General features: G+C 44.4%; 4 protein-coding genes and 1 long non-coding RNA gene across 7 annotated transcripts; 2 read left to right on the top strand and 3 right to left on the bottom strand.

Moving 5' to 3' along the window:
* Positions 1-3,832: 3,832 nt before the first annotated feature.
* SOSTDC1 (sclerostin domain containing 1) lies at positions 3,833-8,329 on the bottom strand. The gene is made up of 2 exons (XM_074986200.1): positions 8,110-8,329; positions 3,833-5,116 (listed from the first exon to the last, which is right to left on the bottom strand). Exons 1-2 carry the CDS (start codon positions 8,312-8,314, stop codon positions 4,701-4,703), a joined length of 621 nt encoding a protein of 206 aa, XP_074842301.1. The 5' UTR covers positions 8,315-8,329; the 3' UTR covers positions 3,833-4,700.
* Positions 8,330-53,193: 44,864 nt separating this feature from the next.
* LRRC72 (leucine rich repeat containing 72) lies at positions 53,194-151,572 on the top strand. 2 transcript variants are annotated; one of them, XM_074984666.1, is made up of 9 exons: positions 53,194-53,495; positions 56,752-56,825; positions 76,908-76,977; positions 96,219-96,300; positions 99,313-99,426; positions 126,122-126,211; positions 132,023-132,187; positions 144,248-144,275; positions 150,779-151,572. In XM_074984666.1, the coding sequence occupies exons 1-9, from the start codon at positions 53,463-53,465 to the stop codon at positions 150,942-150,944; spliced, it is 822 nt and encodes a 273-aa protein (XP_074840767.1). In that variant the 5' UTR covers positions 53,194-53,462; the 3' UTR covers positions 150,945-151,572. The 2 variants fall into 2 exon arrangements, with proteins under 2 accessions (XP_074840767.1, XP_074840766.1); XM_074984665.1 differs by lacking the exon at positions 99,313-99,426.
* Positions 151,573-161,509: 9,937 nt separating this feature from the next.
* ANKMY2 (ankyrin repeat and MYND domain containing 2) lies at positions 161,510-189,556 on the bottom strand. Its single transcript, XM_074986199.1, has 10 exons — positions 189,424-189,556; positions 180,994-181,058; positions 178,024-178,162; positions 174,981-175,079; positions 172,099-172,259; positions 170,480-170,694; positions 168,529-168,664; positions 166,538-166,666; positions 164,446-164,587; positions 161,510-162,306 (listed from the first exon to the last, which is right to left on the bottom strand). Exons 1-10 carry the CDS (start codon positions 189,488-189,490, stop codon positions 162,083-162,085), a joined length of 1,377 nt encoding a protein of 458 aa, XP_074842300.1. The 5' UTR covers positions 189,491-189,556; the 3' UTR covers positions 161,510-162,082.
* A 258-nt stretch (positions 189,557-189,814) lies between these two features.
* On the top strand, positions 189,815-264,931 carry BZW2 (basic leucine zipper and W2 domains 2). 2 transcript variants are annotated; one of them, XM_074984658.1, is made up of 14 exons: positions 189,815-189,891; positions 192,533-192,591; positions 193,355-193,404; positions 214,833-214,897; positions 227,434-227,610; positions 230,738-230,841; positions 234,531-234,596; positions 241,459-241,594; positions 248,036-248,145; positions 250,068-250,238; positions 250,630-250,776; positions 251,308-251,446; positions 260,200-260,322; positions 264,454-264,931. In XM_074984658.1, the coding sequence occupies exons 4-14, from the start codon at positions 214,840-214,842 to the stop codon at positions 264,504-264,506; spliced, it is 1,284 nt and encodes a 427-aa protein (XP_074840759.1). In that variant the 5' UTR covers positions 189,815-189,891; positions 192,533-192,591; positions 193,355-193,404; positions 214,833-214,839; the 3' UTR covers positions 264,507-264,931. The 2 variants fall into 2 exon arrangements, with proteins under 2 accessions (XP_074840759.1, XP_074840760.1); XM_074984659.1 differs by lacking the exons at positions 189,815-189,891; positions 192,533-192,591; positions 193,355-193,404 and adding an exon at positions 211,493-211,568.
* Positions 264,932-268,267: 3,336 nt separating this feature from the next.
* On the bottom strand, positions 268,268-282,326 carry LOC142008864 (uncharacterized). The gene is made up of 3 exons (XR_012644249.1): positions 282,044-282,326; positions 277,487-277,569; positions 268,268-268,593 (listed from the first exon to the last, which is right to left on the bottom strand). It is a non-coding gene; the product is annotated as an uncharacterized LOC142008864 (long non-coding RNA).
* Positions 282,327-288,358: the final 6,032 nt, after the last annotated feature.

Genomic DNA, 288,358 nt, shown 5'->3' with positions numbered 1-288,358 from the left:
CTGAAGGTCCTCTCCACCACCTGGTGGGCGTGGTTCAGGTGGGCGTTGAACCACTCCTGGCCAGCGTTGAGGTGGCTGGTGTATGGGTGCATGAGCCAGGACTGGAGGGGGTAGGCAGAGGGGCACGGGCCCGAGTTCCTAAAAGCACGAGCGTCATGTGTAGAGCCGGGCCAGCCCAAGTACACATTCTGGAAGCGAACCCGACTGTCTACCATGGCCTGCAGGACCACGGAGTGGTAGCCCCTGCGATTTATGTATCTTCCTCTGCTGTGGTCTGGGGCATGGATGGGGACGTGGGTCCCGTCCAGGGCCCCGAAGCAGTTCAGGAACCCCATGGCAGCAAATCCAGCGACAGCTGTGTCCTGGTCCCGAAGTTGGATGACCCTCTGGAGCAGCGTGGCATTGAGTGCACGGACCACCTGTGGGGAGGGAACACAGGTGCCCATGAGGATGTGCAGGGTGCCCCAGGGCCCTCCCCCAGGCCCCCCTCCCGGGCACTTCCCCGGGTACCCCCCCACCCAGCCCCGCACTCCCTGGCACCCCTCCCTCCCCAGCCCCACACCCAGCCCCCCCGCCCCCCCAGTGGGTGCATGCCCAGGCCTCCTTACCTCCATGACGACGGCCCCGACTGTGGCCTTTCCCACTCCAAACTAGTGTCCCACAGAGCAGTAGCTGTCTGGAGTGGCCAGCTTCCAGACGGCTATTGCGACTCCCCTCTCGACGGGGAGGGCACGCTGCATCTGGATGTCCTGGTGCCTCAGTGTGGGGGTGAGCCACTGGCAGAACTCCAGGAAGGTCTTCTGGTGCATGCAGAAGTTCCTCAGCCACATGTTGTCATCCCACTCCCACATGACCAGCTGCTCCCACCACTTGGAGCTGGTGGGTTAGCTCCAGAGGCGAGGGAGCAGCCGGCGGGAGAGGAAGAGGGGAGCCCGGTGGTCAGTGGCATCCCCATCTGCCTCCGGGGAGGGTTCCTCTGGCAGGAACCACTGGGCGACCTCCTGGGCAGCACCTAGCAGGGCGCTTGCCCCTTGGATGACTACAGGAGGGCCTCCTCTTCCTGCTGCTGCTGGGGGTCCATATATGTTGTGACTTGGTCTGCGAGAGTGTGGAGAGTACCCTGTGGACCTTGTGCTGTGCAGGCCGGGTGTGTCTGGGAGGGGCCCTTTAAAGGAGTGGCTTGCTGTTGACCCGGAAGGGCTAGTCCCGCCTGTGACACGGCCTGCGGGCTTTCCTGGCCCCTTATTTCGATGGGGAGCGCTTGTGTGTGTGGACGCTCCGCGTTTCCTTCGGGGGCGGCTCCTTTCGATGTTCCCTGTCACTACTTTGACGTTGAACATTGATGGCACCAGTCTTGGAGGACGTGTAGACGATACGTGTTGAAGTAGCCTATTTCGATGTCCTTACTTCGAAATAGGCTACTTCGACGTAGTGTGCTCATGTAGATGTAGCCATGTTGAATAACCTTATATTCCTTGGGTAAACCCATTGATTTAATTGACGAGTAAAGCACTATTCAACCTAAATGAAGGTGGCAGGATTGCCATTGCGTGCACACACACACACATCCTGTGATTCCAGAAGCGACCCTTGATTACTTGAATCCTAGCCTAGTTTCAACTACAAGGCCTTCCCTCTTCCATTTGGATTAGTAAGTCAATTGGTCAAAGAAAGCCAATAAATACACAGAACCTCTTGTGTTGATTGCCTGCAATGACTGATGGCTATTTTGTGGTCCCTATGAAATATGTTGATGGTTTTAGCTTAGTTCCTTGTCTCCATGTGACCAAAAATTGTCCAGTAATAAAAAATATTAACTTTTTGGTTAGGTCTAGACAAGACCTCCTTTGTCCCCACCTAAACTGGTCTTGGAAATAGTTTAGCTCCTATCATAGAAAGAATAAAATACTTTTCAGTGTCATTTCAAAAGGGGTGTCAGAAATTTAATAGACCATAATGGCAGGCATTCTTTATAACAGTACTGGCTGCTGGCTACACATTTAAAACATCAGCTGGGTAGGACCCAAGTGAGATTAGTTGCTGACAACACCATCATCAAAGGATTATTGTTCTTGTGTAGACATGGCAAAGACAAAGACTGAATTGAAATGGAAACTGAACTATCCTCTCAGTGCTAGAGGTGGTTTCTTCTAATAAGGTTAAGACACCTTCCCAGGAAGGCATGGTGAAATATGATATGATGCCGCCCATGCGTTATGTGTTCTATGGTAAAACATTTTCTCATTTACACTAAAACTTCTTTACACCAGTGTTGTAAAGGGTGCTTTAAGCTGGTAGAGCAGAGTATAGAGGTTTTGGTATAAATGACATTCAGTCTCCAATCCTATTAGTCAGGCATTTCCATGGTCACCTAAAGTTAATTTAAAGAAAACAGTTTGGGTTATTATCTTAGCTGTAACACTTCTTTCCTCTTTCCATTTCCAAAATGTAGCTGATAACCCCATAGGAAGAAAAGCACAGCTACAAGAATATTTTCTCATATATAATGTTACATTCATATGTGTTCTTTAAAAAACCGTGTGAAAGCAAGCAAATGTAATTAGGGAGTCTTGCAATGTGTCATTCTAATGCTATGAGCTATACTGTGGCATGCATTTCAAAAGAGAACTTCATTAGTAGTGAGGAGTTTGGCTTAAAAAGGGTGATGCAATCTGGCTCTTAGGCCTTATTAATTTAAGATGTAAGGTGCAATGATGGAAATATTCTGTCAAAGAGAAGTTTTGTACAGCATACTTTACTAAGGCCACATTCGCCATTGCCCTAATCTTTGGGTATCCGTTTAAATCGGCTGTAAAATGCTACCAATTAAGAATGATGCAGCAGCTTGGGGAATCTAGTCCTGACTCCAGTGTTGAGTGATCATTGAGTACAAGTTTTGCTTACAGTAAATCCTCAATGTATGCAGATTCAAGTCGCGCATAACTCACTTTAACTCGAGTTAAGCACAACTTGACGCTGCTCTGCAGCCCCTTCTCCCTGCCTTCTTTCAGCCACACAGCTGTCAGCCTGATAGCCTTCCCCCAGCAACATGGCTTTCAGCTCAGCAAGTTAAAGCCTTCCTCCTGCCTTCCCCCAGCCGTGCTGCTGTCAGATTGACAGCAGCGCTGCTGGTGGAAGGCAGGGAGAAGCAGCCAGGAAACTGGCCAGCCCTGGTGGGCTGTTCAGTTTGCTGGGTCTGCAAGCAGAGGGGAGCTGGGAGCCAACTGACAGCCTGGTTCCCATCTCCCCTTGCCCAACTTGTGCAAAGATTCAAGTTACACAGGGGTTGCAGGAACACAACCCCAATGTAACTCAAGGGTTTACTGTAAAATCATTTCAATCTTAATATAGTCTGAACCCATGACCAGATTGTTCCCAATCAATTATGTTGAAAAGCTGATTGCTTACTCTATATTTCACAACAACATGTTGAATAATATGCAGGACTAATTGTGTTTAGAAGAAAGATTATTATTATTTGCACCATAAGTCTATCACTAGATAATCATTAATGGAACATCATAAATAACTTAGAGTGTTTTTATTAGCTTGTAAACACCCCCAAAATACATTTATTTTCTAATAAGTGCACATGGAGAATGGTTACACATGAGCCTGGTTTGTATAGCGAATAAGCAACAATTATTAGATGGTCACAAAAGACTTCTACAAGCCAAAGGAATCCATTGAAAGGTTATTTTTATACTATCACTGCCACATTTATGGCACTTGCCTTAAATCAAGTAGTGTAAAACAACCCACTTCATTAGATCAAATGCCATGATAGGTCAAAATGTGTGCATTTTCATACATAGTGGAGCCCCGAAGATGATACATATTTGTAGCAGTTTATTATTGTAAAAAAAGACAAACAGATGCATTTGAAAGGAAGTCATATCCATCTTTCAACTGCAGACTTTAAACAAAAAAAATACAGCGCTAATGATGTACAAAACAATTTTTAAAATTTTGTTACTTGCAAAATAAAATCCAAACCTATTAATGTCCAAAATGAAATATATATGGTATATACCAAGAATTCTAAAATACCTATTTTACATTATCTACAAAATGTATATTCTAATCCAGTCGCAAATAATAGGAAAATACTTTGATCATGGAAAAAGCTATAAAACAAAAAAGAACATTTTGAAAACAATCACATGTAAAAAGCTCATTAAATTACAGTGACAAATAAATATTCAGCTTTATTTTTCAGTTGCTGCCATGCATATTTTAATTTTTGGTATGTTGAGATAGAAAAGTCAGCATGCAAGGCATTGTTTTCTTAGAATGAAACTGAAAACAGTTACTGCTGGCTGCTTTTAAGTGGATATGTCAAAAGCTCAAAATTTTATTGGGAAGGCAACAGATATTTGCTAATCAACTGTTCCTGTGAAAACTCACAGCAAAGTACCTTTCTTAAAAATGAAATTTCAGTGACTGTTCATGGGAACAATTATTTGTCTCCACATTTCAAAAAGATATAAGCCTTCATTGTGTGATTTTTGGTACTGCCCAGCTGGAACATCTGGAAAACCACCAAAATGGTCTATATGCACAGAATGCTGTTTGAGCTTGGACAAGGCAATGTGCCGTTAAGTGAGAACACAGCAGTGGCAGACTTGTCATGTAAGCAGTCATATCTGTAAAGAAGGTAGTTACAGATGAGTTCAGTTTTGTGGGCCGTGGTATCTGACTTAACTTGAGCTCTGCTTGCTGGATTTACTGGCTCTTTTTCTCTCTTTGTGATGCTGGGTGGGCTTTGCCTGAGAGGTTCCCTCAAAATTGTGGCTGGACTCATTGTGCTGCCTGGTGTATCTCTTACATTTGCAGGCTGTGACCACAGTTATTTTGTAGGTTCTTGTACTTCCATCCTGACACTGGAGCTGGATCCTCTGGGTGCGTGTTTTGTCATTGACACATCTCCACTCCTGAGAGCTCCTTCTGCTCCAGTACTTGGTCCCATAACCTCCTCCGATCCAGTTGGGGAGTAGTGGCAAAGGGAGGCACTCACCAGCACACACAAGCTCTTTCAACGGATTTATGCTGGTACACTGGCCATCTGAAATGTACTTGGTGGATCTCAGTTCCCGGCAACCAACTTGAACATGATCTGCAGAATGCACAGAACAATGAACACGGAAATTCATAAAGGAAAGATTTCCTACACCAACCTTAACGCTCCCAATCTTTTTCAAATGATCACGGCATTCAAAGGAATTGGTGACACAGGATTACACAAAGCTTTTGGAGAGGGATCCTTTAATTAGGTACGTTTACAGTACCTCACACAATAGGGCCCTGATCTGTGATGGGGGTCTAAGTGCTATCACATTATAAATAATTATAGTTATGACATAGCCTGCAGAAGCGGCATAGTTGCCGTGGAGGAGGCAATATCCAAGGTCAGGTGTGCAGAAGGGAAAAAAATGCCATTGGGCTGAAATGTCTCTTGCTTAGAGGGAATGTGCTGGAGATACTTGGCAAAACTGACTGTTAGCGTGCAAAAAGGATAATTTCCAAAATCCTAAAAACGCCAAATGCATTTGAATGAATTAATAAAGAATTATTTTATCTTAAAACTTCTGGTTGCTTCATGGATTTACTACTCTCCAGTGAAGGCTAATGTTCTGAAGGAAAAAATATTTTATCAGTAATGAAAATTGTAGATGTTAGGTTCTGCACAAGATGTTCAAATTTTTAGTCATGTGCACTGGTCATTTTGCCTTAAGGCGAATGTATCAGTGTATTCAGTATTCTTTATACTTCTTAGATCTAATAGAGGGAATATTGCAAATGCAGAGGCAACTTTTTTTAATTCTCTGGGTAAGCTGACTGGGTATGAAGGTGCATAGCTGCAAATAGAAGGCATGTTTGTACCTGCTTGTATGTGTAGCTCTGCTCACAGCAATAGACACAACTGTTTAAAGTTCAGTAATTATACTTAGACATGAAAGTAATATGCAACCCTTCACTGGCTGTTCCCGCCCTCTTCAAGAAAATGTACAGTGAAAAATTCACACACATTATACAAGAGTGCACACGATTAATGTTTTTAAAAACAGTCAATAATCATTAGGAAGATGCCATAGGGTACAAATAAAAGGGTTTGAAAGTACCTCATCTCCTCAGATACAAGATGCTTCAGATTTGGCATGGTCTTTTAATCAAGCTCTAATCAGAGACATTGAAATAAGACATGTATCTTCAAAACATCAAGAAGTCCTGTGGCACCTTACAAACTAACCAATATTTTGGAGCATAAGCTTTTGTGGGAAGAGGCCCGCTTCGTCTACTCCTTGGTTCTTTCCCCACTGCTGGCTTGGTGCCCCGTCTAGGACGATTCAAAACTGGAAGAGGGTTCTGGAGAGATGATTTACCAAATGACTACCATCTAGACTACTTGATTTGCCTGAATGATTCAAGCTAGCATTCTTCCCTGCAGGAACGTACTTGGAAGCAGTTGATCACAGCTTTGATTTGTTTTTAGGTTCAGCCTTTCCATAGTGACAGTTCATTGACAATGAATGAATAAATACCTACTGGGCTGCTCCAGTAATCTCACAAGGACGAGACATTTCCTGTGCAGTTAAACCACCCGTATGCCATAAAAGTGCATATGCCTGGGCTTGACTGAAGGATATTGCCCTCAGTTTTTACCTTTGCTTTCCCGCGCTGATGCTGCCCTTCCTGAATGGCTGCAGGTTGGTTTTTCGTTGTAGCTTAATGACTAGGGGATGGGAGGAGAAAAGGTTTCCACATCTGCCAAGTATCTCTCGGACTTATATATATATTTTAGTGGGGAGGAGAAAATCCACATGACAGAAAAAAGCAAGCTGGAGCAGAGACAGGTTGTGAACCTGTTTGCTTTCTTTTGCTGGGGGCGGTAAGCAGGTAAATGCTAAACTGGGAAGTGGAAAAAAAAAGAGCTGGAACAAAATCAAAGCTCTCTGTCTGGAAGAGTTAGAATTTCTGAAGAAGCCCAGACAGGATGTGGTGCCCACACTGTGCTACACTGAAAGCCAGAGCCAGGGAGCTAAGAAAACCAGCACATTCAAAAGTCTCAGAGGGGTAGCCAAGTTAGTCTGTATCTTCAAAAACAACAAGAAGTTCTGTGGCACTTTGTAGACTAAGATATTTTGGAGCATAACCTTTCGTAGGCAAAGGCCTGCTTCGGAAGATGCAGCATTTAAAACGTCCCTCCTCCCCCGCCAAAAACATTGTCTTGCTCTTTATTTCCCCTAGCGCAGCAGCATCCAACACAGAATTCCCAGTTTCAGTGACTGCATGGGAGACCCACAGCTTATCATGTGAAGCCCCATACAAACAAAGTGAAGTTGGTTGGGGTGTGTTCGGAGGGGAAGGAACATGAACAGCACCCATTTTCCTTCCCTCCATTTGGTTTGGTGTTAAACATATCCTCAGGGTGATGGAACCTGCAGGGATGAAACACGTTGTGGCAAAGCCAGAACGCCATGCAGAATCTAGAGATCTGGCCTTGTGGTAACAAATTCAGCAGGTCTTTGTGAAACACAGATTACCCTTCCCAGGTATCACTACCTAGGAAAACAAGAGTCCTGTGGCACCTTATAGATTAACAGAGATTTTTGGAGCATAAGCTTTCATGGGCAAAGACCCACTTCGTCAGATGCATCTGATGAAGTGGGTCTTTGCCCATGAAAGCTTATGCTCCAAAAATCTCTGTTAATCTATAAGGTGCCACAGGACTTCTTGTTTTTGAAGATACAGGCTAACTCAACTACCCCTCTGAAACTTGTCACCATACCTAGGAACAGACTCTGGGAGTGGCAGCCCCGCTCCTCTGCGGCTTCACAAAATACAAGCAGTCCTGGAGCACCTTACAGACTAACCATTTTACTACCTACTCAAATTAATTACCTAATAAAACGGTTAGCCTGCAAGGTGCTCCAGGACTGCTGGGCTGTTTCTTTTTTCCAACCCAGGGAAACGTGCTCCGTGACGAATGCATTGTTCTCCCGGCACAAGGAAGGGGAAAGAAGGGAGTGCACGGGCTGGGCAGACACAGCCGTCCTGCAATCGTTGTGACAAGGGAAGGGAGGCGCCACCCGACCAATAAACACTTACTGTGCCTGTCCAGTCCCGCGCGGCTGTAATGCCTGCCCCCGTTTCGGGCTTGGTTCAGCGTGCTGTTGCTGCTGGGGCTGGCGGGACCAGGCTTGCCCACATGGCTGTAAAGGATCTCGGTGGCATCGTTCTTGAAAGCCAGGCAGCTCCTCGCCAAGAGGCAGGTTAGGAGGACGCCGGAGAAGCGAAGGGCGGGGGGGAACATGCTGGCTCGGGCGCCGTCTGACCGAGCTGGGTGAAGTCCTTGTCCTCAGCTGCTTGCTGGAACTCTGCAAATGCCTCCTGAAGGGTCCCCTTATATATCCGCAGGGGCTTGGCACGCGGGCAGGTGTGAAGTTGTCCATAGAGCCACGCCGCAAACACCGAGAAGGGGGAGGGATTCCCGCGGGAGCCTGCGAAGGCGTTTTACCAATGGAAGAGAAGCCTGCAACAAAGGAGGAGCCTGCTCGCGCTAATCACTGAATGCCTCGCTGGGGCTCCAGGGTGTCGGGGCAGCCTGCCGGGCTGAGCAGGCAGAGCTGTTCTGCCGTTCCCGGTGCCTGGGATCTCTGTGATGCCACAGTAACAAAGGGTAACTGGGTGTCTGTCTTTCTGCTCTGATACAAAGTTGCTTATTCTGGCTCCTACCGTGTGACTTTGGGCGAACTTGCCGGACATGTTACAGCGAGTTACACACATTTGAGCTCTGAAGAATAAGACTTGAAAAAAAAAAATACCGGAGAAGACAAAAGGTTTCCTCCAGATAGATTCAAAAAATGCAGCTTTGATCACTGTGGAACATTGCCAAAGAAATCACTTGCGTTAGGGGAACCTTTGCTTCTCTCTGTGCAGAATTACAAGTATGTAGTTCTGTGTCAGCCTGGGTAATAAGCAGTTCCTCCAGGCGTGGCTGTGCACTCATCTGTATTCATAGACAGACATTATTATATTCATTCATCAGATTCAGCTCTTTTAGTTTAATACACTGCCTGGAAGAGCAGAACATTTCTTTAAAATGTAAATACATTTTTCATGTAATAATCAACCGTTACACAGAGAAAAACAATTCTTGTTTTGACATGTAGCATTTTACTTGTACTTACTCAGTTTTTTGTAAAATTCTGAACGTAGAGCTATGGTCCAAACTTAACTACTAGTATGAACTGGGGCAATTCCAATGAAATCAATTCCTGTTTACGTGAGTGGTGAATATGGTAGTAACTATACACACAGCTAGAGTTACTGGTGTTTAAAACCTACAGTATTTGACCAGTAAACTTTTTCCAAGGGGAAATAAAATTGTACGCCCACAGAAAGTCAGTTCGGGCAAAGTTAAAATATTAGTAGTCAGATTCTTAACTCACACTGGTGTAATTCAATTGAAATCAAGAGTTATATTACTTTGATGCTGCCATAGTGAAAGCAGAACTAGCTCAAAGAATTACCTTTAAAGACCTGGGTTAAAACCTCAGTGACTCAAAGGAAAATGAGTTCATCTCACTGTAGCTCCCAGTGGACACTTGTCTGCGTCTCCCAAACCTTGACTGCACCAGTGAAATTAATGGGAACTTTTCCATTGTTTTCCATAACAGAAGATGGTCCAAAATCACCACTCAACTGACAGGCTCTGCCTGAGAACAGAGATATAACAGAAATTTTGCAAGGCAGAGTTGAGGTGTATTGGCAGAGCAATGTGCAGGGAAGCTTGATCAGTATCTGTCTGTATTATGACTAGACCCACCCAATTCTGGAATAACAGGAATGTTGCAAGATCTATTAGCAGATTTATGTATGGAAAAGCTTGATTAGTACTTGGCTCTGTTATGACTGGCTCCAGTCAAGGCTATCAGTTCTTATTTTAATGAACATTAAATTCACCACAAAAATATAAACACTATTAAGTCCACTTTCCTTTTTAAAAAAAGCTGGAAAATAAAAGTTCCTTTAATTAAGCCATTCAAGAAAGTATATAATTTGCAAAATTAGTACTGTTAGGGAAGGATTTTTCTGTAGTTCCGGCTAAGCAAATATATGCTTTTTGTGATTTATAAATTTTATTTCATTTTAATTTTTATCCTCAACTCCACATCATACAGATCCTCACACCTTCTCCCATGTTGTATAGTTGGAATGCAATGGTTCAAACATCCCAATACAAATTTTAAAAAGTACTGTGGTCTATTGCGCAGTTACCCTCAATACTGAGAATGGAGCACCTCCCTCTGTCTAGGAGGAAGATAGTGCTTCCTTGTGTTAGGTAGAGAATTGCTCACCTGCCCTGTGTTTCATCAAGAGGGCCATATAGCGCATGCTTTGGGCTGGGCCAGCTTGGGTGCACAGCAGCCAGGGCCCCAACATGCAGCGCAGGCAGGAGTGGGAGGGAGAAGAGCGATAGGGCAGCATGGGCCTTGGTATGCATGAGCATGGTCCTCAGCAGCAGTGATGCTGGGGGAGAATGGCAGGATAAGGCTGGCTGGAAAGGAGGTTGGGGAGGGCATAAGGCCAGCTGGAGAGTGGGGGATGAGGGGAGAAGAGGGGGTGGTCCACATTTACAGAAAGAGCACACACACACACCCAGAAATTCCTGCCTATAGGCCTGGGTTGAGATCAGCCAGCGCAAACACGTGGAGTTCAGTGTCTGGTAACTTGAGCTCAGCTCTTCAGAGTGACAGGCATTAACTCTGGAATCCACTTACCCCACTGGTTCATCAGATTCTGAATCTGTTGGCATGAGGGCATGGTGTGAAATCCATCTATTTGCTCAGACTTTTCCTTGACGGGTAATTGTGGGGAAAGTACAAGGCTTTACCTTGGGGCAATATGTGAGTCTATTAGGTGGTTTGTTTTAAACGTTTGTACATGTGCCCATAGATTGTGTGATAAGTACATTACATAAATCTCAAAATAATTAAATTAATGTAGTGTTGGAGTCTACAGATACATGCTTTCTGCTGCCTGACTACATTTGACATCTTAATAGCCACCACCTCTGAGTGAGCTCACAATGACCTGATAATATCATTCATTGTACGCATAGGTTTATGCAGAGAAGAACTGATCACAGTTATTCACACATTAAAACCTGTTTCTGCAACTTCTGAGGTAAAAAAGTATACACCCTTTCTTCTCATTGTGTGCAGAATAGTGCAATGTGTTTTTTCTGTAAACCTCAGGAAAGAGAACTCCTGTGATACTATATAATTTTATAGTCACAGAATCATATTCTGCATTTGTCCCAGGTGTTCTGATGATGTCTAAAGTGTAAAATTTTGTGTAGAGCCTGTCTAGCAGCACAGACTATCCATGGTGAAAAGGAGTATATGCACAGACAAGTACAAATGAGTAGACTGGAACAGGAACTTTGCAGCCTCTACATTAAATGTACATCAGTGATGAGCAGTTCCCAATTTTTAGTAAAACTTGAGAAGCACTTTAAATGAGTTTCACAATGGAAAAGAGTCCACTTAATGACAGTACTGACAGGAAAAGCAATACTTACAATTAAAGGCATGAGTTGAAATGAAGGCAGTAGGGAATATCAATCTCTGGAATGTAAGGGAAGTTCACAGGCTCTTCCTCCCAGGCTCTTCCTCCTAGTTATGCAGGCAATTTTTATATTGTACCTTTAACTTGTTTCAAAATGCTGGCATTTTGAGGAGAAATAAATGTTCAGACAAGCTAATGCAAAAAAAAAAAAAGAGAGAGAGAAAAAAAAGTTGACATTTATTTTTTGCACCTTAAAACAGCAGGGAACATCAGGCTATTATCTGTTAAGCAATAAGCATATAAGTAACATACTTCAAAGCAGTCTAATATGTGATTTGAAGCATGATAAGAGAACAAATCCAAACCAACACAAAATTGTAATAAATGTAAAAGTATTGAGAACTTAAAAGAGTTGCTGTGCAACAAAGGTGCATGGTTCAAAAGCGCATAAAAAACAGATACAAACCAGAAAAAATCAAACAGAAGAGTCATTTCTAAATAAAATGGCACTTTCATTTTCCTGGGAATTTTTAATCTAGTCAAACATTTTGAGGTTTTAATAGAAAACAGGAGCATATGCTTTCGTTACTGAGAAAGAATAATCGGTTCTGATTTTTGTTTCCTTCCATGTTTGCATATGCAATCCTATTTCTTTATATTTTATTTCAGACATAATATACACAGAATAAATTAGGTTATATTTTTGCTGTAGGCTCAAATAGTTGCTGAGGAATCAGTTTATCACACATATTGAAAAAGACATTAAGTATTGACTGGCAACTGAAATTATTTTTGGTTGGCTTGCTCCCCATGTGCAGTGGAAGGAAAAGGCCTATGGGAAATCAAGATCCTGATAGTTGATAGTCCCCAGGAACAATGGGGAGATACCAATACTCCAGGTCAGCCTGATTGACAGACCAGGGGGTGGGAGTCAGGAGGCTGAGGGGGATGGGGGCTGCCCTGTCCTCCATATGAGCTGGAATCGCCGAGGTCTGAGTCTGCCAAAATTAAGGAGAGAGTAGGGGCCTGAGCTGAGCTGTAGAGCAGAGCCATGCTAGCCAGAGAAGCAGCCCAGGAAGCAGATCAGTGCTGAGGCAGAGCTCCAGGAGCAGCCCAGAAAGCAAATCTGTGCTGGGAAGGGAACTGCAGCAACCAGAGTCAGAAGGGCCAGAGAAGCAGCACAGTGGGTTGGAGGTAGAGTGGATCTGGGGCTGGAGCAGTCCAGAGATGGGTGCGTTGAGTGAGGGGGGAGCCCAGGCAGAGAGGCCAGTGCAGCAAGAAGTCACCAGTCAAGGGGCCTTGCAGGCCAGGTTTGGAGAGGGATCAAAACCCCAACATGAGCTGGTGGGGGGTCACGGGAGGGGGCTGATACTGGGATGAAGGGTCCTGCCATCTAGATCCTGAAGGCATGTGGCCACTTCCAGAGCAAGTGTCCAACTTGCAGCATCCCTGGAGCAACTGTGAGGAAGAGCCTGTGAACTTCCCTTACATTCCAGACACTGATGTTTTGATGTCCTCATGCCACAGAGTGGGGTAATGTGTTTTCTTTTAACCTTTCCCATTGTTTCTTTTTAAAAAAATTGTTTCTGTTTAATAAATTGTATTTGCTTTAAACTGCATATAATGCTCCGTCCATCAGGAAAGTGTCCAGAGAAAAGAGTGGTGATAACCTAGCCCCTGCCCTAAGTAATCACAACAAGATTGGGCATCAAGCCCCCCTGGGAATCCTGGGCCCAGCCTTGATAAGTTATGAGGATTCTGCCACAGAGGAGAGTGGAAGAGGAGTCCTTCAGGACAGGCAGGCCCCTGATAAAGTAAGTGGGAGCAGGGACTCAGATGCTTTGGATAGCCCATTTCATCACTGTAATTTATAAACCAGAAAAGTTTCCCAAGAGCGGGCCCATAACCTTGCTTACATATGAATGACACCCTTTTTTCAGCTGTTGCAATGGACTTCTAGGGCTATAATTGAAAGAACTGAAATGTTCTTGTTTTCAGCCACTCACATTCTTTATACATCCTCATAATTCAAAATGTACTTTACAAGCAACTATAACTATCTTCATGAATTAGAAAAAAAACAGAAGAAATAGTAAGAGATTTTTATAAGTGAGAAACTACCCAATATTCAAAGTAATTTTTCATTTACTTAGGGTAAAATTTTCAAAAGCACTGTTGGAAACAAAAGTCTGGACACCATGTATGAAGCAAGCCTAAGACCATTAAAAACAAAACAAAACAAAACAAAACAGATAGTTAAGAGCCTAAGTCTTGTTGACTCTCAATGAGTCACTCTGTTTCTTCTGAAAATTTTACGCCCAGGATCAAATCCTGAAAACTTACTGTTTTATCAGGTAAACCACCATCAAGTTCAATGGGACTTGTCCAGATAACAGATCTAGTAGCTGCTAACTGATGTAGTACCCAGAAGTACTGAGCCCTCATCTTGGGTGAGGAAAGTCTCTGCTCTACAGTCTTGTTTGAGAGGCAGCTGGCCTTTAGCTCACCTGGTAGAGTGCAGGGCCTTAGACCCTATGCTCACTGGTTCTATCCCTGGTGCCAACAACCTGGGTCTATCAGTGTTACACTAAGAACTTTAAAGACTGTTCCCATTGGCAGAGTTGCCCTTAGGCACACGCAGCATACGTGGAAATTTTGGGCGACAGCAGGTAAGAGTGCTTCAGTTCAGCATACCCAGTGTGTGCTGCAGTTGCCTTAGGCAGGGGCCATATTCATTGAGCCAAATGCTCTGGAGCAGCACATTCTAGCGGAGGGACAGGATACAGGGTTCGCTGCAGGGAAATGTGACTCTCCAACACAGCTGTCCCATCCGTAGGAAAACTGGGGCTGCTTCCCCAGACCCTGTGCTTTTGGAGGCCCTCTGGTGGCCGTCCCAGCCATTCTGTGGGTGGGAGAATTATCTAGGGTAGGGTACAGCTGCCTCCTCTTGCCCAGGACCTTCCCACTCACCATGTGGGTGACGTGAGTGGCAACCTGCTCAGCTCCACCACACCACATCCTCCTGCCTGCTGAACCCCACTTCTCTGAGCCAGAGGAGCAGCATGGCAGAGGGGAGCAGGCTGCTGCTTGTGCCACCTGCATGGTGAGCGCAGGAGGGACGAGGGGAGGTGACCCCTGCTGCTGCTGCTGCTATGCCCTGCCCTGTTGGTGGGGAAGGGGTGAGAGGGAGGGTGAGAGCGGAGTTGAGGAGGAGCAGGCCATGTGGCACAGGTGGTTGCCCCAGGTCCCTCACCTAAGAGGGGGGTTTGCCCCAATCTCACCACCCCAGAATGGCCCTGCTCTCCAGTGCTGTGAGGCCGGCTGTACAGCTCAGTATCCTTTACTGCCTCATCCCTCCCTTCTCAGCTATAACCCTGGGTTACCACAGCATCTGCTGCCTACAAAACTTGGCGTGTGTCAGCAATGACGGGACAGGATCTTCTGGGTCAATCCCTTTAATAATACTGCGTAGGGCCCCAAAAATCCTGAGGATGGCTCTGGCCATTACTTTATGTCTTATTAATTGATCTCTTAATATAATATCTCATTAACTGAATCTCACTCAATTGCTTTGTGTTTCTAATTGTATAAGTGGTTGTGTGAAGTGCATTTAAAGAAATATGTACTTTACAACAAATCAGCTAAGAAAATCTGGCATAGTTGTAGGGTTTCCTAAGCAAGCATTTGCCAAACCTGTTCCATAATCCGGCAAGTCATAAATTAAAAACAAGGCTTACAAGGAATCTGTAAAGAAATCTCTCCCTCCTTACACCACCTACCACCCATTATCCCCACAGGGAAACCACTTCGCCTCATCATAACAGAACAGAAAAAAAGAAAAAATGAAAAATAAAAAAAACACTTCTACCTTGTTTTTCCAACCTAGCCCTAATGTGTTCCAAATTCTGCTAGCTCACATGTGTCCTTTGTTAAAGAAAGGATGTCTATACAAAGAAAACAAGATCTTAAGGGCCAAATTCTTCAGTTGGATACATATGCACAAATCCCATCTAGGTTAAGAAAGTCTCTGAGGACAGAGTCACCAAATTAAAATTTTAATAATGATAATGTAATTGAAAATTACAAATTTCCAGAGCTAGATACTTGCTATCCTTTGTCTCAGAATGCGTTAACTTTTTTCATGTACAATAAATCTCTTATTTTTTAGAAGATAGAAATGGCAGGACTTTCTCTGGAGGCTGACAGAGACAAATTCAGTGTCTGGGTTTCAGGAAAGGATACATTTTTAATTCTCTGAAGCCAAATCTGTGGGTAATACAATCCTCTGGTATCAATCCCCATCTTCTTAAACTGGGATTCAATTCTGTAAAAAAAGCCTAAAATGATATTGTGAGGTTCCATATTTACTTATTTATTACAGTAATTGTTAAGGTGAAAAAGAGAAAAGTGAAAAAAGCTTTATATTTTTCTAAATACCTGCACTGCAAACACAGCTGTCAATCTGAGTGTGTAGTTGTGTTTTTTCTGGTTCCTGTATCATAACTAACAGACAAGATTGGGCAACCAGAAGTTAATTAACAATTTGGCTGATAATGTGTTTGCCATAATAGAATCAGGCTCAGTGAATAAAACCTAATGAAACATTAACTTAATTATGTTTCATTAAAATGCACTCATCCAGAATTCTGGCTGCATGTACCCAATATTAATGAAGAAATGTACATACTTGCTCATTATCAAAAAATGAAAAGACTTCATCAAACTCAATATTCTTTCCTCTGCACCAGGGGTCTGCAACCAAAGTAGTGAAAAGAGCCATTTTTTTCAAATATGGTTACAAAATCAATCCAGTCTTCCCCAACCTTACAAGGGTAATTCGTTCCTGAAAAACTCCTCTGAGGGTGAATTCTTGTAAGTCTAAAATGTAATTACCATTAACTTCAATGGGAAAAAAATTTATGCGCTCCTGAGCCCCAAAATTTACACCCATTTACGCTAAAACAACACCAAATCCCATTAAAATGAACACAATTACTTCAATAGTTAACATTAGTTATCATAACACAACGTAACAAGGCATTTTCCCTTCATTTCTTACTCTACTATATGTCTGTTTACCTGCAGAGACAGGGGAATGGAAATCGAAGAGCACCTGGGAGGGGCGCAAAGCCGGGTAGCTGCCCGCAGCTTTGTCTCCTTTCTGAGTAGTCCACCACTTGACCAAATCCTCCTCCGTTCCGGCTGCAGCATAGCCTGCCTTCTTAACTGACGCCTCCTGAATACATACGTGTTTGTATTCTAAATACTCTCATGGGTCAGCTCTCGCTCCCCCTTTGGATGTCATAGCTTCTGTCCACCTTGACTGTTGTCTGGGGAAGTGTGTTGCCTCCCCGTTCTTGGGTCATGTGAGCTTGAGTTTCAGGATCAAGTGTCTGGTTTAGATAGGGATGTGTGCGCTCCTTCCTCTCAACATAAATATTTATGTATATAGCTTTACCGCAGTCCTAGTGCACACAATGACGGCCTTTGTACTATTCGAAGGTGCATACATTATGTGCCCGTTGGGGGCTTCTGTAAGGACTTAAAGGCCATGTCTATACTAGTCCAAAACTTCAAAATGGCCATGCAAATGGCCATTTCGAAGATTACTAATGAAGCGCGGAAATACACATTCAGCACCTCATTAGCATGCGGGCAGCCGCGGCACTTCGAAATTGCCGCATCTCGCTGCCATGTGGTTCGTCCAGACAGGGCTCCTTTTCGAAAGGACCCCAGGAACTTCAAAATCTGCAGTTAGGAATAAGGGGATTTCGAAGTTCCCGGGGTCCTTTTGAAAAGGAGCCCTGTCCGGACGAGCCACGCCGTGGTCAGCCACGGCACTTTCGAAGTGCCACGGCTGCCGGCATGCTAATGGGGCGCTGAATATGTATCTCAGCACTTCATTAGTAATCTTCGAAATGGTCATTTGCATGGCCATTTCAAAGTTTTGGACTAGAGTAGATGTAGCCAAAATGTTATATGCAAAGAGGAAGTGGAACCACCAGTTCACACTGCCTGCCGCCTTGCGTACTTAGCCAGTCCTGGTCTTAATGTATGGCTCAGTTGATCCCTGGTGGTTCATCCAGTCCCTCTGTAAACACCCCCTGGCTTAAACAGTGTACAACCCTCTTGTACTCATCCCCACTTTTCATGGATATCCCTTCCACCCCTGCTGACTCCATGCTTGGATCACATACGTCCAGGTTTCTTCCAGTTTAAATTTGGAAAAGCGGAACCAAAATGTATCTGCAGGAAGAGAGAGACTTCTATCCTGGCCTAATGTGGTGGTAACATAAACATACTCACCCCTCGCTGGATGTCAGTCTCTGGCTCTGTGCAGCTCACAAGCTTGGATCCTGGATGAGTCCCCAGTTGTGGGAACAAAATCTGGACACCGTATATGAAGCAAGCAGGAGGGTTTATTACACAGTGCTGGTGGAGTGTCACTTCGCTTGTTAGACTCAGTGAACACTACCAGACAATAGGTTACAATTGACTATATAGGATGCTGATGGGCGGGGGGAAACAAAGGCATGGATGTTATCCAAGCCAGGATAGGTTCTAGCGCAAGACGAAATGAGCACAATAAGCCAATAATCTAAAAAGGTTACATGCTGTCCCCACCCATAGCTTACAGAACATCTTATCTCTAGTACAGGTGATTGTCTTTACCACGCTACTTAAACAAAGCAGACGTAATGACAACTATGTATCTAATTGGATTAATGATGTGTCTACAGGAGCCTATCTAGGGGTGTATTATCTAGAAGATTAAAGCAAAAGACGGTAACAGCATAGAGCACTAGCACATTTGTTTTAAGTACAAGCCTGGGATAGCGGATGAGAGAACGCCGTATCTCAGTTCTCATATACAGGGCCTCTTCTTGGAATGTGGTTGCTGGGGCAACTATCCCTCCCTTCAAACTCCAAGGCCCTGTCCAAACTGGGATGACCTTCCCTGCGTCTTGTGAGTGAGATGAGGCGGGTCCAGCGGGTGTAACCTTCCACTCATGCTAACTGGGGTTCTGTATCAAAGCATTATAGACCTACTCCAGACTGTAGGATTTCAATGGGGAGTCTTTAGCAGAATACCGTGGCCCGCCTCAGAAATTTTCATTCAACAGACTAGCAGCTTGGAAATCTCAGCTGACCACAATGGTCATGGTACCATACAAGTGTGGCCTTGCCTACATGAGGTCATTCAGGAAAGCTATGATAAATCAACTAAAGGTGTGAAGTCAGTGCACATCAATTAAAGTATGTTAGTCAACACAGCTCTGTGGATGTGCCTTAGTTTGCTGTAACTCAGCGGTATCCAAGATGCTCCCTGATTGCCACACATGACGAGCAAGGCAGCATAGTGTGACTAAGTACAGCTCGGGAGAGTGGCACATGCACACACCCCACCTCATGGGAGGACCAGTGCATGGCGGCAGTGGTGGAGGCAGTTCCTCCAGCCCTGGCAGGATCCAGCCACTTTCCAGGGCAGCTCGTGTGGTGGTGCCTGCAGCTGCTTTCTGGGGCAGCTCACGCTGCACAGCAGCAGCAGCATTCTGGGGAGGCTTCTGTGAGTAATTTGGGGGGGAAGCATCTGGTGGGGTGGGGGCTGCACCTGGCAAGGGGGAGGTGGCTATGACAAGCCCTTACATCCCCTTTGAACACCACTGGTGTAACTTAACCCTCTGAGGTCAAGTCTTCATGCAGACAATTTCTCACTGTGTGATAATATGGGCATTATGATCAGCCAAGGTTTCTAAGCTACCAGTTCCCAGGATTATCTTAGCGAAAGACCCTCATGTCTGGAGTGCACTCCCCCAACTTACATCTCAGCTCATGCTTCAAGATACACTTTTTTCTCCCAGTCTCTTTCTGACCGTGTACATTGTCTAGAAGGGAGAGTTAAATGCACTGAAAGGTGTCAGGGTATTTTAAAGTAAAGTTCTCAGCTGTGGAACTACCAGTCCCCTGATTTACATGAAGGAGCATTCTTAGTAAAATCATCAGTGGATTACATTACTGTGAATTAAAGCTACTTTGCTCCTGAAGGAGAGCATTTAGCATGTGAATTAACATGCTATAATTTATGGGAACTGATTCACCTCACCTTTTCTGATTGTTTCTGTGGAGACATGGTCTGATAGGGAGAGTTTCATGGTCTGTGACCGAACAATTTTGGAATTTATAGGTCACAATCGATGTCTTAAACTTCACCAGAAAATTGAAATGGCAGCCTATGCAAGTGTAACTGCCCAAGGGCAGGCCCAAATCTAGGACCGCTGAAGCTACAGCAGGTGTTGCTACAGCTTGAGCTAAAGGCCAGCTGGCTCTCAGTTTAGATTGTAGAGGACACTATGCTTTTTTGAAAGAAGGCATGCAAATGAAGGAAATCAAAAATGCAAATGAGGCACAGATTTACATATATGGCACGTTTGTTCTTTCATCTTTTGAAAGAAGAAAAGCAGTGTAGACACGGCTCTTTTGAAAGTAAACCCCATCTTCAGAAAAACCATTCTTCTTAAAAAAAAATAGGAAGAAGGGTTCTTTTACAGATGGAGTTTACTTTCAAAAGAGCCCCATCTACACTGGATTTATTCTCAATGAACTTGCTTTCATCCAATCCATTTTCTCTTTTATGTAATGAAAGAGTCACTCGACCACATCAGACATTTTGGATGAAAGAGAGACTAAGGTGGGTGAAGTAATATCTTTTATTAGACCAACTTTTGTTGATGAGAGAGACATGCTTTTGAGCTTACACGGAACTCTTTGGCTACATCTACACTGGTACACTACATCAAAGTAGCCTGTTTTGACATAAGAACATCAAAATAGGCTACTTCGACGCGTATCATCTACACGTGCTCCAGGGCTGGTGCCGTCGACGTTCAACGTCAAAGTAGCAATGGATATCGTCGAAAGGAGATGCCCCGGAAGGAAATGCGGAGCGTCCACACACACAAGCGCTCCCCATTGAAATAAGGGGCCAGCAAAGCCCCAGGCTGCTCCCTTAAAGGGCCCCTCCCAGACACACTCGGCCTGCACAGCACGAGATTCACAGAGCTGACAACTGGTTTCAGACCCTGTGCACGCAGCATGGACCCCCAGCTGCAGCAGCAGCAGCAGCAGCAGCAGCAGCAGCAGCAGCCAGAAGCCCTGGGCGAAGCACTGCTGCGCCTGGTGACCGTAGAGCCCCACAGGGGCTGGACAGAGCGTCTCTCAACCCCTCAGCTGATGGCCGCCATGGAGGACCCCGCTATTTCGAAGTAGCGGGACACAGATCGTCTACACGTGCCCTACTTCGACATTCAACGTCGAAGTAGGGCGCTATTCCCATCTTCGGATAGGAATAGTGATTTTGATGTCTAGCTGCCTAACATCGATTTCAACGTTGAAATAGCACATGGCGCGTGTAGACGCGACGCATGCTATTTCGAGGTTGTGCTGGCTACTTCAAAGTAGCCGGCTCGTGTAGACACACCCTTTCTCTGTGAAGTGGTCTAAGTACCACTACATGGCACAGTTAACCACACCTTGGTGTACGGGTTACACAAGTTGGCTACATGTACACTAGCATTCCTCTTTCGAAAGAGGCATGCAAATGAAGGAAATAAAAATGCAAATGAGACATGGATTTACATATCTGGCACCTCATTTGCATATTCTTCTTTCAAAAGAGCTTCTTTCGAAAGAAGAAAAGCAGTGTAGACATGGCTCTTTTGAAAGAAAACCCCATCTTCGAAAGAAATAGGAAGAAGGGTTCTTTCAAAGATGGGGTTTACTTTCAAAAGAGCCCCATCTACACTGGATTTATTCTCAATGAACTTGCTTTCATCCAACCCATTTTCTCTTTTATGTAATGAAAGAGTCACTCGACCACATCAGACATTTTGGATGAAAGAGAGACTAAAGTGGGCGAGGTAGTGTCTTTTATTAGACCAACTTTTTTGTGGATAAGAGAGACATGCTTTTGAGCTTACACAGAACTCTTCTGGAGGTCTGGGAATCATAATCTCAGTGTCACTGTTAAACACAACACAATTTCTGTCCAAGCCTGTCTCAAATTCTTTTCTAACAGCAGCTTCATTATGCACAACATTTTACTTTATAGCTATGACTCAATAACTTAATTACTTCATAACAAATGACTGTGTCTGACTGTAAGTTAACAAACAAATATGTGGGTCCTAAACAGACTCATGGAGCACCTACCTCCACTTACTTTCTTACATTTCCACAAAGGCAACGTTTTACGAAAGGGGGAAATCATAGCTACAAGGTGCACTCTGCTTTGTACTATACCACTCATATGACAGCTCCTGCTCTTGTCATAAGAGAAATATCTACCAATGTGCTCTAGTAAGCCATGTACAAGCACAGCAGAAACTAAAGGGCACTGTAAGGATAAAGCCTTGCTAAGTGTGAATTGTCATACTGACTTCAGCCATTTTCACCAATACCCAGTCGTTCTTGTGTCTTTCTACTACACAGTTGTCCTAGGTCGGGGTGGGGAACCTTTTTCAGGTTGAGAGCCACTGACTGTAGACAAATCAGTCAGGGCTACAGAAATGAAAAGGTAAAAACAAAACAAACCAAAACAAAACAAACACCTAACTCATGTGGTCCTTGACTGTATGGGGGCCAGGGCTATGGGCAGGAGGGAGGAGCAGGCTCTGGGTGTGGGGGATCTGGGCAGGAGGAGCTGTAGAGTGTTGGGGTTCTGGGCTGGGAGAGTGCAGGAGCAGCTGGGGGGTGGGTCTATGTGAGGGGGGTGCAGGAGATGTGGGGTGTGGGGTCTGGAAGGGAGGGATCAGGGTGGATGTGAGGGGTCTTGGAGGGAGGGGACAGAAGCAGGGTGCGGGTGGAGAGTCGGGAAGGGAGGGGCTGCAGGAGGGGGTGTGGGGCCTGGATGGGAGATGGTGTGGGGTCTGGGAGGGAGGAGTCAGGGTGGAGGTAGGAGTGGCTGTCTGGGGCACAGGAATGGTTGGGGGGCACAGGGTCTAGGTGAAAGGGGTGCATGTACCTTTGCACATCCCCAGATGCACATGGCTCTGCAGCCCCTGCTCCCAGCCCTATGCTCCTCTGATTGGCCGGAACTCCAGCCAGTGTGGGTACTGGGGAGGACACTTCCTCTGGGCAGGCTGACCTAGCCACTGCTACTCCTCCTGGCTGGGAGAGCAGCAGTGACCAGAAGTGGAACCAAGAGCTTCTTCCTGCCTCCCCGCCCCGGCCCCCTGGTCCCCGCTTGCCTGATCCAGCCCACGAGACTCAGGGCTCCACAGCTGCGTCTACACGTGCACGCTACTTCGAAGTAGCGGCAACAACTTCGAAATAGCGCCCGTCGCATCTACACGCGTCGGGCGCTATTTCGAAGTTAACTTCGACATTAGGCGGCGAGACGTCGAAGTTGCTAACCTCATGAGGAGATAGGAATAGCGCCCTACTTCGACGTTCAACGTCGAAGTAGGGACTGTGTAGACGATCCGCGTCCCGCAACGTCGAAATTGCTGGGTCCTCCATGGCGGCCATCAGCTGGGGGGTTGAGAGATGCTCTCTCTCCAGCCCCTCCGGGGCTCTATGGTCACCGTGGGCAGCAGCCCTTAGCCCAGGGCTTCTGGCTGCTTCTGCGGCAGCTGGGGATCTATGCTGCAGGCACAGGGTCTGCAACCAGTTGTCAGCTCTGTGTATCTTGTGTTGTTTAGTGCAACTGTGTCTGGGAGGGGCCCTTTAAGGGAGCGGCTTGCTGTTGAGTCCGCCCTGTGACCCTGTCTGCAGCTGTGCCTGGCATCCCTATTTTGATGTGTGCTACTTTGACGTGTAGACGTTCCCTCGCTGCGCCTATTTCGATGTTGGGCTGAGCAACGTCGAAGTTGAACATCGACGTTGCCGGCCCTGGAGGACGTGTAGACGTTATTCATCGAAATAGACTATTTCGATGTTGGCTGCACGTGTAGACGTAGCCCACATGTTCCATCACACTGTGGGATGGATACTATGGAGCGGAGCCTTGGGGTCTGGATCCAGGGATGCCACGGTCTGGATCTGTACCGTATTCTAGGAGAATTGACTGATCTCGTTTCTACCCTTCTGCAAAAGCATCTGAGATGGATTTCCAGAGAGGAACATGAAGAAGGGGAGTGTGTGCAGCATGAGCAAGTTTGTTCCAGTGCCACTGCATGTCAGTGATAGTGGAGGTGCTGAAATCCATTGAACAAAACTGTAAGTCCTGCATATGATGGAAACCACTTCAAGCCAGAAGATGCAGCTGAATCTTCAGCTCCTACACCCCTGGTGACATGGCCAATGAATGTGGTCCACAAAGCTCCAATCCTCTAAAGAAGGACAGCACCTGCTCAAAAGCATATGTCCATGGCTGGGATAGTTACTGATATTGCCATGTTTCTAGCCCAGCTCCTCTCTTGCTTCATTCCAGGTATCCTGGCTCTGACCCTTCACTCTGGCATCTGGCCTCTTAGTTCAGCTCTGACCCAGTGTTTCTATTCCTGTCTACAGACTCCTGCTCCAATCAGCAAACAAGACTACCCACATCCTGGTCTCCAGCACAGACTTGCATTTTCTTCCTACATGCACTGTACAGAATTTACACGGATTATATATTAGAAACTGTGAATGAAACACATTTGCTTCTTCTGAAAGTAATGTGGACAGCTTCAAATAGAACGTTCATAGCATCATATGAAAGTGTCCTCCCCATTATCCACATAAAGCAAAACCTTTAGTTATTAACAGACCAGCATGTAATTCCAATACAATTATAGTATCATAAAATATTAAAATGAGCTACTGGTGTTAATTTATTTGAGCATGTTTTGTTCTTTACTGATGCAGAGATAGTTATTATTTATCTAGTTAACAAGTATAAACAACAATGAATGAATATCATTTAAATACTGTACACAGAAGAGAGGTGTGTAAAACTAAGTAGGTACTTTTTCTTTTTGCATGTGGAAAAGCCACATTACTAAAAATGTTCGTTAGAAGGTTTTAGTATTCAGTGATGAAATATTTAAGGTAGATATGTTATGTCACAATGGGACAAAAGGAAGATCTATGTTTTTCCCTAAGACGATCATCATCTTTCTAACTAAGGATTTGATCCAAAGCTTTTTGAAGTCAATAGGTGTCCTTCCAATGATCCCAATAGGTTTTGAATCAGGTTTTCAGTGATGTAAATGAAGAGCAAAGAGTATGCATTATATAGCAATAGGCCCATAGTCTCTCTTGTTCACAGCGTGTTAAACTTAAAACTTCTGTCCCACAGCTAGCACATGGGATCTTAAAGGTTTAAACATAGATAAAGGCATATAACCACTGACAAGGGAAAACAATCTTCCATCAGTTATATCAAGAATATATTATAACCTTATATCTATAGAAGCCAATGGGCTTGTCTACACTACCCCGCTACTTCGAAGGGAGGATGGTAAGTAGGGTGTTGGGAGTTTATTAATGAAGTGCACATGCAGCACTTCATTAAACAAATTCCCCCCACAGCATTTTCAAAATATTAAACTTTGAAGTGCCAGCTTATGTCTAGCCCCAGCTCACCCGCTGGTATTTCGAAGTGCCTGGGGTACTTCAAAGTCCCTTTACTCCTCAAAATTTTGAGCTGTGGCCACACTTGGCCAAAACTTTGTAATGGCCATGCTAATGGTCAAATTGAAGAATACCACTGAGGAGCTGAACTGAATATTCAGCACCTCATTACCATTTGCACGCTTCCGGCACTGGCGCTTCGAAAGCTCTGCGCGACTCGGTGCAGCTACGTGGGGGTCCTTTTCAAAAGGACCCTGAACATTTTGGAATCCCCTTATTTCCATCAGCTGATCTTTGCACACCCCTGGACATACATGGATCCATAGTCCCTACTCCCAGGCACTGCCCTATGCTCCTCTGATTGGCCGGAACTCCAGCCTGTGTGGGTACTGGAGAGGATACTTCCTCTGGGCAGGCTCACCAGGCCACTGCTACTCCTCCTGGTTGGGAGAGCAGCAGTGGAACCCGGAGACTCTATTCAATTCAGCGCCTCATTAGTATTCTTTGATTTGGCCATTAACATGGACATTTTGAAGTTTTGGCCAAGCATGGCTGCAGTCCAAAATTTTAAGTAAAGGGACCTCGAAGTGCCCCCGGCACTTTGAATACCAGCGGGTAAGCGGTGGCTAGACCCAAGCCAGCACTTCAAAGTTTAATACTTTAACACTTCAAAGTTGCTACAGGTGAGAATTTGCTTAATGAAGTGCTGCATATGCACCACAGCACTTCCGTAATAAATTCCCAACACCCTATTTACCATCCTGCCTTCGAAGTCGGAAGGTAGTGTAGACACAGTCAATGTGTTTTTACTGATTTTTATTTAATTAGTGTTACTGTAATCAGATTTCCATGTGAAAAAGTTCTTCACACATTTCTCAGTATAATTGTTATAAAGCATATGATTTATCCAGTTGTTTAAACTATATGCCATTTTTGGGATTTTCTGCATAACTTTTTGTTTACAGCCACTCATTTCAGCACACTTATGCCTTCTATGTCGTAGTCGTCCCTTCTAAGCCCTCCTTCCAGTTGTCTGAATTGGTTTTCTCTCATTACATTGAACAACAGATTAGGATCCTATGATCCAACTAATTTCTTCATTATCTAGTGGCCTATATCCCTTTCCAGCAAATACTCTTTCTGCTGGACATTTGTTTCTGGGTCTATATTCCTATGTGTAAGACAGTGAGAGGATTCGATTCTATGGGACACCACGAAGTCACTGCATCTCAATGTTGGTGCATCAAGCAGGTGTTGCTATCTTTTCTGCTGTGTCAATCTAAGGAATTTAAAGTGTCCTCTGAAATTTAGTCTCGGGGGATGACAACCTGCCCCTCCCATTCCTATTTGTAATAGTTCACTATTGTGACATAATTATATGATGTTGCTTCATCATGCTGAAGACTCACCACCATCTTGCCACAATACCTCAAGATGCTGCAGTACCTACAATGATTAAAGGAAGCAGGGCAATCCCAGGAGACTCAGGACAATCCTTTGTGTTTGACTTGGTGGCTACTCTGCATTGTTTATTAAGAGTCCCTTATGGCTACAAGTGTGGCGGATAACCAAAGACACTCTGGTTCCTGGCAGAAACACCTTCCTTGTACACCTTGTAAACACCATCATCATCTTGATAAGCAAGATAACGTGAGGTTGCTCCCAAAATCTAGTCTCTGTTTTGAGGCAAGCATAATATTTGTATTCCATGCCAGTGCTGGGAAAGGGCAGGCCCTGCTCCCAAAGATATAACTGGCTAGATCTATAACACCAGATGACAAATAAAAAGAACCCCATATTCAATAATTTTTAAAACTTCCTGATTCTGAATTCAGTATCATGATATATTGGGGCCTGATTCAGGCCTTTTAAATGGTTGGTGTTAGCAATCCTGAGTCCTGTTTAGGGAAGCAATTGAGGTTCTCTGGTTCCAGGTGCGTGGGTGGGAGTTTGGGGAAATGTGGCTAGTCATGCCCTTTGAAATGAAGGAGAGAATCTCCTTTCTTCTAAATCTGGCAGTTATGATTGAAGACTAATAGTTTGAGTCTCCGGTGACTACAGTGTAGAAACAAAATTAAACTCATAGTAAATTTCTCTAAACTATCGTTCCAGGCATTCAGCTAAACACAACCTTTCTGACAGAGACAGCTGTAATAACATTCTACCATTATAAATTTATGTTTTCACACTGAAAAATCCCAACATGAGTTGCAAACTACAGGTATTTGTTTGACGAGCAGTAACATGGCATTAAACACAACAGGTATTGTTATGGACAGGTGAAGTTTTGGCCAAGAACCCAGGAATAAACCTTACTCTCACAGAAAGTACTACAGATCTTTGATATCTGGGCAGAGCAGAAAGAACCATTGTTAACTACTACTGATGAGATCTAACATTTTTCTGTGTGAATACAAAGCCATAGCCATACAAATAATTTAACAATATATATAAAATAAAAATTGTACAAAATCAACTTTATCACAGAAATGAGGTATGCTTTAGGTATGTAACAATGGTAGGGTTTTTATTACTGTGGAAGGAAAGCAGAGGATGTAACAGATGCTTTATTTCTTTAGCCTACACTATTGTCATGCATAGGAGTACATTATATTGTACACTTGTGTACTATGTATCAAGGATAGTGAAAGATCCAGAGCATGACACCACATTTTTCTCCTTTTATTTGTGAATGGCATCTGAGTCTAGTCCAAAAAATCAAAATGTTTTGTTTCAATTCATTCTCATATTACATAAGAACATAAGAATGGCCATACTGGGTCAGACCAAAGGTCCGTCCAGCCCAGTATCCCGTCTGCCGACAGTGGCCAATGCCAGGTGCCCCAGAGAAGGAGAACAGAAGACAATGATCAAGTGATTTATCTCCTGCCATCCATCTCCTGCCCTTGTACTGAAGGCTAGGGCACCATACTTTACCCCTGGCTAATAGCCATTTATGGACCTAACCTGCAAAAATTTATCGAGCTCTTTTTTAAACCCTAATAGAGTCCTGGCCTTCACAGCCTCCTCCGGCAAGGAGTTCCACAGGTTGACTGTGCGCTGTGTGAAGAAAAATGTCCTTTTATTAATTTTGAACCTACTACCCATTAATTTCATTTGGTGTCCCCTAGTTCTTGTATTATGGGAAAAGGTAAATAATTTTTCTATATTCACTTTCTCCACACCATTCATGATTTTATATACCTCTATCATATCGCCCCTCAATTGCCTCTTTTCCAGACTGAAAAGTCCCAGTCTCTCTAGCCTCTCCCCATATGGGACCCGTTCCAAACCCCAAATCATCTTAGTCGCCCTTTTCTGAACCTTTTCTAATGCCAATATATCTTTTTTGAGATGAGGAGACCACATCTGCACACAGTACTCAAGATGTGGGCGTACCATAGTTTTATATAGGGGAAGTATGATATATTTTGTCTTATTATCTACCCCTTTTTTAATAATTTGTAAGATCCTATTTGCTTTACTAACTGCCGCTGCACACTGCGTGGATGTCTTCAGAGAACTATCCACTATAACTCCAAGATCCCTTTCCTGATCTGTCGTAGCTAAATTTGACCCCATCATGTTGTACGTGTAATTTGGGTTATTTTTTCCAATGTGCATTACCTTACACTTACCCACATTAAATTTCATTTGCCATTTTGCTGCCCAATCACTCAGTTTGCTGAGATCTTTTTGTAGTTCTTCACAATCACTTTTGGTTTTGACTGTCCTGAACAACTTGGTGTCATCTGCAAACTTTGCCACCTCACTGCTTACCTCATTTTCTAGATCATTGATGAACAAGGTGAACAGGATCGGTCCCAGGACTGACCCCTGGGGAACACCACTAGTTACCCCCCTCCATTGTGAAAATTTACCATTTATTCCAACCCTTTGTTTTCTGTCTTTTAACCAATTCCCGATCCATGAACGGATCTTTCCTCCTATCCCATGACCGCCTAATTTACGTAAAAGCCTTTGGTGTGGGACTGTGTCAAAGGCTTTCTGGAAATCTAGGTATATTATGTCCACTGGGTGCCCCTTGTCTGCATGTTTATTAACCCCTTCAAAGAATTCTAATAGATTAGTTAGACACGACTTCCCTCTGCAGAAACCATGCTGACTTTTGCCCAACAATTTGTGCTCTTCTACATGCCTTGCAATTTTATTCTTTACTATTGTTTCTACTAATGTGCCTGGTACTGATGTTAGACTTATCGGTCTATAATTGCCATGGTCTCCTCTGGAGCCTTTTTTAAATATTGGCGTTATATTGGCCATCTTCCAGTCATTGGGTACCGAAGCGGATTTAAAGGATAGGTTACAAACCACTGTTAATAACTCCGCAATTTCACATTTGAGTTCTTTCAGAACCCTTGGGTGAATACCGTCTGGTCCTGGAGACTTGTTACTATTCAGCTTATCAATTAACTCCAAAACCTCCTCTAATGTCACTTCAATCTGGGAGAGTTCCTCCGATTTGTCACCTAAAAAGGCTGGCTCAGATTTAGGAACCTCTGTAACATCCTCAGCCGTGAAGACTGAAGCAAAGAAATCATTTAATCGCTCCGCAATGGCACTGCCTTCCTTGATCGCTCCTTTTATATCTTTATCGTCCAAGGGCCCCACTACTTTTTTAGCAGGCTTCCTGCTTCTAATGTATTTAAAAAACATTTTACTATCATTTTTTGAATTTTTGACTAGCTGTTCCTCAAAATCTTTTTCGGCTTTTCTTACTACATTATGACACTTAATTTGGGAGTGTTTATGTTCCTTTCTATTTTCCTCACTAGGATTTGACTTCCACTTTTTAAAAGCTGCCCTTTTCTGAGACTATGTTCTCATTTCAGTGGAAATGAGTCATCAAAATTGACATGAACTTCTAAAACATTTTGGTTTGCTTGAATCTGTAATTTGGCAAACATTTGATGTGTCTCTACTTGACACATGGCATGACGTTCTAGTTTTTCAGAGGAAAGCTCTCCCATTGTCTTCATTTGAAGTTATATTAGCGTAAACATGGCAGGCTGTAGTGTATTCAGGAAATGTTTCACCCATCACTGAAGGGATGCCAGCTCTGCAATGGAATTTGGCAGCTGTGTAAGAGTGCATAATAAATGAATTTAGGGTAGGAAATGAAGAACACCATATCCAATAGAAACTGCATTCTTATGTATTGAGACTTTTTCCACTAATGACATTTTCAATCTAACCTTTTAAGTGCTGACAATCAGTTTTAAGGAGAAAATGGATGACACTGGTTCTAGCTGTATGTACCAGAAACTTATACCTGCCAATCAGGGACACTTTTTGTATGTATAGTAAATAAATATATAATTGGTCCTGCAGTGAGTGCAAGGACTTGGCTTTATTACCTCTCAAGGTCCCTTTCAATTCTGTGATCTGAACTGTATTCTGTGATCAGTGCAGCTATAGCCTGTGCGCAAACAGCTCATACAGCACAGATTGCAGAATTTATAAAAACTGAATCACTCTTTAAAATGGCTTTTCATTCCTTGCTTTTTACTCTGTATGATAAATCCCACTACTAACAAGCTTGTGCTTTCTATATTTTTTAAAGTCTCTGGTAAAAAGCCTTTTAACTTAAAAAGGTGCAATGATGATGACATCTGGGGGAATGCATCATTTGGGAAAACCTACTTCTCTTTCTCCCCCCTTCCCACCCCACCCCACCACAAAAGTCTATTGGCTGAGTCATGAGTTTTAAATTAATGCTTTAGACCCTTTGCTGTCTCAAAGCCTTTCCATGACATGTCCTAGTTTCTATGGTGTTTGTCTAAGAAATGTGAAAATACAGGAAAATAGCCTGCCATGTAAGTATTTGCTTTGTTGGGAGAAAGCAAATTTCTCTTGTTCCTGAGACTATAGTTGCAGTAGGAGCATGAAATCAGCTTAGATTTTCACAAGATCCTAAGGAAGTTAGATGTTCAATTTCCAGAGGCTTTAATGAGAATTCAGTATCTAAAGCCCTTTGGCTTCATTGGAAATCTCAGCCTGTTCACTATGGAAAACATTAATAGATTTATTTTCTCGGGACACGTAAGAAAGTAAGCTGAAGTACTGAAAACTATAGTAACAGAGAAACAAAATCAAATTGACAGGGCCAGACGAATACCCAGAGACAAGCTACTCCAAGATAGGCCCAAAAAAGCCAAGAACAGAACACCACAGGTCATTACCCGCAGCCCCCAACTCAAACCACTGCAATGAATTATTAAAGACCTACAACCAATCCTTAGTCAGGATGCCACACTCCAGAAGGCCCTGGGTGACAGGCCTGTTCTCTCCTGCAGACAACCTCCCAACCTTATGAAGATTCTCACCCACAACCACAGTCTATACCGGAGGAAAACCAGTCCTGGAACTTTTCCTTGCAACAAAACCCATTGCCAGCTTTGTCCACATATCTATTCTGGACATAGGATCACGGGACCTAACCAGGTTATTCACAGAATCATGGGCACATTCTCATGTTCCTCAGCTAACATGATATATGCCATCATGTGCCAGCAATGCCCAAATGCTTTGTATATTGGACAGACTTCAATCTCTCTTAGACAAAGAGTTAATCGACACAAAACAGAGATAAAAACACTCCTGATCCACAAACCTGTCAGCCAGCATTTTAATGGAGTGGGCCATTCTGTTAATAACTTAAAAGTTTGCATCTTACTGAAGAGGAATTTTCACTACTGTCTGGAAAGAGAGGCTGCTGAACTCTCTTTTATATTCAAATTCGACACATTAACGTGGTTTGAACTGGGATGGGAATTTTCTGGGTCATTATAGGGGCTCTTTTGCATAGTTGGCTTAATCTAATTCTTGACTTCCCGCCCTCCTTTTGCTTCTCTACTCTCTGATTTGCTCACCTTAATAATTTTTTCCTGATTTGTCAACCTTGATTACTATTTTTGGTTTTCTGCGCCTTAAATATTGAGTCTGTTCTGGTCTGGCTATGGTCTGAAGAAGTGGGTCTGTCCCACGAAAGCTCACCTAATAAATTATTTTGTTAGTCTTTAAAGTGCTACTTGACTGCTTTTTTGTTTTGAAAACTATAGATTTATATCAGTTGTAGTTTCTGGTTGGAAAATTTATTTGCATGGAGATCTAGACAGAAAATGGCAAATTTAGCCAACTGCCAAAAACCATTAAAGCTATTTGTTGTTCTTTTCTTTATGGAACAACACACAGAGGGTGGGATCCTATTTTTCCTGAGTTTCTGAGGATTTTTTCTCATAGCTCTTTAGATTTTAAGGTCAGAGGTGATGCTTACGTTATCTAGCTTGACCTCCTGTATATCACAGGGTAACAGGGTCAATTCATTGCTGTGGCACCATTCAGTGCCCCATCTTCTGGCCAATGTCTCCTCCATCATTGTTGCACCCTCCACCATGTCTCCTTGGACCCACAACACACTCTGGACCATGACCTCCTCTTTAGGACATTGCCCTCCAGCAATGCCCACTACCTGGTTCTTGCCACCTTCGGAGGGTATCAGCAGTCCTTCGTCCTTTCACCTATCACTGTGACCAACTGCGGCCCCAAAGTCTAACTTCTTGCCTCAGGGCAAGCCACAGTTTGTATAGGCCACACTTCAATGTGGCTAGGTGCAGTGTTACGGGGGGGACCCAGGCCTGCCCTCTACTCTGGGACTCTGTGGCAGCAGCAGTGTCCTGCTGTCCTTCATTCCCCTTGACTGGTTGTTTCCTGGGCCACTTCCCAGGGACCCTTGCACCTTCTCTGACCTTGTATCAGGAAACACAGCCTGGGAACTATAGGTGGGCACCTCTGTCTGGCCCCACACAGCCAGCCCGGCACTGCTCTGTCCAAGGTGCTTCCTCTCCACAAAGAGCTGATACTTCACCCATACTGGTCAGACCAAGAGTGATGCTGGTTAGGGCACAGTGAACTATCATCTTCCCTGCAGCCTTTTTATAAGGCTCAGCCTTGTCCTGATTGGTTTGACTTCTGCAGACTCCCTCCATCTTGTTTTTAACTGTCTCCCTGCCAGGATGGGCTACATTACCAGTATACCTCGGTGACAGAATTTCATCCTGTTACCAGGTAATGGCCCCAATAACTTCTACTTGACTAAAGCATATATTCCAGAAATGACTCTAGTTTCTATTTTAAAACTTCAGATCTATTACTTCCCTTGGTGATGATTTGACAAATTGGAGGATTGGGCCAAAAGAAATTTGATGAGGTTTAACAAGAAGAATTGCAGTCCTGAGCTTGGGATGGAAGGATCCCAAGCAGTTACAGGCTGGCTAAGTAGCAGTGCAACAGAAAAGGACCTGGGGATTACAGGGGATGAGAGGCTAGATATAAGTCAACAGTGTGCCCTTGTAGCCAAGAAGGCTAACGCATATTGGGGTGCATTAGAAGAAGCATTTCCAGCAGATCTAGAGAAGTTATTATTCCCCTCTATTCAGCACTGGTGAGGCCACATCTGGAGTGTTGCATCCAGTTCTGGCCCCCCCAGTATAGAAAGGATGTGGATGTGTTGGAGTGGGTTCAGAGGAGGGCAACAAAAATAAAGAAGGGGCTGGAGTAAATGGCCTATGAGGAGAGGTTCAGAGATTTGGGCTTATTTAGTTTGCAGAAGAGAAGGCTGAGCAGAGATGTGATAGCAGCCTTCAACTTCCTGAAAAGGATCTCTAAAGAGGATGCACAGAGGCTGTTTTCAGTGGTGACAGATGGCAGAGTAAGCAGCAATGGTCTGAAGTTACAGAGGACGAAGTGTAGGTTGGATACTAGGAAAAACTATTTCACCAGGAGGGTGGTGTAGCACTGGAATGCATTACCTAGAGAGGCTGTGGAATCTCCATCCCTAGAGGTTTTCAAGTCCTGGCTTGACATAGTCATGGCTGGGATGATTTAGTTGGGATTGATCCTGGTTTAGGCAGGGGGCTGGACTAGAAGACCGCCTGAGGTCCCTTCCAGCCCTAGAATTCTATGATTTGATAACTGGTGGATAGCAGTGGTTATCTATCATTGTTAAAAACTTGTACTCAATTTCTATTTGAGATTGTCTATCTTTTACTTCCAGACATTGGTTCTTGTTATGCCTTTCTCTGCTAGACTGAAGAGCCCTTTGGAACCTACTATTTTCTCTTTGTCAAGGTACATATTCACTGTAATCAAATCACCTCTTGATCTTTATTTCCCTCCTTCCTCCATCTGATTCTGTCCCTCACAGAGCATACAGGCTCTGACTACCCTGCTTACTTACCTGCAGGGATTGATTTTTTTTAGGGAAGCCTGACAAGCTTTCAAATTATGACTACTGTGTGCCAAGTGCAAAATGTTAAGGCTTGTATGAGAAATTTCTGATTTAAGAAAACTACACTCAAATAGTTTTCAGCATAAAAGTGGAATGTTTCACATCATGTGATGTTGCAGTTAATCATAAAAAGGTTGTGTGTGGCCATCATCTAGAAGTCTTGTCACCTCTTATAATATAGAAAGCTTGATTCTTCTGCAACCTACTCAGGGGAAAAATAGATTACTGAGACAGTTATGTGGCACAAACACAGTGGAACAAAACATGTCCCTATTTAATTTGACAGAAGAATTTGACTCTGGCGTTGTGCCAACCACTGTTCCGAATAATGCACGTCTACCTTTCTACCTGAAATCAAACCTGAGCTCTACTTTTTCTATAGTAGAAATTCCAGGATCTTTAAGTTTATTTCACTGAAACATATTTGTGTTTTGAGCAAGTAGTAGCCATGTTATCCTTTGAGTCTGGGAATTTTTCAAAGTAAAATGCTAAGATGCTAGAAAGTGAAGCTGGACTTGTCACCATGAAACAAGCTTATTACCATGAAGATTTGTGCTTAAGTGGATTCAGAAAGGGAATTTATATACCTACAGAACTTTCGGCAAGGTGGCTGATGTTGACTGTATAATTGGTGTGTGCTTTGGAAAGAGGTTGCATATTTTCAGGAGCCTTATGGATGAAACATAGATTTAGGATTGTCAGACTATGATCATTTATCCTGGTGCCACAGGACTGCTTGGTATTTGTGAATCTACAGACCAACATGGCTACTCCTCAGAGTCCATCTAGTACAGAATTTCCCAACATATGTGTCACGACCCCAAACATTAGTTACAATTACATTTGAAAAGGGTCGCTGGCTGGGCTGGGAGGCTCCGCAGGTGGCTCTTAAAGAGCCATTCACACTGAAGGGGTACTCAACTTCTTAATTGGTTTAACAGAGGTCAGGCAATCAATTAAATTGAGTACCATTTCAGGGCGGCAGGGCAGGGCAGGGCACTGCTCACGTGCATGGGAAAAAGGTATAGGGCAGAGAGAAAGGGAACCAGAGATGGAGCAATGCCCAGCTCAGGTGAGGTAGGTGGCGGGGGCAGGGGCAGGGATTGGTGGTTGGGAGGCTTAAGCCTGGGAGGGAGAGGCTGAGACCAGGTTAGGTCTCCGTGCCTCAGCCAGCTTCCAGCCTCTGCCAGAGGTTGGGTTCCCCTGCCCGCAACTGGGGTTCCCATGGCTGGCACTTGCCACACTGGGCTTCCAGATGTGGAGGGTCGGGTCCTCCTCACCCTCAGCTGGGGTTCCCGCAGCTGGTGCTTGAGTGTGACTCCCCTAGCCCCTCCAGCCCTTGAGTGTGACTCCCAGCCACTGACTGTGACTTCCAGCCCAAGTGTAACTCCCCAACCCCCTCCAGCTCCTGAGTATGAATTCCTTAGCCCCCTCCAGCCCGCGTGTGACGCTTCTAACCCCCTCAACCCCTGACTGTGACTCCCCCATCCTGAGTGTGACTCCCCTAGCTCCAGAGTGTGATGCCCAGCATCTGAGTGTGGGGTTTAAGCTGCAGGGGAGCGGTTTGGGGATGAGTGTCTTCCCCCCACAACTCTGAATAAATATAGTAAATGTAGTGTTAATATTTTATTATCAATGTGTTTTTCCCTTTTCTGTGAAATAACAACTCTGAATATATAAATGTGAGGGGGCACAATTTTATGTTCTTGCCTCAGGCACAATATTAACTAGTTATGGCACTACCCCACTCCCCTGTTTTTGAATTGCCTTGGGTCACCAAGTCTTCCTGAATTGTCAGATGTGTCCCCCCGTGGAAAAGGTCGGGAACCACTGATCTAGTGCATAACTATGAAAAGCAAGTGCATTTTTTGTGAATGAGTTCTGTTCTTCAGTATGTAAGGACCATCTGTGATCCCCCACCCCTTCAATATTTTTGAAGTGTCGGCTCAATTTTATCCAATGTCACTCAGACTGAAGGTTAAAAGTTTTATTTTGAAACTTATCCATCAAGAATGCAGATTTTGATCTTTACGAATTATCCCTGACTACCAAGAAACATGAACTCAAACCTCCCTTTGAGCACAAGTACCATAACGCATCAATGTTACTCATCAGGATATGCCTAGAAACAGTACACATGACTATACTAAAAAGGAGTTTGAAGTTGAGCAACGAACTCCATCAAAGGAGCAAATTAACTCAAAAATAGAAATACAGATGGCTCAGGCTTCAAAATTCTAGATTCCTCTATATGTTACAGATTTTAAAAGTGCATAGTGCTATAGTATCTAAATACAAAATGGTGTGTTAGATCTTTTCTTGGTCAGACAAAGCCCAGATTTGCTAATCTTAAGAGCAGGCTGTAATATTCATCTTTTCCTGCAGCTGGTACGATCAGGGATTCAGATTAAATAGATAAGAGGTCAACAACCTTTCCAAGGCCGAGTGCCAAAATTTGACCTTTTGATATTTTTTAAAATCACCAATAGGGCTACTTACAACAGCCTCATTAATAAATTAAGATGAAGAGCTTTGCCACTTTGGTCTTTAAATCTCCATCTAGCTGGGTTTTTTAAATATCTGAAAATGTCTGGGATTTTAATCCAGGTTGAACCTGTTTTATCCTGAATACTCAGCAGGACCACAGATGTTGCTGAACCAAGAAGCCCCAACCACTGAGGTTGCTAGGAGCTGGGGCCTCAGAGCTGCCAGTGGCCCTGGGTGGGGAGCACTGGTGGTCAGAGATGAAGAGCTGCTGTCACCCCAAGCAGGGAGTCACCACGGGCCTCAGCTAGGACCCACTGCAGGGAGCTGCATGGGGGCAGGGACTGAGATTGTGCCACAGAAAATTGGCTCATGTGCTGCTCTTGGCACATATGCCAGGGATTGCTGACCCCTGAAATAGATCATTCACAGTTCTTTTCACAGCAGTCCTCTGGACTTGGACTCGGAGATATGATGTATGACAAGGGCAGCACTGCTAATTTTGCTTTGAAAAACTTACTTCATTTGTAATTTTTAGCTTTTGTATGAGCATGGAGGTTAAAGACAGACACTCTAAAAAGTCAAAGGAACAGATACATCTATGTATAGTTATGGCTGGCTGCATCAAAAAGAAAAGTATTTGTATTCTCACACAACCAGGGCTTATTTTTCCCCAACAAAGTGAGTTTTACAGACATGGACTTTTTTGCATCATAATTATAAAATAAAGCTCTGTATTATTGATGGAAAAGATTACGGGCACTCTATTATTAAGAAGCTATAAGATGCTGACAACCTAGCATGCTGGCTTATAGGTAAGCCTGATGGTAATTGGTCGAGAGCATATAACCTTATCATGCACGATAGAGCAGAGAACCAAATGAAGTCTTCAAAAATCTGCAGACCAAAAGCTCAACTTTAAGTAATCTAACTGCAAACACAGTATCTCAAAAATCTTATTGTAAAGAGTGACCACTTACAGGAATTTCTTCCTAGATTGTAGACTAGCTTTTAACTTTAAGGAGAATTTAAACACCCCTGAAGAAAATAATTTAGATTAAAAAAATCACAAAATTATATAAGCTTTACATTTGAGTGTTCAGTCTGAAGGTTAAATTCATGTTGGATTGAAAGCTCTCTATTGATAGGGCTATCAACTCTTAGATACCATTACATAAAACCATTTTTCTCATTTGCTTAGCAGTGTGAAGGCCATGCTCTGCAATGGCTACATGCAGTTACAGGCAGGGGGAGAATCCAGGCCCCCCCACTATTTTGGGTCCTGAGCCAGGTACCTTCTGGTGGCAGCCTTTTCCTGTCCTCTTTCACTTCTGTCTACAGCCTCTCACCCCCTGGGCCACCTCCCTGAGGCCGATTGTACTTCTTGGCCCTTGTACCAAGGCTACAGCCTGGGAGGTAATGGGCAGGAGTCTTTCTCCACCCTTTCTGAGCCTACCTAACACTGCTCTGTCCAGGTGCTTCTTCTAGACAACCAGTCCTGGATCCTTTCTTGTCAGGACCCAATTGCCAGTGTGCTGCTGACCAGCTCCTTATAAAGGGCTACACTATCAAACCTCCTTCTGATTGGCTCCCTGGGAGCCTTTTCCTAATTGGCTGGGGTTCTGCACAAACTCCCTCCCACCTGCTTTAACCCCTGATGGCTGGAATGGAGAAGCTGCCCCAGTATAAGCAATTTATGAGCAGATTCTGTGTACCAAATTAACCTGGGAAATTAAGGCAACTGCCAAGAATATAGTTGAGTTTTACAAAATATTGATTTGATGACTGCTTAATTGGTTGGGGGGCATGGTGGGGGACAATGCCTTTGCTGGGCAGAAGTATGCTTTGTTGCTTCTATTTCTAAGCTCACAATATTAATAATGATAATTGTAGCATGCTTTTCTAGTAATTCTAGCTGGGTATTTAAAATGCATTGTAATTCATAAGCATAATATGAATTTCAGGGTACATTACTTCTCCTTTACAAAGCTTAACATTGTTTTCACATTTATCAGTGATTTTATAACAGCTATACTTTGCTCTAATAAGTTTACAGCTGGCTATTTCATCAATTTACTTATCAAGGGAAACTACAACTTTTAGAATATGGCTACACTTCAAATTACAGGAGGGGGAAGTAATTCTCTGCACAAGGAAACATAACCTACAATAGCTCTGATCAAGCTAGTATATAAAAACAGTGCACAACCCACTGGAATGCAAGCAATGAGTATGCACCTCAAGTCTTGGACAGATATGTACTTAGGGGTTCATGTTGACCTGTTCCAAACTCTTTCTCAAAGACTGTGAGGCTCACCTATTTTTTGCTTTCTCTAGTGGTCAACATTTCCCCAGCTCATTTTCACCTTCTGGTACATCTGTTGTTCATGCTGCTTCTGAGCTTGAGAAGAAACCTTTTCTTTCTGATTTAGGAGGTGCATCTTTGTACCTTATATTTTACAGCTTTTCTTCCTAACTATAACATGAGCATTCTTCAATATGATCGCCTCTCCGCTCAGATATCTAAGGGCCACAGGTAGCAAAAAAATGTGTGGTCTTGTTTGTATTTACCTTCAGTAGGTAAAGACAATGGCCCATATACTCTGGATCTACAAAAATGGTGCCTCTCTCAATGGCTTCTTATTTCTTGCAATAGGAACAAACGTGTCTTAAACTTTTTGGATTTACTCCTTTGTGATTCACTTTGTCATGTGCCATTGTCCACCACAGGATTGCCAGGACTCAAAATGACTGTATAAGTAATATTTCCCCATAACACAGTGGGTTTCAGCCTTTCCAAACTATTGTCCTCTTTCAGAGGTCTGATTTATCTTGAGTACCTCATATGTCACCTCATTAAAAAACTACTTGCTTACAAAACCAAACCGAAGTGTCCCAGCACACTACTACTGAAAAACTGCTTTCTCATTTTTACCATATAATTATAAAATAAATCAACTGGAACATAAATATTGTACTTGCAGTTCAGTGGACAGTGTGTAGAGCAGTATAAAAATGTTGTCAGTATAGAATTTTTGTTTGGACTGACTTCACTAGTGCTGTTTTGTAGCCTGGTGTAAACTAGGCAAATATCTAGATGAATTCAAGTGCCCCCTGAAACACCTCTGTGTGCCCTGATTGAGAACTCCTGTTATAACTTATTTATAGTGGAACACAGAAGAGACATCCTAGAGAAGGGATGGGGTATCCTTGTAAAGCCCCTACCATGTAGTCATAGTCTCCTTTGAATAAGGTGACCATCCATCCTGTATTAGGCTGGATGTCCCGTATTTAGGACGCCAAAAAGGTGTCCTGACTTTTTCTTTAAAAGAGGCTCGTTGTCCCATATTTGTCCCCCGCCACAGCCTCGGGGAAGCAGGGGGATCGGGGGCAGCTGCTGCATCCCCAGGGCTCCTAGGGAGTTGGCAGCTGTGGCTTCCCTGGGACTCCGGGGGATCGATGGCAGCCGGGGCTTCCACAGGACTCCCAGGTTTGCCAGCAGCTACTGCTTTCCTGGGGTTCCCAGGGAGCGCCAGCAGCTGCTCCCTCCTTCCCGGCTCTGTGGGGCTTGGAGGAGACTCCCCTCACATATCTCCCTGTCTTGTATTTAGGACAGAGAGATATGGTCACCCTATCTTTGAAAGGGTTTAAACAATTGAATAGGCACCTTGCTATTCTAACTGAAGGTCATTACGCTACATTGTCAAGAAATTAAGTGTGTGATTTAGATATAAATGCTGAAACATCAATATACAAATACCTATCTGTTCTAAGCCTCATATCATTAAAGAAAGGGAATGTGCCATTTTTAATTTAATTCTTAGATTAGGAGCCAAGAATAAAAAATAGCTTTTTTTGTCTAGATAAAGTTGGTTTTTGACCATTGTGAACACAGCAGAGCGATATGTAAAGCAATGAATGATAGAATCATAGAACAATAGAGCTGGAAGAGACCTAAAAAAGCCATCAAGTCCAGCCCCCTGCCCTAGGCAGGACCAAACCCATCAGATCAGCCCAGACAGGGCTTTGTCAAGGCGAGACTTAAACACCTCCAGGAATGGAGACTCCACTACTTCCCTGGGTAGACCATTCCAATGTTTCACCACCCTCCTAGTGAAAAAGTTTTTCCTAATGTTCAACCTGGACCTTCCCAACCACAACTTGAGACCATTGTTCCATGTTCTGCCTCCGTGACCACTGTGAACAGCCTCTCTCCAGCCTTTTTGCAACCTCCCTTCAGTAAGTTGAAGGCTGTTATCAAGTCCCCACAGTCTTCTCTTCTGCAGACTAAACAGTCCCAATTCCCTCAACCTTTCTTCATAGGCCATATGCTCTAGCCCCCGAATTATTTTGGTCACCATACGCTGGACCATCTCCAGTGTATCCACATCCTTCCTATAACTGGGGTATAAGGAGTTCTTCTTTTCCAATTTGTTTTGTCTTTGTGAGAAACCTCTGTAATAACAAGCTTCTTAGATGCTGCTAAGTTTCATATGACTAGGTTGACAGGGCACACACTTTGGCAGAATTGTCCATGTCTGTTGAAGAGGCTCAGGACTAGAATAGCAGGGGTGGCAGAAGTCAGGATAGAGCTGCACTGTAATGTACTGTGGATGTAATTTTTGCAGAGTATCTGTCCATAATATGTGCTTACTTTCTCAAGTTCATGAGCACCACAAGATAACACACAAATGCTGCAAAAACACTATTGTATATCTGTGCTTTCAGATTTGAGGCATAACTCTTGTGACACATCACAGTTTATAAGTACCTACATGAGGACCAACTATTTTGACAATAGTCTCTTAAATCTAGAAATGCAAGGTATAACAAGATCCAGTGGCTGAAAGTTGAAGCAATACAAATTCAGACTGGTAATATATTTTTAAAAGTGAGGATAATTAACCCTTGGAACAATTTATCAAGAGCTGTGTTAGATTTGCCATTACTGGGAATATTTAAATCAAGATTTTTTTAAAATATGTTCTAGGAATTTTTTGGGGGAAGTTTTATGATCTCTCTTATACAGGAGGGCAGAACAGATGATGAGGTTCCTTCCAGTCTTGGAACATATAAAGGCATGAAACAAAATCTTTGTATGTGAGCATTTCATTTGGGCTGTGTCTACATTACAGATCCATTTTGAAAGGACGGCTTTTGAAACTTAATGTTGAAAGATGGCCTTTTGAAATGGAGCACCCACACAGGCAAAGGGGGAATTACGGTTCAACCCACACTTTCAAACAGCCCCCGCTGCACTTTTGAAAGAGAGCGTCCACAGTTGCCAGGGTGCTCTTTCGAAAGTACAGGGGCAGGAAGTGCCATGGGCAGGGTCGCAAGCCTCGGTCTGCATACACTGAGGGCCAGCTACCTGTCCCCAGGCATGCAGGGAGTGGAGGAGGCACCCTGCACCCCCATGGACCCTGAGCAGCTACCCCCTACATCGAGGCTGTGGCCAGCACACTGGCCATGATTCTGGCTGCCATACACCAGCGGCTCCGGGTGGCCACCCTACTAGCCACCCTCCTGGAGGCCATCCTCAGGTCACAAAGTCCTCAGCTGTTCCCCCGGGTCACCCGCCACTTGTAGGGCTTCCCCACAAGCAGTGACTGGTGAGACTGACTGGTGCTGGAGGACTGGGGTGACAACTGGTAGCTACAGAAGTACAGGATGACCAAGGGGTTATTCCTGCAGCTGTGCCACTGGCTCGCCCCAGTCCTCCAGCACTGTGACACCCACACGAGACTGGTGCTCCTGCTCCAGAAAAGGGTGGCAATCAGCCTCTGGAACTGGCCACCCTGGACAGTCACTGATCTGTTAGCCACCAGTTCGGGGTGGGCAGGGCCACCTTCTGGGCTGTCCTCGGAGAGGTAAGCCATGCCTTTGTCAAACCCTCACAGCACGAGGGGTCCAGGGGGCAGCTTGGCAAGGGAGACCATTGGGGACTGGGGGGGCAGCCCTTAGTGGGAACGGGGCAGGGATGGGCAGGCATGCAGGGGGCAGGGGCCCCAGGGAGGCCTGCCCTTCAGGGGACAGGTACAGGGACAGGCAGGCACACTGCACCCCACCCCACACTCACGAGTGTGTCTCTCCACATGCCCTGCAGGTCGTCTGGGCCATCAACAGGGTCCTCCTGCGGCAACTGATGCACATTGGGGACCTGGATGATGCCATCTGGGGCTTTGAGAAGTTGGGCTTCCCAAACTGCTTCGGGGCACTGGACGGCATGCACGTCACCATCCGGGCCCTGGAGCACAGCGGAAGGTCGTATATAAACCACAAGGACTACCACTGTGTGGTCCTGCAGGCACTCGTTGACACCAATGCTTCCTTCCAGGACATCTGCATGGGCTCGTCTGGCTGCGCCCATGACTCCAGGATGTTCCAGAACTCAGGGCTGGGCCCCTGCATGGCCAAGGGGACCTTCATCTCCCACTGGGAGCTCTCCATCGGGAACATCAATACTGCCTGGCATCGTGGTGGACGCAGCCTACCACCTGCAGGCCTGGCTGATAAGGCCATACACAGGACACATGCAGCCTAGCCAGAATGTTTCAATGAGTGGCTGAACTGGGCCAACAATACAGTCAAGTGGGCCTTTGGTCGCTTGAAGGGGCACTTCAGATGCCTCCTCACCAGGCTGGAGGTGGGCCTCCACAGTGTTCTGGCAGTAATTGGGGCCTGTTGCACCCAAAAACCCATGTGGAGGCAAAACATAAGCCATTCATGCAGGGGTGGGCTGTACAGGTGGGTCACGGGTATGAGCAGCCGTCTGCAGCCCCGTGCCGCCAGACCCAGCAGGATGGGGTCTGTGTACATACCTTTTTGTGGGAACAGCAGTAACCCCCCCACGGGCACACCCCCCCCATGCACACATACCTCCACCATCACTTGCACACATGCACAGGGGACATGGGGTTAACCTCCACAATAAACTCTTTAATTGCACCTGACACCAGTCTGCGCCTGTGCCAACTCCAGGGAACTATAAGACTGCAGGGGCAATATACGGGAGGGAACTGCAAACTGAGGGCTGAGTAGAACTATATACAAGGGTGTAGTGGCCCCGGGCAGGCACCCTCCTCGCCCTCGGAAGGCCAAGGGTTGGGAGGGGGGCCTCTACCGATCGACGGGTGTCAGGGCTGGAATCCCCCATGTCTGTGCCCACCTCTTCTCCCGTGTCTGGGGCCCCCATCAGGGCTGGGCTGGAGCTGGCAGCATGGGGAGGTAGAGGTGCAGTCTCCGTGGCATCCCCAGAGTTGGCATGGAGGCAGCGGCCAACAACATGCAAACGAGCTGTACGAGGCCGGCCGGGGGCAGGTGAGTTGGAACTATGGCAGCGAGGTCAGGCTTGTGGGGGGCATTTGCTGCGGAGGTAGGGTGAGAGGGTGGGACTGAGGTGGGGAGGAAGTCGGAGGGCAGGGAGGCTGACAGGGGGACTAGGGCAGGAGAGAGTTTGCAGATGGGAAGGCGGGAGGGTAGCTGGATGATGGAGGGATGCGGGGTGGGGGCAGGAGAGGCGAGTGTGGGAGTGGCTCGCGCAGGGGCAGCCAGCCACAGCCTGGGTCAGGATGTCCAGGTTTGTCACAACCAGGTCCCAGGCCTGCCGCTCCATGGCAAGCCACTCCCACAGCATGCCAGTGAGGACCCGCAGGGCTGTGGTGTGGGCAATATCCCCTGCCTCTTCCTCCCTGCCCTGGTAGCACCAGCAGATGGCCCGCCAGTGGCCCCACACAGTCCCTACTCATGGTCCAGGCTGCTTCCTCTCACCCACAGTGGTGGGGCTGGTCCAGACGCCAGCTGCTGTAGCTGTGGAGAAAGAACAGGAGAGGGGAATGGGCCCTTAGTCCCGGACTCTGGCCTCACTGGCCCCACCCACCCCCTCCTTGTCCTGGAGGCCCAGTGATGCCCACGTCCCAGGGTTCCCCATGTGTGCCACAGGCACGGGCTCTCTACCACACCCTCCACAGCTGGCCGGCCTGTGGTGCTGTCCCAGCCACGTGATGCTGTGTGCCATGTGTCAGCCCCTCCAGGGCCCGGGGAGTGTGGCCATCCATAGTCCACCTGCACCAGGGCTGGCAGCCATGTGGGCGGCCTGTGGCTACCCTGGGCAGGACCCAGAGCCCCCTACCCAGGCCCAGGTGACATTTGACAAATTATTTTGGGGGCTCAAATTTCTCACAACCTAGAAGTATTTTACAAACAGATCACAGAAGGCAGTGGCTCCTTTTCATCTTGAGAGATGGTGGTTAGGAGCAGTGGTGAGGATTGATGGGCAGGGTTTGAATCTGCAGCTTCTCTCGTGGCTTATCTGTCCGCTATTAGATTTGCAGTTGATCGCAACAACAGCATATCAGTCTATTTCTGAATTCTTGAGTCTTAGAGTTTTTCCTTCTAAGACAAAGTTCTTTCACATGGCTTGCACATATACTATCGAAGGATGATGTGCCCTGTTGTAGCAGTCATTGCCAGGTATTTTGATCTGATTATGTAGATTCCCAGGATTTTGGATCAATGTTGAATTTTTTCATAGTGTTTTTGCACGTATCATTGAATCTTAACTTTGGTCTTCCTCTTGTTCTCAACCCACATGACAGTTCACCAAAGAGGATTTCTTTGGGAAGACGTTCGTCACCCATTCTTCTCACATGACCAAGCCATCGTAGTCTTCTGCTGTTGAGGATCACTATGAGGTTGGGTATGACAGATCTTGACAAGACATCTGCATTTGAAACTTTATCTTGCCAGTTGATATTCATAATTCTGTGGAGGCAGCGAAGATGGAAGCTGTTCAGATTTTTTTTCCTGGTTCACATAGGTGGTCCATGCCTCAAAACCATATAGCAGGATATTCAATACACATGACTGCCAAAACCCTGACAAATTAAGTGTAAAAATGTAATAAGAAAAGCCAAAAAAGATTCTGAGGAACAGCTAGCCAAAAACTCAAAAAGTAATAGCAAAATGTTCTTTAAGTACATTAGAAGTAGGAAGCCTGCTAAAAAAACAGTGGGGCCCCTGGACGATCGAGATACAAAAGGAGCAATCAAGGATGATAAAGCCATTGTGGAGAGACTAAATGATTTCTTTGCCTCAGTCTTCATGGCTGAGGAGGTTAGGGAGATTCCTAAACCTACACCATCCTTTGTAAGTAATGAATCTGAGGAACTGTCCCAGATTGAAGTGTCATTAGAGGAGGTTTTGGAACAAATAGAAAATGTAACAGTAACAAATCACCAGGACTGGATGGCATTCACCCAAGGGTTCTCAAAGAACTCAAATGTGAAATGGCGGAATTATTAACTGTGATTTGTAACCTATCCTTTCACTCAGCTTCTCTATCCAAGGATTGGAAGACAGCTAACATAACACTAATATTTAAAAAAAGGCTCTAGAGGCGACCCTGGCAATTACAGACTGGTAAGTCTAACATCAGTACTGGGCAAATTAGTTGAAACAATAGCGAAGAATAAAACTGTCAGACACATAGAACATAATTTGTTGAGCAAAAGTCACCATGGTTCCTGTAAAGGGAAATCATGTTTTACTAATCTGTTAGAACTCTTTGAAGGGGTTAACAAACATGCAGACAAGGGGGATCCAATAGATACAGTATACTAGATTTCCAGAAAGCCTTTGACGAAGTCCCTCACCAAAGGCGTTTGTGTAAATTATGTTGTCTTGGAATAAGAGGGAAGATCCTTTCATCGAAAGCAGTAAAGTAGCTCTTTAAAGACTAACAAAATAATTTATTAGGTGAGCTTTCGTGGAACAGACCCACTTCTTCAGACCATAGCCATACCAGAACAGACTCAATATTTAAGGCATAGAGAACCAAAAATAGTAATCAAGGTTGATAAATCAGAAAAAAAAAATCAAGGTGAGCAAATCAGAGAGTAGAGGGGCAGGGGGGAGGAGGGTGTCAAGAATTGATTAAGCCAAGCATGCAAAACAGCCTATATAATGACCCAGAAAATTTGCATCCTGGTTCAATACATGTGTTAATGTGTCGAATTTGAATATAAAAGAGAGTTCAGCAGCCTCTCTTTCCAAAGTAGCGTGAAAATTCCTCTTCAGTAAGACGCAAACTCTTAAGTCATTAACAGAATGGCCCACTCCATTAAAATGTCAGCTGACTGGTTCGTGGATCAGGAGTGTTTTTATGTCTGTTTTGTGCCCATTAACTCTTTGTCTAAGAGAGTTTGAAGTCCGTCCAATATACAAAGTATCTTGGCATTGTTGGCACATGATGGCATATACGATGTTAGTTGAGGAACATGAGAATGTGCCTGTGATTCTGTGACTAACCTGGTTAGGTCCAGTGATGTTATCCCCAGAATAGATGTGTGGACAAAGCTGGCATCAGACTTGACGTGTGTGGTTTTTTGGGGTTCTACTATTATGCACACAGATTACCAGGTCCTTCTAGCGCTCTCTAAGTGGGTTTGGTTGAAATAAGGGGTTAATTAAAGAGGGGTTGGCTAAAAAGGGGTAAACTAGAAGGGGTGAACTAAAAGGGGTGAGCTAGGAAGGGGTGACCTAAGAAGGGGTGAACTAGGAAGGGGGTGAATTAAGAAGGGGCCCCAGTAGTGGGTCTGCCTGCAGCCCACGTCAGTACTGACATACAAACACACAACACTCTGTCCTGTAGAACACGGAGATTCAGTGGGACACGCTTCCCAGCTAAGGCAGCTTGCTTTCAGAACTTCCCAGTCATTGGGCCGGAGCCCTTTCGGGAGTCCTGGGGCGTCTGCCTCAGCCTTACATGTGGCCCTTACAGGCTCATGAACTAAAACATAAACACAGCACAATACACAGTTGAGAGTACCTTTCCCTTTAACCACTGGTTAGGGCACTGGATAAAAGTATGGATACGGATGACAAACAAATGACAAGACATAAACAGATTTAACACAAGCAGTGAGGTTTATTTACGCAGTTGAGCAAGTAAAACAATAAACTGTTGCATTATGTTGCTCGAGCTATACTAATACAGGTTTCTTCATGGTACCAATAGGTATTTGAGCACTACTCTATTTAACCCATGAGCAGGCGAGGGGGGGCGGCGGCGTAGGGTGATCAGTCCTCGGCACAAGCAGTACTCAGCTTCTCCAGGGCATCGGGAGTCCCCCACTTGGGGGTTGCTGTTATGCTCCTTTATAAGACTTTTGATGTCACTACTTCCTGGGGTGATGTGTACCTATACACCAATTATTTTACAACACATTTCACTTGGTCCCCTATGCATGTCTATACACCAATCATTTTACAACACTTTTCGCTTTTTCCCTTATATGGGATATACTAGGGGAAGGGTATTGGAACACATTTCACTTGATTCCTTGTGTGGGATGTGGAATGGGGGTGCTCACCAGCTTTGGCTTAATCACTATATTCATTGTGTTAGGGGTTGCTAACTGCTCCTGTTTCTCCAGGCTCTGTGTTTATTACATGAGGTCAAAGAGGCCCCCCTTATTTCCCTTTTTCTTGTCTTGCTGAGACACTTCCCCATTTCCCTTACCCGAGGTTAAAAGGTACAGTGCCTGAGCTATGCACCCAAGGCCGGTCATGCTGAAAAGGCCTGACTGACATTTGACAGGGCTTTGTTTCAAGGAAAAGTCCTAGGACTGGTGTTCCTGTGGTATAGACTGTGGCTGTTGGCGAGAATCCTCATATGGTTGGGAGGTTGTCTGTAGGAGAGAGCAGGTCTGTCACCTAGGGCCTTCTGGAGTGTGGCATCCTGATTAAGGATAGGTTGTAGGTCTTTAATAATGTATTACAGTGGTTTGAGTTGGGGGCTGTAGGTAATGACCAGTGGTGTTCTGTTCTTGGGTTTTTTGGGCCTATCTTGGAGTAGCTGGTCTCTGGGTATTCGTCTGGCCCTGTTGATTTGTTTTTCTATTTCTCCTGGCGGGTGATTCAGGTTTATGAATATTTGGTAAAGATCTTGTTGTTTTTGGTCTCTATAGGATCAGAGCAAATGTGATTGTACCTAAGGGCTTGGCTGTAAACAATGGATTTAGTTATGTGTGCAGGATGGTAGCTAGAAGTGTGTAGGTAAGTATAGCGATCAGTGGGTTTCCGGTAGAGTGTGGTACTGATCAGGCCATCCTTGATTTGTACTGTAGTGTCCAGGAAATGTGTCTCTCATGTGGCGTAATCGAGGCATAAACTGATGGTGGGGTGCAGATTGTTAAAGTCTCTGTGGAATTCTTCTAGAGTCTCTGTACCATGGGTCCAAATCATAAAGATGTCATCAATGTATCTTAAGTAGAGGAGGGATAATAGGGGACAAGAGCTGAGGAATCATTGTCCCAGGTCAGCCATAAATATATTAGCATATTGTGGGGCCATGCGGGTGCCCATAGCAGCACTAATCTGGAGGTATAAATTGTCCCCAAATCAGAAATAATAGTGGGTGAGGACAAAGTTACAGAGGTCAGACACCAGATTGGCTGTGGTGATGTCAGGGATGGTATTCCTAATCACTTGTAATCCGTCTTCATGCAGAATATTAGTGTACAGAACCTCTACATCCATGGTGGCAAGGAAGGTGTTGTCAGGAACTTTTCCGCTGTTTTGTAATTTCCCCAGGAAGTCAGTGGTATCTCGGAGATAGCTGGGAGTGTTGGTGGCATAGGGTTTGAGGAGAGAGTGCACATAACTGGATAGTCCGGTGGTAAGGGTGCCAATACCCAAAATGATAGGTTGTCCGGGGTTCCCAGGTTTGTAGATTTTGGGAAGTAAATAGAATAATCCAGGATGGGGATCAGATGGTGTGTCTGAGTGAATAGGGTCCCGAGTAGCAGCAGGGAGTTTCTTAAGTAGTTGTTGTAATTTCTTTTGGAATTCCAAAGTGGGATTAGAGGAGAGAGGTCTGTAAAATGTGGTGTTGGAGAGTTGTCTGGCTGCTCCTGTTCATAGTCTGACTTGTTCATGATGACAACAGCACCCACTTTGTCAGCTGGTTTGATTAGGAAGCAAAGGGTAGGAATAAATGGTAAATTTTCTGAATGGGGATGGGTAATGAGTGGTGTTCCCCAATGGTCATTCCTACGACCAGTCCCATTCAACTTATTCATAAATGATGTAGAGAAAGGGGTAAGTAGTGAGGTGGTAAAGTTTGCAGATGATACTAAACTGTTCAAAATAGTCAAGACAAAAGCAGACTGTGAAGAACTTCAAAGAGATCTCATCAAACTGAGTGATGGGGCAACAAAATGGCAAATGAAATTTAATGTGGATAAGTGTAAAGTAATGCAAATTGGAAAAAATTACCCCAAGTATACATACAATATGATGGGAGCTAATTTAGCTACAACTAATCAGGAAAGAGATCTTGGGGTTGTCATGGATACATCCACGCAGTGTACAGTGGCAGTCAAAAAAGCAAATAAGATGTTAGGAATTATTAAAAAAGGGACAGAAAATAAGACAAAGAATATCTTACTGCCTCTATATAAAACTATGGCATGCCCACATCTGAATACTGCCTACAGATGTGGTCTTCTCACCGCAAAGAAGATATTTTGGCATTAGCAAAGGTTCAGAAAAGGGCAACTAAAATGATTGGGAATTTGGAACAGGTCCCATATAAGGAGAGGCTAAAGAGAGTGGGAGTTTGCAGTTAAGAAAAGAGGGGGGAATATTATAGAGGTATATAAAATCATGAGTGTTGTGGAGAGTAAATAAAGAAAAGTTATTTTCATGTTCCCATACTATAAGAACTAAAGGACACCAAATGAAATTAATGGGTAACAGGTTTAAAACCAATAAAAGGATGTTCTTTTTTACACAGATGTTATGATCATGAGGGTTAGCCAGCAGCCTGGGAGTAAAAGGGTTGACCTCCTTAGCCAGGTGGGGTTGGCCTATAGGAATGTAGGTAAGAACTGAATTTTGGCTTCTTCCTTTTTTGTTCTTTGGTTTTTGCTTCTTTTTTCCAGCCATGAGGGAGAGAGACACAGAATATCTCCCTCCAAGAACAGGCCCTGCAATCTTTTGTAAGTAGGGTAAAGTTTAGACAAGTTCGTTAGGCTTTATTGTTTTATGGTTTAGGAAGTGGGATTTGATGTTTGTGCACTTTTTAGAAATGTTTTTTTACTCTCCTTGTAACTAAGTTCTAGGCCAATGGTGAAGACTTCCCATCTGTTTTACTTTGTGACTCTTCCATTTAGTTATAAGGCTTGCAACACAAATATTGTTGTAATAATAAAAGTTTTTTTTCCTTTTTATTAACCTGGTATTGGTTAATGTTTGTGTTCTGGTTTTTACTTTTGGGGCTAAGATTTCCCAAGTAGTTTTTCCCTGGTTTCCTCATTATTACTTGGGTGGTGGCAGCAAATTTTATCCCCAAATTCTAAGGGTTTTTAGGATTTTGGGAGGGGAGTTTATACCAAAACCTGGTAAATAAGGTTTTGAAGGTACTTTTGCTGGCCCCCTACTTCTGCATTTATCTTGCTAGAGTGGGGAAGAAGCCATGACATGGTGGCAGTGGTTTGCTTCTTCTTTCCAGCCATGAGGGAGAGAGACGCAGAATATCTTCCTCCAAGAACAGGCCCTCCAATCTTTTGTAAGTAGGGTAAAGTTTAGATAAGTCCGTTAGGCTTTATTGTTTTATGGTTTGGGAAGTGGGATCTGATGTCTGTGCACTTTTAGAAACGTTCTTTTACTCTCCTTGTAACTAAGTTCTAGGCCCATGGTGAAGACTCCCCATGTGTTTTACTTTTTGACTCTTCCATCTAGTCATAAGGCTTGCAACACAAATATTGTTGTAATAATAAAAGTTCTCTCTTTTTCTTTTTATTAACCTGGTATTGGTTTATGTTTGTGTCCTGGTTTTTACTTTTGGGGCTAAGATTTCCCAAGTAGTCTCTCCCTGGTTTCCTTATTATTACTTGGGTGGTGGCAGTGAATTTTATCCCCAAATTCTAAGGGTTTTTAGGATTTTGGCAGGGGAGTTTATACCAAAACCTGGTAAATAAGGTTTTGAAGGTACTTTTGCTGGCCCCCACTTCTGCATTTATCTTGCTAGAGTGGGGAAGAAGCCATGAGAATAGTGCACAGTTAACCTGTGGGACTCCTTGCCCGAGGAGGCTAGGACTATAACAGAGTTCAAAGAAGAGTCAGATAAATTCATCGAGGTTAGGTCCATAAAAGGCTATTAGCCAGGGGCTAGGAATGATGTCCCTGGCCTCTGTTTGTCAAAGGCTGGAGATGGATGGTAGGAGACAAGTTGCTTGATCCTCTTTGGTCCACCCCCTCTGGGGCACCTGGCACTGGCCACTGTCAGCAGATGGGATACTGAGCTAGATGGACCTTTGGTCTGACCCATTAATAGCCATTTGTATGGTCTTATGTAAAAATCCAGCTGCTGTAGATTTCATTTTCATTTCCTGTGGTCCCATAAAGTTTGTTTCTAGCCACCAGTCCTGGCTCTCAGCATGCTATGTTGTTCTTCAGCTGTAATTTACACCTAAATGTCTTCTCAGAGTCCAGTAAGCAGCGAGAGTGTTGACAATGTGCTAGACAATACTGACTTCCCACAGTCCATCTGATGTTACCATGTTAAGTCATAAATATTGAGTTGGTGTAAAACCTGTGTTAAATCGAATGCATTTCATTACACAGCAAAGCACAGCGTGAGGACAAAGAATACAGGTATTAAGGCAAGAAGCCAAGCTGCCATTTACAAATCAGTAATGTCAGTAGTACAGTAAACTCTTTCATATGCAGCATTCCATCATCTCAAACTCTCAAATAACCGGCATTTTAATCATAAGTAAATTTTAGTTACGTTTTCCACAAGTACTGTATGGTGAAAGTCAATACAAATAAATACAGTGTAAATTTACAGTGTACAGTACCACTTGTTGATGAATAAAGTATTCTGCATCCATTTGTGTTTGTTTGTTAATGTATAACCTGGTTTTTCGTTAGTGTGATGCACTGCTCCGTGCATCGCTCTCTCAGCCAGAATCTTTGAACACCCGGCAACACAGGGCTCCAGCGGCTGCTGGATTTGAAAGCGCCAAATGTGTCGTGCAGAAACGCTCAGGCATAGTTGCCCGACTGCCAGGAACACACACCCGCGAGCCCCAGCTGCTGCTTTTGCAGCTGCTCAAAGGATTTCCCGCCCTGGAGGGCTCATACCCGGGCCTGCTGCCGTTAACGGCACTGTTCCTCCTCCCGCCCCCGAACGCCTCGTGCTCCACGCAGGCGCAAGAGAGCTCAGAGGATGGGGACCCAAGCCCCGCCGAGGAAGGCAGCTCTTCAGTCCCGCTCCCTCTTTCCCGCCCACTCAGCCGCGGGCGGCCCCGGCCAGTGAGATTCTGACCTGCGCGCGCGCCTCCGCCGCCGGCCGCTCCCTTCCCCGCTCCAGGCCCCGGCCCTAGTCCCTCACACCCCCGTCCGCTTCCCGCCTCAGTCTCCGTCCTCCAGTCCCGCTTCTCCTTCCCTGACGCCGCCTGCCCCCCACCCCCCGGCTTTGAGGCCTGTTTGCTGTTTCTCCAGCCCAGTCGGTTAGGAACAGGAAGCTAAAATGGCGGCCAGTCGCAGCGGCAGCACCTGCCAGGTGAGCCCCGCCCACCTCCCGAGGCCGACCGCGCCCAGTCACCAGGCTCCCCTCCCCCCGCGGCTCTGCGTAACCCCAATGGCTGTGCAAGCGGCTCGCCCAGCGCTGTCTGGTCCGGGCTTAACACCCCTCCGCGGGCGCGACAAGAGGCCGACACAGCCGCTGCCGTTGCCCTTTCCTTGGGGTGGTGCCGAGCCCGCCAGATTCTCCCGGGGGTGAGACAGTGCCCCCCCCCGGCAACCCCACGTCTTCCCACCTTAGTGACACCGTGCCCCCCACCCCGGCAACCCCACACACCCTCCCACCGCAGTGAGACAGTGCCCCCCCCCCGGCAACCCCACACCCTCCCACTGCAGTGAGACAGTGCCCCCTACCCCGGCAACTGCACACATCATCCCACCACAGTGAGACAGTGCCCCCCCCCGGCAACCCCACACCCTCCCACTGCAGTGAGACAGTGCCCCCCCCCCGGCAACCCCACACCCTCCCACTGCAGTGAGACAGTGCCCCCCACCCCGGCAACTGCACACATCATCCCACCACAGTGAGACAGTGCCCCCCCCCCCCGGCCACCCCACACCCTCCCACTGCAGTGAGACAGTGCCCCTCCGGCAACCCCACACCCTCCCACTGCAGTGAGACAGTGCCCCCCCCCCCCCCCCCCGGCAACCCCACACCCTCCCACTGCAGTGAGACAGTGCCCCTCCGGCAACCCCACACCCTCCCACTGCAGTGAGACAGTGCCCATCCAGCAACCCCACACCCTCCCACTGCAGTGAGACAGTTTCCGTCCAGCAACCCCCACACTCTCCCACCACAGTGAGACAGTGCCCCCGGCAACTCCACACCCTCCCACCGCAGTGAGACAGTGCCTCTCCAGCAACCCCACACCCTCCCACCACAGTGAGACAGTGCCCCTCCGGCAACCCCACACCCTCCCACCGCAGTGAGACAGTGCCCCTCCGGCAACCGCCACAGCCTCCCACCCCAGTGAGACAGTGCCCCTCCAGCAACCCCCACACTCTCCCACTGCAGTGAGACAGTGCCCCTCTGGCAACCCCCACACCCTCCCACCACAGTGAGACACTGCCCCCCGGCAACCCCACACCCTCCCATTGCAGTGAGACAGTGCCCCCCACAGCAAATCCTCACATCCTCCCACCACAGTGAGACAGTGACCCCCACATCAACCCCTGCACCCTTCTACTGCAGTGAGAAAGTGCCCCTCTGGCGACCCCCACACCCTCCCACTGCAGTGAGACAGTGACCCCCCAGCAAGTCCTACACCCTCCCACTGCAGTGAAGTAGGGACCTCCACAGCAGTCCCCTCATATCTTCTTCCCCTCTTATGCCATTTTGTCACTAAAGGGAAAGAGGCCTTGATACCTACAGCAACTCCTCCATTCGTCACCATCATTACAGGGACATCTCTAAAATAAACAGCAACATGTCACCTGTCAGTTTCTTCCTAACCCCTTGAGGATGAAACGAACACACAACTAGTATAATGAATATTGGATTATGGTGGTCAGTATGATAAGCTAGCATATACATTAGCTTTTGTTAGTAAGGGAGAGTCAATGAGGAAATATTTGATGTGGAGAAGCAGTAAATCTGGGCCCTGTGCAAACACAGCTGGAACCCTCCTCAGCAAAACAATCAAGAAGTTATTGCAGCAGTAGGATCAGGATCTAGATTCATTGGGTTCTTGTTGAACACAAGGAAGGCTTGGTGGGAAGGAGGAGGCAGGGAAGACTACATGCATGAAACGTACGGAAGGTAATGTGGACAGAGGCTGATAAGTTGGGATTTAAGGAAAAGAAATTTTATTAAACCTTCTAGATATCAAAACTGTTCAGTGCCACATAGTTGACCTGATTTGCATTTTAAAAACATATCACCTTTTTGCTGATCAGAAAACATTTTTGTGAAATATATTTTTCATTGTCATTAAAATTTCTAGCTAGCTCTAATTATTCTACAAACTGCAAAATCCACCATCTCCAGAGAAGTGGGGATTGCCACATGTCAGTATGCACAAACTTTTTACGCTGGACCCCACTTTTCGTCCTTGCAACTATCTAACAGTCCCCTCACCAACCTGTCTAATGTAATCCAAACCGATGGAAATTTTGGTTATGCTTATATGAAAAAAATCCTTCTGGCATGTGTAAGAAAATAAGTATGTAGAATGTAGAAACTTTATGAATCAGCATATAAATGTGAATATACATACACAAAAACAGTAACATATTTCAACATTTTAATGAGTTGGAGGAACCTGAAACCCAACAGTCATTTGTACTGTGGTCCCCTTATGAAATTTCACATCCCCGAGGCAGCCCAGCCCCCACTTTGCTCACCCTACTGCATGTCAGTGTTCCCTGGCAATTTTGTATTTGTAAAATAAAGGTAACATCTATGTTTATTATGTACTATAGATAGATTTTAGTTTTTTAGATGTTTTGGACCACAGTAATCTCAAATATACTTTATTATGTACTATAAATAGATTTTTAGAAATTTTGTACTACACTAGCCTCAGACATCTTGTGTACATCACTGTATATAGGAAAAAACCTTTCTAATTCTCTCATTGTAAATCTATTAATTTTGGCAGAAAATCCCATATTCTCCTCTGTGTTTCAGTGATGTTTTAATAGCCAAGAGCCATAATGATGTTTCATGTTGCTAAGACTTCATTGCTTTTATAAAATATACCATAACAATTTACTGGTATACCATGAAACATTGCACTTAATGCATTTGTCAAAATAAATGGACAAGTTATATTTTGTGATTGAGCAGTTGTGTTTCTTTTAATCATGTTTAACCACTTAGGTTCCAACACTGCACACCTTTATGTGTGTACATAAATGCTCACTGTGTACAGTGAAGCTGCATATGTGTTTGCAGAAGCTGTAGTTTATTAAGCTTCAAGATTTAATCATTTACAAGGGTCAGCTGGTCATTAGCAAGTGGTTTTATTCAATCCCAATCCTGCCTTTAAGAATGCACTTGTGCAGTGATGTTTTCCTCAGATACCTAGCAATGTATCTATTTAAAGAAACAAATACAATAAGGATAAGAAAAACTGGAGAAAGAGTGCAGTGCCATAATTGTAGGTGTCTTATTTTTGCCACTTTAAAAACAGTAGCTTCAAGTTTCACTTCTCTTTACTTTAGACCCTTATTGTTATTGATTGTAAGACTTTTATTCGGAGGGATGAAGTCTGACAAATTAATTTTGTCATCAGGCAATAGAAAATCAGCTAAAAATATGTGGCTTTAAGAGAGATATGGATGTCTCGGTGTTGTACCTTGCTGGACAGTAAGTACAATTTATATTTCTAGTACAGAGGGATTTTGTATTTATAGATCCAGATGCACCATTTATGTGATTTTTGTCATGCTGTGTATGTCAGATATTTTGTGTATATCATTTATATATGACACACACAATAAGTCATACTTATGCAATAGATGGTGGACTAGGTATAAAAATAGAAATCATGAAATTTTGCTGACCTACGTAGACCAACTAAATTCACAGCTAATTAGTTAAGTGTCTCGGCGGTCAGTGTAGATCTAGCTCTAGCACTCCAGCAGAGCTTGAAGGTATGCAGGTTTATAGAGCTTTGCATGACCTTGCAGCACAAAAAGGAGAGAAATCAAGCTCCATATGCTGCGTCTTGCTTGTTTGATTGGCTTGTAAAGTTGTGTGGGAGAAGAAGCAAGAGGGCAAGCACAAGGTGAGAGTACAGGAACATCATTGGCCAAGAACTGCTAAATATCTGACCTCACTGAAGTACTCTCCTGTTACTACTAGGCCGCAGCGAAAGTAGCTGGAAACTTCTTTGAAGCTACGTGCATATCTGTCTCTATGTTGTCTATCCCTCGCTTCTTGCAATGGCCCTGGATTTCCCAGGTGTGAGAGCAATTCACTGCTATCTAGAGATAGCATAGCTTTAGTGACTTCTTGTACTTAGAGTGACCATATTTCTCTATGCTAAATAGGGGACACTTGGTAAAATTACTCGCATTCAAACAAGTTCAATGGCAATCGATCAGAATTGTGTAGTACAAACATTCAAATTAACACCAAATCAACTGAGCCCCCATTAAAAAGAAATACAGAGTTGGATTTGTTAAATTTACCTTCTTATCTTTAAAACTTTAGATTTCACAGGGAGGGATGAGACATATACTCTCCCCCTATTCAGAGAGGTAAAACACACACATTTCCATGTTGAATAGTAACAGAGAGGAAGCCGTGCTAGTCTATATACTATCAAAGCAAAAAGCAGTCAAGTAGCACTTTAAAGACTAGCAAAATAGTTTATTAGGTGAGCTTTCGTGGGACAGACCCACTTCTTCAGACCATAGCCAGACCAGAACAGACTCAATATTTAAGACACAGAGAACCAAAAACAGTAAGCAAGGAGGACAAATCAGAAAAAGATAATCAAGGTGAGCAAATCAGAGAGTGGAGGGGTGGGGGGGAAGGTCAAGAATTAGCTTGAGCCAAGTATGCAGACGAGCCCCTATAGTGACTCAGAAAGTTCCCATCACGATTTAAACCATGTTAAACATTATCACATGGTTTAAATCGTGATGGGAACTTTCTGAGTCACTACAGGGGCTTCTCTGCATACTTGGCTGAATCTAATTCTTGACCTTCCCCCCACTCCTCCACTCTCTGATTTGCTCACCTTGATTATCTTTTTCTGATTTGTCCTCCTTGCTTACTGTTTTTGGTTCTCTGTGCCTTAAATATTGAGTCTGTTCTGGTCTGGCTATGGTCTGAAGAAGTGGGTCTGTCCCACGAAAGCTCACCTAATAAACTATTTTGCTAGTCTTTAAAGTGCTACTTGACTGCTTTTTGTTTTGACATTCCCATATGTCTTTCTCATGCGAGGGCAAGGTGGTGGTTTGGGGTGACCAAACAACCCAACCCTCCATGCCAATGTAGTCCTCTGGAACTGACCCACTTTCCTGGAACCTGGTACCACATTTTCCAAAGGCAACATGTGCAGAAGGGCACACAGGGTCACCACTCACCATCAAGATTTCTGCTGTGGTTTACACCAGTATGTGGCCAGCAGTAGCCTTCAGCACTGCTGGAAGGAAAGGATGGGAACTATTTCCAACTGCAGGGTGGTGGGGTGGCTGAGGAGGAGGAGGATGGGAGGGGATGAGCTCGCCTATGTCTTTGCAAAGCTCATTGTTCCTTTCCCTGTCCCCTCCCTTGTACCCCATGTGACTGGAAGCAGCTTGTTCCTTCCTGTCTGCACAGTGTCAAAAGGCACCCAACACCTTCAGGCTGCTGCTGGCCACTGACATAACCAGGGCACCTCCTATCCCCTGGCTACATCACAGTCAGGAACGGATAAAACCCTCAGGATGCATTGTGCTCCAGAGCTTGGAGAACCTTTCCAGAGAACCTGGTCAGAGAAGTGGCTCAGCAGAGAAAAGTGCCTAGGACACAAGGCAGATCCGTGGCCCCTGGGGGGTAGAACCGAGGGTGGCAAGAGAGGTACAGAGGGTGCTAAGCCCCTGCCTGGGGGACTGCTGTGAAGCCTGCAAGTTTGGGTTGTGAACAGGCTAGAAATTACTTCTGTCCTCCACCCAGCCACTCCAGAGCTCAACTGATGTATAGAGGGGCTTCCCTGTGCAGGGCTTTGCACAGTTAGAGCTTAGTTCCTACTGAACATTTCCCTGAGCCAGAGGGTCTTGGGCTTTCCTGGGGTGCCATCCCATATAAAGGTAGGGGGGAAGAGAAGGGCCTGTTGGCCAGGCTGTTGGTGAGCTGAGTGCTCCAACCAGGGGGTGGTTCTCTGCACAGGACTGGGAAGGGGATATGCCCTGTGAGGTGGGGACGAAGATACAGAAGAGCTGCAGGTATGGGTGGGGTGAAGTGGCAAAACAGGGAGAGGACAGTGAGAGAGGGAGCATATAAAAGACCAAGGGGTGAGCAGCAGAGGTGACACGTAAGTGACTGGTGCCTTCCTGCACTTACTAGCTATGGCAGCTCACAGTGAGTACTGGCTGGAAATTGGTTGGGGGACAAGGCCCTAAGGGCCAAAAGCCTCATGGTGGTAGCTGCACTGACAGACCACCAAGTAGAGCGGCTGGTCCCCCGCATGCTGTGTCTTCCTCCCACCACCACTTCTGCACTTTTTGTTGGCCATTGGATCCCACACCCCCACTCACTGCTGGTGGCCAGATGGCTGGCAAGCAGGGGTCCAACCAGCAGCAGGAAAGAAAAAGCATGGACATTTTGCCCCTTTTAAAGAAAAATAACACATGCCAGAGGGATAAATACATGTCTTTTCCTTTAATAATGAGACATATGATAACCCTAGTTTTACTACCTACAGTTGTATGAAGTAGCTAGAAATTTCAGGGAAGGTGGGAAGGAAAGGGAGAGAGACCCCAGGAGGAGTGAAAGTGTAAAGACAGCAGCAACTTGATGGGAGAAGAATGAGAGTGTTAGGTGATGTGTTAACGTAGGGTGCAGAAAAGAAGAGATACTTGTAAGTTGTTTAGAGGCTCACTTTGAATTTCTGATTAAGGACTCATTCAGAAATTGTTATGCAACCTCTGCGTGCACCTAAGACTATTTGCACTGCACATATTTTATATACATAGCTATATTAGCATGATAATTTGGGGTCAGTTTTTAAGAGATGCTTATCTAAAGGTATGGATATGTACCTACTGGGATTTTCATTGATTACTCTAATTGCTTTCAGTGGGAGTTAGGCACAAGGGACCAGAGATCCTCAAGGGTATTTAGACCCATAACTCTCATTTATTTCACTGGAAATCAGGGGCCTAAATACCGTTGAGGATCTTGGCCTAGATGCTTTTTAAAAGTCTGCTCAGCACTTATCTGTAACTTTAGGTGCTTAAAGACATCTAAAAATCTTCCCTAACACATGAATTGCATCTAAAATACTCATTCCCTGAATTGCACATAAAAGCTGCGGTACTATTTGAAAAAAAATGTACGTTGGTTCTGAAAAATTATTAAAGTAAGTTAGAGAGAAGTTAACACATAGAAAGTAAACCAAAGATGTGAACAATTATGAAAATAGAATTAGTTTAAGTATAAAATAATGGAAAAAATCCTAGAAAATGCATCTATGATTCAATATGTGATATTATTTTTTATTATTTGATTAATAGCAGATGGTCATGCAATGATCAAATTTTACACATACATAAGGGAGCAGAGTTAAGTCTGCATGCAACCTTACCAGTTGTGTTTTCTGATTTAGGAGTGAAAAATGTGTAGTTACAATGTTCTTGCAAAAGCTTTTGCTCTGAAATATTAATATATGGAGATGTATCTATCTCATAGAACTGGAAGGGACCTTCAGAGGTCATTGACTCCAGGCGCCTGTCCTCACAGCAGGACCTAGCACCATCACTGACAGATATTTTTTTGAATCTATTTGCCCCAGATCCCTAAATGGCCCCCTCAAAGGCTGAGCTCACAACTCTAGGCTTAGCAGGCTAATACTCAAAGCACTGAGCTATCCCTCTCCCCCAGATCAGATGGCAGATATGGAAATAATCAGTATGCTCATCAAGGAATCATTTTTCTATTCCAGTGTATGCAGTCCTTGAACCTCAGCCAGTCTCTGTACCAGATGATATCCCTTTATTCTTGACTTGACACAATGTTCTGTTGGCTCAACTAAGAAGATGAAAAATTATTAAAATTTGTCAAACTAGAGATGAAATTATATTTTAAAACCAGTGCTATTAAGCGGATATGAAAAAATTTACTTTTGAACACTGAAAGCTAGAAAGGAATGCTGGCAGGTAAAAAGGATGAGTTTGTAAAAGACATGCAAAGGCTGGAAGGCATATGTAAAGGGACAGGCTCTTTTAAAATGTGAAAGGAATTAATCTCTACTTGGGGGCATTTAAATGCCTTAGTACCAGAAATAACAGAGCAAGATTGAAGATAGTTAAAATGAACATATTATTAGGAGGGAAGAAAGTAAATTAAAATGTAGTTTATAAAATTAAAAATAGTGCAGTAAGTGTTAAGACACAATAAAGAGAAACTTCATCTTGACGTTCTGCGCAGTAATTCAGGGTTTGATAAATACCACTATATAAAAATCATGTACTAGCCCTGTAAAAGAGTAGTGTAAATATGAAGACCCTGATCCAGTAAATACTTACATGCTTTAGTTCACTACTTTGAATAATCGACTTACTGATTATTCACAGTAATAAGCAAGTGACTAAGTATTTGCAAAATCAGGTCTATGGACTATGGACAGAGGACATAGCTCTGGGGCCTCTGTGACCATCATGAAGCAATAGTTTAAAGACCCTAACTGGGGCAGCCCTACAGCCCCTGTCACTGATTCACAGCTCAAGGGAATGAGGTAGGCTGACTTCAGGAGCTTTGCCACCAACAAAACTGCTACCACCATGTCTTTTACTCAAGTGACAAAGCTGTTGGCCCCAAGTAAGCCCTCAGCACCATCAAATTGATTGGCACCAGTCATATCGTCAGCACCAGCCACTTCACTGGTGCTGACCAAGTCTATGGCACTATCTATTAACACTTTGGGAAGTACACCCTTTCTTTAGCACTAAGTCATACAGTAGCATTGATATTGTGTTTTTCCCCTCCACAAGGGTTTAGATACCCTGAAGAGGAGTTGATATCTCACCTCTTTGAGTTTCAGCTCCTTGGACATGACCTCTTTCCATGTGCAGCCTCCTCTCCAGACTCTTGACACCCTTGACACTCCTTCCTTTCTCCGCCGAGGATGACACCTCCTTTTCCTAGGTATGAAGAGAAGAGGGCTTCATTGCTTTCTCTTCTCCTAGTCAGATCAGACCTGCTCATCCTCATGAACCACAGCCTATATTTTGTCCACAGTGGAGAAGCAGCCATATATTGCACTCAAAGTTCCCTCTAATTTTTTCAATCCATGGATGGAATGAACATTGTTATGTGTACCAACACGTGCAGATGTGCACCACCAAAATAAGCATGGGCCGCCAGCTGTGGGCAGCTGTGGATGCTCTGCTAATCAGCTGGATGGCACCTGAATCTCTCCTGGGTGGCTGCCCAAGTGCTCAGCATAAAGGGAACATTGGTTGCACTCTCTGCACGTAAGCTATATTGAAACCCTGGGCTATGTACAGAGTGCAGTACAGATACTCCCTCCAGGGAGGAAAGTTAGAGATCTTCATATCTCCCTTCTCCATCAGTATCTCACCCTCTGTCAGTTGAACACTGTAGTGAGTCAGTATGGCCTCCTGCTGACTCAGAGGCCGAGGAGGCTGCGCAGAGGCCCTGGTGGGCGGGCCTGGAGCCGGAACACCAGTGGCCCACCCCTCAGAGGGCGGGGCCCAGGGCTAGAAGGGCCAAGGGCAGGGCTCGGGACCCATTAAAGCCTGGGCCTCCGGGCAGGGAGGAGGCGCCTGCATGAGCTCCCCGGCGCCAAGGGCAGAGGGTCTGTTGCCACCCAGCTGGGCCAGAGGAGCAAGCCCCCAGCGGCCCTGAACAACCACGGATCCAGATGCCCCAGGGGGACTACCCGGACTTCCCAGACTTGCCAGGACCCTCACACCGGCGGAGAACCCCCGCCTTGGAGGAAGCCCCGGACGCGGCCAGACCGGCGAGGGTGAGCGACCACGAGGCCCCAGGAATGGCCTGCCCCAGAGTCCCGGTGGACCGCTGCAGCCCTCAGGCCCAGGATCGCCTCAGGCCCACCGTGCTGCCGCCACCACACTATCCCAATGACATTGACATGAGCGGCTGGCCGGAGCCCCCAAAGGTGGACAATTTGGAGAGGACCGACCCTGCGGGACCCCCTGACCAGACGGACTGGGACCTTCCCCCGGTGGAGGTAGAGGTAGGAAGTGGCCTGGGGAACGACGCTCCCGAACCCATGGCAGTGTGTTGCGGTGTGGATCCCCACTGCCGTGGTTGTGTGTGAGCAACCCCCAGGGCCCCGGGCCGGGTCGCAGTGGAGTGGGAGGGCCTGTGACCCCCTACCCCCTCCTTGACAGGGCCAGCCTGCGTTGGGCCTGTGCTCAAACCCTTGTGCTGTTGCCCCGCCCCAAACTGAGGGCTGGGCCTGTGCTCAAACCCGTATGCTGCTGCCCGCCCTGAACTGAGGGCTGGGCCTGTACTGTGTTGCAATTGTGAACTGTTGCCCTGCCCTGGACTGAGGGCTGGGTCTGGACTGTGTTACAACTGTGGACTGCTGCCCGCCCTGAGCTGAGGGCTGGGCCTGTACTGTATTACTATTGTGAACTGCTGCCCCACCCTAGACTGAGGGCTGGGCCTGTACTGTATTACTATTGTGAACTGCTGCCCCGCCCTGAACTGAGGGCTAGGCCAGTGTTATAACCCTCTTTCGTTGCTGCCCGCCCTAGGCCGAGGTCTGGGCGTCCCAGGACTCCTACAAACACCCATCCATGCCAAATGAGCAAGAACAGAGGGAGGCACAGGAAGAGAAGGCTCCACCAACATTACATATTTTCTCTTCCACACCCTACATCTGCTATTGACTTCAGACATTTTGAAGACTTACGTGTTATGTGCAGGATTGCAAACTCCCTGAACATTTCTTTGGAGGAAGTCAAGGTCCAGCACCATAAGCTGCTAGATAACCTCTACACATCTTCTTCCCCCAAGATCCCACTAGTGATCAATAAGTCTCCTCTCAATCCTGCAAATGTGCTTTAGCAGACCTTAGCATTCATTCCTCCTGCCTGCAAATGCACTGACAAAAATATGTTTTGGCAAAGTGGCGGGGGAGGGATTTCTATTCCTGCACCGCTTCCCAAAATCTTAGGTGGTCAAAGCAAGGCAAGAGAAAGGCTGTCAATTCCAATCTTGTTCCAGCCACCCAGACAGAGGTGTAAACACCTAGATTTATTTGGACACAGAGTATATTCATCAGCCATGATCCGGTTTAGAGTCTCAAACTACAGAGTTCTCATGGCTAAGTGTAATTATTTAAACTACTACATATTGAAGGAAATCTGTCGTGCCTAGTGAACGCCATGAAATAGCAATTACAGTCTCTAATATTGGTAGGACACCCCTGGTCCATACAATCCTACAAGTCTTATAAGACTCTGCAGCCACCACTGCCTGGTCCATCCCGACTGCTATTATCATGTGATGTGCAGCATAGAAGACTTACCTTTTGAGGGCTAGAAACTTTTCTCAGAGTACATGGATGATTGTCTGCATTCTCAGAGATTCTCAGTGCTCAGAGCATGTTTCTCAACAGTACTATAGAATCACAGAATACCAGAAATGGAAGGCACCTCACGATGTCATCGAGTCCAGTCCCCTCCTCTCACAGCAGGACTAAGCACCATCTATTTCATCCCTGTTAGATATTTATCTGAACTGTTCTTAAATATCTTCAGTGGTGGAGATTCTACAGTCACCTTAGGCAATGTATTCCAATGCTTAACCACCATGACAGGAAATTTTTCCTAATGTTCAACCTAACAGTCCCTTGCTGCAGTTTAAGCCCATTGTTTCTTGCCCTGTGACATTCAATGCCAAAGACAAAGGCGTCCTACTAAACACAGACAGCCCACTACTCAAGGAGTCGCTTTACAGGCACCCCATTGACACAACAATTATGAAGACGTGGTGGAGGCCTCAAGAAGCCTTCCCCACTCTTCCAGTTATCGCACTATTTTCAGTGTTCTAACAGTTTGGTAACTCCGCCATGAAGCCTCTAGGAGCTCCATGCCAGTCCCAAGCCTGGATGAAGGAGGAGGGTTGGTCAGATGTGCGTTGATGCGCTGACCATCAAACAACAATACAAATGACATCTGATATCAGTACAACTAAATGATAAAAGATGCTGGCTCAGACATCGCCCAGATAAACAAAGTCCATGATACCAATCGAGCCATCAGGGTTGGGTCAATAAATTGGCTATTGAAAGAAAATTACAACTAACACATATGTTATCCATTGGAACATGGAACGTCCGAACGCTGTGGGCAACTGGAAAATTAGAGCTGCTTTGGAAGGAGATGGAGAGATACTGATGCAATATACTTGGACTGGCAGAGATGTGTTGGACGGGATCAGGAGAGATATGTGGTTGCAAAGTCATTTGGTCAGGAAACAAAACAAAGCATGAATGAAGAGTTGGATTCCTTCTTAGCAAAACAGCTAGACCATTATTAGGATACAAACTGGTGAGTGCAAGAATGATGGTAGCAAGATTCAAAGCAAAACTGTTGGACATCTCAGTCATTCGGGTTTATGCACCCATGTTGGACAATACAGAGGAAGAGATTGGGCTATTCTATAAAGACTTGACAGAGATGGTGGAGGAGATATCAAAGAAAGATGTGTTGATCATTGGAGGATATTGGAATGCGAAGGTTGGAACAGATAAGGAAGGTTGGGAGAGAGTCATGGGAAGGTTTGGATATGGAGAAAGAAACGAACAAGGTGAGAAACTACTGAAGTTTGCTACAGAGCATGAGATGGTGATCTGCAACATGAGATTCCAACAAAAGGACTGTAGGAAGTGGACATGGCGATCAAATGATGGGAAGTCCAAGAACATGATAGATACGATTTTGATAAGAAGATGGATAACATCAGTACAGCAGTGCCCAACTTTCCAAGGAGCCGATATAGACTCAGAGCACAGTCTAGTGATCACAAACATCAAGATAAAACTCAAAACAAAATGTAATACACAGTTTAAGAAAAGAAGAGATGTGGTGAGGCTATGTGAGGAAGAAACAGGGAATGCATAACAGAGCAGAACTCGAAGAGAAGATTAAGAATATCACCACAGAAAAAGACCTCAATGAGAGTCACAGGGATAGCCATCGCTATAGAAGAGGCAATTGAGCAGACTGTTCCAGAAGAAGAAAAGGTCAATAAGAAGTGGATTACCCAAGAGACACTGAAGTTGGTTCAAGAGAAGAGAGCATTGAAGATCAGAAGAGATGTCTCTGAGAGGGCAGAACAGCAATATAGGGTGAAATGCAATGAGGTGCGGAAAGCAGACAGAAAGGATAAGGAGAAATGGTTTGAGGAGCAATGTGAACATATAGAGAGGTATCACAGTGAAGGTAAGACCAGGGAGGTGTATGAGATAATTAGGAATATTAATAGGAAATGGCAACCAAAGCAGATGGCGATCGAAGATGAATATGAAGAAGTGCTCATGAACAGGGAGATGATTGTGCAGCAATGGACGAGATATTGCACCGACCTATACAAAGCACAGTTGGACCCAAGTGTCTCAGAGAGACTAATTGAAGAACTGAAAGAGATATCTCCACTGAGCATCAAGATTGAGACCAATATTTCAAAGGAGGAAGTAGAAAAAGCAGTGAAACAACTGAAGAACAACAAGAGCCCTGGAAATGATAAGATCATGGGAGAGATGATCAAATACAGCGGAGAAAGCATGATTCAGGAAATACACTGACTATGTAATATAGCATGGAAGGAAGGGAAGGTACCTAAGGAATGGACAAGATCTGTGCTAGTGACAATACCCAAGAAAGGAAGTACATTGGAGTGCAAGAACTACAGAATGATTGCCCTAACAAGTCATCTAGGCAAGGTGCCAAGGATGATACTGACTGAGAGACTAAGATCGTGGATAGAAGAATATATAGCAGACGAGCAAGCAGGGTTCAGAAAAGATAGAAGTACCATAAAGCAGATATTGGCAGTAAGACTGATAGTGGAAAAAGCTCGACGAAAGAAAAGGAACGTACACACTTCCTTCATTGATTTTCAAAAGGTATTTGACAGTATAGATCAGAAAGTGACTAGGGAAGTTTTGGAGTCATGGGTTGTTGAAGGATATCAGTGACAATGTGGAGACAGCAGTGAGAACATGCGGGGAGTTGGGAAGTTGGTTTAAAACAAGTAGAGGTACGAGACAAGGAGATCCAATATCGCCAAGTATCTTCATCGCACACCTGGAGAGAGCAATAGACAAGATCAAGGAAGAGGTAGAAGGAGTAACTGCACGGGAAAAGAATTCACAACTTGAGGGTCACGGATGATATATTTATCACTGAGGAAGATGAGGAGAAGCTAGTGAAAACGGTGCATGTGTTAAATGAAGAAGGGAAGCGGTGTGGACTGATTATGAACATCAATAAAACAAAAACAAAGGTATTTGGAGATAAGGTAATAAGAAGGAAGATCAGTGTCGATGGTATTGAACTAGAAAATGTAAAGAAGTTCACATATCTGGGCAGCAACATAACATATGATCTAGTCCATAAGAAGAAAATTGCTACTAGAATAGTGAAAGCAAGAGCGAGTTTGAAGGCAAAGGATAAGATCTGGAAAAACAAAGTGATTAGCTTAAGAATGAAGCTGGGCGTCTTGAAAACTTGTGTATTCAGCGGCATGTTGTGTGGATGTGAGACATGGGTGATAACGAAATTCGAAAAGAAGAATATTGGCATTCGAAAGAAGTTGTTATAGAAAGATTCTGAGAATAGGATGGATGCAGAAAGTCACCAATGAGGAATTATATAGAAAGATAGAGCCGAAAGAGAATCTGCTGCAGAAGGTTATAAAATGAAAAGAACAACTGGGCATATTTGCAGAATGTACGACAAATGAAAAATCAAGACCCTGGTATTTGGTATAATGGATGGTTAGAATAGCAGAGGCAGACCCCACAGAGAGTGGATACATGATGTAGTAGATTGGTGTGGAGCTAGTTTACAGAAACTAAGCCACTCCGCACTGGACAGGGAAAGATGGAAGGAAATATGAGAGAGGCATCAGACACCAATGGGTGCTGAGCCCACGGTTATTGATGATGATGATGATGATGATGATGATGATGATGAACAGTTTGGTGATTGACCCAATCCATTTTTCTCATCTTGGACACTCATCTCTTCAGACAAGTAGATTCTTGATATAATCAGAGAGGGATACTCCAGCCTCATCATATTTATTCTGCACCCCCTCCCCCATCCAGTCCCTTTTCAGGGATGCCTTTCATGATTCCGTTCTATGGGAAGAAATAAATCATCTTCTGCAACTGGGAGCCATGGAACTAGTCCATTCACAGCACATGTTACTTAGCCTTTTTTGGGACCATGTGCCCAGAATCCCTGTCATATTACAAGTGCCCCTTCTGGAACCATGCTCTCTGAACCATTCACATAACAGTGAATAACAGCTTCACCGTTCACATAACAGCTAAGCCTCTTTGTGAACCTAGAATAGTCTACTTTAACACAACACAAAAACGGGATTCTCATTAAAAATGCATCAGTTAAATTTTTGTGACGGAACGCCTTGGGGAAGAATTGTACGTCTCCTGCTCTGTTTTACCTGCATTCTGCCATACGTTTCATGTTGCAGTAGTCTTGTGTGATGATCTAGCACGTTAGTGTTAAGAACACTTTCACAGCAGTTAAAAATACAAAGAAGGTATCAATATGATATTTCTAAAAATAGCTGCAGCATTTGAATAAAAGTTTAAGAATCTGAAGCGTCCTCCAGAATGTGTTAGGGACGAGAAGGAGCAAGCAGGCTTTCAGAAGTCTTGAAAGAGCAACATTCTGATGCCTAAAAATACAGAACCTAAACCACCAAAAAAGAAAATCAGCTTTTGCTGGTGGCATGTAATTCAGAGGATGAAAATGAACGTGTCTATCTGCTCTGCTTTGAGTAGAATACATCATCAGAATGGATACATATCCTCTGGAATGGTGGTTGAAGCATAAAGGGTCATATTACTATTTTGTGCATCTGTCACATAAATAATTTGTGACATCAGCTATAACTGTGTCCTGTGAACACTTGTTGTCACTTTTAGGTGACATTGCAAGCAAGAAATGGGCAGTTTTATTTCATACAAATTATAGCCAGAATTGTTTGTCTAAGTGATTGGCTGAATAAGAAGTAAGACTAAGTGCACTTGTAGGCTCCAAAGTTTTACATTGTTTTATTTTTGAGTGAAGTTTCTTTTGTACATAATTCTACATTTGTAAGTCCAACTTTCATGAGATTGTCCTATAGTACTTGTATTACATGAATTGAATAAAACTATTTTGTTTGCTTTTTAAAGTGCAAATATTTGTCATCAAAAATAAATATAAATTGAGCACTCTACTCTTGGTATTCTGTCTTGTAATTGAAATCAATATATTTGAAAATGTAGAAAACATCCAAAATAGGTTTAAATAAATGTCAGTCTGTTATTGTTCAACAGGCTGGGTGAAGGCAGAGTAGTGGTGGGAAGAAGAAGAGTGAGGGTTGAGCCAGGAATAGAGTGAAGGGGGTAAGTACCCTTGGTTAGAGGAAAGGTTGGCATCTATGTGTTGGCCTATCATCAACTGTGTCACTCTGAAGAGCCAGCCTTCCAATTCAAGGCATTGCTTCTTCCTCGAGTGTCCCCGTGGGTGCTCCACAATAGGTGCTGGGCTCGCCCCGGCGCCGCAGATCGGATCTTTCCAGCAGTTTCTGCCAGACCGCGCATGCGCCGGCGCGCGCCGCTCCCCTGCGCGCTCCCGGCCACGTGCGCGATCCGGTCCCTGCCAGTTACTTCTTAACTGCCATCGGCTGCAGACGGAATCTGCTCAGGCTGCGGCCAGAGTCAGCGTATTTAGAGTGTTTCAGAGTTTTAGAGTTCTCTTTCAGAGTTCTTAGTTAAATTGTTTGTTTCTTTATTGCAAAAAAAAAAAAAATATATATATATAAGTAGAAAGTCTTAGAAACGAGGGGAGGAGCGGAGGCACCCCGGGGACGTGAAGGCCAGTAGGCCTCCTGCTGCGGCAGGCTGGAGTCTGTGAGGGGGGCACAGGCACAGAGAAGGTGCTAAGTACCCTGTTAACAGCTCAAAGACTCACCGCAATGTCTTCTTCAGGATTCAAGAAGTGTGAGTCCTGCCGCGAAGCTATGCCGGCCTCTGATGGGCACAGTCAATTTATCAGATGCCTGGGGGAATCACACGTCACCCAGAAATGCTCCTTCTGTGCAAAGCTCACAGCCAGAGCCAGAAAGGATAGAGAAATGCGGCTGAAAATGCTGCTGTTTGATAAGGCCCTCCAGCCAGACGTGCTGGAGAGGCCTCAACCGGAGGGACCCACAGGGCTCCATAAAAGGAAGGCGGTGTCCCTCACCCCCTCGGTGCAGAAACGGAGGAAGCTCTCTCCAGCCCGATCCCTGCCGGCGGTCACAGCGAGCGGGACGGGCGTAGCTCACAGCCCCCAGCCGCAGTCACAAGCGAGCGGCAGTGCAGCAGCGCACGTGGCAGAGGCTGAGCCTCCGATTACTAAACAGCCGGCCCGCGCGTTCAGAGTGGCGGCCAGGCAAGCGCCGGAACCGGCGGCACCGCCGCAAGCGGCACAGGCCCCCGCGGCACCAACAGTGCAGGGCCAACAGGCACGTAGCCTGCAGGCACTGGAGGAGACCACCCGCGCGGCTCCGCAGATGAGCGTGCCGAGCACGGCGCCGACAGCGGGGCCGAGATCACCGGCACGGGGAGGGGCAGAGCCAGCACCGCAGGGGAGGGGAAAGGCAGCAGCGAAAACCCGGCACCACAGCCCTTCTCTGGACAGGGCTGCAGGGCTGCTCTCAATAAGTCCTCCCCTTATGCTGCGTACACCGACCAGGAGACATGGGTCTCCCCCAGCCTACCCAGAGCCTCCTTCTCCATTCCTCCAACCAGCCTCACCATGGCTCAGACCACCCTCGCCTTTTCTGGCATTTGACCCTCTGGAGTACTACCACAAACCAGTTTCACCATTGTCTCAATCATCCAGACGATCTCACTCCCCCAGACATCGGGGGTATGCACCTCGAGAGTGGTCCAGGTCTCCATCCCAGGAACCGTGCCCGTGCTGCCACGGTCGTCCTTATCACGCCGGGCATAGACACCATAGGCATACACCCAGGGGCAGGTCCCCCTCGACTGCCCAGTACCCCCGCGGGCACTCACGGACGGGGACGGAAACACAGCTGTCTCAAGGGGAGCTGATCTTGGAACCCCGAGATTTTCCCTCACAAGCCTCTAGTGAGAGGGTGTACCACTGGCAGCAGGACCCTGAGAGTTCAAGGGAGGTCTACCCTAGTGGTTCCTCCTTGTCCTCCCCGATGAGGCTATGGCCCCCGGGGATGCTGCCTCCCCGGACGACCTCAAACAGTTTCAGGAGCTGTTTAAAAGGGTGGCTTTCACGCAAGGCATCCAAACAGCAGAGGTGCAGAAGAAGCACCACAAGCTCCTCAAAAACCTGAGGCCTCCGGCCTCGTCCAAAATCGCTATCCCGCTCGACGAAGCAGTCATGGAGTCTGCTACTACCATATGGCAGACCCTGGCTTCCGCTCCACCTATAAACAAGAGGGTGGTTAAGAAATACTTCGTCCCGGCGAAGGGCATGGAGTTTCTGTTTAGTCACCCACAACCAAATTCTCTGGTGGTAGAATCGTCTCAGCAGAGATCGAAGACTTCCCAGTACAAAGCGGGGGGAATGGACAGAGATGCCAAGAAGCTAAAGCTATTTGGCAGAAAGGTATACTCCTCTTCCACCCTGCTGCTGAGAATGGCTAATTATGCAGCACATCTAGCGAACCACAATTTCGACAATTACTCCAGGCTTACTTCTCTCATGGATTCGCTTCCAGAAGATAAGAAGCCGGTGCTGAAGGCCATCGTGCAAGAGGGCTATGCAGCTTCAAGGACGGGAGTCCAGATCACCCTGGACATAGCGGACACGGCGGCACACTCAACGGCTACGGCAGTGGTCATGTGCAGGGAATCCTGGCTCCAGACATCGGGTATCCCGAGGGATCTGCAGGCAAAAATTGTCGATCTCCCTTTCAACACGCAGAAGTTGTTTGCAGAGTCAACTGATTTGGTCCTTCATTCCAGTAAAGACTCAAGAGCCACACTCAGAACACTGGGTATTTATACCCCTCCATACAGAAAGAAAAAGTATTACCCTCAACAACGGCAATACCCGTACCAACCTCAGCGTGCTCAGTACCAACGGGGCTACGACCAAGGGCGGCATCAACAGCAACAACAGTATAGAACTCCCAGGTGACGTTCCTGACAAGGCCGTGCATCCTTGGGGCAGGCCTAAAGGTAACAAGCTTGACGGACAGGTCGAGGGCTGCACTATTACTACCATCGCGCAGTGTCATCCACAATTAATGTTCCATCATCGCCTCCGACCGTTTCACTCACAGTGACAAAAGATCACCACAGACAAGTGGGTACTAGAGATCATAGCCACGGGTTACGTGATCCCCTTTCAGTCTCTCCCACCGCCAAGACCTCCGCCCAGGCCTCATCTCAGGGATGCCTCCCATGAGGCGAAACTCAAGCACGAGGTGGACCACCTGATGCTTATAGGGGCGGTCGAAAGAGTGCCGGAGTGACTTCAAGGGAAAGGGTTTTATTCACGATACTTCCTCACAGAGAAGAAAACAGGAGGCTGGAGGCCCATCTTAGATCTTTGAGGCCTCAACCGGTACTTGCGCAAACAACGCTTTCGGATGATCACAGTCGCCTCTATACTCACGGCACTGGACGATGGCAATTGGTTTGCAGCCCTCGATTTACAAGATGTGTATTTTCATATAACAATCCACCCGGCTCACAGACGTTTTTTCCGGTTTATGGTCGGCAAAGAACATTTCCAATACAAGGTTCTGCCGTTCGGCCTCTCCTTGGCCCCCAGAGTCTTTACCAAGACCCTGGCAGTGGTGTCAGCCTACCTGTACAGACAGGGGGTATTTATATTCCCATATCTGGACGACTGCCTACTGAAAGGGGCCTCGAAAGCGGAGGTACTACGCATGATACGCGTAACAGCAAACATGTTTTCTTCGCTGGGCCTGGTCATCAACCTTGCGAAGTCAAAGATCGACCCCACACAGGACATAGAGTTCATAGGGGCACGCATAAATTCTATCACAGCAAGGGTTTACCTACCCGACGCTCGCTTTTGCGCCATCGGTTCCCTGGTACAAGTCATTACATACAGCCCCACGGTGCTGGTTTTAACGTGCTTGCAGCTGCTCGGCCGCATGGCAGCGGCAACGTTCGTGGTACAGAACGCCAGATTGCATATGCGCAACCTACAACATTGGCTGGCAAGCGTTTACAAGCCGGCATCCCATACCGTCCGCAGGGTGGTGTTGCCCACGACAGAGGTGTGCAGATCCCTGCAATGGTGGGTAAACCCCAAGAACATGCAAACAGGGGTACCCTTTCACCACCACAAATCTCTGTTTTTCTCACCACCGACGCCTCCCACATAGGGTGGGGAGCACATATTGGCGAAAAGGTGACGCAAGGACTGTGGTCCCCTACAGAACAGTCACTGCATATAAATATTCTGGAGCTCAGAGCGGTGTTCAACGCCTGCAAACACTTTCAAGACCACATACAAGGCAAGGTAGTCGGGATCAATACAGACAGTATCTCCACCATGTTTTATATAAACCGACAAGGCGGAGCTCGATCCCGTGCCTTATGTGCGGAAGCAGTCCGGCTGTGGAACTGGTGCATCGCCAACAATATAACGTTGAAAGTCTCGTACTTACCAGGCGCTCACAACGTGAAGGCAGACCAGCTGAGCAGGCACTTCGCACTCACACACGAGTGGCAGATCCGCTCCGATCTGCTACGACCGATTTTTCAGGCATGGGGGTTTCCCCAGATAGACCTGTTTGCCACTCAGCACAACAAGAAGTGCCCCCAATACTGCTCAAGGGCAGGACTGGGGCGGGGGTTCCTGGGGGACGCGTTAGCGATTTCGTGGAAGGGCCCACTGCTTTATGCGTTCCCCCCCACGGAGCTCATCCACAAGGTCCTGCAGAAAGCCAGGAGGGAGAGAGCCCGCATGATCCGAGTGGTCCCCACATGGGATCGAAAGCAATGGTTCCCCTTGCTTCTCCGCATGTTGGATCGTCCACCGCTTCCCCTTCTGGTAGCGCCGGACCTGCTCACGCAGGCCCAGGGGTCCATAGTGCATCCTCACCCCCAAGGCCTGCGCCTACAAGCATGGTTAATCCATGGCTCAGCTCCCTAGAAAGTACATGTACGGAGGGAGTGCAACAAGTCGTGGAAAGTAGCCGAAGGATCTCCACCAGGAAGACCTACAAACAGAAATGGACTCGATTCACTGCATGGTGTTCCACCAAGCAGTTAGATCCCCTTGAAGTGCCTATACCTGTCATACTAGAATACTTACTGGACCTCAAGAGAGGCGGGCTCTCCCTCTCCTTGTTGAAGGTCCATCTCGCCACTATATCGGCTTTTCGGCATGAAGACGAAGGGCCCACGGTGTTTGCCCATCCTATTGTTACCAGGTTCCTGAAGGGGCTGGTAAACCTGTACCCCCCTCGGAAACCGCTTCCACCATCGTGGAGCTTGGACCTGGTGCTCAGCGTGCTAACGGGACCACCCTTTGAACCCTTAGCCACGGTTTCCCTCCGTCTCCTTACGATAAAGACAACCTTCCTCTTGCAATCACGTCAGCTCGCAGGGTCAGTGAGCTCGCAGCAGTTATGGCAACACCGCCCTGCACGGTATTCTCAAAGGAGGCGGTAACCTTACGGCTGCACCCAGCCTTTGTTCCGAAAGTTTCTTCAGAGTTCCATCTTAACGAACCTATAGTTTTACCCTCGTTTTACCCGAAGCCTCATGGCTCCAACAAGGAGGCACGCCTGCACCTCCTGGACGTGAGGAGGACGTTGGCCTTCTACATAGACAGAACTAAGTCCTTCCGGAAAACGGACAGACTCTTAGTCTCTCTCGCTCCGAGATCAAAAGGAGAGGGTCTCTCTTCACAGAGAATCTCGAAGCACCTTGTGTCCTGCATAAAGATGTGCTACGAACTTTGAAAGACTCCTTTACTGGCCCCGCCTAGGGCTCATTCCACCTGGGCGGTGGCGGCATCAACAGCCTTTTTCAAGGGTATCGCGGTAAAAGACATTTGCAGAGTGGTGACCTGGTCATCCTATGACACCTTCGCCAAGCATTATGCCCTACACCGGGTATTCCAAGAGGATACCCGCCTCTCGACAGCGGTCCTTTCGGGGGCAAGCTGCACATAACCCGATTACCCACCTCCTTTCTTGGGTTACTGCTGGGTAGTCACCTATCGTGGAGCACCCACGGGGACACTCGAGGAAGAAAGAGAAGTTACTCGCCGTAGTAACGATGGTTCTTCGAGATGTGTCCCCGTGGGTGCTCCACCACCCGCCCATCCTCCCCGCTTCGGATCTCTGTTTGGTGTTTTTCAGGAGCATCCGAGGCGGTTGGTCAAGGAACTGGCGGGGACCAGATTGCGCATGTGGCCGGGAGCGTGCAGGGGAGCGGCGTGCGCCAGCGCATGTGCGGTCCGGCAGAAACTGCTGGAAAGATCCGATCTATGGCGCCGGGGCGAGCCCGACACCTATTGTGGAGCACCCACGGGGACACATCTTGAAGAACCATCGTTAGTATGGTGAGTAACTTCTCTTTTCTAGTTACTTACAAGTGGTATGCCCATAGGGACATCCTTTGAAGAGGAAAAGAGGGCTATTCACTCTGTGCACTAACTAAGATTCTTCAGTATGTGTCTTTAGAGTGCACCCACTACTTAACTACTTCCCCATTGCTTTGGAGTCAAAAACATGCTCTGGAGCAGCAAAAGAACCAGTGGCAGCTAGATTGCAGAGTGCTGTGCATGTGCCCCAATCACATATGCCTATGCAGTTTGACGAGAGCTGCTGCTGAAGATCTCCAATCCCAGGTGCAGGAAGTGCTGGGTGACTAATCTTCTTTTGTGTTTACATAGTGCAGGTAATTACATGACATATTGATTACAACACCAATTCTTAATGAGAATTTAGTTTAGAGGAAAAATACTTAACATTAGAAATATCAGGAGTGCTGGATTGCTCAGAAGTAAGTCCATCCATTTGCTGGGCTTCAATTTTCCATCTTTTTCTCTTTGGAAGCATATCTGGTAGCTCCAGACTGTACTTTCTGTAACAGTTTTCCCACTGGATTGGTGTCTTCCCAAACGTAAAAATTTTCCTTGTCTATCAGATGCAGTACTTCTGAAAAACACAACACAGCTGGGACTCCTATGGCAATAATAATTTTTTTAGATATTTTTTTCTTCAGGGAAATTGAATTTGATTTAGAAAAACAATAAGATTTATTTTCTTTACAACAGAGTTTTCATTATGACTTCAATTACTTTGGTTGATTGCACGTCCAACCACTGATTGTAATTACACTACATCTGTTATATTATTATGTATGTCTTTTTCTGTTGAAGGCTCTGTAAAATTGTTGTTTTGTAAAGTTTGTTCAGTATAATTTAGCTGGAGAGTTAATTAAAATTATTGACAGACAACTTTTTTTTTTCTTCTCAGGGGACTAAAAGAAGTCCCTAATCTGTCACGATTTCGTATCTTAAGATATTTGTGGCTCAACAACAATAAGGTAATGAGACATTTTATTAAATGGTACCTTAAATAATTTTTATTACTCTGTGATACTCTTGCTATTACAAACTATTTAAAAATTGGTATATATATTTATTTTTTAAAATATTATTTCTCATTTCTTTACAAAAATATCAGTCAATTAACTTAAATGAAATATTTTTAAGAAAGCTATAAGTAGGCTATACATTAAAAATATTTCCCTTTAAAACAATATTGAATTATGTTCCAATATTTAGTTAATGGAAGGGGTTAAGTATCTTCACCAGAGTTCTAAAAATAGAGATATTTTAGAAATATCTGTTACATTTTCCAAATTAAAGACCTTTCAGAATTAAGGTATTGAAATATAATAATATATAATATTATATATAATATAATAAATATAAATATATAATAATTATAAATAAAATATATAATATAAATATATAATATAAATATAAATAAATATATAATAATTTGCTAATATAATATACCTAAGATTGTCATTTTCTGTCATCACCAGAAAGCAGTAGGTTGTTGTGCTACTCCTGGAGCCCCCTGTGAGGAAAATTTGTTATGATTCTGAGACATGGTTTCCCTGTTGATCTTCCTGAGGCAGTAAACTGTAATAGATGTATACCTCATTATGTGCTCTCTGACAAATCAGAGTAAATACCCTGCTAGACACCATGTCTGTGGCTGATAGGAATCAGGGGAATTCAAAATGTGCAGGGTCCTTTCGAAAAGGACGTATCCACGTAGCTTTCGAAGTGCCGTGGCCAGCAGCATTCTAACGAGGCGCTGAATATCCTTTTCAGCGCCTCATTACTGTCCTCCAATTTGACCATTAGCATGACCATTTTGAAGTTTTGGCCAAGTGTGGCCAGAGCTTGTGGGGTCAGCAGGAGATTTGAGATTCTGTCCATTCTACCCTCTCACCTATCTCTGTAAAGGGGAGATATAGCACTACCATTGTTTCACCCAGTGGCCCAGTGTCAGTTCCACTGTGGATAAATAAATAAAAATGCATTCGTCCAGAGAGGAAAAATACTCATGTTCAAATCCTTACTTCTCCTTTGCCTGGGGCTGTGACAATTTGAAGCTGGATCTTCTACGTGCCAGGTGAGTGTTCCAGCTATTGGGCAAAATGTTGTAAAGTTGTTGTCACAACCACAGCCTTCTGGATTTTTAATGAGACCTGCTCAGTAGGCATGCTCGAAATTCACCTATCAGATCATGTCCTGCATATGACTTAAGTCTGTCTTTCCCTGAATACCTTTAGTTCCGTGCTTTGTGAATTACTCTGTATCTTAGGTGCAAGACAGGCATCTAGCTACCTAGAGCAGTGTTACCTAAACTTTTTGAGACCATGAAACACAAAGCAATACTATTTTTATGCAGAGCAACTGTGAAAATGTTCTTCAAAAAACTGTCAGACCAAAAAACCCCAAACAGCAACATATACAACAAATCCAAAATGAACTAATTTAATCAGGTATCATAGACTATGTCTACACTATGAGATAAATTTGACTTTATTAATATTGATTTTGTAATTCTGCAATTAAGTTTGAATTTGACCTTTCTCACTTCCCACGTGCTCCTCACAAAGTCAACTCATTGCTGCCACACTCAAATTGGCAAACATTGACTGTTGCAATAGTGCATTGTGGGAACCTATCCCACAGTTCCCTCATTCCTGTAGCATTCTGGGTATGCTTGCTGGTCTTTAACATAATTTGCCCACCTTGCATTTTCCTCATTCCCCTCCCATGATAAGCAAGAGCTAATTTTTCCCATTGAAAGGAAGGAAAAGTAGGGCATCCACAGAGATGGCAAAAAAGTTTACAGAAATGTCTTTCTTCTGTAGCTGAATTCTCAGCTGGCCATCCACTGTGTTCCCCCTCCCATGATTGCATCTGAACCCTGAAAATAATACAGAGACCCTGACTGTAGACTCAAAGTTAGAAGAAAGAGGATAGAAAAGTATAGGAAAAAAGAATTTTTGACTTTCCCCTTTACTACACAGATATTGCCAACATGGGTGATGGCAGTGAAATATCATACAGTACACTTATAATGGAAACAGGAATCTCATCTAGCTCTTCCCCTACCCCATGTTTCTGAGGGGGGTCAAAACATGAAGACAGATAGGAGATGTTAGCAAAAAGATTTTATAACCGAAATATAAAACCAACAGGTGTCTGCAATGGACATCAAACTCCCGAAAATATTTTTGGCGGGGTGTGGAAGTGTAGGGGTTGCTGTGGTCTGTGGCTGCAGAGCTGCTTGGAATGTTGAAGGGGCTGAAGTAGTCCCCCTGACTAACTTAGCCACTGGGGGAGACTTCACGCCAACAGCTCCAAGCCCCAGTGGTCCCATGCTATGGGTTCAATGGGGGGCCAAATGAGGTGGTCCTCCTTGAGTATCTTAGCCACTGGGGGAGACTTCCCCCCGGCACCATCAAACTCCTGCAGATCTTAGCCACTGGAGGAGACTTCCCTCCCAGCAGCTGCAAGCCCCTGAATATCTTTCCCGCCCTTGGAGCCCTAAACATGCACAATCTGTGACCTGGTGCTGTTTGGCAGCATGGTCAGCACTGAATGGCAGGCACATCCTTTTATTGGGTTGGGGGCTACCCACGTGATTTGGCTGAATGCGGGAAAGACCCAGACTGTGTGACACCTGTGGGAGAGGGAAGGGGGTTTGCACACAAATGTAAACCACTGAGGAGAAGTTTCTCGGTGTCTTACACAAACATGGCCCCCGCAACAGCCTTGTAGCCACGTGGTGCAGCAGCTGGAGCCAGGCAGTGCAGGAAAAATAACAAGTGTAGAGACAGAACCACGAACTCCCTGCAGAGACTGTTTATAATGGGTAGATGTGCTCACAGTGGTAGTAGCAATGAAAGAAAGACATTTCTCTGACTCATACAAACATGAGCTCACAGCCACAGGCTTGCTGCTCCCATTTTGAAATTCATGGTCTTCCTGTTTCCTAATGAACTGGAGAATAACGGCCAGAGCAGATCACTGAGGGGCATTGTGGGTTACATAGGGGACACCTCTGGAGATTAATAAATTCGATGTTATGACGTGGTGCTTCCACACTGGCCTTTAGCGAACTTCTGAATTCAAGCTTGATGCTATACCCATCAGGTAACTGCGATATAGTAATCTCAATATTAGTGTGCCCTAAATCGAGCTAATGGTATTTAAAGTGAAGACAGTCACATGGTAATATCAAGCTAACTGCCTTAAATTCGAATTTATCTCATAGTGTTGACACAGCCATAGCAATGAAGTAGTAACACTGTATCTGGTATTAATAACAGAAAATATATACCGTTAGTGTATGATATCAAAAAGTATCAGATGCTCATGGCACACCTGCAAGTTGTTCATGGAACACCAGTGTTCCACAGAACATAGTTTAAGAAACACTGGCCTAGAGGGAGGAAACAATGAGTGTGCCCAGTCCGAAATTCCGGAGCCTAGGAAACATAAACCTGAAAATATGGGTGCTACATGAGTTTAAGCACATGTAAGTTTTGTGGCTTGAAGTGGAGGCAAAACTGGGTTTTAGTCACCTAAACGCAATCTTTGGGCATCTAAGTCTGAGGTTTAGGTGCTTAATTACCTTTGTGGATGTGTGCTTTAGCTCCACTGCTTTAGGGGCAGTATAATGAAGATCATAGTACTTAGTGAATCCCATTTGGGCTTGACACAATTTTTTAAGTACTTAGGACCTTCAGATAGAATGTCTGATATAAATACAATGTATAGTACCCAAAACCAAAATAGTTCAAAAATCAGCTATTTGGCAATAAAATCATCTTATTCCCTTCCCTGTCTTTATCAAATGCAAATCTGCACATTTATTATTGATCTTTTAAAAATGAAAAATTGTATTGAAAAATTGAAAAACTATAGTAATTTAAAACAGTTCACATGATTTCTCAAAGTGCTCATTACCTTAGGACTTTGTGTGCAGCAGTACTTGGTAAGTATGCGGTTTTGTGAAGAACAGAGAAAATAGCATACATTCCACATAACTCAGGAGTGGGGTGAAATTCTGCTGCCTCAAGCCAACATTAATTATACAGCACTTTATGTCAACTTTGTTGAGGGACTCATAGTTATTCCAATGTTTAGAAAACCTTTTAACTATGGAGACATAAATGAGCTGAACTAGTACATGGCATCTCTGTACATTTCTGAAGGATATGAAGTAGAAGGAGACGGGTTCTTGATGATCAAGCAATACCGAACCTGTTAATTAACAAGACAAAAATCAGACCCATTTGTCCATAATCCCCATCATCAAACATAAACAGTAAGAAAGACTGAATTAGGTAACTTTATTCCTCAAAGTGCTGTGAAACTTCTGTATGAATGACATCTTTGGTCACCTATCATTTCTCATGATTAAAGGTATGATTTTATCATGTAAGCCATGGATTCCATGACTTTAATGGACCTTCATGACTTCTTCAGCTTCAGCTGCTACTGCAGCAGTGCAGCTGCAGTGGCTCACAATCCCCTGGAGCTGGAGCAGCCATCACTGGGTCATCCTCCATAAGTCAAAGGAAGCACTGAGAATGAAATTCTGTCTCCCATTCTTGTATTATAACTGTTTAACAGTGTTCTCTCTAAAGAATGAATGACTACCATTAGTATTCTGTTATTGCTCATTATAGCTGCGTCTACACGTGCACGCTACTTCGAAGTAGCGGCACCAACTTCGAAATAGCGCCCGTCGCGGCTACACGCGTCGGGCGCTATTTCGAAGTTAACTTTGACGTTAGGCGGCGAGACGTCGAAGTCGCTAACCTCATGAGGAGATAGGAATAGCGCCCTACTTCGACGTTCAATGTCGAAGTAGGGACCGTGTAGACGATCCGCGTCCCGCAACGTCGAAATTGCTGGGTCCTCCATGGCGGCCATCAGCTGGGGGGTTGAGAGATGCTCTCTCTCCAGCCCCTGCGGGGCTCTATGGTCACCGTGGGCAGCAGCCCTTAGCCCAGGGCTTCTGGCTGCTTCTGCGGCAGCTGGGGATCTATGCTGCAGGCACAGGGTCTGCAACCAGTTGTCAGCTCTGTGGATCTTGTGTTGTTTAGTGCAACTGTGTCTGGGAGGGGCCCTTTAAGGGAGCGGCTGGCTGTTGAGTCCGCCCTGTGACCCTGTCTGCAGCTGTGCCTGGCATCCCTATTTCGATGTGTGCTACTTTGACGTGTAGACGTTCCCTTGCTGCGCCTATTTCGATGTTGGGCTGAGCAACGTCGAAGTTGAACATCGACGTTGCTGGCCCTGGAGGACGTGTAGACGTTATTCATCGAAATAGACTATTTCGATGTCGCAACATCGAAATAAGCTATTTCGATGTTGGCTGCACGTGTAGACGTAGCCTATAAGTGTCAAGCATAGGATTGGCAGAACAGGTCTTCAGTGGTTAGATTCTAACTAAAGCATGTCTTAGGCTGTGTCTAGACTGCCGAGAATTGTTGGCAAAAAACACACCAATCACATTATGTTTTGCTTATCTCCTGATGACAGTTCTGTTGGGAGAGGGTCTCCTGACATTTGGCACATCCACATGGGCCCCTTGTGCCAACCTCCCTTCCTCATGGAACAAAGAACACTGGGATGTCGGCAGAAGGCTTCTGACATAAGAAGCCTGCAGTCTAGACGTAGCCTTATTGTTTTAGTCAGTTTTGTATGAAACTGTGGTTGCTTTGCTAAAGCATCTACACGGCAACAGCATTGTATCTCACTTTGTCAAATCAAGTGGAACAGCTTCTCAGTTTTCAGGCTGCATTAGCAGATCTGCTTCACTGTATCTGAAATAGCAAGTCAGTGGCCAGAAATACATCAGAGGTGGATGCTGTTATATATATATATATATATATATATATATATATATGGACACATTATAAGAAACATACCAAATTCAGGGCTTGAAAATCATGTCACAGACCCTGAAATTTGCTGTCCCCTAGGGAAATCTGGTCCTTTGTATACTCTTACCCTATAATGTACAGCATTATACAACATTTGTCAAAATGGGGGTCCTGGCCCCAAAGGGGATTGCAAGCCTGTTTTAAAAGGGTTATAGTATTGCCAGCCTTACTGTTTCTGTAATGTCTTCAGAGCAGAGTGGCTGGAGAAGGCAGCTGCTGGTTGGTTACCCAGCTCTGAAGGCAGTGCTACTGCCAATGGCATCAGAGAAATAAGGGTGACAGTACCTATTACCTTTAGTTCTGCTCTGCCTCTGGCAACAGCACTGCTTCCAGATCTGGGCATCTGGCCAGCAGCCACCCCTCTCCACTGTTTTCAGAGCTAAGGGGCTGCTGGCCACTCATCTCTAGCAACCCAGCTCTGAAGGCAGTGCAGATGTAAAGATGGCAGGAATGTGACACCCCTACAGTAGGCTTATTGTTCCTATTTTGAGTTAGGGCCCCCAGTTTGAGAAACACTGCAGAAAAATTATATATTCTTCTTTGAGTGCTGTCCCCAGGGGTGTTCCACAGTATGTGTTAAGCCGCCCAGCACTGCAGCGCGGAGACTTTGTCCAAGCAGTTTTGAGCAGGGCTGGGCATGTGCTAACCCAGCGTGCGCTGTTTGTGCCATTAAGGATAGCACATGTAGCTCCGCTGTCTCCTCAGTTCCTTCATCACAGCCCTTGGCTCCAGATGGAGCTCAGCTCTCTTCTCAGACGTGGAGCTGGGAAATAGGCTTTAGTTAGTTAGTTAGTTGTTCTTGTACATATTTCTATCTTTATAACACATTTATCTGAGTTATTTAAATAACTCAAATAAATGTGTTATAAAGATGGAAATACATATATATAATACACACACACATAAACAGAAAGAAGAACGGGAAGGAGGGACCTTCCCTCCTCTCATCAGTTTCACCTCTCTCGTAACTAGTTCACAGGGTTTAGAAGAAGAAGAACAGACAAACAGATTGAAGTGCTAAATAAAGAATGCAACTATGTCCCTGACAGTGGGTTTCAAAAAATGCTTAAAGTCCTGGGATCCTATGCCCACTTCTGACGGGCATTCCAAATGTATTCAGTGCCTTAGAAAGCCACATATACCTGAAAAATGCCCTAAGGGGATTTTGGCTAGCGCCAGAAAAGATAGGTAGCTAAGACTAAAATGCTCCTGTTTGAGAAAGTTCTTCAGCCGCTGCCTGAGTCATTTTCAATGATGGGCAGCATCCCTTCTGTCTGGGATGTTCCCCCTTCTTAGTTGTCCCATGTAAGCTCCCTGCCAAGAATAAGCACTGGGGACAAACCTGGCACTTCAGGCACACAAAATCCCAAGCCCATTTCTGGCTCAAAACCTAAAAGCTGCACTTCAGGAAAAGCTGCTCCTGAGCCCACAGCACTGACACTGACTGAAGTAGAGGCACAGCCATTACCAGCACCAGCAGCCCATGGGGAGGCTGCTGTGCCAAGTGCGCAACCAGCACTGGTAGAATTACAACCGTTACTAGTGCTGGAAGAATCTGCAGTGCCACGCTCTCTCCCAGCACCAGGAGAGCAAATTCCAAAGTTGCCACAGCAGCAGCTTTCACCTACAACGCACAAAGCCAGAGCTAAAACAAACAAGAGTTCCCTCAAGGAACCATAGCCCACAGTTATTAAGCAAGTCACCACGGGGGCATTATGTCACATCCCCCAGTCGACCTTACCACAGGGATACTGTTAGTGGCTGTCACCAGTACTACAAGTCACCAAGGTACTATTATTCACCTTATTCCTACTGCTCTGCAGATTATGGTAATTGCTCACTCAGAAGGACTGGTCAATTTCCAGAAGCCCTTCTATCACCACGTTCTCCTAGAGCAAATAGATATTTTGACTAGAGAAGTGCTTTCTCTTCATGACACTCATTCCCAAGTGTAACCAATGCAGCGCATTATCACTATGATCACCGCCACCATCACCAAACAGAGGAGCCTTACTACTCCTGACCTTGGAGTATTGCTCGCCCTGCTACTATAGCAGTCCTATTAGGACTCACTCAAAGGCACCCTTTGTTGCGCCATGGCACCAGCCATCCCCTATCATGTAAGTGTTTTCTCACAAAGGGAAATAAATAGAGATGTATGATACTCACCTGCCTGATGCTATTGAGTCATGATTCTCTCCTGACTTGCCACCACCTGAATCTTTCGTCTCCCACGGAGAAGCACTCTCACCAATACAACTTCCTTTTCCTGATGACCTGAAACAATTCCAGGACCTGTTTAAGAGAGTGGCAATCCTCCAGGTGATCGTTTTATCAGAAACACCTGATAAGCAGCACAAGCGTTGACAAAAATTGTAACCTCGTACAAATGCCAGAGTAGCCCTTCCATGTGACAAGGTTATAATGGAGGCAGCAGATGAGAGCTGGAAAAACCCTGACACAACCACACCCACCAACAAACAGGCTGAGAAGAAATATTTTGTCCCGGCAAAGAGCATCGACTTCTTCTTTTTGAACCCTCAAACTAACTCCCTAGTGATAGATGCTGCCAATCGCAGAGCAAAATCATCAATATACAAAAACACCCTTGCTGACAAGGAGCACAAGCACCTGGAGCTACTTGGTATGAGAGTTTATTCATCTTTTGTGCTCCAACTATGGATTACTAATTATTCAGCGCTGTTAGCCAATCACAACTTTGATAACTATTCTAAGCTCTCTCAATTAATATCTCATCTGCCTGAGGACAAAAGACCTACCCTGAAATTTATAGTTCAGGAAGGCCACACTGCAGCTAAAACAGCACTGCAGATGTTCTTTGCCAATACAGCAGCCAGAGCAATGGCCACAGCCATTACTATGCAGAGATCCTCATGGCTATAGGCAGCATGTGTTCCAAAAGAACTCCAACAAAGGTGGAAGACTTACCATTAAACACAATTAAACTGTTTGCAGCAAACATAGATGAAATTTTACATTCTAGCAAGGAAACAAAAACTACCTTGGATACTTTGGGGATGTACGTGTCCCCATTCTGTAAAAGATGATACATCCCATGCCAGAGATACAAGGACCAGTCATTTGCAAGACATTCCTATAAACCTTATCAATGTAATACCAGTAGACCAAGGAATCAGAGGTGCAAAGCACCAAATAATCACTCAGTGCCCCCAGCAGCCTCGAAACAGCTTGTTTGAAGTTTTGGTCAAGGGCTCGTTGATCTTCCCACACTCTCCAGTGCACAGTTGCCAAATATGCCATCACTGCCCACATCCTTTTTACCACCAGTGGACACTAAAACCACCAACAGATATGAATAGTAACAGAGAGGAAGCCGTGCTAGTCTATACACTATCAAAACAAAAAGCAGTCAAGTAGCACTTTGAAGACTAGCAAAATAGTTTATTAGGTGAGCTTTCGTGGGACAGACCCACTTCTTCAGACCATAGCCAGACCAGAACAGACTCAATATTTAAGACACAGAGTACCAAAAACAGTAAGCAAGGAGGACAAATCAGAAAAAGATAATCAAGGTGAGCAAATCAGAGAGTGGAGGGGGGTGGGGGAAGGTCAAGAATTAGATTGAGCCAAGTATGCAGACGAGCCCCTATAGTGACTTAGAAAGTTCCCATCACGATTTAAACCATGTGTTAATGTGCCGAATTTGAATATAAAAGCCAGCTCAGCCACTTCTCTTTCCAAAACGGTGCGATAATTCCTCTTCAGTAACACACATACCTTTAGGTCATTGACAGAATGCCCCATTCCATTAAAATGTTGACTAACTGGTTTGTGGATCTGGAGTGTTTTGATGTCTGTTTTGTGCCCGTTGACCCTTTGTCTAAGGGAGTTAGAAGTCTGTCCAATATACAAAGCATCTGGGCATTGTTGGCACATGATGGCATATATGATGTTAGTAGAGGAGCATGAGAAAGTGCCCGTGATTCTGTGAGTAACCTGGTTAGGTCCAGTGATGGTATCTCCAGAGAAGATATGTGGACAAAGCTGGCAGCGGGCTTTGTTGCAGGGAAGGGTTCCAGGACTAGTGTTCCTGGGGTATAGACTGTGGCTGTTAGTGAGTATCCTCATGAGGTTGGGAGGTTGTCTGTAGCAGAGAACAGACATGTCACCCAGGGCCTTCTTGAGTGTAGCATCCTGATTAAGAATAGGTTGTAGGTCTTTAATAATTCGTTGCAGTGGTCTGAGTTGGGGGCTGTAGGTGATGACCAGTGGTGTTCTGTCCTTGGCTTTTTGGGCCGATCTTGGAGTAGCTGGTCTCTGGGTATTTGTCTGGCCCTGTCGATTTGCTTTTTACTTCTCCTGGTGGGTAATTCAGGTTTATGAATATTTGGTAAAGTTCTTGTAGTTTTACAGTCCTGGAACCTTTGCCTGCAACAAAGCCCGCTGCCAGCTTTGTCCACATATCTTCTCTGGAGATACCATCACTGGACCTAACCAGGTTACTCACAGAATCACGGGCACTTTCTCATGCTCCTCTACTAACATCATATATGCCATCATGTGCCAACAATGCCCAGATGCTTTGTATATTGGACAGACTTCTAACTCCCTTAGACAAAGGGTCAACGGGCACAAAACAGACATCAAAACACTCCAGATCCACAAACCAGTTAGTCAACATTTTAATGGAATGGGGCATTCTGTCAATGACCTAAAGGTAAGTGTGTTACTGAAGAGGAATTATCGCACTGTTTGGAAAGAGAAGTGACCGAGCTGGCTTTTATATTCAAATTCGGCACATTAACACGTGGTTTAAATCGTGATGGGAACTTTCTGAGTCACTATAGGGGCTCGTCTGCATACTTGGCTCAATCTAATTCTTGACCTTCCTCCACACCCCTCCACTCTCTGATTTGCTCACCTTGATTATCTTTTTCTGATTTGTCCTCCTTGCTTACTGTTTTTGGTTCTCTGTGTCTTAAATATTGAGTCTGTTCTGGTCTGGCTATGGTCTGAAGAAGTGGGTCTGTCCCACGAAAGCTCACCTAATAAACTATTTTGCTAGTCTTCAAAGTGCTACTTGACTGCTTGTTGTTTTGACACCAACAGATATGTGTTAGACATCATCACCCAGGGATACACTATCCTTTTACTCTCCATTGCCCCAACATCCCTCCCTTACCCATCCCTCTTCAGGGACCCCTCCCCTGAGAACTTACTACTGCTCAAAGTGCTACATCTTTTGCAAATTGGAGCCAGAGGAAAAGTTCCAAAAGAGTACCAAAGGAAGGGGCTTTACTTAAACTACTTTCTAACAGAAAAGAAGACGGGGGCTGGAGACCCATCCTAGATCTAAGGCAGTTGAACAAATGCATTCACAAACAATGATTCAAGATGACCATGCTATCTTCTGTAATCCCTGCACTGGACAAGAGGGGGTTGTTTGGAGCCCTCAACCTCCAGCACACATATTTCCACGTCACTATTCATCCTGCTCACAGACACTTTCTGCACTTCTCCCTCAGAGCACAACACTACCAATACATTCGGGGGGCTGTGTTGTGAGCTGGTGGGTTGAATTTCTGCCTGTGCATTTGTTTGATTTTGCAAAGAGGGGCAGTTTGAATAGCTGCCTGTGTGCCTGAGCATCTGTTTTGCAGAGAGGGGCAGTTGGAAAGCGTGTTTGGCAGTTTGGCAAGTTTGCAAGGTCTGAATTGGGAGAGCTTCCTTCCAGGTGGGCCTTCAAGGGCTGATTAGATTGGAGGCAAAGGCTTTGAGCTCAGCCTAACCAGCTAGCAGCTCTATAAGAAAGCAGCCACAGTGAACCCTGTGAGCAGCTAACAGGGAGTGTTCCTGGGAGTTCGCCTTTGGGAGGAGCCCCATACCTGTTTTTCCCTTTCTCTTTCTTATATGCGACCAGGGGAGCAAAGCGGACAGGGGGCTGCAGACAGGGGAGTTTAAGAGGGAATTTAACAGAGGGAGGCCTACAATGGTCAAGAAGATCCACAACACCTGTGCCAGCACTGTTTCTGTCTCCTCTGCCTGTGCCTGTGGCCAGACAGACTGCCTGACTATGGATGCCTCCACCCAGATTCTGATGTGGTTTTGCAAGGACGATGGCTTGCAATTCCCACTTACTGATATCGAGGCTGGGGGGAGCATCCAATGTGAAAGGTGCCTGTTGGTGGAATCTCTCAGGCAGCAGGTGGGAGAGCTGCAGGAGGAGGTGGCTAGGTTGAGCAGTATCTGAATTCATGAACAATTCCTGTACAGTATTCATGTGGAGACAGCTAAGGTAGCTGTCCCAGTACACAGGACAGCTGACCCACCACTGGTGGAGGAGGAGATGGCTCAGGGTAGAGACTGGCAGCTGATTACTTCTGGCAGCAGGCAGTGCTCCACCCTAGGTGCCAACCCTCCCACCATGGTACTAGGAAACCGTTATGCTCTACTTGATACAGGCGACAAGGAATCACCCTGTACAGCAGAGGAGAAGCCTCATACCCCCTAGGCTGGGAGGTCAGTTGCTACCACTGTAAGGAGGAAACATAGAATGGTGGTGGTTGGCGATTCTCTTCTGAGGGGGATGGAGGCGCCCATCTGTTGCCCTGACATTTCATCTTGGGAGGTATGCTGCCTGCCGGGGGCCCGTATCTGAGACGTTACGGTGTTGTTGTCAAGGATTATCTGGCCCTTTGACTACTACCCCATGCTACTGATCCATGTGGGAACTAATGATACTGCAAGGCATGACACTGAGCATATCAAGAGTGACTACAAGGCTCTGGAAGTATGGGTGAAGGAGATTGAGGTGCAAATGGTATTCTCTTCAATCCTTCCTGTCAATGGTAGGGGTCCAGTCAGAGACAGGTGCATCCTGGAGGTGAATGCCTGGCTGCGTAAATGGTGTCGCCAGGAGGGCTTTGGCTTCCTCGACCACAGGATGCTATTCCAGGAAGGACTGCTAGGCAGAGATGGCGTTCACCTTTCAAGGAGAGGGAAGACCCTATTTGGACACAGACTGGCTAACCTTGTGAGGAGGACTTTAAACTAGGTTTGATGGGGACAGGGGAGCAAAGCCAACAGGTAAGTAGAGAAGATGGAGACCTGGGAGATGGGTCGGAAATGGGAGGGAGCACGGGCTATAACAGCAGAGAAAAAAGAAGGTCAAGGCAAGGTCAAATCAATATCTTAGATGCGTATATACATGCAAGAAGTATGGGTAATAAGCAGGAAGAACTGGAAGTGCTAATAAATAAATACAACTGTGACATTGTTGGCATTGCAGAAACTTGGTGGGTTAATACACGTGATTGGAATGTTGGTATGTAACGGTACAGCTTTCTCAGGAAGGATAGATGGGAAAAAGGGAGGAGATGTTGCCTTGTATATTAAAAATCTACACACTTGGACTGAGGTGGAGATGGACATAGGAAATGGATGTGTTGAGAGCCTCTGGACTAAGCTAAAAGAGGTGAAAAACAAGGATAATGTTCTTCTAGGAGTCTACTACAGGCCACCTACCCAGATGGAAGAGGTGGATGAGGCTTTTTTTAAACAACTAACAAAATCATCCAGGGCCCAGGATTTAGTAGTAATGGGGGACTTCAACTATCCAGATATATGTTGGGGAACTAACACAGTGACACACAGACTATCCAATAAGTTCTTGGACTGCATTGGAGACAACTTTTTATTTCAGAAGGTTGAAAATCCTACCGGGGGGAAGCTGTCCTAGATCTGATTTTAACAAATAGGGAAGAACTGATTGAGAATCTGAAAGTGGAAGGCAGCTTGGGTGAAAGTGATCATAAAATCATAGAGGTCACAATTTTAAGGAAGGGTAGAAGGGAGACCAGCAAAATAGAGACAATGGATTTCAGGAAGGCAGATTTTGGTAAACTCAGGGAGCTAGTAAGTAAGTTCCTATGGGAAGCAAGACTTAGGGGGAAAAACAACAGAGGAGAGTTGGCAGTTTTTCAAAGGGACATTATTAAGGACCCAAAAGCAAGCTATTCCTCTGCGTAGGAAAGATAGAAAATATGGCAAAAGACCACCTTGGCTTAACCAGGAGATCTTGTGTGATCTCCAAATAAAAAAGGAATCATATAAAAAATGGAAACTAGGACAAATTACGAAGGATGAATATAGGCAAACAACACAGGAATGTAGGGGCAAAGGCACAGACACGGGCAAAGGCACAAAATGAGCTCAAGTTAGCTCTGGGCATGAAGGGAAACAAGAAGTCTTTTTATAAATACATTAAAAGCAAGAGGAAGATCAAGATTAGGATAGCCCCATTGCTCAGTGAGAAGGGAGAAACAGTAACCGGAAACTTGGAAATGGCAGAGATGCTTAATGACTTCTTTGTTTCAGTCTTCACTGAGAAGTCTGAAAGAAGGAATGAGTAACATAGTGAGTGCTAGTGGGAAAGGGGTAGGTTTAGAAGATAAAATAAAAAAAGAACAAGTTAAAAATCACTTAGGAAAGTTAGATGTCTGCAAGTCACCAGGGCCTGATGAAATGCATCCTAGAATACTCAAGGAGCTGATGGAGGAGGTGTCTGAGCCATTAGCTATCATCTTTGGAAAATCATGGGAGACAGGAGAGATTCCAGAAGACTGGCAAAAGGAAAATATTGTGCCCATCTATAAAAAGGGGAATAAGAACAACGCAGGAAACAACAGACTGGTCAGTTTAATATCTGTGCCAGGAAAGATAATGGAACAAGTAATTAAAGAAATCATCTGCAAACACTTGGAAGGTGGTAAGCTGATAGGGAACAGCCAGCATGGATTTGCAAAGAACAAATCATGTCAAACCAATCTGATAGCTTTCTTTGATAGGATAACGAGCCTTGTGGATAAGGAAGAAGTGGTGGATGTGGTGTACCTAGATTTTAGTAAGGCATTTGATATGGTCTTACATGATATTCTTATCAATAAATTAGGCAAATACAACTTACACGGGGCTACTATAAGGTGGGTGCAAAACTGGCTGGATAACCATACTCAGAGAGTAGTTATTAATGGTTCTCAATCCTGCTGGAAAGGTATAACAAGTGGGGTTCTGCAGAGGTCTGTATTGGGACCGGTTCTGTTCAATATCTTCATCAACGATTTAGATATTGGCATAGAAAGTACGCTTATTAAGTTTGCAGATGATACGAAGCTAGGAGGGGTTGCAACTGCTTTGGAGGATAGGGTCAAAATTCAAAATGATCTGGACAAATTGGAGAAATGGTCTGAAGTAAACAGGATGAAGTTGAATAAAGACAAATGCAAAGTGCTCCACTTAGGAAGGAACAATCACTTTCACACATACAGAATGGGAAGTAACTGTGTAGGAAGTAGTATGGCAGAAAGGGATCTAGGGGTTATAGTGAACCACAAGTTAAATATGAGTCAACAGCGTGATGCTGTTGCAAAAAAAGCAAACGTGATTCTAGGATGCATTAACAGGTGTGTTCTGAATAAGACATGAGAATTCATTCTTCCACTCTACTCTGTGCTGGTTAGGCCTCAGTTGGAGTATTGTGTCCAATTCTGGGCGCCACATTTCAAGAAAGCTGTGGAGTAATTGGAAAAGGTCCAGGAGAGAGCAACAAGAATGATCAAAGGTGTAGAGAACGTGACCTATAAAGAAAGGCTGAAAGAATTGGGCTTGCTGGGACATGCTAGCGGTTTTCAAGTATCTAAAAGGGTGTCGTAAGGAGGAGGGAGAAAACTTGTTCGTCTTGGCCTCTGAGGATAGAACAAGAGGCAATGGGCTTAAACTGCAGCAAGGGAGGTTTAAGCTGGACATTAGAAAAAAGTTTCTAACTGTCAGGGTGGTCAAACACTGGAATAAATTGCCTAGAGAGGTTTTGGAATCTCCATCTCTGGAGATCTTTAAGAACAGGTTAGATAAATATCTGTCTGGGATGGTCTAGACAGTACTTGGTCCTGCCATGAGGGCTGGGGGCTGGAGTCTATGACCTCTCAAGGTCCCTTCCAGTCCTTGCATTCTATGATTCTGTAATACAGAGTCCTGCCCTTCGGGCTTTCAAGTGCCCATAAAGCATTCACCAAGGTCCTTGCTCCAGTAGCTGTGCACTTCAGATGGGAAGGCATCACCATATTCCCATACTTCACTGACTGCTTCCTTCAAGGACCATCTCAAGACATCACAAGAGTCATGGTCCAATCCACAAAACATCTCCTACAATCCTGGGGTTCCTTATAAACGTTGCCAAGTCAACCCTGGAACCTTCTACATGCATTGACTTCATTGGAGCTCGGCTCAGCTGCACCACTGCTTGAGCTTGTCTTCCTGTGCAGTGCCATAAGACTATAAAGGGCTTGCTATCACAGCTTACTATCAGCCCTACCATTCCCATGCTTATGTTCGTTTGCCTTCTCGGTCACATGGCAGCTACTACTCATGTTGTCCCCAATGCTTGGCTACATTTTTGCTGCCTGCAGCATTGGCTGGTGTCAGTGTATACCCCCAGCAAACGTCAATTTCACTGACAAGCATCGGTATCTTGAAAGATAACAGTGCCTTTACACTGGTGAACCCAAGAAGAGAACACTCCAGTAGGCATCCCATTTCACAGCCTCTCAAATTACAGCAAACCTTTTCTTCTTGGCCAGGGAGCACATTGCTGACATCACTACATCCAAGGTCGATGGCCCAGGGACAGGCAGAGGTTACATATCAACCTCCTTGAATTACACACTCTTTTCAGTGCTTGTAAGCATTTTCTGCTGCACATTCAAAACAAGACTGTCCAGATTCTCACAGACAATACCATGATGATGTTCTATATAAATCCCAAGAAGGGGCCTGTTCACAATCCTTTTGTGCAGAGGCCATAAAGCTTTGGAACTGGTGTATTGGTCACATTATCATCCTCATGGCATCAAACCTGCTGGGCATTAACAACACACTCACAAACTCTCATAAGTTGCCATTTCTCCCTGAACCATGAGTGTGAGCTCCACCCTGAAGTGACCCAACACCTTTTCCAGCTATGAGGCTATCCAGCTGTAGATCTATTTGAAACACAGGAGAATTCCAAATACAGTTGGCACTGCTTGTGAGCAGGCAAAGAGCACAGATTTCTAGGGGACACCTTTCTCCTCTCCTAGAGTACTCTTCTCCTGTATGCCTTTCTACCCATTCCTCTGATCAAGAGTCCTCAGGAAAATCCATGGAGACAGAGCACAAACCATGCTCATTGTCCCAGCATGGCCCAGACAGATCTGTTTTCCTTTACTCTCTCACCTATCTCGTCATCCTCCTTACCTGCTTCCCAGCCCTCCAGATCTGCTCCCCAAGAACAACATTTCCATGCTTCACCCCAGGCCACATACCTTCCATCTGATGGCCTGGTTTCTCTGCGGATCCCAGAGTACAACACCACTATTCCCAGAAAGTGAAAGATGTGCTCTTATTGAGCAGATGAGAAACAAATTGAAAAATTTACCTTTCGAAATGGAACCACTTTTCATCCTGGTGCTCTGAAAGTGGTATACAACCCACAAAAGCTGCACTGCATACGATCCTCACCTACATCCTTTACCTGAAAGATGCTCATCTATTACTGTCTTTGCTACAAATCCGCCCTTCAGTGATCACAGCCTTCCATCCCCCTGTGGAAGGCTTTTCGGTGTTCACTTACCTGTTACAGAGATTCTAGAAAGGCCTGCAAAACATCATGACTCCTCACAAACTTATAACACCAGCTTTGGACTTGGAATTGGTCCTTCTCACATTCATTGGACCACCATTTGAGTCAATGGCCACGTTCTCTGGTCATGTTAACAATGAAAACACTATTTCTAGTAATGATATCATCTCACAGGGTGAGCGAGATAGCAGCCCTGACTGACTGTCCACCATATACAACCTTTCACAAAAACAAAGTGATGCTATGACCACATCGTGCATTTCTATTCAAAGTGTGCTCCCAATTCTATATTAACGAACCTATAAGTCTACCTGCCTTCTACCCTAAACCTCATGCTTCCCATGTGGAGGCCAAACTGCGCATTCTGAATTTCAGAAGAGCCATATCCTTCTACATAGACAGGACGTGTTTGTTCAGAAAATCAGATTATTTTTATCCTTTGCACGGAGATCAAAGGGATTGCCTCTGTCATCCCATTGTATATTGAGACTCATATATCTACATGCATAGTGTACTGCTATGCTACCTGAAATAAACCATTGTCAGCATTTCTGAGGGTGCATTCCATGAGATCAGTAGCAACATCCACAGACTTTCTAAATTGAGTGCCCTTACAGGACATATATTATGCAGCCATGTGTTCCTCTAGCCACATGTTCATGACTTACTATGCATTACAGTCCCATGCAGACAAAGATGTGTCAGTAGGTCAGGTAGTACTGTCCACAGTAAGCGCACTGAATCAAAACCCACCATCCAACAAGGTGGGGTACTGCTCTACAATCACCTACCATGGAGCACTCATGGGGACAGCACTCGAAGAAAGAGAAGTTATTCACTTCATGCGGTAATGATGGTTTTTTGAGCTGTGTGCCCCCATGGGTGCTCAATGTCCCACCTTCCTCCCCTCTATTCCATGCAATAGACATAGTTAGGGTTTCAATGAAATAACTGAGGAGAGAGTGGGACTGCGGACGCTATCCCTAGTGGGGCAAACGGCATGTGCTGGGTTAGCGCATGCACAACCCCACTCAATGCTGCTCAGAAAAAGCCTCTGTGCTCTGGTGCTAGGCAAGCCCAACAGCTACCATGGAGCACCCAAAGGGGATATACATCTTGAAGAACTATTTTTACTGCACAAAGTGAGTAACTTCTTTTTTGTGAGTTAGTTACAGCATAAATAACAAGTTTTCTATTTATACTGTGACAAACCTAAAAAAAGTGTGATTTCTCTGTGATTTAAGTAGATCCCTATTTATATGGGAAAAATAAGGATTCTTGTAGTCAAAGATTTCATTAGAAGAAAACATAGTTGACCCTGGATGTCGCTATACGTACAGGTTTCACTATAATTATAATCTGTGGAGGTTTGGGAGCCTAACTAAACTTCAAATATTATCAGAAAACCCCAGAACAAATATATGCTACCTCAAATAAGTCAATATTGATATAATTTTGAATTTCAATGTTGAGTTTATTCTCAGGATACTACCTTTGAGAGTATTTTTAAATCAACAATTATGTTATAGATTATGAGATTCTTCTCACCAAATGAATATTTCAGTTATTATATATTAATATATAGTTCTCAGAAATTAAAATTAGATTGACAGATATATTTTCCATAATTCTCATATTTCAGATCCAGAAGCTAACATTCTTGATCAATAATTATCGCTTGACAGAACTCTACCTCAACAATAATGAGCTCAAAGATATAGCAGGTATTATCCTCAATTACAACATTTCAATCAAAAATGTGATGTTTTGGTTTTGTGTATCAGCAAGTTAAGTAAGTTTGGTTTAGGTAGTCTACAGTCAGTGACTGGCTGATAGTAGCTGAAAAAAACATTCTCCAGTTAGTTTCAGCATAAACAAAAATGATATTTTCAGAACATGATTTATTGCACTACCCTTGAATGATTATATAGTGATATTTAAGGTCAAATTCAACCATAATGTAAGTGGAAGCAGCTTCATTGCATCTATTTCAGTCAAGGATAAATTTGCCCTTTACTCTCTAACTATTGTTATTAATTGGCTGTTTAAAAATGTAAACAGTAGTATAGTTAGGTGGTGTGCCACATAAGGGCCAGAGTCATGGAGCTGACCAAACCATACTATTAGCCCTTCCTGCCACACTTGAGATGATGTATGGGATTTAATCAGCATCAGCTGGGTATGGAGGAGCTGATTCCCCTCTTAACGGGCAGCAGAGTGACAGGGGGAGAATAGCCTAGCCTGCGATGAGGCAAGATCAGGCCTGACACAAGATCGGGGGAGTTTGTGGGCTGTGCCCAGTTTAAAGCTGGAAAGAAGACTTGTATTTATTTTTTGAATTTTAAGTTAAACCAGACCCTGAAGAGTGCTGTTATTAGATTTGTGCAAGACTTTGTTTGAGTTTGAGGAACCAAGTGTGGAAAATGAGATGAGGGCTTCAGGGCTGCCCTCAGGCCACAGAAGGTTCTTGGAGGAAGCCACTTGATGACAGATAGGTTGAAATAAACAATACAAATGTTGTAAGATTACCTTTATATTGTTGTTAAAAGAGCACTGAAAATATATTGTTTCTGAGCTAGTGTGGCAAGTTCACTTAAATGAATTTTTAAGATTTGCTGGTCAGACAATTCGTAGTTAATTAGTTAAGTAATGTGTTCTCAAAGATGCTGCAATTACTGTATTGTACTGTATAACTGTCACTTACATTTAAAATAAAGTTGTACTCTGTGAAGTGCATTTGCAAAACTGGCTTGTGGAGCTCCATCTTTTTCTTTTAAGGACTTCTATTCAGTTTGTCAGAAGAATCTGTTCCTTAACGTTGAAAAACTGTTCATGTTAATGTTTTATCTTTTACTTTATGTAATGCTTGAATGGAGAAGAAAGTTCAATGACATTAGTTAGTGTCTTTGGGACTTATGGGAAAAGTAACTTTTAAGAAGGAAATGGAAGTTTGTTCCAACCGTAGGAAATAGTATGGAAGGTTGTACCAAGATGTGGAAGAAAGGAATAGCAAAGCTGGCTTCAATAGCAAATCAAAATGTGTGAGGGCAGTGGCAAATGCTGAGGAGGGAAACAAGGGGAGCACAGGCTGCATGAACATACCCCTATGTGACTCCTCCCTGTACCACTTGTGGCATGGGGTGGGATGTCCCTAGGATAGTGCAGACCCTGGGACAACCTCCCCCTCCACCCCAGAAGCTGCCACTTGGCACTCTCACCCCATCCCTTTCCCCAAGCCCCTGCCACTGCAGACCATCTGCAGCTGCTGGTCCCTTGAATCTCCCTGCCATGGTATTTGGGCAGCACATAACCCTTCATGGTCCCCACATGTTGCCCATGGATGAAGGAGAGGGTTGCCAACTTTCTAATCCCACAAAACCAAACACCCTTGTCCTTCCCTGAGGCTTCATCTCCTCTCCCTCTGTTGCTTCTTTCCCCACCCTCACATATTTGATCATTTTCACTTATCTGGGGTAGGGGCTGGAGTGTGCAGAGTGAAGGCTCTGGCTGAGAGTGCATGTTTTAGAGTTGGAGCCAGGGATGAGGTGTTCGGGGTACAGGAAGGGGCTCCAGGCTGTGACTGAGTGGCTCAGAATGCATGAAGGGGCATGGAGTTGGGTCACAGGAGGGGGTTTTGGGGTACAGGCTGTAGGAGGGAGTTTGTGTGTGGGAATGGGCAGAGCGTTGGAACATGAGACGGGGTGTAGGGTGTGGCTCAGGGCTTGGGCAGGGGGTCTGAGTGCAGGAGAGGGTGCGGGCTCTGAGTAGCTCCTTGGAAGTCTGGCATGTCTCACTCCTAGGCAGAGATGCAGTCAGGCAGCTCTGTGCACTGCCTCCACCCAAAGGCACTGTCCTTGCAGCTCCCATTGGCTGCAGTTCCCAGCCAATGGAAGGTGTGGAATTGAGGCTCGGCACTGGGTCAACACACAGGGTCACCCTGGCCATCCTCTGCCTGAGAGTTGAGGGACATATCACTGTTTGTGGGAGCCATGTAGGGAGCCTGCCAGCCTCAGGCCTACCAGGCTTTCAATGGCTCAGTCAGCCACCAGGGTTCCTTTTTTGATGGGGTCAAAAACGGGGCACCTGTCAACTCTAGTAAGGGGAACTGTGGAATTTGTAGTGAGAGAATTAGAAGCTTAAACTTGATGGGATAGGCCAGAGGGAGCAGGTGGGTGGATTAAAAGAGGGGAGTAACATAGTCTAAATAGGCAAGAGGGTCACTGGTTTTGACTTTTTTAAAATATAAGATTATTTGAGATGACTGCCATGTTCCAGAATAAATGGAGTGGAAATTGAATAATATGCTACCTATGAGACAGAGTTGGTAATGGAAGAGTGAAACTGGTATGACAGGATGTGGGTGATAGATGATCCAAGTTTGAGGTGGGTATGTGAGAAAGAAGGAGGCTGTAGAAGATGTATGTAGACTTGTAGAAGTGAAGGTTCAGGACAGAAGGAAATGAGGGAAAGGAAAACGAAGATGAAAATGCTGTACACAGGAAAGAGGAAATATGGGATGCAAAACTTCTGGGTTGAGGTAGAAATAGAGAAAAGACAAGATGCAGAGTTGCTGAAGCAGAGGATGAGTGTAGTGAGCATGCAGAGAGTTGTATGTAGTGGTGGGAGTGGATGGATAATCGGGATGACAAACTAAATGTGCAACAAGCAAAACAAAGTATCAAGTCAAGGTAGTTGGCTATGGTGAGAATCATTTCTTATAATGCATTTTATTTCAGGTGCTCTGAAACATTTGTGTGCATTGCAGATCTTACTGCTTCACAACAACCAGCTGAAAAATCTTGACACAACAGTGAAGGAATTAAAGGGAATGATAAGTCTGCGGACCCTAAGTAATGTGTTACTTTTTATTATGCATAGCATCAGTCAATAACATTGGGCACTGGGGGGGGAAAGAGACATTTTTATAGGGACTAGAACCAAATCTAAGTTTAGATTCTCACATATACAATAATATTTTTAAATTAAGCATATCAATATCTGTTATAACTAGTATAGGTATTTTAACTTACCTTGTGGAGTGTTACATGAAATAACTGTGGTCTCTGAAATTTCAAATTAACATAAACAAGACAGTGCTGGCGCCACTAAGTTCCACTGTGTGAAGTAGCCTGAAGGGAAATAGGATTATATGCTATTAATCTATTGAAAATGAAAGTATAAGCAATCTTTCTCCATTTTTCCTGAAGGAATGTGCTCATAGATCATACCAGACTCTCAGAACATTAAGAAAGAGGAAACTAATTTCATGTCTTAGTAACATAATTAATGAAGCTGTGTAATATCACTCCCTAGTTTGTGCATTCAAAAAGCTGGAAGTTTGATGACAGAAATAAAAAGATGGCTTGAAAAGCACATATTTTAACCTGAAACTGAAACTAAGCCAAAAACTGAAAAATAAGTAAAGTGTTAAAAAGACAACATGCCAGTCAAATTATTGTAAGTTATTTCATTATGGGTGCATCTACACTAGCTGGCTACTTCGAAATAGCTGGCACAACGTCGAAATATTACGCATCGCCTCTACACGTGCTGTGAGCTATTTCGATGTTGAAATCAAAGTTAGGCGGCAAGACGTTTAAATCACTATTCCTATCTGAAGATGGGAATAGTGCCCTACTTCGACGTTCAATGTCGAATTAGGGTATGTATAGATGATCCGCATCCCGCTACGGGGTCCTCCATGACAGCCATCAGCTTTGGGGTGGAGAGATGCTTTGTCCAGCCCCTGCAGGCTCTATGGTCGCTGTGTGCAGCAGCCCTTAGCCCAGGGCTTCTGGCTGCTGCTGCTGCAGCTGGGGGTCCATGCTGTGTGCACGGGGTCTGCAACCGGTGCTTGGCTCTGTGGATCTCATGCTGTGCAGGCCGAGTGTGTGGGAGAGGGGCCCTTTAAGGGAGCAGCTTCGGGTTTTGCTGGCCCCTTATTTCAATGGGGAGCACTTGTGTGTGTGGACGCTCCGCATTTCCTTCCGGGGCAGCTCCTTTCGACGTTCTGCATTGCTACTTCGACATTGAACATCGGTGGCACCAGCCCTGGAGGATGTGTAGACGATACGCGTTGAAGTAGCCTATTTCAATGTTCTTATGTCGAAATAGGCTACTTCGATGTAGCGTGTTAGTGTAGACGTAGCCTGTGTGGAATAGAACCAAAAATGAAGTTGTTTGAAATGAATGGACAAAGTTCGGACAGGCATCCCATTTCTCATTGTCACTTGGATTTAGTGTTACAACAAAAGCAATTAACAGGGAGCTCAACAAGCACAGCTTGTTTCACAGCATTGTGACTACTTTTAGGAAACAAACAGTAATAAAAGGAAGTCAAAGCAGTGTTTTAATGCTGAGCTGATGTGCACATCAGTCACAATGACATGGTTATGTGACATGGTCCATGCTGGTCCAACCGCTACCAAATAAAAATAAATAAATAAATAAATAAATAAATAAATAAAAGGTAGAACACTCTAATTTATTCTGATATGATATTTTATTCTATCTTATTGACATAGGAAAAAAGTCCATTTTAAAGGGAAAAAATAACATTGCTCTGCACGGTATACACTTATTGGACTTTATAACCGATACCCAAAATTGCCAATCCCAATATTGCAGTCAAGTAGTTATATTAAAGTGATAATGAGGTCTCATATTATGAAGACTATTAATTGAATGAAATACCATATACTATCCTTCATTATCACATCAGAAGCTTATGATGGTGAAATAAGTGAACAAGAGTACATTTTAAGCACTATCGTTACTTTATAAATAATATTGGTTTGCTTACTTTTTAGTTTGAAACATTCAGAAATTTGAACTGAACCTACCAACCTTTAGTGTGAATTAGCCAAATTCTGTGGTATTTAGCTGCAGAAAAATCCTTTAACTAATACTCTTCTCATGAAATAACAATTTCTTTAGGAATGAGAAGAAACCTGTTGTTTCCGGATGGTTCTGTTTTATATTTGATTAGTTGAAATATAAATAAATTTTACTCAGCACTCTTCAATGAAGCATCTGAATAAATAACACCTGTTTGATATTAAACATCTGTATTTGAGCAGCCTAATAAACAGTTGTTATTCATCCCAATAGCTACATCCAGTTTCCCTTCTTTAGGAGTCCTTTTTACCTTGTAGCCACTGCTTACATTGGATATAGTATGTAGCAGCATTGTTGAAGCAAGAATTCATGGGAAAAACTATATGTCGTTAGGTTCACAGGCTGGCTTTGTTGTTATTGCACTCTTTCGGGGATGTGGCATGTGGAATGGAAGGCTAGGGTGTGGCTTCGCTTAATCTCCACCCCATCTTTTTGTCATGCAAATTGTTTTTGTTCCCACCAGTGTTCTATTGTGCAAGGGCCAGCCATAATCTGGCCTGAGCACAGTGAACAGAGGGACTTAATAAGTACACCTCTCACTGTGCTTCAGTATCAAGAGACTTGGGTTCTTGCAAACAGCAAGAGGTAACAAGTTCCATAAACAAAAGTCCTCAATAGTACCCTGCTACCATTCCTAGCTAAGTGGTTCTTCTTTACTGTATTTGTATCATGATAGTGCCAATATCATGTATGGGGTGTCCAGGGAGGGGTAGCATCTCTGGTGCAGGGACTTGTCGTGTCTCTTCGAGGCAGTTTGTACACCTTTGGTCCCCACTTGGCACCCAGCTCTCACCTGTGGCTCCAAGAAGCTGTAGCATGCAGCGTTCACACCCTGATAAACTGTTTTGACAGGTGGGCTATACCAGGTGAGGGTAGCCAGCAGGTCTGAAACCTGTGGTGAGATAGGGAATTGCCTATCCCAGCATGCAAAGTCGGCCCTGGTGGACTGTGTGGATGAGATCAACAGCAAGATCCAATGACCAGGAAGGCGGTTCTGCAATGCTGTGTGGAGAGCGAAGGGCATGACAGGGCACCAAAGACGGCATGGCCATCCACTGCAGCCTAGGAAGTCCCAGCCGTAATGACTTTTTGTACCACTGGAACCAGGCTTCTGAGGTCGAGAGAGTGGAACTGCCCCTGTGCAATGGCTTTTCCACTTTAAACATTCTCCCGCACAGGTTCTTTGCACATTCTCATCACTTCTGTCTACCTCAAAGTCCTACGATGATGGCAGAGTGGCGAAGTGACAAGTGGAGGTGACCATTGGGAGTTGTAGCTCCAAACCTGCACGTAGGCGGCCCGTGGACTTTAGTTGCTCGACTCTCACCCAGGGATGACAGAGGAGTTCAGCAGCATCCCAGGTGACTGAGCAGGCCTTTTTAGGAACAGCACTACTCACCTTCAAAATAAGGGAGGGGACTAGAAAAGGTGTCCCAAAAATTTGTCCCAACCAAAATGGCCAGCATGCCGCAGCTGGCAGTTTTACCCTCACAGTGGTCGAAAAACAGTGAAAAGAAAGATGATATTTGCAGCATGGAATGTTCGCACCCTGTTGGACAGGGAGAATGCTATGAGACCTGAGAGAAGACTGGCCCTCATATCAAGAGAACTGGCACGTTATAACATTGAAATAGCTGCCCTGAGCAAGACCAGACTGGCAGAGGAAGGATCCATCTGTGAACCAAAAGGAGGTTACACCTTCTTCTGGAAAAGGAGGCCAGAAAATGAAGACAGAATCCACGGAATGGGACTTGCCATTAAGACATCACTTCTGCACCAGCTTTCTGATCTACCAACTTGCATCAGTGAGCATCTGATCAAGCTCTGCTTCCCTCTCAACACCTCTCACCATGTTACAGTCATCAGTGCTTATGCCCCCACACTGACAAGCAGCAACGAAGCAAAAGAAAGTTTCTATGAGAACCTTGACCATCTTGTGAAAGCAACTCCTCCTAGTGACAAGCTTCTCCTGTTGGGTGACTTCAACGTCAGGGTTGGCAAGGACTGTAGGACCTCGAAAGGGGTGCTGGGGCATCATGGTATTGGTAACATGAAAACAAATGGCCGCCTTCTGCTGAGCTTGTGTGCAGAAAACGACCTGACAATTACCAACACTCTTCAGGCAAGCCGATAAATATAAGACCACATGGATGTACCCGAGATCAAAACAGTGGCACATGATTGACTATGTCATCAGTCGCAGGTGGGACATTCAAGATGTTAAGATCACCAGGGCCATGCAGGGAGCTGAGTGCTGGACTGATCATAGACTTGTCAGATCAGTCCTTATGCTGCACATCACACAACTGCACTGCAAGAAGCTCAAGGTTGTCAGACCCTCTTTCATCATCAGAAAGCTGCAACATACTGGTCACCACAAGAAATTTGCAGCCTGCCTTGACTAAGTGCTGACGTCCCATGGACCTCTGACTGGAGACCCAACATGAAAGTAGGACCAGTTCAGAAGCCTGGTAATGGAGTCAGCCAAGTCAACACTAAAAGAAGAAAAAGAGTTCACCAAGACTGGTTTAATGAAAATGACAAAGCCATCATGAAGATCTTAGAGGAAAAATAGAACACATTTCTGCTATGGCAAAACAATCAGTCCTCAATCTCCAAACGCAATCGTTTCAAACACCTTCAGAGCCAGGCGCAAATGGCACTTCGCAAAATACAAGATGAGTGGTGGGAAAGTAAAGCTGGTGAAGTCCAATACTACGCTGAGACCAAGAACTCCAAGATGTTCTTCAGTGCTATCAAAGCTATATATGGACCTTCAAAGCCAAGTAGTACACCTCTCCTGTCTGCAGATGGCATGACTCTTCTGAGGGAGAAGAACAGCATCAACAATATGTGGAGAGAGCACTTCAGCAACCTTCTCAACAGACCCTCCATTGTCGACCCTGTGGCCCTAGACCAGATCCCTCAGAAACCCACAATAGACAGTCTTGACCTGCGCCCTACAATGGATGAGGTCAAAAAGGCAATCAGCCAAACCAGCTCTAGCAAAGCCCCTGGGATGGACGGTATCCCTGCTGAAATTTTCAGAGTGGCAGGACCAGAGTCACTTGAAGCCTTTTGCAACATCTTGATCAGCATCTGGGAAGAAGAAGACATGCCCAAAGACTTTAAGGATGCCACAATCATCTCACCCTTCAACAGCAAGGGCAACAAATCTGACTGGAAATTACTGGGGCATCTCCCTTCTCCGTACTGCTGGGAAGATCTTGGCTCAAGTCATCCTCAACCATCTGACCACCAGCAGAGGAGAACCTACCAGAGGCACAGTGTGGTTTTTGTCCAGGCCGCAGCACCATTGACATGATCTTTGCTGTTCGTCAGGTCCAGGAAAAGTGCAAAGAACGGAACTTGGATCTGTATGCTGTCTTTATAGACGTGACCAAGGCATTTTACACCGTCAACAGAGAAGCCCTATGGATTATCCTGTCAAAACTTGGCTGCCCGAGAAGATTTGTTAACGTCATACGCCTGTTCCATGATGACATGACTGGCTTTGTTCTTTCAAATGGTGAGTCCTCAGACCCCATTTGAGATATCCAGTGGTGTGAAGCAAGGGTGCGTGCTGGTCCCCGTGTTATTCAACATCTTTTTCATGTGCGTCCTCAGCCACGCAGGTAGGGACCTGGACCATGGAGTCTACATAAAATACAGACTTGATGGGTCACTTTTCAACCTTCGTCGTCTGAATGCTAAAACCAAGATGCTTGAGAGGCTCATCCTTGAAACCCTTTTTGCTGATGACTGTGCACTTATGGCACACGAGGAATCTGATCTCCAGCTCGTTGTCAACAAGTTTGCTGATGCCACTTGCCTCTTTGGTTTGATCATCAGCCTAGGAAAGACCGAGGTACTGTTTCAACCTGCTCCAGGATCTGCTGCTCTCCTCGCTTCAATCTTTATTGAAGGAACAGAGTTAAAAACAGTAGAGGAGTTCAAGTACCTTGGCAGTGTGATAGCCAATGATGACCCCCTTGACAAAGAAATCAATGCCAGAATCTGCCAGGCCTGCTGGGCATGAGGACGTCTGAGAGTGTGAGTGTTGAATCAACACAATATCTGACAGTCCGCTAAAGTGAAAGTGTACAAGGCTGTAGTCCTGACCAGTCTGTTGTATGGCTGTGAAACCTGGACCTTGTACAGAAAACACATAAAACTCTGGAGCGCTTCGACACATACAGCTTGAGGTCAATACTGCACATTCGATGGCAGGACAGAGTTACAAACCTGGAAGTCCTGGACAGAGCAGGAACCACGATCATCGAAGCCATGCTTCTGAAAACCCAGCTTCACTGGACAGGGCACATCATACAAATGGAGGAGTCAAGAATCCCTAAGCAACTCCTCTATGGTGAACTCTCCCAGGGCAAAAGGAATCAAGGTAGGCTTTGCAAGAGGTATAAAGACTGCGTGAAGGCCAGCATTGCTCATGCTGCCTTAAAACCAGATCAACTAGAGCAACATGCAAAAGACCGAACAGGCTGGCGTGCTCTTGTATGACACGCGTATGACAACTTTGAAGAGCAGCGACGCATACGCCTCATTGATGCTCGTGAGAGGAAGAAAGCAACAGCACCAGCCCCACCAACAGAGCCACGACAATTCCCTTGTCCCCACTGTGAATGCCCATGGCGTTCAAAGTTTGGACTCCTCAGCCACATGCGAGTCCACAACCAATGAGCCTGTGCAAGCTCAAGTCGTCATCGTCGGACACGATGGACTACCTACAATTACAAATACAAGTGCCTATAGCTTCCAGACAAGATAAGTTTTCCACTGTGCTACATTCCCAAATGAATGAGATAGGAATAATTATTTTTCCCCGTTCTTGTCTAACTTCAGATAGAGAGATGAATGACAAAGATAAAGTGCCGATGGCCACCCCAAAATTGTGTGGTGGAGCCAAGAAACTGAACCTAAATATTCTATACCAGTGGTTCATGACCTTTTCAGTAACATGGCACACTTCAATGAGATAAACAGTTCTTCTTCGAGTGTCCCCGTGGGTGCTCCACATTAGGTGTCGGGCTCGCCCGGCGCCACAGATCGGATCTTCCAAGCAGTTTCTGCCGGACCGCGCATGTGCCGGCGCGCGCCGCTCCCTTGCGCGCTCCTGGCCACGTGCGCAATCCGGTCCCCGCCAGTTCCTCTTAACCGCCGTCGGCTGCAGACAGAATCCGACTAGGCTATGGCCAAGTTAGCGTATTCAATGGTTTTTAGCTGTTTTCTTTAAAGTTTTCAAGTTCTTAGTCTATTGTTAAGTTAGCCAGTTGTTATTTTCAAAAAAAAAAAACAAGAAACAACAAGCGGGATGGAATTCAGTCCAGTCCTAGTAACAAGCGGAGCACCGGAGGCCAGGAGCCTAGGGCCATTAGCCCTCCTGCCGTGGCAGGCTATCCGAGAGGGGGAAACAGCACAGAGAAGGTGCTAAGTACCCCATTAAAAACTAAAAGACTCACCAACAATGTCCTCTTCAGGATTCAAGAAATGTGAGTCTTGCCGAGAGGCAATGCCAGCGTCTGATGGGCACAGTCACTGTATAAGGTGCCTTGGGGAGTCCCATGTCACGCAGAAATGCTCCTTCTGTGCAAAATTAACAGCCAGAGCAAGGAAGGACAGGGAGATGTGGCTTAAAATGCTGCTATTCGACAAGGCCCTCCAGCCAGATGTGCCGGAGCGGCCGCAGCAGGAGAGACCCTCCGGGGCCCATAAAAGGAAAGCTGCTTCCCTCACCCCATCAGCGCAAAAACGGAGGAAAGTCTCCCCAACCCGATCCCTGCCGGCAGCAACAGCGAGCGGGACGGGAGGAGCACACAGCCCCCAGCCGCAGCAACAGCTGATCGGCGGCGGCACGGAGAGCCACGTGGAGGCGGCTCAGCCTCCGATGATCAAACAGCCCCCCTGCACCGCAGGCAGGGCAGCGGCTAAACAAGCGCCGGTACCAGCGGCACCGCAGGCAGCAGCACTGACCCCCGGGGAACCGGCGGTGCAGAGCACGCAGGCACGCAGCCTGCAGGCACCGGAGGACACCACCCACGCGGCACCGCCCAAGAGCGTGCCGAGCGCGGCGCGGACGGGGCCGAGATCCCCTGCACGTCAGGGGGCGGAGCCACCCCCTCAAGGGAGGGGGAAGGCTGCACAGAAAACAAGGCACCACAGCCCCTCTCCAGACAGGGCTGCAGAGTTGCTTTCTCTCAGCCCTCCGCTCATGCTGCGGACTCCAACTAGAAGGCAGGGGTCCCCCCAAGCCTACCCGGAGCCCCCGTCTCCATTTTTACAACCAGCCTCGCCCTGGCTGGGACCACCCTCACCCTTCTTGGGGTTTGAGCCGCTGGAGTACTATCACAAATCGCGCTCTGCAGTGTCCCATGTCTCTCGACGATCTCACTCCCCCAGACGCAGGGGGTACGCACCAAGGGAGTGGTCCAGGTCACCTTCCCAAGAACAGTGCCCATGCTTCCATGGTCATCCCTATCACGTGGGGCATAGACACCACCGGCATTCTACCAGGGAAAGATCCCCACAGACGGTCCCGTATCCCTGAGGGCAATCGCGAACGGGGACAGAGACTCAAGTATCTCAGGGGGAACTGGTTACGGAACCCTGAGATTTTCCCTCACAAGCTTCCAGTGAGCAGATGTACCATCGCCAACAGGAACCGGAAGGGTCCAGAGAGGCGTATCCTAGTGGTTCATAGCTCTCCTCCCCGGACGAGGCTACGGCCCCGGGGGACATCCATCCTCCGGACGATCTCAAACAGTTTCAAGGGCTATTTAAAAGGGTGGCCTTCACGCAAGGCATCCAGACAGCAGAGGTGCAAGAGAAACACCATAAGCTCCTCAAAAATCTGAGACCTCCGGCCTCCTCCAAAATAGCAATACCACTTGACGAAGCAATCTTGGAGTCCGCCACTACAATATGGCAGATCCCTGCGACTATTCCGCCTGTCCACAAGAGAGCGGACAAGAAATACTTCGTGCCGGCGAAGGGCATGGAGTTCCTGTTCAGCCACCCACAACCAAATTCCTTGGTGGTAGAGTCGTCGCAACAAAGATCAAAGACATCTCAATTCAAGACAGGGGGAACAGACAAAGATGCCAAGAAGCTCGAGCTGTTCGGCAGAAAGGTCTACTCCTCCTCCACACTACTGTTGCGAATGGCAAATTACGCAGCGCATCTAGCGAACCACAATTTCGACAACTACACTAGGTTAACCTCCCTCATGGACTCGCTTCCAGAGGACAAGAAACCGGTGCTCAAGGCCATTGTGCAAGAAGGCTACGCGGCCTCGAGGACGGGAGTTCTGATCGCCCTGGATGTTGTGGACACAGCAGCACGCTCCACAGCTACGGCAGTGGTGATGCGAAGGGAGTCCTGGCTCCAGACTTCGGGTATACCAAGGGATCTGCAGGCAAAGATCGTTGATCTTCCCTTCGACTCACAGAAGCTGTTTGCTGAATCAACTGACCCGGTCCTTCATTCCAGTAGAGATTCAAGAGCCACACTTAGGACCCTGGGGATTTACACCCCTCCATACAGAAAGAAAAAGTACTACCCTCAACAAAGACGGTACCAGTACCAGCCACAGCGTCCCCAGTACCACAGGGGTTACGAGCAAGGGCGACATCAACAGCACCAGCAGTACAGAACTCCCAGGCGACGTTCCCAACAGAGCCGTACGTCCTCGGGGCAGGGCCAAAGGCCACAAGTTTGACACATAGATCCAGGGCTGCGCCATCACTACCATCACACAAGGTCATCCGAAGCTGTTATTCCACCATCGCCTCTGACCATTCTACGACCAGTGGCAAAGGATCACCACAGACAAATGGGTGCTGGAGATCATAGCCACAGGGTACGCCATCCCCTTCCAGTTGCTTCCACTGCCACGACCTCCACCCAGGCCCCATCTCCAGGAGGCCTCCCACGTAGCGAGGCTCAAGCAGGAGGTAGACCATCTCATGCTCATAGGGGCAGTGGAAAGAGTGCCGGAGCAACTGCAAGGGAAAGGGTTCTACTTGAGGTACTTCCTCACGGAGAAAAAGACAGGAGGCTGGAGGCCCATCTTAGATCTTCGAGGCCTCAACCGGTACCTGCGCAAGCAACGCTTTCGGATGATCACAATCGCCTCCATCCTTACGGCACTGGACGATGGAGATTGGTTCGCAGCCCTCGACTTACAAGACGCGTATTTTCACATAACTATCCATCCAGCTCACCGACGATTCCTCCGGTTCATGGTAGGCAAAGAACATTTTCAATACAAGGTCCTACCGTTTGGCCTCTCCTCAGCCCCCAGAGTCTTCACCAAGACCTTGGCAGTGGTGTCAGCCTACCTGCACAGACAGGGGGTATTTATATTCCCATATCTGGACGACTGCCTACTCAGAGGGGCCTCGAAGGAAGAGGTACTACACATGATACGCGTCACAGCAGGCACGTTCTCTTCGCTTGGCCTGGTTATCAATCTGGCAAAATCGAAGATAGACCCCACAAAGGACATAGAGTTCTTAGGGGCATGCATAAATTCTGTTACAGCGAGAGTGTATCTACCAGAGACAAGCTTTCGGGCCATCGGCTCCCTCGTGCAAGTCATCACCTTTAGCCCTACGGTGCCGGTTCTGACTTGCTTACAGCTGCTGGGCCACATGGCAGCAGCGACGTTCGTAGTACAGAACGCCAGGTTACACATGCGCAGCATGCAGCACTGGCTGGCGATCGTATACAAACCGGCAGCACACACCGTTCACAGGGTGGTGTCGCCCACAACAGAGGTGCGCAAATCCCTGCAATGGTGGGTAAACCCCAAGAACATGCTAACAGGGGTACCCTTCCACCAACCACAAATATCGGTTTTTCTTACTACAGATGCCTCCCACATAGGGTGGGGAGCACACATGGGCGAAGAGGTGACGCAGGGACTGTGGTCCTCCACGGAACAGTCACTGCACATAAATATACTGGAGCTCAGAGCAGTGTTCAACACCTGCAGACACTTTCGAGACCATATACAAGGCAAAGTAGTCGGGATCAGTAGAGACAATACCTCCACCATGTTTTATATGAATCGGCAAGGAAGAGCTCGGTCCCATGCCTTATGTGCGGAAGCAGTCCGGTTGTGGAACTGGTGCATCGCCAACAATATAACCTTGAAAGCCTCGTACTTACCAGGCGCTCACAATGTGAAGGCAGACCAGCTCAGCAGGCGTTTCGCACTCATGCACGAGTGGCAGATCCGTCCCGATCTGCTACGACCGATTTTTCAGGCATGGGGCTTTCCCCAGATAGACCTGTTTGCCACTCAACACAACAAGAAGTGCCCACGATTCTGCTCCAGGGCAGGACTGGGACGGGGGTCCCTGGGGACGCATTCGCGATCTCGTGGAGGGGCCCCCTGCTTTATGCTTTTCCTCCCACAGTGCTGATCCACAAAGTCTTGCAGAAAGCCAGGAGGGAAGGAGCCCGAATGATCCTGATTGTCCCAACGTGGGATCGACAGCAATGGTTCCCCCTACTCCTGCGCATGTCGGACCGTCCACTGATGCCCCTTCCGGTGGCGCCGGATCTGCTCACGCAAGCCCAGGAGTCCATAGTGCATCCGCACCCCCAAGGCCTGCGACTACAAACGTGGTTAATCCATGGCTCAGCTCCCTAGGGAGCACATGTACGGAGGAAGTGCAACAAGTCCTAGAAAGTAGCAGGAGGACTTCCACCAGGAAGACCTACAAGCAGAAATGGACTCGCTTCACGGCATGGTGTTCTACCAAACAGCTAGCCCCCCTTTCGGTGCCTATACCTGTAATATTAGAGTATTTACTGGACCTCAAGAGAGGAGGACTCTCACTATCCTCGTTAAAGGTCCACCTTGCCGCCATTTCAGCGTTCAGACACGAAGAGGAAGGGCACACGGTGTTTGCCCATCCCATGGTTACCAGGTTCCTCAAAGGGTTGGTAAACCTATACCCCCCTCGGAAACCGCTTCCACCTTCGTGGAACTTGGACCTGGTGCTTAATGCGCTAACGGGACCACCGTTCGAGCCTTTAGCCACGGTTTCCCTCCGCCTCCTTACGATAAAGACGACCTTCCTTCTCGCAATCACGTCAGCTCGCAGGGTGAGCGAGCTTGTGGCAGTTATGGCAATGGTACCCTGCACTGTTTTTTCCAAGGAGGTGGTGACTCTACGGCTGCATCCAGCCGTTGTTCCTAAGGTTTCTTCAGAGTTTCATATTAACAAACCTATTGTTTACCCTCGTTTTACCCAAAGCCTCATAACTCTAACGAAGAGGCGCGCCTACACCTCCTGGACGTGAGGAGGGCTCTGGCCTTCTATATAGACAGGACCAAGCCCATCCGGAAAACGGATAGACTCCTGGTCTCTCTCGCTCCCAAATCTAAAGGAGAAGGTCTCTCTTCGCAGAGACTCTCGGAGCACATCGTATCCTGCATAAAAATGTGCTACGAACTCAAGAAGACTCCTTTACTGGCCCCGCCCAGGGCTCACTCCACTTGGGCGGTGGCGGCATCAACAGCCTTTTTCAAGGGCATTGCACTAAAGGACATTTGCAGAGCGGCGACCTGGTCATCCTATGACACCTTCGCCAAGCACTACGCCCTTCACAGGGCATTCCAAGAGGATACTCAGCTCTCCACAGCGATCCTCTCGGGGACAAGCTGTACATGATCCGATTACCCACCTCCTATCTTGGGTTACTGCTGGGTAGTCACCTAATGTGGAGCACCCACGGGGACACTCGAAGAAGAAAGAAAGGTTACTCACCGTAGTAACGGTGGTTCTTCGAGATGTGTCCCCGTGGGTGCTCCACTACCCGCCCATCCTCCCCGCTTCGGATCTCTGTTTAGTGTTTTTCAGGAGCATCCGAGGCGGTTGGTCAAGGAACTGGCGGGGACCGGATCGCACACGTGGCCAGGAGCGCGCAAGGGAGCAGCGCGCACCGGCCCATGCGCGGTCCGGTGGAAACTGCTTGGAAGATCCGATCTGCGGCGCCGGGCGAGCCCGACACCTAATGTGGAGCACCCATGGGGACACATCTTGAAGAACCACCGTTACTACGGTGAGTAACCTTTCTTTCCATGGCATACCCACTTTTTCAGCTGAATTGATTGCTCATAAATATCACATTTACTTACATTTACTGTGGTTACAGTCTTCCTAGAGAGGTTTATAATACAATAGTGCATACAGCAAGCTAAACAAGCATCAGATGTATTGATGTTTCAAATCTACCACAGAAAACACCATCTTAGACAGTGAGAACAGACACATTTTCAAAATCTGCTCAACACCATGCTGGGGATGTTGAGTAAACGAGTAACCACTGAAAGCAGGTGTCCCTCTCTGCCAGACCATTGGAGCCAGAAAGTGGCATTTAAACCATATCACAGCTCCAACACAGCTCTTCTTCCTGCCCCTTTGCCACAGCAGAAAATGGAGGTGGGCTCCCTGCCAGCTTATTCGGGCTGGGAATCAGCATTTCAGGTGCCTCACTCTGAATGGGGCCCTGTGGGTTAGGCATTTCCCATCACAGTGGCTCTGCAGAGATGAAATTGATGAACACCATGCAAACTGGGACTCAGACAACCATGCTGCTTGAGCCCCAGCTGGTGTGGGGGTATCAATTTCCCCTCTGCAAATACTCACAGTGAGCAGAAATTGACTAAATTTCACAGCACGCTTGAAAAATTCTCACGGCACACTGGTTGAAAACCACTGTTCTACACAACAATAACATATTGATGGACAGATCATCTAAAAAGATTTATTTTTGGAACTACATGAAAATAGTCCAGCTGTTCTCAGATATGATCACAAGACAAAGAGGAACCATATTGGTGGCTGGGTGGTGAGGGAGATGCCTAAGTGTCTTGTCAATGGGAGTTAGGTCCTCAGCTGCCATTTGTTCCTTTGAAAATTTCCCCTTCTGAAGCCTCACTCCATTCCAATATGATGTTACCTCAAACCCAAAACTAACCCAAAATTTCCTAAGGTTTAGGTGCTTCTAGGATTCCCTTCCTAAAGACTTATTTCTCCCAAACGGTAGCATTAATGCTATCCACTACTACAAGTTTATTAAGTATATGTGGTGCTTTAGAATGTACTTACTGAACTCTGCATCAGTAAGCAAGAAACATGTTCTGTTACTGCCATCTTGTGGTTCTAATACAATTACTAATGAGGTGGTGAAATGCATATTCAGCAGATAAGAATAAGGGGATTTAGAAGTTGGCGGGGTCCTTTCAAAAGGACCTCTCTCTGGACAAGCCACACGGGAGCGAAAAGCGGCAATTTTGAAGTGCCAGGGCTGGCAGCATGCTAATGAGGTGCCGAATATGCATTTCAGTGCTTCATTAGTATTCTTCGAAATGGTCATTAGCATGGCTATTTCGAAGTTTTCTCTAAGTGTAGACACAGCCTGTGGCTGTGGCCACACTTGGCCAAAATTTCAAAATAGCCATGCTAATGGCCAAATTGGAGGATACTAATGCAGTGCTGAAATGCATATTCAGTGTTTACTAGCATGCTACCAGCTGCAGTACTTCAATCATGCGTGGCAAGGCTACATGCGGGTCCTTTTCGAAAGGACCCCACACATTTCGAAATCCCCTTATTCCTGTCAGCTGTTAGGACCCCCGTGTAGCCAAGCCACACGTGATCGAAACGCAGCACTTTCAAAGTGCTGCAGCTGGCAGCATGCTAATGAGGCACTGAGTATTCATTTTAGCACTTCATTAGTATCCTCCAATTTGGCCATTAGCATGGTCTTTTCAAAATTTTGGCTAAGTGTGGCCATAGCCTATATGATTTAAAAATCACTCTACCTGGAGCATAAGAAGAATGCAGGCATTTCCCAGAAGCTCCTTTGACTCCCAAAATATTATATACACAGGTATTTCCAGCATGGAAAAAACAAATTATCTATTCCCATACACTTCCTATGTCACTGGGTCCCTAAAACACAACTCATCATCATCATCATCATCAGTAACCGTGGGCTCAGCACCTGTTAGTGTCTGATGCCTCTCTCACTATTTCCTTCCATCTTTCCCTATCCAGTACAGAGTGGCTTAGTTTCTGTAGACTAGCTCCGCAAACTGGCTAGTAGTGTCTTTCTATAACAGAAGAGAGTGTCTCCTTCTCAATCTTGTCTAGCAATTGCTTTTTCCCTTAAGAAAGATTGATATCTTGTAAGTTTCTATCATACAGTGAGCTCTTTCATATCCAGAGCCCAGGGACTGAAAAGTTGCTGGATAGTCAAATATTCTGGATAATAGGTATACCTAAACAATGCATAACACTAAAAAAGAAGCAAGATGAGAGATTAAGAAACAAAACACGAATGTATGCATATTACTTTATTTACCAAACAATAGTAGTATTGTAGACTGTAAACTTATACTGTATTATGTTTATTTTCACTATACTGTACTTATGGAAAACATAACTAAAATTTACTTAGGGTTAAAATGGCTGTTATTTGAGACTTTTGGTTAATAGACTTGACGGTTAAGGCAGAGTTTACTGTAGATGTAGAGTATCTTTAAATTCTTTGTTTATTCAGTTGACTAATCTTTTAAGTTTGCCTCAATATTTTATTCTACTTCAATTCAGCATGTGGATCACCTACTGTACTCAGTGTTGTGACCCCCACTCATTTCCATGACTCCATCACACTGTGTCTCCTGATTAGCTCTTGGAACTCCAGTCAGTACGACCCACTCCAGCACCAGCATCCCATTAGCCCTGCTCTGTCAGTTCCTACTTCCCAACTGTGGCACCTAACCTGGGCAGATTTTCTGAGGAAGGCAGCCTCTGTCCCCTCCCTCTCCATGGCTTTCTGCTCCAACCTATGGGGCAGTTACCCTTTTTTCTGGCATCAAATCAGCCCTAGTGGGCAAAAGCTGTAATTGCAACATGCCCTCTCTCATAGCTTCTCTTCACCTCCCTGTCAGAATCACGTATTCTGCAGAGGTAAGAAGGAGGAGGAATCTGTAGAAAACAATTTTGTGCTTGCACAGTCTCAAAAGATTCCCCCTAGGAAAAATTTTCACTACATTTCAGCCCTTAAAAGTTAAGGTTTTACACTGCACAATGAATGACCCAACAGCAACTACCACTACTACTTAACCCTTGTACTCCATGTGGAGCATATGTAACCCACGCACCTATGTGTGGTTAACTGTCCCATGTTGTTGTACCTGGACTACAGAGAAAGAATAAATGTCCTGTACAACTTAAGCTGAGAGCCACCTGGACTTTATTGCAAGCTATAGAGGTGCCTGCACTAAGTTCCAGAGGTCCCATGTTCAAGTCTGCCTGTGGGCAGTTACACATAGGTCATCTCTAAGTCTCCTCCACTTTACTCTGTACTGGGACAAAACTTCTAGCTGACTCTAGGAGTATCCCAGTTGTTGTCCTTCAGCCTTAGTAGACCTCCTCCATGTTGTCCGAGGTCTTCCTCTTTTGCATTTTCTTGGCAGGTTCCATGTGAGAGCTTGATGGGCCATGTTGGATTATGCTTTTCTGAGAATGTGACCTAGCCATCCCTACTTCCTTCTTTTGATTCAGTGTTAATTGGTTCTTGTCCTGCTCTGTTCCACATCTCCTCATTTGTGATGAGGTCTTGCCATTTGATATGAAGGATGTAACTCAGGCACCTGTTTATCAATGTCTGTAGCTTGTGATTTGAAGACTTTTTAGTATGCCAGGTCTCACATCCATACAAGAGCACACTCTTCATATTTGCATCAAAGATGTGCAGTTTGGTCTTTGTAGATATTATTTCTGAACTCCATACGGGATGGAGAGTCTTGAATACAGCTGTTGCTTTCCCTATCTTGGCATTGATATCTTTATCTGTTCCTCCATCTATGCCCATAATACTCCCCAAATAGGTGAGCTGCTCCACATCTTCCAGATCATCCCCTACCAGTGTGATGGTGGTGTTGTGGACTGGTTGATCCTCCTTGTCTTGGTCTTTCCCTTGTTAATGCTCAGTCCAGTGATTGAGGTAGTTTTGTCTAATTTTGTGACCTTTTCTTTCATGCTTTCGTCTTGGTGTGATAGGAGGGTGACATCATCAGCAAAATCAATGCCCTCTAGCTGTTTGAAAAGTGTCCCCTACATGCATTGTTGATGGCCATCTGTTGTCTTGTTCATAATCCAGTGCATTGTGATCAAGAACAGGAAAGAGAACAAGAAGAAGTCTTTTGGCACCTTATAGACTAACAGATATTTTGGAGCATAAGCTTTTGTGGGCAAAGACGCGCTTCATCAGATGCATGTTTTATCACAGAAGAGGGAGGTTTCGGTAGCTGTTGGAGGGACATGGGACAGTTTTTGACACTCTTTTCTTCTTCTCCACCTGACCTCACCTACACTGTAGCAGGACCTCTTAAATTGTGCCCACCCTCATGGAGTCAGTCCAACAAACTTGTTGGTGAAAGATAACGGCTTCAATACTGGTCATGTTCAACTCTTCCAGGATGCCAGTATTTTGTGCCTATACTCCCAAGAGATGTTTAGGTTCTCTGTCATGTAGTCCTTCGGGTGCTCCACTTGGCTGTCAGTGCATCCTGGCACCGGAGAACAGAACGTTTTTCAGAGCACTGCCTCCCCACAACCATGCTGCACACACGCACTGGCCATCCTAAGCCGCCACCACTCAAGGAATGCATGCACAGCACAGCCCTTCTCAACTCTTTTCTACCGTCCTCAGCTGAAGACAGATGCAGAGCAGCTCCTCTTCTTACCTGAAAGAAACATCAGAAATCCTTAGTTAGCCTCCCGCTTACCTCATACTTTTTTGTAGTTACATCTTTTTACTTCATTTTTTTCCTCAAAAAAAAAAAGTGGCAGTGGTTCTTTTTTTCTCCTGATATTGTAGGGCTGTTTAGTGACAAAGAACTGCAATTCATGTAGGGGCTCTATGCACATATCTGATGGGCATGCCTCCTGCTTAGAATACCTTGGGGAAACGCATAATGCCAACAACTGCCCCCATTGCCTGGCTATGCTGGCAAGGGCATGGAAAGAAAGGGAATTATGACTCCGGCAAAAGTCCCTATCATTCAGGGACAAGCCAGACAATGTGTGGGTGCAGCAAAAATCCTCAAATAGGGTAGCTATGTCACCCCACAAAAGCTCCCAAGCTATGAAAGCTTCATTGGCATGCTCTCTATCTGCATTGCCAGGACCCTTGTGTTCCCCGGCGCCACCTGTATTGGATGCTGTGGAGAAATGCAGGTCCTCTTTAGCTAGAGGATCTGAGGGAGAGACAAGGCAAGCCACATCAGCAGGCATCACTGAGGCATCAGCTTCTGAAAAGCTATATATGCTTCCACCAGCAACACCTACTACTTCTGCTGCCTTGCTAGAACAAGGTGCATGACAACATACGAAAGTGCTGGGAACAACGCAGCCTCTCCAAAAGTCCCCACAACCATACACAAGATCATTAACTTTTTCACAATACTCCACTGGACAAGGGCATACTAGCTCCTCACAGAATTCCCCATGCTCTCCTTCACCAATATCTGACTGCAGTAGCAGGCATTCATCTGCCCATTTATCTCCTTCCTGGCATTCATATAGAGACTGTCCTTTTCAGCATCACCCTATCTGGGCCAACCAGCCATGGCTATAACCTTCGCACCAGCTTCCACCACAATGTGGCCCCTGGGATCCATGGCACACATACCGTCCATACTCATCCCATTCTCATCACTCCACGTGCACTAGTCCTCAATGTCAATACATGCCCAGGTATCCTCCCATAATTTCGAATAGTAACAGAGAGATAGGCATCATGGTCTATATTCTATCAAATCTAAAAGGCAGTCCAGTAGCACTTTAAAGACTGACAAAATAATTTATTAGGTGGTGAGCTTTCATGGGATAGACCCACTTCTTCATACCATAGCCATACCAGAACAGACACAATTTTGGTGCATTCCTCATCTGCCAGCCTGCCTTTTATAATCTCCCAGGTGGCTTCTAATGCAACTGAGGAGTTACCTCAGTCAGACTCTGAAGGTTCAGCCCGGGAACCCAGCTCGAGACAGAATGAGGCAGTGTTTCAGATCTACCCCTCTCCTCCTACTGACAACCAAAAATCGTTTCAAGGGCTGTTCAAACAGGTAGCCCTGTCCCAGGATATTACCTTGCAAGAGGTACAGGATAAACAATATAGACTACTTGCTATGTTACAAACATCTGTGTCTTCTAAAGTAGCACTGCCTGTTAACGAGGTCATCCTCAAGCCCTCTGAGGCTCTTTGGAAAAATCCAGCTTCTGTCCTGCCCATGAATCATAGGGCAGACAGGAATATTTTGTCCCATTGAAGGACATGGATTTTCTTTTCTCACGTCCACAACTGAACTCCCTTGTGGATTCTGTTAATCATAAATCAAAAACCCACCGTTTAAATCTACACCTACAGATTAAGAGCATAAGCGGTTACGTTCTTTCAGCCATAGAATTTACTCCTTAGCTACACTGCAGTTTAGCTACACTGCAGTTTCGGATACTAAACACCCTCGCCTGTAGTCTGTTATTAAAGAGGGCCTCTCAGTTGTAAAGACTGCCCTCCAGGCAGCCATGGATGTGGCTGACATGGCTGCTAGAGTCACAGCCACTGCAGTAGTTATGTGCAAGGTGGCATGACTACAATCATCTGGCATCCCATGCGAAATTCAAGCAAAGGTGGAAGACCTCCCCTTTGACAGGAAACAGTCATTCTCCAGCTGTACTGATAAAATTTTACATTCCATGAAAGATTCCACAGTGACACTGAGCACACTCAGAATGTTCCCCCACCAGACAAGAGGTGCAAATACACTCCCTGTCACAGATCCAGGGAACATAACTGTACCTATTATAGACAACAACACAGGCCATGTGGTAAGACCAAGCATTGATCCAACAGGAGGAGGGCACAGCAGTGCCAGTCCTCAAGAGCCCACTGTACTTCCCAAAAACAACCAATTAGAGTGTTTGGTCTGGGGTCTGAGCAACCACCCAACAAGTCTTGTACATCCTGTGGCTACCATCCATCGTTTGAGGCTCTTTTACCATCAGTGGACCCAGATCACATTAGACAAATGGGTCTGAAAGATTATTGGAGAAAGGTATACCATTCCTTTCACAATCACTTCCTCCTACCCATCCCCCAACCCTATCCATCCTTCAGGGACTCATCTCATGAGCCCCTTCTTCAAAGAAGAGGTGCAGAGATTTCTCGCTCTGGGGCAAAAGAACCCATCCCCAACAAACACCGTGGCAAGGGGTTCTATTCCAACCCTTTCCTTACAACCAAGAGATCGGGGGTTGGAGGCTTATCTTAGACCTCAGAGAATTGAACAGATTCATTCTCAATGCAAAGTTCAAAGTGGTAACCTTGCAAACTATCATTCCAGCACTAGACAAGCGGGATTGTTTCTCAGTTCTTGACCTCCAGGATGCATACCTCCACCTGACTATCCATCCCTCCAACAGGAGATTCCTCAGATTTGTTGTGGGCAGAGATTATTACCAATACAGGATTCTCCCTTTCAGACTTTCTACATCCCCTCAAGTGTTCTCACAGACACTCGTGGTGGTCATGGCATTCTTCAGAAAGCAAAATGTCATACTTTTTCCGTAGCAAGATGACCACCTGATCAGCTGTCCCACCTATCACCAAACTACCTTTATGATAAATACTACCAGGGAATGTTTTTCCTGACTTGGCCTCCTCATAGACCTACGAAAGTCCATTTTAAGACCCACACAGAACATAGAGTTCATTGGAGGACTGCAAGATTCAGTCATGGAGAGAGCCTGTTTACTGTTACACAGATTCCAAGCCATCTGTGATCTCGTCCTTATAGTCAAGCAGGCCCCTCTCACCACGGTTCAGACCAGCCTCCAATTATTGGGTCACATGGCCACCACAACATTCGTAATCCTATTTGCAAGACTGCATATGCGCTGCCTGCAACATTGGTGCACTCCCAGTTCTACTCCAACCCATCACAGCTTGACCAAGGGCCTTGCTCTTCCTCCATTAGCACGGCAGCCTCTAGAATGGTGGACATCCCCAGCAAACCTCCTAGCTGGTATATCCTTCCACTGCCCAGATCCTTCTGTACTATAACAATAGATGGATCGCTCAAGGTCTGGGGTGGCCCACCGTGGCACAATGTTATTACATGGAATATGGGCCCACCACAAGAGACATGTCCATATCAATATCCTAGAGCTCAGGGCCATTCAAAAAGCATGCACCCATTTTCTTCCTCTGATAAGAAGCAAAACTGTCTGTGTCCTCATAGACAACACACCCGCCATCTTTTATATCAATTGGCAGGGGAGTTCCTGAGCACACTCTCTCTGTGCTGAAGCACTCAGCTTTTGGAACTGGTGCATCGAGAATTCGATAACCCCAAATGGTATGTACATGCCATCAGAACAGAACATCAGGCAGCCAGACTGAGCTGGCATTTCTCAGACCAGCACGAATAGGAGATGAATACTGACAAGCTCCTCTCCATTTTCCACAACTGGAGTTTCTTGACAATAGACCTTTTTACAACACCTCACAATTGTACATGTCACAGGTTTTGATCCAGGGCAGGACTAGGCAAGTGATCACAAGGGGATGCTTTAACGATTCGCCGGACAACCTCTTTTCTCTATGCCTTTCCTCCAATCCCGCTCATCATCAGCTTGATGAACAAGATCAGGTTGTATTAGGCCACAGTAATACAGTAAGGTCTCAGAGTACACGAACTCAGAGTACGAGACCCCGCTCTTACGCGTCTGACTGTGATTCCTATAGTAAACCCTGTACCATGATTTCCAGTTGTGCTTAACTTGCTCCCCCCACCTTGGTTCAACCCCCCTCAGCTCCGCACAGCCCAGCTCAGCTCCCCCACAGCTCTGCTCACCACCCATGCACAGCTCCTGCTCACCCCCCCATCTCCGGCTCTGGCTCTGGCTCTGGCTCTGGCTCACCACCCCTCAGGCACGGCTGCGTCTCAACCTCCCCAGCCCTGGTTCAAACCCACTACCAGCTCGTCACCTACACGTAGCTCTGGCTCACCCCGCACGCACCTCTGGCTCACCCTGCATGCCCCCACCTGGCTCTGGCTTATCATCCCTCACACATCGCTCCAGCTCATCCCCCACCCCAATTTAAATTTCCCCACATGGCTCTGGTTCAAGCTGCCTGGCCACCCTCCCACCCCGCGTGGCACCGGTTCAACACCCCACTCCTGGTTCAACCCCCCTGCCAGCTCACAACCTGCACGCTGCTCTGGTTCAAGCCACCTGCCCCACGTGGCTCCAGTTCAATGCCCCCCCCCAGGTTCAACCCCACTCCTGGCTCACAACCCATGCCTGGCTCTGGTCCAAGCTGCCTGCCCACCCCACCTGGCTCTGGTTCAACCCCCCTGCTGGCTCACCACTCATGCACTGCTCCGGTTCCAGCTCAAACCTCCGCAACCCGGCTCACCACCTGAGCACGGCTCCAGCTCACCACTAGCGCACAGTTCCAGCTCAACTCTACCCCCCTGCAGCCCTAACCCACTCCAGGCTTGCCCCCATTGCCTGCCTCCCATAGCCCCAACCCAATGCTTGGCTTAACCCTTCCTAACTGCCTCCCCACCCCAGGACTTACCTTCCTGCTGCTTCCCCAGCTGCAGAACATGTGTTCTGCCGGGGAAAAAGCCGTACCCCCACTTACGTGAGATCCGGGTTTATGTGAAGGTGCATAGAACGGAGCTCTCGTGGACTCTGAGACCTTACTGTATTAATAGCTCCTGGTAATCTTGATTTCCTTATCTGCATTACCTGTTGATAGATCAACTGATCCCTCTTCTGATGGTGCCAGATCTCCTGACACATCACCATGTCAGAATGTCACCTCAATAACGCGGCTTTCCTAGTGGCCATAACATATGCCAGAAGGTGTCAGGGAAATTGGGGCCAAAGTTTCTCCTGAAGGTGATATCTGATTTTCATGTAAATGAGCCTGTATATTCACCTTTCCCAAACTTCAGACCTCCTTTAAGGAGGCCATATTACACGCACTCAATGGAAGACATGCGATTGCATTCTACCTCGACAGAACTAAATCAATTAGAAAGTCAAAAATGCTCTTAGTATCATGGTCAGGACCTTGTTCAGGAACAAATGTTTTGGCACAATACCTATCCAAGTGGATTTCGGGTTCCATACACACTGCATAACAACTTAGAGGCAAACAGCCACCACAGACTATTAGGGCCCACTCCACATGGGTAATGGCTGCAACAACAGCCTTACTTAGCAATGTCCCTCTAGTTAACATCTGTAGAGAGACCACTCAGTCTTCACACCATGTGCTTGCAAGACATTATGATTTACAGAAAGGGCCAATATATGCCACTGTTTTGGCAGACGCAGTTTTGCATCAATCCACATAAAGGGCTCATCTACATTAGCCCCCTCCTTCGAAGGGGACATGTAAATGAGCCCAAGTGGTGAATAGCAATGAGGTGTTGCACTGCATTTGCAGCACCTCATTAGCATAATTTGCAGTGCACAAACTTCAAAGTTGCTTACTTCAAAGCTCTGTCAAGCAGTCTAGCTGTGGGCATTGAAGTACCCACGCTCCTTCGAAGTTCCCTTACTCCCAAAACGTTTTGGGAGTAAGGGAACTTCGAAGTAGCACAGGTACTTCGAAGTGCCTTTGGCTAGACTGCTTGCCAGAGCTTCAAAGTTAGCATGGTGAGAATTATGCTAACGAGGTGCTGCATATGCAGCACAGCACCTCATTGCTATTCACCTCTCGGGCTTGTTTACATGCCCCCTGCAAAGGAAGGGGCTAGTGTAGATGAGCCCAAAGACTCCAATACCCACCTCCTTTAAACAGGTACTGTTATGGAGTCACCTAAGTGGAGCACCCACAGAAACTACTCGATGGAGAAGGAGAAGTTACTCACATTAGTGCAGTACCGATGGTTCTCCGAGATGTGTCCCTGTGGCTGTGTCACTTCCCTCCTATCCTCCTGTCTGCTTGGAGTCTATGGGAACTTCAGGCAGAAAAAAAAGATAGGAGGGCTGTGCCATTCTCACACTTCTCAGTGGCAATGGCTTGAGATGACCAGCATGCATGCATGGCATGGCGGGTAGTGGGGCAGTGCTCTGAAAGCGTTCTTATCTCCAGTGCCAAGACACACCAACACCTAAGCAGAGTACTATTGGGAGTGAAATCCTAAGTCCCTAAGAGAATATGGAGGGTGGTCACATGACTTAGGTACGATCCATATCTTATATGGAGTTACAAAATGGAGTCGGAATTGTGCTGAGTCATTCTGACACAGTAGATTTTTCCCGCCCTTTTGATTTACCTCGGAGACTCCTAAGGGGTTTCCCACAGGGGCACCCTTGCATAAGATTTTCCTACCACAAGGGAAATATAAGGTCAGCACCGACCTTTCTACTGCTGCTGCTCATCTAAGTGGCAGTGTGGTGCAGGCTTCAATATGAAGAACAACAGACACCGCAGGACTCCAATTGACATCTACTGCTCACTGCCTCAGGATCCACTGTCCCCAATAACATCCACTGGACACGATCATCTTATTAACAACTCTATATCGAGAGATCGCTCTAGTGTACCTCCCTGAGGACTTTGAATTAGTCCAAAGGTTGTAGGTCCTAGACAACCAGCAGGAACTGTGAAGGTTAATATAAATGCATTATTATTTTCGGGAATTGGTTTGTGGGAACTGACTATTATCGTTAAGATTTGTATGATTTATTACATAGTTCTTTCTCTTCCTGTTCTCCCCATATATTGTAAGTTATCCCTTAATAGACCGTACCTTGTTCGGTTTACATATCACCATTTCACTTGCTTTATTTATTTACTTGGATAGTAGTCACCAGGTCATAGATACTGGTATGCAGTAACACTCGGGCTAGAGGACTGTTTTTGTTAGGGGTCCCATGCAGCCTTGTCCAATTAAAACTTAGTTCCCATTTCGCACTTAACAGCACCCGCAGGGATACATCTCAGAGAACCATTGTTACTGCATGAAAGTGAGTAACTTCTCCATTCTCTTGAGATAACATTGATGATATTGTTCAAGTGCCTTCAAATGACACTTGTATACTATCCAGATTTCACATGCATACAGTAGTGTTGGAACAACCACTGCATGATATGCAAGGAGCTTTGTCTTGGGATAGATGTCCTAGTTCTTGAAGACCCTTTGTCTCAGGTAGCCAAAAGCAAAGCTTGCACGGCTCAGACCATGCTGGATTTCATCATCAATTCTGATTTTAGCAGAAAGATGACTTCCAAGGTATGGAGAGTGCTCCACATTTTCAAGCAATTCTCCACTGACTTAAATAGAAGGTACATGAGATTGTCCTGTTGGTGAGGGTTGGTGGAGCATCTTGGGCTTTTTGATGTTCAGTGTGAGGCTGAGATTCTCATAGGCTTCAGCGAAGGCAATAAGATGGTCTGAAGGGCTGCAGGAGAAAGAGCAGCAACCTTGTTGTCAGCCACATGCTGGAGCCTTTGGGCTTCCTTTCACAGGTTCTAAGAGGGACAGGAAAATTCAAGACAACCTTTAGGCTTTCAGGTGGTGAGGAAAACTTTTGGGTTTCGGGGATTCCTCTTTCACCTGTAATCACCATGCAGGGTGTGTCCTGCTCCACAACTTACCTTCCATCCTTTCTGGTTGAAATACATCACAGTAGTTATCTCTGGCCAGACTCACAGACACAGCTGACATGTAAAGAGAACACACAGGTTTGCTGCACAGCCCATGTTAAAAAAATATCTGCTTGCCTGTCTGCCAGTCAGCCAAAAAAGAGCTGGTCTTCCTTTTGGTGTACCTGTTAATTTCACTACGTCCCGTGCCATCATTCCCATGAGCCCAGATGGTCTGGCTTTTGATCTAGGAAGACTTTGAGAGTCCCCTTCTGGCTATATTGGGTTGATGCATACATTTCTCAAAGAAAAATAAACATCCTCCATTGAAAGGGCTTGTTTATTCACATAGTAAGGACTATGATGGAGCCAAATTTTCAAAGGGACAAAAGTGAGTTAGAAGCACAAGACCTAGGGTCCTAAATGATGCAAGCATTTTTGAATGGGTATATATTAAACCCATTGTTTAATATATATTTGGAGTTTTCCAAGTCATTTCCAACTAGGTAGCTTAAAAAGTCAGAAAACCAGTCATTCACATTTTTTGTTCCATGTATATGGTAAAACTACTATGCACTTAAGCACATAGTTATCTTACAGTACATAAGAAAATCAAAGGTAAAAACTTTGTTGCTCTGTCAGCATATCAAAGATCTCCTAGTTAATTATGAAAGGTCAAGCAGGAACTTCAAAGGCTCGGCACACTAAGTGGATCTTTAATTAATTTATTTTCAGTAGTATTTTATTCACATTTCACAATGGGCCAAATCCTTATTAAGACAAGGGAATTTGTCTGATTAAAGACTGCAGGACATGGCTCAGAGTATAAAAACAGTTTGGGTGTATTTTCTAAAATCTTGTTACCAAATAGTGATTATTTTCCCATGCTTGTCAAGTTAGATTTTTTTCTTCCTTAAACTTTTGCAGATCTTTTTCATAACCCTCTGTCACAAGATCCAGGATATCGTCTTTATGTGACATACTTCCTTCCATCAGTACAACTCCTCGACAGGAAGAGTAAGGACTGTTTTCATCTTTTCATAGTGCATTGACAGTCACTTATGATTCTAGTCCATTTAGAAAAGTAGGTATATTTCCTCATGGCCGATCTTCTTCCATTTGTTTGTTTACCAACATATATAATGAATTCAATCCAATTAATTGTGAGATTTAGTATGCAAGTAGAATTTTTAAGACTTTAACAATTTTCTGCTTGATATCAGACCTTTCTTGTTGAAATTGACTAAAAGATTTGCCTTCTTTGTAAAATTTAAAATGTGTGTCTCCCCTCTTGCATCCATTTGTCTTTCATGAAATTCTGTGGAACAAATTTAAGAGAAGTTAAAGTCAGTGTTCAGAAATAGGCACATACCTACAAGGGTGCAATCTGAGTAAGTCCATGTAAAATGGCTAATTCATTTTATTTTGTGCTCACTCAGAGGTATTCTACCTTTTTAGAGTTTAAATAAACACATGAACATTTCTTAACTGAACTTACCTATGTAAAACTGGCTAAGCCCATGAGAAATTAAACCATCGCCCCCATACCCTTTCTGGCAACCCCTCAAGGTAAAACCAGGGCCAGTGGGGCTCTATCTTGGCACCATTATCCTTGAGAATAGACAAAAGAAGTAAATCAAATACACACTGGTTGTGTAGTTTCTTGTGGATACCATGGAAGAAAAAGATCCTAAAGATCAACTTCTTCAAAAATGCCTAAGTTGTGTTTACCTGCCTGATATTTTGTCTTCTGTGTGAACTGTTCAGTGAAGTGGGTTGAACATTTGAAAAAGAAATGTTGAAGACAGTGGGCAAGATTCATACTCCTGCTCTAGTCCCTTTATACTGGGTGACAGGGCTGAAGTGGCATAATGGGGTCCACGAAGTCCCAGATCTGGCAAGAGAGGGGAGAATTCCTCTGATGCAACTGTGTTACTGATAAGATTCAGATATCACCATGGTCATTTGTCTCTGTGATGCATTGCTTTTCCACTTTGCATTTCAGTGTGCTTTCTTCTGGAGACACCTGTATTTGCCTCAATATTTGAGAAGCAGAATGTTTTGGCTCTACCGTAATATACAGTAATCCCTCAAAGGCACGATTGCGAGTTAAGCACAACTCAAAATCCCACTCTCCCCAGCCCTGGCTCAACCCCCGCAACCCTGCAAGGACCTGGGTCAACCCCCTCCCCTGCGCGCATCTCTGGCTCACCTCCCTCCTCCACACGTGGCTCTGGCCTACCTCCCCCTGCCCCCGCCCTCGCATGCACCTCTGGCTCAACTCCATCCCCCACTCCCCCCTGCAGCCCTAACCCACCCAAGGCTTAACCCCCACCGTCTCTCTCCCATTGCCCCAACCCACTGCCAGGCTTAATCCTCACCAACTGCACCCCACCCAAACCCAGGATTTGCCTTTCAAAAGGAGCTCCAGGTGTTCCCACTCTCTCCAGCTGCAGTACGTGCGTTCCACCAGGGTAAAAAAACCACCTCCCGACTTATGCAAAATTTGAGTTATGCGAGGGTGCATGGGAATGCAACCCGTGCGTAACTCGAGGGACTACTGTACTAAAAATAAAAATAGCTCTATTGATGTTGAGAAAGGATTGTCCTTGTAAGTAATGGTTTGCAAGATCAGGCCCACATGACATGTACTTCGCTGGTTTTCACATACGGATTTGCTGGTGGACCTGTTTCTGAATACAGAAATCATAGAAATGTAGAAGTGGAACCTTGGTTGATTCTAGTCTAGTCTCCTGCATAGATACAGGGCTAATTATTACCTAGACCATCCCTAACAAGCAGCGGGTGATATATGGGGGGCATGAGGGGGCACATCACCCCCTCCCTCCCAATGCAGGTAGGGCCAGCTGGCAGGGAAATTAGCAGGACCAGAGGATGGTCCTTTTGGGAGGAATCTGTGCCCTCTCACTCACTGACAGCAGTGGAGAAAGCAGAGCAAGGCAGCTCCTGCCTCATGGGAGAAGCAGAATTGCCCTCACACTCCTCGGCAGGAAATGGAGCAGCATGGCTGGATACTAAGGATAAGGTGGGGGTGGGGGTGGGGGTGGAGGGGGGGCAGGGGGAGGGGCCTGGGTTGGAAGGCTTTGTCCCAGACCTTCCCCAAGAGGGTGGGCACATGGCTGGTGGATCCCCCATGTACTCCCACACCAATTGCTTCTGCTGACAAGTGTTCGTCTAATCTGTTCTTAAAAGTTTCCAGTAATGGGCATTCCTAGGTAATCTGTTCCAGTGCTTAACCTGCCTAGGTATTCTGTTGTAGTGTTGAACTGCACTGACAGTAACTTTTCCCTGATGTCTAACTTAAATCTCCATTGCTGCATGGTGAGTCTATTAGTTCTTCTCCTTTCTTCAGTGGATAAGAACACTTTATCTCCCTCCTCATTGATAATGACCTTCTATGTACTGGAAGTCTATTATCATGTCCCATCAGTTGTCTATTGTCCAGACTAAACAAACCCAGCATTTTCATTCTTCCGATGTGTTATGTTTTCTTGACCTTTAATATTTTTGTTGCTCCCCTCTGCACTTTCTCCAGTAAGTCTAATTTTTTCTGAAGTGAGATGCCTAGAAGTGCACGCAGTACTCCAACTGAGGCCTTATCAGCGTACATTTGTCATTGTACAGAGTAACTTTTTCAGTATCTCAGGCAGCACTTCACTTACTGTTATAATGAGGATCATTGCTAGATGGAGGAGAACTGGTTACTTTGTAATCTGGGGAAAACCACTTTGATATTTATAAAATTTGTGGACAATCTTATTAAATTCATGGACTTCCTCTTTTAATAGAACCATGATACAATCATTGGTCCTTAATTAAGAAGTCAGGCATTATTTTTACAAGCTTTATCCTTGATTGTCATTTTGAGAACTATTTTTTCAGCGTTACAAAGATTTCTCTTTACCATTTTAGGAACATTACTAAAATATACTCCTGTTTCCCTCGTTTAGCAGGACACTTGGTCACAGTTTTGTTACCTCCAGGCATAAATTCTGAAAGAGAATTTTTAAAAAAAGATAGCACCACAAAGATACCATGGCACATCTGGTGGCTGAGCTATGTAACTCTGTACTCACCCACAACTATTTCCAATTTGGGGATAATGTATGCCTCCAAATCAGCAGCACTCCTATGGACATCTGCTTGGTCCCACAGTATGCTAACATTTTTATGGCTGACTTAGAACAGCATTTCCTCAGCTCCCGTCCCCTACTACTGCTGCTTTACTTAAACTACATCAATGATATCTTTATCATTTGGACCCATGGTAAAGTGACGCTTGAAGAATTCCTCAGGAGTTTCAGTAACTTGCACCCCACCATCAATCTCAGCCTTGACCATTGCACATGAGAGGTCCATTTTCCTGACACCACAGTGCAAATCACTGATGGTCAGATCAATACCACTCTAAACTGGAAATCCACTGACCACTACTCTTACCTACATGCCTCCAGTTTCCATCCAGGACACATCACACGATCCATAGTTTATAGTCAAACCCTAAGATACAACCGTATCTGCTGCAATCCTATCAAACACTTTATCTCTACCAGGCATTTGTAAAACTTAATTACCCACTGGAAGAAGTAAAGAAACATTGACAGGGCCACATGCATACCCAGAAACCAGCTACTTCTAGATAGGCCCAAGAAGGTTAATAGCAGAACACTGCTTGTCATTATCTGTAGCCCCCAACTCAAACCCCTCCAGCACATTATCGAAAATATGCAACCTATGCTGGAATATTATGCTGCACTTCCACAGGCCCTAAGTGACAGGCCTGGTCTTTGCTGCAGAAGCTGCCCAGCATCAGGAAAATTCTCACCAGCAACCACGTGCCACACACCACAGAAATACTAATCCTGGAACCTTTCTTTGCAACAAATCCCATTGCCATATCTGTCCATATATTTACACTAAAACTACCATCTTTGGACCTAACCACATCAGGTACACATTTGGGGCTCATATTCCTGCACTTCCACCAATGTGATATATGCCATCATGTGACAGCAATGCTCCTCTGCCCTATATATTGAGCAAACTGGACAATCCCTTTTCCAAAGAATGAATGGACAAATCAGACATTCGGAATCTGAACACACAAAATGGTAAGTGAGCATTTAAATTTAGCAGGACACGTTATTCAGCAGTTAATGGTGTGTGTTTTGAAGCAAAGAGATTTTAACACCAGATTACAAAGGGAGACGTCTGAATTGGAATTTATTTTCAAGTTTGATACCTATCATCATGGACTCAAAGATACCAATTATCTTATGCATTACAAGGACAATTTCCCCACCTTTGGTATTCACAGTGACTGGTGGCATCTCACTCAATACCACTTGCAGAGGCTTTATTTATCCTCCCTTTCCACCCCCCGCCACAATTCCTGCCCCCCATCTAGCTGATTTGTTAGGTTTTTTCTTTTTTTCTATCTTTTAAAAATTCTCTCTCTCTCAGTTATCAATATTTTTTAAATCTGAAGAAGTGGGTTGGTCCCACGAAAGCTCATTACCTAATAGATAATATTGGTAGTCTTTAAGGTGCTACAGGACTGCTTTTTTTGTTTTGTGAAGATACAGACTAAGACGGCTACCTTTTTGAGACTCTGGCTACGTCTACAATAGCCCAAACTTCGAAATGGCCATGCAAATAGCCATTTCAAAGTTTACTAATGACGTGCTGAAATACATATTCAGCGCCTCATTAGAATGCTGGCAGCCATGGCACTTCGAAATTGACGCGGCTCGCCGCTGTGTGACTTGGCCAGATGGGGCTTCTTTTTGAAAGGACCCCGCCAACTTCGAAATCCCCTTATTCCTAACAGCAGATAGGAATAAGGGGATTTCAAAGTTGGTGGGGTCCTTTCGAAAAGAAGCCCCTTCTTGACGAGCCGCGTCAATTTCAAAGTGCCACGGCTGCTGGCATTCTAATGAGGCACTGAATATGTATTTCCGCGCTTCATTAGTAAACTTGCATGGCCATTTCGAAGTTTTGGGCTAGTGTAGACGCAGCATCTTTGTTTACAAGTAATCTTCAAACAAAAGGACAAATCAGTAAAATGAAGGTGCAAAACTTTTTGAGTGTACTCCTATAACTTTCTCTAATTGAGTGGTGGGAATTATTACTGACTTTCAACTAGAATTTTGTTTTATTGTGGGTATGGAAACTTGTAATTTAAGACTTTATTTGGTTCTTTAGTGTAATGTATTGAAACATTGTGCAAACAAAGTGAAATTCTGCACTCTGTGAAATTAATGTGAGTTTGCTATCGACTTCAGTGGAGTTATGATTTCACTCTGAGGGTGTGTCTACACTTGCATTCCTCTTCTGAAAGAGGCATACAAATGAGGTCAATCAAAATGCAAATGAGGTATAAATTTGCATATTCATCGCCTGATTTGCGTGTTCTGATTTCTTTATTTGATGGGAAGAAGGATTCTTTCGAAGATGGGGTTTACTTTTGAAAGAGCAGTGTCTACACTGGCTTTCTTCTTTCAAAATTAGAATATGCACATAAGGTGTTGAATATGCAAACTTATACCTCATTTGCATCTTCTATTTACCTCATTTGCATAGCTCTTTCGAAAGAGGAATGCAAGTGTAGACACACCCTGAATCTTCAGTTCGTATAAATCATTGTCTTTCTAGATTGAATGGGTGGAGCTATACAGATTTATACCAATTGAGGATCTGGTGGTAATTTGGTAGAGAAAATAACCTTTCAAATGCTAACAAGCAGGTAAACATAGATTTAATTCATTGGTATAGAAAGGGTAACTGTTTTTATTTCCCATTTAACAGAAGTTACTCAAAAAGAAAGGGAATCAGCTTTACATATTTACAACCATGAAAGGTCCTGTGTTCTCCAGTCTATAGGTTTTGGAAAAAGAATAGATATGCCATTGGTCGCTAAGACAGCATCTAAGAGAAGCACTCCACATGTCAAAAGTTTGTTGCTGTCTCCAGGTATTTATAATCATTTATGGGGAGACATATTTTCAGGTTATTTGAATTACAAATAATAATTTTCACCAATTTGTAAAATGAATTAGAATTAGTAATGAAATAAATGTGCTTTATGAATGCAACCAGACTGCTTCATAATTTCATTATCAAACAATAGCAACATTCATTCAATGGTTCCTATGTACTAATTTGTATTACTGTGTATTTTAATCAGACTCTGGAACAGCAGAATTGCCTTTAAGGCAGCTACTTAAAAAATGACTGTAAATGGTGTTCTTGGAGATACGTTACTTGTGTCTATTCCACGTTATGTGCATGTGTGCTTGTCAAGTGCACGCATGCAAGAAGCTTTTTATCCATAGAGGGTGCCTGTGGATACCCCTGGAATAGCCTCATGGCACAGTATAAGGAGTGCTGCACTTCCGCTACCACCCTCGGTTCCTTCTTTCCAGAAATGCTGACAGTGGTAAATTGAAGGTGGGTTGTGGAAAGGACACGAGTAATGCACCTCAAAGAATATCAGTTACAGAACAGATAACTTGTCTTTGAGTGCTTGATCATGTCCATTCCACAACAGGTGACTCCAGCTATTACCTATGGAGGCAGGTTAGAATTCATGGCCACGCTGATTGTAGCACAGCTGTGAACCCAGACTCATCTCTGGCTGCTGAGTGATGGCATGGTGAGACATGAATGTGTGGATCAAGGATCATGTAGCAGCTCTACAGATGTCTTTGATTGGCGTGTGTGCTATGAAGGGCACTATGAAACCTGTGCTCTGATCGAATGGGCCGAGATAATTGACAGCAGAGGGGCCTTCTCTAGTTTGTAGCAGATCCAAATGTAAGATGTGTTTCAGCTGAAAGAACTATGTGACGAAACTGGAAGGCCCCTATTCCTGTTGGACATTGTGACAAAAAGCTGTATTGATGTGCAGAAGGGCTTTGTATGCTTCAGGTAAAAAAGCCAAGGCTCTTCTCAGATCCAAGGCACATAAACACTTCTCTTCCACTTTTCTTTGACACTTGGGGCAGAACAGAGGCAGGAATATGCTCTGGTTCACGTGGAAGGAAGAAACCATCTTTGGTAGGAGGGCAAGTGGGGTTGTAGCTGGACCTTGTCTTTTTGGAAGTCTATGTAAGGGAGTTCCAAGGTCAAAGCTTTGAGCTCCAAGACCAGCCTTGCTGATGTCACATTCACTAGAAATGTAACCTTCCAAGACAAGTGGGAAAGGGAGTAGGACATCAGCTGTAGGAACCCCTGAACTTCCTTCTCAAAGGGGTGCTTGTGAGAAGAGGCCCTAAGAAGGAAAGGGACAAGAAGGAGTGTGTGTGGGCGAGGGCTGGAAATAAATTGGAGGGTGTCTCTGTGTGCAACTATACTGAGGATCAGCAGTCTGAAGTTATTGCTGACCTTGTCAGGAATAAGTGGGAAAGGTAATTGCCAAAAAACAGGAAAACTGGATCCAGTGTGTCATCCTTAGATGTACTTTCAAATCACATTGTAGCTCCTTGCTTGGGGTGGGCCAAGCCTGACAGGACGGAAGGAGGGGGCAAGTGTCTTGTGTGCTGCTTGTGTGCTCCTTGTAGCTTTAGTCTTCTTATGCAGTGGATCTTGCTGAGGCTGTCTCGTTGATCCTTAGCTCATTGTGATTTAAACCATTTATGCCTTGGACACAGCACATAGAGGCCCATGGTTTTAAGGATGGTAGAGGAGTCTTTTAAGCCATGTGATTTGGTATCCATCTGCTCTGTGAACAGGACCTGGCTGTTGAAGGGAGGTCCTGAATTGACTGCTGAGCTTTGGTGGACAGCCCAGAGAGAAGCAGATACCATGCTGTGAGCAACAAAGTTCATACTCTCATCCAGTATTGACAGCAACTCCTTATGTGAGCCCTCTGAGAAGGCACTCTCAAACTTGGCAGTGATCTGCCACATATTATAGTCATACTTCCCCAGGAGAACCTGATGATTGGCCACCATTAGCTATAGGCTAGATGAAAATAAATCTTATGTCCCAAGAAATCCAGCATCTTGGAGTCTTGTCCCTTGTGTTCCCTGTGGTTAACTACCTTGATTATCAGCGAATTAGGAGCATGGTGGGAATAAAGGTATAAGCGGCCCTTGGATGGAACAAAGTACTTCTGCTCTGACCATTTAGAAATGGGAGACCAGTGGCATTTGGCAGATCTGCAGCAGGAACTCGTGAGCCACACCTTTCACTCTGAGACGAGAAGCAGGACCAGAAGGTATTGGAAGCCAGCCTTGTTGGGGACCACTTAGCCTGTGGCAATATCCATCTGGGAAAGTGACAGCAAGGCCCATGGTTCCTGTCCTCTGCGCAATCATGGGTATGGTAACATCAGCCTAGCAATACGAGAGGTCAGTCCCGACATATATGCTGGAGGGTGCATGTCTTCGAGGTTCTGTAAATAGTAATCAGTGAAGTTCATCTTGACTTTCTCTGCTAGTGCCCAGATTCTGGTGACTGGAGAGGGCTCTGCTGTGATTGCCTCCCCAAGTTGTCTCAACTATCAGCAGGTGACCAGTGCTGGGATATCTCTTGCGATGGGGAGCAGTGACACTGGGGTAAGGCTCATTGGTGGTGCCAGTGGGGCACTGCACATTGATGTCATGTTGCTGGGTGCTGAATCAGACTGCTGCTCCAGTGTTTGAGTGAGCACTGACTCCATCAGGAGCACTCTAAATCTAATTTCTCACTCCTTTGTCCTCCAGTTAAAGGACTACTTGTTACTTATGTGTCCTTCACCCAAGCACCTAAGAAAACTACTATGCCGGTCTCTGACAGGCATAGGATATTTACAGCAATCACAGATTCTTCTTTGAGTGTCCCCGTGGGTGCTCCACAATAGGTGTCGGGCTCGCCCGGCGCTGCAGATCGGAAATCTTCCTGCAGTTTCTCCTGGATTGTGCATGCGCCGGCGTGCGCCGCTCCCCTGCGCGCCCCCGGCCACGTGCGCGATCCGGTCCCCACCAGTTCCTTCTCAGCCGCCATCAGCTGCAGACGGAATCCGCTCAGGCTAAGGCCAGAGTCAGATTAGATAGTGTTTCTACGTGTAAATTGTTGGGGTTTTTTGGTTAAAAAAAAAAAAAAAGAGGACAAAGAGAATATCAAAATATATATATATATATATATATTAAAAAGAGAGAGAGGAGAGGAGAAGAAGAGTGGACGTGAAGGCCAGTAGGCCGCCCGCTGCCCCGCAGGCCAGTGACCGCAATTCAGGTAAAAAGGCACGGATTAAGTGCTAAGTACCCTATTAACAGTAAAGGACTCACCACGATGGCCTCTTCAGGTTTTAAAAAGTGTGAGTCCTGCCGTGAAGCTATGCCGGCCTCCAATGGGCATAGTGAATGCATCCACTGCCTGGGGGAATCACGTTACCCAGAAGTGTTCTCACTGTGCTAAGCTCACAGCCAGGGCCAGGAAAGACAGAGAAATGCATCTTAAAATGCTCTTGTTTGACAAGGCCCTCCAGCCGGACTTGCCGGAGAAGCCTCACCCAGAAGGGCCCTCTGGGTTGCATAAGAGGAAGGCAGCTTCTCTGACCCCCTCTGTGCAGAAACGGAGGAAACTCTCCCCAGCTCGATCCTTGCCAGCGGTTTCAGCGAGCGGGACGAGCGGAGTGCACAGCCCCCAGCCGCATACTCAGGCGAGCGGCAGCGCGGCAGCACACGTGGCAGAGGCTGAGCCTCCGGTTACACAACAGCCGGCACGCGCGGCGCCTAGAGCGTCAGCGAGGCAAGCGCCACACCCGGCGGCAACAATGGTGCAGGGCCGCCAGGCACGGAGCCTGCAGGGACCGGAGGAAGTTACCCGCGCGGCACCTCAGCTGAGCATGCCGAGCGCGGCGCCGACAGCGGGGCTGAGATCCCCGGCACGGGAGGGGGCAGTGCCAGCCCCGCAGGGGAGGGGCAAGGCAAAATCAAAAGCCCGGCACCGCAGCCCATCTCCGCACAGGGCTGCGCTGCTACTAGCAACAAGCCCTCCCCCTGTGCTATACACGCCGCCCAGAAGGCCTGGGTCTCCACCGGCCTATCCAGAACCTCCTTCTCCATTCCTCCAACCAATGTCACCATGGCTTGGGCCACCTTCACCTTTTCTGGGATTGGATCCCCTGGAGTACTATCACAAACCAGTTTCACCTCTATCTGTGTCGTCGCGGAGATCTCGCTCTCCCAGACGTCGGGGGTACACACCCCGCGAGTGGTCTAGGTCTCCATCCCTGGACCATTGCCCGTGCTGCCATGGTCGTCCTTATCATGCTGGACATGGACACCCCAGGCCTACGCCCAGGGGCAGGTCCCCCCCGGCCATTCAGTACCCCCGTGGACACTCCCGATCGGGGACAGAAGCACAGTTATCTCAAGGCGAGTTAATTTTAGAACCCCGAGATTTTCCTTCACAGTCCTCCAGCGAGCAAGTGTATCATCGACCGCAGGAGCATGAGGGTTCGAGGGAGGTTTACCCAAGTGGTTCCTCCTCATCGTCCCCAGATGAGGCCATGGCCCCCGGGGATGTCTCTCACCCGGATGACCTCAAACAGTTTCAGGAACTGTTTAAAAGGGTGGCTTTCACACAAGGCATTCAAACGGCAGAGGTGCAGGAGAAACATCACAAACTCCTGAAAAATTTGAGACCCCCGGCTTCATCCAAAATTGCTATTCCGCTGGATGAAACCATTATGGAGTCAGCCACCACCATATGGCAGACTCTGGCCTCTGTTCTGCCTACGAACAAGAGAGTGGGTAAGAAGTACTTCGTCCCGGCAAAGGACATGGAGTTCCTCTTCAGTCACCCACAACCAAATTCGTTAGTGGTCGAATCGTCCCAGCAGAGGTTAAAGGTTTCTCAGTACAAATCGGGGGGATCGGACAAAGATGCTAAGAAGCTAGAGCTGTTTGGCAGGAGAGTATATTCCTCCTCTATCCTGCTATTGAGAATGGCAAATTATGCGGCACACTTAGCGAACCATAATTTTGATAATTACTCCAGGCTTACTGCTCTCATGGATTCACTTCCGGAAGATAAGAAGCCGGTGTTAAAGGCAATAGTGCAAGAGGGCTACGCAGCATCGCGAACAGGAGTCCAGATTGCCCTGGATGTGGTGGATACGGTGGCACGTTCAACAGCTACAGCAGTGGTCATGCGTAGAGAATCCTGGCTCCAGACATCGGGTATCCCGAGGGACCTACAGGCAAAGATCGTGGACCTTCCCTTTGACACGCAAAAGCTGTTTGCAGACTCAACCGACTCGGTCATCCACTCCAGTAAGGACTCAAGAGCTACACTTAGAACCTTGGGTATTTATACTCCTCCATACAGGAAGAAAAAATATTATCCTCAGCAAAGATGCTACCCGTACCAACCGCAGCGCGCTCAGTATCAACAGGGCTACAACCAAGGGCGCCATCAACAGAAGCAACAGTACAGAACTCCCAGGCGATGTTCTCAACAAAGCCGTATGCCCGCGGGACAGGCCCAAAGGCAACAAGTTTTACGGGTATGGCAGGGGCTGCACTATCACTACCATCGCTCAATGCCACTCTCATCTCATGTTCCATCACCGCCTCAGACCGTTCCACCCCCAATGGCAAAAGATCATCACAGGCAAATGGGTGCTGGAGATCATAGCCACGGGTTACGCGATCCCTTTCCAGTCGCTCCCACTGACGAAGCCTCCCTCCAGGCCTCACCTCCGGGACGATGCCCACGAGGCGAGGCTCAAGCAGGAGGGGGACCACCTTATGTTCATAGGGGCGGTGGAAAGAGTGCCGGAACAATTCCAGGGGAAAGGTTTTTATTCACGCTACTTCCTAACAGAGAAGAAAACAGGAGGCTGGAGGCCCATCCTAGATCTTCGGGGCCTCAGCTGCTACTTGCTCAGGCAACGTTTTCGGATGATCACAGTCGCCTCCATACTCACGGCACTGGACGATGGAGATTGGTTTGCAGCCCTCGACTTACAAGATGCTTACTTTCATATAACAATCCACCCGGCACACAGGCGCTTCCTCCTCTTCATGGTCGGCAAGGAACACTTCCAGTACAGGGTTCTTCCGTTCGGCCTCTCCTTGGCCCCCAGAGTCTTTACCAAAACCCTGGCAGTGGTGTCAGCCTACCAGCACAGACAAGGGGTGTTTATCTTCCCATACCTGGACGACTGCCTGCTGAAAGGGGCCTCGAAGGCAGAGGTCCTATGCATGATACTCGTCACAGCGGACACGTTTTCTTCTCTGGGCCTAGTCATCAATCTCGCGAAGTCAAAGACTGACCCCACACAGGACATAGAGTTCACAGGGGCACGCATAAACTCTATCACAGCAAGGGTGTACTTACCCGACGCCCGCTTCCGCACCATCAGTTCGCTGGTGCAAGTCATCACATACAGCCCCACGGTACTGGTCTTAACGTGCTTACAGCTGCTGGGCTACATGGTGGCAGCGACGTTTGTGGTACAGAACGCCAGGTTGCACATGCGAAGCCTGCAGCATTGGCTGGCGAGTGTTTACAAACCAGCATCCCACACTGTTTACAGGGTGGTGTCGCCCACGACAGATGTGCGCAGATCCCTGGCGTGGTGGGAAAACCCCAAGAATCTGCTAGTAGGGGTGCCCTTTCACCAACCACAAATTTCTATTTTTCTTACTACCGACGCCTCCCACATAGGATGGGGAGCGCACATTGGCGACAAGGTGACGCAAGGGCTATGGTCCCCTGCGGAACAGACACTGCACATAAACATACTGGAGCTCAGAGCAGTGTTCAACGCCTGCAAACATTTTCGAGACTGCCTGCATGGCAAAGTAGTCGGGATCAATACCGACAATACCTCCACTATGTTTTACATCAATCGACAAGGAGGAGCTCGATCTCGTGCCCTATGTGCGGAAGCAGTCCGACTGTGGAACTGGTGCATTGCCAACAACATAACGTTGAAAGCCTCGTACTTGCCAGGAGCTCACAACGTGAAAGCAGATCAGCTGAGCAGGCGCTTCGCACTCACGCACGAATGGCAGATCTGCTCCGATCTGCTACGGCCCATTTTTCATACATGGGGGTTTCCCCAGATCGATCTGTTTGCCACCCAGCACAACGAGAAGTGTCCCCAGTACTGCTCCAGGGCAGGAGTGGGGCGGGGGTCCCTGGGGGACACATTCATGATTTCATGGAGGGGCCCCCTACTTTACACGTTCCCCCCCACAGCGCTTATCCACAAGGTCTTGCAGAAAGCCAGAAGGGAGAGAGCTCGCATGATACTCATAGTCCGAACGTGGGATCGGCAGCAATGGTTTCCCTTGCTTCTGCGCATATCATATCGGACCGCCCATCGCTCCCTCTACTGGTGGCGCTGGACCTACTCACGCAGGCTCAGGGGTCCATAGTGCACCCGCACACTCAGGGTCTGCGCCTACAAGCATTGCTAATCCATGGCTCATATCCTTAGAGAGCACATGTACGGAGGGAGTACAACAAGTCCTGGAATGTAGCCGAAGGACTTCCACCAGGAAGACTTACCAGCAGAAATGGACTCGATTCACAGCCTGGTGTTCCACCAAGCAATTAGCTCCCCTTGACGTTCCTATACCGATAATACTAGAATACTTATTGGACCTCAAGAGGGGCGGGCTTTCTTTATCCTCGCTAAAAGTCCACCTTGCCGCAATATCAGCCTTTCGGCATACAGAAGAAGGGCCCACAGTATTCGCCCATCCTATCGTTACCAGGTTCTTGAAGGGGCTGGTAAACCTGTGCCCCCCTCGGAAACCACTTCCACCATTGTGGAACTTGGACTTGGTACTCAGCACGCTAACAGGTCCACCTTTTGAACCATTAGCCACAGTTCCCCTACATCTCCTTACGATAAAAACAACCTTCCTCCTTGCAATTACATCAGCTCGCAGGGTGAGTGAGCTCGCAGCAGTGATGGCAACGCCGCTCTGCACAGTATTCTCAAAGGAGGCGGTAACCTTAAGGCTGCACCCAGCCTTTGTTCCAAAAGTTTCTTCAGAGTTCCATCTTAAGGAACCAATAGTTTTACCCTCGTTTTACCCGAAGCCTCACAGCTCCAACAAAGAGGCACGCCTGCATCTCCTGGATCTGAGGAGGGTGTTGGCCTTCTACATAGACAGAACTAAGTCCTTCCGGAAAACGGACAGGCTCCTAGTGTCTCTCGCTCCCAGGTCAAAAGGGGAAGGCCTCTCTTCACAGAGAATTTCAAAGCACATTGTGTCCTGTATAAAAATGTGCTATGAGCTTCAAAAGACCCCTTTGCTGGCCCCGCCTAGGGCTCACTCCACCAGGGCGGTGGCAGCGTCAACAGCCTTCTTCAAGGGCATCGCGTTAAAAGACATCTGTAGAGCGGCAAACTGGTCATCCTACGACACCTTTGCCAAGCATTATGCCCTACATCGGGTATTCCAAGAGGATACCCGTCTGTTGACAGCAGTCCTCTCGGGGGCAAGCTGCATATAAACCGATTACCCACCTCCTTTCTTGGGTTACTGCTGGGTAGTCACCTATTGTGGAGCACCCACAGGGACACTCGAAGAAGAAAGAGAAGTTACTCACCTGTAGTAACGGTGGTTCTTTGAGATGTGTCCCCGTGGGTGGTCCACCACCCGCCCATTCTCCCTGCTTCAGATCTCTGTCTAGTGTTTTTCAGGAGCATTCGAGGCAGTTGGTCAAGGAACTGGCGGGGACCGGATCGCGCACGTGGCCGGGGGTGCGCAGGGGAGCGGCGCGCGCCGGCGCATGCGTGATCCAGGAGAAACTGCTGGAAGATTTCCGATCTGCGGCGCTGGGCAAGCCCGACACCTATTGTGGAGCACCCACGGGGACACATCTCGAAGAACCACCGTTACTACGGTGAGTAACTGCTCTTTTTAAAGCTCGGGGCAGGCATGACTAACACACCAACTACTGCTAAGTTTCTAATGCTAAAACTATTTACAGCAACATTGCAAAGTTTCTCTGAATGAAGCCTAAGCAACACTAGCGCAAGAAATGTTCTGTGCGCGGCCATTCATGGCAGGAAGGAACTGAGGGTGGAGGGAGTCTGCAGCATCATTTATAGTGCGCCACGAAGGCCACATTACAGCCATCACTAGATACTGCTGAAGGAAAAACTTTAGGCACTGATACACGTGGCAATTATTCACACCTAATGTGGAATGCACATGAACAAACACTCGAAAAAGAATAGCATTTCACTACTTTTTGAAAATATATTCTAATTCATGTGGAGGTTTTGACTCACATTTTCTGCTTTAATAAATAGATTTAACACAGAAATGAATTTTTTCCAGGGTTCCAGAATAAGGGCATGAATGTCTGTATGCTGTGTTGGTTTAGTCATGGGTGAGGTAATATTTTTATTGGACCAACTTCTGTTGGTGAGAGGCAAGCTTTGTGTAAACATAATAGCCTGTCTCACTCACCTACAGCAATTGATTCAATTAAAAAAATATCGCCTCACCTACCTTATTGCCTGAATATGTCACAGATTGAGCTAGAGTTTTGGTGCCCTCTGGTGCTTGTCTGACTTTAAAGGCCCTTTCAGTGTTCTGAAGAAAATAATAATTTTTCTCCTAAATAGTGTTGCAGATGAGTACATCAGCCTTTTCTATAGCATTTGAATACACTTGGGCTATGTCAGAAGCCATCTGTCGACAGAGGGCCACCAAGAGTGTCCACACAGCATTTTTATCAACAGATTCCAAAAGTGCAAAGTTCTGTCGACAGTATGTCATCAGAACGCATTTTTAGTGTAGATGCCCCATGGGTTTTTTCGAAAAAACACCTGTTTTGTTGACAAAACCCTCTAGTGTAGGTAGTGTAGATATAGCCAAAACTCTAGGTCTATATCCTTCTACTTAAAGTATACTACATACACACACATATACTTATACAACATATGTGTGTGTGTGTGTGTGTGTATATATATATATAATTAGAAATATAATGTTTGTTTTTTAGTACTTACAATATCTCTCATTAAATATTTTATTTGTAGATATTTAAAATGTAGTTCTACTTTGAATTGTGAATTTCTAAAAATGGCAACATAGTGGCTGTGTCTACACTCGCTCCCAACTTTGAAGGGAGCATGGTAAGTAGGTGTCGGGAGATTACTAATGAAAGGCTGCAGCATTTGCAGCCCTTCATTAAGCTAATTCTCCCCTGTGGCAACTTTGAAGTGTTAAACTTTGAAGTGCCCGCTTGCACGTAGCAACAGCTAACCACCAGTACATGGAAGCACCCGGGCTACTTCGAAATCCCTTTCCTCCTCAAAATATGCAGCACTTCATTAGTAATCTCCCGACACCCTATTTACCATGCTCCCTTCGAAGTTGGGAGCTAGTGTAGACAAAGCCAGTGTGTCATGTTTTGTCTATACAGAGAGTTGGGTCCTTTTGTGGACATTGCTAAGCTCCTCTCTGCACAGGAGTTAGCTGATGGTTTGTCTGGCTACAACAGGTTCACAACTAATTGCCAGCCAGAAACAGATAGAGAGCAAGCAGTGCAGGAGTACCTATTTTAAAGCCAGGGAAGAGGAAAAATCCTCCATCAGACAACAAAACTACCCATTTTTGAAGAGTCAGCCAGCATTTTCCACAATTACATTACCCCCACAGCCAGAAAAGTTTTGTAGTCTGTCCTAAAAGCAATCAGCAAAACTCATCAAAGGATAAGCTTAAGGCAGGTTACTGACACATTGCTGGGCTTGTTGTGGTTGACAGCAATTTAAAAATGGCACTGGCCCTCCCAGAAAGGAAGTGAGGGGCAGAGAGAGAGGAAGCCTATGATTTTTTTTTGAAAAATGAACTCATCTGGCATCCAATATGCATCCTAAAATGTATGGCAAGAAAAAAGATAATGGGATATATAGCATGGTATGCATATTTCATATTACTTAATGCATACAAAACACCTGGAAATGAACCCCTCTGCCAAGTAGACAGACTCTGGAATATGATCCAGGTTATTCTCTGTTATATCTCTGAATTTAATGGAGCAAAAATAGTAAAAACTTTCATTAATAAATCAGGTAAGCAGAGATGAACTGCTGTTATTCATTTACTTTAAGTAAACTCTGCTACTGTAAAATACTGGGGCAGCTTTCTTTTACTATAGAGAATTTGTTTAGAGTTGTTAAAATACCTGCTTCAACAATGCAGTATGGCCCTGGTGTAACAAAGTACATGATTAACATTAAACACATCAATTAATCCCACTGAAGTTTGCCTACACTCACATTTTCTTAAACAGCAAAATATGGAACTCAGGAGCCATTGAAAATGGGTTTATTTTATAACCAAATTGACAACTTTTTAGACAGTTGCAGCTTCTCTGCTACCAATAGTGGATACTCCAGTAGCAGATAAAGGTTATCGGTGATTCTACTGTTATGTCCGCTGAACCAGTTCTAAAAACTCATGTCCTATCTACAGGACTCTGTCCACTATTACAGTTTTTTCTATTGTGGACTTGACATCATGCAGTTGGTTTAATAAAAACCCATTTCAGGAGTTTGAAATATTGAACCTGGGCATGAAAATAAGTTAATTTTAAGTTATTATGATTGTAATGTTAATCATATGCAGAACAATGACTATTAGCTTTACTAGTTTAATAATAATTTCTGAAATGATTAAATAGACATTTTAGTTATTTTTTATCTCTTCCCTCATAGTTCATGAGGGCCCCTGGAAAGTTAGAAAGGGAAATCTTAGAACAGTATGTTTTTCTTCATTTAATATTCACATTGCTTTGTTGTTGAAGTGTTGGCACTATCATCTCTTTTTTAAAAAATGTATGTTTGGGGAAAGTAAAACATGAAAATTACACAAGATTAAGTCAAAAGAAAACATTTACTAACCAGGAAGCAATAGCCAAACTAACACTCAGTAGTAATGGCTAGCACTCCTAGGGATTGATTTTGTATCATTCAAGTCACTGGGAGCTAGAACAAACTTTAATTCTTAATGGTTAAAGTGCTATACGAATATTTAACTACTTATTATAAACTTGTTACAGGTTATGAAGTTGCAAATCACATAAATAAGTAAGTAGCTTGTTTGTACCTTTTTGTTTTTGCACATTAGGTCTACGTCTACACTAGCACACTACGTCGAAGTAGCCTATTTCTAAGTAAGGACATCGAAATAGGCTACTTCGACGCGTATCACCTACATGTCCTCCAGGGCTGGTGCCGTTGATGTTCAACGTCGAAGTAGTGATGGGGAACGTCAAAAGGAGCTGCCCCAGAAGGAAATGTGGAGCATCCACACGCACAAGCACTCTCTGTCAAAATAAGGGGCCAGCAAAGCCTGCGGATGGGGTCACAGGCTGAACTAGCCCTTCTGGGGGAAGAGCAAGCCACTCCCTTAAAGGGCCTCTCCCAGACACACTCAGCCTGCACAGCACGAGGTCCACAGAGTGCGCAGCATGGACCCCCAGCTGCAGCAGCAGCAGCCAGAAGCCTTGGGCTAAGGCCTTCTGCAGGCAGTGACCATAGAGCCCTGCAGGGTCTGGACAGAGCGTCTCTCAACCCCTCAGCTGATGGCTGCCATGGAGGACCCCACTATTTCAATATAGCGGGACATGGATCATCTGCACATGCCCTACTTGGACGTTCAACATCGAAGTAGGGCGCTATTCCCATCCTCAGATCGGAATAGCGATTTTGATGTCTCGCCGCCTAACGTCAATTTCAACGTCAAAATAGTGCACGGTGCATGTAGACGCGATGTGGGCTATTTCTTGCGCCAGCTACTTTGAAGTAGCTGGCTAGTGTAGACGCACCTTAGAAGTATTAACTCAATCCTTTCTGCCCCTACCAAAAGAAAGAAAGAAACTCATGCCAAAACCCAGTATCTTTTAAAAATATTCTGGTCTTTTTTGGTGTGGTAGAAAAAAGTGTGTCCATCTGTGATGAGACACTCCTCCTGCTATCTTCAATGTATTTTCAGAACTACTGCTATTAGGAAGTACTAAAAATACTGTACATTACTGTGTTAAAGCAGCACAGTAGTTGGCAATTTCATTCTAACTGCCTAGTTTTAAACAGGCATATTCCTGGAAAAAATGCCATCCTGTGGGATCAAATTTTTCAGTGCCCAGTTGATTTATTTTGTTGCAATTTTTATAAAGTGTAGGATTTGTCTATACACTCATCCCTCATTTAACAAGTACTTTACTTACAAGTATTCCTAAAACAAGGGACACACATACTTACATTTGTTCACTAAACCAGTGAAGTTCCCCCGCTTATATGAACCAGCCACAGGGTCCCTGGCCGGGTGCGGGAAGACCCTCAGCCCCGCGGCTGGAGTGAAGCCAGCCTTGGGGTCCCTGGCCTGGGTGCAGGGAGACCCACAGCTTCATGGTTGGAGTGGAGCCAGCCGCAGGTGCCTGGTTGGGGCAGTGAGGAGCCCTGCGGCTGGAGCGGAGCCAGCTGCAGGGTCCCTGGTCGGGGCAGTGAGGAGTCCCACAGCCCCACCACTGGAGCAGAGACAGCCGCAAGGTCCCTGGCCAAGGGGCGGCAAGACCTGCAGCCCTGCGGCTGGCTCTGCTCCAGCCACGGGGTCCTTGGCTGGGGTGTGGGGAAACCCACAGCCCTGCGGCTGGAGCAGAGCCAAATGCAGGGTCCCTGGCTGGGGCGTGCAGAAACCCACAGCCCTGTGACTGGCTCCAGCTGTGGGGTCCCTGGCTGGGAGGGACAGGGAGACCTGCAGCCCTGTGGCTGGAGCCTTCCCTTTCCTCAGACATGCAGCTGTTTGACAGCCCTGCAGCTGGGGAAAGAGGAAAAAGGCTCTTAGCCTGGTTCCCTCCCCTACACTGCAGGAACATGAAACTGACCAGCCATGAGTTGATCAGTTTCCCGGTCCCACAAGCCATGGCGAGACTGAAACCAGCCTGTCCCTGGTTCCCAGCTCTTGCCACTCTGGGAGTCAGGAAACTGACCAGCCCTGGTGGTTCCTGGCTCCCCTCCCCTTGCAAGAAAAGTTGAGTTATGCAGGGGTTGCAGGAACAACCCCTGGGTAACTTGAGGGTTCACTATATTAGTCCTCCCCTACCTGCCCTGAAGACCTCACCCTCAGCCAGGTTTTAACTCTCCCCCCAAGGTGCCAAACCATCCCCAGCCTTAGAGACCCTCAGCAGCCCCAAACCGCCCCCAGCCTTAGACTTGCCCTGCAGCCCCAAACTGCCCCCAGACTTACACACACCCCCAGCAGCACCACACAGCACCCAGCTGTACACCCCCCAGCAGCCCTAAACTTCCTCCAGTCTTAGACCCCCCCCCCCACATCCCTAAGTAGCCCCAGCCTTAGACACTCCTCCTCCTCCCCCCACAGCCTTTTCACTGGGACTGGGACTTCTAGGCTGGGTGGCTCCCCCAGCCCTCCTGCTCCCAGCAGGTAACAGTCATTAAAAACCAATTCACTCAAGTGTTGAAATTTCAGCACCTAGGCATAAGGTAATTGCTATCCCTAGTGATAGACATAGCTGCCATCTCTAGCAGTTATCTCTAGTGATAGATATCTGCCGGAGGCAGCAATGTTAAGAAACTGCAAATGGCTTCTTTAAAAGCCACATGCAGCTGGGAACTGCCCAGCTGACAACCTTTAACAAATCTAATGGGACCAATATTTGGGTCCCAACCCACAGGTTGGGAATCCCTGCTTTATGTACGTACACTACATCCTACTACTGGTGCCAAACTATTCAAATACATCAGAAAAGTACCTAAACTCAACTGTAACAGCAAAGAAGGGTCCTGTGGCACCTTATAGACTAACAGAAAAGTTTTGAGCATGAGCTTTCGTGAGCACAGACTCACTTCATCAGATGCTGGTCTTGGAAATCTGCAGGGCCAGGTATAAATAAGCCAAAGCAAGGGTGCGGATAACAAGGTTAGCTCAGTCAGCAAGGGTGAGGCTTACTACCAGCAGTTGATCTGGAGGTGTGAACACCAAGGGAGGGGAAGCTGCTTCTGTATTTAGCCAGCCATTCGCAGTCTTTGTTTAAGCCAGAGCTGAGGGCATCGAATTTGCAGATGAATTGTAGCTCAGAAATTTCTCTTTGGAGTGTGGTCCTGAAACTTCTTTGCTGTAGGATAGCTACTTTTAAGTCTGCTACTGTGTGGCCTGGGAGATTGAAGTGCTCTTCTATAGGCTTTTGTATATTGCCATGTCTGATATCTGATTTGTGTGCGTTTATTCTTTTACGTAGAGACTGTCCAGTTTGTCGGATGTATGTAGCAGAGGGGCATTGCTGGCACATGATGGCATAAATTATATCGGTAGATGTGCAGCTGAATGAACCCACGATGGTGTGGCTGATGGTGTGATCCTCAGCCACACCATCGTGGGTTCATTCAGCTGCACATCTACCGATATAATTTATGCCATCATGTGCCAGCAATGCCCCTCTGCTACATACATCCGACAAACTGGACAGTCTCTACGTAAAAGAATAAACGCACACAAATCAGATATCAGACATGGCAATATACAAAAACCCATAGGAGAGCACTTCAATCTCCCAGGCCACACAGTAGCAGACTTAAAAGTAGCTATCCTACAGCAAAGAAGTTTCAGGACCAGACTCCAAAGAGAAATTTCTGAGCTACAATTCATCTGCAAATTCGATGCCCTCAGCTCTGGCTTAAACAAAGACTGCGAATGGCTGGCTAAATACAGAAGCAGCTTCCCCTCCCTTGGTGTTCACACCTCCAGATCAACTGTTGGTAGTAAGCCTCACCCTTGCTGACTGAGCTAACCTTGTTATCCGCACCCTTGCTCTGGCTTATTTATACCTGGCCCTGCAGATTTCCAAGACCAGCATCTGATGAAGTGAGTCTGTGCTCACGAAAGCTCATGCTCAAAACTTTTCTGTTAGTCTATAAGGTGCCACAGGACCCTTCGTTGCTGTTACAGATCCAGACTAACACAGCTACCCCTCTAATACTAAACTCAACTGGTTTATGTCAAGTTACAAGCACTTGGAACAAATTGGAGAATTTTACATGTATTTTAATGGGAATTTAGTGTCACTCTTTTGAGTTTTTGCCTACAAGCAGAAACTTGGGAACCAGTTGTGCTCATATAAGCTACGTCTACGCGTGCCCCAAACTTCGAAATGGCCACTCAAATGGCCATTTCGAAGTTTACTAATGAAGCGCTGAAATGCATATTCAGCGCTTCATTAGCATGCGGGCGGCCGCCGCGCTTCGAAATTGACGTGGCTTGCCGCCGCGCGTCTCGTCCAGACGGGGCTCCTTTTCAAAAGGACTCCGGCTACTTCGAAGTCCCCTTATAGGAATAAGTAGCCGGAGTCCTTTTGAAAAGGAGCCCCGTCTGGACGAGACGCGCGGCGGCAAGCCACGTCAATTTCGAAGCGCGGCGGCCGCCCGCATGCTAATGAAGCGCTGAATATGCATTTCAGCGCTTCATTAGTAAACTTCGAAATGGTCATTTGAGTGGCCATTTCGAAGTTTGGGGCACGTGTAGACATGGCCATAGTGAGGGATGACTGTACTTACTGGGAGTTTGATGCTGAGATTGATTGATCTTCCGGGGTCAATTTAGAGAGTCTATTAAAGACTTGGTAAATAGATTCCTGATCACACTCCTGTTGACACTAGTACTCTGCTGGAGTGTGCTGAATAAGGGGAGTCGAAGGGAAGAGTTTCTCCTGTTGACCCCCACAGTGGGGATGCCATGACAACTCAGCCTGAGCTTTGTTGACTCCAACTACACTATGCACGTAGCTGGAGTTGCTTATATTACATGGACATTGTCTCCTAGTATAGACCAGGCTATAGAAATAAGATAAAACTGAGTTTTCCCTCTGTGTTGGGGTAGGGAAAGGATGCTACTGTTGCTCTCAGAGATTTTTAGATGTTTTTACAAAATAACTTTACAAATTATTTTAACTTATCAGTGAGCAACATGGGTGAGTAGCTGTGTTTTAAACATCGACAGTGTTGAAAAACATTTTTAAAATTAGCGTGGATACGTAAGTGCATATGTTACATAAGTTCACCACCATTTCCTTTTGCAATCTAAGTATGCGTACCTATCCACTTGAGAATACACAATCAAGCAAATCAAAATGAAAACAAGAGTTATGTGCTAGTTTCAGTACCACTCTCCTTGCTGCCTGTACATTTTGCTGATGCTTAGGCCCCAGATTCCACAAAGTATTTAAGCACATGCTTAACTATAAGCACCTATTGAAGTCAGTGAACTACTGACATAATTAAAGCTAGGCACATGCTACAATGTGTGCAAACTTTATGTACAGTGTTCTTTTCTATTTAGTTTTTATACTGTACCCAACCTCTGAGCACATATGTATGAATGACTGTACTATTGAGTTTCTTTCTGCCTGCACTCGCTGATTTAGTGAATCTACAACTCACATTTTCCATGGTACAACTAAAGGATGACATGCCCACAAAACAAACTTAAGGAGTTTCAGTTTTTGGATTCAAAATCTGCTAATCAGAAGTTTGCACCTTGATTACCCAGAAGAATTACAATGAATAAACATCAATTGTATTTGCCTTAATGGCTATGTCTACGCTATCCAAAAACTTCGAAATGGCCATGCAAATGGCCATTTCGAAGTTTACTAATGAAGCGCTGAAATACATATTCAGCGCCTCATTAGCATGCGGGCGGCCGCAGCACTTCGAAATTGATGCGGCTCGCCGCCATGCGGCTTGTCCAGACGGGGCTCCTTTTCGAAAGGACCCTGGCAACTTCGAAGTCCTCTTATTCCTATCTGCTCATAGGAATAAGGGACTTTGAAGTAGCTGGGGTCTTTTTGAAAAGGAGCCCTGTCTGGACAAGCCGCGCGGCAGCGAGCCGCATCAATTTCGAAGTGCCGCGGCCGCCCGCATGCTAATGAGGCGCTGAATATGTATTTTAGCGCTTCATTAGTAAACTTCGAAATGGCCATTTACATGGCCATTTTGAAGTTTTTGGCTAGTGTAGACACGGCCTATGTGTGATAATTTACATCTGCAAGAAAGACTATAAAAGCAGTATAATGGTTAAGATTTTACATGTAAAAGGGTAACGAAATTGTTATAATTCCTACTATAACCATATGTATCTACACACAATCATATTCCTGTGTACAAATGTGGCAATATTGTAAAAGCTAACCATGAGCAATTATTATGTTAATAATTTTGCCCTACATTTACTTGTTTTTTAAAGTTAATGAAAATACATTTTAACAAGTTTCTTGACCAAATTTTGTTTAATCAGCAATGAAGTTCCTTTTATTTGGCTTTCCCTGACACTGCCTTTTTCTGAATCTCTTTCCTTTTGTCTCATTTTCATCCCAAGTTTTACAGAGAAAGTTTCCAAAAAAACCCCAAAAAACAAAAAAACAATTAATTCTTGGTTACAGATTAGTCTGTTTAATCAATAACTGCCTCTAACATTATTTTATACATAACTGCTTTTTGCAAAATAATTTGGTTAAAATGGTTAGGAAAAATTGTTTTTATGATGTCAGTTATTTACATTGTTTTTGTTATTTCTATAGAATTCCATTTGAGAACCCTGAAGATGCTGTTTTTGTGAGGGCAATGAAGAGATCTATAATGGAATTTTCCACTGTGGATTGGAATAAAATATCAACCTGTCTAGGAAAACACCTTGAAAGCAAAGGAGAAGAACCCCCTGAGAAATTTACAGTCAAATTCAGATAACTGTTTGGTTCCTTAGGAAAATATGTACCTACATGTTGGATATTAAACTTTTATTGTAAGTTAATATCCATATGGCATGTATGCTATGACTTTTACTCCATTAAAAGAACTTGCAGCAGGAAAATTCTAAATTCATTTCCTTTAACCCCAATAGTGGAGATTCAAGGATTAAGGTTAGAAAATACTGGTCAGAGATTTGTTATAACATTATAATGTTGCCATTCATTGAATTCTCATCAGTATTATATTGTCTGTTGCAACAAATTAACAAAGCAAACCTGTACATTACGTTTTAGGACACTAAGGATGAATATATTCGTATTTTATACTCTTTGCCAATTGTCCTCTTTTCTAAATTGAGATTTCTCTTTCCTCCTTAGTTGCCAACGCCAGTGAGTTGGATTAAGGCTTCCCTGTTCCAACTCCTGCTACAACCCCCTTGTGTCCTTTTCTGATTGTTGTTTCAAAGAAAAGTGTTTGGAACTGGTAGCAGGGGAAAGCTAATCATATTAGGAATATAGAGAAAATACAGGGTAAATCCAGTCTGTCTTCTTATGAGACCCAGCTTCTCACCTCTTATTGCCCAGAAACTTTTTTTCATAATTGTACTTAAATAGTTCAAGGTGAAAAAATACAAAAAATCATGCCTCATGGGAGAACTGCGTTATTCTTAACAAGAACCCGCTGAGATGGTACATCAAAGAAAAGGGAGGATTTATCTCCCAGTGCAAGTGGGGCAGCAGAGGGCCTTTAGTGGATCAGAAGGCTCACAATGATTGTGTCCCAGAGACTACCCAGAATCACAGCAGATAAGCACCGTCATTGCTTTAGCTATGGATGTGCAGTCTGAAGGAACCTAAAATTTTATCTTGTAGTAGTATGAAGCTGAGTATGGTGTAGAAGGAAATGTTTCTATCTCCAGGGGAGAGAGAATGTTTCTAAGCTGTAAAATGGAACTTTGCACTATCAAAATGGTAATGTAAGGTCACAGTAATTTACCCAGTTACAGAAGTAAATTTCACGCTACTAATTCTCTGCTTAGGACTGTAGGTAGAGCCCTGGGCAGATATAAAATTGGTATCTGCATCTACAAAAAGATGATCTGCAGCTATCTGTGGACCTAAGTGGACATTTGCTGGTTTGCAAGGATCTAGTTGTAGGGATCCAAGCACTTTCCCTCTAACTGATCCTCCCAACTGCCTCAGGACAACATGCCACCAAACACTGGAACGGACAGAGATTGTGTCTCCTGTGCTCTCATTGCTTCTTATGCTAATATGAAAGAGAAGGAAGAAGCTGTGTGACTGAAGATGGCTGCACATGGGGAAGGTGGTTTACAGGAGCCATAATGGCTACGTCTACACGTGAATGCTACATCGAAATAGCTTATTTCGATGTAGCGACATAGAAATAAGCTATTTCGATGAATAACGTCTACCCATCCTCCAGGGCTGGTGCCGTCGACGTTCAACGTCGACGTTGGGCAGCACTACTTCGAAGTAGGCGCTGCAGGGGAGTGTCTACACACCAAAGAGGCCCACATCGAAATAAAGGTGCCAGGAACAACTGCAGACAGGGTCACAGGGCGGACTCAGCAGCAAGCCGCTCCCTTAAAGGGCCCCTCCCAGACACACTTGCACTACACAGCACAAGATCCACAGAGCCAACAACTGGTTGCAGACCCTGTGCATGCAGCATGGATCCCCAGCTGCAGCAGCAGCAGCCAGAAGCCCTGGGCTAAGGGCTGCTGCACACGGTGACCATAGAACCCCACATGGGCTGGAGAGAGCGTCTCTCAACCTCTCAGCTGATGGCCGCCATGGCGGACCCTGCTATTTCGATATTGCGGGACGCGGATTGGCTACACGTGCCCTACTTCGACGTTCAGCATCGAAGTAGGGCGCTATTCCCATCTCCTCATGAGGATAGCAACTTCAGCGTCTTGCCGCCTTATGTCAATTTCAACTTCGAAATAGCGCTCGCCACGTGTAGACGTGGCGGGCACTATTTCGAAGTTGGAGTGGCTACTTCGAAGTAGCCGGCACGTGTAGACGTGGCTAATGCGAGGAGAAAAAATGAGAGGGCAGCAGAAACAAGAGGTATTGAAGGGAGACGGGCTGTAGGGGGGTGGCAGAAGAGAGAGAGGCTGGAGGGGTATATAGGCACAGCACAGAAAGAAGACATAAACCACAGGACAGAGGAGATTAGATAAAAGCAGAGGGAGATGGGGCAAGAGCCAAGTGATGGGGAGTTGGATAGGACCAGAAAGCTTATGGGAGAGAGGCAGGACCAAGGTGTGGGGCAGTAAGTATGAGTAGAGAGAGAACCAAAGTGGATCGGACAGAAATAGAGGCAGAAAGGGACAAACGTATGAAATCAAAGATTAATACATGTACACAAAGGGGCCAAATTAAGGTTGCATAGGCAACCTTAAGTGTGGTGTATCCTAACTTTTGAGTGCTTAACATTGCAATCAATGTTTTTAACCTATTTGAGTGTAATTATAATGATGTTGCAAGAAAGGAGCAGGAAGTTCGCACAAAAAAGGGAACTATAATATTTTACTGTTCACTTCTCTTTATTAAAAAAAAAACAGCAAAATACCAGTCAACTTATTGGCTACAGGAGACTGTCCTGGTAGACCCTATCAATGGAATTAATGGAATTAGTCTCCTAACATGCCCAGTTCTTGGTGTGTGTTTCTCTTCATGTTATGTAATTAGGTCTTCAGTATGTACAACATTGGAAGAGTCTATACAGCTGCATTTCGCCTGTGATGGCTCTTGTTGACATGAGTTGGAATTGTATGCATAGCACATTTGAGCCTTAAAGTCCTGGGTGCAGAACAAGCTACTGTAACACAAAAGAGAAAAGTTCCATAAGGTAAATTTCCACATGCTCCTAATTCTATCCTCAATGTAACTGAGATAAAGGTGCTAGAGAATCATTAATATTATACAGTTCCTGTGATGAGCTGGCTTTAATCACTTCAGATTTTTCTGTTGTGTGTGCAAACATGCCTTTTAAACCTTAACTGTTAGGAAAGACTCAGTATTCACAGGAAGTTCCTAGCTGGAGTTGGGTGAGAACCAGTCTGTTCTGTAGGAAATTCTACAATTCTGCATTTCATTCCAGTTCAACCAGCTGTACTTGAAACCCTGCTGTTGTACGTATGTAAAGATATTGATATCCTATTTTAACTCTGTGCATTGGTGGACAGTTTTTCAAGTGTAGCCTTAGAAGAATTTTATGATGAAATGTCTGTTGATTATACAATAGAAGAGATACATGCATGAGATACATATGGAGATGCACCTCAGATGGTTGCCTGAATCCACCAATCAGCATTCTCTGAAATTCCAACTCAAGCCCTATTTCTACTGTATCACCCTAATAAAAACCACTAACATTGGCAGGGACATGGAACAATTTTTACCTAGGTGACAGTGCAGTAAACTCTTTCATATCCGGCGTTTTATCATCTGAAATACTCCAATAACTGGCGTTTTAACCATAAGTAAATTTTAGTTACTTTTTCCATAAGTACAGTATAGTGGAAGTAAATACAAATACATTAAATACAGCATAAGTTTACAGTGTACAATACAGTAAACCCTGGATTTAATGGACAAATGCGGGGGAAGCATGTATGTTAAACCACAATGTCCATGAACTATGAGGGTTTACTACCCACCCCAGCAGGCTCCACCAGCCCTAGTCTGTCTCCTCCCCCACAAAAAAAACCCAATACTGCAAAACATGCTGGGGACTCACCAGACCCCAGCAGCTGGATCTGGAATCACCGGAACCTGCTGCGTGGCTGGAGGGGCGACTGCCTGGCCTGGGGAGGCTGCCGCTGGAACCACCATGTGCTCCTCCACTGGGGGTGGGGCACATACACAAGTGCCATCTGCCTGCATATGCACCCCACCCCTGGTGAGACGAGCACATGGTGGCTTAAGCAGAGGCAGTGGCTCCTTCAGGCTGTGGCAGCCGCAAGTCCCTTAACTTTCTTTCTTTATTTTGGGGGGTGGGGCGGGGGGGATTTAGGATTTTACAGCCCCCAGTGGACTTCAGCAGATAGGAATAAGGGGATTTTGAAGTTCCTGGGGTTCTTTCGAAAACGACCCCCGTCTGGATGAGCCGCGTGGGAGCAAAACCCAGCAATTACGAAGAGCCGCAGCTGGCAGCATGCTAGTGAGGTGCTGAATTTGCATGGCCATTTCAAAGTTTTGTGGTCGTGTAGACACAGCCAAGACATTTACATAATTTCTAACACAATGGGAGTGCATGTTCAAAGCCTCAGATCCTAGAGAGCTGCTGTTTGCGCATGACCTGAAATTTTTTCCCAATTATAGGACTTTTCACCAAGGTCCTCTGGCAGCAGGAAGGAGGTGTGGCTGTCAGAGTGAAACGTAGAATTGTGTTATGGGATTGTAAAAAGTTCCATATCAAGCACTGCATTCTGAAGGCCAGTTAACAGGAATCAAAGATTGTGATTTTTTTCAGATGTGCTCAATGGGCATCCCAATCCCATTTAATTTCAGTATAAATTGGGTACATAACTTCTTCAGATTCCTTTCAAATTGCACTTTGAGTAATAGTCTCTCTTATTTTTGCAGCTCTGGAGACTAAAATTCTCATGAGCCGCAGAAATACATCGTGGATGGGAGCAGGGCAAGTGTTCTATTAGAACGTGAAGTATACTGCTCTGTTACAGTTATGGTTAAGACACAATTTTTATTTAAATCGTGTTTCCTTTAAGCTACTTAAGTGATGTCCCAAGTTCTGTTGTGCTGTGTCTACACTACAAAGTAACTTCGAAGTTGCTTACTTCAAAGTTAAATTTCAAAGTAAGCAACGCCAAAGCAGAGCATATACACACAAAATGCACCCTCCCTTACTTCGAAGTAGGCTTCCCCCACTTCGAAGTAAAATGTCTACACACACTTACTTCCAAGTAGCAGTTACGGGGCCAAGAAATGATGCAGGCATGGGATCGCATGGCCAACAAGCCCTTCCAGGCTTGCATACAGCCGACCCCTTTAAGGGCCTCGCCCAACACCCACATCCTGCACGTGCTCAAGGCTGCCAAGTTGCACACAACAGCAGAGCACCTGCTGGGGAGAAGAGCGACCCAACATGCCCACTCCTACCCTCCCCAAGGACAGTGTCCTCTCCACCCTGGCCAGCCTGCTGGCCATGCTAGTCGCCCTGCTGTTCCAGCAGCGTGGTCTGGTCGCCCTCATGGAACCCAGCCTGCAGGCCCTGGCCACAGTCCTGCTGCTTCTCCCCCGAGCCCCACCCCAATCTGGTGCTGGTGGGCCTTCACCACCAGCAGTGAGCAGTGGGACCAGATGGTGCTGGAGGACTGGGACGATGTGTGATGGCTGAGGAACTTTCATGTGACCCAGCAGATGTTCAAAGACCTCTGCCACTGGCTCGCTCCAGTCCCCCAGCACTGGGACATCTGGATGCAGCCTGCATTCCTGGTGCGGAAGAGGGTGGCCATCTCCCTGTTGAGTCTGGCCACCCCCAATAAACTCTGAGCTGTTGGCCACCAATTTGGAGTCTGCAAGGGCACCGTCGAATTGGTGATGATTGAGGTAAGTGCGACACACACCCCCCCCCCCCATGGACCCACCCTGGGAAGGGGGCTGCTGGGCAGGGGGCCCCTGGCAGGGAGGGGGAATGGGGGGGAGCCTCTCGGTCAGGCATTCATGGATGTGTCTTTCTCTCCCCCACCTGCAGGTCTTCCGAGCCATCAACAGAGTATTCCTGCAATGCATCATGACCCTGGGGGACCTGGATGTCACCCTCGCTGTGTTTGCAGACCTGGGCTTCCCCATTTATTTCAGAGCCCTGGATGGGATGCATGCGGTGATCTGGGCTCCGGACCACAGTGGGGGCACCTACATTAACAGGAAGGGATACCTCTCAGTGGTACTCCAGGCCCTGGTGGACATGAGGGGCCATTTCCTGGATGTGTGCATGGGGTAGCCAGGCAGGGCCATGACATCCCGGTGTTCCGGAATTTGTGGCTGGGGTGCTGGATGCAGGAGGGCACATATATCCCCCCATGGGAGCTCCTTCTCGGGGACATCATTATGCACCCCTGCATCGTGGCCAATGCCACGTACCCGCTGCACCTGTGGCGTATGTGGCCCTATAGTGAACACACCATGCCAGCCCAGGACACCTTAACAATCACCTCAACCATGCCAGGGGCACAGTAGAGTGGGCGTTTGAGAGGCTGAAGGGGAAGTTTCGCAGCCTCCTTATCAGGCTGGATGTCAGCCTCCCAAATGTCCCCTCGGCCATCACTGCCTGCTGTGAACAGTCATCCGCTGCCCCATTCCCCGAGGCCTAAGGGGAAGGGGTCAGGGTCTGGGAGGCCTTGTGCCAGGCCTTTGTGCAGGGTCTGCCCTGACCCTCCCAGCCACACAGCACCACAGGCCCCTTGACTCCCCCACCCCTCTGTTCCCCACTCACTGCCCTCCCACCGAGCACCAGGGACATGGGATTAGGGTGGGAACAATAAATTTTCTTGTGGGCAATAACTGTAATTGTAGGACCAAACAGAACAACATGTTAAACTATTTACATTGCATGGGGGGGATGGTCCACAGGGAGGAGGTGGCGGGGGCTAAGCTGCAGGACTGAACTGGGGGGATGGCAGGATGAGAGAAGGTTCAGCTGCCCAGGGGCATGGAGGGGGCTGCGAGCCACATCAGCCATGGCTACCCCCTACCACCCCAGGTCTGAGGCCCCCTGTGGGGCTGCAATGGGGCTGGGATCACAGGGCAGTAGGGCTGGGGTAGGGGAATGCTGCAGACTCAGCCGCCACAGGGCGTGTGTGGGGCGGGGCGGGGGCACAGGGGCTGGGCCAGGTGTGCATGCCTCAGCCAGCAGCCATCGAGCCAGTTATAGGCGGGTGGCCAGTGACAGGTCTGCTACATGCGGGGCAGCTGTCAGAGGGGGAGGGAGGGCGGTTGGGCCGCCAAGGCCTGGGCCAGGGCATCCAGGCTGCCAGCCTGCCACACCTACACGCCCCGCTCCATCGCCAGCCAGTCCTGGAGCACCCTGGTCATCTCCTGCAAGACTGCCCAGCTGGCGGCTGTCTCCTCATCCCTGCAGTGTCATCTCTGGGAGGCCCTGCTGCAGCTGCAGGGGGATGCAGGCTGGGGCGATGGGGTGGCCTCCTGGCCCCCTGTGGCTCTGGCCTGCTTCAGTGGACTGTGGCGGCTTCCTGACAACGGACCTGTGGAGACAGATGGGGATGGCCCATGAGTGCTGGGCCCCAACCGGGGTGGGGGGCGCACTCTGCTCCTCTGGCCCCTAGAGACCTGCTGCCTGATGGCCCGTGAACCTCATGAGATCCCAGGTGCCCAGAAGTTCCTGCCTGGTGAGGGTGGGCCCATGTTCTGTCCCCCTCCCCTCTCCCCAGGCGTGTGGGCTGCAGGGCTGTTCTGGGGGGCTTGTGGAGGTGTCCCCAGCCCTTGTGACATCCTGCTCACCCCATACATACTGCTTGCTACCTCCTGGGACTTGCGCTCTTCTTGGTGTCCCAGAGAGGAGGATGATCCCTCCTCATCATCCTCAGTCTCAGTGGGATGCTCCCCACACGGGGCTCATGGTGCCGGAGGGGCCTGCCTCATCACTATCCATGGGGAAGGACCAGCCATGTTGACCAGATGCTTCAGGGTGGCCACCTCTCTTGGACCCAGGAGCCCATGCAGCTCCCTATAGTGGGGGCAGTGCAGGGGCCATGCCCCCAACTGGCTGGCAGCATCACAGACTTTGATGTATGTCCGCCTCAGCTCCTTGACCTTTATTTTGCTGCTGCTGCCAGTGAGGTTGGGGTGGCCTCAGGCCAGCCAGTCAAATGCCTCAGCATTCCTCTGCTGGGCGCTGGTTTGGAAAAGGACCTCCTCCTCCCCCCAGAGCAAGGAGGTCTTTCAGTTTGTCCTTGGTCCAGGAGAGTCCCCTCCTGACATGTCCCTTGCCTGGGTGCTACAAGCCCTTGGACTCCTCCTCTGGAGGCAGGGGGGGCGCACAGTGGTCCTGGCATCCTGCCACGGTGGCCAGCGGTGCAGAGGCTGTGTGGTGCGTTGAAGCAGGGCAGTCCAAGTGGGAGCTCACACTTGTGGCACAGTCTCAGCTTCCTGCCTAAGGTTGCCCGGAAGCTGGTTCATTTAAGGCAGCCAGCAGGGACCACAGAGCCCTGTCTGGGCTGACCAGTGTCTCCCTGTCCTCTGGCGGGGGTGGGGGGCACCTCCTTGGTGGACCCCTTACTTCAAAGTAAGGAGTGCAGAGCATCTACACATAATTTACTTCAAAGTTAAACTTCAAAGTAAGCCACTACTCCATTCCTGGGAATGGAGTAGTAACTTTGAATTTTGCCTCCCTTGCATCACAGTCAACTTCCAAGTAAATTTGTAGTGTAGACGCAGCCCAAGTGATCCAAACATTGGGTCTCTTCAGATAGTTTCCCCACAACTGCATTTCTTAAAAGTTGAGAGATTTTGGGAACCTCCACCTACCACTCTCTCCCCAGAATAGATGCCAAACTAGAGATCATTCCATCACAGTGCCCATAGCTCCAGGTTACCCCAACAGGGTGCATAGCACCCAGAAGCCCTTGGGAGAGATGAAATTTAAAGATTATTTCACAAAAGATTTTGTGTCGCCCATTTAATGCGTCACAAACCTCACATGCAGATACATGTAAGAAATTACACTGAGCGTGCCTGGACAGAGTAGTCTATAGGACTGTTAGTTTTCAAAGGAGTTTACCAGCCGCTTTGAGCTGCATTCCCAAGCAAGCCGACTCAAAGAAGACCCAGTCCCAGCAAACACGTTGGCCTGTAGGTTCTAAACTTTTACCTTGTTTTGGTTTTGAATGTAGTTATGTCCTAAAACCTATATTGTAAGCTGCACTTTTAAGTTAACATGGCCGCACTACAGTACTTGTATGAAGTGAAATGAAAAATACTATTTGGTTAATCATTTTCTGCAGTGCTAGTGTTTGTAATAAAAATAATGTGAGCACTGCATACTTGGTATTTGGTGTTGTAACAGAAACCAATATATCTGAAAGTGTAGCAAAAATTCAAACACAATGTATTTTAAGTGGCATTTTAGTGTCTAGCAGTTTGATTAAAACTTCAATAAATTTTAAATCATGTTTTTTTCTTTTTTAGTTAATTGGTGTGAGTTAACTGCAAATAGTTTACAGCCTTAAACTACACCTAACACAGATGGAACTCTCAGTGACTATTGGCAACTCCAGCGGAGGACAGTTAAAGTTTTGTAGGTGTTTATCTTAACCCCTAATTTCCCAAGTTTCAAAAGTTTGAATTTTGTGGAACTTGACACCCTAGAAGGGCACAAACAATCACACAGCAAACTCAACTCCATGTTAACAAGTTTCCTGCCATTTAATTAAATAGCATCTGATACATATGTATCGCTGCGATATCATTTCTTCCTCTGTCGACTAGGTACTCCTGTTTTCTCTATGTGAGACTTTTAAAGACCCACTCCTACACATTAATTAAGCATACTGATTACTGCAGCTCCAATTCTGCTACCTTTATACCGGTGAGTGGAGCCTTGCTTTGTGAACTGTTCCACTGACATAGTCTACCTGCAAAGATACATGTGAAGATAGCAGAATCAAAATATGCTGTTTTCAGGGTCAGACCTATACGCAGAAAATATCTGAGCACAATCTTGAACCTATTGCAGTCACTAGTAATTTTCCCATGAATTACAGTGGAGCAAGGGCTTCATCCTTTTGTCTTGTATAGCCAGCAAGCATGTGGTCAGTGCTTATCAAATATTTCATAAAACCTCAGTGTACTAGAAAGAAAACCTCTCTTTAAAAACTAAACTTAGAAACTATCCCCCTCCAGTCAACGTGAATGTTTAATATTAAAAAGTTGAGGTGCACCATTTCATTGATCTGTGATAGCTTGAATATCTTTGAAAAAATAATTGCCCACTTCACTTGGTTTCCTAAACAATCGGTGAATCACTTATCCTGAACAACCTGTCCCATTTTGCACTTAGCTTGGAGAGTCTGGTTACCTTCCCTGGGTCCAAAAAAAGAGCTCTGTGAAACATGGGGCTATGTCTAGATTGCAGAGAAGAGTCAGCAAAAGATAAGCAAATTGCAAATGCATTTGCCTAGCTTTTGCTGACAGTTCTGTCAGGAGAGGCTTTTCCAACATTTGGCCCATCCACATGGGGCCAAATGTCAGAAACACCCTGTCAAGACATCCCTTCTTCCTTACAGAATGAGGTGTCCAAGGATGTCGACAGAACACTCCTGACCGGCAGACCTCTGCCGACAGATATGTAGTCTGGACGCACGCTCTGTTAACAGAACTTCTTTTGACAGACGTTCCTTTGACAGATGCCTGTGGTCTAGACATAGCCCAAAACTGTGCCCCTTCCACCCGGGGAAGTTGATCCAATAAGAGATATCATCTCACCTAACTTGTCTCTCTGAACAAGTAGTCTATTTGAAACATACATTTCACAGTCAGTCAACTTTCACAGCTGAGTTAGTATCATTTAATGAAAATTGTCACAAAACAGACAAGTTATATATTGCTGTGCACTGACAGTGGAAACTAACTCATTACAGTAAAAAGTAGTGTTCAGAATCCAGATGAAGATTCTTAAAAAAAACAAAAGATGTTGTAAAGAGCTGTAAAGGAATTTAACTTCTAAACTATCTCAGTTTTATTTTTAATGCATATGGAGAAAAATCTTTAATTTACAAGGACAATCCAAATGATCTAAATGTTCTCACTTTACTAGCAAGTGGTTAATTTTCCACAGATGTTCATAGGTTTACTATACTTAATGTAAGTACAACCAGAGAGATATATGCAAATATATAGTATTGACCAGAGTATAAATAACTTGTCTTGACAATCTAACATGGAGTTTAAAGTATGTAATTATACTGGCCTAGTTTTTAAAACTTAGGAAAAATAAACATGTTATTTAACACAGGAAGTCTTTGCATATGCTAGGCAGTGAGGGCTATTCAACTTAGAATATGCTTCATGACACTGAAGTGCAGGAGTTTCAGTCAAGACACTTGTTTCTTGCCCACTGTCATTTTACTCCTCAGATTCTTGAATTTTTTGCACAGCAGTGTCAGCTAAGCTAGTCTCCCTTTCAGACTGACTGGAAGGATGAAGCTGTGGAGCCGCTGGCTCTTTATTAAGCACACTTTCCGCTGTCCTTTCAACTGCATGATTTGGATCCACTTCTTTGGTAACTTCTGGGTGATGGTCCGACTGTTGCTCACTTGTGGGACTAGGATTGGCTGCTTGTGCTTCATCTAATAAAAACAAAAAGATATACACATCTCACAAATCCCAACTTCAAACCACCTCGGAACACGTACACAAGAACAAACATTAAAACAAAATTAAATTAATTAATATCAAAACACTCTGACAAAGAACGAATGCACATAGAACAGACATCAAAAATCTCCAAATACACACACCTGGCAGCCAGCACTTTAATGGAGTGCGCCATTCTGTTAAAGACCTGAGAGTTTGTGTTCTACTGAAAAAGGACTTTAACAGCCATCTATAGAGGGAATGCTCAGAACCAACAGTCATATTCAATTTTGATACATTAACACTTGGTTTGAACAGGGACAGAAATTACCTGATCTGTTATAAGGACTCATATATGTTGATGTTTTACCTAACTCAGCTTCCTCATCCCACACCTCCACCCTGCTCTTCTGATGTGTCAACCTTGATGATAATTTTTCTGATATGTCAACCTTGATAATAATATTTGGACTTCTGTGCTTTATATATGGAGTCTGTTCTGGTATGGCTACGATCCGAAGTGGGTCTGTCCCACGAAAGCTCATCACCTAATAAATTATTTTTAGTCTTTAAAGTGCTACATGACTGCTTTTTTGTTTTGACAGAATACAGACTAACACAGCTCCCTCTAAGAACAAATATCGTTTATTCTTAAGTTTGAATTTGGCAAGTACTTTTTCTGTGTTTCACTGAGAAGTCTATTCACCTTGTTACTGCTATCAATAAGTTACTTAAAATTTATTCTCTTAAGAGTAATAAGGAAGAAGGGCTACATTAAGTGACCTCAGACACTGGAGTTCTGCCTAGGAAGATGTTAAGTTACATAGGGGAAAACCTTGGTTACTTCACTCAAAAGGTTCCCATGACACTCAATCTTTAATAATGATATTTTGTCTTATTATGACTGTTGTAACTGACACATGCTATTATGATACTAGGTGACTAGGTTAACATAGTGCCCTACACTTCAATCAAACTCTTCATACTTACACTAGTATTTCAAGCAATGGGAAACCAGAGCATGACTGACTGATGCCAAGAAAAACTTCTGTAATTTAAGAGAGAGCTTATGAAGATTTGTGAGAAAAGTGGCAAATGCAAGTTTGCATAAGAGACTGTTACGTCTAACAGAGAACCTCCGTCTATTAAGAATCAAGCTGAATTCCAAAAAAATGTTTGTTAGCATACGCTACCCTGATCATTATTATTTTGACCAGGCTGAAAGGAGCCCAATGTTATTCTTAACGTTCGAAAAGGGGTTTTAGGGAAAAGCATATTTGGCTTGTCCAAATGAAGTAGTTCGGGCATTGTTTACAACTGCCTGATACTCTAATAACTGCCCTGTATTAATACTTTCACAGCCCAACTGAGAGGTACTCTCCTATTAATAAACAGACATGACATACCACCTGTATTTTATAACTGCCTATAACAAAGTTCAAACATGTAAAGTAGTGATAATAAATGGGAGGGGGGCTAGGAGACAGGAACCAAGAATGAGCCATGTGTATGACACTTCATCAGGGATTTTTCTTTTGAATTACATACAGAAAAATTATTTTGGAGGAAGGGTGTCAGGCATTTACTCTTTTGCAAGATCTTAAGAGTTTGTCCTTTTGCTAGCGCTCATAAGGATGGGAAAAAAACCCACCAAAACAATACACCAAATAAGCACTCCCATGCAAGCTCACAAAAGAGTTCCTTGTTCTGCTCCCCATTCCCACAATGTAGTAAATAATTAACTTATGAGTTATCCATTTGGACAGTGTGTTAGTGTGTGGGGTAGCTGCTGCTTTGTTTTTATTAATCAGCTTGCCACATGGTTTTCCAATTATACAGCAAAATAGTGTGAGGTTTTTTTTTGTTTTTTTTTTTTTTTTTTTTAAAATCAGAGCTTGAGGACTTTGAAACAGCAAAGTTCGAATTATTGGTGCCTTAGTGTACTCAAAAGTCATGTGTATTTCTGTTATTGTATTCTGTTATGCATTCCAACAATTAATGGAATTTTTTTCTACCAAACAAGAGAGTCTATTAAACATCACTTAATGCACGCAGTAACAATTTACATTTGCTTCTTGTAGGATTTGTTAAAGCACGATTAATTTTAAGTTAGCAAAACAGTAGATTCTAACCTCTCTCTTGCTTTTTTTCTTGTCTCCGTTTTTCTTTGGCAGCTTCTAGCTCTTGCTTCTCATGAATGTCCTTCAGCATCTTACATACTTTTTTGTGGGTAAACCAATGTATTTTTTGGCAGTTCTGGTCACAATAAATAACCTGAAAGTTTCCACAGGCATTACTTCACCTTCATTTAAAAGGGGCAGTACAACAGTTTAATTTTACAAGAAGATAAAGCTACATGTTTAATTCAGAATACTGGAATAATACGTTACACACCTTAAGAATGTTTATTTGAAATTACAATTTTAAACAGTTAATAAAGTCACATGGTATGGGTATTCTATACAGTATGTCAAAAGGAAACCATTGTTCTATTGTAATTAATTTAGGAAATCCCCATCATACGGCAAACAACATCGTCTAACCCACACAGAATTATTTAAAGCCCCAAATAAGGCTACTGTTTGGAGTCAAAGATACCCGTACCACAAGCAGGTACTTTGCATCAAACAAGCCTGAGCATACAGGGGCTTTTCTCAAGAGCTATAATTACCGGTAAGTAACCTTCCTTTTCCAGACTGGCAGTAATACATTCACAGATTACAAGACCGGGAGGTGCCTCCATTGTGATCATCTAACAGGTTGAACCACCCTAATCCAGCCCTCTCTTGTCGGTTAACATCTGTAATCCAGCATGATTTTAGTTAGCCAGACAACTACTTATCATAGGTATGGCCAAGTTTCCCATGGTCCCATAAAGTTTGTTTACAGTCACCAGTCCTGGTTCTCAGTGTTCTGTGCTGTTATTTAGCTTTAAATTTACTGCAAATGTCTTCTACAAGCCCAGTATTCAGTGGAAGTGTTGGTAAGGCTGACAGACAATATTGACCTCCCTTGGTCTGGCAAATTCTCTTGTTCACGACCGGTCATGTCCCAAGAATGGTTGACGAGAAAGGTTTAACTTCCTAACAAATTTCACAGTTCATTTTGGTCAATTTCACAGTCATAGGCTTTTTTAACACTGTAAATTTAATTTCAGCTGCTTAAATATGAATTTTCCAGTGGTATGACTGTGGGGGTCCTGACCAGTGTTGCCTGTAAGGTGCATGCAGAAGAGACTGAGATGTTGCCCAGCTGAATAGCAGAGTGCCTACAGCTAGTTTTTCTCTTTTTCCTGGTGGTGGTGCACATTTGCAGATGCCTATGCCTCGAGCAGAATAACTTTTATTTGCACTATGTCTGGAAAAGATTAGAGGGAACAGCGATCATGACCCTAAAGAGAATGGATGTGGGGGTGCCACAAGGTTGTACGTGGGGGCTGTAGTTCTGCTGCATTTCAGACCTGGGCTACTGGCTGGGAGCTCAGCTCTGAAGACACAGCCACCATCACTAGCTGCATAGATGGAGATCATGATATGGCATTGCCACCCTTACTTCTGCACTACTGCCTTTAGAGCTTGGCCTTCCGTTAGCAGTGGCCACACTCTCACCACCCAGCTCTGCCAACAGCAGTGCAGAAGTAAGAGTGGCAGGGTATGATATTGAAACCCTTACTTCTGTGCAGCTGCTGGTGGGGCACTACCTTCAAAGCTGGGTGCTCAGTCAACAGATGCCACTGTCTAGCCACCCAGCACAAGAGGCTGCACAGAAGGGTGACAATACTGCAACCTCCCCTGCCCCCCAAACTAACCTTGCAACCCCATTCAGCTTAATTTTGGGTCAGGACCACCAATGTGAGAAACACAGATCTCCCCTTTCAAATCTGTGTTGTATAGGGTAAATGCACACAGACCAGAATTCAAGGGAAGACAGCAGATTTCACAATTTGAGATGCATTTTTCATGCGTGTGTATTTGGTAGGGCCCTATGTATAGCCCAGGTCACAGAACTTCTCCAAATAATTTCAAGGGTGGCTGTTTTTCTAGAAAAAAATGTAATCTTGATTTAAAAATTGTTAAAGATAGAGAATCCACTTCAACTCTTGGTAAACTGTCCCAATGGTTAATTAGTCTCACTATTAAAATTGTGCATATTTCCAGTCTGAATTTATCTCCCTTCAACTTCCCATGACATTAATCTTTTTAAACACCAATTACATTGTCTTACCATTTTACATACTGAACATCTTTTGTCTGCTCCCTTTTCCCCACAGGTTGTACAGAATTCAGCATCCACAAAGCCCACTTGGCCAGTAATGGCTTGCGTAAGTACAGAAAAAGCAGTAGGATCAGAGCCCTGAGGAAAGGGGAAAGAGTTGGGCAATAAGGAGGAAAAAATATCATTTAAAGACTATAAAAATGACATGTCTGTTTAGCAACAAGTTTTGGCAGTTCATAACTTAAGAGCAAGACGCCTGGTGGCTCAATGCATTTTCACTAAATAAGTTTCTGTTGTAACAACAGGAATAGAAAACTTATCATGTGAACTCAGCTCTAATGCAGGGCCTTCCACTAGCATCAGAGAGAGACTCCTCTTGCCATTAACATACTTGAATGTTGCATGTCTTCCAACACTCTAGGCTGAATACTTGCTACTTGGATGTCTGCAGAACCTATCTGGTATTTTAAAAGATTCCTTCTCCTTCAACAAGTGCAAGCAGTAGCCATCACTGTATGCCACTTTGGTAATTTTACGAAAGCGTTAATTCTTTTTGGAAAAATACCAACATAGGGGAAAGAGAAGGGCAAACCAAATAATTTGTTCTGGCTAAAAAGGAAATCTAAAACCATTAAAGATGGTAATCTCTAAGTAAAAGGTCGACATTGAATCTGCATAATTGTGCATGCCTAAGATCAAGAACTCCTGGACAAATGTAACTCACAGCACAGATTCTTCTAAAACTTTAGAGGTATACTCAAAAAAGTCAACCTAGTGCCATGAAACAGACTATTTTCTTTATGAAGAGAGGCAGTAGGGAGGAAGAGGCTGGTAGGAACAGAGAAAAGTAGAACAAACAACGAAAAAATGTTTGCTGTTAGTATGCCTTAAACAGTTTAAAAGCAATATATGAACATTTGAATCATGACACTGCCTTTCGTTCTGATCTAAATAAGTTGTATGGATTCCTACTGTCAGAATTAACCTGAAGGACAGTCAAATTAATTGGATCCCTGTAAAATGCAGATTATTTTCAATTCATTAAACTGTGGAACAGTTGTGTTAAGCTTGCAATAATTTAATTTTGACACCTGTACTGCATAGGTTTCAGAAACAGATGATGTGCTTTCCTCCGAAAAATAACTCTTGTTCAAACTTATAAACCAATTAAAATATTCTTTAAAGAGTCTCGTAAGAGCCTTATATGGGAAGATGTGAAGTTTGTTCTTCCACTAGCTATCCATGGCACTGGACACAAACAGCTGTTCATTTTGCTTTTTCCGCTTGCAAAGGCGCCTTCAAAGATACTTTTCGTCCAAGTTACCATCAGCTATTACCATCCATTTCTGGCTCATTGGAAATCATGGTTGCAAAAGTCTCAGGAGATCCTGTGGCCCTTCTTCCCCTTGCTGTTTTGCCCAAGTGCAGGATAAAGCTATTAAGTTACCTAAAAACACCAATTTATTTATGGAGCAAGAGCTCCGCCCCCCAAAAATGGAGAGAAATACAAAGTGCTGGCATCAGAATATTTTGCTCTAGGCTTCTGATGTTAAGGTTATTAATAATGATCCATCTCAAAGCCACAGCAGGGAAACAAACACAAATGTCAGAGTTCAGAACTTCTTCTGTATTTGGTACAGAAGTCCCTAGAATTGCTAACTTTTTTTTAAAAAACAAGGGGTCCTGCAGCTTCTTTTAGACTAACAGAAATGTATGAACATAAGCTTTCGTGGGCAAAGACCCACTTTGTCAGATGCAGGTGACAAACATTTCTGTTAGTCTATAAGGTGCCACAGGACCCCTTGTTGCTTTTGCAGATCCAGAGTAACATGGCTACCCCTCTGATACTTGACTTTTTTTAATATATCGGGGACAGTCAAAACTTTTGCATAGTAGAGGACACAAGGACACAAAGACACATTAAATTCAACTGAATATCAGGGTTTTACTAAGTTAATCTTTTTACAAAATAGCACTTATTTGATTAATGACACACTTACAATTTCAACAGGAGCAATACTTCTCACCAGCTGCTGGAGCAAGGTAGCTTCACAGTATGGAAACTTTCGAATGCACTCTCTGATGAGCTTCTCTTGATACACAGGAAAACCATCGGTATCTCTGCCTTTCAACAGACTGAACATTTTAAAGGAAAAGTTGACTGAAAATGCATTAGCACCTAATGATTATTGTTTCCTAACAAGCATGGTCCAGGCTGTTATTTATTCCACTGTTCTCTTGGCTTGCTTCCTCATACAGCAACCTTATGCTAAGGTTCAGATTCAAAGTAATTTCTGCAGTGTCAAAGGCACAACAAAATTAAGAATCCAAACAAAGATATTTGTATATAACTACACAACAATTTTGGAAGTATAAAATAATAATTACAGCTAATTTTTGAAACTTAGAGCCACTGCATTTCAACGACTGAGCCCAGTATCAACAATGCCAGTCGCAGACCTTAGAGAGGCTTTGCTTAAATATATAAGACACTGAAATCCTGTTCTTGTTTAAAATCCTGTTAGCAATACCAAATTATTGCCCTGATTTTAAGTAGAGCTATCTTGTTGCTTCTTTATTTCTTTAATCACTGCTGGATTAATTGAATATTCTGGAGACCAGGTTCTAGCCAGTTTTCAGACACTCCTACACATCCTTTGAAGTCAGTGGGAACTCCAGATGCTTTATACCAAAGTTGAGCACCTAAATCAAAACAGCTTGTCGGCATTAGGCACAAGACTTACAAACTCAACTGACTTAGAAGCAAGATGGCCACTGGCTTTAAATGGGACCTTTGCCTGCTAGAGTGTATGCTGCCGAGCAGAGCGGTGAAAACAACATCGTCACAGGTGACCTTTGCTATAAACTTGAAAGTATAGCTCCCATTACTCTTATACAGTAAACCCGTGAAATGCATGATTTCGAGTTGTGCTCAATTAGCATTAACGAGAGTTAAGCGCAACTCAAAATCCTGCTCCCCCTGGCCTGGCTCAACCCCCGCTGGCCCTGGCTCAAACCTCCCATGGTCCAACTCATCACCCCTGTGCGTGGCCCTGGCTCAACCTACCCCCACCCCTTGGCCCAGCTCACCAACCCTGAGCATGGCTCTGGTTCAACGGGGCACCCCCCCGCTGGTCCGGCTCAACATCCCCCGCAGCACAGCTCACCATGCAAGCATGGCTCCAGCTCCCCACCCCCTGCACACATGCCTCTGGCTCAATGCCCCCACCCTGACTCAACCCCTGGTGTATAGGACCTGTTCAACACCCCCCCACCCCGCAGCCCCAGCTTATTCCCCCCCCACACCACGTATGGCCCTAGCTCAACTCCACTCCCACCCATCCTCTGCAGCCCTAACCCCCTCACCCTCCTGCAACCCCCTCCCACCGTTCCAACCCACCGCCAGGCTTAACCCTCCCCAACTGACCCACCCCCAGGACTTAGGAGCTCCAGGTGCTCCTGCTATTTCCTCTGCTGCAGAATGTGTGTTCCGCCAGGGAATAAAGCTGCCCCTGACTTATGCAAAATTAAGTTACACAAGGCTGTGTGGGAGCGCAGCCCTTGTGTAACTTGAGGAACTACTGTATACCCCTGAACACACCACTTACCCTTCTGGTGCTCCAGAGCATTCAGGACCATTGCTAAGTCAGTTTTACCCACCCACTCATGTGCCCTATGGGGTATTCAGTGCTGATGACTGCATCCTTCTTTGCACTGTATGAGTACTGGATTCTTTTTGTATATTAGATAAGAGATCAGGGCTCTGCTGAACAATGCTAAACTGAAGCCTTTCAAACAATGCAATTTAATCTTGGTAGTTTTTAAACCACAAAAGCCCAACTAGCCCATGCCATAACACCACTTCATCCCAACAGAGGATTATGTTCTATATGTATAAAATTAGTTCATGTGTAGACTTCCAGACTACTCAAATTCCGTATAAACATGTACCTTTTGATTAATCCATCCAGTTTATCCTCTCGCTCTTTGAGAAAATTAATACATTTCTGGAAGATGCAACTGATATAGTGCATTTTAATAGCCAGCACTTCATTCATCTCTCTCTGCTTCATGCATTTCTCACAAATCAGATTCAGCACGCTGTAGCATTTAAGCAGTGCCTGTACTTCTGCCAATAGGGGGTTCTCTTTGACCAGCAGCACAATCTACAGGGAACAGTGAAAAGATTTCAAGGTACTGACATAAGGGTTACATGTATGAAAATAGCTCACTTAAGTATGACTTCTAATGCTCTTCCATTTTCAGTCTATTTTCCCTTCCTACGTTGTGCTCACTTTACTTGCTATTAATTACTGAATAATAAATATACTCTAATTCATAGTTGCTGTTGGCATACAGCATCCTCACCAGATGTGGTACAGCTGCAGAGATACAGTGCATCAAGTACAGACCTAAGTCTGATCAGTAACAGAGAGAATACAGACTAGCATGGCTACCTAACAAAACAAAACAGCAGTCCAGTAGCACTTTAAAGACTAACAGAAGAATTTATTAGCTGATGAGCTTTTGTGGGACAGACCCAGACTGAAGAAGTGGGTCTGTCCCACAACAGCTCATCCCCTAATAAATTATTTTGTTAGTCTTTAAAGTGCTACATGACTGCTTTTTCTGAGACTGATCAGTAATTGCAAATATATCTAAAAAAGGAAAAGTTACACTGTAAATTATTTAAATTCTGTTGCATCTCAAAGCATTATAGTGGGAGTTGGGGGCAACTCAGTGATTATCTTGGCCAAACACCCCCCTCTTTCAGGTCCACGTACAAGGAGATGGCATTGCGCGATAAGAGATTTAGTTAACTTAGGGAAAGAGTGTAGTAAATAGGACTGTTAATACGTTGAACTAAACACTTTCAAAAGTACGTGCTCAAGCTGTACATAATTACCTGCTTTCACATGCCACAGATAGCAGAATTGTACCTATTTCATATTTTAAATGCATCTGAAAACTATATATCTAACTTTCAACAGTAAGCTGCAGGAATTTAGAACTACTTATTTCCTGACCTACACATAGAAAAGACAAGTAAGATACAGGGGAGGTGACGGGGCAGACAGGTAAAAAATGCAAGTCTGTTACACCTATGTTCAGAAGTCACAGCAACAGACATTACAGCAGTGGAATAGTGATTAAAGGAAAAAGTAGACAGACATCTGCTGTGACAAGAGTTCAAACAGCAAGTTAGTATTAAGACTGTGTTTTGCCTGAACTTTTCATTAAAAGAATGAAGGAAATGTAAAATGCTTTAAGTATTTAGTTGAAGAATAATGATCAATCTGTGCGACCAGAGATGTGAGCTGCTTGACTTTCCTGTACCATACAAAATCTCATGTTGTTTCGCATGAGCATCAAGTATAAATCATAGTACTGCAATAAGATGATTGGTGTCTCAGATTTAATACGAATTATGGGCCAGATTTTGCCACCTCTACTGATTTTGAAGATCACTTTATTTTGCAAGTAACTCCCTTGCTCTCAATAAGAGAATTCTCAACACAATTGCAGAATGTGGTCCTATGCTAGAAAACTAGATGTACACATTACTGCACCTTAACAGGATGCAAGTTTGTAGTAGTAATAATTTTGTGAAGAGGCCCAGCTAACTTTGCTGGTAATTTTGGTTCTTTATCTAGTCCTTGTGGCTTAGTATAGTAGTCTAGTCTTTCCCGGGGAAAGAAGTTGTTGATGATGGTCACACAATCATGTTGACCTAAAGAAAAAACAAACAAAAAAACCATTAAGAGTGAAAATTAAATTTAGTTATTACTTGCCCCCATCCCTCACAGGAGCTGGCCTACCACAACTTTTTACTTTATGCAGTAAACAAGTACTTGTAAAATGTCTTCCTACAGGGGCACAGGAGGAGCAGCCTAATTTCTTCTCCAAGTTCCTTTAATGATTTTAAGTATCGGAGGGGTAGCCGTGTTAGTCTGGATCTGTAACAGCAACGAAGGGTCCTGTGGCACCTTACAGACTAACAGAAAAGTTTTGAGCATGAGCTTTCGTGAGCATCTGAAGAAGTGAGTCTGTGCTCACGAAAGCTGATGCTCAAAACTTTTATGTCAGTCTATAAGGTGCCACAGGACCCTTCATTGCTGTTTAATGATTTTATGATTAAGCCATGAGCACATTCAGTACTCCTCTCAATAGTCCCTATGCATTTTCTTATTCAGAAATAAACAGGGGTCTGCCATATTGGTGTCAGTAGATTTTCAAGGAAGCTCTGTTGTTACTCATTTTAAGAGAATACTCTATTCACAGAAGTGGGTCAGAGCATTGACTGTAGGATGTACATGATGCAAGTAATTAAAAAGGGACCTTTCTCCAGTCTAAGATGCATTAGTAGAGTTCACCAATATAAGGTTCAGAGAAAAGACAAGACACTGCTTATTGGACCTGGACATCATCAATATCAGGACTTAGAGCACTGGTTAATTTATGAGAAAGGAAAAGGTAACCAGTGAAACTACTTCTGGACAGAAGAAAAAGCATTCTATTAATATTCTGTACTGGGATGACACATAACTTATCTCAAAGCATTTTACAAAGATGCATAAGGATCTCAACTTGACAGATGGGAAAACAAAGGCAAAAGAGTGGCTTTGTGCTTGCCCAAATATGGAGCCCCTCACAGATACAAAATTTGTATCTGCATCCACAACTGCATCTGCAAAAACGAGCCATAGAAATCCATAAGCATCCGCATCCATGGATGTAGCTGTAGATATGCGCAAACATACAGGGTTCTAAGAACAAAATTTGTATCTGCATCCATAAAAATGAGCTACCGATATCCACATCCACAGATGTGAAATGGATATCCACAGATTTGCAGGCTCAGCCCAAAGAGAGAGAGTGCAAATCAGAGGTGGAAAGAGATCCCAGGGCTACAGTATACTGCTGTAATCATCAGAAAATAACGCTTGCTATACAAGGGGTAGGGAACCCCCGGGTCATGGTCAGAATCCAGACCACAGCTTGACTCAATCCAGTCTCTGAAGCTTGGGGCTCCCCTTCCCAGCATTCAGCACATGGCAGGTGGTGAGGCTGGGATAGGCAGGGGGAGAGTCCTGAGCCTCAAGGGCTGGAGTCAAGCAAGCCAGGGCTGGATCTGGCTCAGACTCTGCCTGGTGGGGACACGTAGTAGCAGCACCACCACTACCGCTTCTCATCCCCCAACTGGGAAACAGCAGCATAACGCTGCCTGTAGAGAGGCTTCCTCATCTGCTCTGATGAGCTGGAATTCCAGCCAATCAGAGCAGTAGAGAGGGCTGTGCCTGAGAATGCCGGGGACAAGCCTCTCCAGGAAGCTTTTCTCCACATTGCTGTTCTTGCAGCTGGTGGATGGGGCAGGGGAGTTGGGGGAGGATTGGCACCTGTAAGTGCCCTCCCCTGGCATCCCAGCTCTTGCACCTTTCTTCTGCCCAGACACCCCCACCGTCCTCCTGTACATACCCCCACGCTCAGCCTGCTCCTGCACCCCACTCCCACACTACTCCTGCACCCTCCCTCCCAGTATCCCCATCCACCATCGTCAGCTTCTTCCCGCACTATCCTTTCCACCCAGATCCCCACTCTCAGCCTCTTCCTGCACCTTCCCTCCTGGACCTCATACCTGCTCCCCAGCAGCTGCCTTCCACCAGCTGAGTCCTGAAACCCGCCTCCATGCCACTTTTAGTCCCACCCTGGGCCCTTAGAAGAGTTACTGTGGCCTGGGAGAAGCCATGAACCTCATTTTCCCCTTCTCCACCCTCCACCTGTGTTGCTGGGACATGAGGGGTGTCAGTCAGAAGCCACATCAGTGAGGGTGTGTGTGGAGGATTTTTTTTTTTTGCTTGTCTTTTAAGCGGGCACCCCCAACTGATTTTTCAGTGGATCAGTGGTCCTGACACAAAAAAGGTTCCCCATGTCTGCGTTAGACATTTCTAACACCACGGGGAAATATATCCCGTTGTTTGTTTTTTTTTTAATAGGCAGGAAAGCTGAGCAGAGGGTGAAGTGACTCATCCACAGAAAGTCAGTGGCAAAATGTACATTAGAATTGAAGATCTGGTTCCATTCCCCCTTTGCACTCCTCCAGACTGAGTAGTGGCTATTCAGAGTTCCTTAAAGCTGAAACACATACCTTTATTTCAGACATCTTAAGCACTTCCCAGTCTGTCTGAAAAATGATGACCCAGGGCAATTTACACACTTCTAGCACAGTAGCAACTATCTTTGCAGATTTCAGCAGAGTGGAGGCTCACAGATATCCTAACACTGTTGAGAATGAAGTCTGACTGCTGGCTCACTATAGGAAGAGACATGGGATAAAATCTAATCTTCTTTTAATCAATTAATGCAGAATGTGAAATAGTTTTTCTTGGAGAAACATTTTAATTCACCAAACTACATAAAATTATGTGAAAATTATGAGATAATTTCAATTTACCCACAAAGGCAGCCATCTGAGCTGCTGTCCTTCCCACAGAGTTGACAACATCAGTGTCTGCTCCAGCCTCTAGCATCATTCGGGTGATTTCTTTGCTGCCTGTATTTGAAGAGAGAAGATATACAGCTTTGTTTTGTCTTTATAGATGCACATAATTGAAAACACCAGTGGCTTATTTCAAGTAGAACTTTCAGACTTAAAAGGGACATTGTTGACATAACAAGAACCTGATATTCAAATTCTCTTCTCAGGTATGTTCAATTCCCATTGAGTGCAGTGTGTAGCTACAGGTTCAACCTCTCTAATCTGGAACTCTCATCTGGCAACATCCATAAACCACAATGATTTTAATTAGCTGGGTGACCACTTATCATGGGTGTGGCCAAGTTTCTTGTGGTCCCATAAAGTTTGTTTACAGCCACCAGTCCTGGCTCTCAGGATTCTCTGCTGTTATTCACCCCTAAATATCTTCTAAGAGCCCAGTAAGCAGAGGATGTGTTGGTAATGCTGCTAGACAATATTGACCTCCCATAGTCAGGCAAAATCTTTCACCTGGCATCGGTCAGGTCCTGAGGGTGCCAGTTTAGAAAGGTTCAACCTGTAGCTATGCCAAAATTTGGTCCCCCAGTGGGTAGCAGTACAGATGCACGGTGTGCTATTCTACTTTGACTGTACTACAGCATCTGTTTTTTAAACCACAAATTCAGTATAACTATGGAGCAAAAATGCAGAGCAGATTATTCTTTTCTTCCCAGTGGAAGCCAGGTGTTCAAGCTGAGATAAATAAATAAGACAAAGTTAAACTTTATGGAAAAATATCACTTAAAGGATGCCCTTATTCAGGGAGGCTAATAAAGACACTTTGTGATCAGGCTTGTAGATTCTATTTTCCAGATGTATTCTTCCTTTACTTTCCATTTCTGCGGGAGTGCTGACTAAGGAGGTGTGACTACAAAGGAGAAAAAAATATTTCTTGCATCTGCACTAATTTTAAAGTGACACTGCTTTTAGCTGGTTTTTTTTTGTTTTTGTGGGGTTTTTTTTGTTTGTTTGTTTTGATTTGTGGGGTTTTTTGTTTTTTTTTTGGAGCTCAAAGATTAAAGGTCTAAACATCAACATCCACAAGTATTCATACATGGACATGATGAGCCACGGATTTCACTCTACATTTAACTAAAGCCTTACACTAATGTCTCCACACCTATTAGTCTTTATTAATTTTTTAAAGGTACTATGCTCTGAGAAAGACCTAAGTGACCCAGAAGAGTCAAAAAACCCTAACCCTTTTTTACCCTGCCCCTCAACCCACAAGAGATTTAATGCCCTTTTCCTAATTTAGATGAGCAATATTTCTCTTACATATCAGGAAACAAACACAATAACATATATCGGAGGGGTAGCCGTGTTAGTCTGGATCTGTAACAGCAACGAAGGGTCCTGTGGCACCTTATAGACTAACAGAAAAGTTTTGAGCATGAGCTTTCGTGAGCACAGACTCACTTCGGGACGAAGTGAGTCTGTGCTCACGAAAGCTCATGCTCAAAACTTTTCTGTTAGTCTATAAGGTGCCACAGGACCCTTCGTTGCTGTTACAATACCATATGACACAGTAAATAGACCTCGAAGTTCAAGAACTAGATACATTCAATGAACTGTTAGCAACTGACCTCTAGAGGATGGAAATTGGGTTAAGGCTCCGAAGGGCCAAGATCCTCATATAATATATGAAAGATTCTGACCAAAGTCTTTGTTCAGAATCTTTAACATATACCCAGACAAAGCAGGCCTGAAGGTCTGGGACCTAACTGGACAAGGCTTGGCACAGATAGCAAATAAGCCTTTGTTTGCATAACTAGGCATAAAACAAGACCTGACACAGTATAACCTTGAACTCATTGAAGAGGGGCCCGGAAGTCTGCTCCCCAACTGAGAGAGAGATAACATTGTGTCTACTTGAAATACAAGCCCAAGTTCAGGAAAAGGTCTAACATATCAGTATGAGTGATGATGTTTACCCATCACAGATGCCAACCTGAGCCCAGAAAGGAGTAGCATTGATAATTGTATAGTATTTCCACTGTACGTACTGCTTATTCTTTTTTCTCAAGGCCATATAGGAATGTACATGTGGAAAAACGTTACCAGGAGTGCCACCTTTCATTCTTAGGGACTTGAAATTGGAATTTAATGTAAGGGATAGCACCTTTGTATTCACATGTAAACCTGAGCCATGGGCAGAGAACTTTTGTAATCTTTTAGACTATTGGCTTATTGAGCTCATTATGTCTTGCAGCTAGCACCTACCTAGGGGGTCAGAAACTCCCACCATGGCATCTCTCTGCCCATTGGCAACCAATATAGTTCATTGTAATCAGCTGCTTGTCAGTCTCGCTGAGCCTAACCAGCAAAGTGACACTCTGCCAGCTGCCTGTAATAAAGGTCTTGTGCTTGAATCCACGTGGTGTCAAACTTCTGTTCCTTCAGGATTTCCCCTCGAAAAGTTCTGTGAAATGCATTCAACGGAACTCAAATCTTCTTGCAGCAAATTGAACAGAAAGACTAAATAGGACAAGCCTCACAAATATTCAAATGGCATTGTTTATTAAAAGCTACAGTTGTGGAATCTTAAAAATCCAAAGATCTTTCCGTACAGGAGTGTCTTTCATAGTAACAATGTAATTGAAAAAAAATTCACCCGGCTGTGCAGGAAAATCATTGTGAAGCACATAGAATTTTAAGGCTCCAGAATTAGGTGTGACAATATTCTTCCCTATACAGTAAGAATTATGTAGCATGTGCCTCAAATAGCTGAAAAAAAAATCAATTTAATACAGGAAAAAATAAGAACAGCATCTTTTCTGCATACCTGGTTGTACTAATACTTCAGCTGTTACACAGACCCACACACATTACCATTATTTAAGTAACAGAATCTTTTTATTATTCCTATGACAGAGTCCTGAATTATGAATTAAAGCAACCTCTGGTCCACGTTCAGATAGCAGTATTATCAAAATTCAAAAATACCTCAGCAAGAGTTTACCTGAGAGTCCCGCAAACATCAAAGCAGTATACCCATGCTCATGTTCATTGCAGTTAACATCAGCTCCATGACGCAAAAGCAACCTGCACATGTCCATTTTTGCTTTGTATGCTGCATGCATCAAAGGGGTCATGCCGTGCTAATGAGAGAAGAATAAAATAAATGCACATGTGATGCTTATATATCTTTCTACTGGTCAAGATTCCAACTTGGTAATTACATGCTCTTCTACAAAGAGTCATTTGATATGTGGGTTAAAATAAGCAAAGCATAAAGCAAGTGTTGGACAAAAGGACTATACTGTATGTAAAATGGATTTTATATTCATTCACTACAGTGTTCTAGCTGCATTTATTTTATCATGTACTATTATGTTGCCATTCTGTTGTCAAAAAAACAAAACAAAACACTTATCCCTATTTGCCAAAGGTTGCTTCATGTACTTAATGGCAAAGACAGATTATATCCTGCAAACTTAGGAAAGTTGCCAGCCTCTTAAGTTAGCAGATGAAAGTATTTTCCATTGCATCGTGTGGGAGGGAGAATATGTAGTTCAGGTTCCTCTCAGTTTTTCCAATCATCAAGATGTATAGCCACCCAACTGTGAAAGTCATGCTTCAATTCTTAATTATAAGTGATGGAGCTGTAACTGTATTACCCCTCCTCCCTCCCACTTACCATACATTCACAATATCAAGAATGAGTGAAAGGTTCACCCAGTAGCTGAGTTTTTTTCCCCTAGAACTGCACTGGTGTAACTAGAGCAATGTATTTTACTGCTTTTAACCCTTCTGTAAACCCACCTCACTAGTGCAAACAAAGGGGTAAGCTGCAGTAAATGGTTCAGTGTGAATGCATTTGTACTGATGCAGTTATAACTATGTAGCTACATTGTTATATACTTCCCCTCTCTAGCCTAATCTTAAAGGCATAGAAAACAGGATGATGCGCAGTGAGGACTATAACCTCCCCTCGATTGAAAAATGAAAATTACCAACACTTTTTCTCATTGAGAGGATGAGATATGGCTAATTACGAAGAACTGAGAGGACATTTTAGTGAGTCACTGTTTCTAAATGCAAGCGTCTGAAAGGAATACAGACAGTTGAGTTTAGACTGGTGCACGGATGCACACGGCCCTGCACGAAGAACATCCACAAGTTTGATCGATCTAGTGTATTGCTCAGTCTAGCTTGTTACCCCCCTTCCAGTACAAATGGAGGCAGAAAGGAAACACAATTTTGGGAACAACAGTGAGCACACGATTATTTCTTGAGAAAGCATCCAGAAACCTTGAACCCATTCCCCAAATGCATTGCCCACATACAGATGAGAACTAAGATCCTGCAAAATAATCCTTGACAACAGGTATCTGCTTAAAATTGTGGTATCGTTTTTTAACTTGTTCCAGGGTTTTTTTGGGAGGGTGGAGGGCAGATGGAGTGCAGGTTAGACTGATTCAATGCTAGGGGTTAATCCACTCTACAGGGTGTGATTTCTAACACGCATTGACATAGGGTTACTATATTTCAGGTTCCGAAAGTAGAGAACATTTCTAGAGTGGTGAGGAAGAAGGCAGGAAAACGTGGGCATGGGAAAGTAGTAGGGCAGCTGATGCCAGCCCAAGATGAGCAACACCTGTCCCTCTGAGCCAGCCAGGAGGGCACTCTCCCTCCAAGGCTGAAAGTTGGGGTGTGGTGGGCAGGATCTGGCAATTATGGATTGTATGAGAATGCATCAATCAGCTGCAGATGCAGGGGAGGTAACTGGGGCTCTTTCTGAGCTGCAGCTTGTCTGATATGCAAAAAACTTGGGCTCTTCCTATTATTTGAAAAATCTGCCTAGACAAAGAAGCTCTAAAATAGGCTGTGTCTGGGAAAGCCTGCATATATGATAACCCTAGACCATAGGTCTCAAAGTGTGCCCCAGGAACCACTACTGGGCCACAGCCACCTTGTAGGTGGGCAGTGGGGTTGGAGTTTGTGGCCCTCCATCCCCAACAGCAGGGAGCCCTCACTAGTATACCGCAGCTGCACATCCTCCCCCTCATGAGGCAGGCGCATCAGTGCTGGCCTCCTGCTGCAGGGAGCGCAAGGGAGCCCCCAGCCTTGAAGGCCAGATCTGCCGTGTAGGGGAAAGAAGCAGCTCCAGACGGCTGCCACTTTCCACCACCGCCACTGTGGGAATGGCAATGCAGGAAACAGTGTTGAAATCTTTTCTTCTGGACATAAAGTAATATTTTACTTTATTTAAAACAAAGTTTAGTAAAAAACATAATATATGCAATAAGATCTAAACACACACCCCAGCTGTTAGGTTTCTGCTGTTTTTTTTTTTTTCTTTTAAATATGTGGGCCCAGAAGTCTGAGAACCATTGCCCTAGATTAACATGTTGCATATTGATCGTTCTGTGCTGGTTCTTAAGAGTCTCTTCTTTCTGCTTGCCCCTAAAAGAGGGCCGAATCCACTTCTGAGCTAATTAGTGCCACCGGCTTCGTCATCAGCCAGCCTGCTGGTTGTGGAGAAAATCACCTTTGTTTTGGTGATATGGCTAAACAAATTCTGCATCACTGGATAAAAGAGGCAGAATAACTTGCAATACCATGACTTTTTTCAGAATTAAAATTTGGAAGAATTGCAAGAGGAAATGCAGTTTGTGTGCTCTTTGTGGTCCTCATATTATACCATTTCACCTGTCAACAAAGCCTGTGCAAAATGTGAGAGAACACAGACCATATCTGAATTTAAAGATACTAATCCTCTGAAATACTTTTACAGACTAAAATAATTTAGAAGCTTACTTCTAACTGCAAGTCGAAAAGCTAGTCAGAAGTCTGCCAACTTCATATATACTAAATAATAGAGTTATTTAGCTCCTAGGAAGCCTGCAGACATCTAAATAGCTTTCCAACCTAATACTTATAGAGAGACTCACTAAGACAATACTTAATTTAGAAAAAAGTGTTGTACCTCATCCAAGCAATTGACACGGACATTCTTGCTGCCCAGAAGTCTTCCAGCTTCTTCAGTGTTTCCTTAAAAAAAAAAAAAAAAAAAAAAAAAAAGGTAAATGTAGAAGAGGTAAAAATAAAATGATGTTTCATTACATGTAAGGGGCTAAAAGGGAGGAGATGAAGAATAAAAGCAATGCAAAACCATTCTATTTTTGATTTTAATTAAAGTACTCAAACTCCATTTGTCAAGTTAGTAAGCATGAAGAAACTCATGATGAATATTAAATTCTAGAAGTTAACAGCCAAGAAGTTTTAAAGTCAATATAGCATAATTAGAAGACTTGCATTAAAGAAAATTGCTTATCTGAAGCAATTAGTCTAGTCTACAAACTTAAGCTTGGAAAATTAATGCATCTTTTTCATAAGCTGCATCAGGACAGTTCTAACTTAGTAATTAAACAGAAAGAACACATTTTAACGCAGAGGTATGCAATAGGAAGTCAAAGATTGCCAAACTTGTGGTTGTCATCTTTCCGTATTTGCCACATTATTTGCACTCCCAGCCCCTGCCCTGTTCTACATAAATCCCCCTCCAACAGAGCCAGGCTCCCCCAGGCCTCCCCATTCTAATTCAGTGCTGGCAACTCACCAGAGCAGTCACCGGAGCCACCGTCAGGGCCACTGCCACCACACGCTTCTACCACCAAGCGGTGGGGTGAGCGCATAGAGCGGGCGGCTGGCACTCCCCACGTGCAGCTCTCCGGAGGAGCCACATTTAAAGGCTCCAAGAACTGCATGCCACTTGAGAACCACTAGTTGACCACCCCAGTATATGCCATAAGCCAGTGTCGTATTCATCACGTGGCGAGTGCTAATATATTGGACACTATGGGTTTAAAGTATTCTACATAAACATTACTGTAGATGTCAAGAAGCCTTTAAATAATGACTAACATCCTTCCACTGTCAAAACAAAAAGCAGTCAAGTAGCACTTTAAAGACTAGCAAAATAGTTTATTAGGTGAGCTTTCGTGGGACAGACCCACTTCAACTATTTTGCTAGTCTTTAAAGTGCTATTTGACTGCTTTTTGTTTTGATAGTGTATAGACTAGCACGGCTTCCTCTCTGTTACCATCCTTCCGCTAGTAACTTTGAATACTAATTTGACTGTGAGGTATTACTGTTGGTCAGAATGAGGAATGACTTATAATTTACTTTTTGTTTTAATATGTTACACCCTTTAGCCAAAAAGCAAACCACTACCCATCCTAAAATTCAAATCCACAGAAGCGGATTGTAACAGCAGTTTACTGTAATGGTTCCACAAGCAGAATTCACACTAAAAAGGTCTGTGTGTTTTCTCAGAGGAAGGTGTGAGTGTGTCCTGAAATAATTCTCATGCCGCCTATAAAGGTATCTTATAATAAGTACAGTACACATGGGTGTGTGAGAAAGAGATAAAGAAAGGAAATGGGCTCATCAATGACCAAGGCAAAAAATACGGGAGGAAAACTCTTAAGTGCATTTAAACTTGGATATTTTCCTGGTTTGTGAAAGGGTTTCAGGCTGGAGTAAGACAGAGTGATTTTGTTGGTTTTGGACAGCACTTTCATATTTTTGTATTAATCTGATCTTACTAAACCACTCATAAAATGAGTTTTGATGCAGCTTTCCTATTGATCATATTTTCTGCTGTACACAAATTTTAATGTGTTACCTTTGAAGACATTTGATTGTTTACGTTGTGGGCAATATTTTTTAAGGTAAAATTCTGAAAATATACTTGTCTTCAAGTTTTATTTTTAAATAATTATAATTGTACATGTCTGTTGCATAGCAAAGCCCAGCTGTGCTTTTTTGGGGAGGAGCACTGTCAACTATCAGGCTGTTTGGTTACTATCGCTAATAGTAACTCTGAAAACTACTGAAGCTTTTAAAGAGAAATAAATAAGCCAGTGTCCTTTCCCACCACACTAAGGCTGCATCTAGATTAGCAGATAAATTCAAATTTAAGGCAGTTTGGTTGATATTACCACGACTGTCTTCACTGTAAATAGCATTAACTCAATTTAGGGAGCACTTATACCAATATCATATTGTCGGAATCTGCTGGGTATAGCGTCAAGTGCAAATTCAAGAGTTCAAATAAAGGCCACTGGGGAAGCACCACATCTTAAAACTGAATTTATTAGCCTCCAGAGGTGTCCCGTATGTTACCCACAATGCCCCACAGTGCTCTCCAGGTGCACTGGAATTAGGTAACAGGAAGAACGTGAATTTCAAATTTGGGCCAGGAAGCCTGTGGGCTTTTGTTTGTATAAGAGGCTGAGAAACATCCTTCTTTCTTCGCTATTAGTGCTGTGAGCCCATCTACCCATTACAAATAGCCCCAGCAGGGAGTTCCTGGTTCTGCTTCTACCTTTGCTAGCCAAGGACTTGGTATTTTTTTCTGCGTTGCCTAGGACCAACCGTTGCCCTGCCACACCATGTGGCAGCAAGGCTGTTGTGGGGGTCATGCTTGCATAAGACGCTGAGAAACTTCTCCATGTTTTACATTTGTGCACGAACCCCACCCCGCCTTCTCCTCCACAGGCACCATGCAGTCGGGGTCCTTCCCCTGCTCAACCACATCATGTGGGTAGCCCCGACCCAATAAAAGGACATGCCTGCCATTCAGTGCTGACCGTGCTGCCAGGCAGCACCACGTTCTAGCTTGCATGCTATACGAGCACAATTGGTTCCCAACTTTCTGCTCATAGGCAAAAATTCGTAAGAGCGACACTAAATTCCCATTAAAATACATGTAAAAATCTCTGATTGGTTCTTAGTGCTCCCAACTCAGGGAAGGAGTGGCAGCAGGTGGCACTGCTTTTGAAAGGTGAGTGAACCTTGGGTTTTGGGGGGGTTAAAGGCTGGGGGCAGTTCTTTCCTGTTCTTGCTTTTAAAGAGTCAAGGGGTAGATTATAATAAATAAATAAGTCACTAAAGACAATATTTCAACATGATCCCCCTTCTTCCAAAGATCGCTTTGCACAACAAAACAAGCACACAAAAAATCTAAGACTCCTCTCCTGCTTGCTGCTTATGAACAACAAGAGATCAACCTCTGGAACTACATCATTCACTGTTCCCAGCCAATGGGAGCTGCAGGAAGCAGTGTGGGTCCTGCACGCTGCAAACTGCCCACCACTGAGCTGGTGCAGTACATACAATAGGAAACTGTGTATCTGGAAGTGTAAATTTACACTATGAGGCATCTCCATAGCTACCAACTACACAATATAATAAATCTTCTCTACATCTGGAGCAGAAGTGAATCAGAATCTGAACTGTATGTGTTACGCCATGAAGAGTTAAGACAGGGAGAAAGAAACCAGCATTCTATGGGCACCATGTCACCTATGACTGTTACCCGCATTGATTCTTGTCAGCAGCAGTGTGACCAGGGCCAGCCCTAGGCCAACAGGCTACAAATGCTATAAAATAACCTATTTTGTGACTGATGTATGATCTGCATGCATGATTTTTCCTGGTCTCATAAAATGATACCTTTGTATGCTAAGGTCTGTGTATCTTTATTCATGACACAAACACAAATTCATTTCTTCTAAACTTATAGAAACTTTTTAAATTTTAAGAATAACTGACATGTACCAACACCCAGAAATGGAATTGTACACTCATATTAGTTGCACCAGTATTAAATAGCGTTACAGTAGAGGATAGCCTTAGCATAAGTTTTCTTGTCTTTGCACTTATGACAGAGATCCAGAGACTGGCCAATGACGCTATCAAGAAATAAAAAGCGTTCAGTCTCTCATCAGCTACTGCCAGTCAATGTTTTAAAGAGCTTGAGCTTTGAAAGGTTGCACTCATCACTTGCAACTAAGTAGTAGTAGTAGGCATCCTTCAGTCTGCATAGACTATGGATCGTGCCCTTTATAGTTTCAATTGAGGACTTCATTTACAGCATCTACTATGACTATGAAGACCCACACAAGAGTGACAGTCCTTGCTGCATCTCTTGCAGATGTGGTGGGTGTCTGGCAAGTCCTTATTGTGCTTTCTGTGCGCTCGCTTCTCCTCTGCTAGCTGTCTGTTCCTCATCTCGCCCTTCTGAAGGCCCTTGTGTAACCCCTGCCTCCATCTGCTGTGGTCGTCTGCTAGTTCTTCCCAGTTATCCAGCTCGACGTCTACCTCTCTGAGGTCTCTCTTGCAGCCATCTTTGTAGCGCAACTGGGGGCGTCCGGGAGGTCTTTTGCCAGAGGCTAGCTCACCATACAGGATGTCTTTTGGAATCCTTCCTTCATTCATCCTGTGGACCTGGCTAAGCCAGCGGAGCTGACGCTGCCTGAGGAGGGTGTGCATGGTTGGGATTCCAGCTTGCTTGAGGACGGCGGTGTTGGTCACTCTGTCCTTCCATGATATTCGAAGGATGCACCTGAGGCAGTGCAAGTGGAAGACATTTAGCCTCTTTTCCTGTGGGCACACAGGGTCCAAGTCTCGCTGCCATAAAGGAGGGTGCTGAGGATGCAGGCTCTGTAGACTTGCATTTTGGTGAGGGTGTACAGCTTGTTGTTATTCCACACTCTCTTGCTGAGTCTGGACAGAGTTGTGGCCGCTTTTCCAATCCTCCTATTTAGCTCAGTGTCCAACGACAGGGTGTCAGTGATGGTGGACCCAAGATAAATGAACTTGCAACTAAGAAGGGCAGATTAAATAGAATCCTCAAAGCTATCCATGAGTTATGAAAACTATCCTTCAGCTCTGCATCATAAATGAATTGGAGAACTGGAATGGAAAGTGTTTTCCATTTTGCAAAATATTATGGATGTTGTCCAATTCAACACAGAAGTCTTTATCAACAGCTGAATATTTCCACGTGTCAGCAGCCATACAAATTTTTCACAAGTGTTCTCCTGTCCTCAAGCTTACTAAGGCACACACAAAAAACCCAAGTCTTTTCAAGGTACTTTACCTGTCCGAGCCAAAGGATGCTCAAGCAGTGTCAAGAAAAGAAGTCCCTCTTGAATTTCTTTTTGACTTTGCCATCACTTCAGCTCTGCCTTAGTAATTAAACTGTCTTTTCTTCCAGTGAATACAAGTTATCTTGAAGACAAGTTCAACTACTAAGTTTTGCACCATTTTCTTGGCAGTGACAGCATTTCCACATCTATTGCCTCTATAGGTCACAATGAAATCAAGACAACCACTCATGAAAGTGACAGTGGTTGCAATTTCCACTGAGCTTGTAAGGCCTTGCTTACAACTTTTACTTGGAACAGGATATTGTGCCTAACCACAATTAAGACCAGAAATTTGAAGTCCGTGATCTGGTTTGCCAGGCTTTGCACCTTATGTCAGATTCTGGCCTTGACTTTACTGAATTAAGCTAGTTCCATAACAGCATCATAAACCTGTCACTTGGTACCTCACTGCGCTTACACCATCAATGCAGATCTCCCAGCTAGTTTCACTTAGCAGCTTCATTGTCAGATTTGTAACAGTGTCCGTGAGGATTTTCCACCCAACAGTTGAAACTGAGAACAGGATGTACATCATTTACAGTACTCCAAAGAGACAGTCTGAATCTAAGAAAAATATGCTGCTGCAGCAGACATGACTGGAGTGAAAGAATGGACAGCCACATGGCAGAAAGAAAGCTCTGGGATTCTTTGTAAGGATCCTTGCCTGGACACTACTGTTACTTCTCTTTGTGTTCATGCCATTTTCAAAGCCTTGGTCATGGCAATCCTGAAAATTCATTTATTCTCATTCAAAATGATCAACAGTTCTGTAAGAGCTTTTCCTAGCACATCACTTCACTGTGCTGAGCCACATTAAAATATTCAGGCACCTTCCTTGCCATAAGATAAATTATTTTGTTTTGCTGTAGTAATGGGCCATAACTTCTTTACAAACTACCTGATGCATGACAGCTTCCTTGATATTTCCCAGGAAGCTATACCAAACCAAGGAAGTTAGTTATGTTCAGTGAACAACTTATCCAATGGACTCTGGAAAGCTAAACTGTCATCTGTAAGAACGAACATACTCGAGCATGTTCCTCTAGAGCTGGATTTCTACGTTACCATGCTGTTTTTCTGGGTCTATGAATTTATTCAGGTTGACCCTGTATTTGATCTTCATCCACTTGCAGCAAGCTATAAAATGGCCAGGTAACTTTTCAGGCTTCAGTGCATCAGTTGAATTAAGCCCATAACTGTACACAGAAAGCACAAGCAAGTTTGGCATTCCTGTCAAATATTCTGCTACAAAACCAGAACACATTACTTGGAAGCAACTGATGAACTAACCAAATTTGATCCAGTTTCTCAGCATTCTCAAGTATCTTTTATTCAGTGTGACTTTGAGATGCGTTCTACTCATTTACCACAAATATCACAGCCTGGATTTTGCTGTATCAGTTTAAATTTGTATGATCAGTATCTGCAGAGTTTAGGATTGCTGGCCATAAAGCAAACTCGGATGTATCAATCTCTGCTGTGAAATTTCTCTCACCTTTTTCTGTCATCATACAAGACTGATTCTTCTTTATCATTTCTCTCCACTTTGTGCAAATTAATTTTTTCTTGGTCATTAATTCCCTTTTCATGTAACACATATTCTTCTTTATGATCATTCTCCTTTATACCACAAGGAAACCTTGATGATTGTCCACCATTGTCTTCATATTTCCCTTCCTTCTCCTCAGATAAATCTATTTCCTTAGTACTAGGACTTCCATCATTTATGCTTTGCTCAATTTCTTCTGCACTGGGACAATCATTACTACCTAAAGCCTGTTATATGTTGCTCTGTTTCAGATATTTTCGTCATCCAATCCACCCGATGCTACAAACTAGATTGCAGTTGAGCTTTTTGCTTCCTATATGAACTCCTAAAGGCATTTTTTTTCCTGCAGGGACAATGGGCTATATTAGGGAAAGCAAAAGTCTACGTTCTGCAGTTCTACAGAGTAATTAAACTTTTCTGTTACATGGCAAACGACTGAATAGCATTTCTGTGTAGATAGAGATTCAACAGATATTGCTGGAATCTCCTTAAATATATATTTTAATAGTTGCTATTCATGCTCTGTAAGTCTTAAAACATGCACATATACCTTCACAATCATACAATATCACCTAGGCTCTCACTTCTTTTCAGTTTGTTCTTATACCTCACTGACTGGCGACACACCTGTGTAGGCATCACCGACAACATTTTTGGTGGTTTGAGAAAAACACAGTTCTCAGAAAGTCTGGAAGATCCCAAGAGATCCTACAAAGGCCCAGAGCACACCAGAAGATCAGTGTGAAAGGAATCCACATAGGGAATATCTGAAAAATGGGACTTCAAACATTCAGTTTTCCCTTCTGTCAGTTACAACAAACTTAGCACCCACTGCCCAGCCACCCCCAAACCCAGCAACACAGGTGCTCACCTGTCGCTAAAGCTAGTTTGAGGAACAAGGAGGAAAGTACAGTAATCTCCTAGTATGTGCGATCTGGATTTGCACTCAACTCACATTAAGGTCTAGTCCCCAGTGGGGAGACAGCCACTGGTATGGGGCTTCTTCTCTGCTTCCCCCAGCTAGGGAGACGCTGCCCAGCAGCAGCTGTCTGCCTGCCCAGCTCCCCCAGCTGGGGGAAGTCAGGAGAAGCCATGCCTGGCTTCCCAGTGCTGGAGGGAGCCAGAAAACTGACTAGCACTGGTGCTGGTCAGTTCACCGGCTCCCAACAGAGGAGATCACTGAACCAGGCTGCCCTGCTCCCCTCTACTCCCCGGAGCCAGGGAAACCGACCAGGGCTGGTGCCCTCCTCCGTTTCCCGGATCCCCCGCCGTATGCGATAAATTTGCCCTAGGCGTGGTTGAGAATCGGGGTCTACTGTAACAAGGAAGGGGGCAGCTGATTGGTTCTTTGGGCAACTCTCGTCTTCGCTGGTGCTCAGCCCAGGCATTGGCTCTGGCAGTAGGGCTGCATCGAGCTGCACGTGTTGGGTTCGCAGCCCCAGTCAGAGAACCAGGGACAAAAATCTCCGCAGCTCCGGGCCCTTCAGCTGGTAGACTGATGTTTGAGCAGCTTCCCACAGTGCTTGCGCTGGGGGGGGCGACCCAGAGCCCAGCCCGCCCGGGTACACGGCGGCCCAGGCCAGAGCTAGTGTGCGTGTGCCCCAGGCTCCCCCGGCTGCTACTCCCAACCCGCCAGCAGCGGGCCCGCAGGGGGTGGCTCTGGAAGCGGATACCTCCCTATCCGCAGGGCGAGAGCGAAGCACCGCAGCGGCCATGGGAGCGCGACCCAGACAGCCCAGGGAAAGCGGGGCCAAGCGGCCCTGACTCTGCAGCTAGTCCGAGGCGCCGGAGCGTGGCGGGAGGCCTGAGCTCGCAGCGCCTCGCCCCCGCCAGGCTTGTCCCTGCCGCACCCTGTAGCGGCGGCCTCACCTTGGGCGATCACCGCCAACAGCTCCTTCTCCGCCGCGCTGAGCTGGCCCCTGCGGGGGGCAGCCATGGCTGGGCCCGGCCCTACCCGACCCGACGATGCGCCTCGTGGGACCCTGCACCCGCTTCCCCTGTCCGCGGAGCAGCCCCGCCCCGCCCCGCCCCGAGGGTCCAACCATTCTCTCTCCCGCGGTGGGGGGAAGAGGCGCCGCGGCCACCCTACGCCCCGCGCACGGGCTTCAATTCCCCAGCACAAAGCTCCGCTCGCGCTGTTTGCTGAGGGGCGCTCGGCGTGGTACGTCCCGTCGCCTCCCTTTCCAATCCCCCCCCGCGTTAGCGGGCCGATGGTACGGCCGGAAAGGGCGGGGCGGGCGAACAGCTGGGGCTCTAATGTGTCTCCGCGCTGCTGCCCTTGGCAGGTTCATTGTGTGCGGCAGCGGAGTGTGCTGTGGCGGCCGGGCAGCCTGACAGGTAAGGGCAGCGGCGTGAGAGGCAGTTAGTCGGGGCGCGGGTCTCCATCCTGCGAGGGCTGCTTCGCAAGTGGTGTCGGGCTGTAGCCGGGCACGGAGCCCCCTGGGTCTGGGGCGCGTGTGGGGAGCCGCGGGGGGGGATCGCTACACGGGCTGCCGTGACGGAGCGGATGGCTGCTTAGTTGTGTAGTAGTGTAACACAGCACGATCTGGGCGCAGTAGTGGGTCTGCTGCTGGGGGCGCTGCGGCTTCAGCCGGGGGCAACCACTCAGGTCTCTGGAGTGCAGGGGTTCGCAGCTTGAATGACAGCAACCTCACAATGGGTAGGTGTGTTTCCCAGCTTGTGTTTTAAAACATGCCACCTGTATGAATTTGTGATGTGAGGTGCAACCCTTGTGGGGCTTTAAAAAATCTGGGCATTGCAAATTGTGCTTATAGGTGTCTGCTGACCTGTGGGTCAGAAACCCTTTCTTGGGCTTGTTCTAAGTAGTTAACAGACTATTCATTGGTAATGTGCCTGTTCTATTTTACTTTTGTGCTCGCAAAGCTAGTTAGCTTTTGATTAGACAGGGTCTTTTTTCCTCAAGATCCTCAAGATTCACTGCAAAACATGTAGCTGAAAATTTTACTAAACATTCATTTGTATTCCTTCTGCTAAAGTACAGCCACCTATCAAAAGAATTTCCATTGAAATAATAAAGGGATGGACTAAAGGTCCAAAGTAAAACAAACAGATCCCTGCAAAAGAGGAGTCTGTTCAAGGTAAAGTTGTTAGGGGATTTTCAAATTACAGTTATCTTGCAGTACGTCATAGATGTGGTAGGGATAAAAGGTAACTTGTCAGAGGGAAAAATAGGTCTGTGCCATTTTGTTAATTTTCTTGTATAGAAAAAGTCCTGTGTAATTTTCATTTCTGCTTCTTCTGATCTTCCCCATTAAAAATGAGCCAGGGTGGATTTTAAAACATCACTAAAGTTAGACTTTTTAAAAAAAAAAAAAAAAAAAAAAAATTAAAATAAACTTGAAATTGGCAACTTGGATTAAAAGAAAATCTTTCGATTGTCACAAAACAAAAAAGCAGTCCTGTAGCACTTTAAAAAAATGATTTATTAGCTGATGAGCTTTCCTGGGACAGATCCACTTCTTCAGGTTCTTATGATCTATGCAAGTCAAGTAAACTGAAATAAAAAAAAAAATTCAACTAGTTATATTTGCTGCTGAAGTTGTAAAGGGTGTCTGTCTACTGCGCATATACAAGTCATTGCCTAAGAACCTGGGTATAATGTGTCCAAGTGCTGCCCAGCTTTTGACAATAGTACCCTCTTCTCTAGGTGTATGGAGATTATCTTCTTCATATCAGTTTAGTCAGCTCATTCAGTTCAATAACTAGTACATTCAAAGTTGAGAAGCAGCACTGAAAGAGCTAGAAAGCTTGTTTTCCCTCTTCCAGTAGGAATAAAAACAAGGTGTGAGAGGATGAGATATTTAGTACTAAAATCTTAAAGGACGGGGTGACCAGAAACATTCAGTTCAATCCACTGCCTACAGATAATACTTTTGTTTATTAAATCAGCTATTTTTAGATAGAAAACATATTTTCCTTATATAGGCAATATATTTACTGTCATTTTATTTTACAAATAATTTTAAAATGCTGCGTTTGTACATGCTGTCTTTGACTTCCAGTCACTGTCCAAACGTGGCTTGACACAAAGAGTGAATTGTCCATTGGCATTTGTACGTAAGAAATACATTGTTTGTCCTTTTCTAACATAAACAAAGGGAAATTAAAAAGTTTAATAAATTTGTAAATCTACACAATTGCTTACATAAATGTGTATGGGTATTATGTATCCTTTTGTTTACCAAATTGTATCAATTTTCTGTAGAAAAATAAAGTAAAAATTGGTTTAAATCAAGATTTCTTGCTTTCTGAGTTAAATTACTATGAATTAATTTCACTCTGGATTGAGGTCTTGTTTATTTCAGTAAGCTATGGTCCTTTTGCAAATTGGTCATATTATGGAAGAACAAGTACCTAGGAAGTTAAATATAATTAATTGAGAGGGGAGTTTCAGAGAGGTAGCTGTCTTAGTCTGTATCCACAAAAAACAATGAGAAGTCATGTGACACCTTACAGATTTTTTGAGGCATAAGCATTTGTGAGTAAAGACATGCATCTGGTGAAGAGGATCTTTGCCAACAAAAGCTTATGCTCCAAAAAATCTGATAGTCTGTAAGGTGCCCCAGAACTTGCGTTTGTTTTTGAGGGGAAGCCACTTTTCTTCAGGTTTCTAAAAATTCTTAGTTTTGTTAATATATTCTTCATATCATACAAAGCTACAAAGAACCACTGTTCTTCTATCATGTTCATGTTCCCCGACCCTAGTTACCTGTAGCTGAACCTGTCTCTCTTCTCCATGCCCCGGGAGCTCTAGTTGGGGGTCAGGGCTGGGTGGTGCTCTATTCCCACCTGCAACTCCTCATAGATGTTTCCCTGGCTACCGCATCTCCCTGAACATTTTTGTCCCCTCTCTGAAGATGTGCCCTATAGTTTGATTCAGTCTAATCTTGTGCATAACGCAGGCCATAGGACTTCTCTGTACTACTTCCTGTTTAAACTAAAGCATATTTTTTTTTAGGAAAACATCCAGTCCCGATTCAACAATTTCCAGTGTTGGAGAATTTGCTGTAACACTTGGTAAGTTGTTTGAATGGTTCATTATCCGTGGTGTTTTTAAAAGCTTCACCTCCTTTTAAGACTGATTTGTGTAACACTGCTGCAAGTGAAAGCATCTTGTTATACCTTTGCTAGAAGACCCCTGTAATATTGCATGTCTCTTTGTAGGTACTACTGTGATCAAATCACTCCTTAACCTTCTCTTTGACAAGCTAAATAGATTTGAGTCTTTCACTGTAAAGCATGTTTTGTAATCCTTTAATAATTGTTGGCTCTTCTCTGAGTCTCCTGAAATTTAAAATGTTTAAAGAATTGCTCTTTACTAAGCATCCAACTCTCCATTCCTTCATCTGAGAGCTCAGAGAAGTTCCAATGAGTGTTTCGTAGATTATGTGCGCTGGAGAGATCACAGTGGCAATTATATTAATGTAACTGCGCTGCTGTGAGATCTCTTATGTAGCTACTTTAGGTCAAAAGGAGAGAGAGCTCCCTTTGATATAATCCCCGAAGAGCAGCAAGTAGCTACATTGTAGGGAGAAGTTCTCTCAATGACATAGCGCTATTTACACCAGTATCTATGTCGGTGTAAATGATGTTGCTCGGGGTGGATTTTTTAACATCCCTGAGTAACATCAATTTTGCCAACGTGTGTTAGTGTAGATATAGCCTTTATCACCCAAGAAGCTTAACAAAAACAACAAAAGAGGAGATTTTAGTTTCCTTATGTTTGTTAGGAATTTTCAGGATAAACTGAGTTTGTTCACTGTTTTGTTTTCTTTTATAGGTAATCTTTTAAAGGATTCTACAATCAACCAGCTGAATTTTCCTCCATTGGTAAGTGCAAATCAGATCATTATTTTGTTTATCATTTTATTTGAACGTATTTTTTTAGTATTTAAATCATGTTCCATTGTTTCAGTGATTTGAATTGCCTCCTTGAGTTTAAAATTTAATGAAGTCCATAGAGATATAGCATATGTCTTGCTTGAGCAAAGGAGTACTTCAGTGTTTTTGTTTTTTTTGCTTTTGTTTTTATAATAAATATGCAAGTGCTTGCAGATTCTATTGTACCCATACATTTTAGATGGGTCTTCTGTTCATTAGTTTTTAATTACTGGGACTCTTTTGATGGTCATGCTCTGCCATAGTCTCTTACTTTAATAAGTTAAACAAAAAACTTCAGTTGTTATTGTGAAAATGCTCTGACTAAATAGAGTAAGAAGTGGAGGAGGGCTGATAGAAACCTTGGTGTTGGTTGTCTAACACTTTCATGGAAAAAATTGTGACTTTTTTCCTTTGAAAAGCTGTGAGATGGGTGTGACGCAGTGCTTCCTCTAAGAAACCACTGAGCCCGCCACTTTCTGCCTGTCTTCCTGAGAGGGGCTATTAAGGCTCTTTCAGCACATAGACAGGGAGGGCCACACCCAGCTGCAGAATGGCAGAGAGATGAGTTTTGGGAAGACTTAGGGTATGTCTATATTTATGTGGCGGGGGGGGCGGGTCTGTGCTGCAATCAATCTTCTGGAGATTTTGATGCAGCAAAATCAATGGCTGAGCCCAGAGAGGTTGACTGCGGTAATCCACACTGCCTCGTGGAGTAAGGGGCATCAGCACGAGCCCTAAGATCTACACCAGAGAACAAAGTTGATCCTGATATGTTGATTCTAGCTACGCCACTAGGGTGGCTAGAATTGTGTATTGGGATGGACTTTGATCCCTAGCGTGGACCAGGCCTTTGCTTAAAGGACTTGCAGGTGTCTACCTCCCTTGGGATGCAGACACAAGGATATGTTATGAAATCCACCTTGTCCTTCAATGTGTCGGAAGGTATGCTCAGCCTCTTTTCCTCACCTCTACCTCTGCAACTATGAATTGTACCAACATGGTTATACTTTAAACAAGAAATAAGTTTGGTCATTACAAAAGGTGGATTTTAAGTGCTTAATGAGGTAGCAGACAGAAAAAAAAAAAAGTACTCCAACTAAGCTTGATTCACTAAAGAAATTAATTACAAATAGTAATTCCTCACCCTAGATACTGTTGCAGGCAGATTACGGGAAGCCTTGAAAGGTAGCTGCACTGAACTGCTGTTTGAGACTTCAAGTGGTATTACTCACAAGCTGGATGTCTTTTCCTGTTGGGCCCAGTTCTTCCTTCCCCAGTACAGTTCTTGTTTCCAGGTGTCTTTCACTGTTTCTTTGGTGGGGAAGGAGAGGAGAACCATGGTGATGTCACTCCATTGCCTTATATAGCTCTTGTGTAAGGCAGGAACCCTTTGCCTTTCATTGGAAAAATATTGGCATTCCAAAAGGGAAGAAAGGGGGCTGAGGTGTCCATTATCAGGTGACATGGACTCCGCCTTTGCAGGGCTGTGTCAGCCATTACTCACAGGCTGACTGGAGCATCCAGAAGAAGACTAATTATCTGGGCTAATGGGCCATCAGTCCTGTCTGGCTTTCACTATGTGTGAAGGGCTACTGTGGGTGACAGCCAAAGTAATACATTTAAAATAAAAGTACATGGTCAATATTCCTAACTTCAGATGCAGAAACAATACAGGTATGCAAACTGAATCATTGCTTTGGGTAAATAACATTTTCAATTGTATCTTAGATCAAGCACATCTCAGTTGTATCATATCCATATCATTGGCATGTTTTCATAAAGAATATTGAGTGTAATCTCACAGTGGGGTCTTCAAAGCCCAGATTGACAGTATGGGGACAAGAATGTTCTGTCTCTTGGCAGCGGCTGAGTATAGTCCCTGTGCAGGATCTGCTTAATAGGACACTCTGGTATCTGGCACTGGAGAGTGTGGAGGAGAACCTGGATAAACCTATTGTGATAGAACAACATAAGGAGAAAGACCAGGGCTGTGTGTGAGATTCACTCAAGATTCCCTTTCCCTCTGCCTTCATGGCAACAGCTGGTCTCTGAGCCTAAACTGAGTCTCCCTCCATGAAGCTGTAGCCCTGAACTATTCAGACTATGTAAGCATGCTGCTGGGGTTGTGCCAAATCTCAAGGGAAAACAGAGAAAATAGGGGAAGTTGATGTGAGCTGGTAGCCAGAAGACTCTGCCCTTGGATCTAGTGGAGGGGGAGATCCTGGGTCCCCCTATACTTCTCCCAGCCTCCTGAGGGATCCCTGTGGTGATAAACTGGGACTTGGCCTCCAGGCCCCTAGGCTGTGTGAAGAGCCTCCTTAAGGCTCAGAGAGACTCTTTGGCTATGGCCTGATCACTAGGCCTGTTGGCCCCAAAACGCAAAGCCCCCCACAATATGGACACTTTAGAACAGGGGAGGAGTAAATGAAAGATGAATTTGGACAAGCTACTGAAATGAGTTTTATGTACCAGCAGCAAAAACAGCTGCAGCAGACCCATTGCTTTACAGCTGGCTGCCTAGCAACCGCAGAAAGCCTTGCAAACGCAACAGCTTGTGAGGGAATTAGCAGCCAAACAAAGAGACGAATAGCAGCAACTGTTATAGTTTGGCCAGACTGTTTCACCCCGAGGGTACTCTGGGGAAGTCAGCAGCTCCAGGCTGTGCCTGGCCCTGGACCTTCCACTGAACCTAACAAGAATAGAGCGAGGGATGACCCAGAGGGGTTTCTGATAACCTTTGAAAGAGTTGCCATGGCAGCTCGCTGGGCCATCCTTGCTTGCACCCTGCATGGCAGTAATAGCCCAGGCTGTGTTCTAGGGTTTGAGATATTTGTGGTTTAGGGTTTGTAATGGCTTCACGAGACTACAGCGTTTGTTATTTCTGCAAAGGTGTATCAATGGCGATTTCAGGAGGAAAAGTTTACACCAGCTCTATGACCATGGGGGGTGAACCAGAAACTGAGAGAACATTGCTGGTGGTAGCTGCAGCCTGACAAAAAAGTCAGGAATCCAGATAACCAAAAAATTGTCATCGAACAGTTGGCATAGATTTTCCTGGCTGGAGGACAGAAATAAGTGATGTATCACTGCCCAGAAATCCTCTCTGAGGACTAATCTTGATGGTGAAGTACTGATCCTTGTGAGGTCCCTGGTGGGAATCATTTGGGCCAGTCTGGATCAGTTCAGTCCCACCTAAACAAAGCCAGGCTATGGAAAAAAGAGCAAGAAGGGAGAGGAGCAGGAGGACAGGGCTATCCTTGGAGGATGGGGGAGCAGTTGAGTGGCAGACAGGTGTGCACATTGGCCAGAACCAGGCTGCAGAAGGACAAGGCACCTGGGGAGCAGCCTGTCCTGTCTTGGAAACCACTGAAAGAGGCAAGAAACCAGATTCTCTCCCTTCCTGACCCTTTTGGTGACTGGAGCTTGTACTGCATGCTGAGGGGCAAGACATTTCTGCCATAGCTCTTCTGACGTGAACTGCCTCTCTGGCCAAATATGAGTTCCTGTCCAACAAAATGATCGGTGTCTGTACGGGTGAATGGATTGGATTGGGTTGCTGCCAGACTCTTAAAGGGGAGTCTGTTGGGACCTGAAACAGTTCCCACAGGCACTATGTACAATGCGTTCTAGGTGATGTCTCCTACACTCCACAAAGAACAGGGACAACCTAACTTCCAGATGCCACTGAGCCACCCCTCGTCTCTCAAGCTGTGGCTGGCACCTGATGGAAAGAGAGGGCCTGGGTCCCTCTATCGTTCAGCTGGCCTCCTGTGAGATCTGAGTGGAGTCACAGGAGGCCCATAGACTGCCTGGAAGAATCTCCCAACGGCAAAGAGTCTTTTGTTGTGGCTACACGCGACTAGGTCCCTCACCTCTGTTGTTTGCAGCAGACTTTTCCGCTTTTGAGTATTAACCTCGCGCAACAGAAGCACCTTAATTTCTGCATAGATCTGGCATGAGACTGACACCGCTTATGCTCGGAAGTTATTAGGACTTCACAAACTGAATATTACTAACAATAATATTCCTCCCTCTCCCCCTCCCCCATCATAAAGGGAACAGAATAAGAGATCTCTCTCTCTCTCTCTCTCTCTCTCTCTCTCTCTCTCTCTCTCTCTCTCTCTATATATATATATATATATATATATATATATATATATATATATATATATATATATGCATGTATATGTATATAAAGCCTAAGTATACGTGGGGTCTTAACTCAATAAAAATGTGTTCAGAATAAAACAGTTGGCTGGACAAGTGCTAGTGTATTCAGATTTTAATTGATTTTTTTCATCCTTTAGTTTTAATGAAATGCTATTTAAAGAATTGCCCAAGGTGTATTTTTTTTTTGTTTTCAGTGCCCACTTCAAATGCTCACAAGGTGCTGTTTCAGCTTCAGTCTCAAAGCATCCATTTTGCCTGTGGTATGGGTTGTGTGTACTGCTAAATGTTGTTCTGGTGTGTTAATTTAATTATCCAGGTACTGCCTGTGTAAGAATAACTGAAGAAGACAAGGAACAGGGGTGCCTGATTGAAAGCACTGGGTGTATGTTTGAGAGGCAGGGTGGTCGGTGATTAGGGTGCTATAGGTTGAACCTCTCTAGTCCAGCACTCTTGGGATCTGACTGGTGCTGAAGCAGAGAGTTTGCCAGACCACAGGAGGTCAATTTTTGTCTACCAGCATTACCAATACTTCCACTGCTTACTGGGCTCTCGTAGGACATGTAGTGGTAAAGTAGAACTAAATAACAGTACAGAACACTGAGAGCCATGACTGGTGGCTGTAAAACTTTATGGGACTGCAGGAAACTTGGCCACACTCATGGTAAGTGGCCATCTGGCTGACTAAAATCCTTCTGGACTAAGGAGGTTCAAGTTGTAGTTGGGAACTTAGAACCTAGTTCAGTTCATTGCTCTGTTAAGGTTTGTCTACAAAGTAACAAGAGACCAGTGGCTGGCCTGTGTTATTCCTTGGTAGACTTCCAGGCTCTGGGACTTTGCAGGGCTAGATTTCCTGCACAGGTTGGTCAAATCAAAGGAGATTTTGACTCCCTCTGGAAACTAATAGACAGGATCCCCTGGGAGGTTAATATGAGTGGAGGGGAAGTCCCAGGAGAACTGGCTGTATTTTAAAGAAGTCTTATTGAGGACACAGGAACAAACCATTGCAACGTGCTGAAAGAATAGCAAATATGGCATCTGACCAGCTTGGCTTAACACAGAAATCTTCAGTGATCTTAAACCCAAAAAGGAAGCTTACAAGAAGTGGAAACTTGAACAGATTTTTGGGGTGGAGTAGAAAAATATAGCTTGAGCATGCAGGGGTGTGATCAGGAAGGCACAGCACAGTTGAATTGCAGCTAGCAAGGGACGTGAAGAATAAGAGAAATTTCTACGGGTATGTTAACAACATGAAAGTGATCAGGGAAAGGGTGGGATTCATCAAGCTCATGACTGAAGCTAAGCTAAGATACAGTAGTAGATAGGGATAAGGTCCAGAGTGCTCTAGACAAACTGGAGGATTGGGCCAAAAGAAATTTGTTGAAGCTCAACCAGGATATGCAGAATCCTGTACTTAGAACAGAAGACTGCCATGTTCTGCTAGGAGCTGCGGGCCAGTTTCCTAACTGGCAGTTCTGCGGAACACAGCCTGGAGATGACAGTAGATGAGAAACTGGATAGTGGTCAGCAGGGTGCCTTTATTGCTGAGAAGGCTAATGACATATTAGCCGTGTCTACATGTGCCAGCTACTTTGAAATAGCGCTCACCAAGTATAGACATGGCGGGCACTATTTCAAAGTTGGCACGGCTACTTCGAAGTTGAAATCAACGTAAGGCGGTGAGACGTCGAAGTCGCTATCCTCATGAGGAGATGGGAATAGCGCCCTACTTCGACGTTGAACGTCGAAGTAGGGCACGTGCAGACGATCCGCGTCCTGCAACATTTAAATAGCGGGGTCCGCCATGGCAGCCATCAGCTGAGGGGTTGAGAGACGCTCTCTCCAGCCCCTGCAGGGTTCTGTGGTCACCGTGTGCAGCAGCCCTTAGCCCAGGGCTTCTGGCTGCTGCTGCTGCAGCTGGGGATCCATGCTGCATGCAGAGGGTCTGCAACCAGTTGTCGGCTCTGTGGATCTTGTGCTGTTTAGTGCAAGTGTGTCTGGGAGCGGCTTGCTGTTGAGTCCGCCCTGTGACCCTGTCTGCAGCTGTTCCTGGCACCCTGATTTCGATGTGGGCCGCTTTGGTGTGTAGATGCTCCTCTGCAGCGCCTACTTCTATGTAGTGCTGCCCAACGTCGACGTTGAACGTCGATGGCACCAGCCCTGGAGGACGGGTAGACGTTATTCATCGAAATAGCTTATTTCGATGTAGCATTCACTTGTAGACGTAGCTATTGGGTTGCATCAGTTGGAGCACTGCTGGCAGATCAAGGGAAGTGATTGTGACCCTCTGCTCAGCATTGGTGAGGCCATACCTGGAGTATTGTGTCCAGTTTTCAGTTTCCCCCACTACACAAAGAAGGTGAACAAATTGGAAAGTGCCCAGCAGAGGGCAACAAAAATGATTAGGGTGCTGGGGCACATGAGTTAGCCATATTTTAAATGAACTTCAGATGGTATCGTGTGTTTGTTATGATCTGGTGAAGGTCTCTGTTCAACCCAAGATAATAGCTCAATCTTATTAACCAACACTCCTGTACTCGATATTTGTAAAACTGCAAAATGGTTGTCTGTATGTATTCTCTCCAGGCGCTGTGCCCTTACTCAAGCTTCACAGTATGATGACAACTTCAGCAAATCAGTGTTAGTCTCCCTGCAAGTAGTCTGAATTTCCTCCACTAGTGTAGAAACTGCTGCTGAGTCAGTGAAACGTATACATGCACAATCACTTGAAGCATGTATAAATGGTTACTTATCTGTATGCTAACACTTTGAAATGTGTTGTGCGCAGAGACGTTGCACGTGCCTTTCTTGCTACTTGATTTCTTAACTTATTGGAACTATGGGTGTATGGAGAGGGAGATGGTGACCGGGCCTTTTTTTAGGACTTTTGTTTGGCTTGTGAGGAAAGCGGGGGCATGTGGATCACCTACTGGTACTACTGGGAAAAGTCTGTGGAGTGAACCCACATACATCTAACGTGGAGTGTATAAGTGTGCAACACACAGAAGAACAACTGTTACTGTACAGGTAAGTGTGTGCTTTTTTCATGACCAGGTCCTAACTGACTAAATAGTACGGTAGTAACAGAGAGGTTCCCATGTTAGTCTGTATTCTAACAAAACAAATAATTCTGTTAATCTTTAAAGTGGTACATGACTGTTTTTTGTTTTATTTAGTACTGGTCGAACCTCTTTCATGCGACACCCTAGGGACCTGACTGGTGCTGAATTAGAGAATTTGCTGGACCATGGGAGGTCAATATCATCTAGCATGTTTCCAACACTTCCACTGCTTACTGGATTCTTAGACATTTAGGGGTAAAATACAGCTAAAGAACAGCACAGAACATGGAGAGTCAAGACTGGTGGCTGTAAACAAACTCTATTGGACCATGGGAAACTTGATGACACCCATAAGTGGTCATCTGGCTAACGAAAAGCATGCTGGATTAAGGATGTTGCTGGACAAGAGAGTTCCCGATTAGAGAAGTTCAACCTGGTTTGCTTTGTGCACTGAGTGATTATCAAGCTCAGCTTGCCTCTTTATTTTTGATGTTTTCTCAGCTTGTTCATAGAATTTTCATTCTGCTTGCTTTAGATTTATGGAGCCTTATTTATGCCGCACTGTAGCTAATAAACTATCATTGATATGTGTCTTACAGTCAGACCCTGCAAATAAAAAGAGTTCCCTGCTGAGATGTCAGAGTTACCATATGTTTTCTCTCTCAGTTTGGGTGGGAGAATATTTAAACTTGAGCTTGGGTAGAGATTCTTCCCCAATTTGTTACCATTGTTTTTTATTATTCTGGAAATTCTGATTATATGTCTAAAGGTAACAGAAATATGCATCAGTACTGCTGCAGCAGAAAAGCTGTTGTTTCACTCAAAAGTGAAAGGTGGAGTTTATTCCTGTTCTCTAATTTCTAAGGACACTTCTAAATTTATTGTACCATGCTCTTCAAAATCTGACTGCTTTTTTTTTTGGGTCTCTCCTGATTCACAAGTCAGAGAGTTAATCTGATTGCTTCAGTGACAGATTTAGGGACATAACCATTATATTTGTCACAATAAAACATCTCAGGACTTTGCGTACCACAAGAAAGAATCAGGATGAAATGTTAGTTTCAAACAAAATGTATTTAGTAGCTTAAGTAGTTCAGCAGCTTTACTCTATTATAGAACAAACTAGTTAAGAACTTGAAGATACAAATATTTGAGGGAAATGTGTTTTGTACTAACTTCACACAGTTTTTCTGAAGTGAATACATATAAGCTCCACAGTTAGTACGTAGTACAGATTCCTTTGATATAATTGGGGTCTTTTGTTAGGGTGTAATGGTACAGGGCCAATCTGACGGAAAACGCTGTCAGTGATATGACAGTGATTTTTGGCTCCAATCCTGCAGTTGATCTGTGAGAGTGCAGGCAATCTGTCCATATGGTTCAGTTTCACAGGGTTAGCACCTTACTAACACATACTATATAACCAGAATAAAAATAATTAGGCTAGTTAGAGAAAATATTTACAAGAAGATATCTGGTGATTTATAGGTATGTGATGTTGGAATTGCCTCTTGTTTGATATTGTTTGCAACAGAATGTTTGTTTTTCTGATCTAGACATTTTTATTTATAAGTTCCAGATGAAGCACTTCAGTGAAAGCTCTTTAAATATTGAGCTACTCTTCCATTGATTTTTTTTTTTCTTTTTTCGGTTCTCAAGGACACAGGGAAACTGCTGGAAAAAGTAAATTGGTAGCGATTCTTACCACATGATAGAAATCTTGCTTGTAAGCAGCCATTTGTTTCCATGCGTCAGAGCTTTGGAAGTTGAAAATACTTTTTTAAAAAGGTGTTTCATACAGTGAACATCTTTGAAGTCCATTGCAACAGAGTGGTCTACTGTAGGACTATGTATAGGAACATAGCTCTCCTGAACAGATACTTGTCTTGCATAAAAGTGCAGTATAATTAAGTGGTGAACTGTGCTAGCAGATGGTTCTTGTTAGCTCTGGCCAGGCTATAAAATATGGCAGATTGGAAATTGTATGAACCACTCAGGTCAAACTAAAAAAATTGAAGATATTTACTGAAATGGTTAATATAAAACTGACTGTTTTTTTACTGTAGATGATCATATTGCTCATCTTTTCCATAATTTTTCTTTAATTTTCGCTATACTGCAGATTTTTATGTAGATAGTAACTATACATGTGTAGCTATGTAGAAATTGTTGGGTGTAAACTGGAGATCTCAACAGCTGAGTAGGTGAACACAAGAAGGGCTGAGATGTGGTTTAGGACTCAGATAATCACAGTTAGAGTATCTGCTAAAACAGGTGAACTGCGCTTCTTGGGCTGGACATGGTTTTACAAAGTTAGCCCTGGCAGACTGTCGACACTTTATTTAACTGCGCTTCCGCAGGTATGGCCACTGATTGCCATTCCTGGGCAATGGGAGTCACAGGAGCCTGTGTCCCAGACCGTGCCACTTCTAGCAGCTCCCATTGGCCGTTAATGGTGATCCATGGCCAACAGGAGCTGACAGAGGTCAAACCCCTGGAAGTGCAGGTGAATTAAGTGCTGACAGCTCACTGGGACTAACTCCAGTGAATCACTTCTGGCTTATTGTGTGCCCCTGTGCCAAAATGACGAGCAGTGAAGTAGCTAGCAATCTTGACATTTTAGACTGACATAATTAGGCTTCAGGAATAACACATCTGAGCTAGATGCAGTGATTCACACCTCTCAAATACTTTTTCGGTCTGCAAACATGGAAAACTATATTTGGTTTGCTTTCTTGGGGGGAGGGAGGCTTTTTTGCAACATTTGATGGAAGTTATAACTTACATGCTGAAGAACAGTTATGTGGCAAATTCTGTTGTTGTAGGGGGACCCTGCCCAAAGGCTCTGTGTTTTAGTGACATACTGTGGTTGATGTAGTATCTTTCTGGAACCAAACCTATACCCTCCTTCAGCGCAGGCCGGCAGCTAGAGTGTGGGAACTGTGCAGATGTCTGCATCTCCATCTCACTGCTGCAGGAGACAGCATTGTCTGTCAGTGAGAAAAAGAACAAGTCATTTACTATCTTGTGATATGCTGTGACCCATGCATGGGTTTGAGTTTGTTTTGGTACAGGGTGCCCACCCTCATTTCATCAGGGGCCACGTGGAAATTTTTTACGTGTTCCAGGGGCTGAATACAAAATAGCTCCAAGCACCCACCGCCAAGCTTAACTCTTCTCATCCCCAAACCCAGGATTCACTTACCTCGCACAGGAGCTCCACGTGCTGCCACCTCCTACTGCACCTTCACTGGGCTGCCATCTATCTGCTGTGGCTACGTGGTTGCCCCCCATTCCCTTCTCCCATGTACAATGTGTGCAGCTCTGGGACACAATTTAATTGATGTAACTGCCAGATCCCTCATGCCCATTAAGCTGTTAAACCAATTAAACTGAGTTCTCGTCTTTCAGCGGGACAGGTCAGGGAGCCAGAGGAGGAGTGAGCAGTGGCAGCAGCAAATGGCTCCTTTAAGTGCTGCATGTGTCTCCAGAGCTGCCCTGATGGCTTACAGAGTGGCACCACTGCCAGATCCATGGAACAGATGAAAAGGCCCCATGTGCCACATGTTGGCCACCCCGCTCTAACCTCTAACAGTTTCAGACATCTTTACTTCCACATCAAGTAACCTTGCTCCCTCTGGCCTGTAGTGGGGCTCCCACTTGTGTAGGTGAAATAGTTGTGGTTAAAGAGTGTGTGTGTGTGTGTGTGTGTGTGTGTGTGTTCATACAGTTTCTGAGAATTCAGACTTCTTTTAAAGTGTTCCTGCATATTATGCCACAGCTTGGTTGGCTTCGTTTTTAATCTGACTGTACAGGTACTGTCAGTAATACAGAAAAGCAGATACAAATGGGAGAAGAGACATGCTAATCACTCATACTTCTAGCTCTTAAGGTTACACTATTTGATTTCAAAGTAAAAACTATTTCTCAATCTGAAATTTCAGTCACACTAATTTAGTATATTTGTGTGCAACATGCATGAGTGATTGCATTTACTATCAAAATAATTCATAAATCTGCTTTTAACAAATCTGTCAGATGCATAGAGAGGTAACAGGGCTAATGTGTGATTTCATTGTTGTCACCCTCATCCTTCCTTTCCTCTCTCTTGTCATGCTGTTTAAACTTAGGATAGGTCGAGTAACAGTTTTGTTAGAATAGCTGTCAGAGGTGCATGCTTGTTTTTAAACAAAATCCCATAACCTTAAATAACATACTTATGCCAACCAAAGCCCTAGTGCAAATAACAACAGCAATTCTGAGCGCTTTTTTTGGGGAAGCTAATGCAATATGAGGAGATGGTGTCATGAGGCCAACAGAAAAATGCTTTTTGTTGGTATAATCTGCGTTTACAAGATGGCTGTGTTGGTACAGCTAAACTGGTGTAGCTGAGTTTGCTAACTACACCAGCAAAGCAGTTGTAGAGTAAGGCAAGGCCTTAGCTTTTGAACTCTTTGTGCTAGGAACAATGTGTCTTGTTTTGTAAGGTGCCTGACACCCTTATTTGGCTGTATGAATAAAAATCATCATGTTTTCATGATCTTAGGTTTGTAGATTTAGGCTCGTGGACAAATGCAATATGGAATTCAACTTCAGTCCAGTTATAGTCTGAGCAAAGATTAATAAATAGAAACAGGATTATTCAAATTTGAAGTTTTACAGAGAAATCTTAACTTTTTGTATGTTTCTGTGGCTGATCTAGAACATTTAGTTTCATATAATACAAAGAAAAATGCAGTCAGGTAGCAATGTAAGGATTAACAAAATAATTTGGGACTTTTTTATTTTCTTTTTTTTCTAAACTTCTCCTGGTGGGTAGTAGTTTTATGAATGCTTGGTAGAGATCTTGAAGTTTTTCACCTCTGTCACTAGGATCACAGCAAATGTGATTTTGTGTCTAAGGGCTTGACTATAAATGATGGATTGTGTGGTGTTTGCTGGATGGAAGCTGGAGGCATCGGTGATTTGTACTGGGGTGTCCAGGAAATAGATTCCTTGTGTGGAATGGTCAAAACTGAGATTGATGATATCTTTATCATTTGGACCCATGGTAAAGGAATTTGGAAGAATTCCACAGAGATTTTAACAACCTGCACCCTAGCACCAATGTAGCATAAGAAGAGAAGGGGTAATAGGAGTGAGAGCTGAGGAATTGTTCTAAGTCAGCCGTAAAAACTTTAGCATAGTGTGGGGCCACCTACTTTAAGGTAGGCCCAAGAAGGTTCATAACAGAATGCTGCTTGTCATTACCTATAGCCCCAAGCTCAAACCCCTGCAATGCATCATGAACAATCAATACTGGAACATGATGCTGCACTCAGAAAGGCTCTAGGTGAGAGGCCTGTTCTCTACTATAGACAGCCACATAACCTCAGGAAAACTCTCACTAGCAACCACAGGTCATACCATGGTAATGCTTATCCTGGAACTTCTTGCAACAACCCCGTTACCAACTTTGTCAACATATTTGTTGTGGAGACACCATCTCTGGGCCTAACCACATTAGTTACAGGATTAGGGGCTCTTATTCCTGAACCTCAACCAATGTTATACATGCCATCATATGCCAGCAGTACCCCTCTGCTATGTATATTGGACAGACTGGACAATCACTTCACCAAAGAATGAATGGAAACAAAGGAGACAATAGGAATCTGAATACACACAAACCTGTTGGTGAGCATTTCAGTGGAGTGGGCCATACTGTTAAAGATCTGAGAATACGCATTTTACAACAAAGAGACTTTAACAGCAGATTAAAAAGTTAAACATGTGAATTGCAGTTTATACTCAAATTTGATACTTTGACACTTGGCCTTAATAGAGAGAGCAGTTTCCTTACACGTTACAAAGACAGCTTCCCCATCTTTGTTATTCGTGGTGAAGTCAGGCAGGTCACATTCCTTCCCTTCAGTCCTGTATATCTGATTTGTCAGGTTTTTTTCAATTTTTTTGTGTATCTCTGTATTATAAAACCATCATGCCATTTCCAGTACAGCACTATCTCCGGATCTGAAGAACTGGGTCTGCCCATGAAAGCTCATAACCTAATAAAGTTTTAGTTTTTAAAGTGTACACGACTGCTTTTTTGTTTTGTTAGAATACAGACTAACATGGCTACCTCTGTTACTATGTAACACACGGAGCAATTTGTCATGTGCAGTAGAGCAAAGCAGATAAATATTAGGGATCCACTTAATGCCTCTGTCTTGGAGGTGTCTCTTCTGTTGCAAATCTTTGTTTCTGCATATATTATTAATATCAGAACCTTACAATTTCTATTGAGTACTTATAGTATCTTTTTCTAATACTATTGGTTTATGATCTTTTCATGAAAAGTATTTTTGCAGTGTTGATTCTTTGTGAAAAAATTTGAAATATTTGCTAAAGTGTATCTACTTTAATTTTTCTTCATACAGAATGAGTATCTTTTTTATCTTTATAGTTTGTCTTCTGCTGCTGCTTAATCTGTATCAGAAATTATAACCCTCTTACACCAAGTGGTTGCTATGAAAATTCTGATGTCATAATAATGAAATTGACTTCAGGTGGAGAATAAACAGCAGGAGCAGGTGACATCCAAGATCCTGCCTTCAGGAAAATAGTTGTTATAAAGTGTGAGTGAAGAAGAACACATTATTTTAATCAGGTAAACTCAGAATAATTATATTGAATTCAGTGTGTTTTTTGTGTGTAAGGTTAAACAAATATGTTTTACATGATTGGAACCCCACCTTGACATTTCTTAGGGCATGTGTGTTACTTTTACTGATGTTTTACTTACAAATTTTTAAGACACCTACAAAATTGAACTTTCCCAGGAATAACTTTTACAGACCAAGAGATTCTGCTGTAATGAGGGTCAGACTGTATTCTTAACACAACCAACACTCCAGAGGGCTTTTCTGTTTCCAGTGGTAGTTTTCAATGCAAAAATCAGCCTTGCTAGATAATTTTGCTTGTGGGAGAAAGGTGATAGGGAGAAAAAGAAAATATCTGAATCCAATTTTAATGCGTGAGGAAGCTCTGAATAGATGAGAATTTAGTGGGTTTTATCCACTTCAGAAGCTGGGTAAGTTACTGGCATCATATAGTTCCTTATATTTTTATATTTCTCTCTCTGCTCATAGAGTTGTTGCTTGAAGTCAGAAATGTGGACAAAATGCATTGTTACTTGTGACTGCATTTCACTTTGCAATATTGTAAACATGAATTTTCAGTCTTTGATTCAAGATAACTGGTCATATCAGTGTATTACTTGTATTTGCTTTGAGATGAGACAAAATCTGGTTGGTTGGCTTTCTTATGGAAGGGGGAAATGTTGATGCAGAATCTGCTCAGTTAAAACAGTGAAGTTGGTGAAGTTACTGAGTTTGCTCCACAGTAAGTAGATTTTTGGGTTGTTCCACTTAGAATAATGTGTTCCTCTTCACTCACTCTTAGAATGGTAAGTACTTTCATGAAAGGAGGGTCTTTGATATAATCTGCTCCTGCTGTTCTCCACCTAAGTCATCAGAATTTTCACAGCAATTAACTGATGAAATGCTTGCTTCCGGCTAAAGTCTGAACTTTTCTAAGGCAAACTGACTTCTCTGAATTCTTTCCACAATCTTTCAAATGACCATCCACTCCAGGAGAAGAATTTTAGAACTCTCAATTTAAAACTTTTCAAAATGAATGACCTGTTTTATTACTGTCCCCCATACACCAATGTTGTCATTCTTAGGAGTACATGTGACCTGTTGGTGGGAGAAGGGACAACGTCACCACTGATTAGTTTTTAAACTATTTCAATTCTAAAAATGGATGTGGGCTGGGTATTTGCATAATTCTGGATTCTAGATATCTCCCTTTTTTGTTGGTGCACTGTCTCCTGTTTCTTCCATATGGGCTTCTCATCCCTTTTTATTCCGCATGAATGTTAAAGATGGCCAATTTAAAAAATGGCTGGGAGAGTCTGTATTTCTTTAACTTGATGGTGTGGAGCACTCCCTGTGTTATAGTTCTTGCCTATACTTGGGGGTGGGGGAATGAAATTCTAATTCTTGCTAGCATCTGTGCCAGTGAGAACCCAAGTGCTCATAATGCTTCAGCAGCTCAGATCATTGTGGCAATTAAACATACTCAGCACAAGGCTACTCAACATGGTGTTGAGCGCCACAGCTGGAACGAGAAGACTCTCTCTAGATGCAGTCGCAGGATATGATAATTTTTTTTTAATTAAGTCTGAGTACACTGCAATAACCTCAGCAGAGCGTTTAAGCATCCTCTTGCCTCAGAAAATGCTTGGCATTAGTTTATCACTGTATAGTCATTACAGTGAATTTTCACTATGGCAGACCAACTGTTACTTATAACTTGGGCATGTTGATCATGTTTGAAGAATTTTGCATGCTTTACAGTTTCTGTTAAAGTAACTAGACTAAAATAATGCCTCTTAATATGTGATATAGAAATAGGTTTCCAATATTTCCTGTTTTCAATACAAGCTTCATAACACAAGAGCTGAGGCCTGTAGATATTTCAGCTTCTAGTCTTAGCAGAAAATAAAGAGACCCGTGAGGATTTTAGAGAAGTTAATTCTTTCTTTTCTGCCTTTTCTTTCCCCTTACCATGCCAAACCTTGGATTGTATTTTTGGTTCAAGCTTGTAGCTTTACTTTTATCTGAACCATTTAGCCTATGGCTCTTCTGTTAATTTAGGGCTCCTACGAGCAGGTTCAAGGCAATGAGGTCATTTGAGTACAGCTGTAAGTATCTAATTACAAAGACTGCTTAACAGCCACAACTGTTTGTTTTTTTTACTCCCTTTGACCATGCAGTGTGAGATCAAAATAGATTAAAGTAGAAACAGCAAAGTGGGTTGAACTTCTGAAACCTGTCTGTAAATTTCACAAGAAAGTTAGCAGTAAGCTATTGCTATCTCTTTGTGCAACAAAAGACTTTTCCTGTACGTCCCTGCTATATTGGAACCATCCATACTAAAATGCACACGGGGAACCTGGTGCCTGCCAGGGGAAGGCGTGCTGGGAAGGTCACCCAAGGGGGCAGGGGTGCACATAAGGGCATCCTGTTGATCAGTTACAGTTTTGGCAGAGGCATAGGGGGCGGTGCACCTCCTGACTGCTACTGCAAGTCCCCTAGGCATGCATGGAAGGAGGACAGAGAACCTGAGGAGGTAGGCCAAGGTTCATCTTATCGTTTTTCACTGGTCAGTGAATTTTGGAAATAAGTTTGAAGAGCATCCAGTCCTTGCTTATCCCCAGGATCCATAGGGAAACCTCCTGGGATGCAATATGGTCTTCCTTGTGATAATGTCCAGCTTGTTGTGCCCCAGACAGCCTAACTTTGCCTTTGAAATACTCTCCTGTCTGGGAAGGATTTTTGATAGCTCGGTAGTTTGAGCATCATTTACCTGTTAAATGCAGGGTTGCAAGCTCAATCCTTGAGGAGGCAATTTAGGGATCTGGGGCAAGTAGAGAAAGGAAAAAAATGAAAAAACAGTGCTTTCTCCTGCCAAGAGGGCAGGGGACTGGACGTGTTGACCTCCCAAGGTCCCTTCCAGTTCTATGAGATGTGGATGATGTGATCATGGGGCAGAAATTAAGACTACTCTTAACAGCAACTTTTGGGTCTTGAGTAGAGAACACGTGGGTAGGTATCCCCCAGCTTCTCCTGATCTCTGTGAAGCTCCAGTTGGGTGAACGAGGCATGCTGGAGAGCCACTTCTTCCTGTGTTTCTACTTTCCCTCAACACTGCTCCCCTCCCAGGGACATTCCAAGTGCTTGCAGCTAGAATCACAGAATTCCCCTTTGCCTCCTGAGAGTCCTGTAAATCAGTGGTGTCCAAAAGAAATTTAACAATTGCCACAAGTGCCTTCCCCCCCCGCCACCCCCAGCCAGGTGCCACTTCCTCCCCCAGGTAGGCACCATAATGCCCCCCACAAACTGCCAGTGACTCATTAGAGCCACCATCCCAAGAGCTGCTGGGCCCCGAGCTGTCCTGCAGCCCTGAGCAAGCTGCTTCCACCACTGCCACTATGCGCTGGTCCCACCAAGTGGTGGGTGTGTGTGCGGATGGGAGGAGGGCACTCCATGTGTACAGCTGTGACGAGCCGGTAACGCCGCTTCACCACACCGCGGTTGTAAATGGCTTGTTTCTGGGTGGAGTTAAAGGTGTTTTTGTTGCCTCATTGTGCATCTTAGGTACACTTTGGTGTTATCAACACATTGTGTACAATTTGAAATTCAAAATGTGGAATTTTTTTTTCCTCCGCAGTCCCTGTGGTATTGATACAGGAGTTGCTTTAAAATACACACGTAACAAAGTTTTTCCCTTTTATGGTTAGAATTTAATTTCAAAACTCTTTATCTCAAACCTTTTCACCGATGCACATTTTATTTATTTGATAACAATTGTAAACTCTGGCTTACAATGTATTGCACTCAAAGCGAAAAAGCAGTCAAGTAGCAGTTTAAAGACTAATTTATTAGGTGATGAGCTTTCCTCAGACTCAGGGTCTGTCTCACGGAAGCTCCTCACCTGCTTTTTTGTTTTGATAGAATACAGACTAACATGGCTCTCTCTGTTACTATTCAGTGTATTTCACTAATTGCATCCTGGGTGAGCGTTAGATTTAGCTCTTTAGGGAGAAACTGTTTTGCTCAGTCTAGTGCTTCTGCAATTTCCTGATTAAAGTGGTTTTGCTTCTGGGCCAGAGCTTTAGTGAGTACCTTATAAAGGCTGACCCTCACTAGAGAAGATTAGAGTGCAGTGCATTTAAAGCTAAATATAGAACATGGCAAATCCTTTGCTCCTACTAATAACTACTCAGGAGTCACGGCTGTCGTACTGAACCTTTGTTGATTAAATTTACCACAAGTGGTAAGTCTTGTTTTGTTTATTTGTTCTTGGCTTCTGTTAAGGGGCATCGCTTTGATGTCCAGTAAAATGGTTTAGATTTTAAAAACTGACAAGCTTCAGGTATGTGAGAATTGGTTTTAATAATGGAAAAATAGCCACCCCTGTCTCCCACCACAAGGTAAATGTGCGTTAGTAGAAATGAATGTAGAAACAGACTACACAGCTGCTGGGAAGCCTTGTCTACTTCACTGGGGGGAAGACATGCTGGCTTTCCATTTCATTGCCCCCAAAGGCAAGCTGCTGTTTGCTTCACTGAAGGAGTTAAGGTGTGTTGAATGCCAGTCTGCTGGCTTGTTTATGCTCTGAGGGGCAGTGACTAGGTCTCATTAATGTATACTGTGTGGTTTGGTTTTGTTTTCTTTCCAAGACTGGAAGGTTTCTGTATGCTCTTGAAACTAACATCGTTATGCTGCTGCAATGAGAGAACATTCTTCCCAACCAAATGAGACTATGACAACTAGCAGAACACAAACACAAAATCCACTTGAGGAAATGCAGATTTTTTTAATTCATTTTTCTTCAGTATACATCAAACTTTCACAAATAATTGGTTGCTACACAGGCAAAATAGATATGTCAGATCTCGCAGGTCAGTAGTTAGAAGATGTATAACCTGCAGGCATTTGTGGCAGCGTTCTCTGTCCAATTTATGTAGAGTGCATGCATTGTGCTCTAGATATGGTGTTTGGTTGGTAAAGACAAACGCTTGTCTTTCTCTGTCCTATTCCTGTGAAATCCTTGAGAACTCCACAAGAGAGACTGATGGACTCTGCTCAATGGACAGCCTCAACTCCTGCAATGCTCTTCAACCCAAGGGCATGTCTTCACTTCGCTTCTGATAAAGACGTGCAAAATTGATCTCTCTGGGTTGGCAGTCGACCCCGTACTCCTCAGTATGGCAGGAAGTAAGGGAGGACAACAGGAGAAACGCTACAGTCAAACTTCCTTAGTGAAGACAGTCAAATCTATTTCTAATATGTTGATCCTAGCCATGCAATTACTATAGCTAGAATTGTGTATTTGAAATTGACTTTTTTCCTAGTTTAGACCAAGCCTCAGCTTCAATATTTCATTTCATTCACCATCCTTGATTTTTAACTCACAAAAGGCAAATAAGCAGGTTCATTGCTGCAGGGTTGCCTATGTAGTATAGTACCCTAAAGGTTTTCAATTTCTGGTAAAACTGTAGTAGTTTTTGTTTGAGAGAGTCTTTTCTCATTATGGAATTTGCTGCTTGGATTTTTTTTCTTATTTTATGACTTGAAGGCAGAAAACTTAAATGCAACTGTAAACTTTTCTGTCCCTTTCTGCTGGCTCTCTCAGGTGTGCAGGAATTTCCTAGTCCCAGAAAAGTCATAGCCCTGGATTAGAACTCACTGATCTACTGAGTTACAAAAGCAAAGCACTGGTGAATGACCCACAGAGGGGGCCGCTAGTGACTTTATAACTAGGGCTGTTAAATGATTAATTTTTAATCCCAATTAATTGTGAGATTAAAAAAGTTGTAATTAATCATAGTTTTAAACACATTGGTAAGCAGTAACGAAATACCAGTTTCAGTTTATAATCATTTTGTTTTTCTACATTTTCAAGTATGTTGATTTTAAGTACAATGCAGAAAAAGTATACAGTGCTTTATATCTTTATTACAAATATTTTTTCTAAAAAAAAATAGTATGTTTCAGTTCACCTCCTAGAAAGTGCAACTTACAAATGTAACTTTTTTTTTTAAACACAACTCAAAAACCAAAAGAATGAAGTTTTCAACCCTACAGGTTGAAACCGAGCAGGCTTACAAGCATGCCATATGAATGCCTGTTATCTTTTTTGAGTAACATTGTAAAGGAGAATAAGACAGCATTTGACACTTCGAAGAAGTTGCCGCAAGGGAGAATTAGCATAATGAAGTGCTGCGTATTCACAATCTCCTGTCACCCTGATTAACATGCCCCCTTCGAAACTGGGGGCAAGAAGAGACCTAGCTATTGAGATCTGTGTGTAAGAGATACAGTACTTTCCAGTCACTTAGGCCCAATAGTCATCCTAGTTTGGTATTTAATGGAGGCAATCTAGATTTTCAGGTATCTATTTTAAACACAGAATTGCGGATGGAGGAAAACTAGATATATTTCTGTCCAAGTAAGTTGAAGTCCATGACTTGCCTTCCCAGTTCCTCAGTGGCAAGTCCTGGTTATATACACACTTGAATAGGGCAGGAAAATGTTTGGTGTTTTGGGAAAAGTATTTGCCAGACTCGGTCCTGTACACTTTTTTGGTTTTAGGACCCATATTGATTTCAGTGAGTCATCATTTGTTTTTCATTACTAAGGGCTGAATTACTGCAGCACTGTGGTGGCCGTGTAGAGGAGTCAGGTTCCGCCTTCCTTGCTTGGATTTTCAGTCTGCTCAGGAAAACGGCAAGGGGTATTCTCCCTGCACCCTAATGGGTAGGGAAATAGCAGAGGTTGCAGGGATGGAATCCAGGCATCCATGCTCTCCTTCCTGCTAGCCTGAGGAGTGTGAGAGCACAAGACATGAGTGAGCTGCTTTCTGAAAAGGCGTATAATAATTTACTCCCTCCTGCGAGGTGAGAGGCAGTCAGAGGGTAATTGTGACTCTAAGTCAGTTGGGTCTGCTCCTGAGCCAGCGAAGCAGCTTGTTGTCCCTTACACAGGTCAGATTATAAATTTTCAGTCTAGTCTTAAATTTTAGTTAGCTTCATTTTAGTTTTGGGTTTTATCTTAGATATTAAGAAATGCTATTATGATTATGCCAATGTATATGTATTTACCAGTTATGATCCTAAAGAGCATATGTCTGGTGAAAGCCAGCCCTTATTAGAGTTAGGATTATTCTTCATCCTGAGAGTCATCTAATACTGTGATTACTTTCTCTCCATCTCTTGAAATTAGAGGCAAGAGAAATGAGGTTGTAATAATTACATTTTTGAGCATTATTTTCTGGTAAATTTCTGTGTAGATTGAAAGCTTCTATTCTTATATTACTATAATGAACCAAGCTTTGTCAAGGAAACAACTATCACTCGATGTTAAAAGTTATAAGAGTTATAGCTTGTCTATAAAATAATGAAAACTAACTTTTCACAAATTTTTCATCAGTGTTCCTGGATTCTATGGAATTTCTTTTTTGCTTTACTATCCTTTGTTTGTAAATCCTTGGAGTAAAATGATATACATAGTTACACTATTTTTCTTTCTCTTGCAGAAATTTTATGAATAAGCCTCAGAAGCCGGTGCTAACAGGCCAGCGGTTCAAAACTAGGAAGAGGGGTAGGATAAATGCTTTGTTTTTCAACTCCTTAAGAAGGTGACAATAATGTCAGTCACATGAAATATTGCCTCCTGTCCTCTCACTTGAAATGCTACTGTTAAAGGACTGAAAAAGAGCAGATGGAGTAACTGAAGTTTGGTAGGACTATGCTATCCTTCTCTCCCCACCCCCATCTCCCTAACAATGTTAAGGATACTGTTAGTGTATTTCATATAACTAAAGTTACGCTTTTTGTATACATTTAGAACTACATGTAAGATACTTGGAGCTTGATTTTGTTTATATTACTGTGCAGCCTCTAAGAAGAGCAAATTTTTACCTAGGAGTCAAAAGATTTTATATAAGGAAGAAGGGCTGCTGATGATGGGACACTTCTTCCAGCTGCCACTGTAAAGGCACAATTTTGATGAAGTGCCACTACCAAGGGTATTGTGAAAGAGAAGCAGCATTCTGAAACGAGCTTCAACTGTGGAGGTTTTTAGAATCCAGTCCATGTGATTTCCCGCCCCCCCCCCCCCCACAAATGGGACCCCTAATTGCTAAAATGAAAGAGATGTCCTTTCAAGTAACACATGGGCATGCAGGGCTTTCTTTTAATAGTCTGAAAATTTTAATACTCTTTAAACAGTTTGATACATTTTTCCCATATTAATTTTTTACTGTGAGTATGGATTGTAAGTTAGGTTTTTTTTAATTCAATTAAAATATGACAATTTTCATGTGGGTTTTTAATAATGTAATAATAAACGTACCTGAATATGACCAAGTATTTTTTCTCTTGTTTATTTTTGTCAAGCATGGAATCACTATTTCACTTCCCTTCACTTGGGTTACAAAGAGGTCCACACAGGACTGAGTAGTTCAACTTTGCTGATAAGGACAGAGAGAACTTTCTGTTCTCATCGCCACAGGAAATGGCTTGTGAAAGGAAATGTTGTTTTCCCCGTGTTGTTGTAGCACTGGTTATTTTATCAGATTCTATTAGTATTTTGCAGGTATCATATCAATCCCCTTTAGCACTCCTGCTTCTGAGCAAGTTTCTATTAAATTAGCACCGGCGCTTGGATTTTTTGTTGTAGGGTGATATAAAGATAATTCTCTTAGTAGATAGGGAAGACTTAATTTTCAGCCTTCTGATATTCAGAAAAATTACCTTAGTTCACATCATGGGGTAGCTGGAGGAATACAATTTGAATAAAGCATTTTCATTGCTAAAATTTAGCAATAAACTTCAACGTTTAGGAAAGAAACTAAAGATGTAGTTCTCATCAGCTCAGGCACTGGAGGGGAGATATGTTTTGAGCAGATGTCACCCAGTCCAGTAGAGGGCAGTGATGTGTGTTTACAAAGTATGTTTGCTGGGGGCTCAAAGAAAATATTGTTGTTTAATTTTTAGCCTTTTATACTATATTGTTTGCCTCCAAGTTAACATGGAGCCTCTTGTGTGAAAGCAATTATTTGCACAGAGCGCTTTGCACAGTGACTGGTGTGGGAAGGAAGGGACAGCTGTTCTGACTTGGCCTTTGGGTCTTATTGTAAGACAAGTTTGGAAATTAGTGATAGAAAAAGTGGACTTGATAATCCCATGGTTTTTTCAATCCGCAAAAGTTCTTTTACTGTAACAAACAGAACCAAAGTGATGGCTGAGCACCTGTCAGTTGGCTTGTACGTTGAGGAGAAAAACCAGACCTTTTAATTAAATAATTATCTAAATTTAGTTAGGATTTTGGCTCATAAATTTCACTTCATTTTTTAAAAAATTCGGCTTTAAATCCTGTCAGTGCGGGCAGAATCGCGGGCAACAAACCCCCCGCTGACCCCGCACCAGCGTTCCGTCCGGATCCCCACGGGGCCTCAGACGAGGGCAAAGAAGAGACGGCAGAAGCCCGCCGACAGGCAAAGGCCGCTCCACTCCTCAGCAGGCTAACCCCACCCACCTCCGGCAGGGGGCCTAGAGACCAGTGTTGTGCTAGAGGGGAGAGGCTGGGGAGAAGCTAATTCCCGGTAGGTCAGGAGCTGGCTCGCTCGTTAAAGGCAAGGGTGAGACAAGGAGAGGAAAAATAAACTAAGTAATGTCTGTGTTTATTAACCAAAAAACAGCAACATATAAACAAACAAACACTGCACATGAACTAAACTTGTATAACTATTCATTAACAACTAAGTTAACCAAATTTAATTATTATAAAAATATATAGTCTAAACACTTAAGCTAAATATTAACAAGAGTTCCATGGACGGAGCTTATGAGAGACTTCTCTTATGAGAGAAAAGGGTAAAAAAGACTCAATGAGTTTTGAAATAAGTTTTTCTCCGAGCTAGGGAAGATAAATTAGTTTTTTACCCTTATATGCTCTGGATGGCTAGATGAGCCACCCTATTGGAAAACCTTGAGGTCCAGCCTATCAAGGTTTCCTCCCAACTGGGATAATATATTACGAATTTCCCAGTGGGGATTGGAGAGAGAAAGAGGGAAGGTTAGGAGGAAAAAGAGAAACCTTAGCAATAACAGTTAACTAACTAACAAAGCCTCGACTATGGGCTTATTAATCAATTGCGCAGCTCGGAGCAAATCATTTTAACTCCGGGTTATGGCTCTTAGTTGATCCGGTAAAAACTGCAACCTGAGCCACAGTCTGTTAAATCCCCCTACACAGCCCGAATTAGGTTTTAGAGTTAGTGTCTCAGGGCGTAGAGGGGGTTTTACGTGTCCAGTCAGGTGTAAAGGTCCAGTCCGGTAGTCTAGTTGAGTGCGTTGGTCACATCCGGTGAAGAAGAATCAAAGCGACGAGCAGCGAGAGCGTAGGTGCTGCGAAGGTGGCAGGCTCCAGGCTTCAATTGATGTGTGCGCAGTACTCCACCCTAAGGGTGAAGCCAGTTCGACACACACCAAATTCACCTTTGAGCTGCTTGTCGGCGGTGAGGTCGGGGGCGCCGCAGTGATTTGACAGGCTCTGGGTACTAACGAGCGAGAGCGCAGTACCCCACCCTAAGGGTGAGGCCGGTTCGCCCCTCACCCAATTTACCTCAGAGCTGCTGCCTAAGCTCTTTTAGTGTGAGTGATTCAGCTAGTACCTCAGCAGGGTGGACCCTGCTGGGCGGAGGTGGAATTGCTTCAGGGAATCTTCAAAAAGGCAGGAGCTCTTCAAAAAGTCTTCGCCTCAGAGGCAGCTGGTACCAAGTGCCTTGAGCGCTGTGTGGCGCTGCCTTATATTCCCTGATCTTATGCATTATTCATGAGTCTATTTACATACGGACGTTCTGAAGGTCCTGCTTTCAAACAGGTCCTTCTCTAGAAGCTGCCTCACCTTTGTCCAATGAGGAGCCTGGATTTTAAATCCATGATTTTGAAATGTCTGTGAGTTCAGGTTACCGGTAAAACCAACTGACACAGAGTGACCGTTACAGGGGGCTGCTAACTGGCAGCCTATGTACCTTTCAGAGTCTACCTGCCCCTGTAATGATATTAAAGGCCCAAGGCTTGTTTCCCCTGGCCCACGGGGACGATTATGCCTGAGGGATGAAAAATCCCTGACAAATCCCATGTTCCAAATGTGTATTTCACATTTTAAATGTTAAAGGCCTACATTTTCAAAGGGCGATTCTACAAAAGGAAGTCGACATCAGTTAACATCAGTGTACAGCCATTGCAGTAATCCCTTTTGCATGTCTACATGACACCCCTATCGGCAGTCCACCTCCTCCTTACCAGTGCGTGCGTCAGTGCAGACAGCGGCGCGCTGTGTGTAGCTGTCTCACTGTGCACCTTTCCACCCTTGGGACTGGGCGCTTTGCAGACCGTTTGCAATTCCTCATGGGGCAAAGAAGTCGCACACAGATGACTGGGAAAACGATTGCAGTTTACTTCATCCCATAATTTCATTTGCATCCTGCCATGTTTTGCATCTCTCTTCAAAAGCCCCACAAACGGATGTGTCTGCTTTTTGTGGGAAGAATGGATCCTGTCCACCTCTGCGCTACTATGACGAGCACAGCCCAGTATTTACAAAGACTCCAGAGGACCTGCACAGAACACGACAGTTCCTTGGAGGTTAGCCTGCTGTGGGACAAAGAAATAATTGAAGGTGGTGGTTGGCGTTCAGGGACAAGCTGCCGATGGCGAAGTACCTCCTGGGTCTGAGAAACAAGCACTGACTGGTGAGATGCCGTTACACGGATATGAGATAATGTGCAGTGTGCAGAACTTTCAGGTGGGCAAAGTCACATTCCTGGAAGGATGCCTGGAGCTCATTGCAGCCCTCCGGCACGACAACACCCAAACAAGTGCTGCCCAGACGGTGAATGAGTGAGCAACCACCACTGTGTGCAGAAACTTTCGATGCCAGATTGATTCCCAACAGATGAGCAGCAATGTGGAATAGGGAAATGAACCATGGGGGTGGCTGTGATGCAGGTGTGTGGGACCATTAGTCGCACCTTGCTACGAAAGAGTGAGAGACTGGGCAATGTGCAGGGCATAGAGCTGGCAAGCTGAGCTGGTACCTATTTTAGCATATCTCTATTTCTGCACATCTCTTTCCTGTGCTTTTCTCCTCTCTATGTTATCCCTGTCCATGCTGTCCAGAAGGGGGAATCCTCCACACCCTCTGCTCAGTGTCCAGACTGCCAGAGGCTCGCAGGAGCTTTTTGAACATAGTTTTGTCTCATATTCTACCCCATACCCAGCTGAGGAATGGTGTGGCTGTCCACATTGCCAGCTGCAAAAGATGCAATACCCAGAGATACTATCGTGGGCAAGTTCACATGATGAATGGACAGTGGGTATACTGAACTCTTGTCCCTTGACTCAAATTGCAAGCACTACATTGGCCATTCATGAAACGCAGCACCAGTCCTAGCTGTAGTGAGAACAAACAGGAAGGAGAGGGGGGGTGTTGGGACAACAAAGGGGCAGTAGCTCCTGGGCATGAGTACATGGATAGGGCAGTTGAATTGAATACTGGTGACTTTAGTAACAGTCTTACCCTGGAAAGTAATGGAGGCTGAAAGGCCTCGACACCAGAACTAAGGGTTCTGGGAGTGCTGCAGCACCCCAAGATTTTAGCCAAGGCTCTGCTGCCTACCCCGTGCCCAGGGTCCCAGCTGCCACACCTTTCCCATGCACTTTCCTTCCCTTCCGAGGGACCTGATAGCCATGCTTCATGGGCACTCAGAGTCCTAGCTGTCAGCCCCACTCCTCCCTACATCTGCTGCCCCTGGGGCTCTGCTCCTGACCCCAGCTAGGAGGGGAATGGTAAGGGACTGGGTTTCAGCACACCTGCTAGCAGAAGTGTTGCTGCACTCCTGCTGAAAGGGAACAGGTGCTGCGCATGCTTGGCTGCAGACTAGGTCCATATGCTGTTAGCTTATGTACTCCAGTGGTTCCTGCTGATGTGGGAAAATGTCGCACTGTGGTGGAAGGAATAAGCCAGCCCTCCCCAGCAACCGTCAGCAGAGGATTGCCAACTACTTCCAGGAGAACTTTCTCAAGAGTTCTACAAAGGTCTTGCTGTGCCCATAAGCAAACTGTTCTGCAGCATCCCCCTCTGCCAAACAATACGGGGGAATGAGAAGAAGATAGCAACTCTGCCGCTATTGGTGTTTCGCTGCCTCTTCTAGCACAATTTAAATAAGGTGCGTAAACAGATGTGTCCATGAAGCATCAGAGCAAACTGCACTGTTACCAGAGGTTCCTGCCCTGTACTCAGCCTGCCTGTGTGCTGGCCTGTAGGGAGATGCTTGACTGCTCTGGAGTCCAAAACAAGTCCTGACTTACTGTGTCACTGAATTCCCCAGGTCCTTGTCCTCCATATTCCTCTTCCTTGTTGAACATCACTGCCTCACTGTTGAATTTGGGGACCTATAACTCCAGCTTCCTCGGAGTATTCGTGGGGCTTGGCGTTGGGGCCGGGGGGTGGTTGTCTCTGCCAAGAATACCATGCCACTCTTCATAAAAGCAGCATATCTGCAACTCCACACCAAAGCAACTGTTAGTCTGCTTTACCTTCTGGTACACCTACAGCAGCTCCTTGACTTTCACACAGCACTGCTGTGGGTCTGTCGTGTAGTCCTTTTCCTCGATGCCCCGATTGATCTACTCATAGATATTGATTCTTCTACAGATACTCCTTCCTACAGATCCATAAGATGCACCACCTCCCATGGCAGGGGCACATATGCAGTGTGGAGCTGACTTGGTCAGCTGCCTAGTTGCTAGATGAACTTTTCACCCATAGCAAACAGAAAATGGAATTCTGGAATTCATGCAGCTTTAAAGGGAGCCCACTGTAGTGACGCACAGATGTGACTGTTCGGGGTATTCCTTTCCTCTTCTGTTTCAGGCTCCTGTTGAGTGAAAGAGAAGACGGGATCTGAAGCAAAATCACTCATGCCTGACCAAGCTAGAAAAACACGTTCCCGTACAGAACTCTGTGGGTGTCGCATGGTCCCCCTGGCATATTATCAGTGCTTCATGAAGGCACCAATGATCCATATCTATTCTTATGATATATATATATATATAAGAGATGAGTGTATCCATCCATCCATTCATAATGTGCAGTCTGCCTGGCTAACTAAAGAGCCATGCAGATGTTGGGTAACGTGAGTAAACTGCAGCATAGGAGAAAGTGAAGCTAAAAGGAATCCACATACCCTTCATGAAGACAATTGTTCAGTTGAAAGTCAAAATGAACACCAGTACAGTAAAATGAGGTCTCAAAGGGGACGGGATAGATTTTGTGGAGGAGTGAATTCAGTTTCCGTGGCTTGAGAGACGCATGTTGAAAGATGATGTGTTAAAGAGGAAAACTGAAATGTGTTTTATATCGTGCTTGTGTACAGACAGGGAGGGAGACTTCTGGAAAATGAGTGGAACTGCTAGATGGCCCTTTTTTAAGTAGTTGACAAGTTAACATACTGTTCCTTTTCCATAATGACAGTGTTTTATTCAGCTTGTTATGCTGATTCAACAGCAAATGTCCCTAGAAATAATCTGCTAGGAAAACAATGTTTCACTAATGATGTATATACAATTCATACATGTAAGAAAAATCCTCTTCCTACACGTGATATTAAATTGCAACAGAAAAGAAAATAGTAGGGTGTTCCAGATGGGAAGGTTTGTAGTCTGGAAAAGTATCTGGGTTTAAAATGTTATAGAAAATAGTAGGGGTGATGTGTGTGTGGTCCACAGCCTCCATAGTGCTAGGTACAGTGAAGACTTCCAAATTTAACACACAAACCTGCCTGTCTGAAAAATGTAAATATATCCATCTGCTTAAACTCTTAGTGATATAGACTTTATCTTCATAACTGGCTGCGAAGCACCTCGCATGCTCTTAGCAGAATGTGAGTAATGCACTCCCTTGTTGCTCCCTATGGAGGAGTACTTCATATTTCCTTTGCTTATTACCATTCATGATTCTGCTCCTGGTGTACAGGGTCCACTTACCACAACTTAAAACGCGGTGTGGGTTTGGTTGTTCCAGGACAGTGGGACATGCCTGGAATTTGGTTGTTTCATTTTTATTATATGCTGTTCAGCTTCTGGACATAGTTGAGCAGGGCTAGTATAAGGGTGCAGTGGTTGGACCATTTGCTTGATCTAGGTTTTTAATAGACCTTTGTTCTTACTCAGTTTTTTCCCTTCATGTGCAGAGTTCATTATATTAAGTAATTTTTGCTGTCTTGACACCAATGTACACGTCAAAAGCGGATGACAAAACGCTACGTCAAATTCCTGGTCGTTTCTGTCTGAACGCTCATGCGTGGCCTATGCTGCAGTTAATTTGGCGTAAGGCATCTTACATCAGCCTGATTATGTCAGCATACTCATTACAGTCTTGTCCCTCTGTATATGCCTTAGACCTCTTCTGGAGGTGGAGTTATGTTGGTGTGGTTAGGCTGATGCAGGGTCTGTGCAGACAGCGCATTCTTTACATTGCTGTTGGTGGTCTTGTCAATGTCATGGTTCTGCTGGGTCTCTGTTGCAACCTGGGCTGCTATTCAAGCTCTCAGCTTGGCCTGCAGCCCAGGATCCCAACTCCAACCTCCTGGCTGGGAGCCTCACACCCTCCCACCTCTTGGCTCTCTGCTGGGAGCACAGCAGCTGTCCAGCCTCTCAGCTTCCTGACAGAACCATGGCAGCTAATTGGACTTGGGGCACAGATCTCTCTATTGGGTGCAAGAAGCCATGAGTGGCTACCTCCTCACCCGAGCTCTGGGCAGGGAGTAGGGAGGTGGGATGTCCTGAGGGAACCGCGCTGATGAGGGGAGACACCACTGACAGGAGCAGGATAGTGTGGATATCAGCCATCATAGTAATTACTACAGAGGCTGTAAGTCAACCCAACATGGGTCAGTTTAACATTGTGGTGTACGCTTGCTCTCTGACATCAGCCTTTTGCAGAACACTTGTGTAAATTGGGAATTGTTTTGCTGCAAGGTTTCAGGTGTACATGGGTACCTTATTTGTAGCCTGTTAGCTTATCAAAGAAAGATGCAACAGGCAGTAAATGTAGATGTACAATAAATCCCTAAGTTACCTGAGGGTGGTTTTCCTTGCAACCCCTGCCTAAGTCAAATTTTGTGCAAATCGGGGGAGGGGGACCCTTTCCTCCTTCTCCTTTCCTCCAGGAGCCCAGTGCAGCAGCGCTTGGTCAATTTTCTGGCTCCTTGCTGCTTATGGGAGGTAGGAAGCTAACCAGGAGCTGCTGTTCCTGGCTCCCAGCTCCCTGGGGTGGAGAGACTTTTCCCCCACCTCCCTCCTTTCCCCCTTTCTCGTCCTCTGAGCCCCCAGGAGCCGGGCCAGCAGCACCTGATCAGTTTCCCAGCTCCCTCTGCAGGAGCTGGGAAATGGACCAGGCACTACTGTGCCGTGGTCCCAGCTACCTGGAGGCTTGAGGGAGGTGGGAAGCCCTTCAGCCCTGGGGAGCAGGGAGCCAGGTGCAGGAGCGCCTGGTCAGTTTCCCGGCTCCCCACTGCTTGTGGGAAACTGGCCAGGCTGCTGTGCCTGGCTCCCAGCTCCCAGGGGCTGAGGGGCTTCCACTCCCTCCCACCTCCCCCTCTTTCAGCAGCATTGGGGAAGCCGGGAGAAGCCGCGGAGCTGCTACTTTCAGTGTTCTGCTGACTGTTGCAAGTGCTGGAGCTAATGGTGGAGTGCTGAAAGGAGCAGCCTCATGACATTCCCCAGCTGGGAGAAGCCAGGGGGAAGGCATGTCCCCCAGGGCCCAGATGGGGGAGGTGGGTGGCTGGAGCCCAGGATTTCAACATTCACTTTAAGAACATAAGAATGGCCATACTGGGTCAGACCAAAGGTCCATCCAGCCCAGTATCCCGTCTGCCGACAGTGGCCAATGCCAGGTGCCCCAGAGTAGGAGAACAGAAGACAATGATCAAGTGATTTATCTCCTGCCATCCATCTCCTGCCCTTGTACTGAAGGCTAGGGCACCATACTTTACCCCTGGCTAATAGCCATTTATGGACCTAAGCTGCAAAAATTTATCGAGCTCTTTTTTAAACCCTAATAAAGTCCTGGCCTTCACAGCCTCCTCCGGCAAGGAGTTCCACAGGTTGACTGTGCGCTGTGTGAAGAAAAATTTCCTTTTATTAGTTTTGAACCTACTACCCATCAATTTCATTTGGTGTCTCCTAGTTCTTGTATTATGGGAAAAGGTAAATAATTTTTCTATATTCACTTTCTCCACACCATTCATGATTTTATATACCTCTATCATATCGCCCCTCAATCGCCTCTTTTCCAGACTGAAAAGTCCCAGTCTCTCTAGCCTCTCCCCGTATGGGACCCATTCCAAACCCCTAATCATCTTAGTCGCCCTTTTCTGAACCTTTTCTAATGCCAATATATCTTTTTTGAGGTGAGGAGACCACACCTGCATGCAGTACTCAAGATGTGGGCGTACCATAGTTTTATATAGGGGAAGTATGATATCTTTTGTCTTATTATCGATCCCTTTTTTAATAATTCCTAACATCCTATTTGCTTTACTAACTGCCGCTGCACACTGCGTGGATGTCTTCAGAGAACTATCCACTATAACTCCAAGATCCCTTTCCTGATCTGTCGTAGTTAAATTTGTCCCCATCATGTTGTATGTGTAATTTAGGTTATTTTTCCCTGATGTGCATTACCTTATACTTACCCACATTAAATTTAATTTGCCATTTTTCTGCCCAATCACTCAGTTTGCTGAGATCTTTTTGTAGTTCTTCACAATCCCTTTTGGTTTTGACTGTCCTGAACAACTTGGTGTCATCTGCAAACTTTGCCACCTCACTGCTTACCTCATTTTCTAGATCATTGATGAACAAGGTGAACAGGATCGGTCCCAGGACTGACCCCCGGGGAACACCACTAGTTACCCGCCTCCATTGTGAAAATTTACCATTTATTCCAACCCTTTGTTTTCTGTCTTTTAACCAATTCCCGATCCATGAACGGATCTTTCCTGCTATCCCATGACTGCCTAATTTACATAAAAGCCTTTGGTGTGGGACCATATCAAAGGCTTCCTGGAAATCTAGGTATATTATGTCCACTGGGTGCCCCTTGTCCACATGTTTATTAACCCCTTCAAAGAATTCCAATAGATTAGTTAGACACGACTTCCCTCTGCAGAAACCATGCTGACTTTTGCCCAACAATTTGTGCTCTTCTACGTGCCTTGCAATTTTATTCTTTACTATTGTTTCTACTAATTTGCCTGGTACTGATGTTAGACTTATCGGTCTATAATTGCCAGGGTCTCCTCTAGAGCCTTTTTTAAATATTGGCATTATATGGGCCATCTTCTAGTCATTGGGTACTGAAGCGGATTTAAAGGATGTATGTCAAACTTGCGCAAAGCAGGGGTTTACTGTCTCTAAACTTAATCTGGATTTGCCAGCATATCCATTGTGTTTAAGGACCTGGATTTAGCGATGCATATGGAGGGCAAAGTGAACATCTTAATCAAGGTTTTCTATTGGCGACTTAATGAGATGATGCACAGTTGACTAACTAAACAGCAGAAATGTAGCAATTTAAAGACTAACAAAATGATTTATTTGGTGATCAGTTTTCGTGGCACAAACCTACTTCACCAGATCACCATTGATCTGAAGAAGTGGGCCTGTCCCATGAAAGCTCATCACCAAATAAATCATTTTTGTTAGTCTTTTTAAAATGCTGCATTTCTTCTGTTTTTGTTTTGTTGGCATACAGACTAACATGGCTACCTCTCTGTTACTATTCAACATGCATTGTTGACTGTCACTCTTCTCTATTTCAAGAACTGATGCTTTCTGTGAATCTGGGGAGCAATAGCTGATGACGCCATATAAAACCGCCAGCCAAACTCCTCTTATTTGTTCATAAAACGTAGGGGTTTGTTTGGTTGTTGTCATCTTTTCTATTCCCCAAGTTTTCAGTGCAGTAATTAAGTTGCAAAATTCAAAGCAAGATATTAAAAAACCCTGAAAGTTCCTGCATTGTTTTTAATGAAGCAGCTTTGACTATTCTGTGTCTTATCTAATTTAACAATATGGCTGTGTCTCCATGTGCCGCTTCTTCCGGAAGCAGCATGCGCATGAAATATCCAGGAAATTCTAATGAGGTGCGGATTCAGATTTTTCGTGCCTCATTAGCATATCAGTATGTGGTTTGGAGTCCGGAAGAAGCTCTTCCAGACTCTGAAGTACACGTGCAGATGTGCAGCCTGTGGGGATCTTCCAGAAGGAAACCCTCCTTCCAGAAGCCCCTTCTTCCCCAGAATAATGGAATTGTTGGTGGAGGTTTGGAAGGAAAACAACCTGAGTATTAAGAGCTGTTGAGTTTGGATGACCGCAAGTTGTAAAGATGTACTTGGGAGAGAGGCATCTGGAGATGCAAGACTGGTCGTATGTGGAAAAGTTAGTGGGAGGTACATTTCAGAGTCTGAATTGAAAGATAATATCTTATACTTGTGGAAAATTTTGGGGAAGAAGGGGCTTCTGGAAGGATGGCTTCCTTCTGGAAGATCCCTACAGTCTGCGCGTCTGCACATGTACTTTAGAGTCCAGAACAGCTTCTTCCGGACTCCAAACCACGTGCCATTATGCTTTATGGGGCACAAAATTTGCATCCATGTCTCATTGGCATCTTCCAGATAGCTCAGTAGTGTGCTGCTTCCGCAAGAAGCGACACATGGAGACACAGCCTTTGCATAGCAACATACTGAGGAGTACAAATTAATAAGAGAAATAGCAATAGAAAATTGTACATAGATGCAATTTAATTTTGCATTAATGGGTATCTTCTGTTTCATTTCCCCAAGTCTGCTTGTGCATCTTCTTTTTTTAATTTTTGGAAAAACAAGGGGGAGGGAAAGTATGCCACTTCCAGAATGAAAAAAAGCCAAATGGTACTTGTGAAATACAACAACCAGAATGGAAAATATGCTATGCTTCCACATCACAGACACGTAAGCTGTGCAAATGTGCAAATCTCCCCCTATAGATGGCTGTTTGACTGATTTTTGCTTTTTCTTCTTCTAGATGAAAAGGAGAAATTTGAACCCACAGTTTTCAGGGATACAATCGTCCAAGGCCTCAATGAAGCTGGGAGTGACCTGGAGGCAGTAGCCAAGTTTCTGGACTCAACAGGCTCAAGGCTAGATTATCGTCGCTATGCTGACACACTCTTTGATATCCTGATAGCTGGCAGTATGTTAGGTAAACTTCAGTGCATCTTGTTCATGCCAGAAAAATTCTGCCCATGACATTTTGGTGGTGGAACATGGCTGAAGAGTGCTCCTCAAAAGCTAACAACTCTGCCCTCTATTTATCTAAGTACTTATTTGGTTTGTCATCAGATACGGATTTGAGCACTGGCCTGCTAAACACAGGGTTATGAGGTCAGTCCTTGAGGAGGCCATTTAGAGGTCTGGGGCAAATACATTTAAAAGAAAATCTGTCGGGGATGGTACTTGGTCCTGCCAAGAGGGCAGGGGACTGGACTTGATGACCTCCCAAGGTCCCTTCCAGTTCTATGAGATGTGTATCTCCATATATTATTTATTATTGTATTATATTAGTGCCTGGGAACCCCAGTCATAGATGAAGGTCCCACTGTGCAAACAAAAAGATGATTGCTGCTCTGAGGAGCTTACAGGAGAGGCAACTGATGGATACAACAAGCCCACTGTGTTGGCATGAACAACACTGGTACAGGAGATGAGGAAGACTAAGACAGCTTTCTTTTATGGACTGAAGAGGGGAAAGCTGCTGTATTCAAAGGAAGGGAAGACCGTGATTCAGGGGAAGGTGTTTCCAGTAGGGATCAGAGAGTGAAGAAGTGTTTAAGAGCTGTTACACAGAGCAGGAAACAACAGAATTTGGTGAGACCCTGAATGTTAGAGGAGATTGCAAGACAAAGTGGCGAAACCTGGGTGATGTGGCAGATAATGGAATTGTTGGTGGAGGTTTGGAAGGAAAATGAGCTGAGTATTTTGTGCTGTTGAGTTCGAGATGACAGCAAGTTGTAAAGAGGTACTTGGGAGAGAGGCATCTGGAGATACAAGACTGGTCATATGAGGAAAGGTTAGTGGGAGGTACATTTCAGAGTCTGAATTGAAAGATAATATCTTAAGATATTGCTAAGTGAAAGGGACTCCAGGGCCATGTCTACACGTGCCCCAAACTTCGAAATGGCCACGCAAATGGCCATTTCGAAGTTTACTAATAAAGCGCTGAAATGCATATTCAGTGCTTCATTAGCATGCGGGCTGCTGCGGCGCTTCGAAATTGACGCGCCTTGCCGCCGCATAGCACGTCCAGACAGGGCTCCTTTTCGAAAGGACCCCGCCTACTTCGAAGTCCCCTTATTCCATCAATTTCGAAGTGCCAATTTCAATTACGTCAATTTTGAAGTGCCATGGCAGCCCGCATGCTAATGAAGCGCTGAATATGCATTTCAGCGCTTCATTAGTAAACTTCGAAATGGCCATTTGCGTGGCCATTTCGAAGTTTGGGGCACGTGTAGACGCAGCCAAGGAAATCACCCAGAAAATGAGAGAAGACCTCAGAGGGTTACTGCCATACAGCTTAGTTGTTTGTATCTCAACAAGTGTATTTATAGCAGTGACTTTTTAGTTTTAAAGCAGTATTTTCCCTTTATTCTTCTTCAGCGATGTAGATTGCATTGGGATCAGAGCGTACTTCTTTTAGATTCCAGATGCGTAGTTGCTAGATGAGCTATCTAGACCCAGCCCAAATCTACTTCAAAATATTTCAGAATAAGGGTATTAGATGAGAGTTCTGTTGTGTCACGAACTCCAACAGGCACTGGAGAATTCAGAACAAATGATCTGTGTTACTGACTGCTGAAGCACAGATTTTAGCCGTTGACATACCAGGAAAACTTCCACTTCAGTAGTTCCTACCCAAGCAGTAGCTACAAATGCAGCTTGTCATACAAATGCATGACTCCTGGGAATAAGGGTGGAAACTCACATCTGAGACACTGAGGATCGCTGTCCCAACTTGAGTATCCTGAAGAGTTGGCAGCACTGATAGATTACAAACGGGTAAGAAGTACCAACAAATGAAGACAGCCTGTAGAATGGGTGGTCAATAGTAATGATGCCAAAAAGAGGGGATATGGAAAAAGAGGCAAATTGAACAGATTTATTGGGGGTAAGATTGATAATCAGGAACAGTTTTCAATATACAGTCAACTAGCACGCGTGTCTCGATTGCAACTTGGTGATTTCCCATTTTATAGTTAATAGGTTTTCCTGAAGGCTAATGATGTGTATTTTTCAATATTAAATTTTACCTGAGACACTTTTTTTTTTAAAGCATCTCTTATGTTTCCTTTCTGTTTTGGATGCTTTACAAACGCGTATCAATAACCTTTTTCACACTGTAACTTTATTGAGATTTCCACTGTCTCTTTCCTCTAGAAAAAGCATTAGGTCTCCCTTCCTGTCCTCTGAAACTCTGTGTTAATGTATTGGCATAAATATGGGAGAGAAGAACAGATATTTGTGTTGACTTCACATGCTAAACTGAGGCCTATTTGTTAATTAAATGGGCATTATATTGTATCTTACTGTGACATACTTAGTAGACTTACAACTGGTCTGCTTAAAATACATCAGTTATCGGTATTAAGAACTAGATTAACAAGTATGTCCAAGTCTGAATGTTTACATGTGCCCATTGCCTTGCTTGTAAAAACTAGTATGTCCAGATTGGAGTTCAAGGACACAAATTTATATAGCTATCCTGTTTGCTTGTAGCATTGTTATGTCACATCATAATTTCATAGATCTGATTGCAAAAAAACTAGTTTTAATAGGGTTAAATGTATGTGACTTGCTAGGTATATAAGCCATAAAGGGGTTGGTTAGTGTTTTTTGAGTCCTAAAACTATAGATGTGCCAAAAGTTTTCTTCAGACTATATTAATATGTTTACAAAATTTGGATGAAAATTAATGCTTGGGTGCTAGTGTATTCATTGGATAGTTGACACTAACCAGTAAGTCCCACAGGACCACCTTCTGAACTTGCCACTCAAAGCCAACCAAGATTTCATGTAATGACACTTAGTTGTCTGTAGGCTCATTGGGCTGTAAGATGTGGTGCGGTATGGAAATCCTGATTGTTCTTTCCTCTCTACAGCCCAGAAGCTACCACAGTCCATCAGTGCACTTTCTTTTTTTCTGATGATGTTGCAGCTGATGCACATTTTCATTCTTCCTTGAACTTAGTGGTACTTAAAAGGATATAACCTTTAGTAAGTCTTTGGGACCGTCTCTGAACAGTGCTTCTTTATTATCCTTTTTTCTCTTTTAGCTCCTGGAGGGACACGCATAGATGACAATGACAAGACCAAGATGACCAGCCACTGTGTATTTTCTGCAGATGAAGATCATAACACTATCCGAAACTATGCTCAGGTCAGGTGGTGAAAGGGAACCCCATTATTGACAGGCCACTGTTCTCTGTTTATAAATTATGAGAAAAGATCATAGCGATAAATCTGCAGGTTGACCATGAAGTGGACTAATTTCAAAGTAGTTAAGTACGATGGTTAGATTTTAATCTGCCTTTATCCCCTCTGGCCTATAAGCATTACAGAAGAAACCTGATTTCTAGAATTACCTGGTCACAGTACCTTTAAAGAACAAGTATGGGACTGTTACATGTTTATCCTATTTTTTGGTGAGGTTTATCAATCTTTTTCCCTTTTTTCCCCTCTCAGTTTGTGCTGTTCTTTCTTTGTTTGCATGTCAAAGTATTTTAAAAATAACAGGTTTTAGCAAGTTTATATTAACATATAGTACATAAGACTAATGACTGAAAAATTCAAAGCATAATCTTACAACTCTTCCTCATGCCAAGTAATCAGGATTTGCAAAAACAGTTGACTTTTATATGTGAATAACCCTTTTTTATCACAAGAGTAAGTGTTTGTAGGATTGGAAAAAGACACAAATAAGCAATGAAAGTTAAATCATAGTGCTATAATATCTCAAATTATGTAACTCTTTAGCTGAGGATGATTAACAGTTCATAATAATGTGTAACCTAATAAGAATGTGTTGTGTTTTTTCAAGAAAATGAACTACCCTAATCTGCATATAAGCAAAATTAAATTTAAAAAAAAATGCAATGTGTCCAGCTGTAATTAAATACTTATTTACAAAATAAGACTTATTGTATCCATGTATATAATTACTGTTGTAATATTGGATACAGCACACAAAAGAATAAGAAACATTTTTCTTGCCAGTATGTTCAGATGATATGCAAACCCTGCCAGGGCTCTGCAAGGGGCATGAACATCAAGATTTGCTTCAGTAGCATATGTTGGCTGAGGAGTGCAAGGCTACTTTTAAAAACCTACCTGGAGGAGTGAAAAATCTATAGGAAAGCTAACGTATTTTGTGTGGCAAGAAACATGTTTAGCCTCTCCAGCCCGTTTTAACAATATCTCTCTCTTTTTAAGAACACTTTTGTTCATGACATTTGTTACATAAAACTGTTGCTTTTGTTTCTTCAGTTTGGATAGGTTTCTAAGTGTTTGGAATGACAACAGGAAATATCAGTCTAAGAGAGAGAAACTTTTAGCTTTGCAATCGAATCTGCCTTTAGTTGTAAAGGCAAGAGGTGTAAAGCAGTAGCAGTGCAGCGCAGCAAAAGTATTTATACCAAACATCAGCAAAACAAATTGGCATTTTGTAGTTAATAACTGAATTAACGCTCCCATTGCTGATTCTGCCCTGTTTGGACTACAGGAAATCCATTTGACTCTAGCATGAAGAATTGAAATCTGAATCAGGGTTTGCTTGAATCTTGTGGGCCAGTCTTGCCGGTGCATATGGGAGGACTCTCAAATGTGCAGTAATGCCTCTACTGCATGGCCGTCTTCTCCTCTGCGGATACCAGCCTTGTGTGCATGACAAGCATCCGATTTCCAAAGCACACCAATCTGTTGCCTGTTAGCTGGCCCTTGTTGTGCACGCAGGTTATATCTACACTAGAGCAAAAGTCCTGCGGCACATTTGCAGCTAGCCCAGGTCATCTGGCTGATTTGGGCTCACAGGGCCCAGGCTGCAGGGCTAAAAGTGGCTGTGTGGATATTGGGCTCAGGCTGGAGCTTGGTATGGAGGACCTTGTGAGGTGGGAGGGTCCCAGAGCTCTGGCTGGAGCTTGAGCATGAATATAGAACTCTGCAATTAAACAGCATCTTAGCTTGAGTCCTGTGAGGCAGTTGGCTGGCACAGGCCAGCTGCAAGTGCCTGATCAGTGTAAATATGCCCAAAATAACCCAAAGCCCTTCTCCATCTTACAAAGAGTCATGATCTGCAGCTTTGTCTTAATTTTTAATGGCAAAAGGCTAACAATACCTAGCTCATGATTTGCGTTCTCTTTCCACGTTAGCTGAGTTCTGTATGAGTTTGCCTCTCCACATGGCTATAATTCATTGTTTTTCTTTTCTGCTGCTCCTCAACAAGGCTGACGAGCTCCTTAAAACCCTTTATTGGAGGGAAAACAAAACCAAATAAACAGATTCAGTCATTTACCCCCCACCGCCACCCCAGCCACAATAACCTGGCTACAAACGCAAAAAATTAAATATTTATAGTAAACCAGCTCCCCATCCCAGCTGAGTCCCACATATCTCACAAGCTTTGTGTTTGGTTCTGCACAGTGAAGAGGACTGATTTTTCAACCTCTTCTCTCCCACCACCCCACCCAGGTCAGTGTAGCCACAGCAGGAATATGTTACCATTCACCAGTGCTTCAGCCTCATGGAGAGGACATAGAACAAAAGATGAAGGGAGAGAAAAAGAACAGGAGACAGATGGTGATGGAATGGAAACGGGGGTGAAGTGGGGTGGGCAGAAGTAAATTTGATGGTCAGAGACCAGAGGAGCTCGAGAGGAGAGGAGAGAACTGGAGAGATCCCTAGTGGGAGGAGACCAGTCTTCTCAGGTCAGGGAATGAATGACCATTTCTTTCCAGCCATCCACTGTGGCTATATCAATCAAAGGCACTCTGAGAAGGGAGAGCGTGAAGATGCCATTGTGTGTGTGGGTGTGGGGGGGAGGGAAGGAAGCCACTTCTGCTTATTCTCTATATGCACCAGAAAGGATAAATCCGCCTACACATACAGACACGGGAAGAGTCTGCTGAGAAGAGGAGGGGATTTTCAGCAGTGAAGGAGAAATGCAAGGCTCTTTATGAAAAGTCCAAAACGTTGGTGGCCCTGAATTAAGCTGTTACTTCTAAAATAAGCTGAGAGTTACCAGAATGTGCATGTTGCACTCTAGTAGCAGACTGTTAATTTCTTGCAGCCTTTTCTCTGAAAAGCTTTTTAAAATGAAAACTTTGCTAGATCTGATAAGTATTCTCCCTCTGATCATAGACCACTGTAGGATACAAAGACCTTGATGTAAAGTTAAGAAGTCTGTGTCTGCTGAAGGCATTCAGCCCTAATGCCATGGCATTACAACTCACATGTGTTCTTTCAGTCCACCAGCCTTGTAAAGCAGCTATGTTATCCGAGGATGTAAGCCAAGTGGGAAGAGCCCCATTCTTTCACTCCTGTAAAGGGATCGATGAACGGGGTAAAAAAGGAAATAGAGGCACAGGAGGAGGGGGAGCAGGGATGAGACTGAAAATAGAACTCTTGCAAACTGTGCCCTTTGTACTAAATATTACTGCCTGCCAGAGGCATCCCAATGCTGATTTTAATCCTTTGCTGTCACCAATGCTAGCAGCCAGGCAGAAACGCCCTCCTGAAAGTTTTTTGTGGTAATTTGTGAGACATGGGCTTGCTGCACAAATGCACCCAGTATCCATTTTATCAGGTGGCTCCTAGTTTCCTGGAAATAGTGTATTGGGTTGCATCTAAAAGAAAATTGTATAATAGGACACCGAAGCAGAAGAAGTCGCTACTCCATACTTTTTCCGCAGAGCTGGCATAGGTCTTTTTAAAAAAAAAAAAAAAAAAATCTATAGTCCCAGTTTTTTATTTTAGATGAGTGATGAGTGTTCTTTACTGACTTAGAGGAGACTATTCCTTTCCTGGAAAATACGCTTTGTTTTATTTCTTTAACTTGATTTGTTTTAAATTTAGGTCTTCAATAAACTAATCAGGAGATATAAGTATTTGGAAAAGGCATTTGAAGAGGAAGTCAAAAAGGTAATGTTGCTGGCAGGATCTCCTTGGGCTTTATATCACATACCCTCTGTCCCAAGTAACTGCATATTCTTTAATGCTTATGTTGTTGTCTTGATTTAACTTGGCTGGGTCAGAGGGTGCCAACTGCAACTATCAGAAGCTGTAGCTTTAATTTGTAATGGCGGCTCTATAAAAGCACTGCCTGTGGAAACTGACCAGGGTGTATGCTGAATTAGTGTGTTGCTGGCTCCCCTGATCTCCCGGACTCTCCACTTTCCCATTTTAGCCTGCTTTTTGTGTTATGACTATGGAACCACCTGGGAGAACACCCAGTGAGATGAATTTTACCACTAGGGCCCTACATCAATAGAACCCAGAGTTGTATCAAACTCCTAGCATACATGTTCCATATAGTGGATGCAAATTGACCATGGGTTGAAGTTAGACAGCTTGTATAAATTGTGACTTGTCTGATGTATGTAGGTTGCAGAATGAGCCCTAACCAAGCTTTATTTGTTAAGGAGGCTTTGGTGTATGTGTGGGACATGGCAAGAGCAACTGTCACACAACACTGGAGTTGTTACTGTACTTGCTGACTTTAGACTTGAGTGAATGTGGTGGCTACATTTTGAATTGTGGCATTTACTGAATTACAAGAAAACCTGAATAAATCTGAAGAAATGTTTGGAAATTTTACTTTTCTGGACAGAATTAATATCAAATACACCTTTGGTTAATGACTGAAGTAATAAAACTGTGTCCACAGCTACTTTGGGTGCAACTTCTACTGTTGTTAAAGCACCTCCATTTCATAAAAATGAGCAGGAAGATGGAGTGATGTTCTAAGTGTTCAATATCATGCAAAGGGAAAACGAGGGAGCATCATTCTAATGTCAAGCTGACTCCCTGTACAGATACAGTGGCTTAGGGATATTAGCTCGTACATTGTTGCCAATGTACACGGTTATTTTTACACTTGTGGTCATCATACCTTTTAACTGATGCTGATTGCTTAGTGCATCACTCACTGTAAAACTAAATTTACCTCTGCTCCCCACACAACTCTGATGTTCTTGCTGTTAATAACTATAATCATTGACATGTGAAATGTTGACTCATTGCGTTCAAATTACAGAAAGCATTCTGCATATTTAACAAATGAATTCCATGTCAATTTGAACTCTCTCTTCTCAAGGTGCTTTGCTTGACTTTGAGACTTCTTTGCATGTTAAGAGTGCACATTGGACAAACATGCCAATTACAAATTGTGGCCAATAGAAAGTTATTCAAGGCATTTTTTGAAAAGTGGACTAATGAATTGATGAACATCAGTTCAAATCAATAGTGACAAAGTAGCTACCTAAAAAGGAGTGCTGGTGTTCAAGCTCACGTGAATTCATGCCAATCCCATTTCCAGTGGCAAGTAGCTCAACTGAAAAAAGAACTCTATCGTTTGAACCTCTGTCATCTGGTACCTTCAGGACCTGATGATGCCAGATGAGAGAATTTTCCAGAATATGGGAGGTCAGCCATTGTGTAGCACATTACCAATACTTCCACTGCTTACTGGGCTCTTAGAAGACATTTAGGGGTAAATTAAAGCTAAATAACAGCACAGGACACTGAGAGCCAGGACTGGTGGCTGTAAACAAACTTTGTGTAGGATGACCATCTGTCCCGTATCAGGCAGGATGATCCTGTGTTTAGGATGCCAAAAAGGCATCCTGACTTTTTTTTAAAAGGGACTCGTTGTGCCATATTTACCCTCCCCCTACCACCGCACCCCAGCCTCAGGGAAGCAGGTGGAGCATGGGCAGCTGTCACTTCCCCAGGGGTCCCAGGGAGGCTGGGAGCTACAGCTTCCCCAGGGCTCCCTGCGGGCACCGGTGGCTGCCGCTTTCCCAGGCTCCCAGTGAGCTGCCTCCTTCCTGGCTCCCTGGGGCTTGGAGAAGCTGCCCCTCCTCCCATATCTCCCTGTCCCTTACTTGGGACAGGGAGATATAGTTGCCCTAACTTAATGGGGCCATGGGGAACTTTGTCACGCCCATGATAAGTGGATAGCGGGCTAACTAAAATCAGTACAGATGTTGCTGAACATGAGAGTTCTGGATTAGAGAGGTTCAACCTGTAGTTGTTACAAGTACTCATTCTGCTCAGCAACATCTACAGAGATTTTGCTACTCGTCTCATAGAGCTGGAAGGGACCTTGAGAGGTCACCGAGTGCAGTGCCTGCCCTTTTGGCAGGACCAAGCACTATGCCTGACAGATTTTTTTTGGTTTAATCTATTTGCCCCAGGCCCCTAAATGGCCCCCTCAAGGACTGAGCTCACAGCCCTGGGTTTAGCAGACCAGTGCTCAAACCACTGAGCTATCCCTCCCCTACGTGTAGAAATTATTTTTCCTACCATCTGTGGTGTCTACCTGTTTGGTTAGGGTTGAAGCATGTTGACAAAGCCCAGATGGAAAGTTTGCACTGCTGCTCCTTAAAATTTGTGAATTATTGGAGGATATTCATCTCCAAGAATACAACTCTGGCTATTTTGGCTTGCCCTGCATTCACAAATAAGACTTTACTTAGGCTTTGGTCTTCTCCGGCCTCCAATTAATTGGATATCAGGCTGGGTTAGATTAGCATTTAGCTGAGATCTTGGTCCAGAGCCACTCTGCTGCTGCTTAGTTAATAGACTATATGCCATTTCATTGCCCTTCCCCTTCTATCAACCCTATTACTCTGCCCTCTAGAACAGGGGTTCTTAACTTTCTTTCTGAGCCCCACCATCATGCTACACAGACTCCACTACCCGGCTGTGCCACAACTGGCTTCCTGCATAAAAGGCCGGGGCTGAGGTTAAGGGGTAGCGAGCAGGGTAATTGCCAAGGGCCCCATGCTACAGGGCGCCCTAAAAAGCTGAGTTGCTCTGGTTTGTATTTTGCTCCCAGGCAGTGGGATTTAAGGCCCTATACTTCAGCCCTGAACTACAGTATTCAGGCTTTCTGCCCTGAGCCCCAGCAAGTCTAACACTGAAACCATTTATTTTCTTCTACTCCCCACCCCCAGGGACCTTGGACCGTTGCTTAAGAACTGCAATAGAATTATTCTTCAAGGACTCATAGTGCTCACATCTTTGGTGTGGGTGCAGAGTGCATTTTTCTTCTGATCTGGCAGCTTGATTTGCTAAGGCTGAGAGATGAAAGGTGCACCCTTCTCTTTGCCACCCCATTTCAGAGATGTCTGTAATGTACCGTAGCTATAAATGCTTCAGCCTTGCAGCATTTTGCTTTCTGGCTATCCTAAGTTACCTTTTCAAAGCTAAAGAAATATTTTTAGAACTAACGCAATCATGGACTATTATAGGAAGCTTGCTGTGCTTCTCTATGCACATGTGAAGGGCTTTATTTTACAATGCTGGTAAGTATTTCTAAAACAATTATTTTAATTTTAAAGCCATAACACTCTTCAGGCAAGAAGTTATTCAGGAGTAACTGTGCTCTGTAGGTGTATGGGGGCATTTTGTCTTTTCTACCTTTTGTGCTTTCCAGATAACAAGAGAGGTTCATGTACCTTTTTATACATAGGATATGTGTGGAGAGCTTATACTGCACAGAACACCACTTTAGGTTTAAAAAAAATGTTTTGTAGCACAGCATAATATGCCTGATCCTGGTCTCATTATGTACTTAGAACTCCCACTGAATTAAGTAGGAGTTTTAGATGTGCAACGAATATAGTGATAGTGTCGGTCATACTTCCAGTTATTCATATTGGAAACCAATTTGTATTCATAACCAGATGCAGAAATTGCAGCGCTTGTCTGAGTAGGTAATAAACCACTTAGAACCACCTGGGAAGTTTGGAACTATTCTGAAGTAACTTAGGCATTTTATGACTTGCCAACAGAGGTTAGTAGCAGTGTTAGTAAAGGAAGAGCTCTTAAATTAATCAGCAATGAAAATCTGTATTAACAACTTATATCGGAGCATCTTGCTCTTTCTAAAATTATTCCTAAGTGAGATAATTAAAGATTTTGAAGTTTTTTCCTTAATGCTTAATTTAGACTGCATTTTGCAACTAAATAGAGATTGTATAATAATACCCTTAAACTAAGAAAATGATCATGTGCATAGTATATAAGCTTCTCAAAGCTATCTTTAACTTTATTAGCTGAAATATTCTTACAGCATCATCAGTGTATTAGGTGTTTAAAGCCATGAAGACAAGGTCCCTGCTCCAAAGATACTGTGTTAAAATGTAATAAACATAAAGAATTTTCTAATCAGAACTTGTTCCAAAAGATCTTTTAGAATAATATTTGGCTGGAGATGAAGGTTGAGAAGAAACGGGAAACACCTTAGACAATATTATGTGACCGGAGATCTTGCAGTAACCTCCAAAGAAATGCCAAAGCTCAATTTGTAGATTTCTGAAATTCAGAAGGATTGATCAGTGTTAATGTTATAGGTTTTGAATACAACGTTTTTATTTTTCCCTGTTTATGAAAGCTTTTTCCTGACACTTTTTGTATGTTTGCGCAAAAGTGTATTTGAATTGCAGTGTTCCTCTTATGACTATTGCATTGATAGTTAAGAGGTTTCTCTTCCCTTTATAATCACCCTGTATAGGAGCATTGAACTCTGCTGCCAGGAGTTGTGGTTTTAAAGATAGCAGCTCTTTCTAAGAATACTTTAAATTGTTCCAAGCATTCTTATGGTTCATGTAACAATGCAAGGTGCACATCAGAAGTAGGATGGTCAGAAATTTAATACTGGTTTGAAGTATTACAACAGTGAACGCACTGGATTTGGCTTCCACTGGGCATACATAACCTCTCTTATCCCCCAAAGTGGGGACCGTAGGGATGGGAAATGCAGCAGGAAAAGCAGCTAACTGTAGGGTGAAAATTAAATGAATTTCCCCTACTTACAACTTTGCTGGCAGTCTCAAAGGGAAAGGTCTGAATTAAAATAAACTATAACGTGTATATTTATACAATCTAAATCCCATTTTTCCATGGCAGGGATGTGTTGGTTTTGATAATGTTCTTTAAATATCTAAATGGTTAGCAAGAGAAGTTATGTTAAGCTGGAGTCAGTCTTCACCTTCTTTGGGGAAAAAATAGCATAGCCCAGCGTTTCTCACCCATATATTTATAAGTCTTCCAGTCTTCAACTCGGATTTTCTTACATTTTTTGTTTTGAGTCAAATTTGGCAGAAAGAATAATGTCACACTTGAGATTTTGTGAGGTTTTTTTTTCCTATGCTTTTTAAGATAAAATAGCATGTTGCAAGCAATTGGCAGATACCCACCAAAAAGGCAGATGATGGATTTCCTTTGTTTGAGCCATTTAGGTCTGGGTAAACTAACTTAAAGCCTGTATTAAATAATTACTACAGTGTGAATGAGGAAAGCTTTATTTTTGAGCTTACCAGTGCATGCCAGAATTATTTGCAAGACATCATGGCATTCTAAAACTGATATTTTACTTTTTGAATTTTAAAATGTCTATATTCAGATGGGTGATATTTAACTGGAAACTTCTCAGTGATGGTGACAATGTATTTGTCAGCAGTAACATAGAGGATCACACTTGGCATTCTGTCTTACATGCATGGTTATCCTCTACATTTCAGAAGCAATGATCTGATTTGGAAATAGGATAATAAAAATGTCCACACCAGAGTAGGCTGCTCTTCATCAATTTAGTGGCTCTCTCCAGACTGCATGTTCTGTACAGATGAGGAGAAGGAGTGAAAAAGTGCCCTAATAGCAGTAAGGAGTACGGTGGGGTTTGTAGGTGGAGATGAAAAGGAATTAGATGCCAGTATATAGAGCCAAGGCTTCTATTTTATAAATCAACTAGCAGATTTACCTGGTGTTGCTTCGGTCCTTAACTCTAGGGTTGTTTGTTTTGGAAAATAAAAGAAAAATGTGCATTCTTTATTTAACTGATTGTATTTTTCAAAAATTAAGTGTTATTTTTTTAAGTTAATTTTTACTTTGAGTCTCTTAAAAAGGGCTTGTTATAAATTTTCTTTTAGTAATTTTTAATAGGAATTCCATCAAGTGTATTTTTAGTTCATCCCTATACATTCTTATCATTTGCTGTGTTTTAACAAAAAAGGGCTGTAGTCAGTATGATTTCAAAAAACATTTCTTTCTAGTTTTTTAAACCATAAGCATTGAGTTTGCCGTGCCAAAACAGATTCTTCATTTTTCTCTCTCTTTTATAATGTTTATTGGGAAGCAATCCTATTCTAGGTTCATCCTATTTTTCTGGCTCAGTTTGTTTGTCTCTTTCAATATTTGCTCAGTTTTGTCAATTTTGAGGACTGTATTTGATTTGATGATTATCTCTTTTCTGCTTGGTTTTAAGAGAAGCAATCCCATTCTAGGCACATCCTGTTATACTGGCACAACCAAACCCTTACTGTGCTTTAAGTTGTGATGAAAGGAAGCAGTAGACCAAATATGGTGCTCTCAGTACTTACCATTTAGGAAGAGTTCTTGATCAATCAGACCAACTCTCTGAAATACATAGTAGATGAGAATATCCTAAATTCATGTTTTTCCCTCCCATGGAATGAACTTGCTTCTGGTGGAAATTGGTTTTCCATTGGTAGGACTGTGTTTTTGGACACTCCTTTCCACCCAAACCATCTAGTTTCAGAAAAAGGACATGACGATAAATTGTTCAGCTCACATTCTGTTATGGTTCTGGTGTATAGCACATCACTCCATTAGCATTCCCATTGACATCAATGGGACTCTTTGAGAAGGAGGAGGTTCATAATCTGGCTTTCAATGTGCTCTGCAACATATGGTTGTTCTCTTTTGGTAACTGCGTAATGCTCTGATGTACCTGCCTGTCTGATCTGATCCACAGCTCCTGTTGTTCCTTAAAGCCTTTTCTGAAACAGAGCAGACAAAGCTGGCAATGCTCACTGGGATCCTGTTAGCTAACGGAACACTCCCTGCTACCATATTGACAAGCCTTTTCACTGATAACATTGTTAAAGAAGGTAAAGTCTTTGTGTGGTATGGGGTTTATTTTTAATGTATTTTTCTGAGATTAGCTTTAATAGGTCTTTTGGGACAAATGTGTTTTGTAAAACATGTTAATATTAGAGAAAAGGTGAGCGAAATAATACCTTCATATTGCACTAACTTCTGTTGATGAAAGAGACAAGCTTTTGAGCTCCACTGAGCTCTTCTGGTCAGCACTTGGGGTTTCTCATGTCCTGGGAGCACCCCAGCAAGAACTACGTTGCAAACATGTGAACAGTACAACAAGGGGTAATATTTTAAGCAGATGCAGATAGTTACTGAAATAAGCCATCTCAAAAGCCCAACTAGAATGTAATCAAAATGGGGAAAAAATAACAAAAGGTGAAATAAAAGACTGCTAAAATGAATGTGCATAGACAGACTCTAAAGCCTCTTCTGAACAAGCTATAGTTTGAATTAATCTGGAAGAGTGTTTTGGAACTTCAAAAGAAGAAAATGCAACATCAAGTCCAGAGCTATGTACAGTGTCACTTACTAGAGGTGCCAAGGCTTCATAGTTTGTAATGCATTGTCATGAGAGAAGAGGCACACCTTTTTGATGCGCTGGTTAATTTTCTGACATTTGTCAACCCGAAACAAATATTTTTAATGTATTAATCTGAAAATGGCCAAATTAATGCTTGGCTAATTCTGTGAGTAAGGGACAGCAGAGATGGATTTAATGCAATTGGTGTGCCAGTTCAGAATTACTGAAACACATCAATGTGACTAGAGCAAGAATGTACCATTAATAAAGAGGTTTATTTGTGGAAGGTTAAATGGTTCACACTGTAACATCTACTTCTTAGTATCTGAACAGTAGTTACTGTTCCTCTTGTGAAAGTGGCTCATTAACTTTATGCACTCATTACTTCCTAATCTGGACCATCTCATTAGTTTGTGTCAAGCAGAAGTGCAAAAATATAACAGATAAATAGTGTATCCCACTGTAATAACTTTTCCAGTAGAAAGTATTAATTTATCACTAAAGCTATTAAATTATTTCAGGAAAATCTTTATGGGACCATAAAGAAAAAAATATCAAAGCCAACGTCTAATGTAGAGAGAGTCCAAATCTAGTCCATAATGTGCAATGTACTTCTCTTGATCAATACAACTCTACAACAGGAAGCTTGTGTGGACAGATCCCATAAGAGGGAAAATTCTTGGTCCATTCTTTTGCACTTATCTATAATGGTGTATTGTTGGCTGGGGAAGCGGCGGAAGGGTTATACTAGGTCAGCTACAAAGATACAGCTTCATTGTTGCAAACCCTTCAAGTAAACAGGTAGCACCATATCCTTCAGCCACAAGATTCTGAAGTTAAGGAAATTATCTTCAAAATGACAGATAACACACCTTCTTTGGGTATGTGGCTGTGTGGATTTCACTTCTGTAGGTGTGCTCTCGCCTCATATGAGAGATTGGGTTTTGAGCAGCAGTGTGTGTTAGGTCTGTGTGTGCTCCCATAGATGCTGGAGGAGCTACCGCACGCCCTGGCTTGAGGTGGTTTCCATCATATATATATTCCATCATTACAGTTTGGTTCAGTGGCTCTCGGTGCCTCCACGAAACAAATTGTTCCAGTGCCCCTGCATGCTCCTGTGCCATTTCGTGCTCCCATATGAGGACATAAGCTGGAGCAGCTGCAACTCTCCTTCAGTTTTTTTTCCACTTCCTGAGACCATGAGACTCAACCTACGGAGTGTCCAACCTCCATCTGTTTTTCTAGATACAAACGTTTATTATGCCGCAAAAAATCCTCTTCCCACCCATCTTTTCTTTGAGTTGGCCGTTCTCTTCTCACGTACCCGCCCCTCATTTAAAAAAAAAAAAAAAAAAAAGGTGCCTTTCACAGTGGAGCGATGCCACCTCATACCAACCATCATGGCTGACTCTAAACAAGTTGTTCTCTGGCTATGGGGTGCACTCCACCTATGAAGGCATGAAAAAACATTTGAGGAGGATGAGCAGGGTCCAGGCCTCACAAGGGACAGAGTGAGTACCACTCAGGCCAGCTCTGCCCCCTGCTGACCCCAGCCACAGCCCTCTAACACGCACAGCCCCTGGCTAATGCTCCAGATCCAGATGTGGCCCATGTATCACAGATCTGGCCATGACTTTGGTGCTGGTCCAGCTGCAGCTTAGCTTTGGCCCCAGTCTCAGACCAAGCTCCCAGGGAAGCGTGGGCAGAGTCCATTATGGGTAAGCAATGCGCATGACATGAAAAGTTTGGGGACCTCAGTGCCTAAACTCTGCCTGACCTGGAACGGAGTGGTCCCCTGAACCGAGGGACATAATTGATGCCTCTTCTGTCTGGGGGAGAGACACACCCCTGGTAGATAGGCATTGGATATGCCAATTCTCCTCAAGAACCACCAAGTAGAGGTGCAGTGCCCCCACAGTGGGCATCAGCCACCAGCCTTTCTGAGCAGGTAAACCAGGAATGGTTCCTGCAAACTTTCTGTCTTGGGAATCCAGCAGAATACTCGTTTGTTGGGAGAGACAGTATGAAATATGAGAACTCTTGCTCCTGACAGGGCCCTAACAAGTATCATTGCCAAATGCTTTCCTCTTCCAGCATGATAAGGCCCTGCTCTGTCTGTCTGATTCCCTGATAGAATGATTTCTGAGATCCAAAGGTCATTCTTGTTGCTCACCTTGGCTGAAGCTATTTTGGCCGATTTACCTACTACAGATGACCATTCATTTCCAGATCCTGCTCCCAGACTCTCCAGATCTGATCTCTCAGGCCTCTGGGCAGATGATCCACCAGATCCGTAGTCACTGCATTTGGTAGCATGGCTGTTGGCTGGCTGAAAACCATGGACAGGGACTACTCCCTAGGAATCCAGGAAATCCTGAAATGTGGAGGAAAAAAATCTACAAGAACAACATTTTTCTAAATAGAAGAGTTTCTCAAGGACAATACAGGCCTCAATACCAAGATCCTCTGTTACTTACTTACTGCATTTAAAGCAGGGGACCTCTTCAGCTCTGTTAAGGGCACTCTGTGTAACACAATACAGCTGTGTTACCATCTGGCTGGTGTACTTCTCTCATATCAAGGTTGCAACTTGGAGCAGCTCAGTGACCTTTCTCAAATGGTATGCCTTGTACTTGGCCGTAAAGCCAGCTTCAAGAGAGCAATAGCTGAATCACTGTTGGATACAGCTGAAATTTCTCATGTCCCGCATTCCTGGGGAGGTACTGCTTCCCAGTCTGTATGGGATCAGCACAGACCCATACTGGAAGAAAAAAGAACAGTTACCTTGTATTTTTCAGGGTGGCGCTAGTGCGGATTCCGAGACCTACCCACCATCCCCATTTAGATCCCTCAGCAAAGTCTTTTGATTTAGGAAGGAAAGTCATGGCCATTGTTCCTTTTATGCCCTCATATGGGAGCACAAAGAGGCATGATGCACATATGACACCAGCGGACACTCCTAGTAAAAAAAAAAATCTGAACTTGTGTACATGAGGCATGTGTACCTGCAGTGGGATCCATAGTGATTTACTTCTCCTTGGAGTATCACAGACCCTGTAGGGCAAGTAACTGTTCTTTTAGCTGTAAGGTGCCTCAGCTTTTATTTAATATTTTTCTATTTGTTTTTCCAGAATGTGGAGTTCCCACCATAACACATACATTTATTGGCAATGCTGTACTTACTTTTTACACAGAAAGAAAAAAAAAAAAAAAAGAAACCGTGCTCACTGGAAGGTATTGCAGCTGTTCAAAGCAGCCCTGAAAGGGGACACATTTGCAGCAGGCTAACCATTGTTAATTTGTTTTCTGAATGCCACAAAGAGAGAGGCCACAGCTGCAGCCCTATTCTGCCATCACGCACAGCTTTCACAATAGGAATAAATCTAGGAGAAAATCTAAACAAAAGCACTAATCTGTGTCTCAGGGTAATGGCCTGTAGTGCTTTTAAATGACAGTCTATTTTACTTGCAGAACACAAGGCATCTGAAAAACACAAAAGCTTAGGATTTATTTTTAACTTGAATGACAAATGCTAAATTTCAAATTAGTGTTGAAGGATATAATTTATGCCCTTTGTAAATTCAGAGCAAAAACTTAACATTATGAACCCATAATCTTAGGAGTTCTAAACTTTCGACAGGTCCTTATTTATCCCTGGTATTTTGGGGTAATTGCAATTTGCAGGAAAAACTTACATACATTTCTGTTCGGTTTTTGCAGCAGGTCAGCCTTTTGCTGTTGCATTTCTGATGTGTTCCATACAATGAAGTGTCATGGTTCAAGTTAGTTGCTTTGAAGCTTTCAGTGTAAAAAAAAAAATATATATATATATATTTAAAGCAAAATCTTGGTAATGGCTGTGCCAGTAGGCATTGCTGTGTCCAAAGTCATTCTGGTAACAAAGTCAAAGATTTTTATTGCATGAGTTTTCTGGAATGTCATATTAACCATAAATATTGTATAGTGATTGGTAGGTACATAGACTGTGGATAGTGATTTCTAACAATAAATGATACACATTGTCTTTTATACAAGTTCAGTTATAGAATACATAATGAATTTTTTAAAAACTCTTTGGTAGAGTGAGCTGTGGTTAAAATAAGTTGTAGCAGATACATACTCACAGGTATGTTCTTTAAATCTTAGGTTTGTCTCAAAAACTCGTTCTCACTGCTGAATTGTCAGGACTGTGTGACTGTATTTTGCTTTGTGTTAGGTCAACTTGGAACTTGATATATGGATTGCAATCTAAAATGCATCTGCAGTTCCACTTAGCCAAGCCAAGGCCCAACAGCCAACGTTATGCTAAGTAAGGTGGGAAAAGACTGCCATAACAATACCACTGAAAATTATGAACGTTAGTTTTCTCTTTGGGGATGCTCAAGGAATACTCTTTCCAGAAGACGGCTTGATTTTCTCCAAATGAAGAAGAGAAAATGAGCCTCTGTCAACTGGCAAAGATCTGCTAAGTCATGCTAACTTCCCACCTAGCTATAGCATGTTTTCATTTTAAAACCACACGAATTTTTGAGGTGAAAGAGAAGATGATAAATAATTGTGAGCAGGTGGGAAGCTGTGGGGTGGGTTGGTTGGTTGGTTTTGTTTGTTTTTGTTTTTCCCTTCCTTTAAATGTTAGCACCTAGGAGACCCACAACACAAATGTCATTAGTTATCTGTGAAAACCCTATGGCATTTCAAAACAAAGGCTCTCTTACTTTAAGGTATTGCATGGGCGTTTTGAATAGCTATAATCCCACACTGATTCTAGGTTCAGGAATACAGAAGAAAATATTATACAAACTATGGGTTTTTTCCTTAACCTGAGCTAAACCACATATAAAGGAAGCAGTGCTATTGGCTTCTCATAATAAAGCGCTGAGTGTGTAACTCTGGAGGGTTTCCATCAAGTTTTCTACCATGTGTAATTTAATTTCTTTCAAACTTACTTAGACCGAGCATCCTCCTGCTTAAATCAATTCCCCATTTAAATTGATCAAAATTCATGTTTTTTTAAATAATTGACATAGTCTATAAATGAAATTAAGACCAATTCCAAGAAAACCAGTGAGGGAATTCTAAATGGTCAAATGCAGGTAGAAAAATAGCATGCTTATCATAGAATCCTAGAATGCTAGGACTGGAAGGGACCTTGAGAGGTCATAGACTCCAGCCCCCTGCCCTCATGGCAGGACAAAGTACTGTCTAGACCATCCCTGATAGACACATATCTGACCTGTTCTTGAATATCTCCAGGGATGGAGATTCTACAACCTCCCTAGGCAATTTATTCCAGTGTTTGACCATCCTGACAGTTAGGAACTTTTTCCTGATGTCCAACCTAAACCTCCCTTGCTGCAATTTAAGCCCATTGCTTCTTGCTCTATCCTCAGAGGCCAAGAAGAACAAGTTTTCTCCCTTCTCCTTATAACATCCTTTAGATACTTGAAAACTGCTATCGTGTCCCCCCTTAATCTTCTTTTTTCCAAACTAAACAAGCCCAATTCTTTCAGCCTGTCTTCATATGTCATGTTCTCTAGATCTTTGATTGTTCTCATTGCTCTTTTCTGGACCCTTTCCAAGTTCCCCACATCTTTCTTGAAATGTGGCACCCAGAACTGGACACAATCCTCCAAATGAGGCCTAACCAGCACAGAGTTGAGTGGAAGAATGACTTCTTATGTTTTGTTCACAACACACCTGTTAATGTTTGAAAGGATTTGAACTTTTCACAGTAATTTATGAAAAATAAGTGTGCACTCAAAACAAAAATAATCTATACACAAACTATACTTGCTTTTTTACCTTGGCAAAGAATCCAGAGAACACACAATCTTGCTTTCTACCTGTTTTTGTTAACTCTCTTAAGTATTGCTTATTCATTCAGAAAGTTGTTACAATATGTTCTTGTTTTCTTTATTTTCTTAAATAGGAATTGCAGCATCTTTTGCTGTAAAGCTTTTCAAAGCATGGATGGCAGAGAAAGATGCCAACTCAGTTACCTCCTCTTTAAGAAAAGCCAACTTAGACAAGCGATTGCTAGTAAGTACCATCTCTTTTCTGAGTTTTTGTTCTAGGAAGAGGAGGCTATATAAGGCAGATACTAGTTTGTCATAAATTTTTAATTCTCCCTATTCATACCCAAAAAAAACCCAACCCTGAAATATTTTAAATCTCAGCAAAATGCTGAGTTACTGTCCAGGCACTAATGTTAAGGCATCAGGTCCCATATATTATTTTCCAGTATGTTTTTGTTTTTTCATAGCAGAAAGACTTTGGGAAAATTGGCATCTTAAACAATATTCTTCAGAGAATTAACTAACTTCTATTTGTTACTGTTCACTGAAACTCTGGTAAGAGAGTTTAAATAATCAGTGTGTATGAGGCTTTTATTGTATTAACTTATTTTGGTAGTGTTGCACAAAACCATGAGTGAAGCTACAGAGGTTTGTGAAATAATTATGCTCTTAAAATGAATTATAGCACTGCAATTTCAAATAAAAATTGTGAAATAGTGTTGGGATATCACCATAAAGTAAAGTCAAGACTAAACATTTTGGTAGGGTCAGTGGTTCTAAAATGTTGACTGCAGAACCTGTAGGGGCAATATGTGGTCTGGCCGTTAGCCTTGTGGTTGAAACGTGTAATTCTGGGATCATAGCAACAGCTAGAAGTGTTGAGAATTGTGGGCTCCAGGGGAGAAATAGTAGATTTTCTGTCTGATGTGCAGGTCGCTTCTTGCATTTCCCTGAAGATTCTTGGATTCATAGATTATGAAACCAGATTATAAATCTGACTTTCCGCACTACACAGATCAGAAAGTTTTCCCCCGACTAATACCTGCTTGTAGCCCAATGTGGGGCTGAACTACAGCATGTATTTCTTGAAAGACATCAAATCTTGATTTTTTAAAAATGATGAAGAATTGATCCTATTTCTTGGAATTCTATTCTTAAAGCTAATTATCCTCAGAGTTAAAAATGAAATAAATGTGTTCCTTCCCATTTGAACATTGCATCTTCAGCTTTTAGCCACTGGAACATACTATGTTGTTGTCTGCTAGATTAAAAGGCTTCAGGAGTAGGTGGTATCTCTTGTGTAGATACTTTAAGCTGAGACCAGTAAGTAAATAGTGTGTGCTCTTCCAGTGTGTCTGCTGTAAGGCCTGTTACCCAGATAATGAATCATCCTTTCAGACGCCAGGAATTAGTGTGTAAATACCTTGGCAGGGACTCAATGGCACTTAAGATGCTAGTTGTAGTAGCAGACTTGGGGAGGAGTTTTGGTTTTTGTAGTTTGTTTCTTATAACTCACAAGTCTATTATTGCTGTGAATTCTAGGGACTGAATGATGCCACTCTGTGAATGAGTTATTTGAATGGGGTGTTGCCCGTTTTATGCAATATGTTTTATGTAGAATAGCTGTTTAAAAATATTTTATTGGACTGTGTAAAGTATGTGGTAAATAACACTAATTGTCTCTCAAAACGTGTGTGTGGAAATTCTCTGCAGTCATAATCACCTGATTATTTGCATGATGGCTTTACAGTCTACATTTGTGCTCACCAGTACACAAGGCCTCTGGGCCTGGGGGGAAGACAGCAGCTCTTGTCATTCGGTGGAATGCCGCCTATAATTTTATTTTGAAATGGTGCCCTAAACTCAAGGTATTTCCATGAATGTGAATGCTTACCATTAATTTGTAAATTACTCATCTTGTATTTAATCTAAAGGGCTGTAGTTCTCTTTCTGTAACCAACTCTCCTTAAAACAAGGCAGTATAAACATAATGTGGCTTCTCCACTGAAAATACAACTATTCACTTTAAGTCCATTACTAGTTATTGGTCTTCATCTTAAAATTGAAGTATGTTAATCCCTGTGTTAATTTTTAAATGGTTCTTTCTTTTTCACCCTAAGCATTCTTGGTAGTTTATTTAACAGAGGAGTGTTCTCTGCCTTCTAGGAACTATTTCCAGTCAATCGACAGAATGTGGAGCATTTTGCTAGGTACTTCACTGATGCAGGCCTAAAAGAGCTTTCAGATTTTCTCCGAGTCCAGCAGTCACTGGGGACTCGTAAAGAACTTCAAAAAGAACTACAGGAACGTCTTTCTCAGGAATGCCCAATTAAAGAGGTGGGGTGAAGTTTTTTCCTATTTTCATATGGTTACCTATTAGGCAAAGATGTAAATGAACTGTGGCCTTTAGGGAAATGAGTTTACATCCTCCAGGCTTCTTCTAGTCATCTTAAAATTATTTAATTTACTCCTTTATTTAATTCTGGAAAAAAAAATATTCAGGGTTCTTTGTGTTATTGAGAATGGTGTTAGAATTATTTTAGTTTCACATTGTATTTAAACACTTGAGAAATAAATGTTACCCTGTAGGAAAATTGAAGGAAACACCATTCCATACATGATTCCAGTTAATTCTGTTTGTTCTTGGATACCGTACCTTAGTGTATTTATAGTTCATAGCTGTATCTATCTGTACAAACTATTGTGGGAAGTTTCTTAATTCCACTAGGTAGTGGTTTACCTAAAAGAGGAAATGAAGAAAAATGACTTGCCGGAGCCTGCAGTGATTGGACTCCTGTGGACCTGTATAATGAATGCTGTTGAATGGAACAAGAAGGAAGAGCTGGTAGCAGAACAAGCTCTTAAACATCTAAAGGTATGTGTTGTAAATGAGAAAATACTCCACAGATGATGTTATACTTCTTTCACTTTTAAATCCATAGTCATAGAACTTGTCATGACACTAATCACAGGTTGAACCTCTGTAATCCTGCACTCTCTTGTCCGACAACATCCATAATCCAGCATGATTTTAGTTAGTCAGATGACCACTTATCATGAGTGTGGCCAAGTTTTCTGTGGTCCCATAAAATTTGTTTCCAGCTGCCAGTCCTGGTGCTCAAAGTTCTGTGCTGTTGTTGTTTAGTTGTAATTTACCCCTAAATGTCTTCTAAGAGCCCAATAAAGCAGGGAAATTGTTGGTAATGCTGCTAGGCAATATGACCTCCCATGGTCCAGAAAAGTCTTTCATTCGGCATGGGTCAGGTCCAAAAGGTGCTGCAGTAAAGAGGAATTTACAGAAATTTGCAGAAATTTGCAAGGAGTTAAATTACAGTAATGGTGTCTGATGTTTCACTTACAGGATTTTTTTAATAAAATAATTTCCCTTCTTCTCTCCCTCTTTCAGCAATACGCTCCACTGCTGGCTGTGTTCAGCACGCAAGGCCAGTCAGAGCTAATCCTTCTCCAGAAGGTTCAGGAATACTGTTATGACAACATCCACTTTATGAAAGCCTTTCAGAAGATAGTGGTACTCTTTTACAAAGGTATATGGGCATAGCCACTTTAGAATGGTGTACAGCGAACGCTGTGTCCTGTGCCTACTGGAACACACTGTACTAAGACGTTAAGTGCATTTGGCATGTATTTAGATGCTGAAGCTGGTTTCTCCTGGTTAGTGCTGAAATCACTTAAACTGGCCAGAGATAGACCTGCCTCTGCATAAGGAGATCCTCCACTACTGTGGGAATGGAGGAGGTGGCATGGTCACTTCTTACTCCAGCTGCTTCCTCACCTACAAAGTAAATAGGAGAGGAGGAAGGAACATTATACGCCTTGTCTGTGCTGGAGTGGATGTGGTAGCTGAGCCCTGCTAGTGTCAAGGATCTTATACCAGCAATGTAAGTTAAAGCAAAATCTTCCTGCTCTAACCTGTGCTGAGGCTGGGTGAACCTAAATCATAAAGTCACAACTGTGATCTCTGCCGCTGTCTCTTTTATGCATCTAGCGATCAAGGCTTGTCTCTTGGCTTCTTCACAGGCGTTATTCTGTTCTCATTGGAGTCCATGGTAAATCTTGCAGTGACTGCAGTGGAAACAGGGTCAGGCCTTACCTAGGCACTGTCAGATCCTTGGGGAAGCCATTACTTCTGGGACTGCATTTTTATAGTTTAGATGGCTTCTTAGCAGGTTTATTCAGTTTAGGTTGTCATAGAGACGAATGATCTTACATTGCCTGTGAGAACTGGGTGATAAACAGGTTGTCCTGACATTCTAGCTATAAATAGTTCAAGGGGGAAAAATCAGTTTGCATGCTTAGTGTAGATTTTTTACTTTGTATTGTGCGTTCACAGTAAATTCAAAACCACACATGACTGATGAAATAGGCTTTCAGAAAGTAGACATAAGTGAATCAACCATATTTATTTCCATCCTTATCGTGTTTAAATAAGCTGAGCCCACTAGCTTAAAAAATAGATGTGACTGAGAAAAATTAATAAAGACACAGGCATTCAAATTTAATTTCTTTTCATGCATCCTCAATAGACTGTTCGCTCTGTATTCACTGGATGAACATTGTAGCTTTCCTTGCATGTAATTTGCTTAAGTTAAGGGCTGCAAATAACAATAGTTTTAGTGTAGTTTGTCTGAAGTTTGTGGTGTGAGGGACGTAAAATGGATTTAAACAAGTGCAAATGTATGATGAGCAAAGCTATTAAGAAGTATGTACAGTTCTGAGTAACATCTAATATATACTTCCTCATGAAGCAGCATAAACATATCTGATTGAGAAATTAGTAACAGACTGACTTTCTGAGCCCAGTTCAGAATATAGTAGTGGCCAATTAGGACTGGGGTGGCCATACTGTCCCAGTCTCTGAATGCTCACCAAACTGCTTAGACTCTATTTTTTCTAGCATGTGGGCTGTATTTTATTCTAGACTTGTTAACCAGCCCCAGCACAGTACAACATCATAGTTTTAACTCCTTTCAGCCCTTGTCTGTGAGGGCTGAAAGGAGACCACCTTTCCTCGTAGGGAGCACCTTCTTTCCAGGCTCAGCTAGCCCAGTCCTCTTCTCCCATAACTCTTCCTTTCTGGCTTTTTATCAGTTTGATGAGTTGAGGGCTCATGAGTTCCTTACCTCCCCAGCTTCTCTTTCTGATTAGCTAATTATTTAATAAGCCAGTACTGGTGGAACTAATTGAGGCTAGAGTGATCAGTGTTGCTCTCCTTGTCAGATCTTAATGTCTTGTCACAAGATCCATCAATAACAATGATAAAGTGTTTTGGTATCCACGCTTGCTGGGAAATAGACTCCAAGCAGAACTTAACAGACTGTATGATGCTGAAGGCCCCATGCGTTATTGTCTTCTAGTATTTCAATATGCAGGCCAACATCTACTTTCATGAGCCAGTCCATGGCTTCCTGCAAGCAATGAATTCCCTGGCTTTTTACCCAGAGAGTCAAGAAAAGCATCTGTATGGCTACCCATAAGCCTTGCCTCATATCTAAGACTGGCTTGGATATTTTAGGTACTTGTGCTATCTCTTTTGTGTAGTCTGATTACCACTGTCTCTATTTCAGTGGTGGAACTAGTGCACCCATCTACCACTTCTACAAATAGATTATGTCATCAGAGTCTTGGAGATTTTTGAGGTCTATGCATCTCTCTAGTTTCATTGGCAATGAAACACGTGCTGTCATCCACTCTCTGAAAGTCCACCAGGTTATCAAGAGTTGTGGTGGTGAGAGGACAGCAGCCCTCTTTCCTGTCACTGAAGGACTGATTATCTTGGGCCCAGAGGTCACTCTGGTTTAATTGTGATCTGCAGGAAGTAAAATAGAGGGGACATGAATTGGCGAGATTTCAGAGTACCTGAACGTCATCTCCTGTATGGAGAATTTACACAGCATGTGGAATAGCTATGGATGGGATTCAGAAATGCAAGCAACTGTCTAGCAGAACTCTCTTAGGTAGTGCACAGTGTGACATTTTGAACACTTCCACCCCATGAAACATTCATTATTCACTGCTAGGGAGAAGTCAGAGGGGCAAGTGGTAGCTGGTCAGTGGGAGTTAGGCACCTAATTGCTATTTGTGATTTTAAAAATGTCTCTGGACCAACCAATGTGCACCCCTAATGTCTATGTTCTCGTCCTAGTTTTTTCATATTTCTCCTTATATTTAGCTAAAAAAGCTCCAGAAACCTGAGCTGCTTTCTCAGAGGATAAACTGGAATTTTCTTTTAAGGTTTCAGCAAAATTAGATTCTCTGAGTGTAAATGGGAAAACTTGGAAGTCTGTTGCTATTCTGAAATACATCCCATTCATAGCATACAGTGATAGTCAGATTGCTTTGTGCCATGCTGTTTGGCCTAATCTGAACTTTAAAGCCAATTCAGCCAACCCAGAGCAGATCATCCCAGCATAAAGGTAATCCTCTAGTGATTTAGAGTTGGTCTAAGGCCCCCTACATTACTACTCCTCCCTGGTGCTGGCATAGAATGGAAAAGGGATATGACCAGGATATCCTGGTGAAATGCCAATCCTAGGCTATGGGTCCCTGCCCACAGCAGCCTAGTGTAAGTTATAGCAACAAAGAGTCCAATCACTTGAATAGAGCAGCCAGGGCCATTCTTAGGAGCATATAGCACCAATTTGGAGCCCCAGATCAACCACTTCTTCCAACTTTTGAAAGCCTTAAAACTAGGAACCAGTAATAAACCAAGACCTTTTAGAAGTTTTGTATTAGAGCTCTAATTATAAGACATTCTAGGCCATGTTGGTCCTTTTAAGGCCTGATCCAAATCCCATTGACTATGGTTGCAGTTTTGTTACTGGCTTCAAAACAAGAAGGATCAAGCTTCTTATCAATATAAAATAAAAATTCCAAAAAAAGTTCTATTGTGTGTGTGTGTGTGTGTGTGTGTGTGTGTGTGTGTGTGTATTTTACATCTAATAAATAAAAACAAAAGTGACCTTTAACCTCTTAGAAATACAGTTAAATCTTAAACAGATGCGGGCAATTGCTCACTGACAATAGGGCCCTAATAGCAACACAGGTCTAATAAAAATTAAACCTCACTCTCCCCTGGCCCCAAGAGCTCTTCAGGCCAGGCATCATATGTAACGTGATGTAAGCATTCAGTCAGTTCTAAATTGCTTAGAATATCTTCATTTTTGGATGAACTATAGCAGGAAAAGCCTAAACATAATTAACACTGGATCACATCATGCCATGTTCATTAGCCACTGAATCTCTTCTAGCTCTACTAAGTTGATCTCTAATTTACAGACTGTGGTGAAATCTTGGCCATGCTGTAATTTATGTTCAAACTTCTGTTGACTTTAGTGGGGTCAGGATCTTACCCCTGAAGAGCAAATGTTCCTACCATGGAATAAAATTCCTCTTTTCCTTATTTAAAATGTTGCTTGAATGGCTTTCAGTTAAGCTCATGCCTTTGGTGCCCTTGGAGAATCCTCTAAAGAGATGAAAAGAATTGGGAGTTGGACCTGCATGTGCTGTACCTGATGGAGATTAAAGATACTAATAATTCTGTTTTGCTCTTCTCTCCATTTTGGGGTCTTTATAACAAACAGATTTGAATCACCTTCCTGAACCTGAAATCCATTAATCCTCCACTTAAGGAGATTTTTAAGCTATAATTTACACACAGGAATTTTCCATGTGGTAGATTTCACTATCACTACTCAATTATTCCAGTTGCCTTTCCTTAAAAATGCAAAATGGCCTATGAACCTTTCAGAGCAGAAAGTACGCACAAGAAATGCAGGCATTTTGCCACAACTGAATTGTGGGTAACATTACTTGGCTAGTAATATAAAGTGCACTCTCAGGTTTTGTCTTTGCCATCATTAATTTGTTAAGCAGCCATGCTTCAAAACAACACTTGAGCTGCAGGAAATATATTTTGTTAGCCTTTAAAGTGCTACTGGACTGCTTTTTTGTTTTGAGCTGCAGGGCAATTGCATTAGCAGCTGAGAAGCAGTGCCATTTCCAAGCAGAGGCTTCTACTTCCATATGGCCCCTTGAGTTAAAAGCAACACTGTACTCAAGAGTTTTTGCATGTGGACATGACTTGAGCTATGAGCAATGTTGAATTCTAGTTCCAGTTGACTCTGCAGTGGAGACATGGATTTGAAGAATGCCTTGAGTCCTCTCCTTTTTCGTGACTGATTCCATCTGGGACGATGGTGGTACATGGCTGGAGTGGTAGTTAGCTGCCCTGGCAGGGAGGCCAGCTCTGGATCACCTGGAACAGTGAATATAACACCACAGAACCATACCAACCATAAAATGCAGCTTGTAAAAAAGTAATTGTCATCTTTAATCAGAAATACCTAACAACATAAATCACCCACGGATGTTCCCATTGCTTCAGTGCAAGCTAGGGCAATCATTAAGTGCACCCTGTCCTGGCTGATTGCTAAATTGAGCATCTCTGCACTGACAGCAGAACACTATCTCTTACGAACATTGGAGGCATAAGTGAATTACCAAGGGCCTTTCTTAGAAATGAAAGGGAAGACATGATTATCATTTCTGTAACTGGAGGTATTTTTATGCTTTCTCTGGCTGTGTTTTCTGTCAGTGCAAGAATATTCACTTCATTTTAGTGCCAGAGAATAATATGCAGGCCTGTATCTTCCCAACATCTTGGGGCCATTATCTTCTTTCAAGTGGGTAATAAGACTTTTTGCTGTTCTGGATTTAGACCTACATAACTTTGTTAATATTGGACCACTAGAAAGGGCTTTACAGTTGCTGCAAATCTTCCATCCTCAGAGCCCCCGTGCAGGAAGGACACCCCCCGCCCCGCACCTCACCAGTTGTAGCCACAAAGAAATAAAAGATAGTCACATTAGGGCCTCTTTAGCCTGCTTCGAATCTCATCATTACCACGCCACCACCGACAGGAGAGAGGGGGCGAGTGTAGAAGCAGCCATAGTCATAATGCAAGCAAAATGGTGGCTCTCTCGTAAAGAATGTTGGGCTGAACGTTGTTTTGTGCCAAATGTTACATCTTCCTTTATAAACCTTATTTAGTTCCTAAGTTTAATTTTTTTTTCTCATAACCCCTGGTACTTCTGCGTACGTATTCCAAATACAAAATAGTGTGGCTTTTGCTTTTTTCAGCTGAATATTTAGCTAAATATTGTAACTGATTTTTTTTACTAGGAGACAGAATGGTAGTTGTAGATATAGTGTTAACTAGGAATTTGTAGTCTCCCACAAACACAACTGCACCATGCCTTTTTCAAAAGGCACAACATTCCAGAACTACTACTGCCTTCTGCTTGTTTGTTGGTCATGCCAAATTGGATCCTGTCTTCTAATATTAAAAGGTACCTGTGAGACAAGCGATTTCTAAACCAGCATTTCCCAAACTAATTTGCTCATGGTACACTTTTGGGCTTTGAATATATTGAGAAAACACATACATCCTGGTCCGTGTGTACATGTGTGTTCGCAGGGGAGATATGTTAATGAAAAACTGATGCATGTAATAGTCAAAAGTTGAGAAAAGAGTTAGGTTTTTAGCTTTTTTTTTTTTATTTTACAAAAAAAAATCTGAGTAAACAAATGTCCTTCTGATAGGCTTTAAGTATAAAAAAATTAAAAATTGAGTACAAACTCAAGGCCTGAATATAACAGCTGAAAGGATAGTGTCATTCTTTTGCACAAAAATAAAGGATAACATTGTTCAAAAAACCACTGTCCTTTCTTGAAGCTGAAAAAACACTTACAAAGCAGAAAGGCAAAACAGGCATATCTCCATATATAATTTATCTCATAGAATTGGAAGGGACCTTCAGCGGTCATAGAATCCAGTCCCATATTCACAGCAGGACCTATCATCCCTGACAGATTATTGTTTTAATCTATTTGCCCCAGATCCCTAAATGTCCCCCTCAAAGACTGAACTCACAACCCAGAGTTCAGCAGGCCAGTGCTCAAATCACTGAGAGATCCTTCCCCGGAAGGAAAAATATTAAGTTTTTTGTTTTATAAATTTGTTACTTTTACAGAAAACTACTGGAAAATAATATTTCACAATTTTTTTAATGGAAAGAGTGTTTTTGCATCTTTTGGCATGACTCACAAACTTATGCTATTATGAATGCATTGTAAGTATTATACCTACAGTCTAAATATTATTATTCAATACCTTAATTTTGATACGCATAATTTCTTATTTAATATTTTAGAAGGAAAATATCGCTAGTGTCAAAATTTTTTCACAGAACACCTATTAGCATCTCGCAGAATGGTGTTCTGTGGAACAATGGCAGTGTTGCATGCAACACAGTTTGGAAACGTTTTAAGCATATTACACTTTTTTATCACATCTAAAACCTACTGGGAAACCAAAATGTGTATTGCTTTCTACCCATCAGTGACTGGATGGCTTATGGCAGGACTGGGGAACCCATGGCTCACATCCAGCCTGCAGCTTGTCTGGATCAGGTCCCTGAGGCTGAGGGTTTCCCTTGCCATCATCCAGCCTGCTGTGGGGTAGAGGAGATGGAAACCTGATCCTTGTGGAGTCAGGCAAGTGGGGGCCAGATCTAGCTCCTGGGTCCTTGCTGCAGGCGAGCAGGAAGTGGCCCCTGGTACTGGCACTTCCCCTTCCCCACGCAGGGAGAACAGCAGCACTGTGCTACTTAGCAGCTTTCCTCCACAGCTCTGATTGGCTGCAGTTGTGGCCAATCAGAGCCTCAGGGAGCAGTGTCTTGTAGTGAGGGGAGCTATGCCAGATAAACCCCTCCCCCGTCCTCGCATCTCTAAAACACTCCTCCACCCTGCACCCTTAGCCCATTCCTGCACCCACCCTTCCGCCTAGACTCAGCCCATTCCCTCCTTCCCAGTCGGATCCCAAACACCCACCCACAGCCCACTCCCACACCCTGAATCTCCCACACACACACTTTTTGGTCCCGCCTCAGACCCCCAGAAGAGTTAATCAGGAGGAAGCCCTGAACCTCTGTCTCTACCCTCTGCCCATGAAGGTGGAGCATGAGGAGAGTCAGGTGCCTTGTGCCCATATTTTAATTAGCTGTGGGTTACAAGTTCAGATAGTTCCAGGCCACTACTGTTTATCGTTCACTAGCGTATGTGATGCGAGTCTGTGATCTTAGTCCTGTTCCCATTTGGGCAGATATTCGAAAAATGTATGTTTGTTGTTTTTTGTTATAATTAATCCAGTTAATTTTCTTCAGACTTTTACAGTCTTTCAAACTTTATGGTACATTGGAGTACGCTTATGTCTGTCCTAATATTCAGCAGAGCAGCGAGGGGAATCCCATTTACCTGCTGTACTAGGCAGCACTGAAGAAGCTGACTTAAATCCCTTCTGAAAATGTGCTGATTGAGGGGAGGATGCTAATTTGACCAATAAGTGAAAATAAGGACAACCAGAGGTGCAGCTTTTATTCTGGCCTCCTGTGTCCTCCTTTAGCTCTGAAGGCCACAGTCGTGGTCGTCATCATCAACCAGATATTGGCTCTGTGGCATTCTCTTATTCAGCAAGACTTGGCTCTTAGGCTCTGTGTTCCCCAACCTCCTCTTTTAAAGAATTAAGGTCAGGAGGAGCATCAAGCTGAATAAACTGAGCCCCACTGTCCACTGGTCTACACTGTTGTGAAACAAGCCTCTAGAGGGGCTCAGTTTATTCAGCTTGATGTTCCTCCTGACCCTAATTCTTTATAAGAGAAGTTTGGGAAGCACAGTCCTTTTAAATATTTTCTCTGATGATTACTGTTTAATTTATCTGGGAGAAGATGAGACTCCACAGTAGGATGGGATTCTTGCTTTTGTTTCTTTCAAACACCTAGCAGTTGTCAGTCTTGTACAGTTTTAGGAGTCGCCAGCAAAATAAATTACAGTATTTCCTGCTGAGGTGAGTCCTAAGAGATGCAGGTAGGTTTTATTGACTGCCTTTGCAACTGGTGTATTTTTATGTCTTATTTAAAGCCAGTTGAATGGAGGAGTAATTACTCTTTACAGAAGCATGACATATAGTGGTTTATTTTAAGACTAACATTTAGCTAATGGCTGACTTTATGGTATGTGACATAGCTGGGATTTTTCTAGTGTGACATTCTGTAGTTACAGCCTAGTGTCAACTACAATCCTGATTCAAGGCTTACTTTATTATGGTCAAAGTAACTCACTTAATACTGCCTCAAAACCTAGCAGTACTTCATCTGTTTTTTCATTGTCTACTGTCTTGTAAAAACATGCTGATCTCTGCAACTATTGCTCTGAATTGCAGCTGATGTCTTGAGTGAAGAAGCCATCCTGAAGTGGTACAAAGAAGCACATCTTGCTAAAGGCAAAAGTGTGTTCCTTGACCAGATGAAGAAATTTGTTGAGTGGCTACAAAATGCTGAGGAAGGTACAATTCTGTTTAATGTAAAAGTATTTAGTACCCTTTGGCAAATCCGTTTTGAAGATGTTACCTGGTAAATATATTATAGCAGTGCTTACAGGTTCCAGCCATGGCCCCACTGTGAACTGTACAGCTGTATAGTAGAAGACTGTACCTTGCTTACCTTGTTTACATCCTACTTGTTAGAAGGCAGGATCCATTATAACATGTTGTTAATGATGTCCATGTGAAGTCTTGAGCTCATAAAATTCCACCAGTCCTGTAGAATGAATTTCATTGAACAAGAAGAGTAGTCACAAAGGCACGAGGACTGTAGTTATGGTTTAAAAAGAATAATGAAAAGGGAAATGAATGGGTGTTTGGCCCAGATTTCCTTTTTTCTGTTGACCTACAATAGTAAACACTTTGCTGCCTTGCTATAAAAACAAGTGAACAGGGCCTTTGAAAATGGTCCTGTTAGTTATGTTCATTGAGGGGGTTCTGTGCCAAAAATTCAAAGTTCTGCATATTTTATTTAATGTGCAGATTTTAAATTTAAATTGGTTTTAGTTTATTAATGCCATGTAATCACATCAATTTTGATTGTTTGGTAATTCATTAAAACTACAATATAGGAAAAAGTCACTAACTATTTAGCATTGCCTAAATGTGCAAAAGTTCAGTAACAAAGATTTGGTAACTAATACTGCATTCCAGTTATAATCCTGGATTTTCATTTAAATTACATTACAAAGCACCAAACGCAGTAAAAAAAATAGAATTTTTGTTTAAGTTGCTCAGCCTTTCCCACACGAAAGTCTGAAGAATTTTGTTAATCATTGTCCTGGACCATAGGTGGTTACTTTGGGACATGCCTGGCTCTGATTGTCCTTACATGTTATTGACTGCTTGGTAAATGTTTTATTTGCCTTCAAAGTCTTTTTTTTTATTGGTAAGTAATATAAACCCTGATAATCTAACCCTCGAGAGTGCACAGATCTTCCTAGCTGAGAATTCACTTTGTCATTTATAAATAAGTAGGCTCCTTTACAACACTCTTGACTACATAGAGGGGCCTTAGAACACTGCAGGTTTTATGCATCTGGGGGAACTGAGAATGGGAGCAGCTAACTAACAATAGATTTCAGAGGTAACTCTATTAGTTTGTTTCTACAAAACCAACTAGGACTCTGGTGGCACTTGAAGGACTAACCATTTTTTAGGGTATAAAAGGAATGACATGCATTTTTCTACATTTCTGCCTTGGAATGAGATCAATTAGCCATCAATAGCAACTTTAGCAATTCTGCTGTACAAGCAGGATGCTACATTCATGCCTTACAGAATAAAATTAATGAACTCAAGCAAATTGCTTCATTTGTGTCTCTAGCCTGCTCTTTGCATAATAGAGAGTCCCACCCTTACACTCCAGGTGCTGCAGAACCAAGAGACTCCAATATGCTGTACAGTAAAGATTCAGACTTAAGGTCAAAAGGAGCCATTGTGACATCTAACCATCAGAACATTGCAGGCCACAGAGCCTCACCTGCCCACTCCTGTAATAGAACCATGAACTGAGTTACTGAAGTCCTGAAATCATGGTTTAAAGACTTTTTGTTACAGAGAATCCACCATTTACATCACTTCAGACTGCAAATTGCAGAGGAAGGTGAAACCCCTACACCCTCTCTCTGATACTATCATGCTAATTTATTTATGGAGAGCAATCATATCTCCTGTCAGCCTTCTTTTGGGTCTGCTAACCAACCCAGACTCGCTAAAGCTACATCTACACTATAATTTTATACTTCTGGTTTTTCTAAATTTGATTTTGAGTATCCTCCCTTCCCACAGGGTCCAAACTATTTTGACACATTGCTTCCACACTGAAATTGCCAAACACTGGCTGTTTCAGGAGTGCATTGTGGGAACCTCTCCCACAGTTCTCTCAGCCCTGCATTCTGACCCAGGAGCAGCAGCACTCTGTTTTCTGGGTCCAGCAGCTTGGGGGACCTGAGAAACTGGCAGCCCAGCAGCCCTGGTCAATTTCCCAGCTCCTGCTAGTATGGTAAACCCTCTATTTAGTGGACTAATAGGGCTTTCTGTTCTTCCCCATAGTCTCTTAAATGAGAGTTTACTTACCCAGTCCCAGTACCACCCCAACTTCTCTCCAAAAAAACCTCCTAAAAACGACCCTCCCACCCCAATAAAACACCCAACAACACTCCCACTCTCCCCAAAAAACCCTCTTCAAAAAACAAACCCCTGCCACTCAGTGGTTCCAGTGGAAAAGCTGCTGGAGTCTGCTGACTGGGGACACCTGGTCGCAGGTGGCCAAGGGCATCTACAGGGTGGGTGCCTGCCCCGAGCACTGGCCTCATGCATGCCTTGAGCTGCCCAGCTGCGGGGTGCCTGGCCCCCACCACAGGAGTGCAGCAGTCTGGTCAGTTTCCCAGGTCCCACTAGTAGTGGGGAGCTTGGAGCCTGGTCCAGCACGTACAGCTTTGCGGGGTAGATAGAGGAAACCTGGGGAGGCTAATAAATTAAATTTTTAGGACATGGCGCTTCCATACTGGCCTTTAATCAAACTTCTGAATTCGAGCTTGACGCTATACCCATCAGGTAACTGTGGTTTTGTAATCTCGAGATTAGTGCTCCCTGTATTGAGCGAATGGTATTTACCGTGAAGACAGTCACCTGGTAGTATCGAGCTAACTGCCTGTAAATTTGAATTTCTCACGGTGTAGACACAGCCCCAGTCTCCTCACATAGTGTAGGCCCTTGTCAATTCCTCCATCATCCAAGTACCCTTCTTTGCACCTATTCCAATCTGAATTCATCTTAAACATGGCAGAAAAGAATTGCACTCAGTATTCCAGATGAGCTCCCACCACCACCTTGTACAACAGTACTTAACACTTCTCTGTCTCTGCTGGAAATAAGTTCTGTGAAGTATCACAGGACTGCATTAGCCTTTTTCACAGCAGCATCACACTGATGGCTCATAGTCATACTGTGATCAACCACACACTCAGGTCTTTGTCTCACTTCCAACTGATGCAGCCTGAGCTTGTAGCAAGAAGTCTCATTGTGCACGATTTTGCACAATTAAATTTGGCCTGAGAACTGTGGTTTGAAATGCATTTGCAACATACTTTCCTCATAAGTTAGGGGTAGGCAAGCAAGCAAGAGGAGCCATTTTTCTTGAATTCAGTTTAGAGGGGGGCTGGAAAAAACACTCAATAATCCGAGAGCCATAAGGCATTTGAATATGGGACAGTCCTTAATAAATTGTCATACTTTTTGTAACCCCTATTTTAAGAACAGTGTGCACACACATCCCACAATGCACTGCACATACGAAAGGACGGGGGGGAGGGGTTACCCAGTGTTTCCAGATCACATTGTTTGCTATTTAGATATGAATTGTTCCTTGTTGGGCTTTTACATGTTCACTGAAATATTGAAAATAATCAGGAGGGTAGGTTTTTTGTTTTTGTTTTGTTCATTTTGCAATTATAGTGTCAGGAGCCCCAAAGAAGTCCTTAAAGAGCTGCATGTGGTTCCAGACCTGCAGGTTGCAGGCACCTGTCTTACGTGAACAATAAGTCAGAAGTTCAGCATCCTGTAAACCTTTTCATTTGGTTTTAGTTGGCAGCTTAGGGGTATGCAGTGTCTTATTGAGATTTGTTAACAAATATTTGACACGTGCTCCAGTCTAACTGTGCTGCTGCTACAGTTTTGTGAACCTACCATACAGTGAGTCTTCAGAAACTGATTTAACGGAACACAACAGCAGCAATGTGGACCTAAAGGCTAATCATGTTTCTCATTTAACCAGTGTATACTTGAACCCCCTTTATTTTATAGGAAAGGTAGGCCTGGATTATCTAATTCTGTTCTAAATCTAGATCTGTGTAATTGAAATCAATGAGTATAACAGACTGGAATTGGGCATTCTGTTTGTAGTATCTTTCTTGATGAGGCATTTGCAATTATCTGAAATGCTCTCCTTAAGAATGTTATGTATGAGGCAAATCTTCATTCACATTTTTGAATTGGGATCTTTTACTGTTGCTGTTTACAGAAATAACTGTTACTGTAAGTCCTGTTCAGAAAGAGTTTGAAAAGTTTTACCTTTTTTCTTTTATCTCATAGAATCAGAGTCGGAAGGAGAGGAGAATGAAGATGGTTCAAAGCACAATCTCTAGGCTACTGTCAAATACTCTTTGGGAATGCTGTACTGTTCAAGCAAAAGAGGTTTTACTTCAGTGTCGTACAGAAAACTCATGGTTTGGCTGTCCTTTTGTTTAGAAGAATAAAGGTGTTTTTTTGTTTTTGTTTTTGTTTTTGTTTTTTTATGGATCCCTGAGGCATTAGATGCTTTCCTTGGGACTCTGCCGAAGTTAGTGTACAGTAAAAGTTTAAAGACATTCAATAAGGAGCCCTATAGAAAAGTGGAATGAAATACTTTTGGACTCCATTTTATCAGCAGTCTTTTTTTGGTACCGTGACATGTGAATTCTCCTATGTCTGTTTATAGAATTGTTTGATCTGTGTTTGTAACTTAATATTAGCTTGTGAATGTGAGTTGATACCACATTTTTTGAATAAACGGCTTTTTTGTATCTTATTTCATTTGTTCAGTGCCTTTTTCATAGTCCTATTGTCTGCCACTGAACACATGAAATTTAATGTTTGTTAAGTGAAAACTCAGCAACATGATATTCTAAAACTTCCTCTACTCAAAGGGAGGGGGAGGGGTATTTTTAAAATTCAGTGTTTAAAAACCCACAATCCACTAAGGCAAGGCAGCATATATAAATCTGGTAGCTACATATTTAAACTGACAACTGAAATTTGTATTTGCAGATTTGAGGTTTCCTAAATTCCTATATAGATTAAAGCCCCTCCCAGTCACTTGTACAAAAGGACACTCCTGTGCATCCCATAAAACCAGCATTTTTAACTCCTCTATTGGACTTGAGATTTCATTGTTTCACTATTCAAATACCTCCACAATAACACCCCTTCATGATGGACTGTGTGCAAATACATCGAGTTATGTTATATACTTCAGGTCAATTAAGATATTTAAGTCTTGGCAATGGTAATAGAGATATGAAGACAAATAATGGTGTAGTGGAAAGCTACTGGAAATGTACACTTGATTATTCAAATATATACATTTCCATTTTTTGTTTTTAAAACGGAGGTTAATTATGATGATCACAGTAGGGTTTAGGAAATCTAATGATGCTCTTTTGCACTCGTATAATTAAAATAACCAGAAAAGTAGCAATGTATTTTGCAGTTAATAATTCAAAAACTACTCAGTTTTTGGGTTTATTTTTTTAAGCATGTGATTCATGGAGTGCCTCCAAAGGAAAAATTCTTCTCTTAATATATACCCAGCTTTAACTGGAAGCAGCATGCATCAAACAGATGATAAGTTCTCTTGCATGCCACCTTTCAGCCAATAAGTTTTGCAGCACAAACTGGTCTTACAGAACCTATACAATAGACCTTTTCAGTAACTATAGTAGCATGAGCAGGCACGAGCATAATCACATTATTTATAATGGACCTCTGATTGAATGACAGAACACAGTTGGACCTAGAGGTGTTCATAATGCCTACAGAAACTTGCCCCACACATTACCCTTGGGTGATATTTGCAATAGCTCTGCTGCTGAACTGTTCCACTGATATCCTGCTGCTCAGTAAGTTTATCAAAGCAAACTGTATGCATAAAATAAACAAAGGTAGCCCAAGAACTGCAAATTTGTGTTAACCTGAAAACCCAGATGCTTTTAAAGTTGCCAAGCCAGCATGAGAATCCTGCCTTCATTGTACAGCTATAAGATGACCTTGTCAGAGCAAGGCATGACAGCCATGCTCACAGAACCCTTTTACCCTCCTTAAAAATTCATCTTTGCCTACTGGAAAAAGGAACATGCCCACCTGCATGTATCTATCTTCTCCAGACACAGGGACTGTGGGGGCATGTGTGAGGTATGGATTACTTTGTCTTGTGTGTCGTCCTGAGCCTGATGCAAAGAAGATAAGCCCATTAAAGCCCCCACCGACAGCTGACTCTGCAGTCCAAGTTGTAGAGACTTAAGCTTTTAGCTTTGGAGCTCCCCTCTGCAATCCCTGGAGTCGCAACAGATTGTGACTTTCATGTAAGCTCAGGTGTGGGGGATACACCAGGTGAATTGTCCTTAAAGCCATTGCCCAGAGTATGCACTAGAAGCTGAATGATGCACTCCGAGATGAGTTTTTAGAATAGCTGTTTTTGAGAAGGAATTATGCAAAGTGTTTATAAATTAACAAGTCTGATATGAATTTGGGTGACACAGATTTCCCTTTTTCAGAAGGGGTGGAGGATGGTTTTTAGGTTGATTTTGATGTTTAACCATCTGTCAAAACTCACCGTTACTGGAACACCTTTTACATCATAGCTGCGTCTACACGTGCACGCTACTTCGAAGTAGCGGCACTAACTTCGAAATAGCGCCCGTCACGTCTACACGCGTCGGGCGCTATTTCGAAGTTGAAATCGACGTTAGGCGGCGAGACGTCGAAGTCGCTAACCCCATGAGGGGATGGGAATAGCGCCCTACTTCGACGTTCAACATCGAAGTAGGGACGTGTAGACGATCCGCGTCCCGCAACATCGAAATAGCGGGGTCCTCCATGGCGGCCATCAGCTGGGGGGTTGAGAGATACTCTCTCTCCAGCCCTTGCGGGGCTCTGTGGTCACCGTGGGCAGCAGCCCTTAGCCCAGGGCTTCTGGCTGCTGCTGCTGCAGCTGGGGGTCCGTGCTGCATATACAGGGTCTGCAACTAGTTGTTGGCTCTGTGTATCTTGCACTGTTTAATGAAAGTGTGTCTGGGAGGGGCCCTTTAAGGGAGCGACTTGCTGTTGAGTCCGCCCCGTGACCCTGTCTGCAGCTGTGCCTGGCTCCCTTATTTCGATGTGTGCTACTTTGGCGTGTAGACGTTCCCTCGCTGTGCCTATTTCGATGTTGGGCTGAGCAACGTCGAAGTTGAACATCGACGTTGCCAGCCCTGGAGGACGTGTAGACGTTATTCATCGAAATAGCCTATTTCGATGTCGCAACATCGAAATAAGCTATTTCGAAGTTGGGTGCACGTGTAGACGTAGCCCATATGTATCAGAGAGGTAGCCATGTTAGTCTGTATCTTTGAGAACAACAAGAAGTCCTGTGGCACCTTATAGACTAACAGATATTTTGGAGCATAAGCTTTTGTGGGCAAAGATCCGTTTCGTCAGATGCATGAGTGGTGGGGTGGTTTCAGAGTGGTATTTAAAGAGTGGGGTCCTAGTAAAAGGGAGGGCCAGAGCTGACAAGGTCTATTCAGTCAGGGTGGAAAAGGCCCATTATCAGTGGTATGTATGAAGAGGGGAAAAAACAAGTCAGATAAGACAGAGGGATATGGCCCGTTGTCAGTCTAATGTGGAGATGTTAACACCTAGGGCAGAAAGCTCCTTTTGTAAGGTGCAAGCCACTCCCAGTGTGTTCAATCCTTGGTTAATGGAGTCAAATTTGCAAATAAATTGTAGCTCAGAGATTTCTCTCTCCATTTGACTTTTGAAATTTCCTTGTTTCAGGACTGCAGCCCTTAAATCTCCTACTGAGTGTCCAGGGAGATTGCAGTGTTCCCCCACAGGCTTCTGTACATTACCGTTCCTGATGTCTGATTACGTCTCTTTATTCTTTTACGTAGAGACTGTCCAGTTTGGCCAATGTAAATTGCAGCAGGGCATTGCTGGCACATGATGGCATATATTATATTTGTAGATGTACAGGTAAAGGAGCCCCTGATGCTATGGCTGATGTTAGGTCCTGTGAGGATGTCACTGGTGTAGATTTGTGAGCAGAGTTGGCAGCAGTGTTTGTTGCAGGGATTGATTCCAAGCTTAGAGTTACTGTTTTGTGATTTGTAGTGGCTGGTGAGGATTTGTTTAAGGTTGGCAGGCTGTCTGTAGGTGAGGAGAGGCCTGCCTCCCAAGGTCTGTGAAAGTGAAAGATCATTGTTCAGGATGGGTTGCAGATCACTGATGATGCATTGGAGAGGCCTTAGATGGGGGCTGTATGGGATGGTCAGTGGTGTTCTCTTGTTCTCCTTGCAAGGCCTGTCTTGTAGCAGGTGGCTTCTGGGTACTTGTCTGGCTCTGTCAATCTTAGTTCATATCACTTTGCTGGAGATATAAAGACCTGGATCAACACTGCCACTGGTATTAAGATCCAGCTTGAGTCTTCAAAATGGTCTGATAATTGAATAAGAAAGTTCTGTATAAAAATGTGCCTCATGATACAAAATGGATACAAATGTTGCATTTTATTTCAAGACTTCAGGAGACTTTAAAGGCTAGAACTAAAATATCAATCACCACGTGACATACTTTTAAAATTACATAAGTAATTAAGAGGGGTTTTTTTCCCCCCCACTTTTCTGGGAAGCCATTTTGGTGACCCTATCTGACTATGTCCACTACATTATTTAAAGCATCTGCCATCCAGGAAGGAGGCTGAATCTTCAATAACCTCTTGCCATGAACAGGATGCAAAATGGCTGCTTCCGCAATATCCATTACCCAAGTCCATTACTATGTGAAAGCTCAAAGCATTGAATTGGCTACAGTGCATATCACCACAGTACATAAGCACTTCTCATGTTGTATGTGGGTTCCCCAATGCATCTTTTAGGTATCTAAGAGCTGAACTAAACATGATCCTTAACTATGTGCCTAAATTTGAGCAGATAAATAGCCCTGTCATTCAAATCTAGTGCTGACTGGGTTATTCACGTCATCTGTGTTGCAGTGCAACTGAAGTGTGGGCTCACTTTGAAATGATAGGTGCCCAACAACTACCCGGAATAATTATTGGGCACATTAAGTATGGACTTAAGCTACAGAACTCTGATTTGGGTTTTGCACGTAGCCAATGTTGAGTTGTTTGAATGCCAGCTTTGGCTGAGGCCTGCCTCTGAGTTTTCCATGGCACTTTCGACAGAACTCTGAAGGGTGTTAACATCCAGCAGCATCCTCTTTCATCATTTGTCCAGCATGTATGTGTATTAGCATCTAGGATTGCTAGTCATAGACAGAAACCTGCTATGCAAAAGCAGAGCAAAAAGGCAGATTCTGCCCCTCAGAGTTCACAATATAAGCAATCCTCCAGTACACAGAATCTCACTGGTACCAGGTATTGTGGTGGTTGCTACCACATCAAAACAGCATGTGGCAAGATAACTCTTTGCAGTGAAGAGCTATACTTAAACAGATGCAGTTTTACACCCGTGCTAGAATAGCCCAGTTTCTGACAATGACAAATGACTTTCTGTTGAATTTTACATAACTATGGTGTATAGCTGGGGTAGGCAATAAGCAGCCTGCAGACTGGATGCAGTTCCCCAGGATTAGCCCCTGGCGGGTGGGGGGGGGGGGGCGACCAGGTAATTAATATGAGCAGCCACACATATGGCCACTTGCAGCGCCTGTTGACTCTGGGAAATGGTGGCCTGGCCCATGCTGCTCCTCACAGCTCCCATTGGTCTAGGCCAATAATAATACATAAACCTTTCATTTAGTACAGTGGGCCTTAGATACTTAACTTTAATTCAGTGGCAGGACATGGCCAACTCTGTCTCCCCTAGAGCTCTTTCTTGGCAGCAGCAGAGCACCTCCTCAACTATTTATGGGTTCATGATCACAGCACCCTGAGGCCCACAGGTCTTTTTAAAAAAATGAGGAGAGAGATTTAAATCACAACTGCAGCCTGGCAGGGCAGGGAACTGAAACCAGTTCTCCTAAGTGCCTGCTAGTGCCTTAGTCACATGACCATCCTTTTTTCCTGCTCTGGCCCCACATCACTGGGCATTGGAGAGGCTTTTGGATCTTATCCTACTCCCTAGAAAGCTTTATAAGTGCCCTCAGAGGTCACCCCACGTGCCAGACAGCCACATTAGCTGCAAAGGCAGGCTGCATTTGCTTATTTCACCATGCTCTTACACTGCCACAGCTCTGTAAGACAATGAGAAGATAATGATGATAAGGCACAATGATCAGAGCCAGGAAGTACCATTACAGCAGCAAGGAGAAGATGTCTAGAAAAGTTCAAAAAAAAAGACGGGGGGGGGGCGGGGGGTAAGCTTAGTGCTCCAGTAACTCACCCTCTCTGACTCAATGGATCAGGCACTGGGACAAAACAGTTCAGCTGGGTCTACATGTAAGCATCCCTTCGAAAGGGCAACCACCGAAAGAAGGCAGGCGAAAGCACAGCTTTCAAAAGGGAGTGACCGCATATTAAAAGCAGATGGACCCGTCCATCCACCCTTTCGAAGGGCTGCTGCTTACTTTCAAAAGAAAGCGTCCGCATGGCTCCAGGCATTCTTCTGAAAAAAGGGGTCAGGAAATGCTGCAGATGGGAGGGGGGCCCATGGCCAACAAGCTCTTGCAGGGCTGCAGCCAGTCACCCTCTTAAAGGGCCCCTCCCTCCACCCTGCATGAGCTGAGTGCTGCCCAGCTGTCCTCAGCCCAGCAGAGCCCATTTGAGCTCCAGGGTGGAGTCCCAGTGGCAGCTCCTGCATGAGGACACCCTCGTCATGTGCTGTGCCCCATTGCTGCAGCTACCTCTGCTCAGGACATTGCTGGGTCCCGTCCCCAGGCGCCCCAGCCCCTCTGGAGCCACCCCAGCAACACCGACTGGTGGGAGCACCTGGTGCTGGGGGAGTGGGGTGATGAAAGATGGCTCTGAAATGTTCATGTGTCAAGGCAGACCTTCCAGGAGGTGCACACACCCACACTCATCCCTCATGCACATTTGTCCCTCACCATCCCCACCACCCCCACTAGCACCTCACCTACACATCTGCCACCACCCCTCCCCAAACAGCACAGCACATGGGGATGTAAGCCAATTAAATATTCATGCACTTTATGGAAATGAACCTGAAACTATGTATGGGGTGGGGGAACAACAGTGTACCGGGAGGGTGGTAGGACTCCTAACTTGGAAGTGGGGCAGGAGGCCCAGTCGGCCCTGGAATCCCGTGCCCCCCTAGGTGTGGGGTCCTTGGCAGAGCGGAGAGGGGGCAGGGAGCACCAGCAGGTAAGCCCATGGGAGCAGCTCGGCAGAGGGGGTGGCAGTGGGCTCATCAGGGAGGTGGTGGGGGGATGAGGCAGTAGGCCTCATTGGCTGCATGCTCCCTGAGGGTGCTGGTGGTGCCCTCCAGAGTGGTCAGCAGACTGTCCCATGCTGCCCTCCACCACTGTAGGTTGGCCTTGGCAAGTTGAAGGTGCTGCTTGGCCACCTCGACCTGGTAGCAGCTGGCCAGGTTCTCCTCCACCTGCCAAGGGGCCCTCCGGCTGCGACCTAGAACTAGGGACGGCGAGGAGCTCTCTCCCGGCCCACGGATAGTGCAGCTGTATGGACAGATGAACAGCATGTTGTTATCGTATTATGGCCCGGGGGGGCCTGACTGTGGGGGGTGGCATCCCCCTCCCCTTGGGGCTCCTGCCTCCTCCCCTTGGGGCTGACATCCCATCTGACAGCATGGTGGCCAGGGCCATTTCAGGTGGGTCAGGGCTCGCAGCATGAGATGAAGTGGGTCTTTGCCCACAGAAGCTTATGCTCCAAAATATCTGTTAGTCTATAAGGTGCCACAACAGACTAACACGGCTACCTCTTCGATAAATATAGCAGGATACATCTGTGTGTTGAAATATCCCTAGGTAAAGTCCTGCTTCCTCAAAGGCTGCCAGAGGGTTATGCCCCATTGAGCAAGTGGGTGATAATTTTGGATGATCCAGGCCTCCAGTATATGCTTTGTAAAAGATTGTCTTTACAGTGCATTTTAATCTGTCTAGTAAAAAAGAAGGTTCACGTTTTAGGTACAGGTGTGTCAGTCAGCAATCAGAGCTGGTCCTTAGAGATTACTTTGTTCTTCAGACTTGATTTTAGTTTCTTAAAGTGCAGTTTCTAAATTGTAACACTTATGCCCTTAATGGCCTTCATTACGTGGCTTCTCAGTGAGCAATGGTGCTAATGACAGATCATTGATTCTAATGTGAAAGGGCTTTGGGCTGAAGGAACTGGTTTTCAGCTTGAATCTGTCACTTCCAGGTTGCTAGAATCCTGACTCACTCAGTGCAAGTACCCCAGTTAGCAGGTCAGCATTAGCCATCACAGCTGAATGTGACCTAAGAAGGAGTACTCAGCATTTACATTTAAAGCACTACTACATCTTAGAGTGCATCTATCCAGTTCTATCACAGAATACTAGAACTGGAAGGGGCCTAAAGAGATCATCAAATTCAATCCCCTCCCCTCATGGCAACACCAAGTACCATTTATATCATCCCTGTTAGATATTTATCCAACCCGTTCTTAAATATCTCCAAAGATGGAATTCTACAACAACTCTAGACAATTTATTCCAGTACTTAGCCACCATACAACAGTAGCCTACCTTACCTTATTGCAATTTAAGCCCCTTGCTTTTTGTCTTATCAGAGGCTCAGGAGAATAATTTTTCTCCCTGCTCCTTCTAATACCCCTTTTTAGGTACTTGAAAGCTGCTATCACGTCACCTCTCAGCCTTCTCTTTTCCAAACTAAATAAACCCAGTTCTTTTAAACTTCTCTCACAGGTCATATTTGCTAGACCTTTAATCATTCAGTTACTCTTCTCTGGACACTCTGCAGTTTCTTAACATCTTTCCTAAACTGTGGTGCCCAGAACTGAGGCTTAACCAGCGAAGAATACAGCAGAAGACTGACTTCTGTCTTATTCACAACACTCCTGTTAATGCATTCCAGATCACGACTGCTTTTTTCATGCTTAGCTCGTGGACCATTATGACCCCTAGACCCTTTCTGCAGTACTCCCTCCTAGGTAGTCACTTCCCCTTTTGAATGTGTGAAAGTGATTGTTTCTCCCTAAGTCAGCGGTTCCCAACCTTCTCCACATGGGGACCCATTTTGACAACTCAGGAAGACTTGGTGACCCAAGGCAATTCAAAAAGGTGGTGGTGGTAGGGGAGGGGGGAAGATAGCCAGTGTCCTCTCCTGTTTCTATAGGCACAGTAGTATTCCATAGAAAAGGGGAAATGCATTAATAAAACAACAACACTACAGTTACTATAGTTAGAGTTCAGTGTTTTTCCCCCACCACATCCCCAGACTGCACCCTGGCTTAAACCGCACAATCAGGGGCTGGAGTGGGATAGGAGAGTCACGCTCAGGGGCTGAGATTAAACATAACCTCCCACCCCTCTCTCTGGAAGCCGGCTAGGGAAGAGCCCCCACCTGCAAAGCCAGTTGTGGGAACGCTAGTGGGGGAAGAGAACCCCACACCCCTGCAGCTGGAAGCCAGCTGAAGCCGAGCCCTGGCCAGGGCCTTGGGTGACTCCTGACCCCCTACAGCTGGAAGCCGGCTGAGGCAAAGTACTGGCCAGCTGAGCCAGCCATGGGAACTCTGCTGGAAGCCAGGGAGCTGAGTCCTCCCTCCCAAATTTGGACCCAAGCCTCCACCTTACCTGAGCTGGAACCTGGTCCTCAGGTATAGAGTTCTCTGCCCTGAAGCTGAAATGGTTCTCCATTTAATTGATTGGCTTAACTGTCTGACAGCTGTTAAGCCAATTAAGAAGTTGAGAACCACTTCAGGAGCATGCATAGCTCTTAAGAGCCACCTGTGGAGCCGAGCCACCCCGCCCAGCCCAGCCGGAAACCTTTTCAAATGTAATGGCAACCCATAGGCTGGGAAATCCTGCCCTGAGTGAAGTAGTTTGCATTTGTCCTTATTGACCTTCATCCTATTTTCCTCAAACCATTTCTCCACTATGTCTAGATCATTTTGAATTCTGATCCTAGCCTTCAAATCAAGTGCCACCCCTCCAAACTTGACGAGCGTACTCTCTCGGCCATTATCTAAATCACTGATGAAAATAAACTGACCCCGATGGAACCCTACTTGTTACTCCTTTCCATTTATATAAAATAAAAATCCAAAACTCTGTATGGTGTATGACTTTGGGTTGGAAGTGAAGAATCCCTTTCTAATATGTGTGGGACACCAGTCCAAGGACAAGCCCCATCAGATAGTTAATGAATAAGGAGGAAGTATTTGGGGGTTTTAAGATTAAAAAATGAAAACCTTCCCCCAAACTAGAGTGGTCCATAAAAATATTTTGTTAAGAATACTACATTCCTAACCACCTCTCCCTGACACATCTGTTTCCTGACAGATTTTCTTTTTAAGTAGTGACTGGAATTGACACAGATAATTTATGAAAGCTGATGAATTTTCTTTTTCCCTAATACAAATTTAACCTTTGTAGTCTGGCACCCTGGCGATCTGATCAGTCCTGAGCAAGAGACTTTGCCAGACCATGGACGGTCAATATTGTCTAGCAGCAATACCAACATTTCCACTGCTTACTGGGCTCTCGGAAACAGAGAGTTTCTGTTCCATGTTAGTCTGCATTCGAACAAGTACTCTAAGAAGGTATTTATGGGTAAATCACAGTTAAATAACAGCACAGAACACTGGGAGCCAGGACTGCTGACTGTAAACTAACTTTATGGGACTATGGGAATCTTGGCCACATCCATGGTAAGCGGTCATCCAGCTAATTGAAATCATACCAGATTACAGATGTTGACAGACGAGAGAGTACCAGACTACAGAGGTTCAAACTGTAGTTACTACTGGGATGCATGACATTTTGCATAACCCTGGTACCCTTAAAACATGCTGGAGTGGTACCAGCAAAGGTGGGAGTAAGAGAACTCAGAAGTCCAGTTAGCAGACTCTGAACTTTTCACATTTGACCTATGTTCAAAGTCATGCCAAGTAGTGACCAAAGTACCATCTACAGCAGGCGTGTCCAATGCGCGGCCCGTGGGCCACATGCGGCCCTGGACAGCTAGTAATGCGGCCCCACAAGATCGTAACCTTTTAACATTATGTGATTTATATACATTAACTGTATTATATATCTTATATGCGGCCCAAGACAATTCCTCTTCACTCAGTGTGGCCCAGGCAAGCCAAAAGGTTGGACACCCATGCTCTACAGCCACAGTATCCAATACACTCCTCATTTGCCACACGTGGCGAATGGGGAAGCATATTGTGGAGAATGCGGGTTGGGTGGCTAGTGCGGTGGCTCAGGTGGCAGCACAGTGACTCAGGGGCTTGCACGGCAGGGGCTTAGGCGCCACACGGTGGCAGCAGCTCAGGAGCTTGGGTACTGCATGGCTGGCTTGGGTGGCTGCCTGGTGGCACGGCAGCTCCTTGAGCACCGTGTTACCAGAGCCGCCCGGCTCCAAGCCACGCAGCCCGGCACTCAAGGAGCCACCCCATCTTGCAGCCCCTGAGCCAGCTACATGGTGCCCAAGCCACCAAGACACTGCCATCGCATGGCGCCCAAGGAGCTGCTGTGCCGCAGCCCGAGCCACCGCACCGGCTCTTGGGGCTGCGCAGCTGGGGGCTGGGTGGCTCCAGTGAATCACTGGGGGCGGGGAGTAGAGTGCCTGGCTGCAGGAGTGTGGGGGATAGGATGTGGGGGGGGGCAGGGCATGTGGTGACTGGGTGTCTTCCTTTTGGACACCGCTGATCAACAGACTGCTCGATGACTTGTGAGAAGTAAATTCATACACTCCCGCTTCTCATGAACAAACAACCACAAATCCCCTCACCCTTGCGTGCAGTTTCCAACTGGTAGTTTTACCTGAACAGACACAGCCATCTTAACATGCAGAAGAAACTTCCTTCTTGCCATTAGAGTTGGTTCTGCTTCCTGGCAAGGCAGGTGCTCACTGAGGAGCTGGATGGGGTAGGACCAGTGCCACTTTCACTACTGCTGTCTGTGCTGTAACTGTTCTATGGGTATTAGACAGTGGGAGGGCGAGGAAAAAAAAGGTTCCTTCCACTTCCCTTTTATTATTTTATTTCGATTTTGTGTCTGGGTAAATAAAGATTAATCCACGTCTTTTTTTGGTACTTTGGAATTTGTATACCCTGACTTTGAGTTTCAGATTTGAGTGAAACTGGAAACCTATAGTATAAGTTCTGGTTGGCACCACCAAGTTATATCTGGCCTCAGTACAAGATCATGGATCTGATCTCGAGCTTCAGTGCTGAATACACTGACCCTTCCCAATTCAACCACTGCCATTCAGGACCAATCTCTAGCCACCAAAAAAATTTATTTGATTTTCATCTGTCTCCATCACTTGGTCCAGCCTGGCTCACACTTGATCTGAATTTTCAAAAATATTTGTGAACATTCTGTTAAACTTGCCCTACATTTTAGCTTTGTCTTGAAACAATAACCAGGCACAACCTTTCGGTCATACAGATATGCTGAAAGGCTATCATATGGATGAGTTCAGCATACTGCACTGGGCCAAGCCCATACTTGATGTAGGTCACATTTTGCACTAGAGTACTTGCAATCAAATTAAACTGGCCCATTATTTGTTAGCATCTTAATCCATTTGTTAAAAGGTACAGCATTATTTGGGGAATGGACTCTTAGTGCCCTCTAGTGTGTATCGCAGGCCTATGCACGCTCTAGAAACAGATTCCTTTCATGCTTTCACAGACCTCTGAACTTAAAACAAAAGACAGTGCCACTCATGGGAGGTGGGCAAAGCCCTGGCTGGGGAATGCAAGCCTCCACCTTGCCCCTTCTGCCCTGCCCCTTCTACAACCCCCCCACCACAGCAACAGGCCCCTGCCCCATGCTAATGCCCCCAGCATCCCCCCCCCCCTCCCAGGATGGCTTCCCTGCCAGCTGCAGCGCTAGCCAGTCATGTGGCCACAGCCTTCTGAAGCACTGGTCAGTCCCGGCCTTGGACCACCGATTGCACTGGCCTTGGTCCCGGCCTTGGACCACCGAGGGGGGTTACCTCTCTGGCCTCCAGCGCCAGTGCTGGGCCACGAGCAGCTTGCTGCATGCAGGTCAAAGAGGGCAAAGCCTTCCCTTGCCTTTATTACCTGCTGCCCCTAAGGCTACTCAGCACTGTGTGTGCCCCACTGCGTGTCTACTGGTCACTCAAAAGGCAAGCAGCAGACTTCTACCTTCAAAACTGGTTGAGGGTGAACCCGTATTAGGCAGGTCTTGGGGTTTGAGTATCAACGAACCCTCACCTTCGTCACTGTAGCATTCAAACACCTGCTCCCCTTGTCTCTTTTCTGTATTCATAAGCAAGTCAGTCACACGGTTCCACAGCCTACCGCAAGGGAGCGAAAAAGAGACAACGTCTGCATACATGCATCTTCACATCCCTAAAGAAATCCAGAGTGACGCAACACACAAATGAACACCCCAGAATTATTATTCGTGTGATAGCAGTGCCTAGGGAATCTAAGTCAGGACATGCGAACAAGAGTGTGGAATGACTGCCAAAAGCCAGGCTCTTCCACCCTGTCCCTTAACTGTGTTTCAGTTTCCCACGTGTGAAATGGAGATAATAGTATGTCCTTAGGTGTTCAGGCCCATTACAGTAACGCTTGTGAGATGGTCAGATCGTGATAGTGCATGATTGGTTGGTTTAAAAGACTGTGCAGATGCTCACACATGTATGTAAATTTGTGCCTGAAACCCAGAACCCAACAAATAAGGCTAAAATTGGTTTCTTAAAATAATCCTTTTACAAAAGAATTCCCTGCCTCTGTCTAAAAGAAAGATGAATCTCTAAGAGAGTGATTAAAATTTATGGTGACTGGAACTGGTTACAATGTATCAACTTTTTAAATAAAAAATACATTTTAGTAAATGGAAACTTCATGAGAAAATTTCTATTGGCATTTTGTTTTTTTTAAAAATATCAAAATATTCAGTTCTCAGTTGCAAACAAAAATTTCAACTGAAAAGGAACATATTTTTTTCTCAAAATTTAGTGGAGAATAAAATACATTTTGAACTCTACTTAGAAGTACAGTAGGGTCTCAACATGCATGAGGGTTCCGTGTTGGGAACCCTCATGAATGTTGAATTGGTTTCTTTTTCTCACACTCTATAAAATGAAAGAGTTTGGAAAGTTAGACTGAGAATAAACACTACCAGCCTTGCACCAGACACAGAAAAAGAACCAAGCTACTTCCTCTTCACTGACTACAGGGGCATGCCTTTTTTGTTTATAAGGCTGTATTCATCTTTGATTCATGATGCTTAACTATATATTCCATTTTACCTGCTAGTTGCCGGTCTCAAATTGTTATCAAATTCAAATAGGTAACAACCAATGCAGACGAGGCAAGGTCTTACTTATGCTGCTAGTGAAGAAATGTGAAAGCAGTTCCTCTGCAGTGGTTTTCACAGAAGCTCTGAAGAATTTTAAATCTTTCCAAAGTTGTTAGCAGATACTTAGCTGGGGGCATATGATGGTGGTGGTATTGAAGAGAAATCATACAAGTTTTTTAGAGTTGAAAATTCCCTGAGAGAAACTTTCTGATTTTAGTGTGAAGACCAAGAAAAGGAAAATACGACTACAAATGAACTGAACATCAGACAGAAAAGCCATGAGGGGATAATTTAAATAGACTTGAGAGTTAAGGTGCTGCGAGTGACTTCAATCAAAAGGTGGACAAGATTTAAAAGCAGGCAAGAGAAATAGTGGGAAGAAGAAAGCAGTGAATAAAATGCTCCAAAAAGAATCCCCATCACAGCAGTATGGGCTTGTCACTTGAATAATTATCTAGAGTTCCCTGGGGGCCTGTACAGCTCATGCTGAAGCCCAGGCGCACAAGACTCCATTGCACCAACCTAAATGAGGTAACTTAAACCTAACTGTGCATGAAAAAGGACTTTAACAACTGTCTAGAGAGGGAATGCTCAGAACATTCATATTCAAATTCAACACATTCACACCTGGTTTGGACGGGGACAGCAATTACCTGACCCATCATAAGGACTCTTTTCCATACTTTGATGTTTTATCTAACTCTTAACTTCCCCACCCCACACATTCCCACCATCCCTCTGCTCTTCTGATTTGCCAACCTTGCTAACAACTTTTCTGATTTGTCAACCTTGATAACAATATTTGGACTTCTGTGCTGATCTGAAGAAGTAGGTTTGTCCCATGAAAGTTCATCTCCTAATGAATTATTTTGTTAGTCTTTAAAGTGCTACATGACTGCTTTTTTGTTTTGATAGAATACAGACTAACACAGCTACCTCTCTGTCACTGTTGTGCATGTTTATGTGAGCTGCAACTGCAGAACAGCAGTACTTTCTGGCTGGTCTACACTACATAGCTAGGTCAATATAAGGCAGCTCACAAAGACCTAATTGGGTCAGTGTTCAAACTACAGTCTTGTCCTGCCAATGTAAGTGCTCCACTACCCCAACATAATAATTCTACTTCCATGAGAGATGGAGGGCTTATGTTGATGTAGTTAAGGTATGTTGATGTAGTTAAGGTAATGCAGTGTTGGTGTAGACACTCCCTTCCTTACATCCACTCAGAGCTCCAGGCCCTTTAAATCACTGCTAGTGTGTTGTGCTGGAGCACTGGGCTGAGTGTTCTGAGCACCACTAAGAGCAGGGAAGGTGAAGGATTGCTGTGCGCTCTGGGCAGTGTTGAGGGCCAGCTGTGACCCCACCCCTGCTGGGAGCACAGATCCAGGCCCGCAAACATTGTCCAGGGGCCCACGGAGGCTGTGGGCTCCACTGCCAGCAGCAGACAGGCAGGGGGCCTTGGGAAGGAGCTCAGAGAAGAAAGCAAAGGGTGGACAAAGAGCTTGTGGGAAGGGATGGAATGGGGGCAGAAAGAGGCAGAGTGAAGGTGTGACCTCGGGGCAGAGTTGGGTTGGAGCACACACTGGGATATGTAAAAATCAGCCCTTATACCTCTGGCTGGTTGAATAAACAATGTGCTGCTTTGGAGATTCTGTTTCTGTGTCACTGCAAACATATTATCACAAGTTCCTGAAGAGAAATTCAGCAGGACGAAATGCACTAGGGCCTGTCACATTAACCCACCTGGGAAAGAGGGATAGGCTGCAACCCAGGGCTCCCTTCTCTCAATGGTTATACTGCTAGATGCTATGCAAACTGGGGGTGGAAGTCATCAGGTCTGCCTGTTAAGGCAGTGTTTCTCCACAACTCCAAGGGGTACTCTGGTCCCACTGATCAATTCCTCCCTCCTGCCCCCTTTCTCCCAGTGCTTCCTGGAGTCCGGGACTAGGCAAGCTTACCTGCCCTGGCTCTATGCAGCTCCTGGAAATGGCCATCAGGTCCCTGCAGCCCCTAAGCACATGGGTGGCCAGACAGGCTCCACGCACTGCCCCTGCCCAAGCACCAGCTCCATAGCTCCCGTTGGCTGGGAATCACGACCAAGAGGAGCTGAGGAGGTGGAGCCTATGGGCGCAAGGACAATGCATGACATCTCATTGGCTCCTCCTCTGCCTAGGGGCTGCAGGCAGCAAGCTAGCCAAGGTAAGTGCTGCTGGGACCCAACATACTCTCCTATACCTCAAGCCCCTCATCCTGGGTGTCACCCCATAGCCCACACCCCCAGCTGGATCCTTTAACCCCCCATAACCCACACCTTTGCTGCATCCCTGTCCCCTCCCACTCCCACACTCCCTTTTACAGCTTGTATCCTTCACTTCCCCACAGCCCCCTAACCTCCAACTCAGCCCAAATCCCCTACCTGCACCCCAGCCCAGTGAAAGAGCGTGAAGGTGGGGGAGAACAAGGATGGAGGGAGCAGGGCACAGGATCTCAGAGAAGGGTTGGAGTAGGGGTAGGACCGCAGAGAAAGGGTAGGGCAGGATGTCCCTAAAATTTTTTAAATCTAGATGTGCATCCCTGGGTTGCTAAAGTTTGAGAACGGCGGCCTCGAGGGATACACCTGTGGGACAAAAGGGGCCAGCAATACACAGCAATGATAATTGAAGACACTAAAACATCAGTGAATTCAAGATTCTTTAAATGCACTGTAGTTCATACTCAGAGCGCCCCAATAAAAGCTCCCCAAATCTTTCTCAGTATGTCATCTGCTCCTTTTACTCTTTCACACAACTACAATTGTGCACTATTCACTTAGACTACGCCTACACTACAGTGATCTTTCAAAAGAAACCCTTCCAGAAGCTCTCTCCAGAAAAAACTTCTTTTGAAAGAGTGCATCCACACTCAAAAAAGCAGATTGAAAGCTTGATCTGCTCTTTCAATAGAGAACATCTACGCAGCCCCCACTCGTTCAAAAGAATGGGCTGGGGATCGAAAAATCTGGCACGATGAGGACCGCTCTTTCAAAAATAGGGCCCACAGAGTGTCTACACATGCTTTCTTTCAAAAAAAGCTTTAGAAAGAAGACACTCTTCCTGACCCAGGAGCAGAAGAGGAAGTCTGGAAGAAGGGCTGTGTTCTTTAGATTTCGGATCAAAAGAACATATTTTGTATGTAGACACTATGCCGTTTCTTTCAAAAAAGGGCTGGATTTTCTAAAAGAGCTTGCTAGTGTAGACGCAGCCTTACTGAAAGAGGCCTTTAAACCATATGGGTGGGAAGCCAGAGAGCTTTCAAGGTGTAAAGTACTCCTCCAATAGCATTCTTCCCCCAAGTGTTTATGTTTTATGAAATGCTAGGCAGCACCATCATTGCTACTGCTTTGTCAGGCATTGCAGATTCTCTAGCAGACTGTTACCCCTTGAAAAGGTGCAGAACACCAAGTATATTGCAGTCTGGCCTACCTTGGTCTGTTTTAATGGATAAGTTGCTTCTAAGGCAAGATGCTGCAGATGTCCAGCTGAACAGATCCCAGTGGTAACAAGCTGACATCTCCCAGAGCTAATATTTCCCAAGGTCCAGACCAGTCCTAAAACAAAATGTATAAAAAGTAAAATGAAGCCAAAACACATTCCAGAGCCCTCCTTGGTTTTGATTCTAAAACATTCCTATCAATTACTTTAGCTTCAAATCAACTAAAATTAGCCCTTGAGGAAATGTGGTTTCTATTTACTCTCTTTTTCCTCAGTGTAGTTTTCACTTATTTCTCCCCCCTTCTTTCCTTCTTCTTTTATCAGAATATCTTTGCCTCGATCCCTTGTCCCTGCCCTCCATGTCACTTTGCTTCTCTTCTCCCCACAGGGGCTGGGGTCCATGGCACCCCTGAACATACATATTGTTGTCTAGGCTGCATCAGCAAGCATGTGGCTTCTACTTGTTATACTTCCTATCCATATGCACTGTGCTCTGTGGCTAGCATCAGAATGTTGCATGGAGAAAAGACACAAGAAATATTACAGCTTTGCTGATAGGTGAAGCTAGCCATGAGTGCTATGAAGCCAGGCTGCTTTAATTGCATGCGGGTCAGATTCCCACCCAGTGCTTTCATGGGAAACCAAGTCACAAAAAGAAAAATGCCTTCTCAACTTCTCCTCAGCCATTGCTGTAGAACTGGTGGCTGATTTGCACTGACCTGATTCTGCAGCCAGGTGCCGCATCGAGCAGGTTTTGGATTTCTGGCTGAAAGAATTTACCAGTGTCTAACCTTTGTGCCAATGGTGACAAGGACTAGTAATGTAGCAGTACTAAACTCCAAGAGAAACGTTAACTGCACTTTTACAGTGACATATGTGTATGACAGGGCTATTCCCCCTGCCACACGCACTTATATGGAGTTTATATCTTATTTTCCTTGCAGCAAAAGCCATTTTGGTCCATTGTTCTCAGAATGAATGGCTGTATTTTCTTGGTGGCCTTTGGACAAGTCATACAAAACCTACAAGAAGCAGCAGTAGGTCAGTGCTCTCTAATGTGGCAGAGGAAAATCCATCCATGTTCTAAGAAGGGGCAGCAGCCAGGTCTGGATGTTCTCCATATGCACCAAAAATGAAAACAGTCAAACTACCAAGGACATCAGGACTGGAACTTAGCTGCAAAAAGAGAAGAGCAGGTGGGTGTGATACAAGAGAGTTATAATAATAATTAAGAGGAATTTTATGGTAGCAGAGGGTTATGGAATCCTCGATTGAAAAAGCAATATTGTCAAAGGGCTCAAAAACCATACGTCAGATGCCCAAATCATGTTACTTATAAAAAAAAAAGAAATTAGAATCTTATTTCCATTCTGAATTCTCAATCTTTTGGACTCACATTCTCCAGCTTTCTTTCACAATGATGCAGCCTGGAAACAAAATACAGAAGCTCAAGAAAAAAAAAAACACACCAAGTAATACACCACAAATTCCGCATCATACCTCTTTCCTTCATCTTGCTGTTTAATTTGTCTGATGCCTATGTTGGCTGAGCTGGGGCACTGTATTCTCTCTCGGCTGCTCTGCATACCAAGCCTTGGAGAATAGGTAGTCTTCATTTGTAATTTAATGCCCTTCATCCTTTCCTAATATTTCTGAGCTTACAGTGAGATGACTGTCTTTTTCTAAGAGATTTAACCACCAAGTCACCAAATACACAAAACTAAGAGGGAGTGCTCCTACCCATTTCACTATGAACCATATTCTGCCCTTGATTCCACCTATATAACCACTGATACCAAGGGTGTTGCCTGGCAATAACAATGGGTAGAATTCCTCCACTATCAGAGACTTTGCTGGCTGACAGTAATCAGCACACATTGCATTAGACTGGTAGATAAAGAGTCAGGGAGTGCCACAAAGTCTTGGTCTAGTAGCTGCAAGTAATATAATCCTCTGTCTATTCATTACACATGTCCTTTATGCATGTTTTAATCTGTGGCAAAAGAGAGTCATAGGAGTGTTTCCTTTCCTCCCCAAGAGGAGTGTTATGATGAGGGGGCTGGATGAACACATTAAACACTACTGCTATGGCCCTTTTTCGTCTCCAGAGATGGTGGTTAGCAGCAGTGGTGAGGATTTATGGGCAGTGTTTGAGTCTGCAGCTTCTCTCATGGCTTATCTGGCCAATATTGGGTTTGCATGGTCGATTGCAATAACCACATGTTGGTCTATTTCTGAATTCTTGAGTCTTAAGAGTTTTTCCTTCTAAGACAAAGTTCTTTCGCATGACCTGCACATATACTATCAAAGGATCATGTGCCCCGTTGTAGCAATCGTCGCCTGGTATTTTGATCTGATGATGTAGATTCCCAGGATTTTGGGTCGATGTTGAATTTTTTCATGGTGTTTTTGCACATATCCTTGAATCCTAGATTTGGTGTTCCTCTTGTTCTCAACCCACATGACAGTACACCGAAGAGAATTTCTTTGGGAAGACATTCGTTACCCATTCTTCTCACATGACCAAGCCATTGTCGACTTCTGCTGTTGAGGATCACTATGAGGCTGGGTATGCCAGATCTTGACAGGACATCCACATTTGAAACTTTATCTTGCCAGTTGATATTCATAATTCTGCAGAAGCAGCGAAGATGGAAACTGTTCAATTCTTTTCTCCTAGTGGAAACTGTTCAATTCTTTTCTCCTAGGTCAAGTAGGTAGTCGATGCCCCAGAACCATATAGCAGGATACTCAATACACATGCCTGATAGATTAGTATCTTTGTTTTCACTTTCAGTTTAGGATCGTTCCATGCTTGTTTCATAAGTCGGCCAAAAATCGTAGCTGCCTTCTTGATTCTGACGTTCAGTTCTTCGTCCATCAATAGGTTTGCGGTGACAGTAGATCCAAGGTAACAGAATTGTTGAACTACATCTAATGGACTGTTGTCCAGAATGACATTGGTTTGCTGAGGTAAACCTTGAATGAATACAGCAGTTTTCTTCATGCTTATGTTAAGGGAAAACAACTTGCAGGCTCTAGATTGAGAATCTGTCAGTAACTGTAGCGTGTCTTCATTTTGAGCCATGAGAGCTGCACCATCTGAAAAGAGGAGTTCCCTGGTGAGGACTTTCTTGACCTTAGTTTTGGCCTTGAGTCTTGTCCAGTTGTAGGCAGAGCCATCTAATCTTGTGTGGAGAAATACATTGTGGCATGAATTTTGAAATGCGCGATTTAGTAGAACTGAGAAGAGTATGCCAACGAGGGTAGGGGCAAGAACACATCCTTGTTTGACTCCACTGTTTGTCGCAAATGGTTCCAAGGTAGACCCATCATATTGCACTGTTGCTTTCATGTTTTCATGCAAGGATGTTATGAGCTTGAGTAGGGTCGATGGGTTAATACTCTGTACAGTCCTAATCTAGTGACTTTCTCAAATGCTATGTTAAGTCCACAAATGCTATGAAAAACAACTTTCTTTGTTCTCTGTATTTTTCCTGTAGTTGTCAAACGACAAAATTATGTCCATTGTTGACCTGCCAGCCCTGAAGCCACATTGTGCTTCTGGATAGACTCGATCTGCGAGTTTTTGCAGGCATTTGAGAATGACATGGGCAAATGCTTTTCCTGTGATGCTCAGTAACGAGATGCCTCTGAAGTTGTTACAGTCAGTGTAGGAGTCCGGAGCTAGGGCAGGCCTGTAGCTCCGGAGGGGACTGCAGCCACACTGGCGGTCCTGGGAAGCCCAGCCCTTGGTTCAGGGCAGCACATCAACAAAAAGGGGTACAACACAGTGTATAATACAAACCCGGCCCAGCCCTCAGTCCAGGGCAGGGCAGCAGTTCACAGTTTATAATACAATCCCGGCCCAGCCCTCAGTCCAGGGTGGGGCAACAGTCCACAGTTTATAAGGCAAGCCCAGCCCAGCCCTCAGTTTGGAGTGGGGCAGCAGCACAAGGGTTATAGATCGCAGCGAGGTAGCTGCTCTGCTACGCATGAAACCCTGACCCAGAATCAGGTCGTCTACGAATGATTTAGCACCAGGTTCCCCACGAACATGCGGTGCACAACAGGTGAGAGGCGGTTCCCTTCTGCCCACACTCTGGTCCTGACGCGAATGGCTCTCCTCCAGATCGTCCACCTTTGGAGGCTCCAGCCAGTCGGTCATGTCCACGTCATTGGTGTAGTCTGGCGGCGGTAGCACAGTGGGCCCGCAGTGATCCTGGGCCTGGGGGCTGCAGGGGTCCGCTGGGGCTCCAGGGCCGGCCGCTCCTGGGGCCTTGTGGTCGCTCACCCTTGCCGGTCTGGCCGCATCCGGGGTTTCCTCCAAGGCGGGGGGTCTCCACCGGCGTGATGGTCCTGGCAGGTCTGGGAAGTCCGGGTAGTCCCCCTGGGGCGTCCAGATCCGTGGCTGCTCTAGGCCGCTGGGGGCTTGCTCCTCTGGCCTGGCCGGGCAGCGACAGGCCCTCTGCCCCTGGCGCCGGGGAGCTCGCGCAGGCGCCTACCTCCCTGCCTGGAGGCCCAGGCTTTAATGGGTCCTGAGCCCTGCCCTTGGCCCTTCTAGCCCTAGGCCCCACCCTCTGAGGGGCGGGCCACTGGTGTTCTGGCTCTGGGCCCACCCACCAGGGCCTCTGCCCAGCCTCCTCTGCCTCTGAGTCAGCAGGAGGCCATACCGGCTCACTACAGTCACCCTTGCCCCTTTGTTTTTATGGAGAGTGATGATGTTTGCATTCTTCATGCCATGTGGGAAATCACCTGCTCTCCAACATTTTAGGAGTAAATCACAGAGGAAGGGGAAGAGCACAGCCTTTTTTGCCTTCAGAACTTCAGCTGGAATTCTGTCATTTCCTGGTGTCTTTCGACTGAGAGCATCAAGACCTAGAGAAAGTTCCTCTACCATAGGCTCTGCATCTAGTTCAGACATTTCTGGAAGAGTTGGGATGAGGCTGTCAAGTTCAGGTTCTATTATACACTCGTGAGAGTAAAGACTTGAGTAGTGTTCCATCCATCTGGACATCTGCAGCTTTTTGTCTGTGACCACCTGTCCATTTGAATGCTTCAGTGGGGCCACTTTGATAATGTTTGGTCCGAGTGCTTTCTTCAAGCCATCAGACATGGTTTTCAGGTCACCCAAATCAGATGCCTTTTGAATATTAGAAGATAGGTCCACCCAATACTTGTTCGCACACTGCCCGGATTCTCTCTGAAGAACAGTTCTTGCATGTTGAAGTTGATCGCTTGTGCTTCAAGATGGGTTCTTTATGTTATTCAGATGTGCCTTGCGTTTGTCTTCAAGACGAGGCCTAAAAATGTCAGCATTTTCATTGATCCAGTCTTTGTTAGAGAATTTACATGTTCCAAAGGCAGATTTGGCACATTCATATATTGTATCTCTCAGCAAGGACCATGTTTCATCAATGGTTTGTTGGTCAGGTTTGTGTTCCATTTTGCGAGTAAGATCATCTGAGAAGACACAGCTTTTCAGAGCATCTATGGTACAGAGAGTATTGATTTTTAGCTTATTGCATTCCTTTGTTTCTTTGGGATGATTTTCAGTCTGATGATGATCAAGGAGTGATCAGTGTCACAATGTGCACTGTGATATGTGCGTACAATTTTGATGGCGTTAAGATGTTTCCTGCGTACCAGTACAAGGTCAAGTTGATGCCAGTGACTGGATCTGGGGTGATGCCATGAAACCCTGTGACACTCTTTCAAGTTAAAGAAAGTATTAGTGATGCAGAGATGATTCTGAGAGCTGAATTCAAGAAGCCTTTAACCATTTTCGTTCATTTTCCCAATACTTTGATGACCGAGGCAGACGGGCTAGGACTGATGGTCGTGCCTCACTCTCGCGTTGAAGTTGCCAAGGATGTACAGCTGTTCGCCAGTTGAATAACATTAAACACAGGGCTTTCTTAAAGAAACACATTCCAGTTTTAGCTCTTCGCTGTTTGTGTAAAACAATGTTATTCGTTTAAAAGCATTTCTTGATCTTTTTGATACCAGGGACAAGCCTACTGCATTAAGGGTGTCAGGAAGAGCTCAGGGACCAGTGCCAGTCCACAGATTGGTCATAGAGAAATGCTGGTTTAGAAAAGTCTAGAAAACTGATTTAACGCAACTCTATAACAATCGTGTCCCTCCTTTGCTGGATTGAGCAGAAATAGTCTTTTAAGGATACTCTTTTGGTGCACTAAGCAGTATCAACAAAGCAGGTACAGGATCTCAGCAAAGGTGACAGACTTGCTTATTCATGGCAAAGTGAAGCTAAACAGCCTCCCAATCCATTTACCAGGGCTCCCT

Source organism: Carettochelys insculpta, chromosome 2, assembly GCF_033958435.1.
Source record: "Carettochelys insculpta isolate YL-2023 chromosome 2, ASM3395843v1, whole genome shotgun sequence".
In the NCBI taxonomy this organism is placed as follows: Eukaryota; Metazoa; Chordata; order Testudines; family Carettochelyidae; genus Carettochelys; species Carettochelys insculpta.
The sequence above is the reverse complement of the archived record's forward strand: the minus strand, read 5'-3'. Positions and strand labels throughout refer to the sequence as shown.

What these genes read in the sequence shown, in the direction of transcription:
- SOSTDC1 (XM_074986200.1), bottom strand. Translation starts at nt 8,314, where the DNA reads ATGTTCCCCCCCGCCCTTCGCTTCTCCGGCGTCCTCCTAACCTGCCTC. An exon ending in CGCGGGACTGGACAGGCACA is followed by an intron (nt 5,117 to 8,109) that starts GTAAGTGTTTAT and finishes TGCATTCTGCAG; the next exon opens with ATCATGTTCAAGTTGGTTGC.
- LRRC72 (XM_074984666.1), top strand. Translation starts at nt 53,463, where the DNA reads ATGGCGGCCAGTCGCAGCGGCAGCACCTGCCAG. An exon ending in GCAGCGGCAGCACCTGCCAG is followed by an intron (nt 53,496 to 56,751) that starts GTGAGCCCCGCC and finishes TTTTGTCATCAG; the next exon opens with GCAATAGAAAATCAGCTAAA. An exon ending in TGTGGCTCAACAACAATAAG is followed by an intron (nt 76,978 to 96,218) that starts GTAATGAGACAT and finishes CTCATATTTCAG; the next exon opens with ATCCAGAAGCTAACATTCTT.
- ANKMY2 (XM_074986199.1), bottom strand. Translation starts at nt 189,490, where the DNA reads ATGGCTGCCCCCCGCAGGGGCCAGCTCAGCGCGGCGGAGAAGGAGCTG. An exon ending in CAAACTTGCATCCTGTTAAG is followed by an intron (nt 170,695 to 172,098) that starts GTGCAGTAATGT and finishes TGTTCCCTGTAG; the next exon opens with ATTGTGCTGCTGGTCAAAGA. An exon ending in AGAAAAAAAGCAAGAGAGAG is followed by an intron (nt 162,307 to 164,445) that starts GTTAGAATCTAC and finishes TGTTTTTATTAG; the next exon opens with ATGAAGCACAAGCAGCCAAT.
- BZW2 (XM_074984658.1), top strand. Translation starts at nt 214,840, where the DNA reads ATGAATAAGCCTCAGAAGCCGGTGCTAACAGGCCAGCGGTTCAAAACT. An exon ending in GATAGCTGGCAGTATGTTAG is followed by an intron (nt 227,611 to 230,737) that starts GTAAACTTCAGT and finishes TTTCTCTTTTAG; the next exon opens with CTCCTGGAGGGACACGCATA. An exon ending in CTATCCGAAACTATGCTCAG is followed by an intron (nt 230,842 to 234,530) that starts GTCAGGTGGTGA and finishes TTTTAAATTTAG; the next exon opens with GTCTTCAATAAACTAATCAG.